We start from the raw sequence: 288,358 nt of genomic DNA on the forward strand, positions 1-288,358 counted from the left end.
GATCAAGCAGATGGAGAGGAGGTAAGGACAGAGGTTCAGAAGTGAGGGAACATATGTGTACCTATGGTTATTTCTTGTTGACGTATGGCAGAAATCCATCACAACATTGTAAAGTAATTATCCTCCAATTAAAAATAATTTTTTGAAAAACAAATGGGGCAAGAATACACAGAAGAACTCTATAGAGATGGTCTTAATGACCCAGATAGTCACAATAGTGTGGTCACTCACCTCAAGCCAGACATCTTGGAGTGTGAGGTCAAGTGGTCCTTAGGAAGCATTAGTACTAACAAAGCTAGTGGAGGTAATGGAATTCAGCTGAGGTATTTAAAATCCTAAAAGGTGATGCTATCAAAGTGCTGCATTCAATATGTCAGCAGATTTGGAAAATGCAACAGTGGCTCAGGACTGGAAAAGATCAGTTTTCATTTCAATCCCGATAAAAGGCAATGTTAAAGAATGTTCAAAGTACCACACAATTGCACTCATTTCACATGTTAGGAAGGTTGTGCTCAAGATCCCTCAAGCTAGGCTTCAGAAGTGCATGAAATCTTCTACAATAGTACAAGAACTTCCAGATATATAAGCGAGGCTTCAATGAGCCAGAGGAACCAGAGATCGAATAGCCAACATTTGTTGGGCATGGACAACAAAAGAGAGTTCCTGAAAAACATCTGCTTCCTTGACTAGGCTAGGAAGCCTTTGACTGTGTGGCTCACAACAAACTGTGGGAAATTCTTAAAGAGATAGGAGTACCAGCCACCTTACCTGTCTCCTGAGAAACCTGTATATGGGTTAAGAAGCTGTTAGTTAGAACCAGACATGGAACAATGGTCTGCTTCAAAATTGGGAAAGGAGTACAGCAAGGCTGTATATTGTCACCCTGCTTATTAAACTTCTATTCAGAGTACCAAATGCTGGGCTGGATGAATCACAAGCTGGAATCAAGGTTGCGAGGAGAAATATCAAAATCACAAAGGTGTAGATGATACCAGTCTAATGGAAGAAAGTGAAGAGGATCTAAAAGCCTCTTGATGAGAGTGAAAGAGGACAGTTAAAAAGCTGGTTTAAAAGTCGGCATTCAAAAAGCTAAGATCATGGCATCAGGTCCATCACTTCATGGCAAATAGAAGGGGGAAAAATTGGAAGCAGTGACAGATTTTATTTTCATAAGCTCAAAATTCACTGCAGATGGTGACTCCAATCTTGAAATTGAATGAAACAATTTTTAAAAAGCTATGACAAACCTAGAGAGCATATTAAAAAACAGAGAAATTATTTTACCAACAGAAGTCGTGATGGTGAAGTCGCTCAGTCATGTCTGACTCTTTGCAACCCCGTGGACTGTAGCCTACCAGGCTCCTCCGTCCATGGGATTCTCCAGGCAAGAATACTGGAGTGGGGTGCCATTTCCTTCTCCAGGGGATCTTCCCGACTCAGGGATCGAACTCAGGTCTCCCGCATTGGAACAGGCAGACGCTTTACCCTCTGAGCCACCAGGGAAGCCCTCCCACAGAAGTACGTATAGTCAAAGCTGTGGCTTTCCCACCAGTCATGTACAGATGTGAGAGGTGTACCATAAAGAAGGCTGCGTGCCAAAGAATCGATGCTTTCTAATTGTGGTGCTGAAGATGACTCCCATGAGTCCCTCTGACTGCAAGGAGATCAGACCAGTCGATGCTAAAGGAAATCAAAACACTGAATAATCATTGGAAGAACTGATGTTGAAGCTGAGGCTCCAATACTTTGGTCACCTGATGCAAAGAACTGACTCATCAGAAAAGACCCTGATCCCGGGAAAGATTGAAGGCAACAGAAGAGGTTGACAGGATGAGTTAGATAGCATCACCAATTCAATGGACATGAATTTGAGCAAGTTCATGGAGATAATGAAGGACAGAAGAGCCTGGTGTGCTGCATTCCATGGGGTCACAAAGAGTTGGACACGACTTAGTGACTGAACCACAACAAGCTTTATTTTAGCATAAATCAATTACCAATAGTGCCTCAGTTGCCACTTTTTTTGCAAGATGATTTTGTAATAATTTACTATTTCTAGATATTTTGTGAACATACGTAAACTCCACAAGCTTCTGTACTTCCTCAAAAAAGGCAATACTAAAATTCTTTGGATAAAAGAAAGCCTCATATATCTAAATTTCTATGTCTGTAGAATTTATAAACCAAATATGAATAACTGGATTTGAAAAAAAGACATTTATTTGAAGGATATGAAAGGACATGTAATATAAATAACAGCTGAAAAATAAGACTTGGGAAGGAAAAGATATTTCTCTCATAGGGACCACTTAAGATTTCATTAAGACTCTGTCCTTGGAATAAAAGCATCTATATTATTTCCTTTCTGAACTCTATTCTTACTGGAAAGTAATAGAAGAAAAATTCCAATTTTGTTTGATGGCACAAATCTATCATTTCAGTTTAGAACAAAAGAAAATATCCTGATCTAAAGACCAACCATGTAGTAGATACAGAATTCTATAAAAGTACACTGTAATGATTTGAATTAAACCAAGAGAATGAATGCCGGGTGGGTAAAATGCAAAAAAAAAAAAAAAAAGCAAAAACAGTTAATGAAGTTACCTCAAAAGACAAAGGAAATAAAATTTGTGAACGTCTAGTCAGTTAAGACGTCCTTATGTTGTTGTTGTTGTTTAGTCACTAAGCCGTGTCTGATTCTCTTGCCACCCCGTGGACTGTAGCCCACCTGGCTCCTCTGTCCATGACATTTCCCAGGCAAGAAGACTGGGATGAATTCCCATTTTCTTTTCCAGGGGATCTTCCTGACCCAAAGATTGAACCCATGTCTGCATTGACAGGCAGATTCCTTATTACTGAGCCACCTGGGAAAACCAAGATATCCTTATTCTACTGGATAAAACACTTATTTTAGTAATAATATTTAACAATAGGAAGTTTAAATGAACTGTTATTTCACCTTGAATGAAATACTTAAACTTGTCTATATACTATGGTTATAGTCATTTGTCAGTATTTCCTTGAGGTTTTTGGTACATTACAATAGTCCAGTGGGAGTGTATGTGGATAAAGAAGGCAAGATTTTGGTAAAATTCTTTGTAAAATATTTGGTAAAATATTTTCTTTCCTAACAAAGGGATAATAATAATATTGAAAACACTTATATGACTTCTGAAGATAATTCACAGTAAAGCCTTTTCCTTGTTTACTGATACTTGCTTTGAGGATTGTTGATATATGTTATCATACTGAGGGTTAGTTTACTTACTAAAAGGACAACTTAATTTACTCTCCTAAAGAATTCCAAATGCATAAGCCAGTACATTTGATACCCAGGTTGAAAAATAATGCAAAAATGGTATCTTCAAATTCAAATTCCCTTTCTTCCCTACTTGGATAAATGAGGCCATCAAAACATCTGGTTATTTTAAGCCAAAATATGAGGAGTCATATCTGACTCCTTCCTTTCCTTTATACCTAATTCTCATCTATAGGAAGTCACATTGTTCTTGCCTGAAAATAAAGGCTGAATCCAAACTGTTCTCTCCAGTTTTATATTAATATCACCCCACTTTAGCCACCATAGGCTGCAATAGACTCTTCTTGCTGTATTCCATTTTCTTACCTCTTTCCCACAGAGCAGTCAGTATGATCATTTTAGTGCCTAAATTAGATCAGATCACTTTCTTTTAAAAACTTTTGGTGGCTTTTGTCACAATCAGAATAAAATCCAAGCGTCTCCACAACCACAGAACATCTGGTTCTTGCTTGTCAATCTCCCATTCACTCATAAGCCCCACCCTCAGTGGACTTCTTTCTAATCCTCTGCTTCACAAAACTCTTCATTCCATGAAATAATCATATTTGCCTTTTATTTTCCTGAAATAGTTTATCATAGATGCTAGTTTTGCACAGAGGCCTTCCTTGATTAACTCTATCTAAAAATCACCTCTATTATTCTTTATTCTCACTCCCCATTTTATTTATCTGATAAATTGTATTATGTAATTTTGAGTTTCATGTCTTTTTCTTTCACTAAAATAGATGCTCCATGAAAGGCCAAAACTTGATCTTTCATACAAATGATACATCCCATCTTTGAACACAGACATAACTAACAAGCACTCATTAAATATTTCCTGGGAAGGAATTTGAAGAGAAATACAAATGGGCATTTGAAATACCAATTGCAAGAGAGATAACTACTAGTTATTTATGTCTTGAATTGGATATGAAAAGAGTGTTTGGTAGAAAAAGACTGAGAAACTCAGATTATTTATACTATTTTTCATTATGGAAAATAACCAAGTAGCCACTAACTGCATAATATATGGAATACTTTGATTTATTATACTTGATTAACCCATTTTCTAAATGTCCACTGTGTTCCAGGAATCCAGCCAGGACCCTGAATAGCAAATGGGAAAAGGGAAGAAGTAGCATGAGTCACAGGTCCTCCTAGACATCGAACAGGTAAAGTTCTGAACTGATGACATTTCAGCAGAGCTACGCAGCAAAGGATGCTATCTTTAACAAAATCCTCCAAAGTCATCTTTTTGATTCTTGTATGTTTTCTAGTTTCTGTTGCTTGTGCCCACTTTAGTGGTCACAGATTCCTTGTTTGTGTCAAGCCTCTACTGAATGACTTATCATGAGTTTGTATCCATTACTTGCCACTCTGACTCTACAAGATGCTCATTTCTCATGAAGGCTCAGCGTTTATCTGAACTGCAGTTATTCAAAGCCTGAGCATGAATTTTCTGTCATTTCTCTTCACTTGATCACCCTTATAAAATAATCAGATTTACAGGATGATTCAGAATGGTAAAGCAGTCCTGACTTGGGGGTTTTGATGAGGTTTTCAACAATAGCAGCTCTTTCTTTCTCTCTCTTTTTAAAATGCCTGTCCTCATAATGGTCTTGGCCCAGCTAAAATGTTTTGTGGTAACCCAAGATTTTTCTTAACAGTCTCCATATAAGCTAGTGATGTATAATCTGAATTACAGGTACTCTGTGAGCCCTTGGAAGTGGCATGGAAAATCTAGTTCCATATCTTACGACTTTAAACTCCTATATCTTAGGTCTCTTTTAGCTTTGTATTACTCACAGTGCACTAACTCAGAGGCGTGGAGTCTGTGTCTATTGCTTGAATGGTTTTTTGTCATCTTGCTGTGTACTCATCTGAGTAAACTCTAAAGGCATTCATATGGGTGTAATCATGAGGTTATATGGTTGCTTTCAGCATGCAATAATTGCTTCTCCAATGCTAACTATCATTGAACAGAAAACCCTCAGTCATCACAAATTTTGCAAAGTGTCAAGCTTATCTCACTACATATGCGAAGTATAATCATGTTAAAATTGTATGACCTATAAGTTCAAATTATAAATTAAATAATATAAAATTTTAGATTCTAATTTTATTTGAATATTTTAAAAAGGCCTTCCCAAATATATCTTTCATAGAGCCACTAACATTCTTATTGTCTGATGATTTATTAAACATGTTAGCTTAAGAATTAGGGTCTTATAAGCTGAAAACAGTAAAGCCTTTTTACCAAATCAAATGATAGAAAAATATCACTTGATTTTTAGCGACTATTAATACGCATAATAGAAAAAAAAAAAGTGAGACTGAAGGGGTGGGTGCTTTTCTCAGAATAACCATAGGGCTTCAGTCTTCCTGTAGATTCTCCACTTCCTCATACATCTAGTTAGGATGAGTTATCCTATATGCTCCAGGAATTAATCAAGAATGCAGACAATCCTGATGAGAGGTGCTGGGGCTTTAAATGAGTGTACCATTGGATATATGAGACTTTAAATTCTTAAAATTAGCAAAATAATATTTGGTAAACATCAATAGTAACTGACTAAATATTGTGACCGACACACCGGAAGGGTAAAGAGAGAGTTTTACATAGATGTTTTGTAAAAGATTTGTCCTGAAACAACCTCAGAGGCCAAATCCCAAGAGTCACCAATGTAACAGAACAATAACTGTATTTCCTGAACTTCACTATCCAACTGAATAGTCCGTTTAGCTCAATAAGTCTAAACCTGCCAAGTTAAGTCAATTTTGTAGTTTCTTTGGATTGATTTCCACACTTCCATTAAGTTTTTTTTTTGTTTCTCCATTTAAAAACTTGAGTATGTCTTTAATATAAAGTACGTTTTTCAGCTGCTTGCATTTCGTGTACACTGAGATCATATAATAACCCAACAGATAATGCCAAAAGACCATTGGGGGTAGCACAATTGGCAGAGAAGAGAGGTTTTTCAAAAATCAAACTGAGAACAGTGTGCAAAAACCAATGCTTTTGAATCGGAACAGCTTTTTCAAGCATCATTTATTTGCCTAATCAATCTGAAGTAAAATTTCAAGACGGGGGGCTTATTTTCCACAATAGTGAGAATCTAAAAGTTGCTTTAACCCATGTCTTAGATTCACTTTAGCCTTCCCTTCTTTGGAAGGCTAAGCTCTGGAAACTCACAAGAGCACTTCAGTTATCAGAAGGGTATGGGAGAATGCCTCTTGTAGTGTGTCTGAATCATGAAGTGATACTGTCTTCTTTGACCTCAGACTTCAGATTTAACAATGTAGCATAGACACTTGTAACAGAAGAAAAATAGTTTGTATCAGAAAACAGTATGGTTAAACACAGGTGTCTAAAAGGAGACAGCCCTTCACTATGATTTCAAATAAGGCAAGAATTCAACCTAAGGTGAAATTTTGACACTTGAACTTTTTTCACCATCTCTACATTTCCTATTAAGGCAAAAGCAGCTCACTTCTCTTTTTCTTTTTCTTTTTTTTTTTTTTTTTTTGAGTGAACTTGTTATGATCTATCTATTGCTCCCTTAACCTAATCTTTATTGACAACAAAATTTTTATTGCTATTAATGTTAGAAAAATCCTGACTTTTTTCAGTTCAGTTCAGTTCAGTCGCTCAGTCGTGTCCAACTCTTTGCGACCCCATGAATCACAGCATGCCAGGTCTCCCTGTCCATCACCAACTCCCAGGGTTCACTCAAACTCAAGTCCATCGAGTCGGTGATGCCATCCAGCCATCTCATCCTCTGTCATCCCCTTCTCCTCCTGCCCCCAATCCCTCCCAGCATCAGTCTTTTCCAATGAGTCAACTCTTCGCATGAGGTGGCCAAAGTACTGGAGTTTCAGCTTTAGCATCATTCCTTCCAAAGAACACCCAGGCCTGATCTCCTTTAGAATGGACTGATGGGATCTCCTTACAGTCCAAAGGACTCTCAAGAGTCTTCTCCAACACCACAGTTCAAAAGCATCAGTTCTTCGGCACTCAGGTTTCTTCACAGTCCAACTCTCATATCCAAACATGACCACTGGAAAAATCATAGCCTTGAATAGACAGACCTTTATTGACAAAGTAGTGTCCCTGCTTTTGAATATGCTGTCTAGGTTGGTCATAACTTTTCTTCCAAGGAGTAAGCGCCTTTTAATTTCATGGCTGCAGTCACCATCTGCAGTGATTTTGGAGCCCCCCAAAATAAAGTCTGACACTGTTTCCACTGTTTCCCCATCTATTTCCCATGAAGTGATGGGACCAGATGCCATGATCTTCGTTTTCTGAATGTTGAGCTTTAAGCCAACTTTTTCACCCTCCTCTTTCACTTTCATCAAGAGGCTTTTTAGTTCCTCTTCACTTTCTGCCATAAGGGTGGTGTCATCTACTGACTTTACTAAAGATGGTTAAATATGAAACTGATATGGGATAAGTGGTATATTCTAATTTTATACTTACCTTGCATGTATCTATGTTGTCTGTTGTTTAGTCAGTAAGTCATGTCCAACTCTTTCGCAATCCCATGAATTGTAGCTCACTAGGGCTCCTCTGTCCATGAGATTTCCCAGGCAAGAATACTGAACTGGATTGCCATTTCCCTCTCCAGAGGATCTTTCTGACTCTGGGATTGAACTCACATCCCCTGCACTGGCAGGTGGATTCTTTACCATTGAGCCAACAATCAAACCTGGTAAAGTATAACAATTTTGAAATATAATTTATTTGCAGATGAAAAAGAAAAGCTGTAACTCTGTTGTTTTAAAGATGAAAACAAGGCAAAAAATCAAGAGGATAGATAACGGATTCGGTAAAACTGATAGAACACAAGGTAAAGAACATGAAAGGAATTACAAGGTGAAAGATGGCTGATTATGTATTTGTAGAAAGACACATTTAATACGTACTCACAGCTTTCTTGGAGATTATAAGAAAGGTAGTCTGAATTATTTATGCTTCATGTTTTTATATACAATGTTTAGTAAAGTTGGACTGCAAGGAGATCCAACCAGTCCATTCTAAAGGAGATCAGCGCTGGGTTTTCTTCGGAAGGAATGATGCTAAAGCTGAAACTCCAGTACTTTGGCCACCTCATGCGAAGTGTTGACTCATTGGAAAAGATTCTGATGCTGGGAGGGATTGGGGGTAGGAGGAGAAGGGGACGGCAGAGGATGAGATGGCTGGATGTCATCACCGACTCAATGGACATGGGTTTGAGTGAACTCTGGGAGTTGGTGATGGACAGTGAGGCCTGGCATGCTGTGATTCATGGGGTCGCAAAGAGTTGGCCAAGACTGAGTGACTGAACTGAACTGATACTGCTTGTTACATTGCAACATATTTTTGTATTAAATATTAATACAGAATTTTCTGAATGTTAATCATTTATTATATTCATAATAGATTATCTATTTCTTCCTAAATTATTTAGAGTACAATATTTTTTTCAAAGGTTTTGTTTCGAAGGACTTTTAGTCTTGTGAAAGCAGAAAACATAATACATGTCAGTGTCTAAAAGGAATAATTATGTTTTTCAATGGTGGCTCAGCTGCTAAAGAATCCACCTGCCATGCGGGAGACCTGGGTTCGATCACTGGGTTGGGAAGATCCCCTGGAGAAGGGAAAGACTACCCACTCCAGTATTCTGGCCTGGAGAATCCCATAGGGTGTATAGTCTATGGTGTCGCAAAGAGTCAGACACGACTGAGGGACTTTCACTTCACCAATAGTGCAGTATCCTCTCACTGCTCGTGGGAAAGGAGCAGTGCAAGTTACAAAGGACAGCTACATAGCCTCTGAGCCATAATTTTCTCTTACTAAAAAGGGTGAAAATAAAATTCACTCACAAAATTCTGACAATGAATTATACGGCAACATGTTACTCTTGTTAGGTCCATTAATTTATGTCCACTTATTATTATAATTTAAAAACTGTTTCCCTGAAAGTATTTAAGAGAACATTAAATCAATAAATGTCAACACCTCATATAAAATGCAGATGATTTATTTCCTTACTTCATCTAGACAGATAATTGCTTAGAATCAAATGGGGATAAACTGGAATTAAAGGTAACTAGATCAGTCAATTATAATCATGTGTATAGTCCAAAAGGTAATATAAAGAACCAAAGGCATTTCTTTATTGTTGAAACCTGGTACAAAACTGGTTTATAGTTTTTATTTATTCTTATTCTTCATGCAGTTTCAGAGAAATACTTCATACCTTCTTATGTATAAAACAAGAAATCTCCTCAAAGCAAATGCTGGAGAAAAAAATAATTAAAAAGTGACTCTATATTTCTTGAATAATACATCTTTAAGGATCAAGAAAATAAGTAAATCAGCTAATAAGCTATTTTATATTGAAAAGGAAAGAATAATATAGATAGATTCTTAAGCATGTGTCTCTGTGCCCTGTCCAGAAAAAAATTATAACACCTTGAACAACTAGCTCTAACCTATTTTTTTTTTTTCAAAAAGCGATTTTACAAATAAGGACATCAAGGCCATTAAGGCCTTTCTTTACAGTCAAAGATGGAGAAACTCTATGCAGTCAGCAAAAACAAGACCAGGAACTGACTATGGCTCAGATCATGAACTCATTGCAAAAATTCAGGCTACACTGAAATAGGAAAAGACACTAAAGCATTCAGTTCAGTTCACTTCAGTCACTCAAGTCGTGTCTGACTCTGCAACCCCATGGACTGCAGCATGCCAGGCTTCCCTGTCCATCACCAACTCCTGGAGCGTTCAGGTAAGACCTAAATTAAATCCCTTATGAAAATACAGTGTAGATGACAAACAGATTCAAGGGATTAGATCTGATACAGAGCCTGAAGAACCACGGACAGAAGCTCATGACATTGTACAGGAGATGGTGATCAAAACCCTCCCTGAGAAAAAGTAAGGCAAAATGATTGTCTCAGGAGGCATAACAAAATTGCTAAGAAAAAAGAAGTGAAAGACGAAGGACAAATGGAAGGATATACTCATCTGTATGCAGAGTTCCAATGAATAGCAAGGAAAGATGAGAAAGCCTTCCTCAGTGATCAATGCAAAGAAATTGAGGAAAACAATAGAATGGGAAAGACTAGAGATCTCTTCAAGAAAATTAGAGATACCAAGGGGAAATTTCATGCTGAGATGGGTACAACAAAGGACAGAAATGATAGGGACCTAACAGAAGCAGAGGATATTAAGAAGAGGTGAGAAGAATACACAGAACTATAAAAAAAAAGATCTTCACGACCTAGATAACCATAATGGTGTGATCACTCATATACAGCCAGACATCTTGGAGTGTGAAGTCAAATGGGCCTTAGAAAGCATCACTACAAACAAAGCTAGTAGAGGTCATGGAATTCCAGCTGAGCTATTTCAAATCCTAAAAGTGTTAAAGTGCTGCATTCAATATGCCAGCAAATTTGGAAAACTCAGCAGTGGCCACATGATGGGAAAAGATAAAGTTTCATTCCAATTCCAAAGAAAGGCAATTCCAGAGAATGTTCAAACTACCACACAATTGCACTCATTTCACATGCTAGCAGAGTAATGCTCAAAATTCTCCAAGATAGCTTCAACAGTACTTGAACCAAGAAATTCCAGATGTTCAAGCTGGATTTAGAAAAGGCAGAGGAACAAGAGATCCAATTGCCAACATATGCTGGATCATAGAAAAAATAAGAGAGTTCCAGAAAAACTTCTTCTGCTTCAGCGACTATGCTAAGGTCGTTTATTGTGTGGATCACAAAAACTGTGGAAAATTCTTCAAGAGATGGAAATACCAGACCACCTGGCCTGCCTCTTGAGAAACCTGCATGCAGGTCAGGAAGCAACAGTTAGAACTGGATGTGGAACAACAGACTGGTTCCAAATAGGGAAAGAAGTTTGTCAAGGCTGTATGTTGTCACCCTACTTATTTAACTTATATGCAGAGTACATCATGAGAAATGCTGGACTGGAAGAAGCACAAGCTGGAATCAAGATTGCAGGGAGAAATATCGATAACCTCAGAGATGCAGAGGTGTCACCTAATGGCAGAATGCAAAGAAGAACTAAAGAGCCTCTTGATGAAAGTGAAACAAGAGAGTGGAAAAAGTTGATTTAAAGCTCAACATTCAGAAAATGAAGATCATGGCATCAGGTCCCATTATTTCATGGCAAATAGATGGGGAAACAATGGAAACAGTGACAGATTTTTTCTCTTGTGCTCTAAAATCACTGCAGATGGTGACTCCAGCAAAAAAATTAAAAGATGCTTGCTCCTTGGAAAAAAAGTCATGACCAACCTAGACAGCATATTCAAAAGCAGAGACATTACTTTACCAACAAAGGTCTGCCTGGTCAAAGCTATGTTTTTTTCCAGTAGTCATGTATGGATGTGAGAGTTGGACCATAAGGAAGACTGAACAATGAAGAATTGATGCTTTTGAACTGTGGTGTTGGCAAAGACTCTTGAGAGTCCCTTAGACTGCAAGGAGATCAAACCAGTCCATCCTAAAGGAAATCAGCCACCTGATGGGAAGAGCCGACTCATTAAAAGGATCCCGATGCTGGGAAGGATTAAAGTCTGGAGAAGGAAACTACCGAAGGTAAGATGGTCGGATGGCATCAGTGACTCAACGGACATGAGTTTGAGCAAGCTCCAGGAGATAGCAAAGGACAGGGAGGACTGGCGTGCTGCCATCCACAGGGTCACAAAGAGTCAGACACGACTGAGCAACTGAACAACAACGAGCCCCAGAATGTTAAAATTTCTCATCAAAAGTTAGGCACAAATCTCTTACTTCTAGGTACTTTGCTGTGTATTAGTTGTGCTAAATATGTAAAGAATCTCACTTAGTATATGCATATGCCAAACTTTGTTCATAATGAACATAAAGTGAAACCAATGAGGGGAACTCCTAGTAACACAACCCTTATTTATTTATATGGATACACCTTTTGTCACAGATGTTAAATATGATTTGATATTTACATATAGTACAGTATTATACACAATATGATAAATACAGGAGGAAAGGTTCCTTTCCTTACAAATCATAATTTGATCTGCTTTATAATCTAGGAGAAAAATAGAGTCAAAGAAATAGAAGTTAGCTTTCATTTACTATTTTAACTTTGGACCAGATGCGCATCCCAAGCGTTTACCTTCAAGTATTTATGCTTACAAATTAATACAGCAAGGGCAGTGCTGCGTCCTTTTATAGATCTTTTAAATGAGAAAATAATGATCTTGCTATTGATGATTTAACCTTCATTTATTCAGCAAGATTCTTCTACTTTATAGATAACTCTTTGAGAATGCATAAAGCTTCACAAAGCAGAGATTTTGCTTTTTTGGTTTTAATTTTACTGTTTTTGTTTGTTTGTTTGTTTGTTTGTTTTTGATTCCCTGTAATGGTCATTTTAAAAAGAGCTTAAGCAAAAAATTAAATATCTTGAAGACACAATTAGAAGTCTATAAACCTTCCTGGCTTGGAGTCCTCTAACTCAACTTTGAACTGTATAGGTCCTGAAACTAGGATGGCTTGACAATTCTTGATAATTTGATGGTTCTCCCTCTCCTTTTTTTTTTTTTTTTTAATGGTGTCTTTGTCTTTCAAACATGTTCAGGCTAAGATTCCTGTCAGTTTACTGCAAGATCAAGTTTGTTTTTTGGCTATTTCCATTGAGTATTGTGCATAATCCAGACTGTGTTTGCTGAATCCCCAAGCATGGAAGGGCGGAGCAGTGTGTCTGTGGATCTGTGCTCTTGTTCCCACATGTGAGATACCTGGTCAGCGATGTGATGATCAGAGAGAGTATGAACTTCACAGAAAGCTCAGTAGCAGGACCGCGCACACCTTTTACTCAGTTGAGGTAGTTATAGAGTCTGCTGAGACAAGCTCTTTGTCCCCTCAGGCAATAATCTTTAATCCCTCAGGGCTCCAAAGAATGGATCTCATTTCTTGAACTCCAATGATATCAATATTTGAGGCTTTATTCCTCTGCTAAGAAAGAAAGGAAAGAGAAAGAGAAGAAAGGAAGGGGAGAGGAATGAAAGAAGGAGGGAGGAAGGAGAGAGGAGATACATTTTATATCAATTTTCCTTTGAGGAAAAACATTGAATCTTATTTCTTTCTTTAAGTAAACACTTCATCTTAAATATCTCCCAGGTGTAAAGAATTATATCTCTTTTGTTTGTTATAAGCATATGTTCTAATACTGGCATTGGAAACATCCTGAAAATCTTTAGACCGGGAATTCCTGAGCCATTTCAATGAAAATTTCATCCTTTAGTGTTGTAGTTTTTTGATCTTTTAATGTAGAAGTTCTTTAAATAAACAGCCTAGATGCAAAATAATGATATGTAACTCCGATATAGAGTCACATGTGAGCTCACTGTGTCGGTTGTGTCTGACCCTTTGAGATTCCATGGGCTGTAGCCAACCAGACTTCTGTCCATGGAATTTTTCAGGCAAAAATGTTGCAGCAGATTGCCATTTCCTGCTCCAGGGATACAATCACATATAAAGTAGCAATTATTTGCTGTTCATGTAAATAGGAAATGTAGCTACATAAAAATATTTCCATTTAAGTAAAAGTTTAATAGGGCAAGAAAAGTAAAGAAAATGGATTGTCACTCAAAATAGCATTTAATACAAAATGCTGATTATTTTTCTCCTAAATTTTTCTAAATTTATTGCAATAAAATTGACATATAGCACTATGGTGAAGTCGCTCAGTCGTGTCTGACTATTTGCGACCCCGTGGACTGTAGCCTACCAGGCTCCTCTGTCCATGGATTCTCCAGGCAAGAATACTGGAGTAGGTTGCCATTTCCTTCTCCAGGGGATCTTCCCGACCCAGGGATCGAACCCAGGTCTCCTACATTGGAGGCAGATGCTTTAACCTCTGAGCCACCAGGTATACAAGTTAATAAAGAGGCCATCTGCAATGCAGGAGACAAGAGTTTGGTCCCTGAATTGAGAAGATCCCCCGGAGAAGGAAATGGCAACCCACTCCAACGTCCTTGCCTGGGAAATCCCACAGACAGAGGAACATGGTGGGCTGCAATACAGGGGTCACAAAAGAGTTGGACATGACTAGCAACTAAACAACTATATAAGTTTAAGGGACACAGCATAATGATCTTACTTTAAGTGTATTGTAAAATGGCTATAAGTGGTTAACCTCCATAATCTCATAGAGATACAAAAAAAGAGAAAAAAAGTTGTTGGTTTTTTTTTTTTTTTTTTTTTTTTTTATGATGACCACTCTTGGGATTTACTCTCTTAATAGCTTTCAAATGTGTCATTCAGCAGTGCTGACTGTGCGTGTGCATTGCATCCCTAGTGCCTGCCTGTGCACAGGGGCTCAGGCTTCTCTGACCCTGCCATCCTTTAGATTCTATCCCACCAGGCTCCTTTGTCCATGGGATTTTTCAGGCAAGAATACTAGAGGGGTTGCCATTTGCTCCTCCGTGGGCTCCTTCCCAGCCCAAGGGTTGGACTGCGTCTCCTGCATTGCTAGTGGATTCTTTACCTGCTGACCCCCTACTATTTACCTGTCTTTATAACTGAAGTTTGTACTTTTTCAACCATTTCAACCACCTTCAGCCATTCCCTCCTCCCGCCACCTACCGCCTCTAATAGGTACAAACCCTGATCTTTTTTGAGTTTGGTGGGGCTTCTTGTTTTGTTTTTGGATACCACGTGTAAGAGCAATCATTCAGAACTTGTATTTCTGTCTAATTTATTTCGCTTAGCATAATGCTCTCAAGTTCCATTCATGTTGTCACAAATGGCAGATTCCCTTCTTTTTAATTACTGAAAAATATCCCGTTGTTGTATGTGTGTCACAACTTCTCTATCCATACATCTTTATTTGGACACATATTGTTTTTACGCCTGGCTATTGTAAATAGTGCTGCAATGAACGCAGGGGTGCAGATATCCCTCGACTTAAGGTTTTTGTCTTATTTGGATATATCTTATGGATTGAAGTTGATGACTTGTATAAGCAGTTATATTTTTAATTTTTTGAGGAGCCTCCATACTGTTTTCCCTAGCGGCTATACCAATTTGCAGTCACAGTAACGGTGCACTTGTTATCCCTTTCTTTTTTAATGGTAACCATTTTAGTAGGTATGAGATAATATCTTGTGCTTTTCACTCCATTTCTCTGATGATTAGTGATATTTAACATCTTTTCAAGTATCTGTGGCCTTTCATATATCTTCTTTTGAAAAATGTCCATTCAGATCCTCTGCTCAGTTTTTAATTGGATTATTTGGAAAGTTTTTGCTATTGAGTTATATGAATTCTTTATATATTTTGGGTATTAGCCTGTGGTCACATACATAGTTTGCAAATACCATTTCCCATTCCATAGGCTGCCTTTTCATTGTGTTAATTGTTTCTTCTGCTGTGCAGAAGCGTTTCAGTTATGGTCCTACAAGTTTATTTTCGCTCTTGTTATTTGTCCTTTACATGTCACATCCAAATTGTCATTGCCAAGAGCACTGTCCAGCAATTTTTAAAAAAAAACTATTTTCTTCTAGGAGTTTTATAGTGTCTACCCTTATATTTAAGTCTTTAATACATTTTTATTTAATTCTGAGTAGTGTAAAATAGGTGTCTCATTTCTTTTATGTATGAATATCTAATTTTCTCAAAAATGCAAATGTCATTACCAGTTAACTTTGTTGGCTGTTACAAAATGAGCATTTTTAAACTAGATGTTTGTACACAAAAGGGCATTACCTCAACATTTGCTCACAAATGGTTTGGTATGATTTGTTAATAACTTAACATGTTGATGGTAGAAGCAAAAACTTCATATTTTGTAAGATTTTGAAAAAAAAAAAGAAGGGAGCAGATCCAATAAATTCCCAGATCTAAAATCTCAGAAAGAGCAGACCCTCTTTTATATGAATCTGTTCTGCATCCAGAGAATTCACAACTGTCTGTGTACTGCTGTTTAACAAACCAAGTGGCACGTCTGTGACCTCGTCACTAGTGGGAAGGGGAAGGAAGGAGCATTCAGTTCAGTTCAGTCGCTCAGTCGTGTCTGACTCTTTGCGACCCCATGAACCGCAGCACGCCAGACCTCCCGGAGTCCATTGAGTCGGTGATGCCATCCAACCACCTCATGCTCTGTTGTCCCCTTCTCCTCCTGCCTTCAACCTTTCCCAATATCAGGGTCTTTTCAAATGAGTCAGCAGTAAGAGGAATCAAATTGGTCTCACTGTCAAAGAATTTGGTTCCTCCATTTAAATAAACATTCAATTTGTTCCACTGATGGTACAACATACATCTCTTGGTTTGCTCTGAGAAATTTTGGAGGCTGCTGTGTAAAATACAGCTCTCTAAATGAAATAGAGAACATAATTAATATAATCTTACTTTGCTATACCATGGCTATTGAATTCATAAATTCTCCCTTTTTTGGCTCACTAATTAATTTGTTAATTTATTCATTATCTGTTGAGCAGCTGAGCATCAGAAGTTGATAAGAAATAAACAAACTGTACCCTGGAGATTCATATAATGCACATTGTTTTGTCACTGCAGATTTTCTGTCTATTATGAGAATGGGGATGTTATCATCAATTAAGAAAATTGAAGATAGATGAGAAATAATAAAGAAATCATTATAATCATAGTAGTTAATGTATTATACTGACTATATTCATAAGCAAATATAAGATAGAAATAGTACATGTATTACCACATTTGGTGAGATATATTTCCTTTATTTAATAAATAATGAATGTGAAATCCTTAGCAAAGAATCTGATCCAGTGCAAGTATTAAAGGTATGGTTGCAATTGTAATTCTTAATATCAAGGACTATTAATATTATTGTTCATACATTACAGCAAAAAAAATGTTCCTATAGTGAAAATTTTAGGTCCTGAGTAGCTCAAATGATAAAGAATCTGCCTGCAATGTGGGAGACCTGGGTTTGAAACCTGGGTCAAGAAAATCCCCTGGAGAAGGGCATGGTAACCCGCTCTAATATTCTAGGGTTTCCCAGGTAGTGCTGGTGGTAAAGAACCCACCTGCCAACGCAGAAGACATGAGAGATGCGGGTTTGATCCCTGGGTTGGGAAGATTCCCTACAGTAGGAAATGACAACCCACTCCAGTATCCTGGCCTAGAGAATCCCATGGACAGAGGAGCCTGGAGGGCCACAGTCCATAGGGTCAGAAACATTTGGACATGAATGAAGTGACTTAGCATACATGCAAACAGATGATAGAGGCAGAATTAGAATATAGCTCTATCTGAACAAATATAACAAGCCAATAGCCTTGCTTTTGGCTTTTACTATGAACACATACTCATTTCCTAGAAACATGATATATGGCGTATATGAGTCCCAACTTCTCTTGAGTTTTGAATTCTCTTTTGCTTCCTATTTCTGTCTAATTTATATTAAGAGCATCTTAAGGGCTTACTCCTTGGAAGGAAAGTTATGACCAACCTAGACAGCATATTAAAAAGCAGAGACAGTACTTTGCCAACAAAAGTCAGTCTAGTCAAGGCTACGGTTTTCCAGTGGTCATGTATGGATGTGAGACTTGGACTGTGAAGAAAGCTGAGCACTGAAGAATTGATGCTTTTGAACCGTGGTGTTGGAGAAGACTCTTGAGAGCCCTTTGGACTACAAGGAGATCCAGCCAGTCCATCTTAAAGGAGATCAGTCCTTGGTGTTCATTGAAAGGACTGATACTGAAACTGAAACTCCAATACTTTGGCTACCTCATGCGAAGAGTTGACTCATTGGACAAGACTCTGACGCTGGGAGGGAGTGGAGGAGTGGACTACAGAGTATGAGGTGGTGGGATGGCATCACCGACTCGATGGACATGAGTTTGAGTAAACTCCGGGAGTTGGTGATGGACAGGGAGGCATGGTGTGCTGCGATTCACGGGGTCACAGAGTCGGACACGGCTGAGCGACTGAACTGAACTGAAGGGCTTGGTCAACAAACAGATACCTGAGAGTTTGAAGAGGAAATAATGTACAAGCCTGATGTCTAGGTGTGGGATGCAAGGAGACTGAGAATTAAATTTCATATGCTCTGTTTATGAACTGGGTTGTAGAGACTCATGTCAATTGTGTCCAGATCAGATGAACTTTAAAAGAAAAGGTGATATTTGGCTTTCTAAGGATTTGACTTGGTTGTCTCATTAATAGATTTCTCAGTGTGTAAAAATGGAGGGGTATCCTTGATAAAGAACATGATTGCTTGATGTAGGCCTGTGGCTACATGAAGGAGGAATAATTCGAGCTGTGCTCGCCAATGTGGTAGCCATTGTGCACATGTGTTTCTTCATGGATCACAGTCTTGTTGGGGCAAAGGAGCTTGCATAACTCAGTGACGCTGCAGGTCATGCCATGCAGGGCCATCCAAGATGAAGAGTCATAGTGAAGAGTTCTGACAAAATGTGGTCTCCTGGAAAAGGCAATGGCGACCCACTCCAATATTAAAAGTATCTTTAAAGTGCTTTTTACAGTCCTTTCTGAGAATAAACTCCCCTGAAAATGAGAAGGTTCCATTGTGTCTTGCCTTCTGCTGCTGCTGCTGCTGCTAAGTCGCTCCAGTCGTGTCCGACTCTGTGTGACCCCATAGACGGCAGCCCACCAGGCTCCCCCATCCCTGGGATTCTCCAGGCAAGAACACTGGAGTGGGTTGCCATTTCCTTCTCCAATGCATGGAAGTGAAAAGTGAAAGTGAAGTCGCTCAGTCATGTCCAACTCTTAGCGACCCCATGGACGGTAGCCTACCAGGCTCCTCCGTCCATGGGCTTTTCCAGGCAAGAGTACTGGAGTGGGGTTCCATTGCCTTCTCCAGATGTGTGTGAAATAATATTTAATATCTTAGTTTAGAGGCATTAAAATTAATTCATTTTTACTTTTGTTAATATAGTTACCAGAAAACTGTAAATTATGTATGGGTCATGAATAATATTTCTCTTGGACTGCACTGATCTAGAATGCCTTGAGGAGCTTAACTGTGATGTAAGAAGATGATAGATAGGAAAATAGAAAATCCCAGGTGAAAGACTACACATGCAGAGCCAGGCAACGCCACACAGCGGTGAGGAGCTGTTTCATTGGAATGTGAAAACGGTCGTTCAAGACCAGGGAAGTATCGCTGGAATCACAGTCTCTCCTTGAGCAGCTCATGAGGCTCCCAAAGTATAAATCACCCCCTTCCTCCTCACTCCATCACCATCACCACCCAGGGATAGCCCCAAGGCCCTAGTGTCACTGGGAGAGTCCTCATGGTGTGGTGACCAAAATACGGGTTGACCAAAATTTTGTGTGAGTTTTTCCTTAACATTTTATGGAAAAACTCAAACTTTTTGGCCAACCCAATACATATGGCAATAGGAAAGGTATTTTACATATACATATACATATACATATACATATACATATATATATATATATATATATATATATATAATTTCCACCCTCTATATATCTTCCACAGAGGGTCTTTAGGAAGGTGAAAAAGGTCCCAGAGGGCCTCTGGGCTTCCCAGGTGGCGGCAGTGGTGAAGCATCCACTCGACGGCACAGGAGGTGTTAAAGAGGCAGATTCAGTCCACGAGTCAGGAAGATCCCTGGAAGAGGGCATGCAGCCCACTCCAGGATTCTTATCTGGAGAATCCCATGGACAGAAGAGCCTGGCGGGCTACGGTCCATGGGGTCACAAAGAGCTGGATATGACTAAAGCGACTTAACACACACAGAGGGCCTTTAATTTGGTATTCTGTCATTGATTGTTCTGTTGTTTATTATGGATTTAAAAAAAAAGGATTTGGTATAAAATTCTAGCTAGTAGAAATGCAAAACTGCCCCTCCCCACTAAAAGATGTTATCCTCATGCTACAGGAATCTCAAATGTCATGGTTAAATATATAACATATAAAAATGGTATTTTTGTCTCCTATAAAATAGAATTACTAGTATTATCATTGTCTAACCTATTTCTGGGCTTCCTTTGTGGCTCAGCTGGTAAAGAATCCACCTGCAATGCAGGAGACCTGAGTTCGATCCCCTGGAGAAGGGAAACGCTCCCCACTCCAGTATTCTGACCTGGAAAATTCCATTGGCTGTACAGTCCATGGGGCCACTAAGAGTCGGACATGACTGAGCAACTTTCAGTTCACCTATTTCTCCTCTGGAAAAAAGTATAACAAGAAAGAAAATATATAGTAATAGAAAGGAGAATGTATATGGAAATGATAACATATCATAAATAAATAGCCATCCTTTCAAATGAATTATTCCACCTTGGGCACTTGTCCTATAAAGGTGTTTATAAACACCACCAACAGAAAGAATTGGGAATGTAATATCACTAAGACCATTAGATGCCATCAAGATTGTTATCATTTACTGAAAATGCCAGTTAGAAATTTAAGGAGGAAAGAGGAGACAAAAAGAGTCCAATTAGGAAGACAGTATTAATTTCTTTAAGAAGTGTACTTGCTCAGCTGCTTGACATGACATTCTTTCCATAACAAAGCCGCATCTGTCACCACTCACCTTCTCTGAAAAATGGTTCCTGTGAGCAAGACAGGTATCAGACTGCAAAATTTTATAAGTAAAAATTGTTCTTTTGTTTTCTATCTTTTTCTTCATAAATTATTTCCTATATTCTGTTTTTCAATTCTTCTGTTTCCCATTTATTACAAAAAAAGTTGTGGTTTCTGTATATTAAAGTGTCTTGGTGACTCTCTCACACAAAGAACTGCCAAAGTAGAGAAATAGTTCATGATGTAGGGGATATTGTATTTCTAAATCTGTTCAGCTTGTGTTCATATTTTTTCACATGGTTATTTATGGTTGCTTTACATGTGGCCTATGAGAAATGTCTCTATTTCTAGACAAAGCAACTTAGTTAGCCTAGTATTGATGTAGTTGATATACTCACTACACTATTTAGTTTGAATTACAAACAGCAGTTAAAATTATGTTTGGACCTATCCAGAAGTCAGAACTCTGTGACCAGATATAGTTCTTTGCTTACCCAATATGTTCCATGTGGACCATATGGGCAAACAAGAGGGATGAGAAGGCCTGTGATTTACAAGCAGTTGTGAGTTAGAAATTATATCTCTTAGCTCTCCCTTCCTTTCAGGGATAATCCTTGTATTCAATGTCTAGTTTTAAAAAGTGTGAGGATGATATCTCAAAGATTTTCAGAAACGTTTTCAGGAATTGAGTTTCCTTCCTTAATGAATATCTGGGATTGAAACTGAGAAATGTTTTTTTATGTTCCACAGATTATCCTGGCGGCTACTTGTTACTCCGTCATCAAGTTGTGACCGACTCTGCGACCCCATGGACTGCAGCACGCAAGGTTCCACTGTCCTCCTCTATCTCTCAGAGTTTGCTCAAATTCATGTCTATTGAGTCAGTGATAGTATTTAACCATCTCATCCTCTGCCAGCCCCTTCTCCTTTTGCCTCCACCAGATGAGGAAATAGCAACTCACTCCAGTATTTTTGCCAGGAGAAATCCATAAACAGTACTATTATCTATATTCCTCATATCATCATAGTGCTATAAGTAGAGAAAACGTATCTGTTTTCACTAATATTTATACCCTCATTTTCTAAAACAGTGCCTGGCCCAGAGGTGTTTGTTGTTTAGCTGCTGAACTGTGCCCAGCTGTTTTGCAACCCCATGGACTGTAGCTTGCTAGGCACCTCTGTCATGGGTTTTCCCAGGCAAGAATACTAGAGTGGGTTGCCATTTCCTTCTCCAAGGGATCGTCCCGACCCGGAGATCAAACCCGTATCTCCTGCATTGACAGGCAGATTCTTTACCACTAAGCCACATCTAATATTTGGAGAATTAAAGCACAAATGCTCAGTACTCCTTTCTACTAAGTTGACAAAACTTTGTCATTAATTCCCAAAAGCTCACTACAGGACAAGATAAAACAAACTTTTTCTGCAGAATATAGGTAGAAGATCGCATAGAAAGTAGCTTAGCCCTGCTAAGTATTCAGCAGGACTCATTAGAATTAAAGACTCTGCTTATGTCTCCCCAGTGAAATACAGAGGTATACTGTTACCTTATAAATCCAATCCAAACAGGAACCCCAGAGACATGATGCTTTGTATCGTCCTCATATTTTCTGCCACAGGATGTTTTACATTGATTCTCATCGAAGAGAAACCTCATCACCACTCAGAGTGACAACACTCTGGGAATAAGGACAATGTAGGCTTAATTGCCAACAATAAATTTTCCAAACTCTTAGCTGATGTTGAATGAAAAAAATTATGAAGTCTCTCACCTGAAGTAAAATCAAGCCTCAAGATTTACCTGTCAGTTTTCAGGCGATATAAACTATGAAGAAATATGTTCAATAAATGACACTGCAGTCAGAAAAATCCAAACTTTGTGATATTCGACTGAACAATTCTTTTTTTTTTCAATAAAAAAATTGCAAGTCGAAAAAGAGGTATTATGGGAAAATATAATTAAATAAATATGAATTATTCACAATAAACACTTAGAAGAAACCTGGGGAATATTGATCTCATTTGTATCCATATTAAGTCAAATTATGGTTTAATCTGTATATTTTGTGATAGTATTAAGGAAATAGTAATTTTTAAATCGGGTAATATATTGTGGCTACATTTTTAAAAATTCATATCTATCTAAATAGAATCTTTAAAATCTTTAATTCATTGACGTCATTGACTTGAACCTAGAAAGTGAGCAAATGTGCTGCTGTGCTGTGCTCAGTCACTAGGTCCTGTCCGACTTTTTGCGACCCCGTGGACTGTAGCCTGCCAAGCTATTCTGTCCATGGGATTCTCCAGGCAACAATACTGGAGTGGGCTGCCATTTCCTTCTCCAGGGGATCTTCCCGACCCAGGGACTGAACCCAAGTCTCCTGCATCTCCTGCATTGGCAGGCGATTCTTTACCACTAAGCCCCTGGAAAATCCGCAAATTAAACAAATATCATCAAAAACATTTTAAAAAAGAAAATATACGTGTCCCATTCATTTAATACCACAGCAAGCAGAGCCAACTTTTCACACTTTTTTTTGAATCATCTGAGAGTATCTGATCCATATATTTCATCTACAACACTATGGTCTTTTACTTTCCTACCAGTAAATTTCAGGATAAAAAATCACACCTTCATTTCACAATAATAAAGAATTTCAGGCAAGGGGTAACTGATTGTGTCTGTATTTAGAACAGATTAAAAAAAATTAAGAAAGCAACAGAAAAATAATTATTCATTAAGCTTCTGCTGGGAATTTGTTGTGAATGATGCCCCAGTTTTAATGTTGGTAATCCGGTCAAATTTTTTGTGTCCCAAGCATATATTTTCATATAGAACTTTATGAGAATTACTTGAAATGATCAGATTCTAATTTTTTAATTTGAAAATTGTTTTTAAAAACAAGCTTCAAAATATGTTAATTGAATATATTAATCATTTTTAATGATTAATTGAATGGAGAAGGAAATGGCCACCTACTCCAGTATCTTGCCCGGAAAATTCCATGGACAGAGGAGCTTGGCAAGCTGTAGAGCTATACAGTCCATAGGGTCGCAAAGAGTCAGATGTGACTGAGCACCTAGCACAGTCATTTTTAAGGGTATTAAGAAAGTGACCTATAAAAAGAAGTACCAAAATTTCATCAGGACAGGTAACTTCTAGATTGATGTGTATTACAGTTTTTTAAGAGATTGAAATCTAATTCACGGAGATGACAGTATTGAAAATTATAGCAGACCCAAGATGTTTTAACTGCTCGTTGCATTTTAAGATATTATTTTTTAATAGAAAATAAGTGGAGCAATGGTGTATACAAATGTTTCCTTCTAACTGCGTGATTTATGGGAATGAAAGTAAATTATCTTTGATTAGTTACATAATATGGAAAAAAATTAACTTTCTACCCAATCACAGTTCTGCTATGTAGTAGTTGGAAAAAAAACTATTTTTTAAGTGTCTTTCCATGACCCAAGCCATGATTTTCTGACTTGGTGTCAAAGCATAATATCTAAATCATTTTTTTTTTTTTAGATTTTTCAGTGATGTCAGTACACTAAACCCTTGCATAATTTCTATGTACATAACTTATGACAATTATCTCACATTATAAAAAACTGAGTTTGTTTGCATATGGACTTGTAATTTCCTAGTGATTTAAGGATTAATGGTATCATATAGACATTGTCTTGAAACATTTCTTGTTTGATAAAAGGACAGAGTTTATTAACCTTGGTTTAGTTGTCTGTCAAGCACTTTAAAAATTTATCCTTTTGGTTTACTAATTCTTTTCTTCATTTATAAATTTTGATAATATTTAAATAATTTGAACAACATTGGTATGGGGGCTTTTATTCTTAACTTACCAGTAACTTATAATAATTTCATATTTGATGAAATTTCACATATAATTATAATAATAATAATAAAATTTACTTATAAAACATTATTATAAATATTAATCAATATGCATAATCCAGGAAATCAAAAAGAAAAGCACACATTTATTCTTCTTGCCATTATAATACATTGTTACTATTCCCTTATCCTCTGTCCTTAAAGAAAATTCAAGGATTTTTACCCAGAAAGTTTACCTGTTTGAGTTTTCTTGGAAAAAAATAAAATCAGTTACAACAAATAACAGCATATACCTAATCAGAAAAGCTCAAAATAGTGAAGGTATAACTTTCAATAGGTTCTTGATTTGAAAGTATTAATTATATGTCTGGCAAAGTGATTGTCCCTAATGTACATTTCAAGACATCTGTGAAAACTCATAAAGGACATGCTAAGAATAATGTTATACACATATTCTTTATATCTCTTTAACTGATAATTCCACCAGGCAGTCTAATAATTCTTTGTGAGATAATGATTTAAGCTGTGAACGAGATATCAAATCTTCATATAAGAAACAAAAGTAATAGATTTTTTCCCCTCAATCTCAAAATCCAATTGTATCTAAATTGCCTATTAAAGACTAACATCTAAAACATTTTTTATAAAACATAAATGTCTATACCAATGCCTGCGACAAAAGTTGCTATAAGATCAGTTTATGTTTAGTGCCGTTATAGGTTAGAGATATCGTCTCTGTGACTCTGCTGTACAAGTGAAATTCTGATTTAGACTTGCTATGTTCTTGAAATTACAATAAGTGTTATGTATTATCATTTATTATAAACACTTTTTATGGAAGTAGAACAAGCATATAGAAAACTTTAACAAATTGAATATTACTAGCACACCAAAATTCCTCCTTGAGGTATCTCCCAGTTACTAATACTTCTTTCCAAATTAGTTATTCCCCTGATTTCTGATGCTCTATAAAGGATTTTTTTTCCATAAAAGTTTTGTCCAGTTTTGAACTTAATATAAATTTTATAGGAGTTCTTTTTTCTATGTACTTTATAGAAAGTATGTTAGTGAATTTTGTGAGAATGCATCTTACTGCATTTAGCAGTAGATTTTCCATTTTTATTGCTCTAGAATATTTAATTCTATTAATATGTCACAGATAATTCATTTATTCTACCATTGATAAGAGACTGGGTAGTTTACAGTTCTTAAACATCATAAATGAAGCTGCTAGATCACCCTGATGGACGTGAATTTGAGCATACCCTGGGAGAGAGTCGAGGAGGGAGGAACCTGGCATGCCCCAGTCCATGGGATCACAAAGAGTCAGACACAACTTCAGTCAACAACAAAGGTCCCTCTTACAAGAAACTTCTGGGTCACAGGGTATGCCTATGACTAAGTGCTTTTGCAAAATACTGTACCAGTTTAGACTCCAACCACTAGCTATTCTGTATATTTGCCCGTGGTAGGTGGTGTTAGTCCCTTAAAAATCACTCAGTGTCCAACTTTTGGCAACCCATGGACTAGAGCCCACCAGGCTCCTCTGTCCATGGAATTTTCAAGGCAAGAAAACTGAAGTGGGTTGCCATTCCCTTCTGCAGGGGATCTTCCTGACCCAGGGATCGAACCCAGGTCTCCTGCTTTGCAGGCAGATTCTCTGCCATCTGAACCACCAACCTTGATTTTTTTTCCCCTTTGGTATTGTACCATTCAATTGAGAAGTGAATTTGTCTTTTATTTAAAACAATCCATTACTCCCATATTGTTTGAAAATAGACATAACTTGTTTCAACAGTCTTTTCTTTATACAACAATTTGTGGGTCAGGAATCATCCGTAGCATAGCTAGCGTAAATGACGCACTGAGTGGGTCATTACCAAGCAATAATCATGGAACGAAAGTCATAAGAGTAATGTCCAGAAAGAACAAAGAGAGTAAAGGTTTCATTTACTGAACTTCATGTATATATAATATCAATAAAACAGATTAAGGAATATAAATGTGGAATTATTATATATTACAGAAAGGAATATTATAGTGAGTTAGTATTTCTTAGTTTATTACTGTGTCTTATAAAGATTATGAAAATATCATATATTTAAAGTTGTAATGAGTTATAATAAATTTACATTTTCTATTTCAAAGTATTAATCTGTCGATATATCAATGACTGTATCAAAATGAATCTTCTTAAAATATTTATGGTTATAGGCAATATAACTAGTAACACTATGACTGCTTACAGTAATGATTGAGAAACACTTCTCATTAATTTTAATTTCAAAAAATTTATTTCACATGATTCAACCAATTTCTGCAATTTTTAGTAATCTAGAATATAAGGACAAACTTTTGCCATAGAGTTATAAAACTCCCATTTGACAGTAAATTCCAGAAAGTGTCACATTGTTGTACATCTTTGTTTCTTCAGGAGTAATTCCGACAGCTTCCAATACTTACCACCGATGAAAGTGTAGATAATCAAGCTTTGTTCCTTTTTTACAAGCACTAGCCTATCTTGTTTATTTCTACTCTGCTGTTTAAATGGAACCATGAACTGTGCTTGAAGAGAGCCTAAATGATTCCACATCTTTAAAAACTTGTTGTTGAAACAAATGCATGTATCAAGCCCAGCTGTATAACTGAGAGTTAAATTAAATTCCATGTAGAATACAATGTTTACCAAAGGATAAGTAATAAAAATGTGCTAATTTGAAGCTTACATATATATTATTAAAACTGAGTAGTAACCATAGCAATTGTTTAGTACTTAAAAAAACAGATTTTTTCTGGAAGGACAATTTTATCACTGACTTGAGGCATGGTGTTAATAAAAAGCAGACCAACTTTAGTCAAGTTCTATTTTTGTTTCTAAATTCTCCACCGACAGTGCACCTCGTGAATTGCCTGCTCCACAGATGGACGGCTCCCACTGACTCATCTTTGACGTGCTCCTACCAATCACAGTGAGTGCTCGAAGGTTTACGGATAATCTAAATGTTAAACCCACTCCTTCCTTTAATGAGGCCCTGATTGATGTGCATATTTAACGGCAGTGCAGTGTGTGAGAACATCTCTGACATGTTAAGACACTGTTTTCTTCTTGAACATCCTATTGACAACATTAAGTGGTTTTTAACTTGCCTCTCAGGGAACAGATGTGAGTATTTGGGTCAGGACAATTTATCACAAGTGGGAAGCATAGGGGCATTCTCACATTTTGTATTTATAAACCTCACTTTGGATTTACAAGCTTTTTGATGTTTATCATAGTGAGTGAAGATCATAAAGTGCTCATTTTCCTCACTTAGTGCCTTCAAAAAGGATTTCAGTATTTTAAAAATAATAATAATAATTCTTTACATGTACATGTACTTTATAGCTACCACGAATTTCAGAACATTTCATGTACACATACACACAAACCAACCAAACACACATATCGTTTCTTATTGTCATCCCAGTTCAGATATTATTATTTCCATTTTTCAACTGAAGAATCTGTGACTCAGGGAACATTAACAGTTTGTTTGAGCTCATGTCTTTATTTATTCAAAAGATATTTATTTAGTTCTTAATCCATGCCAAGTTCTATGCGAGGAAATGGGGATAAAAACAAGGTCCATATACCTTATAAAGTTTTGAATGAATTCAGTCAGTAAGCTTGAACTTGACCCAAATTTTTGGCCTGTACCTCCTTGTTTCACACTGCCCCTGTGAACCTCAGTGAACTTGGGAAAAGGTATTGGAAAATCCTCATAAAATGGCATTCAAAGTAAAACATTACTGAGATTACAAGTTTTATATCTTAATAGCTTCATGCCTCTGACCTCCTGGTTCCAGGCTCTTGACAACAGGCTGAATGCAGTTTATTGTACATTCTTAGGGGATTATACGTAAGATTTGTGGGGACAGAGAGATATACCTTATTAAATGCAGGGTATTATAATATATTCTAAAATGTGCTAAGGGCTGTGTGTTTATTCCTCTTGACAAGAACCGAAAGTAAAAGAAAAAAATTCTGTTTAGCGGTTGTAACTACATCAATTTTTTTAAATCATTTTGTCACAGAAGATGTAAAAGATTTTTTTTCTTAAAACAATTATTGTCATTGTTAGGTGATAACACTTACATTGTACTAGCCTACTAGAGGGGAAAAAGCAGAGTACAGTATTATGTATCTTATTATCTGAAAACAATGGTATCATTGTATAAGTGAAAAAGAAAGAAAAGGGACACAATATAATTATACTATATTATAAACCATTAAGAACAAGTGGGAAGTAAGTGGGTTTTGTTTGCTTGTTCAAAGTTCTTTCAAAATAACTTAAGTAGTTGATGTTTATAATGTAAATAATTCTAAGTTAAAGAAAGAAGTTTTCTGGTTCTAAGGTGCCATCTCCTAAAAATGTGAGAAAAGAAAAATGAATTAGAAAAAAATGAAGGGTGAAATTAATCAATATACCACTATTTACCAATTTTCTTTCATAAAAAGTTGTGAGGTGGATGAATGAAGCATTTTTTTCATATGATTTTCCCTTCCTTTCGTATTCTACAAATTTGAAAGTACCTATATTTGTCTGTTGAAATTACTATTTATATCCCTTTTTTAATGCCACAAAGGATTTTGAGTTTTCATTCTTTATTGTACATACTCATTATCTTCATAATTGAAGAAGGGTTATATGGGGGTGCAGTAGGATCTGATTTAGTTTATTATTCAAAGTCTGTGAGATTTTTCTGATTATGGAGCCTTACTTATTGAATGGTTAATGATAATTATCTTGCCTTTGTTTCAAGAACTTTGGGAGGAAATCTAGTGTATTGGGCAGAGTCAGATAAATGTGAAAAACAATCTCGGCTCATTGCTTTCAGAGTATAGTAGCAATATAAAATACTGTATTTAAGCCTCAGGGTTTTTAATGTCTTTTCCTTGAAACTATGAAGTTTCCTCTACAAAGTGTCTAAATACAAGTAAACACTTGAACGAAGATAGTTGTTGTTATTATCAATATTAATGTATAAAGATCAAATGATGCATGTGAAGTACTATTTACAATTGTTCACGTGTAACTTAGGACTCTGAAGAACTCTACTTCTATTATTATTATTAGTCATCATTCACTCTAAGAGATACATTAATCATTTTTTTTTTTTTTTGATAAACCATGCATAGTATTCAGTTTCTTTCTTAGCTAAAGATAACAGAAGAAATCTTAGGACATAGATGGCCAAGTGTCCCTAAGTCAAAATCATTTTTCATAGTCTCCAAATTCCCACATTTTTGTCATGTTTGACTTGATATAGTAAGCCCAAGAGAGAATAATGATGTTGCTAAAATTAAATATAATTATATATGATTTCCCTGTTTTATACGGCTAGCACATATACTGTCATAATGACAGAATGAATATTCAATTAATTTTTTTAAACTCAATAACAGTTATTTTCATTAGGAACAGCATCTTTTAAATTATGGGTTGTCTATATTCATGGCATTCTTAACAGTTTCTAAGCTTAACAAGATTTAGTATCAATCGTAAAGTTGTTCTGTATTTAACATAGTCATGCCCTAAAAACCCTTGGTTCTACAAAGCATTCATTGAAATCAAGATGCACTTCTTAAATCCATGTAGAGAACAAACTCTATTGATTCAGCTACTAGCTGGCGGGAAGCATAATGATTATTGAGCAGTGCCAGAATCTTACAATATTCAGAGACAGAAAGAGAGAATACACATCGATAGCTCGGGTAAATGACTCAAATTCCTGATAAAGCTATGTAGATCACCAAATGGAGCTCCGTAGCTTCTGCAGGTCTGATTTTAAAAATGACTGTATTTATGTGAAAGATAGTGTTTTTTCCTGTGTGACATATGGTCTCACATACATCGTGTTCTTCCTTTTAATATATCACGTTCTAGCCATTTAAAAAATTATTCAGTTTGTTTAACCTAAAAAACAAGAACAAAACAGTTCACCCATTTCTTTCCTCTACCCTCAGTCCTGCTTCTTGCAACCACCTATCTGTTCTCTGCATCTGTGTGCTTGTATTTATTTGGGGGGATTCCATTTATGAAGGAGATAATACAGTATTTGTCTTTCTCTGACATATTTCACTTAGTGAAATATCTGCAAGGTTCACAGTTTTTTATTCCCTCATCCTTTGATAGACACTTAGATTGTTTCTTGACTGTTGCAGTTAATGTTGCAATATACATGGGAGTGAGATCTTTTCAAATTAATGTTTTTCTTTTCTTTGGATAAATACCAGAAGTGGAACTGCTGGATCATAAGATAGTTAAATTTTAAAATAGTTAATAAACCTCCATGCAGCTTTTCTGAGTCGCTGAATGAATTTACACTCCCATCAACAGTGCATAAGTTCCCTTTTTTTTCACATCCTTCCCAACACTTATGTTTCTTCTCTTTTTTATAATAGTCATTATAACAAGTATGAGGTGATATCTGTTTGTGGTTGTGATTTGCATTTTCCTGATGACTGATTATGTTGAGCATCTTTTCATATATCTGTTGGCCATCTGAGTGTCCTTTTTGGAAAAGTAAGTATTCAGATCTTCTACTCATTTTTAACCGAAATATCTGTTGTTTTCTTGTTGTTATTGTTATTGAACTCTATGAGTGTTTTGTAAATTTTGGATATTAACCCCTTATCATATATGATTTGCAATTATTTTTTCCCATTCAGTAGGTTGACATTTTTTTTAAATGGGATCCTTTGTTGTACAAAAGGTTTTTCAGTTCAGTTCAATTCAGTCACTCAGTTGTGTCCAACTCTTTTCGACCCCATGAGGTGCAACATGCCAGGCCTCCCTGTCCAACACGAACTCCCAGAGCCAACCAAATTCATGTCCATTGAGTTGGAGATGATATCCAACCATCTCATCTTCTGTCGTCCCCTTCTCCTCCTGCCCTCAATCTTTCCCAGCATCAGGCTCTTTTCAAACGAGTCAGATTTTCACATCAGGTGGCCAAAGTATTGGAGTTTCAGTTTCAGCATCAGTCCTTCCAATGAACACCCAGGACTGATCTCCTTTAAGATGGACTGGCTGGATCTCCTTGCAGTCCAAAGGACTCTGAAGAGTCTTCTTCAACACCACAGTTCAAAAGTATCAATTCTTTGGTGCTCAGCTTTCTTTATAGTCCAACTCTAACATGCGTACATGACTACTGGAAAAACAATAGCCTTGACTAGATGGACCTTTGCTGGCAAAGTAATGTCTCTGCTTTTTAATATGCTGTCTAGGTTGGTCATAACTTTCCTTCCAAGGAGTAAGCGTCTTTTAATTTCATGCCTGCAATTACCATCTGCAGTGATTTTGGAGCCCAGAAACTAAAGTCAGCCATTGTTTCCTCATCTATTTGCCATGAAGTGATGGGACCAGATGCCATGATCTTCGTTTTCTGAATGTTGAGCTTTAAGCCAAGTTTTTCACTCTCCTCTTTCACTTTCATCAAGAGGCTCTTTCGTTCTTCTTCACATTTTGCCGTAAGGGTGATGTCATCTGCATATCTGAGGTTATTGATATTTCTCCTGGCAATCTTGATACCAGCTTGTGCTTCATCCAGCCCAGTGTTTCTCATAATGTACTCTGCATATAAGTTACATAAGCAGGGTGGACAATATACAGCCTTGATGTACTCCTTTTCCTATTTGGAACCAGTCTGTTGTTCCATGTCCAGTTCTAACTGTTGCTTCCTGACCTGCATACAGGTTTCTCAAGAGGAAGGTCAGGTAGTCTTGTATTCCTATCACTTTCAGAATTTTCCACAGTTTATTGTCATCCTCACAGTCAAAGGCTTTGACTTAGTCAATAAAGCAGAAATAGATGTTTTTCTGGAACTCTCTTGCTTTTTCGATGATCCAGCGGATGCTGGCAATTTGATCTCTGGTTCCTCTGCCTTTTCTAAAACCAGGTTGAACATCTGGAGGTTCATAGTTCACGTATTGCTGAAACCTGGCTTGGAGAATTTTGAGCATTACTTTACTAGCATGTGAGATGAGTGCAATCGTGTGGTGATTTGAGCATTCTTTGGCATTTTAGTTTCATGTAATTCTACTTGTTTATTTTTCTTTTTGTTGCCTTTGCTTTTGATATCAGATTAAAGAATATCATCATTAAACGTATGTCAAGGAGCTTACTGCCTGTGTTTTCTTCTAAGAGTTTTACTATCTCAAGTCTTATGTTAAGTCCTTAATCCATTATGATTTAATTTTTGTATATGGTGTAAGAAAATGGTCTAGTTTCGTTCTTTGCTCTTGGTTATCTAGTTTTGCCAACACCACTTATTAAAGATACTGTCCTTTTACCATTGTATACTATTGGCTTCTTTGTTCAGGATTTAGTTGACAGCATATGCTGCAGTTTAATTCTGGGCTCTCCTGTTTCATTGACCCATGTGGCTTTTTTTGTCAAAGCCATCGTGTTTTAATTAGTATAGCTTTGTAATATAGTTTCAAACCAGGACGTGCAATGCCTATATATTTGTTCTTTCTCAAGATTGCTTTGGCTATTTGGGATCTTTCATCATTCACACAAATTTTAGTATTTTTGTTTTATTTCTATGAAAAATACCATCAAAATAGGGATTGGGATTACATCGAATCTGTACATTGATTATCATAGTATGAACATTTTAACAACATTAATTCTTCCAGCTCATGAACATGGGGTATTTTTCCACTTGTGTCTTCTTCAGTTAGTTTTAGTAGAGTCTTACAGTTTTCAATGCGTAGGTCTTTTGTCTCCTCAGTTAAATATATTAGGGATTTACTTTTTGTGCAATTGTTAATGAAATTGTTTTATAAATTTCTCTTTCTAATAATATACTGTTTAATATAAAAAGACAACAAATTTTTGCATATTGATTTTGTATCCTGCAACTGTACTGAATTTATTCATTCTAAAGTTTGCTGATGAACTCTAGGATTTTCCTGTAAGTAGCATCATGTCATCTACAAATAATGACAGTCTTACTTGTCACTTTCCAATTTAGGTGGATTTTCTTTCTCTTTTCTAATTGTTTAACTAGGGCTTCCAGTACTGTGTCGAATAAAAGTGCTGAGAGTGAGCATCCTTTTCTTCTTCCTAATCTTAGAAGAAGAGCTTTCAGCTTTCTACTATTAGTGAAGTTAGCTGTGTTTGTTATATATGGTCTTTATAATATTAAGGCATGTTTCCTTCTATGCCTACTGTATGACTTAGAGTTTTTATCACAAATTCATGCTTGACTTTATCAAAAGCTTTTCCTACATCTGTTGAGTCCACCAGGACTTCCCAGCTGGCTCAGAGGGTAAAGCGTCTGTCTACAACGCAGGAGACCCGGGCTCGATCCCTGGGTCTGGAAGAGCCCCTGGAGAAGGAAATGGCACCCCACTCCAGGACTATTGCCTGGAAAATCCCATGGACAGAGAAGCCTGGTGGGCTACAGTCCATGGGGTCTCAAAAGAGTCGGACACGACTGAGCGACTTCTCTTCACTTCACTTCACTGAGATGATCGTGTTTTGCTAATGTGACATATGATATTGACTAATTTGTGGGTGTTGAAACATCTTTGTATCACTCAAATAAATTCCACTTAATCATGCTGTATAATTGTTTTAATATATTGAATTTTGTTTGTTAATAATTAGTGAGAATTTTTACATCTATGTTTATCAGGAATATTGGCTTATAATTTACTTTTTTGTGGCATCTTTGATTTTGGTATAAGAGTAATCCTGACTTCATAAAATGTGCTTAGAAGAGTTCCCTACTTTTATTTTTTCTAAAAGTTTGAGAAGAATTGATATAAATTCTTTGAAACCTGGATAGGATTCAGCAGTGAAGCAATATGGTCCTGAATATTTGTTTGTTGAGATGTTTTTATTACTGAGTCAGTCTCCTTGCTAGGAATCAGTCTGTTCATATTTTCTACTTCATCCTGATTCATTCTTGGTATAGTGTATACTTTTAGGAATTAATTCATCTTCCATGTTGTCCAATTTATGGGCATATTATAGTTCTCAGTCGTCTCTTATGATACTTTGCATTCCTATGATACCATTTTATTTAAAATTTTTACTGAAAAGATAATACTCCATAAAACTGTAACACACATTTCACATGATTTTACATATAGCAATTCCATTTGTGAAAATTTCATTTCTCTCCTATTTTGAATATATCTGTCTTCAAAGATAAAGTAGGGAAAACCACTAGACCATTCAGATCAAACTAAATCAAATCCCTTATGATTATACAGTGGGAGTAAGACATAGATTCAAGGGATTAGGTCTGATAGATAGAGTGCCTGAAGAACTATAGACGGAGGTTTGTGACATTGTACAGGAATCAGGGATCAAGACCATCGCCATGGAAAAGAAATGTAAAAGGCAAAAATGGTTGTCTGAGGAGGCCTTACAAAGTGCTGAGAAAAGAAGAGAAGCTAAAGGTAAAGGAGGAAAGGGAAAGATATACCTATCTGAAAGCAGAGTTCTAAACAATAGCATGGAGAGATAAGAAAGCTGTGCTAAGTGATCAATGCAAATAAATAGAGGAAAACATAGAATGGTAAAGACTAGAGATCTCTTTGAGAAAATTAGAGATACCAAGGGAACATTTCATGCAAAGATGGGCTCAATATAGGACAGAAATGGTATGGACCTAACAGAAGCAGAAGATGTTAAGAAGAGGTGGCAAGAATACACAGAAAAACTATGCAAAAAAGATCTTAATGACCCATATAACCATGATGGAGTAATCACTCACCTAGAGTCAGGGATCCTGCAATGCAAAATAAAGTGGGCCTTAAGAAGCATTGCTATGAACAAAGGTAGTGAAGGTGATGAAATTACAGTTGAGCTATTTCAAATCCTAAAAGATGATGCTGTGAAAGTGCTGCACTTAATATGCCAGCAAATTTGGAAAACTCAGCAGTGGCCACAGGACTGGAAAAGGTCAGTTTTCATTCCAACCCGAAGAAGGAAAATGCAAAAGAATGTTCAAGCTACTGCACAATTGCACTCATCTCATGTGCTAGTAAAGTAATTCTCAAAACTCTCCAAGCCAGACTTCAACAGTACATGAATCTTGAACTTCCAGATGTTCAACCTGGATTTAGAAAAGGCAGAGGAACCAGAGAACAAATTGCCAACATCCATTGGATCATTGAAAAAGCAAGAGAGTTCCAGAAAAAAAAAAATTTACTTCTGCTTTATTTGGCTATGCCAAAGTCTTTGACTGTGTGGATCACAACAAACTGTAGAAAATTCTTCAAGAGATGGGAATACCAGATCACCTGACCTGCCTCCTGAGAAATCTGTATGTAGGTCAAGAAGTGACGGTTAGATCCAGACATGAAACAACAGACTGGTTCCAAATCAGGAAAGGAGTATGTCAGGCTGTATGTTGTCACTCTGCTTATTTAAAGAAAATGAAGTCACTCAGTCATATCTGACTCTTTGCGACCACATAGACTATAGCCTACCAGACTCTTCCATTGATGTAATTTTCCAGGCAAGAGTACTAGAGTGGGTTACCATTTCCCTCTCCAAATATGCAGAGTACATCATGTGAAATGCTGGGTTAGATGAAGCACAACCTGGAATCAAGATTCAGGAGAAATATCAATAACCTCAGATATACAGATGACACCACCCTTAAGGCACAGAGTGAAGAGGAACTAAAGAGCCTCTTGATGAAAGTGAAAGAGGAGAGTGAAAAAGCTGGCTTAAAGCTCAACATTCCAAAAACTAAGATCATGGCATCTGGTCCCATCACTTCATGGCAAATATATGGGGAAACATTGGAAATAGTGACAGACTTCATCTTTTTGGACTCCAAAATCACTCCAGATGGTGACTGTAACCATGAAATTAAAAGACACTTGCCCCTTGAAAGAAAACCTATGACCAACCTAGGGAGCATATTAAAAAGCAGAGATAATAATTTGCTGATGAAGATCCGTCTATTCAAAGCTATGATTTTTCCTGTAGTCATATGTGGATGTGAGAGTTGGAGTATAAAGAAAGCTGAGTGCCGAAGTTTGATGCTTTTGAACTGAAGTGTTGGGGAAGATTCTTGAGAGTCCCTTGTACTGCAAAGATGTCAAACTAGTCAATGTTAAAGGAAATCAGTCCTGAATATTCGTTGGAAGGATTAATGGTGAAGCTGAAGCTCCAGTACTTGGCCACCTGATGCAGATAACTGACTAGTGTGAAAGACCCTGATGCTGGCCAAGACTGAAGGCAGGAGAAGGGAATGACAGAGTATGACTTGCTTGGATGGCATCACCGACTCAATGGACATGAGCTTGAGCAAGCTCCAGGATTTGGTGATGGACAGGGATGTTTAGTGTGCTGCAGTCCATGGTGTCACAAAGAGCATGACACAACTTAGTGACTGAATTAAATTGAACTGTCTTCAAATAGTTTTAGATTACAGTGCTTTGGATATGATTACTTGGTCAATTCTTCTGTGAAAATTATATTGGAAAAGAATTTACACAGGAAATATTATAAACTTAATCATCAATTTTTAGAAAAATGATAATCAAAAGTGTAATTTTGATGTCAGTGCATATTGCTCTATTTTATGTGCTGCACAAAAAATAAATATTTTACTTCCTGTTCTTTTCTCAACACTAAACATCTAAGGAAAGACATTAATATAGTACCTATGAAAATAATGCCACAGTCATTTGATCACAGTATAAAATCTCAAAATATTATGCCTGAGTAGTAATGAAGTATACAAACCCACTGATCTTACACTAAAGAAAATTGATCTGTCTGTAAATGCTACTGCTGCTGCTAAGTCATTTCATTCATGTCCGACTCTGTGTGACTGCATAAACAGCAGCCCACCAGGCTCCCCTGTCCATGGGATTCTCCAGGCAAGAACACTGGAGTGGGTTGCCATTTCCTTCTCCAATGCAAGAAAGTGAAAAGTGAAAGTCAAGTCGCTCAGTCATGTCCGAGTCTTAGCAACCCCATGGACTGCAGCCTACCAGGCTCCTCCATCCATGGGATTCTCCAGGCAAGAGTACTGGAGTGGGGTGCCATTGCCTTCTCTGATTTGCAAATGAATAGGATGGAAACATGTAAGGTAAGTAAACTGAATATAAGGAGACTCTCAGAAACCCAGTTAAATGTTTAGAGCATAATCAAACATGTTTCAACCAGTGATGACTAGATGTTTCACGATTGTGCTGAGACTAGAAATTAATAGGTTCTAAGAAACTTCATATAGGCAGTAACTCATAAACATTTGTGCCTAACCATCTTCAACCAGTGCTTAGAGTATGTCAAATTGGTCTTGCAGGGGTTAACCAACTATCACTCTCCAATAGGAACAAGAAAGGAAATTGGTGTTTATATTTGCCCCATAGAAAGATATTTTGGGGGGAGAGGTTGAAAAGGAAAGAGAGAGGCAACAACACCAGTGTGAGGAAGAGTCTAACATTTTATTCCTTTCCCTGGTTGACATACATAAGTTTTTCTGTTGTTGAACTGTCCCTTTTCTTATCAGAGCAGAGACAGATGGCAGTTTCAAAGATGCATATGTGTTTACTGTGGACCAAGTGGGCATCTAGAAAAGTAGCTGTGCTTGACCAACCCTGCCTGTGCACTATGTAATAGAAATGTTTGCTGGGCAAGAAACTCCCTGAAGTATGTGTCCTGTGGGGAGGAGCTAAGGGAGAGCAAATGAGAATGTGTCAAAGCAGAATCTCTCTGAGAGAGGGTGTTCTGTAGTTAATAGAACTTCAGAGGGTTCATATAGACTTCAGGGACTGCAGATAACCAGCAGAAGTTTTAAAAGCAAATAAAAGAAACCCTATCAGACACTACACAGCTGCAATTTACAGAGAAAGAAATAAAACAAAGAATGGTTTGAAACAGATCCCATTTTCTCCCTTCTTCTTGCCTCAACAAGGAGGAGGAGCAAGGTCTTCAGGAAGAAACAAATCTCATTTTTTAAATGTTTATTAAGTTTGTGTTCTTTATTAAGATGCTGAACTACTCACAAGAAGATTAAGTTCTGAAACGCTGGGCTGGAAGAAGCACAAGCTGGAATCAAGATTGCTGAGAGAAATATCAAGAACCTCAGATATGCAGATGACACCACCCTTATGGCAGAAAGTGAAGAGGAACTAAAAGCCTCTTGATGAAAGTGAAAGAGGAGAGTGAAAAAGATGGTTTGAAGCTCAACATTCAGAAAATGAAGATCATGGCATCTGGTCCCATCACTTCATGGGAAATAGATGGGGAAACAGTGGAAGCAGTGTCAGACTTTATCTTTTTGGGGCTCCAAAATCACTGCAGATGGTGACTGCAGCCATGAAATTAAAAGACACTTACTCCTTGGAAGGAAAATTATGGCCAACCTAGATAGCATATTCAGAAGCAGAGACTAACTTTGCCAACAAAGTTCCGTCTAGTCAAGGCTATGGTTTTTCCTGTGGTCATGTATGGATGTGAGAGTTGGACAGTGAAGAAAGCTGAGCGCTGAAGAATTGATGCTTTTGAACTGTGGTGTTAGAGAAGATTCTTGAAAGTCCCTTGGACTGCAAGGAGATTCAACCAGTCCATTCTGAAGGAGATCAGGCCTGGGTGTTCTTTGGAAGGAATGACGCTAAAGCTGAAACTCCAGTACTTTGGACACCTCATGCGAAGAGTTGACTCATTGGAAAAGACTCTGATGCTGGGAGGGATTGGGGGCAGGAGGAGAAGGGGACGACAGAGGATGAGATGGCTGGATGGCATCACCGACTCTATGGACGTGAGTCTGAGTGGACTCCGGGAGTTGGTGATGAACAGGGAGGCCTGGCGTGCTGCGATTCATGGGGTCGCAAAGAGTTGGACTCGACTGAGTGACTGAACTGAAGTGAACTCTCCGCAAAGAGTAGCCAGTTGTAGGTATGTCTCTTTACTTGATTTCTGCCATGTTCCTAGAATCCTTTCCAGAATCTCTTATTAAAACTTAAAGCCTTATTTATGTTAAGAAGAAATAAGAAAAAGTGATGTATGCCCTCCAGAGGAGGAAACAACAACAATTCGCTTTTGCTGATTTTTATGCATATTCTTTCCAATTATAAATCCTGCAAAGAGGCTTGAGTTGGGAGGAAACAATTCAAACTAATTTAATTTAAGAAAATTTAATTTTTCTTTTTGAGTGAGAAAATTTAAAAAATAAAAATAAAGATAGAGTTAAGTGATAAAGTCATTTGATGCTGATATTAAGCCTCCAATATGCCTCTGACAATTATTCTATCATTGTCATTAAATAGCTAAATATAAAAAACTTCTGTTTCAAAATATCAGGCTGGGCAAATATACATTTTTTCCTAATTTCCTAAGATCTTTCCAAATAAGAAATAAACCCTTTCCTTGGAAGAATACCATAAAGAAACAAAAATATTTAAATACATTTTTACATGATGGAGAAAGGTTGGACAAAATATGATGTATTAAAACAGTAGAGAGACATTAATAAAAGATAAGTCAAAGAGAGAGCAAAAATGGAATAATGAGATTTATTGGTAGAGAACTAAGGAGATTTGTGGAGATATATTACATAAAATTTCAGTTAAACTACATAAATATTTTTATAAGTTAAAAAATTTCATTTGGACACTTGAAACATCAATTTGTTGTGCTTACATTATGGTTCAAAGGTCATTAAACTTCACTTTAATGTTAATCATAGCAAACTTAATAGAATACATAATTTAAACAGTGGTTGTGGTTGATGAGTCACTAAGTCGTGTTCGACTCTTTGCAGCCCACGGACTGTAACCCTCCAGGCTGCTCTGTGCATGGAATTCTCCAGGCAAAAATACTTGAGTGGGTTGCGATTTCCTTCTGCAAATTTAAACAGTACTTAATATTAAAATTCTTCTGAGGTTTGGGATATTAAATACAGAATGAGATATTAATAGCATGTTATTTAGGAATATACATTCTAGAGCCAGGTGGACATGGGCTGAAATCCAGCCCTCCTGTTCAATAGCTAAGAGTCACTAGGAAAAAAAGACTTAAACTTAGCCTCAGTTTATCTATCTGTAAAACAGAGATGAAGATGGTACCTACTTGGTAGAGTATCTGTCACTTATGAAGAGCTAACACAAATAAATCATCTAGGTAAAACAGCATCTGGCACATTCGATAAATGTTAGCTTTTTGCTATTGTATGTTATTTATACACAGGGTGAACATTGCTTTATTTCTTCCTCCCATAATAATCAATAAAGCAATACAGCAATGAATCTGATTCTTCACTTTACATTCTGGTTGAGCAGTCGAATATCTTACTCCCAGGAATAAAGAGAAGAAACACTTTGCCAATCCTAGTTGCAGGAATATTTACTAGTCCTAAGTAGAGTAAAGTTTCTGCATAGAAAACAAAAAGGAAAATCATAGTAAATCAAATTGTTTATGAGTTAGGGGTTGTAGCTGGAATTTCAGAAACCCAAAGGATTTAGAAAGGAGTAGAGCCATGCTTAGACTACTTTATATAATTCTACATTTTTCCCAGCAGTAGGCGCTGAGAGAGGGCATCAGAGGGCAGATATACTGAAACCACAGTCACAGAAAACTATCCAATCTGATCACATGGACCACAGCCTTGTCTAACTCAATGAACTAGGCCATGCAGTGTGGGGCCACCCAAGATGGGTGGGTCATGGTGGAGAGGTCTGACAGAATTGTGGTCCACTGGAGAAGGGAATAGCATACCACTTCAGTATTCTTGCCTTGAGAACCCCATGAATAGTATGAAAAGGCAAAATGATAGGATACGGAAAGAGGAACTCCCCAGGTTGGTAGGTGCCCAATATGCTACAGAAGATCAGTGGAGAAATAACTCCAGAAAGAATGAAGGGATGGAGCCAAAGCAAAAACGATACCCAGTTGTGGGTGTGACTGGTGATAGAGCAAGGTCAATGCTATAATGAGCAATATTAGATAAGAACCTTAAATGTTAGGTCCATGAATCCAGGCAAACTGGAAGTGGTCAAGCAGGAGATGGCAAGTGAACAGAGATATTCTAAGAATCAGCGAACTAAGATGGACTGGAATGGGTTAATTTAACTCAGACGACCATTACATCTACTACTGTGGGCAGGAATCCCTTAGAAGAAATGGAGTAGCCATCATGGTCAACAAAAGAGTCTGAAATGCAGTACTTGGATGCAATCTCAATATTAACAGAATGATCTCGGTTTGTTGCCAAGACAAACCATTCAGTATCACGGTAATCCAAGTCTATGCCCTGACCAGTAATGCTGAAAAAGCTGAAGTTGGATGGTTCTATGAAGACCTACAAGAACTTTTAGAACTAACACCAAAAACGGATGTTCTTTTCACTATAGGGGAGTGGAATGCAAAAGTAGGAAGTCAAGAAACACCTGGAGTAACAGGCAAATTTGGCCTTGGAATACAGAATGAAGCAGGGCAAAGGCTAATAGAGTTTTGCCAAGAAAATGCACTGGTCATAGCATACACCCTTTTCCAACAACACAAGAGAAGACTCTACACATGGACATCACCAGATAGCCAACACCAAATCAGATTGATTATATTCTTTGCAACCAAATATGGAGAAGCTCTATACAGTCAGCAAAAACAAGACAGGGAGTGGACTGTGGCTCAGATCATGAAATCTTTATTACCAAATTCAGACTTATATTGAAGAAAGTGGGGGAAACCATTAGACCATTCAGGTATGACCTAAATCAAATCCCTTATGATTATACAGTGAAAATGAGAAATAGATTTAAGGGACTAGATCTGATAGACAGACTGTTGATGAACTATGGACAGAAGTTTGTGACATGGTACAGGAGACAGGGATCAAGACCATCGCCAAGAAAAAGAAATGCAAAAAAGTAAAATGGCTGTCTGAGGAGGCCTTACAAATATCTATGAAAAGAAGAGAAGCCAAAAGCAAAGGAGAAAAGGAAAGATATACCCATTTGAATGCAGAGTTCCAAAGAATATCAAGGAGACATAAGAAAGATTTCCTCAGCAATTAATGCAAAGAAATAGAAGGAAACAACAGAATGGGAAAGACTAGAGATCTCTTCAAGAAAATTAGAGATACCAAGGGACCATGTCATGCAAAGATGGGCTCAATAAAGGACAGAAATGGTAGGGACCTAATAGGAGCAGAAGATATTAAGAAGAGGTGGCAAAAATACACAGAAGAACTGTACAAAAAAGATCTTCATGACCCAGATAATCATGATGCTGTGATCACTCACCTAGAGCCAGACATCCTGGAATGTGAAGTCAATTGGGTCTTCGGAAGCATCACTATGATAAAGCTAGTGGATGTGATGGAATCCCAGTTGAGCTATTTCAAATCCTGAAAGATGATGCTGTGAAAGTGCTGCACTCCATATGTCAGCAAATTTGGAGAAAACAGCAGTGGCCACAGGCCTGGAAAAGGTCAGTTTTCATTCCAATCCCAAAGGAAGGCAATGCCAAAGAATGCTCAAACTACCGCACAATTGCACTCATCTCACACACTAGTAAAGTAATGCTCAAAATTCTCCAAGCCAGGCTTCAGCAATATGTGAACTGTGAACTTCCAAATGTTCAAGCTGGTTTTAGAAAAGGCAGAGGAACCAGAGATCAAATTGCCAATATCCGCTGGATCATCAAAAAAGCAAGAGAGTTCCAGAAAAACATCTATTTCTGCTTATTCACTATGCCAAAGCCTTTGACTGTGTGGATCACAATAAACTGTGGAAAATTCTGAAAGAGATTGGAATACCAGACCTGACCTGCCTCTTGAGAAATATGTATACAGGTCAGGAAGCAACAGTTAGAACTGGACATGGAACAACAAACTGGTTCCAAATAGGAAAAGGAGTATGTCAAGACTGTATATTGTCACCCTGCTTATTTAATTTATATGCAAAGTACATCATGAGAAATGCCAGGCTGGATGAAACATAAGCTGGAATCAAGATTGCTGGGAGAAATATCAATAACCTCAGATATGCAGATGACACCACCCTTATGGCAGAAAGTAAAGAGGAACTAAAAGCCTCTTGATGAAAGTGAAAGTGGAGAGTGAAAAAGTTGGCTTAAAGCTCAACATTCAGAAAACTAAGATCATGGCATCCAGTCCCATCACTTCTTGGAAAGTAGATGTGGAAACAATGGCTGACTTTATTTTTCCGGGCTCCAAAACCATTGTAGATGGTAATTGCAGGCATGAAATTAAAAGATGCTTACTCCTTGGAAGGATAGTTATGACCAACCTAGACTGCATATTAAAAAGCAGAGACATTACTTTGCCAACAAAGATCCTTCTAGTCAAGGCTATGGTTTTTCCAGTAGTCATGTATGGATGTGTGAGTTGGACTATAAAGAAGCTGAGCACCAAAGAATTGATGCTTTTGAAGTGTAGTGTTGGAGAAGACTCTTGAGAGTCCCTTGGACTGCAAGGAGATCCAACCAGTCCATCCTAAACGATATCAGTCCTGGGTGTTCATTGGAAGGACTAATGTTGAAGGTGAAACTCCAGTACTTTGGCCACCTGATGAAAAGAGCTGACTTGTTGAAAAGAGCCTGATGCTGGGAAAGATTGAGGGTAGGAGGAGAAGAGGAAGACACAGGATGAGATGGGTAGATGGAATCACTGACTCAATGGACATGAGTTTGGGTAGACTCCGGGAGTTGATGATGGACAGGGAGGCCTGGCGTGCTGCAGTTCATGGGCTGCAGAGTCGAACATGACTGAGCGACTGAACTGAACTGAACTGACCTTTTTCTGAGAAGCAGTGTGGGAAAGAATGTGTCCTAGATTTTCTCTCCTTCTGACAAAGAGAAGAGATAAAACCCAAATTAGAGAATACATGGTGTTATTTAAGGAAAGGCCAAATGAAAGCATGACAGGGTGACTTTTTTCCTGCTTCCTTTTATTATGATAGGCTTTGTCTACATGCCATTTATTCTGTTTCTTATGTACTTTTTAAAATATAAATTTATTTATTTTAATTGGAAGTTAATTACTTTACCATATTGTATTGGTTTTGCCATACATCAACATGAATCCGCCACAGGTATATGTACTTTTGTATTTAAACATGCGCATGAGAGATATGGCCTCATGTTTCAATACAGATAAACATATGGTTACTGTCAGGGAAGGCCACTTAACCCTTTCATTTAGTTTGACAATAATGTTTATGAGAATATTATGTTAATGGAGCTTCTCCACAAAGCAGAACATTGGGATTTACTTAGGGAAAACTTTGGTTCACTCAAATCAAGTTCATAACAGCCCCGTTGGGAGAGTTAAAAAAAAAATCTGTTTAAAATAGGTACCTTATTTTTTAAATTAATAATTGTTTTATCATTCAGTTATTCCTTTCTGGCATGTTATACATGTTCCCTTATATGGTAAGCACTGAAAACAAGTTTTTATATAAAAATATAGTGAATACTTATATATTTCACATTTATAAAATATAAATACTTACAAATGTAATATCCATACATTTAATTTAAAGTTAGACGCCAAAATACTTACGACGCAAAACATTAAGCCCCACTTCCTCACTTCAAAAAGAGGTTGTTGCATGAGATGAACTAACAAGTTACTGGAGATGCAAGCGCTAATTGCTAAGAGTTAGTGAAGTTGTTCTCCATGGCATAAAAAGCCAAGGAATACTGTTAAAACAAGAAAGAGGGTGAAAGAAAAGAGAAGAAATAGCCAGGAGCAGAGTATGTGGGATACTGCTGAGTATATGTGAAAGTAGAAGCACGATGGGACAATAAAAAATAAAAATTAAGCCCATGCCTGGACTGTTTGTCAAAGAAAAGGAGTTTTATGAGTTCATCTCTGAGTAGCGGGTCAGACTATTATATGCAACCTATGACATGCTATAAATACCTAAAAAAATGAAAATGTTTTAACTTATCCTCCATATGGTGTTACAGTATATGTTTTCACTGTGCTTTCTCGGTTATACACCTTTCTTAAATGCAAAAACTTACAAAAAAAAACCCTTCATTGCTGATTCAACTCATGGAAAACTTGTCAAACTAAATCCACCTGGGTTCATTTACTTCAGATATTCTTGCACCTGTGTGTGTCTTGACATGTCAGTAGGAGAATATGCATGTCTATATCACTTAAGTTTGCCCAGATGTATTTGTGCTGTAGCTAACTTCTGCATTACATTGCCCTTGTGGGTAAGAAATATATCTTCTCCTTCATTTTAATTCCTTGTGACAATTTAATATTGAGTGACTTGTGCTCTGTTAAGATACATTTTGCTCTGCTTTTGGATAGTGTTCTATATCGTTTTGTCGTTTAACAAAAAATTTTTGAGCATCAGATATTCAAAGGCTTTTAGATCAATGATGAGGATTCAATAATGAATAAGTTTTCATAGACTTTGTATCTGGCAAATGGTAACAGATACCGTTTGTAAACTAGTTCTGTGCGTCAGAGGTAGTACATGGAGACGTATAGTGTGTCCCTGCATGGCTTATTCGCCTCAGGCAGGTCCGACTCTTTGCGACCCCATGGACTATAGCCCATCAGACTCCTCTGTCCGTGGGATTCTTCAGGCAAGAATACCGGAGTGGGTTGCCCTGCCCTCCTCCAGGGGATTTTCCCGACCCAGGGATTGAACTTGCATCTCTTGTGTCCCCTGCATTACCAAACAGTTTCTTTACCACTAGCTGCACAGTAAAGTGAAGACAGCCTGGCATGCTGTAAAGTTTGTCCCTTTCAGTTGCTGACTGCTCAACATAATTAACACCGCAGTACCTCAATTTTCTCACCTCTAAAGTGGGGATAATAATCATGCTTACCTCACAGCATTACATCAGAATTAAATGCTTTAACATATGCAAAGTATTAGAAGGTATCTATCAAATGTTAGATACTGTATGTGTTTGATATTGTTATCATGCTTTGAAGTGACATAAAGGGCATCAAATAAAGACTGCTACTCAGGAAATTTCTAGAAGGTAGTACTATCTTGGTGAAAAGGAAAATGGCTAGAGCAAAACTGTTGGAATGTAAAGGGGTGAGGTGGGGGGAGAGGAGAGGAAAGAACAGACTGAAGAGTTAATGCCAAGATCTACCATTGGAAGAGATTATAGCATTGAGGGGACTGAAACTGATGATTCTGGAGGATGATGCAGATGCTAGAGAAAGCTAACAATTTGGAGAGAAATAATGACTAGACATGAAATAGCTGAAAAAAATGTGGTACCAAACTATAATTCCAAGAATTAGCAATAATTAAACGGATCAAAACATCAGGGTAGGAATGAATCTCAGAAGAACAGTACGAGTGGAGGCAGGAGTTGTGCAATACTGCAGTGTCTCCAGGAGCTCCCCATGCTTTGGTTTTGCTAACACATATAGTGTGAGGAAAGGAGCCAAGACAGATGAAGCTTTATAGTCATATAAAAGCCAGGTTTCAAATAAAAGAACTAGAACAAAGGTACCATTCATTGTCATGAAAGACTCTTGTGACCTATCCTGTGAATAATGGGGAAAACTGAAGGAGTATCCAATGAGTGATGGACAACAACTGAAGAATTTTGAGTAGAAGATGTTTTTGTTTCAGTGTGAGGCATGGATTTAAGCAGAATGACCCTCCTTGTTAGGATGCTGTTGAAATAGTACAGTAGAGTTGAATGAAGTCTGAACTTAGGTATCAAAACGTGGGATGAAATAACTGAGAAATATTTAGGATTAATACTTGATCATAGCAATGTGGGTTGCACTGTATTGAAGTAACCAATGTGCTTCCCAGTTCTGGTTTTTTGTTTTTTTTTTTTTTTTGATGACTTGGGAAATATAGAGGAAAAGGATAGATATATCTCAGATTAAATTTGGACATGATGAATTTTGTGGCAGAACATTTAAACAATGGGTTATGCTGATAAGTACCACATAAGCCATCGGGAAAGATTTCAGAAGGGAAATGCCAGTGTTCAATCATCTGCCTTTCATATTTTGTGAAAAATATGAGTTGTTGAGATCACATATGGCAAGTATTCAGAGAAAATAAATATCACTTATTGCGAGAATTCTGATGCACCAGCGATGGACCTAAAGAGAAGGCCGTTTGCAACACTGTAAATCACCTGTTGCTGTTCAGCCACCCAGTTGTGTCTGACTCTTTGCAACCCCATAGACTGCAGCATGCCAGGTCTCCCTGTCCCTCACCATCTCCCGAAGGTTGCCAGAGTTCCTGTCCATTGCACTGGTGATGCCATCCAGCCGTCTCATCCTCTGATGCCCTCTTCTTCTGCCCTCAATCTTTCCCAGCATCAGAGACTTTTCCAATGAGTCAGCTGTTTGCATCAGTTCAGTTCAGTCACTCAGTCACGTCGGACTCTTTGCCGCCCCATGGACTGCAGCACGCCAGGCCTCCCTATCCTTCACCAATTCCTGGAGCTTGCTCAAACTCATGTCCATCAAGTCGGTGATGCCATCCAACCATCTCATTCTCTGTTATCCCTCTCTCTTCCTGCCCTTAATCTTGCCCACCATCAGGGTCTTTTCCATGAGTCATTTATTTGCATCAGGTGGCCAAGTATTGGAGCTCAGTTTCAGCTCTTCAGTTCTTCCAATGAATATTCAGGACTGATTTCCTTTAAGGTTTACTGGTTGACCTCCTTGAAGTCCAAGGGTCTCTCAAGAGTCTTCTCCAACACCACAGTTCAAAAGCATCCATTTTTGGGGGCTCAGTTTTCATTATGCACCAACTCTCACATCCATACATGACTACCAGAAAAAACATAGTTTTGAGTAGACAGACCTTTGTCAGCAAAGTAATGTCTTAGCCGTTTAATATGCTGTCTAGGTTTCTCATAGTTTTTCTTCCAAGGAGCGAGTGTCTTTTAATTCCATGGCTGCAGTCACCATATGCAGTGATTTTGGAGCCCAAAAACATAAAGTCTCTCTCACAGTTTCCATTGTTTCCCCATCCATTTCCCCATCTGTTCACCTCATATGATTCACATGACCAAAATACTGGAGCTTCAGCTTCAGGATTAGTCCCTCCAATGAGAATTCAGCATTGATCTCCCTTAAGATTGACTGGTTTTATCTCCTTGCTGCCCAAGTTACTCTCAGGAGTCTTCTCCAGCACCACAGTTCAAAGGTATCCGTTCTTTGGCACTCTGACCTCTTTATGGTCCAGCTCTCGAATGGTCAACTATACGTGACCACTGGTAAGACCACAGCCTTAACTATACAGACCTTTATCAGCAGAGTAAAAGCATTACTCTCTGCTTTTCAACACACGGTCAAGGTTTGTCATAGCTTCCCTGCAAAGAAGCAGTCATCTGCTTTCATGGCTATAGTCATCATCTTCAGCCCAGGAAGAGGAAGTCTGTCACTATTCCACCTTTTCCCTGATATTTGCCATGAAGTAATGGGGCTGAATAAGGCTTCCCTGGTGGCTCGGTGGTAAATAATCTGCCTGCAATTCAGGAGACCCAGGTTCGGTCCCTGGGTTGGGAAGATCCCCTGGAGGAGAGCATGGCAACCACTCCAATATTCTTGTCTGGAGAACTGCATGGACAGAGGAGCCTGGCGGGCTACAGTCCATGGGGTCATGCACAGTCAGACAGGACTAAAGTGACTACACAGCAGCAGGAACCACGATGGGGCTGTATAGGTGAAGTATGAAGTGAAGTCGCTCAGTCATGTCCAACTCTTTGCGACTCCGTGGACTGTAGCCCACCAGACTCTTCCATCCATGGAATTCTCCAGGCAAGAATCCTGGAGTGGGTTGCCATTTCCTTCTCCAGGGGATCTTCCCAACCCAGGGACCGAACCCAGGTCTCCCGCATTGTAGGCAGATGCTTTAACCTCTGAGCCACCAGGGAAGCCCAGGTAAAGTAATCCCCTATACTTCAGTAAAATATTTTTAAAAAGAAGGCCATCAAAGAATAGTTTCAGAAGCATTCCGAGAATTGAGAGTCAGAATTTATATGGAATCCGACAATTTTAAGTGGATTTTTCCACAGGGTTAAAGCAGTCTAGGTTAAATTAGAAGATGATTTTCTCTCCTGTGTTTCAAAGCCAACTCTTCCATAGTGGTTCTTAATTCCGTTTGCTCCAGTGTCTTCTTTCTTCATCATCATTTCTCTCCTCTTCCTCTGTCACTGTGGTTGACTTTCAAGTCTCACTTCTCTATTCACTTTATCCCAATAAAATTAATTATGTCTCTTATAATAAAAAATTCCTTCCCCTTGATCTTCCATCCCTCATAACTATAATCACTATCTTTCTGACTCATGCTCCATTCAGTTATGAGCCCCCTTTGGTCTTTATTAATGCTACAAAATGAAGTGGAGATGGAAAGAAAGCCCCTGCTTCTTGGATTCAAAGGGACATGTGTAACTGATGCCACTGTTACCCGTTTTCTATTTCCTCCTGCCTTCAATGCTAATAGGATGCCTGGAGTGGGAGCTGAAGCTGTTTTCTGTGGCCATGAAAAAGCCATATAGACTTTCAAGAATGTTGACTGTGATGACCATGGGCTCTTAAACCAATTCCAAGAGACTCCACTTTCCAAGGTCATAATAATTCAAAATGTAGAAGGTTTTATGTATATTGTCCTATATCAAATGTTTTATTCTTATGGCCACATTAATCATAAATGTTCCATTCTTTAAAAAAAAAAAAAAGAAACCTGAAAGATAGGAGAGATAAATAACTTAAAAAAAAAAAAAACACTGAAGTGTTTTAATGGTAGCAGTGTTTATCTGGTATTATATAGGGGAACATAGCTCAATTGGTAAAGAATGTGCTTCCAGTGCAGGAGACCCAGGTTCAGTTCCCAGGTGGAGAAGATCCCCTGGAGAAGGAATTGGCAGCCCACTTCAGTATTCTTGCCTGGAGAATCCTGTGGATGGAGGAAGCTGGCAGGATACCATCTGTGGGGTGGCAAGAGTCAGACACGACTGAGAGACTAAGCACGTATAGGGGAACAGAGCACGTTTGGGACTGGTCCGGGTTCTTGCTCAGTAGTTATAAAAGAAGGTGTGGGGTGGGAGTTCTGAAGTGATGAGTCATACCTGTCCCCAGGTCCAGAATGAAGTTATGGGAATAAGTGACAAAGTAGAATAAGATGAAGACACTGATATTGAAAATGTCAAGTATCTGTGAAGACAAGGAGTTATATGAGTTGTCTATATTAGTACTGAATTCACCAAAACAATGGCATAAGTTGGGACTTAGATGAATACTTCAAACTACATAGTATTACAATAGATAATGTAGCTGACTTTATGGATTCAGATGCCATTTTATAGGCAAATAAATTCCAAGTCTTTATTTCTGGTATCCCCTGTCCCTATCTGTCTTAATTTTCCAGTCATGTAAGCTGCCTCATTATCTCCAATTGGATAGCATACTGGCATCTAGAAGTTAGTGTGTCCAAAACAGGTTCTTGATTTCTCCCTCCCAAATACACTCTGCGGGCTCTGTGCCTGAGTGCTCAGCCACTTCAGTCCTGTCTGACTCTTTGCAGCCCTGTGGGCTGTAGCCCACCTCTGTCCAAGGGGGTCCTCCAGGAGCGGGCTGCATGCCCTGCTCCAGGGATGGAACCCACACCTGTTACATCTCCTGCATGGGCACTCAGGCTTTTTACCACTGGCACCTCCTGCTCTGCTGGCAGTCTTCCTCACCCCAGAAAAATGTGCACAACTAATATTTTTGAGCCAAAAATCTCCTCTGCCTAGGCTTGGGTCAAATCCATTAACTCTTGGTCTATCTTCAGAAACATTCCTCACACCACATTAAAAAGTAAACACAAAATTAATTAAAGACCTAAATGTAAGACTTGAAACCATAAAACTTCCAGAAGAAAACATAGAAAGAACACACTTTAACACAAATGGTAGCAATATTTTGGATTATCTGTCCCCTAAAGCAAAAGAAATGAAAGCAAAAATAAACAAATGGGATCTAATTGAACATAAAAGCTTTTGAACAGCAAAGGTACCATCAACTTATGGAAGAGACAACCTACTAATGGGAGAAAATGGGTCAATATCTAATATATATATAAATAGCTCCTACAACTCAGTATCAAAAAAAAACAACAACAAAGTACCCAATTAAAAATGAGCAGAAGACCTGAATACAAGACATTTTATTCAAAGAAGATAAACAAATGGTCAAGAGACACATGAAAGAATGCTGAATATCACTAATCAGCAGAGAAATGCAAATCAAAACCAGAATCAGATATTACCTCACACTTGTCAAAAACAGCTTCACCAAAAAGCCTACAAATAAAAAAATGTTAGTGAAAATACGGCAAAAATTGAACCCTAGTATACTATTGGTGGGAGAAGGCAATGGCACCCCACTCCAGTACTCTTGCCTGGAGAATCCCATGGATGGAGGACCCTGGTAGGCTGCAGTCCATGGGGTCGCGAAGAGTCGGACACAACTGAGCGACTTCACTTTCACTTTTCACTTTCATGCATTGGAGAAGGACATGGCAACCCACTCCAGTGTTCTTGCCTGGAGAATCCCAGGGACAGGGGAGCCTGGTGGGCTGCCGTCTGTGGGGTCGCACAGAGTCAGACACGACTGAAGCGACTTAGCATACTATTGGTGAGACTGCAAATTGGTACAGCCAGTAAGGAAATCAGTATGGAGTTTCCTTTAAAAAAACTAAAAATAGAACTCCACATGATTCAGCAATTCCACTCCTGAATATATATCCAAAGAAAATGAAAACACTAGTTTGAAAAGATACGTGTACCGCAGTATTCACAGCAGTGTTATATACAATAGCCAAGATATGCTGCTGCTGCTACTGCTAAGTCGCTTCAGTCATGTCCAACTCTGTGTGACCCCACAGATGGCAGTCCACCAGGCTCCCCCGTCCCTGGGATTCTCCAGGCAAGAACACTGGAGTGGGTTGCCATTTCCTTCTCCAATGCATGAAGGTGAAAAGTGAAAGTGAAGTCACTCAGTCATGTCCAACCCTCAGCGACCCCATGGACTGCAGCCTTCCAGGCTCCTTCATCCATAGGATTTTCCAGGCAAGAGTACTGGAGTGGAGTGCCATTGCCTTCTCCAAGCCAAGATATGAGAGCAACCTAAATGCCCATCAACAGATGAATGAATAAAGAAAGTATGGAGTGTGTGTGTATATACATATATATACAGAATAGAATATTATTGAGCCATACAAAGGAGAAAAATAAAAGGAAGAAAATTATGACACTTACAACAATATAGATGGACCTATACACTTAGTGTAATAATCTGGACAAAGAAAAATGCTCTAAATTATCACTTATATGTGAAAACCAAAAAATAAACAAATGTTTATAACAAAACACTAACAGACTTGCAGATATAGAGAGCAAACTCGTAGTTACCAGTGGAAGGGAGAATGGGGGAAGGGTGAGATACAAGTAAGGGATTAAAAGACAAACTACTGTGAACAAAATAAACAACAATCTCATATAGTGTAGCACAGAGAAATATAGCCATTAATTTGTAATCACTTTAAATGGAATATAATCTATAAAAATCTTGAATAACTATGAAATACACCTGAAAAAATAATCTATTGTAAATCAATGATAACTCAATTAAAAACAAAATAAAACATGTCTCATATCTGTCCTCCACACCATTGCAACTCAAGTCCAAGTTTTCATTTTTTTGTGTGTTTGCTGTCTTCTACAGCTGGTAAATATCCCCACCTCTCCTCTTGAGTTCTTATGAACTGTCCATAATAAAGAATATTAAATTGTAGTGCCAGTTTTCACATGATGCGACTGATCTCTCTAAAACATTCTGATGGACTTATCTTACAAACAGAATGAAATTTAAATTCTCATTATGCTCTGTTGTGGTTCAGTCGCTAAGTCGTGTCTGACTGTTCCAGTTCGGTTCAGTTCAGTCTCTCAGTTGTGTCTGACTTTTTGCAACCCCATAGACAGGCTTCCCTATCATCATAGTTTTATTCATTTATATCCTAATCTCTCTTTTCCTTTATAATCTGTTTTCCATATTTTCTCTTTTCTTTACCAAGATTCAGTCATAGGGACCTTCTTTATATTCCTTGAACATACCAACCTGGTCCCTACTTTAAAACATTTACAAGACCTGTTTCCTGTGTCCTTCTGGTCTTCACAAGGCTGACTCCTTCAGGATGTTGAGAATTCAGACTAAGCATCACCTCTTCTTTGATGTTGTCTCTGAACATACAGTCTTAAGTAGCCATCTTGTTAACTATCTGAATTTTCCTAGTTTTAAATAACACTAGAGCACTTGCCACTATCTGATTTTTTCAGCTTATTCTTTGTTTATCCGGTGTCTTCTCCTCTCCCCTAACCAAGCGCTGAGAACTCCGTGAGAAAAGAGGGCTTGATGTCACATGCGTGACTGTGCCCCCTTTGTCTCTAAGACCACATGTTAGGTATTGATTAAACTTCTATTTAATAATATGTTATGAAAAATATGTTTACATTTATCCTAGATTAGACTCCTATTAGGGGTAGTCAAAAATTACTGAGAACCAGAATCTGGCAATAAAAACAGAGTATTGAAGAAGTTTGGGGATGGGCATATGGATGAGTGGCTGGCTTGTGTTCATAGAAGACCATCATCCAGAGATTACCAGACACTAACAAAATTTAACTTATGTGAATAAGTTTTCTTACCAAAGATAGAACAGAACTTAAGAACACTGTAATGAAGAGAGTGCATGAAAAAAACATGCTCAAGCATAGGAAGTCCACATCAATAGGATATTGTAAACAACACAAAAAATTCATATAACTCAAATATTAGCTCAGCCCCGACTGAATTTATGCAGACTCTCAGTGGAGGCCATCAAAGATTTTGAAAGTTCTTTCATAGAGGTTGGCATTAAAAAAAAAAAAATTTACCTGGACAGTAGCTTACAAAACCTTTGAAGGCAACAATTTAACATAGATGTCGGGTTTATAGATCATGTTATCTTACAAAATAAATATGGAAAATGAAGCAATGATAGATATTAAAACAATTTATATTGAAGTTGTGAAGATATTGACAAGTAGATAGATTAAATGGCCAAGTATTGTTGTGCTTGAATACTCTAAAATTTTTAAGTAGTATTATAACGATTTATTTACTTGGTGAATTACTCATGCTATAATTGAAGCTATTAAAAGTAAATACAATGTAATGCATACAAAACGTAATCCGCAAATTCAGAAAAAAACAACTCTTAAGTATCAAAAATTTTATAGTATTATAAAGTGGTAGATATGAGTGGGTAGTGTAATTATAAATAGCTGTTATTTTTTTCTTTAAACTGTGCCCTATTATCCAAATGAACATATGTTATATTTAAAATCAGACATAAAAATACATAATAATGAAATGTCTCAAAAATAAATAAGTAATTTGTAGCATTAGACTAATGAGAAACACATTATCAGTTGATACAGTATTAATTCTCTGGATATGTGTGGTATACTTTTCAGAGCTTTCCTACTTTTAGGGGCAAGAGTTGAAGAGAAGTAACTAATTTCTCCATCCCCAAAGTGGCTCTAACTTCAGATCTCAATTCATTGACAATCTGGTCAGATCATTTATTATACCACAGTTAGTTGGCCAGAAGCTTCCCTTTGCCAAGGAATTTTGGCAGGCCGACTGGCCCAATGAACAACGTATTTCATTGTGTCTTGAAAAGATGGAAACCACTCTGCATATCTGTAGCCAAATGTGAGGTCTTAGAAAAAAACTGAGAATGACAAACATAGTTAATTTTAAGGCTTTCCATTTATGACAAGTCATTTTTTGCTCTTTTATTTTACTCTAACATTTGATAAATATGAGGAAGACAAAGAAAGTCATTCTGGACTCCATCCAACAACAATTTTGGGTGGAGAAAGCACACTGATTAAAACATCTCAATAGACATTCCCATCCTGTCCTCTGCTGACCGGCTTGAGAGAGAAATGTAGAATTGCTGCTTTCAGGTCAATTACATTAAGTCATGGATTTTGCATGGCACTGTACATTTTAGAATTGTTATTCACTATACACAATGCGCCTGAATATACACAGTGAAACACATATTTAAATACAAACTATTGAACATAAGCCCCAGGCATATGTTAAACAAGCCAAAACTATATCCAATGTGAAAAATAATTCTTCAACCATTGTTAAATAGTTCATATTTTATTTGATGATACTGTATTGGGCCTGAATATTCAAAATGCACATTTCATGCTGTAAATCTGAAATAAACATAACAGCACACTCTCTTGCCAACATCTAAATCTTTTCTATAATAGCCAACATCGAATGAACAATTTGCATTTTAAAAGTTATAGATAATTTGTTGCTTTCAATAAGACAGTTCCAGTTTCAATTACCGGAGAGCTGTCTCAGTGCTTTGGGTCAGCCCATCACGTTGTTAGAAAACTTCTCAAGTTATTCAAAATAAATTCTGTGTTTCTACTCATCTTACTTTTATTTTTCCAGCTCATTCATTCTTCGTAGGCTTTAGCTTTCAAATCATGCATTCGCCAAAGTAAAGACCTAAAGGAAAGACTGACCCTCAGTAGATTGTTTTGCCTTACATGTTCTACTTTAACTATATATAGAATATTATGTCCATCTATAGCATCAGTTCAGTTCAGTTCAGTTCAGTTCAGTCACTCAGTCGTGTCCAACTCTTCGCGACCCCATGAACCGCAGCACGCCAGGCCTCCCTGTCCATCACCAACTCCTGGAGTTCACTCATCTATAGCATAGTGGCATATATATGCATCCATATATGATAATATGTATGCAAATGAGACATGTTCATGGAAATGCTGTATGTACCCCTCCTAGTTAAAAAAATCCATAGTCTGGGGAAAAGCAAGAGATATCCTTGTCACAAACAAAGACTTCTTTCCTCACCAAAAGAAAGTAAGGTTATGTTTTGTCCAGGAATTCTAAAAATAATCTACTTCTTTAGTCTAATCAAAAGTTTCCAAAAATAATGTTTCCAAGAAAAGGCAAAACATATTTGGAAGACCAATATGATAACGCTACCCAGGAACTAGAAATATGGTATGTTTTGAAAGAGATGATGGCTTAATTTCATCAATTGCTCAATTACTGGACAAATTCTGAGAGCATTCAAGTGTTTCTATCAGGGATCAGTAAACAATGGCCAGCGGAAACAAATGGCTAACAAACAGACTTTCCCTGCTTCATACTTGTGTATAGTCTCTAAGCTAAGAATGGTTTTCACATTTTAGAAGATTTAAAAAAAAACTCAAAAGCAGAATAATATTTGTGACACATGAGAATTATATGAAATTCAAATTTCAGTGTATAAAAATGTTTTATTGAAGCATTGTTTTTCTTCAGTCGCTAAGTCATGTCCAACTCTTTGTGACCCCATGGACTGCAGCACACCAGGCTTCCCTGTCCTTCACTATGTTCTGGAGCTTGCTCAGACTCATGTCCATTGAGTCGGTGATGCCACCCAGCCATCTCATCCTCTGTCTCTCCCTCCTCCTGCCCCCAATCTTTCCCAGCAGTGGGCATAGCTACATTCATTAATTTGTGTATTATTCTATTGGATCTTTCAGGCTACAATGGCGGAGTTGAGTTTTTGTGAGAGATTGTACGGCCCACAAAGCCTAAAATATTTACAATATGGTCCTTTATAGAAAACTTGCCAGCCCCTGTTTTACAGTTCTTTTATTAATCACATCTTCACTCCATTGCTTGGAGACTGCGCAAATCCCTTAAAGGCACCCTAGCTTCAGACAAAAATGCCTTTGGGTAATTTTTGGAGGCTGGAGTGACAAATAGAGCTACTGTGTCCATGAAGAATTAACCTTCTCCTTGAACAGTTCCTGGTTCCTACAATTCTCAGGTTGTTGGGGAATTGTTAACATAGGAAAAAGTTGTAAAATTTTGATATGTAGAAAATAATGGAACTTTAAGACTATTCTGATGACATTCACTTGATGTGACTGTTACTTATAAACCTTCGTATAGAATATATCATAATATTTATACAAGCTTTAAAATAATCTTTCTTTAGGAAGATGAACTTTTAAAGTTTATTCATGGGTCAGCATTAAGAGTAGAATTAAACAGCAATCAATTGTGATAAGTTTACATTGTCAAAAATAAAATCCTGTCTACTTTCCACTCATACTTCAGATTCTTCCTCTGCAATATTCAGCATTTCTGTTAAGTGTAAAGTAATCTTGTTGGTATAGCCTCCTTCAGCCACGTGGCAATTGCAAATCAACAGTCATTCAATAACATAATGACCAAGTCAGCAATAATTACCTTTTATTACAATATATATACTTGATGTTATCCATTCTTCCACACTTTAAACCATCAGAAACTAAAATTTCTTTGGGAAAAAAAATAGATGTCTTTCTTAAAAATCTGTAGAATCATCATGCCTTTACTTGACCTCTTTCTAAGGGAGAAACAAACAGGTGATACAAACTCAGTTTTTAAATAAAAACAATATTTCACAATCTATTTAAGAAATATATATATATACAGTAAACAGATACTGTTAACTTATTTCAAGAAGTTGTCCGGTGGACACTCATGTTCATCACTAAGAAACCAATGAGGGGCCAGGCTCCTCACCCCACCCAGGACCCAGCCCTGCTCCTCGGATCTGCACTCCCAGCCCCATTCAAAAGCCTTGAATTGATTTTTTTCCCTCATAAAACAGTCAGATAAGCTAATTTTTAAAAAAGAAATGCCATTGAGCATGTGCATTGTGATTTAAAATTATTAATGAACTCTGGGAAAGAAAAGTGGTATTTGATTTTGAATCTTACATGTTTTTAAAAATTAGATTTGAATGGGCAAAAGGAAGAGTATTTTGTTTCTTAGGGGAGGACATGTGGAAAAGATGAGGGTTTGGGAAGGGAGAAATATTTTGCAGAGCTATCAATGTCCAAATAATTTTCAAAAAGTAATCAAGGTATTTAAGCATTGACAGAAATAATGAAGTTGTATATTTAACTACAGTTTTAGGGGAAAATGTCAGAAACTGTATAATTTCATTTAAAAATCTGGTAAACCTGTCTGATGTCCTGTACTTGCTTATTCACTGTGTTTCACCAAATACACATTTGGATGACAAGGCATCCTTTCTTCTTAAAAAGAAAGATAAACTTAATGATTATAAATAGTTATTTTTAAATACATGAAATATATAGAAACATCCTGATGAAAATCAATGTGTGGTTTAGAGCTGTAATGAGTGCGATTAAGTTTTTGAGGTATCAATTTACCTAGAGTAAGTCCTCCTCATTTTGACTTTTTTTCTTTCAGAGTGAGTTCTTAAAATTCCCAAAATATTATCAGAATTACATTTGAAGTGTCCATTGTTGCATAAATCCCAATTTTTTACCATAGACTGATAAGATTCTGGTATTCCTACCAGATGGGAATACCAGACCACCTTAACTGCCTCTTGAGAAATCTGTATACAGGTCAAGAAGCAACAGTTAGAACCAACATGGAACTGTGGACTGGTTCCAAACTAGGAAAGGAGTATGTCAAGACTGCATGTGGAGCACAGTCCAGAATCAAGACTGCTGGAAGAAATATCAATAACCTCTGATATGCAGATGACACCACCCTTATGGCAAAAAGTGAAGAGGAACTAAAGAGCCTCTTGATAAAAGTGAAAGAGGAGAAAGAAAAAGCTGTCTAAAACTCAGCATTCAGAAAACAAAGGTCATGGCATCTGGTCCCATCACTTCAGGGCAGATAGATAGGGAAACGATGGAAACAGTGACACTTTATTTTCTTGGGTTCCAAAATCACTGCAGATGGTAACTTCATCCATGAAATTAAAAGATGCTTGCTCCTAGGAAGAAAAGCTATGACCAACCTAGATAGCATATTAAAAAAGACCCTGATGCTGGAAAAGGTTGAAGGTAGGAGGAGAAGGGGACAACAGAGGATGAAATGGTTGGGCGGCATCACCAACTTGGTGGACATGAGTTTGAGTAAACTCTGGGAGCTGGTGATGGACAGGAAAGCCTGACATGCTGCAGTCCATGGGGTCTCAAAGAGTCAGACACGACTTAGTGACTAAACTGAACTGACAAGATTCTATCACTGAATCAAGGATTGCCTTCATTTTAGAATCTTCTTCTTATTAAAACTGAAGCACAAATAAGAAAACAATCTCACTATTATATTTAATATTTCTTAGAAGTTTTGTCACCATAAATAAATAAATATAAGTGTTATAAAATAGGAGGTAAAACCTAAAAGTAGTTTACAAAATTATAATTATTTAGTCAAAGAATAATGTGGAAAGTGTATTAGAACATTTAAGTTTAATAAATTTTCATTTATGAATTAAATATAACAAAGACAAGTTATATAAATGGAAGAAAAGAACCAATCATAGTAGCAATACTATTTTTTAATGAGAGGCAACTTAACAAGGAAAATGTTGAATGAATATGAAGAGAGATATAACATTTTCTTACCTGAAATAACATCAACATCCATATGGATGTTGAAACAAAGTACACAGAAATTATTGAGAAATGAGTGAATGAAAGATATTTGAGCCCTAGTGCCCACTTGGACTAGGGTAGAAAATACATACATGCACACACACAGACACACACACACTCACACATATATGATCAGCCTAAAACATTTTTAGTGCCAGAAAATAAGACAGTGCTCAAAAAACCCTAAAACACAGTCATGTGCTATGTCAAAAGGAAGTAGGAGGCGGTATAATATGCTCCAATGGTCAAAGCTATAACAATTTAAGCATTAAAATAAGCAGAGCAGCATAAAAAAAAAAATCCAAGCCCTCATACATACATAAATAAATGTTTGGGTAAATAAACTAATGTGAGAGAATAGACAAGTCTCCCATGAATAAGAATTCCAAGCAATTTACATATATACTCCATCCTCAAGTAAGAAGGGCACAGCTCCCTACTTCTTCAGTGTCAGCTTAACAGTGACTTTCTTCCAAAGCATATACTATAGAAAGAGGATAAAAAAGAGGATCTTTACTTGGAGAACCCTAACAAACACATCAGACTGCCTGATGAACTATGGACAGAGGTTCATGACATTGTACAGGAGACAGGGATCAAGACCATCCCCAAGAAAAACAAATGCAGAAAAGCAAAATGGCTGTCTGAGAAGGCCATACAAATGGCTGACAAAAGAAGAGAAGTGAAAAACAAAGGAAAAAAGGAAAGATGTACCCATTAGAATGCAGAGTTCCAAAGAATAACAAGGAGAGATAAGAAAGCCTTGATGATCAGTGCAAAGAAATGGAGGAAAACAATAGAATGGGGAAGTCTAGAGATCTTGTCAAGAAAATTAGAGATATCAACGGAACATGTCATGCAAAGACGGGCTCAATAAAGGACAGAAATGTTAGGGACCTAACAGAAGCAAAAGATATGAAGAAGAGGTGGCAAGAATACACAGAAGACCTGTACAGAAAAAGATCTTCATGACCCAGATAATCATGATGCTGTGATCACTCATCTAGAGCCAGACAACCTGGAATGTGAAGTCAAGTGGGCCTTAGAAAGCATCACTACGAACAAAGCTAATGGAGGTGATGGAGTTCCAGTTGAGCTATTTCAAATCCTGAAAGATGATGCTGTGAAAGTGCTGCACTCAATATGCCAGCAAGTTTGGAAAACTCAGCAGTGGCCACAGGACTGGAAAAGGTCAGTTTTCATTCCAATCCCAAAGAAAGGCAATGCCAAAGAATGCTCAAACTACTGCACAATTGCACTCATCTCACACGCTAGTAAAGTAGTGCTCAAAATTCTCCAAGCCAGGCTGAACTTCCTGATGTTCGAGCTGGTTTTAGAAAAGGCAGAGGAACCAGAGATCAAATTGCCGACATCCACTGGATCATCGAAAAAGTAAGAGAGTTCCAGAAAAACATCTATTTCTGCTTTATTGGCTATGCCAAAGCCTTTGACTGTGTGGATCACAATAAACTGTGGAAAATTCTGAAAGAGATGGGAATACCAGACCACCTAACCTGCCTCTTGAGAAATCTGTATGCAGGTCAGGAAACAACAGTTAGAACTGGACATGGAACAACAGAATGGTTCCAAATAGGAAAAGGAGTGTGTCAAGGCTGTATATTGTCACCCTGCTTATTTAACTTATATGCAGAGTACATCATGAGAAATGCTGGTTTGGATGAAGCATAAGCTTTAATCAAGATTTCTGGGAGAAATATCAATAACCTCAGATATGCAGAGGACACCACCCTTATGGCAGAAAATGAAGAAGAGCTAAAGAGCTTCTTGATGAAAGTGAAAGAGGAGAGTGAAAAAGTTGGCTTAAAGCTCAACATTCAGAAAACTAAGATCATGGCATCTGTCCCATCACTCATGGCAAGTAGATGGGGAAACAGTGGAAACATTGTCAGACTTTATTTTGGGGCTCCAAGATCACTGCAGATGGTGACTGCAGCCATGAAATTAAAAGACGCTTACTCCTTGGAAGAAAAGTTATGACCAACCTAGACAGTACATTAAAAAGCAGAGATATTACTTTGCCAACAAAGGTCCATTTAGTCAAGGCTATAGTTTTTCCTGTGATCATGTATGGATGTGAGAGTTGGACTTTGAAGAAAGCTGAGCACTGAAGAATTGATGCTTTTGAACTGTGGTGTTGGAGAAGACTCTTGAGAGTCCCTTGGACTGCAAGGATATCCAACCAGTCCATCCTAAAGGAAATCAGTCCTGAATATTCATTGGAAGGACTGATGTGGAAGCTGAAACTCCAATATTTTGGCCACCTGATGAGAAGAGCTAACTCATTTGAAAAGACACTGATACTGGGAAAGATTGAAGGAAAGAGGAGAAGTGGATGACAGAGGATGAGATTTTTGGGTGGCGTCACTGACTCAATGGACATGAGTTTGAGTAAGCTCTGTGAGTTGGTGGTGAAAAGGGAGGCCTGGCATGGTCCACGGGGTCGCAAAGAGTCAGGCACGACTTAGCAACTGAACTGAACTGAACTGAACTGAACAAACACCACCTCACCAAGTGATCAAGACTGATATCCGGAATGGTGTCATACAGATATCAAGGCCCCTTGGTATATAATGAGAAGAGCACTTTTCCTCCATGATTTTTCTTCCAAAAACTCATAACTCCAGTCTAATCATGAGAAAAACATCAAAAATATTTTAAATAGAGAAAAAGTCTACAAAGTACCCGACCAACATTCCTCAAAACTGTGATGTTAACTGTCTTAATCCATCTTCAGCAGCTGTAATAAAAATACCACTGACTGGCTAGCTTGTAAACAACAGAAATTTCTCTCAGTTCTAGAGGCTAGGATGTCCAAGATCAAGACTCCAGTAGACTTAATATCTAATGAGAGTTCACTTCCTGGTTCATGGATTGCTCTCTTTTCACTGTGTCCTTACAAGGATTAAGGGATCCTAGGTTTCTTTTACAAGGCATTAATTCCATTCATGAGAGCACACTAAAATGATTTAATGACTTGCAAAATACCCCACTTCTTAATACACTCCCACTGGAAGTTAAGAATTCAAAACGTAAATTTGAGGGAACACAAACATTCAGTTCACTACAGTCATCGAGAACACAAACAAGTGGGAGGGGCATTCAGGATTGGGAACTCATGTACACCCATGGCAGATTCATGTTGATGTATGAAAAACCAATATAGTATTGTAAAGTAAAATTTAAAAAGAAAACAGAAGTCTGTGTAACTTCCATAGCCAAGAAGAGCCAAAGAAATGAGATAAATGCAATGTGGCATCATGGAGTGATTTCTCGTTCAAAAAAATAAAAAGGCACTAGATAAAAACTCAAGATATAACTTTAGATAATAATAACATAAGATTCTATGCCAATGTAAAAATATTAATATCATTAAACTGGATTTAGGGTGTTTAGCAACCCTAATGCACTAACTTCACAAGTGTTCTGTAAATCTAAAATTATTCTAAAATAAAAGTGTATTTTTAAAAGGATGTTTGAAATTCCAGATATTAAAGTCCACTGCAGAGAAAACAGTAATTTATAAACCACAGCGCTGTTACAAATTAGGACAGGTAAAATCATTGCATAGAACATAAAGTCTAGAAACACACCTATAATTAAATACTGAACTTTTTAATCATTAAACAGTTATTAAGAATCTTCTTATTGCAGTCCATCATTCTGAACAATGAAGATAAAGCCCTGAACAAGATATACTGAAACAAACAGACAAATCCCTCATTAAACTCACATTCTAGTTGGGGAGACAGGCAATAAGCAAATAAATAAGTAAAATCCGCCTCTCAGTGTAGGAGACACAAGAGAAAAGGGTTCAGTCCCTGGGTGGGGGAGATCCCCTGGAGAAGGAAATGACAGTCCACTGCAGTATTCTTGACGTATCCCATGGTCAGAGGATCCTGGCAAGGATACTGTCCATGAGGTCGCAAAGGGTCGGACATGACTTGGCAACTGAACAGCAACTGATTCTGCTGCACCTACAACCACACAACAAAGGCACAGAATCCTGGCTCCCACTCAAGGACATTTGTGGCTTTCTGATTTCAGGGTAATATTCTGTCATCATTTCTATTCCTCTAGCATGCCTCTCTCATTTTGGTTCTTTTAGAGGTTCCAAAACTTTATATTGTATCTCGTGTATGAAATTCGTTTAGTTTGAAATAGCAAATGTGGTTTCTGTTTTTTGACTAGAGTCTGAGTGATTCAGAAAGCCAAAGTTTTAATGCCCTCAATTTTTAAACAAAGATGGGAATACTAGACCACCTGATCCGCCTCTTGAGAAATCTGTATGCAGGTCAGGAAGCAACAGTTAGAACTGGACATGGAACAGACTGGTTCCAAATAGGAAAAGGAGTATGTCAAAGCGGTATATTGTCACCCTGCTTACTTAACTTATATGCAGTGTACATCATGAGAAATGCTGGGCTGGAAGAAACAAAAGCTGGAATCAAGATTGCTGGGAGAAATATCAATAACCTCAGATATGCAAGTGACACCACGCTTATGGCAGAAAGTGAAGAGGAACTAAAAAGCCTCTTGATGAAAGTGAAAGAGGAGAGTGAAAAAGTTGGCTTAAAGCCCAACATTCAGAAAACGAAGATCATGGCATCCGGTCCCATCACTTCATGGGAAATAGATGGGGAAACAGTGGAAACAGTGTCAGACTTTATTTTGGGGGGCTCCAAAATCATGGCAGATGGTGATTACAGCCATGAAATCAAAAGGTGCTTACTCCTTGAAAGCAAAATTATGACCAACCTAAATAGCATATTCAAAAGCAGAGACATTATTTTGCCAACAAAGGTCTGTCTAGTCAAGGCTATGGTTTTTCCAGTGGTCATGTATGGATGTGAGAGTTGGACTGTGAAGAAAGCTGAGTGCTGAAGAATTGATGCGTTTGAACTGTGGTGTTGGAGAAGACTCTTGAGAGTCCCTTGGACTGCAAGGAAATCCAACCAGTCCATTCTGAAGGAGATCTGCCCTGGGATTTCTTTGGAAGGAATGATGCTAAAGCTGAAGCTCCAGCATTTTGGCCACCTTGTGCGAAGAGTTGACTCATTGGAAAAGACTCTGATGCTGGGAGCAATTGGGAGCAGGAGGAGAAGGGGATGACAGAGGATGAGATGGCTGGATAGCATCACTGACTCAATGGACGTGAGTATGGACTGCACGAAAAACTTGGGCTGTGGGAAGAAGGCCCCCCTGGAGAAGCAGGGACATCGCAGCTCTGTAGGCATCACCGCAGGAGCAGGCTGGGGACAGGGGCCTCTGAATGGCCAGGACTGCCGTGAGAGACAATCACACACAGCCACTGCCACGGAAGGCCGGTCCCTTCTCTCCACGGCCAGCTCCCTGAGCGCGAATGTGGCGAGGTGCGAACCAGGCAGTTCCAGCGCAGGAAGGACATCCTCTGAGAAGCGAGAGAGAAAAGGAAGCATCTTCCCTGCTATGTATGACCCTGGCTGTGAGGAGAGGAAAGGGCCGGATGTTAAAGTAAGTTCACAGCTTTGATCATTTTCTGGGACCGTAAAATTTGAGCCTCCATGTTGAGACTGTGTTTATAGCTTAAACTACTGAAAATATTTTAATGTCCAAATGACCAGAAAGATATGATTGTGGAGAGTCTGTAGTCCCAGGTTTTATCAGAGGGCAAGGGAAAAATCTAAACTTACCTCACCAAATATATTTTAGCAGTACTCGGAGACAAAACAAAGTTTCCTTTTTGTTGTATCCCAGAAGAAAGATGAATTTATATAAGCTATATGCTAATATGTAGAGAGAGATGGCAAATGAGTCAATTCCCTTTATGGTAATTGTGACTTGTGCTTTTTCAGTATACAGTGAACACTTCAATTAAATGCTTATTAAAATGGAAATATGTTAACTACTGTTTCTTCTAATTCAGCTCCCTTGACAATTTCTGGACAATCAGTTAAAACTGGATTAAAGGTTAAGGTTTCAGAAAACTAAACTTTGCTATTATTCGAGTTTAGTCCATTGTGGATTATCATCAATGCATAGAAGAACTGTACTAAGTCCAGTTTGTTTGAACAGCATGAAGCAGGTAAACATATTAAAATAGATTGTGCCTCCAAAATTACCTACAGATATAAGTTTGCATGATATTTCAAAATAAGTAGACTAGGAACCCCCTATCTGTTACCTTTAGGAAAAGGGGCAGATGGTGAACTACTTCTGAAAACTGAATTCAGTAGTGGGTGAAGTACCAGCTATCTGCTTGAGTCAGGGCAGTCTTTACTGATGTAGCATAGACCTGGATCATCCTCACTACTCTTACCATGACTAAGGCTGGGTCCTTGAGCAAAAAAAAAAAAAAAAAAAAGATTAGAAAACTTTAGCTGGTTAAAAGATTTGGAAGGATAATTTAGTTCAGTTCAGTTCAGTTCAGTCTCTCAGTCGTGGCCGACTCTTTGCAACCCCACGAATCACAGCACACCAGGCCTCCCTGTCCATCACCAACTCCCAGAGTTCACTCAGACTCATGTCCATCGAGTCCGTGATGCCATCCAGCCATCTCATCCTCTGTCATCCCCTTCTCCTCCTGCCCCCAATCCCTCCCAGCATCAGAGTCTTTTCCAATGAGTCAACTCTTCGCATGAGGTGGCCAAAGTACTGGAGTTTCAGCTTTAGCATCATTCCTTCCAAAGAAATCCCAGGGCTGATCTTTAGAATGGACTGGTTGGATCTCCTTGCAGTCCAAGGGACTCTCAAGAGTCTTCTCCAACACCACAGTTCAAAAGCATCAATTCTTTGGTGCTCAGCCTTCTTCACAGTCCAACTCTCACATCCATACATGACTACTGGAAGAAACATAGCCTTGACTAGATGGACCTTAGTCGGCAAAGTAATGTCTCTGCTTTTGAATATGCTATCTAGATTGGTCATAACTTTTCTTCCAAGGAGTAAGCGTCTTTTAATTTCATGACTGCAATCACCATCTGCCGTGATTTTGGAGCCCCCAAAAATGAAGTCTGACACTGTTTCCACTGTTTCCCCATCTATTTCCCATGAAGTGATGGGACTGAATGCCATGATCTTCGTTTTCTGAATGTTGAGCTTTAAGCCAAGTTTTTCACTCTCCTCTTTCACTTTCATCAAGAGGCTTTTAGTTCCTCTTCACTTTCTGCCATAAGGGTAGTGTCACCTGCATATCTGAGGTTATTGATATTTCTCCCAGCAATCTTGATTCCAGCTTGTGTTTCTTCCAGTCCAGCGTATCTCATGATGTACTCTGCATATAAGTTAAATAAGCAAGGTGACAGTATATAGCCCTGGCATACTCCTTTTCCTATTCGGAACCAGTCTGTTGTTTCATGTCCAGTTCTAACTGTTGCTTCCTAACCTGCATACAGGTTTCTCAAGAGGCAGGTCAGGTGGTCTGGTATTCCCATCTCTTTCAGAATTTTCCACAGTTTATTGTGATCCATACTGTCAAAGGCTTTGGCATAGTCAATAAAGCAGAAATAGATGTTTTTCTGGAACTCTCCCGCTTTTTCCATGATCCAGCGGATGTTGGCAATTCCTCTGCCTTTTCTAAAACCAGCTTGAACATCAGGAAGTTCACGGTTCACGTATTGCTAAAGCCTGGCTTGGAGAATTTTGAGCACTACTTTACTAGCTTGTGAGATGAGTGTAATTGTGCGGTGGTTTGAGCATTCTTTGGCATTGCCTTTCTTTGGGATTGGAATGAAAACTGACCTTTTCCAGTCCTGTGGCCACTGCTGAGTTTTCCAAACTTGCTGGCATATTGAGTGCAGCACTTTCACAGCATCATCTCTCAGGATTTGAAACAGCTCAACTGGAATTTGATCACCTCCACTATAGCTTTGTTCGTAGTGATGCTTTCTAAGGCCCACTTGACTTCTCATTCCAGGTTGTCTGGCTCTAGATGAGTGATCACACCATCATGATTATCTGGGTCATGAAGATCTTTTTTGTACAGGTCTTCTGTGTATTCTTGCCACCTCTTCTTAATATCTTCTGCTTCTATTAGGTCCATACCATTTCTGTCCTTTATCGAACCCATCTTTGCATGAAATGTTCCCTTGGGATAATTAGGTTACTAATAATTGCTATTCAAATAGTTAAAAACAAAATAAGCCTGAACCCTTCTTAGACATCAGCTTTCTTTTGTTTGTTTGAATAAGTGGTTCATTTCTAGCAATAGCTGACTCACACTACTTGAGAATTTTACTATGCGTACCTATCTCAAATCACTTTAAGCTGGATGTCAACTCAGGTGCCTATCTTTTTAGATCTGCTCAATATAATTGACTGAACATCCATCCCAGCTGTGGTGGAATAGGGTCTTACATAATGACTGCTGGTTACATTTGCTCACTTACGGCTTGTCACACAATCCTTGCTTTGCTGGCCTGATATTCTACTACATCATCCCAGGTGTGGGTCTCAGTTCCTGTCCCCCGAGAGGCTCCCCGAACATCACTCACCCAAGTGTGGACATACATAATCTATGTTCTAGTGTGACAGAAGACTTCACATACCCACACGGCTCTCCTCCCTCCCCACCTCAAAATTTCTTCCTCTCCCTTCGGTTTTTCTTTCTTCCTCCCATGCAGTTCCTAGATCTTCCCTTCTGTATATTTAAAGACTATAATATCTGCCAAAACAAACAAAAAACCAACCTTCCAAAACCCACTCTTTGTTACAGCAAATCCAACTGTTTTGGTCTTACTTACATCTCACCATCACTTTCCAGATGGGGTCAAAAGCAGCATAAATTAGCCTTTGATTTAAATTGTGCAAACCCTCTTTACAAAGGCTAGCCGGCCACCCACGGTAGTTCTACATGAAAAGAGAAAAGGTTTCTTTCCTTGTTTTCGCCATTTTTCTACTACTTCATTGTCTCCATATCTTTAGTTCAATCGTGCCTTCGTTTCATCTCTCTTGCTAATTTTTCCTCCATTTTTTCTCCAATTCAAGTTTGCATCAAACTTCCCTCATTGTCTCTTGGTATGCCTTTCTTCTGTACTCCATCTTCATTCTCTTATATGTCAAACTTAAAAGATTCGATTTGAACCTGAATCATCCTTATTTCAATGGTAATTTTCTGTCTACTTTATCAAGCTGTCTGTATATGTGTATTGGCACCAACTATATTTTTAAAGCCATTTTCTATCGTGTTTTTAAATGCTTAAAGTTATCAAATAACAGAGTGAATCATTTTAATATATGATGCTAAATGTATTTAATTATAATCATATGACAGTACTAAACCTAAATAGTATTTGATTTTTATTTGTATGCCAGTTTTATATTTCATTTAAATAAAAATATATTCAGATATAGAAAATTTTTTGTTTTTGTTTGCACCTTTATAGTCAATATAAAACAATATTATTCATATTTGATATATATATAAACAGATTAACATTGCTTCATACCTTATTATTCATTCACTTAGCAAATATTTCAATTCACCTCTATTATGTTCCATATTTATTCCAGAGAGAAGGGAGAGACATAGCAATAAGATAAGAACTAAACTAGAGATATGTACAAACTGTTTTAGAATAATGAGGAGGGAAAAATTAGCACATACTGTAATAATAAGAATGTAATGGCAATATTACTATATGGAGGACTCTTGGTAAAGTGGTAACCCCCTAGGTCTCTGTTTGCAGATGGTGGTAGAGAGCAGTATTGATAATTGAAATGCTAGTTCTAGATTTATGTCTAGGTTCATGTGCTAAAAATGTCATTTAAGGGCAAGATTTGAACACTTGGCTGTCTAACCACAAATTCTGTTCTATTCACGGGATTATATTGCCTTTGTCTATAAATTATACCATTCTTAAGTACTTGAATATATGCGCTCATGATTGTAGGCATACATCATTTTAGAAGTAATTCTGAAAGAAAATTTTATTGGAACAGCATGCTTTCATTCCGTCTGTTTGTTCAGTGTATATATCATGATATGATCATTGATAGTTTCTACCTATTGTGGCAATTAAGATTTCTACCAAATGATTGCCTTTGCAATAGGTTCAATGAATATTTAGATTGTAGAGTAGGAAAGAAAAGAAGGAGAATCTGGCTGAACTATGTATACCATTGTCATAAGTGGCAGGGAAAAGCAGGAAAACGTTAGTCAGGAAAGGTGACATTCCCCAGATCAGTGGGAGGCTAACAATTAGAGAGACTTTTCCTAGGGGAATTATAGAAATCTCTAGCTGGGCAACTTCCTATCTTATACAATCTAATTAATTTAAAAGTACCTTGTATATACTTTTCCTTGCAGGTTAGCCCATTCTTGGCTTAACCTGGGAAATACTCCTCAATAAATCAATCGTTAATTTTTTTACCTTATATAAATTACATTTGTCATTATTATAAAATGTGAAATAATGAAGTATTCAACCAGAAACTTGCTTTTGTTTTTTATGAATTGGACAAACTAACAAATTTATGAGCTGAAATCTTATATCCCTTTGGTAGAAAACAGTAGGAAGACATCATTTATGTCATACAAAAGCAAGCATCACAAGCACAGACATCATCACTGACCACCAAAATGCTAACCTTTGCTGACACAAAGGTTAACAACTGATGGTAGATTCTAGACTATAATAAATTACCTAAAGTTAGTTTTTGGTGGTGGTTTAGTTACTAAGTCATGTCTGACTCTTGTGACCCCATGGACTGTAGCCTGCCTGGCTCCTCTGTCCATGGGATTCTCCAGGCAAGAATATTGGAGTGGGTTGCCATTTCCTTCCCCAGAGAATCTTCCAGACCCAAAAATCAAACCCAGGTCTCCTGCATTGCAGGCAGATTCTTTACCGACTGAGCTATGAGGGAAGCCCAAAGTTATTTTTTAAATGATGCATTTTTTTTTTTCATGACTACTCAGATCAGTGAGATCTCTGAGTAAAACTCGAAAGACATTGCAAACCCTGATAACAGGGTGTTTCAAATAAGCATGTGTTTATCTAATATTTGCTGTCACTGGTGCCCGCTGCAGCTGGTGCGCCAGTAGGAGCCACTGGGGGAAGAGGTTGGGGTGGCGGTCCTGGAGCCGGGGCACGCTTCCCCGTGGCTTCGGCCGGGTGGCGGGTAGGGATGCTCATCGCTCGTTTGCTCCTGGCTTGACCCTAGTTGTGCAATAGAGACACCCACGGGTCGTGGACGCGTGGCGGAGGCAAAGGGAATGCATTTTTGCTGAGGAGGTGGGCGCGTGGCTGCCCCCGACGCTCTTGAACTCTCATTCGGAGTCCTGTAGACTGAGACTTTGGAGAAGGCAATGGCACTCCACTCCAGCACTCTTGCCTGGAAAATCCCATGGACGGAGGAGCCTGGTGAGCTGTAGTCCATGGGGTGGCTAGGAGTCGGACACGACTGAGTGACTTCACTTTCACTTTTCACTTTCATGCATTGGAGAAGGAAATGGCAACCCACTCCAGTGTTCTTGCCTGGAGAATCCCAGGGACGGGGGAGCCTGGTGGGCTGCCGTCTCTGGGGTCGCACAGAGTCGGACACGACTGAAGCGACTTAGCAGCAAAGAATGAATAGCAGCTTTTTTAGAAACCATTGTACATGTTCTTATATTATCTAATTTGTAAGCAAAAATTTTTATTTCAGCTAAAGAAATATGTTGGTAGTCAGCCATTTTGAATTTGTTAGCTCACAATTCTGTGTTCTCTAGAGCCCTTAGTCACATTTGGAAGTCCATTACATTTTTCTCCACACATAAGATCTTTACTTACATCTTGCTCAAAGTTCACTTCTACATAAACTGCTAAATAATCTACCTTCAGATCTAATTGTCATGTTTACAGCTTCTCTTAACACTTATTTTAAAAGTTCTTAGAATCTTCTTTGTTAGTAATTTTTCTTGCAATATTTTATATTTTCCCACATGCATTTATTTAACAACACAGTAAATGAGAGCTTGTACATTTTCTAGCCTTGTAGCTCCCCAGAGCATATTTCAAAATTATTGCTTTAACTGAACTTTCTTCACAACCTTCTCCCCCGAAAGACTATACAACTAGAAGGAGAAGATACTCTGCCTATTGACAAACCCTGTACAACACCTCTGAGAAAAATTTGTTCATTGAACATTTAATAACAACAATAAAGGTACTAAAATATTATTTTTATTAAGCTATGTAATATATGTCAGAGACTATAAAGCTCTTTAAATATTTAATTGAGTGCAATAATCATGTTCATATTGGCCTCCATTTCACAAAGAAACTGAGGCATTGTTAACTAATGTGGTCAGATCACACAAATAGTACATGGAACGATCAACATTCTAGTCAAAGTTTGTCTGAATCTAAAGTGCTTTCTCCTTGGAAGAATAGTTATGACCAACCTAGATGGCATATTCAAAAGCAGAGACATTACTTTGCCAACAAAGGTCCATCTAGTCAAGGCTATAGTTTTCCAGTAGTCATGTATGGATGTGAGAGTTGGACTGTGAAGAAAGCTGAGCACCAAAGAATTGATGCTTTTGAGCTGTGGTGTTGGAGAAGACTCTTGAGAGTCCCTTGGACTGCAAGGAGATCCAACCAGTCCATTCTGAAGGAGATCAGTCCTGGGTGTTCTTTGGAAGGACTGATGCTAAAGCTGAAACTCCAGTACTTTGGCTACCTGATGCGAAGAGTTGACTCATTGGAAAAGACTCTGATGCTGGGAGGGATTGGGGGCAGGAGGAGAAGGGGACGACAGAGGATGAGATGGCTAGATGGCCTCACTGACTCAATGGACGTGACTCTGAGTGAACCTTGTGAGTTGGTGATGGACAGGGAGGCCTGATGTGCTGAGATTCATGGGGTCGCAAAGAGTTGGACTCGACTGAGCAACTGAACTGAAAGCACTTTTAATTATTATGTGTGAATGGTTTTCCTGCCAACATGTGAGTTATCAAAGCAGACAGTTCAAGCAAATCTTACCTGTAGTGTAGCTATGTATTAAATGTTCTATCTACATGCTATACACTCTATGCCTGTGATCAGATTCAGGACAAACCAAAGATTTTTCTCTCCCTGGCTGAAGCTTCATGAATTGTGTCATTAGTATATTTTCTCTGATAACAATATTAAACCTAAATAACTTTTTAATATAACATATTAATTTTCACTCCAATTATCTTGAATATGACTATTTCTTATCAAGGCTATATCTTGGGCTGAATCACAAAATTATGGTGCCTAAGATATGAAGCTACTTTTTTTTAAACCTACCATGTGAATGTTATAGAACAAAGATACGTGGCCCGGGAGCCGCCCTGCTGAGCTCTTATCCTTATTCCCTTACTGAAGAATTTTGTAGCCGTAAACAAGTTGTACAGAATTTCTGGACCTAAGACTTTTCTTGTTTATAAATATAAATAACTGAATTGATTATTTCTGTGATATAATCTGGTTATAAAAGAGGACAAAAGCTTACCATCTAGTTGGATATCTAGTGTGTGTATATTTATTTTATTTACTTATATAAATAAAATTAATTAAGGCCTACAAATATTAAAACAACAACAACAACAACAACAGATGATAGCAGTATTGTGGAGTGCCTTAGTTTATTTTTAAAAAACTAGAATACCGTAAAAGAGAACTGTCTCAGCCCTACTTGGCTACATACATGAGCACATCAAATTAGTCTCCTAGAACCATATTTTAGAAAGCAAGTCTATTTATAGCAACTCTACAAGGCAACAAGGAGATAGTGCTGGAAAACTAACCTCGTCTGCAGCTTGTCACTGAGCCCTCGGAGAACAGGCGTCTTCTCTAAGAGTGAAAATGGTAGATGGCAGTGAGTTTTCTTGGAACATGGTTAATTGCTATCAGAGCCCAATTGCAGATGCTATTTAGTAGGTATTTAATGAAATAAACTCTGGTGCCATATAGCCTGGTTTTAAGTTCTGGCCCCACACTCACTGTGTGATCTTTGTTTAACATCTTATACTTTGCCTTCTTTATCTTTGTATATTAATGTTTTTACTTCACAAAATTTCTATGAAGTTTAACTTAGTTAATATAGGCAAAGAATTCAAGAAGTGTTTGGCCCATATTAATTATTCAATTAAATAACCCATTACTTGAGATTCTAACCTTCAGTTCGTGACCTAAGCAGCAGCCTATCCTCAGGGGCATTCTTCTTCATGCTGAATATGACATAGTCAGACCTAGCTCCTTTACTAAGACTGACTCCCTTAGAAATCTCTCCTTATCAGTTCTCTTTTACCCAAGATAACATGTTCATAGTAATATCTCTCCACTCAAATAAAGGTTCATGACCTATGTACATTGATAAGGCAATCAATAATTAGAATTATCAAATATAGATTGGAGCACCTCTAAAAGATTTGATAGAGGGATTGAACTTTAGGAAAACAAGGAAATGATAAAAATAGATGGAGAGGGTATTTCAGAGTTATGACTTGACGAACTCAAAAGTAAGACTGAATTCATTGAACAATATATAGACTTATGTTAAGAGAAAGAAACCTCTTAAATATGAAAAAAAAACCACTTTTTTGGTCAGTTCAATTTCGGGAAATCTATTTTGTTTCATTATTCAGAGCAAACCTCTAATCTAGACAAACCTCTCACTGATTTCAAATATATTAGATCTACAAAGCATATCACCAAAATGATAAACTGGTTGGTAGTGCATAAAGAATGGGCAAGCAAATGTAAGCTAGTAAAATCTGCTGCACTAAATGGAACTATTAATACAATATATTGAAGTCTGCCTAACCTGAGACAAAACCAAATCCTCTTAGCCACCTGCAATAATTTCAGAGTAATCTGCTACTCAAGAAATGAAACCAACTTGGATCTATCAAAATAAGAAAAAGGCAGTGCAAAAATAGGCCTTTTAGCCAAAGTGAAAATGAAAACTGAGAAATACCACACCAGGAAGCTTTCTCCAACACCCTGTTTCAAAGTCCGGAGAAGAGAAATCCTTTTTGGAAAGCTTTTGAGGTATAATTACTTAAACTTTGTTTATAGTGGCACAGCGAAGTCTTTTCTGTTCTTACCTTGCCAAAAAGTAAAACCCTAATGGATTAGGAACATCAACAACTAAAATACTGAAAACCTTATAGTAGAAGCATGCCAAGAAGTATGAAATGTTTCTAAGTCTGTTTCCTCCTTTGTGTTAGCAGCTGGACTCCACATTACTTTCTTCCAGTTTTATCCATGCTCCCTCTTTTTAAAAGTCACTTTTGTCAGTTGCTTTTAAGTTTTCCACTCTTCACTGAATTAACAGTATTATGGAATATGCTGTCATGAGCTATTATATTTCTTTTTTATTTCCATCACCAAACTAGTTTTCTCAAAATATGTAATATTTATCACATTTACGAACAAACTTGATAGTCTTCAGCTGATTCACAATTTAATTTTCTGTATATTTAATTCACTTAAAGTAATTAGACTTATACTTCTGTTTGACCTGTAAACATAAATGGCGAGATATTTTACATCTTATTTTAATGGTATGATTTTAAATTTATCTATTTATTTTCCAGGAAAATAATTTTTCTCATTAACAAATTATTTAAAAAATAAAACTATATATTTTGCACCAGCAGGGTTTTATTCCTTCTCATGTATGTATCTACTAATAGCACGTAATTATGTATGCCAGTGACTTGCCCACAAACTGATTTACACATGGGGAACTCTGAATAATGATTCTGGCAGACTCCAGATTTATGAAGCTCAGCAGTTTTAATGACCATGAATATGTTGCCAAACCTCTTTTATTTGTCTCCAAGCCTCTCCCTGAAGCCGCAGTCCTCCCTCTCAGCCCCACTTGGTTATCCCAGCTGTGTACTGTCCTCATTTTTAACCAACACATATAGACGTTTTTCCTTATAAAGACCTGCACCTTACCTGCCACCTTCCCCTTTCTGGGCAAGGCTGAATGGTCTGGATGCAGGTGTATTTTATCTCCTGCTCTCATCTTGATTTGCACTCCCCAACCCCAGCTTTTCCTCTGGAGGTCAGACTGCCCAACTTTCCCAGTTATGCAGATTCCAAATGCCATAAAGAAGTCTAATCTTATCACTTCTGACACACATATATATATCATGATAATCCAAGTCTATGCCCCAACCAGTAATGCTGAAGAAGGTGAAGTTGAACGGTTCTATGAAGACCTACAAGACCTTTTAGAACTAACACCCAAAAAAGATGCCCTTTTCATTATAGGGGACTGGAAGGCAAAAGTAGGAAGTCAAGAAACACCTGGAGTAACAGGCAAATTTGGCCTTGGAGTACAGAATGAAGCAGGGCAAAGGCTAATAGAGTTTTGCCAAGAGAAAGCACTGGTCATAGCAAACACTCTCTTCCAACAACACAAGAGAAGACTCTACACATGGACATCACCAGATGGTCAACACTGAAATCAGATTGATTATATTCTTTGCAGCCAAAGATGGAGAAGCTCTATACAGTCAGCAAAAACAAGACTGGGAGCTGACTGTGGCTCAGATCATGAACTCCTTATTAACAAATTCAGACTTAAATTGAAGAAAGTGAGGAAAACCATGAGACCATTCAGGTATGAACTAAGTCAAATCCCTTATGATTATACAATGGAAGTGAAAAATATATTCAAGGGATTCGATCTGATAGAGTGCCTGATGAACTATGGACAGAGGTTCGTGACATTGTACAGAAGGCAGTGATCAAGATCATCCCCAAGAAAAAGAAATGCAAAAAGGAAAATGATTGTCTGAGGAAGCCTTACAAATAGCTGAGAAAAGAAGAGAAGCTGAGAAAAGAAAAGAGAAGCAAAGGAGAAAGGAAAGAAATGCCCGTTTGAATATAGAGTTCAAAACAATAGAAAGGAGAGACAAGAACGTCTTCCTCAGTAATCAATGCAAAGAAATAGAGGAAAACAATAGAATGAGAAACACTAGAGATCTCTTCAAGAAAATGAGAGCTAGTAAGAGATGATTTCATGTAAAGATGGGCACAACAAAGGGCACAAATTGTATGGCCCTAACAGAAGCAGGAAGCCCAGGAAGCGCGGCCGAGGGTAGCTACCTCACGCCTGAGGTTAGCGGCGGCGAGAGGACCTACTTCACATCCCAGGTCAGGGGCGGTGGCCAAGAGGAGTAACCCCACATCCAAGGAGCAGCGGATGTGTGGGCCCTGAAGGGCCAAGAGGAGCTACTCCACGTTCAAAGTCAAGAAGGACGACCTCATCCAAGGTAAGGAGCAAGCGGCTGCGCTTTGCTGGAGCATCCGTGAAGAGATACCCATAGTCCAAGGTAAGAGAAACCCAAGAATACCCAGAAGAACCATACAAAAAAATAGCTTCACGACCCAGATAATCATGATGGTGTGTACACTCACCTAGAGCCAGACATCCTGGAATGTGACGTCCAGTGGGCCTTAGAAAGCATCGCTACGAACAAAGCTAGTGGAGGTGATGGAATTCCGGTGGAGCTATTTAAAATCCTGAAAGATGATGCTGTGAAAGTGCTGCACTCAATAAGTCAGCAAATTTGGAAACCTCAGCAGTGGCCACAGGACTGGAAAAGGTCAGTTTTATTCCAATCCCAAAGAAAGGCAATGCCAAAGAATGTTCAAACTACCGCACAATTGCACTCATCTCACACACTAGTAAAGTAATGCTCAAAATTCTCCAACCCAGGTTTCAGCAATAGGTGAACTGTGAACTTCCAGATGTTCAAGCTGGTTTTAAAAAAGACAGAGGAACCAGAGATCAAATTGCCAACATCTGCTGGATCATTGAAAAAGCAAGAGTTCTAGAAAAAGATCTATTTCTGCTTTATTGACTATGCAAAGACTCTGACTATGAATCACAACAAACTGGAAAATTTTTAAACAGATGGGAATACCAGAGCAGCTTACCTCCCTCCAGAGAAATCTGTATGCAGGTCAGGAAGCAACAGTTAGAACTGGACATGGAACAACAGACTGGTTCCAGATAGGAAAAGGAGTATGTCAAGGCTGTATATTGTCACCCTGCTTTTTTAAATTATATGCAGGGTACATCATGAGAAGAAGAAGAAGGAGAAGGCAATGGCACCCCACTCCAGTACTCTTGCCTGGAAAATCCCATGAACGGAGGAGCCTGGTGGGCTGCAGTCCATGGGGTCGCTAAGAGTCAGACGCGACTGAGCGACTTCACTTTCACTTTTCACTTTCATGCGTTGGAGAAGGAAATGGCACCACTCCAGTGTTCTTGCCTGGAGAATCCCAGGGACAGAGGAGCCTGGTGGGCTGCCATCTATGGGGTCGCACAGAGTCGGACACAACTGAAGTGACTTAGCAGCACATCATGAGAAACGCTGGGCTGGAGGAAGCATTAACCTCAGAGATGCAGATTACACCACCCTTATGGCAGAAAGTGAAGAGGAACTAAAAAGCCTCTTGATGAAAGTGAAAGAGGAGAGCGAAAAAGTTGACTTAAAGCTCAACATTCAGAAAACTAAGATCATGGCATCTGGTCCCATCACTTCATGACAAATAGATGGGGATACAGTGATGGTGACTGCAGCCTTGAAATTAAAAGACGCTTGCTCCTTGAAAGAAAAGCTATGACAAACCTAAATAGCATATTAAAAAGCAGAGACATTACTTTGCAGACAATGGTCCATCTAGTGAAAGCTATGGTTTTTCCAGTAGTCATGTATGGATATGAGAGTTGGGATATAAAGAAAAAAGTGTGCCAAAGAATTGATGTTTCTGAACTTTAATGTTGGAGATAACCACAGCTGGTGTACAGAGTCCTTTGGACTGCAAGGAGATACAACCAGTCAATCTTAAAGGAAATCAGTCTTGAATATTTAACTGATACTGAAGCTGAAATGTCAATAGTTTGACCACCTTAGGCGAAGGACCAACTCATTGGAAAAGACCTGATGTTGGGAATTATTGAAGGCAGGAGAAGAAAGGGACAACAGAGTGTGATATGGTTGTTGCATCACCAACTCAATGGACTTGAGTTTAAGCAACCTCTGGGAGTTGGTGATGGACAGGGAAGCTTGGTGTGCTGCAGTCCATGGGGTCACAAAGAGCTGGACACGACTGAGTGACTGAACTGATAAAATATTCTGTCATATGAGCATTTTGACCTACTTGCCCAAAATGAATTTTAATTATTATGATCTAGCGTTATAAAACATAGTGACTATGTATTATTTATCAGGACAGCACATTATTTCATACTGGTAAGTGTCTTAGAAGCAAAGCATTACAGCTTAACAGAGATCTAATACTATCTGAACAACTATTTCTCAAACTTGGTGTATCCATAACCCAATTTTTGAACTAATAATTTGACAGAAATAGTGTTGCTATTAAACATTGATATTCCTGATTACCAAATAAAATGTATACCATGTTCTAAGGCAGTCAGTTTTGTTATAAAACAATAATGGGGCTCTGAACTTGTTACGCAATGAATTTTTTTGAACTCAAACTTGTCCTGACTGTAATTAAAACTACATTAGATGCAAAAAAATGCACTTCATCTCTAATATTACTACTCTCCAAAATAAATAGTTTATATATTCACTTCAAATATGTTTATAATATATTTAATTTGAATAATAATATATGTTGTTTTTAACAAATTGAGAAAAGACAGAGAATGTAAACCTGAACATAAATTCCCATAATTCTTAGATATAGGGATAATGCTGATAATAGTTTAGTTATATCCTTCCAGTCCTGCTATGGGTAGGCATAATTCATACCCAACAATAAAACATGTAAGGGGGCTGTTTTATATATAACATGGCCTATTTTTCCTACTTAAAAGGCTACCTAACTTGTCTTATGCCACTGTGTCATTCTATACTATGCTATCTAATTACAGCCTCACAGTCTCCCAGCCACTTAATGCATTGTCTTTATTAATACTTTCTAGATAGCAGATAACTTGTAATGGCATTATTTATTTGAAACACATTTTTTTTTTTTACCATTTTAACCCAGTTTAAAATATTTACTTAGCTTCTACTATGGACAGTTTGTCAAATATTAAATCTAAAGAACAATAAATTTACAAACTATTTTCTGGCAAATATTAAATCTAAAGATTTTGTCTTTTGAATTTTAGTCTTTTATAGGAAGCATATGTGTACCATAATTATAGGTTGTGAAGTTTTAGAATGAATTCCCTGATTTAGAAAATGGGTTTTTAACCAGTAACCATTTAGACTATGAGATTTTGCGTTTTTCTAAACTTCAAAATTTTTGATGGTGGGAGTTGTCAAAGATTGCATCAGACTTTTTTTTAGCCCGTTGGCATTTTAAAGCAGAGATCTCCAATACCAGTCAATTCTAAATGTAATATTTCATTACAATCATCTTGTGAAGAAGGCAGAAATTTTCTGATTCAATTTAATAGAGGTAAATTCCTATTTGGCAGCAACTGCTCAAGCATAATGGTTTGAAATCAAGGGTGCCATCAAGATCTTGTAACAGAATCGCTTGACAAAATGACCTGTACTTACCAAGGTTTGCCAAAGCAGCACACTCGTTTAGAAGTTACCTTGACAAGGCTAGTTTACATACGCTCATATTTCAAGTGATTTTATTTTTGATACTTACTCGAAAGACAAAGGACAAGCCAGAATGGTATAGCTAAATTAAGTTCAAGGACAGGTGACTGGCTGTTATTTAAACTTGAGTCAATCATCTCTTGATCTCATGTTCTTGAATCATCATTATATTCTTTAAGTTGCCTAGCCTACCAGTCTCTAACAAAATAGAAGTCTTCTGATGAATATAACGTATACCTTTTGCTTTCTCACTTTAGAAATTGAAGGCATAACATAACTTTTACAAATTCACATTTGTATAACATAACATTCATCCTCTCATCTACTGTTTGAGGCCTATAATTATCCCTAAGTTTTCTCTTAAAGAATTAATTATTCCTTTAAAAATACTTATGGATTATTCAGGATTGACATTCAACAATAACCATCAAAATATTTGTTATGACTTAAAAAATAAATTTCCTAAAAATTAGTTTATCTTACACACACACACATACATTTTATACATATATTTATATCAACAGGTAAATGTTTACTAAATACTAGCAATCACAGTGTGCTAAGTGTTGTCTCATTAAATTCTTCCAACGATCCCATGACATAAATGTCATTATAAACCCACCTTTTTTATATTACTTTATTTTACTGATTTTTTAATTTTTATCTTTTTAATTGGAATATAATTGCTTTAAAATGTTGTGTTAGTTTCTGCTGTGCAGCATCATGAATCAGGCATAGGTGTATGGATACCCCCTCCCCCCTGAGCCTCCAGCCCACGCCCACCAGCCGTCCAGGCCGTCTAGGTCATCACAGAGCACTGAGCTGAGGGCCCTGTGCTGCACAGCAGCTTTCTGCCAGCTATTTATTTTGCTCATGGTAGTGTGTATATCTCCATGCTGCTCTCTCAGTTCGTCCCCTCCTCCTTCCCCCTCTGTGTACAGAAGTCCATTCCCTATTTCTGTGCACCTCTTTTCTTGCCCTGAAAATAGGTTCATCCATACCATTTTTCTAGATTCCATATATCAGCATTAATATGACAGATTTTTAGGCTCATTCACAGCACTGCAACTGACTCAATTTCATCTCTTTTTATGGCTGAGTAATATTCCATTGTATATACCACATCTTTATCCATTGGATGGACATCTAGATTACTTCCATGACCTGGTTATTGTAAATAGTATTGCAGTGAACGCTAGATACATGTGGTTTTCTCAAGGTTTATATCCACTAGTGGGATTGTTGCGTCATATGGTAGTTCTGTGTTTAATGGGTGACTTTTTAAAATTTATTTTTCAATTATGGGAACATCATTTTACACTGTTCTATTGGTTTCTGCCATACAGCAATGTGAATCAGCCATAAATGTATAGATAGCCTTGAACCTTCCTCCCCTCCCCCACCCCCTAGGTCATCACAGAGCAGCAGGCTGGGTACCCTGTTTTTTTATAGCAACTTCTCACCAGCTATCTAATTTACTCATGATAGTGTATGCCAATGCTACTTTTTCCATTTGTCTCCCCCTCTCCTCGGAGAAGGCAATGGCACCCCACTCCAGGACTCTTGCCTGGAAAATCCCATGGACGGAGGAGCCTGGTGGGCTGTACTCCATGGAGTCGCTAAGAGTCGGACACGACTGAGCGACTTCACTTTCACTTTTCACTTTCATGCATTGGGGAAGGCAATGGCAACCCACTCCAGTGTTCTTGCCTGGAGAATCTCAGGGGTGGGGGAGCCTGGTGGGCTGCCGTCTATGGGGTCGCACAGAGTCGGACACGACTGAAGCGACTTACAAGCAGCAGCACCATCTCCTCCCCTCATTGAATCCGCACGTCCATTCTCTATGTCTGCACCTCCGTTCCTTCCCTACAAATACTTTCATCAATACTATTTTTCTACATTCCCGTAGATATATGTTAATATATGACATTTGTTTTCCTGTTTCTGACATTTAACTCTTTATAAGAGGCTCTAGGTTCAACCACCTCACTATCACTGACTCAAATCCATTCCTTTTTATAACTGAGAAATATTCCACGTATGTATGATATACCATATCTTCTTTATTCATTCATCTGTTGAAACTTGGGGTACATGTGTGTTTTAGAATTGTGGTTTTCTCAGGATATATGCCTAGTAGTGGGATTACTGGGTCATATGATAGATTTATTACTACCTTTTTCTTTTCGAAAAATCTCTTTACTGCTCTCCATAATGAATGGTTTGGTTTATATTCCCACCAACAGTGTAGGAAGGATTCATATTCTCCAGCATTTATTTTTTGTAGAATTTTTTGATGATGGCCATTCCGACTGGTTTGAGATGATGCATCATTGTGTAGTGTTGATTTGCATTTCTCTGATAATTACTGATATTGAGCATCTTTCCATGTTTTTATTGGATCTCTGTATGTCTTCTTTGGAGAAATGTCTGTTTCGGTCTGCTGCTTATTTTTTGATTGGGCTGTTTTCCTGAATTAAGCTGTATGAGCTGATTATATATTTTGGAGATTAGCCCTTTGTTAGTTGTTTTCTCCAACAGTTGTCTTTTATTCTCATTTATTGTTTCCTTTGCTGTGGAAAGGAAACAATAGTGGAAAATCACCTTTGCAGATGGTAACTGCAGACATGAAATTAAAAGACACTTACTCCTTGGAAGAAAAGTTATGACCAACATAGACAGCACATTAAAAAGCAGAGACATTGCTTTGCCAACAAAGGTCTGTCTAGTCAAGGCTATGGTTTTTCCAGTGGTCATGTATGGATGTGAGACTTGGACTATAAAGAAAGCTGAGTGCCAAAGAATTGATGCTTTTGAACTGTAGTGTTAGAGAAGACTCTTGAGAGTCCCTTGGACTGCAAGGAGATCCAACCAGTCCATCCTAAAGGAGATCAGTCCTGGGTGTTCATTGGAAGCACTGATGTTGAAGCTGAAACTCCAATACTTTGGGCACCTGATGGGAAGAGCTGACTCATTTGAGAAGACCCTGATGCTGGGAAAGATAGAGGATAGGAGGAGAAGGGGATGACTGAGGATGAGATGGTTGGATGGCTTCACAGACTCAATGGAGATGAGTTTGAGTAAACTTTGGGAGTTGGTGATGGACAGGGAGGCCTGGCATGCTGTGGTCCATGGGGTGGCTAAGAGTCAGACATGACTGAGAGACTGAACTAAACTAAACTTGCTGTGGAAAAGCTTTTATATTTAATTAGGCCCTATTTGTTTATTTTTGTTTTTATTTCCATTATTTTAGGATTTGGGCCAAAGAGGATGTCACTGTGATTTATGTCAAAGAGTATACTGCCTACATTTTCCTCTAAGAGTCTTATAGTCTGTGGTCTTACATTTGTCTTTCATTCATTTTGAGTTTATCTTTGTGTGTGGTATTAGGAAACATTCTAGTTTCATTCAGTCACATGTAGCTGTCCATTTTTCCCAAAACCACTTATTGAAGAGACTGTCTTTTCTCCATTGTATATTCTTGCATGCTTTGTAAAAATAAGGTTCCATACATGTGTGGGTTTATGTCTAGGCTTTCTATCTTGTTCCATTGGTCTATATTTATGTTTTTGTGCAGTGCCATAATATGTTGATGACTGTAGCTTTGTAGTACAGGATGAAGTCAGGAAGGTTAATCCCTCCATCTCCGTTTTTCTTTCTCAAGATCACATGGGCTATCTGGGGTCTTTTGTATATCCAAACAAATTGTGAAAATTTTTTGTTCTAGTTCTGTGAAAAATGCCATTAGTAGTTTGATAGGAATCACATGCAATCTGTAGATTGCTTTGCATAGTATCGTGATTTTCACAATATTGATTCTTCTAATCCAAAAATATAATATATCTCCATTTGCTTGTGTTGTCTTTGATTTCTTTCATTGGTGTCTTATAGTTTTCTGCCCACAAGTCTTTTGTCTCTCTCTTTAGATAGGTTTATTCCTAGGTATTTTATTCTTTTTGTTGCAATGGTGAACGTAGTTGTTTTAATTTCTCTTTTTGCTTTTTCATTGTTAATGTATAGGAATGCAGGTGATCTCTGTGTATTAATTTTATATCCTGAAACTTTGCTATATTCATTGATTAGTTCCAGGAATTTCCTAGTGGCATCTTTAGGGTTTTCTATGTGTAGTATCCTGTCATGTGCAAACAGTAAGTTTTACTCTTTCTTTTCCAATCTAGACTCATTTTACTTCTTTTTCTTCTCTGATTGCCATAGATGAGACTTCCAAAACCTTTGAATAATCGTGGTGAGAGTGGGCACCCCTGTCTTGTTTCTGGTCTTAAATGCTTTCAGTTTTCACAGAGAATAAAACATTATTCTGTATGTTTACCATATATGGTCTTTATTATATTAAGATATGTTCCTTCTATGTCTACTTTCTGGAGAGTTGTTTTTTTTTATCATAAATGGATGTTGAATTTTGTTTAAAGCTTTCTCTGCTTCTATTGAGATGATCATATGATTTTTGGCCTTCATGATATTTATATATTGAACAATTCTTGTATCCCTGGGATAAATCTCAATTGATCAAGGTATATGATCCATTTAATGTGCTGTTGGATTCTGTTCACTAGAATTTTGGGGGGGTATATTTGCATCTGTTTTCATCACTGATATTGGCCTGTAATTTTCTTTTTCGGTGCTGCATTTGTCTCATCTTGGTATCAGGGTGATTGTGGCCTCATAGAATGAGTCTGGGGGTTTTCCTTCCTCTCCAGTTTTCTGAAAGACTTTGAGTAGGATAGCTCTTCTCTAAACATTTGGTGGAATCCGCTCATGAAGCTATCTGGCCCTGGGATTTTGTTTGTTGGAAGACTTTTGATCATAGTTTCTAATTCAATGCTTATGATTTTTCTGTCCGTATTTTCTATTTTTTCCTGGTCCAGATAAAAAGGTTACATTTTTCTAAGAATTCATCCATTCCTTCCAGGTTGTCCATTTATTGGCATATAGTCACTCATAGTAGTCTCTTATGATCCTTTGTATTTCTGTGTTATCTGTTGTAAATTCTCCTTTTTCATTTCTCATTGTATTTATTTAGGTATTCTCCCCTTTTTTCTTGATAAATCTGGCTTATGATTTGTCAATTTTTTAAAATCTTCTCAAAGAACAAGCTTTTAGTTTTATTAACTTTTGCTATTTCCTCCATTTATTTTTCATTTATTTCACCTCTGATCTTGGTGATTATTTTCCTTCTTCTAACTTTGGAGGTATTTTTGTTCCTCTTCTTTTGGTTTGCTTTTGGAGCCAGGTTAGGTTGTTTATTTCATGTTTTTCTTATTTCTTGATTTAGGCTTGTATTGCTATAAACTTGCCTCTTAGCACTACTACTACTGCATACAATAGGTTCTGAGTTGTGTTTTTATTGTTATTTTTTTCTAGGTACTTTTTCATTCCTCTTTGATTTCTTCCATGACCTCTTCATTAGTCAGAAGTGTATTGTTTAGACTCCTTGTGTTTGTGTTAACAGTTTGGTTTTTTTTTTTTTTTCTCCTTTAGTTAATATATGATCTTATAGCATTGTGGTTGGAAAACATGCTTCATACAATTTCAGTATTTTTCAATCTACAAAGGCTTGATTTGTGACTAGGATGTTATCAATCCTCTGCCTTATCTAAATCTATCTTGAACATCTGGAAGTTCTCAGTTCTTGTACTGTTGAAGCCTAGCTTGGAGAATTTTCAGCATTACTTTGCTTGCCCGTGAGATAAGTGCAATTGTGCAGTAATTAGAACATTCTTTGGCATTGTCTTTCTTTGGTATTACAATGAAAAATGACATTTTCCAGTCCTCTGGACACTGCTGAACTTTCCAAATTTGCTGGCATATTGAATGCAGCACTTTCACAGCATCATCGTTTAGGATCTGAAATAGCTCAACTGGAGTTCCATCACTTCCACTAGCTTTGTTTGTAGTGATGCTTCCTAAGACCCGCTTGACTTCACATTCCAGCGTGTCTGGCTCTAGGTGAGTGATCATCCCCTCATGGTTATATGGGTCCTAAAGATCTTTTTTGTATATTTCTTCTCTTTATTTTGGCTACCTCTTCTTAATATCTTCTGCTTCTGTTAGGTCCATACAGTTGCTGTCCTTTATTGAGCCCATCTTCACATGAAATCATCCCTTGGTATCTCTAACTTTCCTGAAGAGATCTCTAGTCCTTCCCATTCTATTGTTTTCCTCTATATCTTTGCATTGAATACTGAGGAAGGATTTCTTGTATCTCCTTGCTATTCTTTGGAATTCTGCATTCAAATGGGCATTTCTTTCCTTTTCCCCTTTGCCTTTAGCTTCTCTTCTTTTCTCAGTTATTTGTAAGGCCTCCTCAGAAAACCTTTTTGTCTTTTTGCATTTGTTTTTCTCAGGGATGGTCTTGATCACTGCCTTCTGTACAATGTCACGAACCTCCGACCATAGTTCTTCAGGCACTTTGTCTATCACATCTAATCTCTTGAATCTATTTGTCACTTCTACTGCATAATCATAATGGATTTGATTTAGGTCATACCTGAATGGTCTAATGGTATTCCCTACTTTCTTCAATTTAAGTCTGAATTTGGCAATAAGGAGTTCATGATTGGAGCCACATCCGCTCCCAGTCTTGTTTTTGCTGACTCTATATAGCTTCTCCATCTCTGACTGCAAAGAATATAATCAGTCTGATTTCGGTGTTGACCATCTGGTGATCCCCATGTGTAGAGTCTACTCTTGTGTTGTTGGAAAAGGGTGTTTGCTATGACCAGTGCATTGTCTTGGTAAAACTCTATTAGCCTTTGCCCTGCTTCATTCCGTACTCCAAGGCCAAATTTGCCTGTTACTCCAGGTATCTCTTGACTACCTACTTTTGTATTCCAATCCCCTATGATGAAGATGACATCTTTCTTTTGTTATTTCTAGAAGGTCTTGTAGGTCTTCATGGAAACATTCAGCTTCAGCCTCTTCAGCATTAGTGCTTGGCACATAGACTTGAGTTACTGTGCTATTGAATGGTTTGCCTTGGAAACAAACAGAGTTCATTCTGTTGTTTTTGAGAGTGCACCCAAGCACTGCATTTCAGACTCTTTTGTTGACTGTGAGGAGTACTCCATTTCTTCTAGTGGATTCTTACCCACGGTAATAGCTATAATGGTCATCTGAATTAAATTTACCCATTCTGGTCCATTTTAGTTAACTGATTCCTGAAACGTTGATGTTCACTTTTGCCATTTCATTTCATCTCCTTACCAGTTATAATTTACCTTGATTTATGGACCTAACATTCCAGGTTCCTATGCAACATTGTACTTTACAGCATCAGATTCTACTGTTACCACTAGACACGTCTACAACTGGGCAGTGTTTTCACCTGGGCTCAGTGTCTTTATTCTTTCTGGAGCTATTTCTACCCTCTTGTCCAGTAGCGTATTGGGCACCCACAGACCTGGGGAGTTCATCTTTCAGTGTCATATCTTTTTGCCCTTTCATACTACCAAGGGTCCTCTGCTGAGGTCCAGCCTCAGCAGGATCTAGGGATACCCTCAGGATGGATGGCGTAGGTGAGAAAGAAACTGAGGCAGCCTCTCAGTCTTTCCTTGGATTGTCTGTTTATTTCAAGCTTATGATTTTCTTTTATACTTTTATAAAAGCATTAGGTCAGAGGTTTGATATTTTTAGTTCCCATTGACCCAGATTTATTTTTCTCCAAAAATCATTGTTGCCCCTCAAAAGAAGTTCCTTCCTCAGCGATTCTCTTATCTACTTCTTCTCATGTGTCCTTGTGAATACGCTGTAACTCATGCTAATGTCTGGGCTGCATACCACATTCCTCAGTTTATTTCTTATCTTTCTAAGTCCTGTTTGCCCCTAGTATCCTAAGTTCACTATTTCTTAGAAAGGGCTTCTAGTTAATAATATCTCTAAAGTCTCTAATTTTTATAAGCTATAGTAGAATATTGTAACATTATAGCAATGCTTAAATCTTTAGCTTCTAACTATTTTAATTATTCCTAAGCCCCAAATTCAGCAAACTTCTTTGCCATAAACACTTTTCTCACAAATGGGCCTCAGATAGGAATCCCTCCCATGGTCTCAAGCTGTGGCCTCTGTGCTCACCCTGGAACACTCTTTTGTAAAAGTCCTTGAACGAATGTCAGTGATTAACTTTATGAATTATTTTTTGAGCACAGCTGCAGGAGGTTTTATGCCTTCTCTTGCTCCTCTCAAAAACAATAAGCACCTTAATATTCTCTTCAGTCAACTCAGCCGAGGAGAGGAAAACACAAGTCAGAATCACAAAGCCTAACTCCTTCATTCCAGGTCCTTGCCTACGGAACAAAGGGAGGGGGTTTAGGGCCGTGCTTCTATTTTGTCAGTAATGCCTAACGCGGCTCCTGACAGTCCTCAGGGCCAGCCAGAATGCTGAACTGGTTTGCCATTCCCTTCTCCGGTTGGCCACTTTTTGTCAGAGCTCTCCACCATGACCCATCCGTTTTGGCTGGCCCTATACTGCATGGCTTCTAGTTTCATTGAGTTAGAGAAGGCTGTGATCTATGGTGAGCAGTTTGGTTAGTTTTCTGTGATTATGGTTTTCGTTCTGTCTGTTCTCTGATGGATGAGGATACGAGGCTTGTTGGAAGCTTCCTGATGGGAGGGACTGACTGTGGAGAAGAGTGGGTCTTGCTCTGGTGGTCAGGCCCCTGCTTGGTAAATCTTTAATCCAATTTTCTGCTGGCAGGTGGAGCTGTGATCCCTCCCTGTAGTCCAGCCTCAGACCAAACTATGGTCAGGGCGATGGCAGTAGGCTGACGGCCTCCTTCAAAAAGGCTTATGCCAGCTTTCTGCGGCTCTCGGGACTGTTGTAGTCAGTGCCCCGACTCCGCGGCAGGCCACTGTCTTCCCACGCCTCCACCGGGACTCCCAGACTCTCAAAGGGAAGTCTGGCTCGGTCACTTGTGGGGTCGCTGCTCCTTTCTCCTGGGTCCCAGCCTGCACAAGGTTTTGTCGTGCCCTCCATGAGTCTGTTTCCCCATTCCCGTGGAAGTTCTGTAATCAGATTCCACTGGCCTTCAAAGTCAAAGTCCTTGGGTATTCTCAGTCTCAGTCTGTTGTGGGCCCTGGCACTTTTGCAACAGTGCAGGAACTTCTTTGGTGTAATTGTCTTCCAGTTTGGGGTTGTCTGCTCCGGGGCTGTATGGTGGGGCTAGTGGCAACCTCCTCCGAGAGGACTTGTGCCACGTGCCACGCCTCCCAGGTCTGCTGCAGCGAGAGCCCTGTCCCCCTGGCAGGCCACTGCTAACCCGTGCCTCCGCAGGGGACACTCAGACACTCAAGGGCACGTCTGGTCAGTCTCTAGGGTCTCTGCTCCATTCCATGGGTCCTGGTATGCACCAAGTTTCATCTGCGCCCTCTGAGTGTCTCTGGCGGGTATGAGGTTTGATTCTGAAGGTGATTTTGCCCCTCCTCCACTCTTACTGGGGCTTCTCCTTTGCCCTTGGATGTGGGGTATTGTCCTTTTGGTATCCACCATTCCCTGGTCTGTGGTTGTTCAGCAGCTGGTTTCAGGTTTGGTGTTCTCACAGAAGGGGGTGGGCCCATGCCCTTCTACTCCGCCGTCTTGCTGCTGCTGCTAGGGCGCTTCAGTCGTGTCAGACTCTGTGTGACCCCATGGATGGCAGCCCACCAGGCTCCTCTGTCCCTGGGATTCTCCAGGCAAGAACACTGGAGTGGGTTGCCATTGCCTTCTCCCTTGATAGTATCTTAAAATGCAATTTTATGTTTTAAATTGTATTATGTTCAGAGCATTTGCTTATCACTTTTATTAGTATTAATTTGTCAGTAGGATCTCTTGTGCTTGTTATAAAAACCATAGTAATTGTGAATGTCAAAAGATTTCTTAATGTATTTTAGGGTCTTTGACAATTTTATACCTTTCATTCCTTCTTGTCATCCAACATTACCTAGGTCCATCAGTTCTGTGTTACATGTAAACACGATAGTGTCTTTCTTCCTATTTGTATTTGGACAAGATAGCTTTATGTTATACTTTCATTTCTTTTGGTTATTTGTTTTATAACTGTAATATCACTTTTAATCTAATGTAAGAATTTTTGTATTTTAAATAAAGTGTTGACTCATTATATATTAAGATATTTATAATAATTTTTACTAAGTCAAGGCCACACATTTTGTTGATTTACAAAAATACATCACTTCTGACATCAATTTTCCTCCATATTAATCAAAATAACAAGATGATTAAGTAGTGATAGGAAACAATCATAAATTTTCACTGGTTTAAACAAAAATGTTTGCTCTGTTATAATTTGCCTTATTTTACTCTCTTATTTTATTCCCACAAATTCTGCTATGTCTAAATAATTTACAGAATAGCTCTGTTCATTAATATAACTCAGTGATCCAGATTGCTCCAATCTTTAGGCCCACCATCTCAGCAAAAATCCTCTTCCAAGACTGTCACGAAATGGAAGAGACAAATAGACATACCTACTGGCTTTTTAGTGGCTTAGGCTGGAAGGGACACAAGCAGCTTTTCTATTTCATGGTCCACGATGAATCAGATGACCCTATACTTGCAAGGGGCTGAGAGGGGCAGTCTCCTATGGGTCTGAAGTGGGTCATGGGGTTAGTAGTGAACAGTATACAGCAGCCCCCCACTAGCTAGCTATTTGAGAGGTATATCATGCAGGGAGCTCAGCTCTGTGCTCTTTGATGACCTAGAAGGGTAGGATGGGTTGGGCTAGGGGGAACAGAGGTGCAAGAGTGAGGGGATACATGTATACACAGAACTGGCCCACTTAACTGTACAGCAGAAACTAACACGGCATTGTAAAGCAATTAGACTCCAGCAACAAGTAAATGTTTTACAGCAATGAAAAAGCAGGCAAGAAAATAATGAGCGGTAATTTCAGTTAATTACTGGTAAAATCCTGGTGGCATTTTTAAGTAGCATAACATTAAATATGTGAAATAATAGGAATAAGCGAGATGATACTGAGACTTTTTCAAGAAAATTGCGAGCTTTTCCATTTGTTTACAACTTTTGTGTCATTCAGAAACATTTTAAGATATTTTTAATGTATGATTTGAAAATTTCCTGCAAAGTCTTTTACGTCCAATTTATCTTATTCATTACTAATATTAATGGAATATTTCCTCCATCATATTTCTTCTGGCTTATAGTTATTGAAGTACATGAAGGTTATTGATGTTTTATATAATTAGCTATTATTATATGCTAATTTTTGTCTTGGGCTTCCCAGGTGGCTCAGAGGTTAAAGCGTCTGCCTCCAATGCGGGAGACCTGGGTTCGATCCCTGGGTCAGGAAGATCCCCTGGAGAAGGAAATGGCAACCCACTCCAGTATTCTTGCCTGGAGAATCCCATGGATGGAGGAGCCTGGTAGGCTACAGTCCACGGGATCGCAAAGAGTCGGACACGGCTGAGCGACTTCACCACCATCAATTTTTGTCTTAGTACCATAGTAAGTTATTTTCTCTTGATTCTCTTTCACTTTCCTAGTGCAAAATCAAGTCATCTGCAAATGTTAGTTAACCTCCTTCAGTATTTACTCGTTTTATTTATTTTTCCTAATGTTATTGGATAATGGCGACAGTTTTTGAATAATTGTGGTAGTAGAATATATCCTTATCTTATTCCTGATCTTAGTGGAAAAGTTTGTAGTATCTACACATTTTGTATAATAAGTAGCTTTTGTGTTGAACGTAATATACTATCATGGTAAGAAAAATGTTATCTGTACAAATTTTTTTTTCAATTTTTGAGTTTTTTAAATGATTCAGACAGCTGAATTTTGTCAAAAGAATTTTCAGCATCTACAGAAATGCTCAGATGATATTTTGGTACTTTCTAAAGAAGGTAAATTATGTTTAATATATAACCTTAATATTGAACTAATTTGTTCCTGGAGTAAACCCCATTAAATTATATTATGCTTTTAAGTGTTCCTGGGTTTCTGCTTTTTATTTTTTTGGATATTGAAGTTGTTTAAAGTGAAAGCACTCGGTCGTGTCCAACTGTTTGCTACCCCATGGATTGTAGCCTGCCAGGCTGTTCCATCCATGGGATTTTCCAGGCAAGAATATTGAATTGGGTTGCCATTTCCTTCTCCAGGATATCTTCCCAGTTCAGGGATCGAAACTGGGCCTCCCACATTGCAAGCAGGCTCTACCATTTGAGCTACCAGCTAATCCTTATTGGATGTTATTACATCAAAACCCATTACTTACTTATTTACAGTTTTATTGAAGTATAATTAACAATTACAGTTGTTTATATTTGATTTATATTTGGTGATTTGATATACATAGTAACATAGTCACCACAACCAAGCTAATTAACATAGTCATTTCCTTGTATAGTTAACATATTTGTGTGCGTATGGTGAGAAGACTTAAGATAAAACCTCTTAGAAATTTCCAGTATGAAATTCAGTATTGTTGACTCTAATCTCACTCATCTTGCAAAGTGGAAATGTATTCCTTGAGCAACATCGTTTCAGTTTCCCCTTCCTCCTGCCCCTGGCAATCACCATTCTACTGTTTCTATTATTTGACTATTGGGATTACTAAAGTAAGTAAAGTAATGTGATCTCACATTAAAGGAAGATAATGCAGTATTTGGTTTTCGACATCTGAATTATTTCACTTAGCAAAATGTCCTTTAGGTTCATGTTGCAAATGGCAGAATGTCCTTCTTTTTAAGGATTAGTAATATTCCATTACACATATAACTACTTTTCATTGACCATGCATCCAATAGCAGACATTTAGATTGTTTCTGTATTAGCCATATACTTGTCTTTTTAAATTTTTTAAAATTAAAAAAAATCATTATTAAGCTTACGCTTGAAGCATGAGAAGAATTTAGAAATTTTCTTTATTTCCTGTGTTCTAAAAAACCTTTTGGGTCTTTAATATTTCACAGTATTTCTTGTGGAACCAATTATAATTAGAGTTTTTTTGTGGAAGCCGATGGTTATTTCTTTGAAAATGGTTTTCAGTGGAAATTGCTTCTCTCTTACTCTCTCTTTCCAGACAGACACACACCTGTGTACACTTCTCCTCTGACTCTAGCAGTGATCTGCTCTACATGGAATTTCTGTATAATTGACCCTCCTAAGACCTTATCTTTTTAGGAGAGCTTTTCCATAATCCTGCATCTCTCTGGTTTCTTGACTACTAAATGTAGGGATGGCAGCATTAGTTTTCCTTGGTGATGCATTCATTATTCACGGTTTATTTTGCTGCCACTTTCTAACACCTGCCATATCTGGAGCATCTCTAGTCTTTTCCCGTGTCCATTTTGCTCAGAGTAGCTCCTGGTTAGAATGGATCTCCCTTTAAAGAGTGAATATTTGCTGGAGATTTCTGAGCTATACCATTAGAAGGCCCCATTCACTAACCTTGCTGTTTCCTAAAGAAGTGTTATGGAGGCTTCCACAAATAGTTCCTTTGGTCTTAGATGCTTTAGGTATCACTCAATGGTAATTAGGGTCTTCCCAGACAGCTCAGTAGTGAAGAATCTGCTTGCCAATGCAGGAGATGCAGGTTCAATCCCTGGGTTGGGAAGATCCTCTGGAAAAGGAAATGGCAACCCACTCCAGTATTCTTGCCTGGAAAACCCCATGTACAGAGGAGCCTGGTGGGCTATGGTCCAGGGGGTCACAAAGAGTCTGATATATCTGAGTGACTGGGCATACACACTTGCAATGGTTATTAGAATTCTAAGGTTTCACCCTACTTTTCATTGCATTGAAAATGTACTCAGCATTTGTTCTTGTTTTTCAAAGACAATTTTTAGAAGATCTTTAGGGTCACAGCAAAATCAACAGAGAGGTACAGAGATTTCCCATATACCTCCAGCCCTCACACATCAATAGCTTCCACCATTACTAACAACCCCCACCAGACTTACACATTTGTGGCAATTGATGAGCCTACACTGGCACACTGTAACCACCCCAGACCCAGTGGTTCGCATTAGCATTCACTCTTGGTGTTGTGCATTCTACCGGTTTGGGTAAGCATGTAATGATTGAATTCCTTGTTACAGCATCATATAGACTATTTCCTTTTCCCGAAAAATATTCTTTGTTCCAATTATTCAACTCTCCCTTGCCTCTCCAACCACTGGCAACCACTGATCTTTTTACTATCTCCATCACATCACTGCCTTTTTCCGAATGTCTTATAGCTGGAATCATATAGTACGTGGTTTTCTCAGTTTGTCTTCTTTGACTTAAAGGCCCTACCTGGCTTTTCATGGCTTGATAGTTGGATTTATGAAAATGCTATCTTGAACTTTCTGGGCACACGTATTTGATATATTAAAAATGAAGAGTATTCTTCATTTCCACAGTAATGCGCTCACTCTGATTTTCTTGAAGCCTTTTCTTTTATGTCCCACTGTTGTTTGTCCAAGGAGAAGAAAAGCAACAGAGGAAACACAAGGTTACATGTGAACTAAGACCTGGTCTCATGCCTGGGAGTCACTACAAATCGACAAGGAAGGCAGCAAGCTAGAAAGCATGCCCTGCAATCCCGCTTGTGCCCAACGTGTGAGTTATTCAGATTGTTCTAGAAAACTCAGAAGTTTGGAACTGGATATGAAATGCTCATCATTTTAATTGATAGCATGTTTTAAAAAGCATATTCAAATCAAACAGACACTTTTTGAGCTCTTTCTGAGCAGCAGACTTTCTGCATACAAACTTTTACTGAACTCTTAAACATCAGTATTATTGTTACATTTGACACCGTCTGGATTTCTCTGTGTCTGGAAGTGAGCACATGAATGGCATATTACATTTTTACTTTTATATCTAAAAATCTCACCGGAAAGGGTAGGCTTCTTTTTTTTTTAATCGATGAGGTACATATCTACTCTTTATCAGTAAAACATCTTAGTCATTTTTTATTTAAATACCTGTTGGTCAAATTATGTGTGTGTGTGTGTGTTTTTTTTCCTATTCCATGCTTTTGGTTTATTTTAGACCTTGACAAATTGAACACTTTTACATTTTCCTCTCAGACATTCTATGCCTGATGCTTCTTTTACTACACCAACAGAAAGGATGGATTAATGATTTTACTAGAAAGACAGGGACATCCATTTACAAAGTCCTCACGGGCATCACAGGCCTGTATAGTGCTCTAGATAATTACAAGAGCAAATGCTCAAAGGAAACATCATAAAATGTCAGAATGGGAGGAATGAAATAGAATCAGATTGTATTGTTTAAAACAAAGTATTTTTGTAACTCATAAGATATATGTGTTTACAAAGCATTTCGGCAAAAAAAAAAAAAAAGAAAAGAAAAGAAAGAAAGAAAGAAATGAACTTACTCTGACAATTCAAACAAACAAAAACCCCAGTCTTTTCTTTTTTTCATTTTTGAGTCTTTGCTTCTAAGTGCGTCTTTAACTAAACTTTAGCACACAGTAAACCTCTCCCGCCCATGCTCAGTCGCTGCACTCCTGGCCAACTCTTTGAGACCCCCATGGACTATAGCCTGCCAGGCTCTTCTGTCCATGGGATTTTCCCAGGCAAAAATACTGGCGTAGATTGCCATGCTCCTCTCCAGAGGATCTTCCCAACCCAGGGACTGAGCCTGCATCCCCTGCGTCTCCTACATAGCAGGCTGCTTCTTGACCACTTAGCCACTGGGGAGCCCGGTAGACGACTCTTCCTAAACCGCAGTGAGCTAAAGCCTTCCTTCCTTGCTACTTTCAAACTTTGAAAATTTGAAGTATATGATAAGTTATCTTTATTTGTAATGGCCACCTATCAGAACAGAGTAGGTACTCAACCAATATTTTTTAAAATAATTCTGAACTAATTCTGTAAAATCTGTGTTCTTTGTCACATGTGGCCACTGAAATCTCTGCTTGATTAGCTAAGTTATCAGGTAATGAATGAACAGAGATTTCCTTAGATAAGTCTCCCAGTCTTTACAAAGGAGATCTATTTTCATTCTGGGGCACAAGTTTAACAATCAACCAAGCAATTGATATCGATTTCTCCTTTTGACTTCACTTGCTTGTATAGCTCCTCAAAGTAAGCCAGAGATGAGAGCTAAGGACCTTCTCATTGGAACATTATCCAGAGTTTAAAATGATGATAATATAAATGCTATTCACCACTGAGCCATGGAGCATAATATTATTTATTTCTTTTATTTCCTTCACTTAATTATTATTTCTTTTATTTCCTTGACTTCTTATTTTCCTTAGAGTGAATTTTATCTTATTTCCTCTGGCTGTTATGTAACTTTACATATGCAGCCAAGTGTTCAAATTTCCTTGAAATACATTCTGACTTAGCGGGTGTATTGTCAGTTGAATCTTCTTAGAGAGTCTCTGTGGGCTTCCTCTCCCCAGCTTCACTTTGGACTTTGCTCTACCTGTAGAATACAGTTATTCAAGATTCTCACTTCATCCTCCTCCTCGAGTCCCCCTTTGCCACTCTGCCATATTTGAATTCCCTGATTCCAGGGTCCTATCACATGTATTCCTCCTTTAAAAATTTTTGTTTAATTTCTCATTTTGAGGAGTCTTCAGTCTCTGCTACCTGTCCAAATTTTTCTCTATCCTAAACTTTGTATCCCCTTCATGGATCACAGCCTTGTCATGGTGAAGGGGCTTGTGTAAATCAATGAAGCTATGAGCCATGCCGTAAGAGACACTTGCTCCTTAGAAGGAAAGCTATGACAAACCTAGACAGTGTACTGAAATGCAGAGACAGCACTTTACAGAGACGTCACTATACAGACCAGTCGACAAAGGTCTGTAAAGTCAGAACTATTGTTTTTCCAGGAGCCATGTACAAATATGAGAGTTAGACCATAGAGAAAGTTGAGCGCTGAAGAACTGATGCTTTCAAATTGTGGTGCTGGAAAGGACCCTTGAGAGTTCCTTGGACTACAAGGAGAGCCAATCAGTCAATTCTAAAGAAAATCAACCCTGAATATTCACTGGAAGGGCTGAAGTTGAGGCTGCAAAACTTTGGCCGCCTGATGGGAAGAGCTGACTCATTGGAAAAGACCCTGATGCTGCGAAGGATTGAAGGCAAAAGGAGAAGGCAGAGTGTGAGACAGTTAGATATAATCACCAGTCCACTGGACGTGAGTATAAGCTAACACTGGGAGGTAGTGAAAGACGGGGAGCCTGGTGTGCTGTAGTCCACAGGGCCGCAAAGAGTTGGATACAGTTTAGTGACTGAACAACAATGCCAAATTCTTTGTATAATAATTTAACTAGATGTAGAATTCTGGATTCTGTATCATTTCTGCTAAGTAACTTGATGATACCATTCTTTTTACCTTCAAGTGTTCCACACTAAAATTAAAACAGTAAAAATTATTCTTTTCTTTGAGCTTTTCTTCCAAGATGAGTTGCTTTTAGAGGAAACTTAAAATATTCTTTTTATGTTCATGGTTTGAAATGTAATGGTGATATATCATGGTGTGCGTATGTCTTCACTCATGGTCTGGATATTTTGTAAGTGCTGTCAATTAGGAAACACAGTAACTTTAGCTCTTGAAAGTATTAATGAATAATTTTCCCTTTTTTTTTTAAGTCAGTTTTCTCTGCTGCCTCTTTTTTGGATTTTCTACTGCTAGGATTTTGAACAACTAGACTAACAGTTTAATTTTTTTTTAATTTTTTGTCCTGTATTTTATTCTGTTTTATTTTGTCCTTGTTTGGGGGAGCAGAATCTTTCCAAAAATTCTCTGGCATTTTTCCATTCCAGTTTCATAATTTTAATTCTGAAAAGTTTGACTTTTGTTTCTGATTTTTCCTTATTATAAATATGGAATCATCTTTTTGTGGACCTAATAGTTGCAGTACATCTCTGAGACAGTTAAGGTTAATGTTGCATTTTTTTTTAGTTAGCCGATTTAAGGGGTATAAAATTCTTCCACCGTGATGGGTTTCAAGGTACTAACAATAGTTTAGGGGTACCAACATGTAGGCACTGAATGAAGAGTAGGGAGAAGGTATTAACAGTTGGCTGTTGTCCCAAAGCTAGTTGGCCCCAGTGTACTACTGGATGATAATTTACTGAAAAGTACCTCTTTCTTTTATTTATTCGATGTTTGCTTTCCTTAGCTAAATCAGCTGGAAATCCCCAATGTTAATGTCTATAGTATTTTCTCTTAGGTTTCTATGTTTTTCAAAAAATGATCTACTGTCTTGCCTAAAGAATAACTGTTAGTGTTTCCAAAACAGAGGCAGAAATGACTTGCACTTATTCCAGAATGTGTTTGTTGATTCCTTTGTTTTCTGTAGAGTATGATAGATACCCTCTTTTACCTCTTTAGAAAATAAGTCTTCTGCATTTTATGGCACTCAGAATTTGCATAATGAAGGCCTGTGGGCTTTTGGTAGCAACTGGCGGTAAAAACAGAATTTTGTTTTGTTTTAATGTATATGATTTTGACACATATTGTTAAGAAATGAAAGTAAGACAATAACGAAAATAAAAATTTTTTTGGTTCTTACTACCCTGTCATGGAGAAAGCAATGGCACCCCACTCCAGTACTCTTGCCTGGAAAATCTCATGGACAGAGGAGCCTGGTGGGCTGCAGTCCATGGGGTCGCTAAGAGTCGAACACAACTGAGCGACTTCACTTTCAGTTTTCACTTTCATGCATTGGAGAAGGAAATGGCAACCCACTCCAGTGTTCTTGCCTGGAGAATCCCAGGGACGGGGGGAGCCTGGTGGGCTGCCGTCTCTGGGGTCTCACAGAGTCGGACACAACTGAAGTGACTTAGCAGCAGCAGCAGCACTATCCTATCAAAACCCTGTACTGATAAGGCTCTCTTTAGAGAATATTTTATTTAAATTTATTTCTATAGAAAAAAAAAAAAGTTTCTGTGTATAGCCACCAGTTCTTAGTTTAAGCCAAAGCATCAAGAGGTCTTACCTCAACTATAAATGTCACTTAGTCTCCACTGCATTGACCTCCATTGAAGTCATGAAATCATCTGTGTAGCAGAGTAATTTTTAGTCACTGTCATTTAAGACTTGCTAAATTCCTAGGATCGTATTCAATATTTGGGGACTTCAGTTTTTCTTACTCTCATTTGGGATATATACTCTCTTTAGCTTAATAATGTAAAAGTAGGCTTTGGACTATAATTGGGCAATGACATATTACTCCTCTTAAATCCAATGATACTCTGGTTATATCTATTGCATTTTCTGAAAAATTATGTTCATATATTCTTGAGAACACAAGAAAATTTATAACATTTTTTTCCATTTTCAATCCTTTTTATGCTTTAGTATAATTGATAAATTACTTGCATATCTCTTCATCTGTAGAAGTATCATTAATGATGAACAATGAATAAAAATAGTGAAGGGCTATATTTCTGACAAATATATAATAAATGATATGCATACAAATGTTTAATAACATTTTCAATAATTTTTTTTGATACTCTAGACTCTTTGGCAGGATTAATTCTTTTTACATTAATGAGAGATTTGAGAGAGTTTTTGACACAAGGAAGAAATATATATAATTCTACATTGAAATTTGTCTCATGTATAAAATTTAAACAAAGTTCAACTGAGAATCATTTTAGTAGAACTCTATTAATAAATCATCACTGAATTACAGGAATTTGTGATATCATTGTGAGAAAATGATGCTTCTTTCATTCAAACTGATGCCAGCTCTATTGCCTAAATAATTTTCATCTATGCATGCTATCATCTGAATTAGGAAGTATGTGTATGTATTTTGAGCTGCTTACTTTATAAGCTTTAGTGATAATTTGAAGGGTATACAAAAATGTTCTTTTGTACATTAAAATAAGTACCTCTTTATTTATTTTTTTATTTTAACTTCAATTAAAGAAGTTAATATTGTATTTAGTGATGCTTTATTTCTTCAGAAAAGTTTGCTACAGAGGTGGTAAGTTAGATTTTCATTTAAACATGAAATTAAGACTTCTGAAAAGCTAACATATAATTTATTTATCAATTTTCTCCAGGATCCATAAGCAAAGTGCAGGCTCTCAGACAGTGAAAACCAAGAAATTAGATGTCACCCAATGTATATACAGAGAATGAAGTTGATTTCATAATTGTTGATTTTTTATCTTTGGTCTTTGTATTTCATTAAGAAATATATTTTAATATTTATTTGCAAATTAACAACATAATAAATATAAACCAAATGACAGTATAAAACTATTAGTTAAAGCCTTATTGTTTATACTATCCTTTTGGAGAATAATATGGCAAAATATTTTTAAATCATGATTGTTTCATACCTTTCAAAAATGTCATCAGATTCTAAATAATTGAGCCTAAATAAATAATTCAAGCAAAGATATATGCTCTGAGGTTTTTTTTGTAGTGTTCTGGATACATAACAAGTTGAAAACAGTCTGAAAGTCTTATAAGAATATCATTCAAGTAAATTATAAAAAATGTTGACTCAGTGGCATTTTAAGAGGTGGTTTAAATTATAATACAGTGGTTACAGAAAAATACAGTTCAGTGTTTATGAACTAATAATAAGTGAAAAAGGGGCACACACAGCGCAGGTACATAATTAATATAACTGCCAAAATACTTATGCTCATGCACAGAAACGGAGAGCTTCCCTGGTGGCTCAGACAGTAAAGAGTCTGCCTTCTCTGTGGGAGATCCAGGTTCAGTCCCTTCATCTAGAAGATTCCCTGGAGTAGGAAATGGCAACCCACTCCAGTATTTTTGCCTGGAGAATTCCATGGATTGAGGAGCCTGGTGGGCTACAGTCCATGGGGTCACAGTCAGACACAACTGAGTAACACACACACACACGTGCACACACACACGCACACACACACACACAGGTGGAAAGGTAATACACAAATGCGAAGACTTAGCAGTAAGGTCATGAAATGGGATAATTTTAAAAGGCTTATTTCATTAGCAAAAGAGTAACACACATATTTGATTCAAAATTCTCAATTTTTTCATATTGCATACATGTTCTACTATTGATTTTAAACTAATATTAGTTTACAGCAGAAACTAATTATTTTAATTATTCATTGAATAGGTTAAATGTACAACTTCGCATAGTACAGAATGTTATAGCCCCTGGATTCCAGATTCAATATTGCTGAATTAAATATTAAATTGTGAATGAAATGTTGCCTTCATTGACACTTAGAAGGGTCTTACTCTAGTTGTTTTAGGTGTAAGGTTACATTGTTTATTTGAGATTTTCTTGTTTCCTGAAGTAAAATTGTTGCTGCAAACTTTTCATCAGTTCAGTTCAGTTCAGACACTCGGTCGTATCCAACTCTTTGCGACCCCATGAATCGTAGCACGCCAGGCCTCCCTGTCCATCACCAACTCCCGGAGTTCACTCAGACTCACGTCCATTGAGTCAGTGATGCCATCCAGCCATCTCATCCTCTGTTGTCCCCTTCTCCTCCTGCCCTCAATCCCTCCTAGCATCAGAGTCTTTTCCAATGAGTCAACTCTTCGCATGAGGTGGTCAAAGTACTGGAGTTTCAGCTTTAGCATCATTCCTTCCAAAGAAATCCCAGGGCTGATCTCCTTCAGAATGGACTGGTTGGATCTCCTTGCAGACCAAGGGACTCTCAAGAGTCTTCTCCAACAACACAATTCAAAAGCATCAATTCTTCGGTGCTCAGCTTTCTTCACAGTGCAACTCTCACATCTATACATGATCACAGGAAAAACCATAGCCTTGACTAAACGGACCTTTGTTGGCAAAGTAATGTATCTGCTTTTCAATATGCTGTCTAGGTTGGTCATAACTTTTCTTCCAAGGAGTAAGCATCTTTTAATTTCATGGCTGCAATCACCATCTGCAGTGATTTTGGAGCCCCCCAAAATAAAGTCTGACACTCTTTCCACTGTTTCCCCATCTATTTCCCATGAAGTGATGGGACCAGATGCCATGATCTTTGTTTTCTGAATGTGGAGCTTTCAGCCAACTTTTTCTCATTTTAAATTTTCAGCATGCAATAACAACTTTCATCTGCTGCAGTCAGACATTTCAATTCACATGATAGTATACATGCATTCTCCCCCAAAAGTCCCCGATGCACATACAAAGATCTACTATCAGCAGTTTATGCTGGACATGGACAAAATGGTAGAACTTCTTAACAGACCCATCACTTGATACTGTAATCTCTTCCAGCTCCAGATGGCTTCACTTTCTACCAAGAGGAGCTGTTGCCTTCTCATTCTACTTAATACTGACCATACAGGGATGAACATAGATGTCCTCATTCTAGCAATCAGAATCTGAGACCAAGTTATTGCAAGGATTCTTCAATATCCGGTAATTCACCATTAACAAATTGAAAAATCCATATGATTATCTCAATAGATGCTTTTGACTTCAACAGTGCTATCTATGTTATCCTCAATGCATAAAGTCTGTCCAGCTACTATTCAACATAGTTCTGGAAGTTTGGCCACAGCAATCAGAGCACCAAAATTGGAAGAAGAAGTAGATACATGGATAAAAAGACTCCACCAGAAAATTACTAGAGCTAATCAATGAATATAGTAAAGTTGCAGGATATAAAAATCTGCATATCTGAGCGAATCTTGATTCCAGACATAAGTTAAATAAGCAGGGGAAGTGAGAAATAGATTTAAGGGACTAGATCTGATAGATAGAGTGCCTGATGAACTATGGATGGAGGTTCGTGACATTGTACAGGAGACAGCGATCAAGACCATCCCCATGGAAAAGAAATACAAAAAAGCAAAATGGCTGTCTGAGGAGGGCTTGCAAATAGCTGTGAAAAGAAGAGAAGCAAGAAGCAAAGGAGAAAAGGAAAGATATAAGCATCTGAATGCAGAGTTCCAAAGAATAGCAAGAAGAGGTAAGAAAGCCTTCCTCAGCGATCAATCAAAGAAATAGAGGAAAACAACAGAATGGGAAAGACTAGAGATCTCTTCCAGAAAATAAGAGACATTCATTTATAAGGGAACATTTCATGCAAAGATGGGCTCGATAAAGGACAGAAATGGCATGGACCTAACAGAAGCAGAAGATATTAAGAAGAGGTGGCAAGAATACACAGAAGAACTGTACAAAAAAGATCTTCATGACCCAGATAATCACGATGGTGTGATCACTCACCTAGAGCCAAACTTCTTTCACAGAAGTGCTTTTACTATTCCCCATAAGATTTTTATCACTGTGTTTTCATTTTCACTTGTCTCCAAGTATTTTTTGACTTCCTTGATTTCTTTGGTAATCCATTGGTTTTTTAGTCTGCTTGCATTTGTGTTTTCTGAATTTTTTTTTCCTTGTAGTTGATTTCTAGCCTCCTAGCAGAGTGCCTGTGAAAGATGCTTGATGTGCTTTCCATTTCGTTAATTTACTTAGACTTGCTTTGTGGCCCAGCCTCTGCTCTATCCTGAAGACTGTTTCATGTATACCTAAAAAGAATATGTATTCTTTTGCTTTCAGACGGAATGCTCTCTATATATCAGTTAAGGTCATTCGGTGTAATATGTATACAATTATGTTTCCTTACTGATTTTCTGTCTGCATGTTCTATCCACTGATGTCCCCCACTAATATTGTCAAGTCCTATCAATTCTCCTTTATGCCTTTGTCTTATATATTGAGATGCTTCTGTGTTGTTACATATATATTTACAGTTATAAGCACATCTTCCTGGATTAAGCCCTGGACCATTATGTAGTATCCCTTTTTGTCTCTTTTAACAGTATTTTTAAATTTGTTTCTTTTTTTTTTTTTTCTCATATAAGTATTGCTACCTTGGATTTCTCTTGATTTCCATTGGTATAGAATACTTTTTTCCATATCTTCACTTTCAGTCTATTTATGTCTATAGATCTGAAGTTAGTCTCTTGTAGGCAGCATATGTATCAGTCTTGTTTTTGTATCTACTCAGCCACTCTATGACCTTGGGTTGGAGCATTTAGTCTCTTTTGCATTTAAGGTAATTATTCATATGTATGTTCATATTACCATTTTGTAATTGTTTTGGATTTGTTTTTGCAGATCTTTATTCTCTTTTTTTTCTCTTGTTGTTTTCTGTTGTGATTTGATGACTATTTCTAGTGTTATGTTTTGTTTCCTTTTTGTCTGCATATCTGTTATATATTTTTGGTTGGTGGTTACCATGAGGTTGAAGGCAGTGGCACCCCATTCCAGTACTCTTGCCTGGAAAATCCCTGGATGGAGGAACCTGGTGGGCTGCAGTCCATGGGGTCGCTAAGAGTCGGCCACGACTGAGCAACTTCACTTTCACTTTTCACTTTCATGCATTGGGGAGGAAATGGCAACCCACTCCAGTGTTCTTGCCTAGAGAATCCCAGGAACGAGGGAGCCTGGTGGGCTTCCATCTATGGGGTCACACAGAGTCGGACACGACTGAAGCAACTTAGCAGCATATATATATATATATATAATGATTTCTTTGTGCATCCCTAAACTACTTTTTTTTTTAAAAAAAAAAATTGACTCTCTGGGTCTTTATTGCTTCATGGGCTTTTTCTCTAGTTGTGGAGAGTGAGGGCCACTCTCTAGCTGTGCAGGCTTCTCATTGCCATGGCTTCTCATGTGGAGCATGGGCTCTAAGGTGTTCAGGTTTGAGTAACTGTGGCACTGGGCTCAGCAGGTGCAGCTCCTGGGCTCTAGAGCACAGGCTCAGTTGTGGCGCACAGGCTTAACTGCCCCATCGCATGTGGGATCCTCCAGGGTCAGGGAGCCATCCTGTGTCTCCTGGTTCAGTTCAGTTCAGTTCAGTCGCTCAGTCGTATCTGACTCTTTACAACCCCATGAATTGCAGCACGCCAGGCCTCCCTGTCCATCTCCAACCCCCAGAGTTCACTCAGACTCATGTCCATCGAGTTGGTGATACCATCCAGCCATCTCATCCTCTGTCATCCCTTCTCCTCCTGCCCTCAATCTTTCAAAGCATCGGGGTCTTTTCCAACAAGTCAACTCTTCGCATGAGGTAGCCAAAGTACTGGAGTTTCAGCTTTAGCATCATTCCTTCCAAAGAAATCCCAGGGCTGATCTCCTTTAAAATGGATTGGTTGGATGTCCTCACAGACCAAGGGACTCTCAAGAGTCTTCTCCAACACCACAGTTCAAAAGCATCAATTCTTCAGCACTCAGCTTTCTTCACAGTCCAACTCTCACATCCATACATGACCACTGGAAAAACGCATAGCCTTGACTAGACGGACCTTTGTTGGCAAAGTAATGTCTCTGCTTTTGAATATGCTATCTCGGTTGGTCATAACTTTTCTTCCAAGGAGTAAGCGTCTTTTAATTTCATGGCTGCAATCACCATCTGCAGTGATTTTGGGGCCCCCCAAAAATAAAGTCTGACACTGTTCCACTGTTTCCCCATCTATTTCCCATGAAGTGATGGGACCAGATGCCATGATCTTCGTTTTCTGAATGTTGAGCCTTAAGCCAACTTTTTCACTCTCCACTTTCACTTTCATCAAGAGGCTTTTTAGTTCCTCTTCACTTTCTGCCATAAGGGTGGTGTCATCTGTATATCTCAGGTTGTTGATATTTCTCCTGGCAATCTTGATTCCACTTTGTGCTTCTTCCAGCCCAGCATTTCTCATGATGTACTCTGCATAAAAGTTAAATAAGCAGGGTGACAATATATAGCCTTGATGTACTCCTTTTCCTATTTGGAACCAGTCTGTTGTTGCATGTCCAGTTCTATCTGTTGCTTCCTGACCTGCATACAGGTTTGTCAAGAGGCACGTCAGGTGGTCTGGTATTCCCATCTCTTTCAGAATTTTCCACAGTTTATTGTGATCCACACAGTCAAAGGCTTTGGCATAGTCAAAAAAAAAAAAAAAGCGGAAATAGATATATTGGTAGGCAGATCCTTTAACACCAAGCCACCACGGAGGCTGCTCCCTTGACTTCTTACCGACGATTCGGATGATTTACTACTTTTGTCTTTTACCCTTCCTGTTAGCTTTGAGTGTGAACTATTTCCTACCTTTATGGTGAAAGTGAAAGTGAAGTTGCTCAGTCGTGTCTGACTCTTTGCGACTCCATGGACTGTAGCCTGTCAGGCTCCTCCCTCCATGGGATTCTCCAGGCAAGAATACTGGAGTGGGTTGCCATTTCTTTCTCCACCTTTATGGTATGTTTGCCTTTACCAGTGAGCTTTTCATTTTATAATTTTCTTGTTACTAGTTGTGGCTTTTTCTTTTCTACCTACAGAAGTTCCTTAGCATTTGTTGTAAAGCTGATTTGGTGGTGCTGAATTCTTTTACTTTTATTTTTTCCATGTGGAACATTTGATTTCTCCATCAAATCTGAACAAGAACCTTGCTGTGTAAAATATTCTTCACTGTATGTTTTTCTCTTTCATCATTTTAAGTATATCATGCCACTCCTTTCTGGCCTGCAGAGTTTCTCCTTAAAAAAAAAAAAAAAGAAAGAAAAAAAAAAACAGTTGATAGCCAATGGGAGTTCCTTTGTATGTTATTTGTTGCTTTTCATATTCTCTCTTTATCATAATTTTTGCCATGAGTACAGTGTGTCTTGGTGTGTTCCTCTCTGAGTTCGTTTTGTGTGGGGCTCTCTCTGCTTCCTGGAGTTTGGTGATTGTTTCCTTCCTCAAGTTAAGACTGTTTGAAGCCATTATCTCTTCAGATATTTTCTCTGGCCCTTTATCTCCCTCTTATAGGGGTCTTTTGAGACCCCTATAATGTGAATATTAGTGATGCACTTGTTCTACCAGAGGTCTCTTGTTTCTTCTTTTCATCCTTTTTTTTTTTTTTTTTTTTTTTTGCTGTTCTCTCTTTAGTGGCAGTGATTTCCACTGCTCTGCCTGCCACCTCACCGACCCAGTCTTCCGTATCATGTGGTCTAGTACGGATTCCTTCTAGTGTATTTTTCATCTGTTCAGCAGATCTTTATATTTTCTAACTCTTATTAAAATAATAATAAAAATAAAACGCCACGTTTCATCTCAGTCATCTCACTCTGGGTATCCATTCACCTCCTCAGTTCTTTGATCATCTTTTTAATCATAACTGTGAACCCTGTCTCCACCTCACTTAGTTCTTCTTCTGGGATTTTAACTTTTTCTTTGTCTGAAACACATCCCTTTGCTCCTTCATTTTATCTAAGTTGCTGTTTGTATTTTTACGTACGTGATAGGTTAGCTACATTCCTTGGCTTCTCCTACCCACCTTGTTGTGGTTCCTTCTTTATGTCTTTCATTGTTGAAGATCTTTTCTGGTCTCTTTGTCTTTTCCATCAGCGGCTGTTCTGCAGGTCGTGGTGACTTTGGTGGACTCATGAGAGAAAGTCTGCTCAGGGTCTTCCTACCTCCCCATCTTGGCCCCTCTCTAGCCTTATCTTATCAACATACAGTTCATTTCATTGATTATCAGTACTATTGCATATGATTCAGTGTAACGATTCTCTGAATTGATGACTAGATCATTAGACAAAATAAGTTATTTTTTCCTTTTATGTGCAATTTATTTTTCTTAAATAATTTTTCCAGTTATACAAATTAAATTCTGCTACTTAAGCTTTTAAGTAATTGCCTTTGATGAACACAAATTCATGTATTAGAACTGTCCCGTAAAATTTAAGCATGTAATTTAATTATACTTATCACTATTGTTGTATTTCTACTTCAAAATATATTTCCATAAAAATTCATACAGACACAGTGATCCGCAGTTTCAATACTAGAATATTCAAAAAAAATTGTTGAAAGCTCACATTAATTGAACACTTACTATGTGCAAGTTAGTTTATAGCAGCTATTTCATTTAATTTTCCTGCTCATAATAATATTTACACATTTTCAAAATAAATATGTTGTATAAATGTGTGTAGCTGATAAAGGGTAAAAATGCAGTTGAATCCTAAATAGACATGCTTAAGAGCTTATGTGATTAGCCACTACCATATACAGCTTCCCATGAAATTATAAAAATATTCATTACATCATTAAGAACTTACAGTGTTTACTGATGACATATCCATACATTTCTTTGTAAGTATGTATGCATGCACCTCCATGGATACCTATATATGTATGTATGTGTGTACACATATATTTCTATATGCATGTCTGTATGTGCATAGCTATTCATACCTGAGTGCTGCTGCTGCTAAGTCACTTCAGTTGTGTCCGACTCTGTGAGACCCCATAGATGGCAGCCCACCAGGCTCCATCATCCCTGGGATTCTCCAGGCAAGAACACTGGAGTGGGTTGCCATTTCCTTCTCCAATGCATGAAAGTGAAAAGTGAAAGTGAAGCTGCTCAGTCATGTCCAACCTTCAGCAACCCCATGGACTGCAGCCTTCCAGGCTCCTCTGTCCATAGGATTTTCCAGGCAAGAGTACTGGAGTGGGGTACCATTGTAAGTATATATAAATATAAAAATATATAAACATTTATGTATATAGTCTATAGGCCTTAGCATATATACAGCTAATAATCAGGGATAATTTTTAAAAGTCTCTTGTGAAAGTTAGTTCAAATAGCATATGTGTCAAATTTAATATCAGACAGCTGTTTCAAAGTTTTTAATTAAAACAATGCAAAATGAAGTGTCTTACACTCAGTGGTCTTGGTGTTACTTCACCTTCTCCAAAAATGTTTTAAGAAGGAAAGAAAATGCAAGACATATACACTAAAGCCTGATTGAACTTAAGTTTACACAAAGTTTTCAATTTTAGAATATAGATCAAATTTCATTTGCATAAGTAGGTTCATAGTAATCAGAGAACTAAATGCAAACAGTAGTAAGGTCTGTAGTTGGTTCTGTGATAAATAGGAGAGAAATGGTTTAATAGCAAAAGCCATAATTATCCACAGCTCTCAGTTTACAATTAGTTTTCTTTGACAGTTATAGTCATAAATGCCAGCTTTAATCATGTGTTCAGGTTGAATTAGGCTCTGCCAATGCTGGAAGAGATCTAATCCGCTTTCTTTCCTACTCATAATGAAATAATAATGCAAATTCACTACATTGATGGGACGACCCATGTGAATTTATTATAGGCTTGGAGAAGTCTCTTGAAAGGGATAAATTCTTTCTGGGTACAGACTTGAGGTAATTCAAACCAGACAAGGAAAAAAATGGACCTGTCATCAGAGGCCAGGATATGGAATGGATTTAATTTGTATGAATAGGCTTTTTAATAAGTATAACAGGGCTAAGCTCCAGCTTTAGCCGGGGAATATTACTGCTGTCAGTTTCCAAATTTGGATGCACCAACTTTATTTGGGAAGATAAAGACCATTTCCAAAACATATAATGGCACAGGTCACTGTAGCAAAAATCACTCTACACAGCAGCCATGATGAGCAGTTCTAAGTGTGGGAGTTAAGTCGATAGGACAAAGCATTTTCATCAACTGACCAGTGTCAAATGCAGTTGACATTTCCAGCTTCTGTTTGAATGTACATTTGGGGCTACAAAAGACATGTAAATAAAATAGAATATAGTTTAGTGGCTTGCTTTTCATTTGAGTAAGAAGCATGTTAATTTAATACCACCTAAAAGGATAAGTAATCATTTTTGAAACAAACAGAAGAAGCCTAAGTAAAGCACAGTTTGAAAACAATACAAAAAAACACAGATTTCCATCATATCAACACACAAGGAACCAAAGTTTGACCATTATAAATATTTTAGGCTGCTAAAAATTCATATACAGGACTAAGCTAATATATATATATTTTCTCCAGAGGCTATATGACAAACTCAGTCTGTTTCTTCAACATTTTAAACTGTGTCAGTATCAGTGAAATAGAACAAGGGAAACATTAGCCTTTTGGTTTAATATCACTGATTAGAAATATAATAAAATAATTAAGGATAGATGAGAACACAATAGAGCAAAGCAAAACATTTCAAAAAAATCTGAAAACAATAAACTTCAACATTTTAAGTCAAAGATACTCATTTTCTCAATTTATAGTTTGGATTCATTGAATAGGGCTTCCCAGGTGGTGCTGGTAGTAAAGAATTGCCTGTCAATGCAAGAGACACAAGAGACGTGGATTTGATCCCGGGGTCAGGAAGATCCCCTGGAGAAGGGACTTGCAACCCACTCCAGTGTTCTCGCTTATAAAACCCCATGGATGGAGAAGCCTGACAGCCTACAGTCCACAGGGTTGCAAAGAAACAGACACAACTGAATGACTGAGCACACACTCACACACACACACACACACACACACACACACATCCACTGAATACGTTATTTTGCCTTGCATTAACCTGAAGTGTGTGTGTGCTCAGTTGCTCAATCATGTCTGACTCTGCAGCCCTAGGACCTACAACCTGCCAGACTCCTCTGTCCATAGGATTTTGCCAGTAAGAATACTGGATTGGATTGCCATTAACTCTTCCATGGGATAGTCCAGACCTAGGCATTGAACCAGTGTTTCCTGTGTCTCCTGAATTGCAGACAAATTCTTTATTGTTGCACCACTGGGGAAGAGTATAGCTTATTAATTTTAGGAACCTAAGTATTAGACTTCAAGTCATTATTATTTCTCAGATTATTTTAATTTTTATGAATAAAATTCCAAGTGCATTTTTATCTGAAATTATTACAACATGACTCTTAAACTTGTTTTACATGTGAATTGAGCAATCTTTATATAGTGAAAAGTATCATTCATTTTATAACAATGCAGTGTCCACTATTCATGAAACACTAAAAATAAGGTCACTTAATAAATTATCAGGAAATTCCCTGGTGGTTCAGTGATTGAGACTCACCCTCCTGGTCCTGGAAGTCAGGTTGGATCCCTGGTTGGGGAACTAAGATTCTTCATACCAAATGGTGCAGTCAAAAAAAAAAGAAATCCCCGGAGAATAAGCTACAGATAAATTCAATTATTTCTTCAGAAACCCTTCTGAGGATTTTAGCTATATCAAAATAATTTATTTCTATTGTTTTCTGGTTAGCCCTATTCATGTGGACTCCTTTGTTACGAGTTATCACTTAATGTTTTTTTTTTTTTTCATTCAACAACCCTCCAAATCATGTCTACACACTTACTGTGCTAAAAGAATGCATTTTACCTGGCAAGAGTTGCACTGTTCACATTACAGTTATAACTTTAGGACTATCAGTAATCACGGGATCCTAAAATAAAGAATGAATGCACATTATTACAGGGGTTCTTAGAATAGCGACCTACCCGGTAAGTTATGTGATATGTAGTGCCATGTGGGAGAAATGTAGGAAACTGTGGGAGAAAGCAGAAGGTAAGTCGGCTTTTGATTTAAAACTTTTGAGTGTGATAATAAATAGGTAAAGTACTACAGGGTGAAATGTATGGTAAATTGCATGTCTGATAGGTAAAATGTACTTGATAAAAAATCAGTAGCAATGTAAAAGTTCGATAAATTTTTCAGATAGTAAAAATTACTGAAATGTTGTGTAATGAATAATCAAATAATTAGAATAAAACAGTGAAATCAATATATATTTCCAGTGGAACTGGTGTGGATGAAAAGCTGAAATGTTTAATTTAATGTAAAAGCAACAGCAACTGTATTCTTCAATACATACTTCAGGAGCAGTTTGACAATCTTTAGTTAATAAACAGATATCACATATTTTTAATGCTCCATATAGTTACATGAATATACCCCAATTATAATGAAATAAAGGCATATATTGTTACATTTACACAAATATTAATAAACTATCCAAAATCATTAAATTTTTATTCTGTGGATTACATGGGTATGCGGTTTAGTTTCTTAGTTGCTTTAAAATAAGCTCTTAATAAATATTATCTATTATTGTTCTTATTATTTTTTGTATCTATTAGGGAAGTTGAATAAGGATAAGAGGCTTATGGAAGCTTCCTGATGGGAGACTCTGACTGTGGGAGAAACTGGGTCTTGTTCTAAAGGGTGAAGCCATGCTCAGTAAACCTTTAATCCTATTTTCTATTGATGGGTGGGACTGTGCAGGGAGAAATATCAATAACCTCACATATGCAGATGACACCACCCTTATAGCAGAAAGAGAAGAAGAGCTAAAGAGCCTCATGATGAAAGTGAAAGAGGAGAGTGAAAAAGCTGGCTTAAAACTCAACATTCAAAAAAGGAAGATCATAGCATCTGGTCCCATCACTTCATGGCAAATAGAAGGGGAAACAATGGAAATAATGACAAGACTGTTTTCTTGGGCCCCAGAATCTGCAGATGGTGACTGCAGCCATGAATTAAAAGACGTTTACTCCTTGGAAGAAAAGCTGTGACAAACCTAGACAGTGTATTAAAAGGCAGAGATATTACTTTGTCTACAAACGTTCATCTAGTCAAAGCTATGATTCTCCAGTAGTCATGTATGGATGTGAGAGTTGAACTATAAAGAAAGCTGAGTGCTGAAGAATTGATGCTTTTGAACTGTGGAGTTGGAGAAGACTCTTGAGAGTCCCTTGGACTGCAAGGAGATCCAGCCAGTCCATCCTAAAGGAAATCAGTCCTGAATATTCATTGAAAGGACTGATGCTGAAGCTGAAGCTCCAATACTTTGGCAACCTGATGTGAAGAAATGACTCATCGGAAAAGACCCTGATGCTGGGAAAGATTGAAGGCAGGAAGAGAAGGGGACAACAGAGGATGAGATGGTTGTATGGTATCACTGACTCACTGGACATGAGTTGAGTAAATCCCGGGAGTTGGTTGTGGACAGGGAGGCTTGGCGTGCTGCATTCCATGGGTCGCAAAGAGTTGGACATTACTGAGTGACTGAACTGAACTGATTGGGTAAGTAGGTTCACTTACAAAGTACCATACGTATTTGAAGGTTTGAGTTTAAAGAAGTAGTTACAGATTTTATTAAGTTTTACACAAATGGGATTTATAGAATTAATATATACCATATCAACAAAAATTTGCACTGTTCCAGGTTTTTTTCAAGAGAGATTTTCTGAGAATTAATTTGAAGAAAATGATCCATAATGTAGTCCTTGAAGTGTGAAAATGAAAACTCTTCTCGTTTCTGTATTTCATGGTACTTTCTTTACACTCATATTATTTTACTTTCACTGTACACCAAAATGCCCCAAAATACCAAAACTATGAGGGTTTCCCTGGTAACTCTGTTAGTAAAGAACCTGCTTGCAATGCAGAAGACCCCTTTTCGATTCCTAGGTGGGAAAGATCCCCTGGAGAAGGATAGGCTACCCACTCCAGTATTCTTGGGCTTCCCTGATGGCTCAGATGGGAAAGGATCCACCTGCAATGGGGGATACCTGGGTTCAATCCCTGGATTGGGAGCATCCGCTCGCAGAGGGCATGCAGCCCACTTCAGTATTCTTGCCTGGAGATTCCCCATGGACAGAGGAGCCTGGCGGGCTACAGTAAATATGGCCACAAAGAGTCAGGCTTGACTGAGCGACTAAGCAGAGCGCAGCAGCACAGAAAGTGTGAACTTTACTTCATGCTTAAGAGACTGACACACAGAGAGAGGTGGGGGTGCACACAAGAGCACCTCCTAAGCTAGCAGAATTTTAGAGAAAATGTGATTACCTAAATTTATATACAAGAAAATGGAGATCTTAAAATGTCAAATGACCTATTCAAGTTTATATGAATGGGTAATTTCAATATTTGAATTAGAACCAATTTTTAAAACTAACCTGGCAGGCTACGTTCAGAGGCCACAGAAAGTCAGACGGGACAGAGCAGAGCACACAGCACAAAGTAAAATGCAAGAAATATGTGAGATATCATCAAAATTCTAGCCCATGTGATATTTGAACCCCAGAGAGAGAGGAATCGAGAAAACAATAAAGAATCAGTACTTGAATAATGACAGCAAATAATTTTAAAAATTAATGAAAATTTCTCTGTGAATTCCAGGCAGATACAAATCTTTTATTTAATTCCATACAGGATAAATATAAAGAAAACCATATTCAATCATATCAGTGAAACTGTTGAAAATCAAAGATCAAGAGAAAATTTTGACAGTAGCTAGAGAAACAAAAGATGTATTGCCTTTAAAGGATCAGTAAAAATAATGGCTGACTTTTCAGCAAAGACCGTCAAAGACAGTTGGCAGTCTAATGACATATTTACATGCTGGAAACATTTCCAATATTCAGTCCTACACTCAGAAGAAATATCCTTCAAATGTAGAATACCAGGTATCAGACTTAACCCCCTACCTAAAGAACAGTATATCTGGGAAAACTACATGGAGCAACTCTTTCAGATCCTGAACAACACAGAACAAGGCTATTATCTGTAAAAGAAAGGAAGTCCATTAAGTGAGCATCACATTCACCAAGATGTCTGCCTGGGGAAACTTTCTGAGCCATGACAAAAGGAAGGGAATTCACAAAGAGAAAAGAGGAAGTAAGTAACTCAGTATGGGACTCCTGAGGGAGCTGAGGAGAAGCAAATGGCAACCCATTCCAGTGTTCTTGCCTGGAGAAACCCAGGGACGGAGGAGCCGGGTGTCTGCCGTCTATGGGGTGGCGCAGAGTCGGACATGACTGAAGATTTAGCAGCAGCAGCAGGGGGAGCTGAAACTTGAAAAGCAGGATATGAGACATACAGGAAATACAAAGAGAAAGAGCCGTAGAAATCTGCATAGGAACCCGTTGGTTCCTGGCTGAAGATTAATATGCACGTACAAGGATGATATTCTATGAGACCTTTCTGAGAACAACTACTGAGGGACTGTATTCTGAATAGGAATTCTGGAGGTTTCAGATTCTGGATACATTGCAGTTTATCCAGCCAGTATGGAGAGAATTCACTGATCACTCTGGACATTTAACTGAAGTGACAGAAAGTCCTTTCCTCAGAATTAAGACTATGCTCTTACTAGAGATAAGACTACTTTAGAACTGCTCCAATAAATTCTAAAAACAAAACTCAACAGACATGAAAAATGTGGCTGTTATCAGAAAAAAATATAATTCTTTAAAAGAAATCAGCAGAATCCAGACTCTGAACGATGTTAACATCCACAGGGGCCAGGTTATAATAATAATAAAAAAAAAATCTATACCTACATTAAAAAAAAGTAAGATGCTGTGATCTATAGCTAAAAGGAAAAAAATAAGTAGAGAAATGTAGCAATGTCATGGAATTAGCAAACAGGAAAGTTAAAAGAGCTTTTATATATAAGGCCAAAGCGTCAAAGGAAAATATAGGCATCAAGAGGTCAAAGGTGGAAAATCACAACAGAAAAGTTAAAAAAATTAAAAAAAGAACTGGATGATTCTGCTTCCAACTATAATTGGGTACATGTTACTAGACTAACTCTCCTGACATTAAAAAAGAGAGAGTGTTTTTAGACACTGGACAATAGGCAGTATAAGACTGTAATCCTGATGGAAGAAAAAGAAACAACATGAATTTTATAATTACTTTTATAATTACTCCCCGATTGTTGAGGGCTGGGAAGCACTTTCTTGATTCTAGGGTAGTGATGGGGAGATAGATTCCCTCTATATAGAAACACACCTCATTTTATTGCACTTAGGTTTATTGTGTTTTGAAGATATTGCCTTTCTTACAAGTTTAAGTTTTGTAGCTTGGTGCCATTTTTCCAAAAACCTTTGCTCACTTCATGTCTCTTTGTCACATTTAAGTAATTCCCATGCTATGTCAAGCTTTTTCATTTTATTTGTCATGATGGTATGTGATCAGTGATCTTTGATATTGCTACTACAATTTATTGAAGACTCAGATGACAGCATTTTTGAGCAATAAAGGATTTTTTAATAAAGGTGTGTACATTTTTTTAGACATAACACTATTTCACACTTTATAGACCACAATATAGTATAAATATAACTTTTATAAGCATTAGGAAAACAGAAATTTTGTGTGACTCTCTTTATCCCTCTGTTCACTTTATTGTGGTGATCTGTAACTGACCTTGCAGTATTAACAAGATATGTCTGTATTGAGAAGATAAAGATCATAAATATTCATAGATATAGAGGCAGCTGGAATATATAGGGAGAAATACCACAAAATATATTTTTTAGGCAAAAAAAAAAAAAAAAAGAGTTCCAGAAATCTGCATGGCCTCCTCTTCAGTATTTAGTTATACGACCATATGGGATGAAATTCAGACTAGACAGGAAACAACTAAATTATATCTGTAAGATAAACAACAGCCAAAACTCACACAGTAAAGACATTTGAATTCAGACAAAAAAGGGTAAGAAGATGTTACTGAACACTTAGGGCTTTAAAGAGTCACCAGAAATGGTATATACACATTTTCAATAGTGATAAACTATTCCTGAAGATTACCAGACTACTATAGACATAGTCAAACAGTGAACTTGACAAGTTATCAAAGGATCAAGCTAATCCAGAAATAACTTCCTAACCCCCCAAAAATAAATAAAAACTGCTTTTAGAGGAAGGCATCAAATTACAGATACTCAAAAACATAATAGTTACAATGTCTAGCATTCAATCAAGACATACTAGTCATATAAAAGTCCAGGAAAATGTGATCCATAATCTGAGAATTATCAGTTAGGATAAACAGGTTCAGAAATCTCAACTTAAGAATTTAATGAAAAGCATAAGTATAATGAAAACAAAAATACTCTAAGGACAAAAAATGAAAATCTTAAAGATGAATATAAGCTCCATTGAATAAGAATAATAGATTTTATGCAGAAGAAAATATTAGTAAACTTGATAGAATCTTCCTCATATACAGAATAAATGTTATAGATTCAATGAAATGGTGCCAGTGGTCCTTATACTGCTTTTCTTTGTGTTCTAATGCAGGATTCTGGAAGAATCCATAAATAATGGCTTGTAATTAGCATGAAGTGTCGTGTTAGCCACTCAGTCATGTCCAACTCTTTGCGACCCCATGGACTGTAGCCTGCCAGTCTCCACTGCCCATGGAATTCTCCAGGCAAGGATACTGGAGTGGGTTGCCATGCCCTCCTCCAGGGGATCTTCCTGATCCAGGAATTGAACCTGTGTCTCATGCATTGCAGTCAGATTGTTCACCAACTGGGCCACCAGGGAGGCCCATAATTAACATATCTTATGGCAACAATATATTATAATATTGAATAATTTACATATATATGTGTAATTAAATATACTGACTGAACTGAAGTGAACTGACAATTAAATATGTATGATGATTCTTTGTTTTATTGTGCAGATATATTTTAGAGGTGGTAAAAATGGCAATATAATTAAGTAAAATTAGTGAATGATGTGTTGAAATAAAAATATTTTGTCTTTTATGATGATAATATATAAAATTCAACTTCAAAATCCTAATTTATTTCTGAATATAAGAATTGCTTCAAGAATTTTAATAGATAAGTTCACTGCAACTTCTCAGTTTTTAACAAACTAATATTAATAAAATATAAGAACTATAATGATTAAAGAAAAGATGTTTAATTTGGCATTACTTTCAATAGAACAAAAACTATGTAGAAGGGTTGTTTTACAACACCATATTTAATGATCTGGCTGAAATCAAAGCATGCATAATAATTTTATAGTGATTTGTAACCTGTTCAGTTCAGTTCAGTTCAGTCGCTCAGTGGTGTCCGACTCTTTGCGACCCCATGAATCACAGCACGCCAGGCCTCCCTGTCCATCACCAGCTCCCGGAGTTCACTCAGACTCATGTCCATCGAGTCAGTGATGCCATTCAGCCATCTCATTCTCTGTCGTCCCCTTCTCCTCCTGCCCCCAATCCCTCCCAGCATCAGAGTCTTTTCCGATGGCCAAAGTACTGGAGTTTCAGCTTTAGCATCATTCCTTCCAAAGAACACCCAGGGCTGATCTCCTTCAGAATGGACTGGTTGGATCTCCTTGCAGTCCAAGGGACTCTCAAGAGTCTTCTCCAACACCACAGTTCAAACACATCGATTCTTCGGCACTCAGCTTTCTTCACAGTCCAGCTCTCACATCCATACATGACTACTGGAAAACCATAGCCTTGACTAGGTGGACCTTAGTCGGCAAAGTAATGTCTCTGCTTTTCAATATGCTGTCTAGGTTGGTCATAACTTTTCTTCCAAGGAGTAAGCTGTATATTCCTTTATTATTCAGTCAAACACAGTATTACTGTTAGGAGACATTTCTCCATGAATGTCTAATATTTCTATGCATCTTGCCAGCAAAGGCATTGCCATTATTTTATTTCAGACTATATTTTAAAGAATGTTTGTGTAGCAAATAGGCTTGGAAGATAGAGATAGTGTATTCTTCCTGAAAAAGGGCAGGATTTTGCTGTCCAGAATAAAAAAGATAATGTCTCTCTCAGATGCAGAGTTTGAACAGGTTTCCCTGCAGAATCCTTAAAAGAATGAGATTTCCTATGACCAGGGTTTTAGTCCTGTACCGCAAGACATTGTATGCCCAGGCATCATGTGGCCCTTGTCACCAAATGGAAACTGGTGCTCGGTAAACTTTTGTAAAGGATGTCACTCAGACTACTATTAATATTGCTGTGAGTAAATGAACCCCCTTGTCTCCAGCCCAAGTCTCATGTCTTCTCCCACTGTCCATGAGAGTAAGGCAAAGAGTAAAATCTCCCACATTTAACAGGTCTTAATAGGGAACACCCAGAGAACTATCTGGTATAAATATAGAGATTTATCATCTTTGGTAAAAATTTCATTTAAACTATAATTTTTTTCTGTTTTTTCATTATGAAGATGAATTTGTCAAATTTGTCTATTATGAATAGTATTTTATTATACTAATTGATTTGATTTTTAAAAAAATGTTTAGTCCAATGGTGTTTCTTTGCTCAGCCCCCAAATGTTTTAGGGGTGGACTTACTCATATAAGACTGTTCCTAGCCTATATTCTTAACCTAAATATGGAATTACTCAGAATACGGAATTTTCAGATGTTCTGATTTAATGTTACTTTTTATATTCTATATGCCTACTAGTGACACCATTTTGGTGGACTTGGAAAGCTGCACTTCTGTCATTAGACAACATTGCTTATTCTCTGCTGCTTAACCTGACCATGTGGATTTCCTACTATTATCTTTAAAATATGTAAACCAAAATTGCCTTGCCCATATAGCTTTTGTACTTAAGAATTTAAAATTGCCTTTAATCAATGAAGTGTAAAACATTTTACCAATGATAATTGCTATTTTTATTAATGTCTTTTTAAAAAATCTTAGACATAAAAGAGAATCTGGACAGTTTCCCTTTTTAATCTAATAAAGGAATGTTCATATAGATGTACTAATTTATTAGCTCCTCATTCATCATTATTCCTTTTATGTATGCATTGGTTAATCCTTGAGTACATATGACGTGACAGATTCTTTATTAAGGTGGAAACATAATTTTTTTAAAAGTTTAAAGGGAAAAGTAAGTAATAATAATGAAAACTGAGTAGCATTTCACTGTATATTGCCTCGGGAAATGAACCTCAACAAACTTTTGTTGGAGGAACTATGGACAACATATAAAGCTATTAATGACATTTTAAAGTTGAATGCAAAATTTCCAACTAACTATACATAAAAAAACACCAAGTTTGTTTTTCTTGAATCAATGTTTTAAGGGACAAAAAAACTGTTTAAAACATTTTTATTTTATATTGAATTATAGTCGATTATCATGTGTTAGTTTCAGGCATACAGCAAAGTCTGTACAAAAAAGTTTCAGATAGACAGCACAGTTTTCTTGGGGATGATCTTGATCGCTGCCTCCAGTACAATGTCACGAACTTCCTTCCATTGTTCTTCAGGCACTCTGTCTATCAGATCTAATCCCTTGCATTTATTTCTCACTTCTACTGTAGAATAACCATAAGGGATTTTATTTTGGTCATGACTGAATAGTCTAGTGGTTTCCCCTACTTTCTTCAATTTAAGTCTAAATGTGGCAATAAAGAGTTCATGATCTGAGCCACAGTCAGCTTCCTGTCTTGTTTGTGCTGACTATGTACAACTTCTCATCTTCGACTGCAAAGAGTATAACCCATCTGATTTCAGTATTGACCATCTGTGATGTCCATGTGTAAAGCTGTCTCTTGTGTTGTTGGAAGAGAGTGTTTTCTATGACCAGTGCATTCATTCTTTTGCCAAAACTCTGTTGATCTTTGCCCTGCTTCATCTTGTACTCCAAGGCTAAATTTGCCTGTTACTCCAGGTATCTCTTGACTTCCTACTGTTGCGTTCCAGTCCCCTATCATGAAAAGGACATCTTTTTTTGTGTTAGTTCTAGAAGGTCTTATAGGTGATCATAGAACCATTCAACTTCAGCTTCTTCAGCATTAATGGTTGGGGCATAGGCTTGGATTACTTTGATATTGAATGGTTTGCCTTGGAAACAAACAGAGATCATTCTGTCATTTTTGAGATTGCACCCAAGTATTGCATTTTGGACTCTTTTATTGACTGTGAGGGCTATTCCATGTCTTTTAAGGGATCCCTGCCCACAGTAGTAAATATAATGGTCATCTAAGTTAAATTCACCCATTCCAGTCCATTTCAGCTCACTGATTCCTAAAATGTCAATGTTCACTCTTGCCATCTCCTGTTTGACCACTTCCAATTTGCCTTGATTCATGGACCTAATGTTCCAGGTTCCTATGCAATATTGTTCTTTATGGTATCAGACTTTATTTCCATCACCAGTCACATCCAAAACTGGCCATTGTTTTTGCTTTGGCTCCATCTCTTCGTTCTTTTTGGAGTTATTTCTCCACTCTTCTCCAGTAGCATATTGAGCACCCACTGACTTGGGAGTTCATCTTTCAGTGTCCTATCTTTTTGCTTTTTCATAATGTTCATGGGATTCTCAAAGCAAGAATACTGAAGTGTTATGTCATTCCCTTCTCCCATGAACCACGTTTTGTCAGAACTCTCCACCATGACCCATCCATCTTGGGTGGCCCTACATGGCATGGCCCATAGTTTCATTGAGTTAGACAAGGCTGTGGTCCATGTGATCACACATGGTTAGTTTTCTGTGATTGTGGTTTTCATTCTGCCTGCCCTCTGATGAATAAGGATAAGAGGCTTATGGAAGCTTCCTGGTGTGAGAGACTCATGGAAAGTGGGTCTTGTTCTGATGGGTGGGGCCATGCTCAGTAAATCTTTAGCTCAATTTTCTGTTGATGGGTGGGGCTGTGTTCAGGTAAGCAAGACGCAAAGTAGAAGGATGTGAGCTCACCTTCTCCTAGGAGAACTCCAAAATTGCAACTCACTGCTGAGCAACCACCCAGGAGAATGCTGGGCCCCACCAGAAAAAGATACCCACATCCAAGGCCAAGGAGAAACCCCAACAAGATGGTAGGAGGGGTGAAATTGCATTAGAATCAAACCCCATACCCTCCAGAGATACAGGGAGGGCTCAAACAAAACCCTGAGTGCACCAGGACCCAGAGACCCCACAGAGACTGAACCAGACCTGCCTTGGAATAAATATCTCCTGCAGAGGTATAGGTCAGCAGTGACCTGCTGTGGGGACAGGTGCTCTGGTTGCAGCAGACCGGGGTCACACAGTGTTTCCCACCACAGAACCGCCAAGCAGATGACCCACAGGCTGCAGAACAATTATACTAAAGAAATTCTCACAATGTTAAGTTCTAGGACCCGCAACAGATATCCCAACCTGGGCATCTGGTAAAGGGACTGAGAACCTCCAGGGAATTAGACTTTGGAGGCCAGTGGGATTTGATTACAGAACTTCCACAGAACAGGGAAGACAGACTCCTGAAGTGAAGTCGCTCAGTCGTGTTCAACTCTTTGCGAGCCCATGGACTGTAGCCTACCAGGCTCCTCTGTCCATGGGATTTTCCAGGCAATAATACTGGAGTAGATTGCCATTTCCTTCTCCAGGGGATCTTCCCGACCCAGGGATCAAACCCAAGTCTCCCGCATTGTAAACAGACGCTTTACCGTCTGAGCCACCAGGAAAGTCTGGGTACAAACAAAACCTCGTGCACACCAGGAGCCAGGAGAAGGGAGCCGTGTCCCAAGAAGAGGCTGAGCCTTGAGTGTCTACCAGCCTCTGGTGGAGACATGGGTGGACGGTTGGCCTCAGGCCAAACAACAGGGAGAGAACACAGCCCCACCCATCAAACAAATACATGTCATCTTACATGACAATTTAGATGGTATTGAAAGAAATCAAAATAAACCAAACTAAAACTGTCTAGACCCAGAACAGAATGACCTAAAGTGGGTGTATTTCTGACAGAACATATTAGTATCTATCAGTTTGAAAAAAAGGGTGCTGAAGAAGTAAGTGGGCTACAGTAACCCTTTTAGATCTTACTTTACCATTGCTTAGGCACAAGAATTGTAAAACTGAAGGAGAATATGGTTGGTAGGGCTTCCCTAGTGCCTCAGCAGTAAGGACTCTGCCTGTAATGCAGGAGACGTGGGTTCAATCCCTGGGTTGGGAAGATCCCCTGAAGCAGGAAATGGCAACCCATTCCAGTATGCTTGCCTGGAAATCCCATGCACAGAGCAGCATGGCAGGCTACAGTCCATGGGGTCTCAAAGAGTCAGACACAGCTTAGCGACTAAAACACCACCACCATGGTAGGCTACATTGTAGCATAATTTCACTTTTTTTCTACAATCTAATCCTCCAGGGGGAAGTGAAGCTTCCTCAGGGTGTCATTTCAGTTCAGTTCAGTTGCTCAGTCATGTCCGATTCTTTGCAACCCCATGGACTGCAGCACGCCAGGCCTCCCTGTCCATCACCAACTTCCGGAGCTTGCTCAGACTCATGTCCATTGAGTCGGTGGTGCCAGGGTGTCAGAAGAAATGTAAGCTTACATGGTGTCAAAAGATGTAAAGTTACAAAATAAACCCAACAAATAGGACAGCTTCATTCAAAATAAAATACACACAGTTTCATTCAAAGTAAAATACACACAGTTAGCGTTTATAACCAAATTCTGGCAAAAACAATTATGGAAACAAATGATTCAGAGCTATACAGAGAAAATGAAACCATCTTTTCCCATATGTCCAACTTCCTTCATTCCAGTCAGAAAGCTGATGAAAGTAATAATGAGGGCAAAAACAAATAAAACAAGTGAATTAATTTCCTCATTTGACTTGGGAGGGCTTAATACTGATTTTTGTACTTTTGTGTTTGTTAAATAAGAAAAATGAACGTAAAAATTATTTCAAGCTATAAATGTTGCTACTAATAGAAATTATAGTTCATGTAGTCAAATATGGTAGCTACTAGCCACATGTGGCTACTGAGCATTAGAATATGGAAAATGAGTGTGTTATATTACTCGAGTTTATTTAAATTTAAATAGCTACATATGGCTGTTAGTTACCATACAGAACAGTATCTGTATAAGAACCCTTCCTCATAGAGCTTGCTTTCTAGTGGCGAAAATAGAAAAACAGACAAGAAATGTGTAAGCGACCACATGAAATGATAAGATAATTTCAGATTATGGTGGATGTTATTAGTAAAATAGATAACGTTTTAGAACACAACATGGGTTTGTGTGTTGGCAGATACTCTAGACAGAGTGACAAAGAATACAGCCAGAATTTACGGTTAAGCTAAAAGACAGCTAAGAATAGTAGATACGTAATTTTCCAATCTCTCCTAGCCTACCCTGAGATGATAGTTCAGGCTCAGACTTCTCTGCATCCTCTGGCATGGCTCACATTTTGCTGAGCTTCTCCTGCTTGTCCTGTGTTCATTATTTACAAGCGACATCTGCAACTGAGTGGGTGGCTTTCATGCACCGAGACCCTTATTATCCAAAATATTCTCATTCTGTTACCATAGTCAGTTTTTCTGATTTGTTCCCAAAACAGAGTTTTGAATATGGTCTTTTAAGAAAGTTTTCAGTTTCTAAAGTCTGCTGTCACCTGAGGTTTTTAGATTTTCCGGGTTGGCACAAAGTTGGCTTTCCCTTTGCTCTCTTTTTAATGATGGTTTTCTATGATAAGAAAGGTAAGGAGGAAGGGAGGGAGAAATGAAGAAAAACTTTTATGTTTAGAAGTTTCATCTTAATTTACTTGTTAAGAGCAGTTTCTTTTTTGCAGAAAGTAACTTTGGAAACAATTGAACATCCCACTTACCTTCTTAATGTTAAATGCAAAGACTTATTTGTGTACAGTTGTTAGATAGTCAATATCTTGTATGAAGTCAAGTGAAGTGAGGTTCACCCAGTCATGTTAGACTCTTTTTGACCCCAAGGACTTATACAGCCCATGAAATTCTCTAGGCCAGAATACTGGAGTGTTCTTCAGATCTCATTCTCCAGGGCATCTTCCCAGCCAAGGAATCAAACCAGGGTCTCCTGCATTGCAGGTGGATTCTTTGCCAACTGAGCTATCAGGGAAGCACCTAATATCTTGTATACTACTTGGTATTAATCATGGACGTGTACCCAGGAAAGCACTGGATCTCAGGAAAAGCTGAGTTTCACTCAACTCTAATAGGTGTAAAAGTTTGTTCAAAGGAATTTGGTAGGCTTAAACTTAAGAGGGATATAAATAAGCATATCGTGTTGTGATAAAAACAAGAGCACAAAAATAAGGTAAAAATTAGGAACTAAAAGTGCATTGTTTAGTATAACTTGTAGATATAATAAAATTATAATATTATTTGTAGCATAATTATAGTTTTATAACTAATGTGATTATAAAACAGCTGTCTACAAGTTCAACATAAACTCTTTATAATTATAAGAGAAAGCTTCTAAAACAAATTAATGTGAAAATGGCTAATAAATTATGCTCAGTTCAGTTCAGTCGCTCAGTCATGTCCGACTCTTTGCGACTCCATGAATCGCAGCATGCCAGGCCTCCCTGTCCATCACCAACTCCCGGAGTTCATTCAAACTCACATCCATCGAGTCGGTGATGCCATCCAGCCATCTCATCCTCTGTCATCCCCTTCTCCTCCTGCCCCAAATCCCTCCCAGCATCAGAGTCTTTTCCAATGAGTCAGCTCTTTGCATGAGGTGGCCAAAGTACTGGAGTTTCAGCTTTAGCATCATTCCTTCCAAAGAACACCTAGGTTTGATCTCCTTTAGAATGGACTGATTGGATCTCCTTGCAGTCCAGGGACTCTCAAGAGTCTTCTCCAACACCACAGTTCAAAAGCATCAATTCTTTGGTGCTCAGCTTGCTTCACAGTCCAACTGTCACATCCATACATGACCACTGGAAAAACCATAGCCTTGACTAGATGGACCTTTGTTGGCAAAGTAATATCTCTGCTTTTGAATATGCTATCTAGGTTGGTCATAACTTTTCTTCCAAGGAGTGAGCGTCTTTTAATTTCATGGCTGCAGTCACCATCTGCAGTGAATTTGGAGCCCCCCCCCAAAATAAAGTCTGACACTGTTTCCACCATTTCCCATCTATTTCCCATGAATTGATGGGACCAGATGCCATGATCTTCGTTTTCTGAATGTTGAGCTTTAAGCCAACTTTTTCACTCTCCACTTTCACTTTCATCGAGGCTTTTTAGTTTCTTCACTTTCTGCCATAAGGGTGGTGTCATCTGCATATCTGAGGTTGTTGATATTTCTCCCGGCAATCTCGATTCCAGCTTGTGTTTCTTCCAGCCCAGCATTTCTCACAATGTTCTCTGCATATAAGTTAAATAAGCAGGGTGACAATATCCAGCCTTGACGTATTCCTTTTCCTATTCGGAACCAGTCTGTTGTTCCATTTCCAGTTCTAACTGTTGCTTCCCAATCTGCATACAGGTTTCTCAAGAGACAGGTCAGGTGGTCTGATATTCCCATCTCTTTCAGAATTTTCCACAGTTTATGTTAGGGGCTAAAAATTTATTATTTTTCTCTATATACAAATTATACATTGAACCCAAGAGAAATATTCAATTTTATTATCATGAAATACATGATAGGCATAATGAAGATTTTATTATTGATTTTACAGTTTACCTATCTGTTAACCAGGGTAATGTTGACAATTTGGAAATTTTCTCATAAAATATAAATCTATAAATATTTTAAAAGGATACAAAAATGAGCAATTTTACATGTTGAAGCTAAAATAGAATTTACTGTTTTTTACATTGGTAAAATTACACTGGTGACAATTCTATTAAGTCACTATGTTCTAGAAAAGGACAAAATTGAATTATAGCACATAACTGATAGGTATCATTTTTAATAGAATCAAAATTATAACAAAGATTTAAAACAATTGACTTGTTTTGTAAACTCTTTTTTAGTAGATCAGGGATTAACTCTGCAAGTGGTTTTAAAACAATTAATGAGCACAGCTTCATTCTTTCATAGTCTAGAGACAGAGGGTGTGACACACACAGAAAGATTTTCCTTAATATTAATAGCTTTATTTGTTTTAACATTTTATTGAATTTTCAAATAATAATTATATAATAACATATCAAACCAAGCAAATACCGTATTACCATTTAGCTGCAATACACAATTACAAATAATATGCCTACTTGTCAAATAACATATCTAAGGACTTGGATTAGTTGTTACTATCATAAAGTCCTTTTTTAAGCATGAAAGAGAAGGCACAACTTAGCAACTCAATACCAGCAAGAACCATAAATCTAAGTGTACATTACCTGGGTCATGTAAATTATTATATAAATTAAATCTCTTTTTTAATTAAAACAATGGTTATCAATCTTCAAGCTAGATTACTTGGTAAATATAAATTTCTGAATGTTTGATTTTAGATACAAAGAAATTGTATAAAACAATATCTACTAATTTAACTCAAGAGAGAACCTGTTACTTTATCTTGCAAAAATATATGTAAGGCAGCACCACAGTGGGCTTCCTTGGTTGCTCAGACAGTACAAGAATCCACCTGCAATGCAGGATACCTGGGTTCAATCCCTGGGTTGGGAAGATCTCCTGGAGAAGGGAATGCCACCCCACTCCAGTACTCTTGCCTGGAGAATCCCATGGATGGAGAAGCCTGGCGGGCTGCAGTCTGTGGGGTCGCAAAGAGTTGGGCATGGCTGAGTGGCTAACATGCACACATGCACACGGCACCACGGTAAAGTGGAAGACTGGGGAGAATGGTTTCGGTTTTGTTTTGCTTTGTTTTTTTTTTTTTTTACATAGGAAATATTGTATTAAAAGCATTGAGAATTCAGTTGATGCTTGTTAAAATATTTGTTAACCTGTGATTAAAATATTTAACTTATTCCAAAAACGAGCAAAGTGTGTTGCAATATTATTCTATTAAGATTTAATTATTACTGAACTAGAGAGTTCATTTGAAAATATCCAGATGTGTTTCTGTACTATCATAAAGCTGCTGATAATATTATTTTTCCCAATGGAAAAAAATTACTTATTTGAATATTTGTTTCACGGGAGGCATTTGTACACCTAAAATTAAGCAGGCAAAAGAATCTTTTTTGATCAGCTATAAACCTTCCCAGAGAACAAGTAGATCTAAAGAGAAAACATTTTCTATTAAAAGCTGAACAGGATCAAATTTCTTTACTCAATGCTTATCTTGTCAGCAAATATTTAACTCCTATAAAATCTATGCCTATACCTCTAATGCCCTAATTAGAAATGCCAACATAATTCACCTAGAAGATACTCCACACACTGATGCTATAGCAGCATTTCATAATTTCACTAAATGTTCATCATTCTTCTGAGTGTAAAGTTCTTCTGAATACTCTTTCCTAATAAAGGAAACTAGAAAGGAACTTGGATTTAACAATACAAATCTTACATTGATAAGAAAATATCTATTAGCTATAAATAAAATGAAGTAGTTATGTTTTACCACCAAATAATGAAACACCACCATGAAAACCTGCAAAACATAATAAAGATAATAAAAAGAAGTGCTCATAAAGAGAAACTTCATCAGCATTATAGCAAATGGCACCAAAGCAACTCTAAGCTCAATATCATAGTGATGAAAATAAGGAAAAAAACTATTACAGTGAAGGCTTTCTATCAGGCATATCATATAGACACAAAAACAACTGTGTGGAGAGTTGTTCTACCGGAGGAAGCAGCTTCTGCCAGGACTTCTTGAGTGTAGAAAGGAGACAAGGGTTCATGCAGCCCCAGCCTGCTACAACCCACCCTCACTTAGTTAAGTTGTACTGATTCCAAATGAAAACAGGAGGATAATGCTTAGGGCTCCACCTGGGTCTCAGACAAATTTTCATTCGTCTACTCACTCATGCGTTCTTTTATAATGCACAAATTTACAGTGCAGTCAGTATATGCTAGATGCTGTCCTAGATACTGTTGGTGTGAAGATGAATAAATGTTCTGGGCTCTCAAAGGATTAAATCTAGTAGACATACATAAATAGGTGAAAAAATGATGAAACAGGGTTATTGATGCTTAGATAGAACTTGTAGAGTCAGTTCTGCCTTAAACATGAGTAACTTTTTGGAGAATGCCCACCAGTTAAGCCAAGCAATATTTCCTGCATCCATAGGGTCCTTGTTACACATCTCAACAGAATCTGGAGGATGATACTAATATTTAAATTAGCAGAATATATATATATATATGTATATATATATAATTAAATGACAAATTGTCTGAGATGAACAAATAATTGTATAGGTGAGGAGAAAATAAAGACTGGAGTCCTAAGATACCAAAGATACTAAGATACTTTTAGTACTAAAATCAGAGGCAAGAAGATTTTAAAACAGAGATGGAATCTATAGTTAAATATATAGATACATTGAATGCACACTATACCTTCATGGTTGTTGTTGTTTATTTTTTTTAATAAATCTATTTATTTTAATTGGAGGTTACTTACTTTACAATATTGTATTGGTTTTGCCATACATCAACAGGTATCTGCCACAGGTACACACATGTTCCCCATCCTGAACCCCCCTCCCTCCTCCCTTGTGTCGGACTCTTTTGAGACCCCATGGACTGTAGCCTACCAGGCTCCTCTGTCCATGGGATTTCCCAGGCAAGAATATTGGAGTGGGTTGCTGTTTCCTTCTCCAGGAGAACTTCTTGACCCAGGGATCCAACCCACGTCTCCTGCATTGCAGGCAGATTCTTTATCACTGAACCACCTGGGAACTCAATTTGATGGTAGGCTTTATAGAAACCAATATGTTCTGTGGCATTTCTGATCCATGCAAAAGCTTTCTAATGATGTTCCATCATATCTTCTTTTTAAATGGTTCTGAAATCAAAATTCAACATATTGGTGCTTGTTTTTCTTATTGTTGATTCTTTTTACTCAGTTCTTTCATCTTGGTCAAAATGATTTAGATCTTTTTACATGTTTATTGTAGTTTATTGTTTACTCTGCAAGTTCAAGTTAATAAACCTCATGTATTTGAGTTTTTCATAGTGACTACTTTAAATTCTTTTTATTAACAAAGGACCAAAGACTTTTCTCTGGTTTAGAGGGAATCCTATTTACAAATATTGTTGTATATATACAAAGACTGAAAGAAAATTTCTAAGTGTGAAATGCAGGGAAATTATTACCTAGGTGAGTGAATATGATATTGTATATTCAACTATAAAAATATCACCTTAAGAAAACCTTCCAAAGACAGCAACTGACTTAGAGGCCATGCAGCCAAGAACTCTAAGGATAGCTGGTGACCTGAAGCCTCTGCAGGATGGGAACCTGAGTCAAATAGTCTATGGTGATGGTGGTGGTGATAGCTGAGTCTCTAGTCATGTCCAGCTTTTTGTGGCCCTATGGATTGTAGCCTCTCAGTCTCCTCTGTCCTTGGAATTCTGCAGGCAAGAATACTGAAGTGAGTTGTCAGGCCATTCTCCAGAGGATCTTCCCAACCCAGGGATCCAACCTGTGTCTCTTACATCTCCTGCACTGGCAGATGATTTCTTGCCACTAGCACTTCCTGGGAACCCAGACAGGTCTATATCCCTGAATATATAAAAAAAGTAAGAAGACATTAATCATTGCTGCTTCAAGGGTCTCATTTCAAGAGATGTGATGCTGTGTGAGAGGGATAAACAATATGGAACCACAGACACGTTTACTTTTACAGGTGCTATGACCAAGTTACAGGAGATATATTTATGGGGAAGGAGTGATGCTGAAGCTGAAACTCCAGTACTTTGCCCACCTCATGCGAAGACTTGACTCATTGGAAAAGACTCTGATGCTGGGAGAGATTGGGGGCAGGAGGAGAAGGGGACGACAGAGGATGAGATGGCTGGATGGCATCACTGACTCGATGGATGTGAGTCTGAGTGAACTCCAGGAGTTGATGATGGACAGAGAGGCCTGGCGTGTTGCGATTCATGGGGTCGCAAAGAGTCAGACACAACTGAGCAACTCAACTGAACTGAAGGATCCAGAACTGTCACCTTACAATTGTATCCTTTTCTTTCCCTGAATGATAAACCTCCTTCTAAAACTCTTCCAGAACCCATACCCAAAATACCAGGCCGTGACTTGAAGGGTGCTAGGAGTGCAACCAGGATTGCTCATGAGCAGTGCGATTTTTACAGGGTTCTAGGTTCTACTTGTGGGTTTCAGTTGCGGCTGTGGCTCATGACTCTATAATGCAAGCAGTTTGAATTTCCCTCATCTTATCCATTTCTCCATAATACCTTGCTGACCTTGTACAGATCTCCTTAATTCAGTAATTTAGCACACTGTAGTTCTATGTATAAGTGATTTTCTATGACTACTTGAGACTGTCACAAACTTAGAGGCTTAAAAGAACACCCATTTATTGAGTCACAGATTTTTGTATTGGAAGTTCAGGCATGATATGACTATGTTCTCTGCCCAGGATCTTGGAAGGCTGAAATCAGGGTGTTAGCAGGGGTAGGAGCTCTGAAGAAGAATCTGCTTCCACCCTCACTCAGGTTATTGGCTTGCAGTTTTAGTACTGAAGTCCCTGATTTCTTGCTGGCTGTCACTGGTGCCTAATCTCTCTCAAGCTTTGAATTTCTCTCTCCAGAAAAAGCCTATGTGATTTTAAAGGCCCATGTGATTAGGTTAGAGTCATCTCAGATAATCTCCCTGTCTTCATATAATCGATATGGGCCCATAATTACTTGTTTACTTTTGCCCTATAATCATGGAATTTATATCTCCAGATACAGGTTTTGCCCATGTTCAAGGGGTGAGGACATCATAAGGTCAAGGGTCATTTAGGGTCAATTTGGGATTCAATCTAACATACGTCATAAAGATTTTTATCTTTTTTGAAAATTGTTTCTTCCCCAAACTAAATTGCACATTTTATCAATACGTAATTATGTTCTATTGCTTCATTTGTGACTGAAAACTTACTTTAAATTAGCATCATCCTTATTTTGTTTGTTTGGGTGGTTTTTTGTTTTTGTTTTTTAGTATTATGTCCCTTTTTGATTGCATATATCTGGTATTCAAGGACTAATTTTGTTATTTTTATTTTTCAACTTTATGTCATTTGGTTTGAGATTTATTTCTTCTGAGTAACATACAGATTATCTTTGTTTTGTCCTATCTTAGAATTTTGTAATTTCTTTAATATCTTCCTGTAGACTTTTATTTTGGATTGTCTTTGTTTCATTTCTTTTTTTTTAATTTCCTTGTTATTAACACATATTTTGAATCTGTATTTTATCTATACGTAAAGGAAATATAAGCTTTTTAATGACTGCAGCTATAACTTTAGACAGTTTTCTCACATTCTTCACTTACCATGCTTCCTGCCCAGATGTATACATACACACACACAAACATACTCCTTCAATGATACTCTCAGTATTTCTGGAATTATTAGGCTTTTAACTCATGGTTTTTACTTTTCATTTTTGAATTTTTTGCATTAAATTGTTTCTCAGTTTGCTGTAATTTTGAAATTCCATATTGTACTTTCTAGACTTTGTCTTTCTGAAATAATCTTGGTAGTCCCCTCTTTTAGAGGGTATTTTAAATTGACTATTAAATTTGAGATGAGCTGAAAACTTTAATCTCTTTCAGTTGCAATTCAATTGCCATTATAGTTTTGTATTTTTGTTTCTTAATAGTAAATAGTTTTTGTATCTTGTTAAGAATGTATTTTCTTAGATGATAAACTGGACCTGAAATAGTGAATTTTGAAATTCACATTTCTACTGTATCTTTTGTGGTATGTTTTCATGGCCCCATCCTCTAAGCAGACAAGGTCTCTATAAACACTCTCTTGTTAAGAGACTGACAACTGAATATGTCTCAACTTTCCTCACCATTCAAAGGAGACCAAATCCACTGCTAATCCAAATTAGTTCCCAAGGGAAATCCAACTCCATAGCCCGAGACCTGGTCCCATTCCTGCCAGGACCCAGGTTAGCTCTGCTGTCCTTGCAAGGCATCCGTCCCACAGTTACCTCCCCACTGTGGAGTCTTCGACCGAAGAAGCTCAATGACAACAAGCCATCCTCCCCAGCCTGCACTGCCACCGCATCTGCCCCTCCTCTGGTCCAAGAAAGTTCTTTGTTACTGAGAATGGCTTATACTTGAATGTTTTGCCTCCAGTGTCTGTAAACTTTATTTTTTTGGAAGTTTCAAACAATCTAAAAGCCAGTAATTGAGAGAGATCAGTTTTCTGGGCAACCCTAAATACAGCACTCACAGTGCTGTTTTGGAAAGGAACTGGGTCTTTAAAGCAAGAGGCAGAAACAGGGGAGGGATGGAGAGAATAGAGTAGCAAGGTTCCTCTCTTTATGAGGCAAAGCCCAGAAATCATAAAGTGAGAGCTAGTTTGCTTGGATTTATTTGTTTATTGATGTTGCTTATTTGATATAAAATAGTGCCATTGAATTCATAATTATGATTAACTTATCCCATAGTTTGACAGTAGTTCAACTGAAGTATTTATGTTCAAGTTATTTGTTTTCTTTCTCTTTCTTGTGCGGATTTTAGCAATAAATGGAATGGAGGAAAGACTGTTATTCAGGATTAATTTTAAGCAGAGTAAACTAAATCAGATCTTAGAAACCAAAAAGTTTAATTCCATAATGAGTATTTTTATTTTTATAAGACTCATAGTAAAACAATGAACGCTCATTGGGAATGGAAAATGATTTTTTTCTTTTCTACTGGAAACTAAAACACTGGGTATGCATCTATGCCTGCTAAGTCACTGCAATTGTGTCCGCCTCTCTGTGACCCTACGGACGATAGCCCGCCAGGCTCCTCTGTCCATGGGATTCTCCAGGCAAGAATCCTGGAGTGGGTTGCTGTGCCCTCCAAGGGATCTTCCTGACCCAGGGATCCAGCAGTGTCCCCTTACTGCATTGGCAGGCAGGTTCTTCACTCCTAGCGCCCCCTGGGGATTCCCAAAAAACTGTGAACATTACCATAATAAATTATGACAGGCAAACATTCTTTCAAGTCAGTCAATCAGTAAGTATTTTTGAGTGTCTACCATGGTAGGGAGACTGGAAAAACATGGATATCAGAACCTTTGAAGAGTCAAAGCTAGCATACACTAGAATATAACTCTATGCACAAATTACCCACTCAGGAAGTTTGGACCAAAAGCTCTAAAGAACTTCAAAAAAGGACAAAACCAGTGTGGGGAACTCTTATTGAATGAGGAAGGCAGGGAATGAAGAACAAATCTAATTTGGATTAATTAAAGTATTAGAAACTTAATTCTGCTCAACCACCCAAGAAAATACATTGCCTCTTTGCAACCCTGTGAATTGTAGTCTGCCAAGGTCCACTGTAAGCTCCATGCCTACTCCTTGGAAGGAAAGTTATGGCAAACCTAGAGAGCATATTAAAGGGCAGAGACGTTGCTTTGCCAACAAAGGTCCGTCTACTCAAGGCTATGGTTTTTCCAGTGACCATGTATGGATGTGAGAGTTGGACTGTGAAGAAAGCTGAGCACCAAAGAATTGATGCTTTTGAACTGTGGTGTTGAAGACTGTTGAGAGTCCATTGGACTGCAAGGAGATCCAACCAGTCCATCCTAAAGGAGATCAGTCCTAGGTGTTCATTGGAAGGACTGATGTTGAAGCTGAAACTCCAATACTTTGGCCACCTGATGAGAAGAGCTGATTCATTTGAAAAGACCCTGATGCTGGGAAAGATTGAGGGCAAGAGGAGAAGGGGACGACAGAGGATGAGCTGGTTGGGTGGCATCACTGACTCAATGGACATGGGTTTGGGTGGACTCCGGGAGTTGGTGATGGACAGGGAGGTCTGCAATTCATGCGGTCGCAAAGAGTCAGACATGACTGAGTGACTGAGCTGAATTCAACCTCCACTATCCATGGAATTTTCCAGGCAAGAATACTGGAGTGGGTTGCCATTTCCTCTTCCAGGGGATATTCCTGACCCAGAGATCAAACCCATGTTTCCTGCGTATCCTGCATTGCAGGCAGATTCTCCACCCGCTGAGCCGTCGGGGAAGCCCTATACTAGCAGAAATTGTTGTTACATGATTTCTCTAACTGCCCTAACTGGCTTGCCTCCTTAAACAATCATGGACTAATATATTATTTTCTTTCTATTTTTTAAAAGTAAATAATTGGAAAATGTAGAACATTTGTTGTTTTTTCCCCTAAGTCGTGTCTGACTCTTTGCAACCACATGAACTGCAGCATGTCAGGTTTCCCTGTCCTTCACTCACTCCCAGAGTTTGCTCAAGCTCATGTCCACTGAGAGTCAGTGATGCCATCCAACCATCTCATCCTCTGTAGTCCCCTTCTCCTCCTGCCTCAATCTTGCCTTGCTTCAGGGTCTTCTTGAATGAGTCAGCTCTTTGCATCGGGTGACCAAAGTTTTGGAGCTTCAGCTTCAGCATCAGTCTTTCCAATGAATATTCCAATGAATTTCCTTTAGGATGGACTGGTTGGATCTCCTTGCAGTCCAGGGACTCTCAAGAGTCTTCTGCAACACCACAGTTTGAAAGCATCAATTCTTCAGTGCTTACTCTTCTTTATGGTCCAACTCTTACATCTGAACTTGACTAAAGGAAAAACTATAGGTTTGACAATAAGGATTTTGTCAGCAAAATATGTCTTTGCTCTTTAATACACTGTCTAGGGTTGTCATATCTTTCCTTCCAAGGTGCAAGCATCTTTAAATTTCATGGCCACAGTCCTGTCTGCAGTAATTTTGTTGCCAAGAAAATAAAATCTGTCCCTGTTTCCACTTTTTCTCTATTTGCCATGAAGTGATGCATACCATGATCTTCATTTTTTGAATGTGGAGCTTTAAGCCAGCTTTTTCACTCTCTTTCACCTTCATCAAGAGGTTCTTTAGTTCCTCTTAGCTTTCTGCCATTAGAGTGGTTTCATTTGCATATGGCCCTAAAGTCTCACATCTGAAGAGAACTATTGTGTTTAATTTGGTGTCCTTAATTTGTATAACTGTCCCTTGAGATTTTGTTTCATTTAAAGTTTAAATGAAGATTTTAAAAATAAAGTATCATTTGGTAGTATCCTTTGGATTTCAGTTTCTTAATCCACAGTTCCTTTAATTGATATCAGTTTTCATTTGGGGTATCCATCCCTCTTGCAAAAATATCCACCTTGAAAACAAAGCAACTTCAGAAAAATGGTACAGAAGACACATTTAACAAATTAAACACTAAAAATTACAAAAGAATTATTTTTATCTTTAAACACTAACCTTTGGGCACTAGACACAAGACTTATTATTTCAATACCTATAAAGAAACTCTGATATTATTACAATAGTTTTATTTATATAAACCTTATCAAAAATTTTTCTTCATAGTAAATGCTGTTATCCCTTCTGTCACTTAGAGTTTCATTTCCTTAATACAGCCTCTGAAGACTCTTTAGTTAATGTGTATTTGAAGTATCATTCTAGTCACAATGAACCGTGCTGAAAAGTACCATCAAGCCTTTAGCATTGAAAGAAATCAATCTAGTGATGGTAAATGGTCTGTAGTCTCACAGGGATAGATTCATCTGTTAAAACTTTAAAGCCAAACAAATCAAATATCCTTTCCTTTTGTAGAGTGCTTTGTGTGGAATTAATGTATTTTAACCCACACGACACTAGCATTTTCTATTCCTGAAAGAGATACAGAAAACTCATAGCCTAAAGGCGCTGTGAAGTTAACCGTTTCAGTTCAGTTCAGTTTTTTTTCTTTCACTGATCTTGATGGCCGAACGCTGAGACACTGGTCAGCGGCCTGCCAGTGGTCAACTCTGCTGTGCTATGCTGCACTGCCACTGCCCCATGTGTCCCGACAATGTTCAAATCCTGGTAATAGGCTCGATGGGCTCCTAAACACAAAATTGGAAATTGCCTGAAACGATTTCAAAATAACTCATGTCTAAGCCTTCCATATGATATCCACAGTAAAATAAAAGCACACAAGTATATGGGGACTGTTCTGTGGCTCAGTTGGTAAAAAATCTGCCTGCAGTGCAGGAGACCAGCTGAAATGCAGAACACCGGGGTTTAATCCCTGGGTTGGAAAGATCCCCTGGACAAGGAAATGGCAACTGACTCCACTATTTTTGCCTGGGAAACCCCATGGACAGAGGAGCCTGGTGTGATAGAGTCCAAGAGGTCACACAAAGTCAGGCACGACTTAGTGACTAAATCAACCAATACAAATATATATAAACATTATGTTTTTGAGACCAAAATGACACAAAGGTAATTTTATTTAAATAACTTTTCAAAATTGTGATCACAAGAGTGTTACAACTTTCTCAGTTTGCAGCAAGGTCTAAAATTATGTGGCTTTGCCTGCTGCTCATTATGGATTAAAAAACACATCCATTTTTCATGGAAATGTCAAAACAAATTTACTAAAGTAAATAAATAGATTTAGAAACTTTACTAGATACAGTCAATACTGTATCTAGTAAATGTAGTTTTAATATGATAACTGAAAATTATTACGAGGTTTTCATTTTCAAAACCATATATTTAACCAAGAAATTTACAATTATAATACAAGATAAACCATTTTGAAGCACTATTTCATAAAGGCAGTAAAAGCCCAACAACAATGAGTAGGTTTCCATGTACCCAGAAAATCAGAAAAACCCAAAACAGGTGGTAAAAAGCTTACATTATGCTGAAAATTATCTTAGCCCAAAAAACCGTGTCGTCCCTCAGTCGTGTCCAACTCTGTGACCCCATGGACTGTAGCCTACCAAGCTCCTCCATCCATAGGATTTTCCAGGCAAGAGTACTGGAGTGAGTAGCCTTTCCTTTCTCCAGGGAACCTTCCCAACCCAGAGATTGAACCCAGGTCTCCCACATTGCTGGCAGACGCTTTACCCTCTAAGCCACCAGAGAAGAAAGAACTTTTTACTGAGCTACTAACCAGAATTACTTTGCTAAGGAGAGTTAGGTTATCCCTACACCTTGATAGAAAAGATTTGTTTATTTAGCTTGTTCCATCACACACTTCTTTAAAAAAAGAAAAATGAACTAGGTATTCTTTTGCACCTACCAGTGTGGCATGTCTTATTTTTAAGAATTCCCTGGAAGATAACTAAAATTCAGGTTGGCATAATTGATAAATTTCCTGGGAAATGATATAGTATTGCATAGAGTCCTTGAGGAGAATCCCTGGAATTTGTCAGCATTAATAAGCTTTTCATCAAACCAAAGGAATTCAATAAAGCCATTACACAAACATGAGAGTCTATATATAGTCTTCTCTTCTCCTTCCAAGCTAGATAAGTTTTAAGAGGGTTTCCCATACAGTAAACCAACACACCCACACAAACACACGCACACATAGATTCTCTTTCATAATACATCAGATACTGTTCTAGGCTTTTTGGTTTCATTATGTTCCAATTATTCTATAATGGTTTTAAAGAATGATGGTGCCCCTTTAAGAAACAGTAACTAAGAAACTAGACTTCTCAAACTCCACAAAGAGCTGGAAAATAATTAACTTTGATATTAATCTCGGATCTGTACTCTTCTCACATTGGTTGCTTAAAAATTAGGAATATAATTTATACATCTCTAGCAGGAAAATCTCCGAATTATCATGCTTACACTTATTTTTATTTTGCTGTATATAATACAAGGCTGAGTTAACCACTGACAGCTACTCTGATTTGATCTTTGCTAATGTTAACATGGAAGGAGTTTATGAATAGGAGAGGATGGTTGAATTCCGTGAGTATCTAAGCTATGAATCTTAGAGACCCAGTCAGTCAACTAGGGAACAGTTTGGTGATCGAGTCTAGTTTCCCCATTGCTCTTCTAATGTATTATCGTAAACACCTCTTCCAGTTTTGATAGGGCATGTAGATAGGTAGATAGATAAATGAGAAATGAAATAAAATAAGTTAGGTCATAAACTAGTAATAAAGAAAAATCTCTGCCTATCAATAATTAAGATGCATGGTGGTATCTATGTAGGATAAATAACCTGTCTCATGTAAATCATAAAATAAGTCAGAGTGAGGGAGTGGTTGTCCAGAACTAAAATATTATGAGGCTACAGTTATCTTATATTAGATTCCTCTGCATTTTAATATAAATCAAAAGCATTTATCGTGTAGGGCATTTTTTGAAGTTTGGGTAATAAAAGTGATGATTCAAAACATTAAACAGCATTTCTAGCTGTGCCTGTGGCTTAGGCAGAATGGTAAATGCCAGCATGCCAACCAATCACAACCCAGACTCGGAACAGCGCTTAAGATTGTGTGTAATGAATAACAGATTTTAGCATGAGTTTAAGCATGATTCTAGAACCTTTTTGAAACCTTTCTTTAAAACATGTAAATTGCCCTTAGAGTCTCCTTTTAGACAGCTACAGCCATCTTGACCTGGATCATCTCGTATGTGGTTGACCAAACTAAGACAAGCAGATCATCAAGATCACACAGCAGTGAGAACAGGAGAGTTTGTCCCTTCCTTACTATGCATTGATCATTAAAATATTCATATTCAAATTAAGTTTGGTTTCCCTTAATTGTTTTTATTTTAGATTGGTTCGATCCCTGGATTGGGAAGATCCCTGGAGAAGGAAATGGCAACCCACTCCAGTATTCTTGCCTGGAGAATCCCATGGACAGAGCAGCCTGATAGGCTATAGTCCACGGGGTCACAAAGAGTCGGACATGACTGAGTGACTTCACTTCACTTCACTTCAAAGGCTGTTTAATGCTCAGCAGTACAAGGAAACAATAAAGATCTAGAATCTCTTTGTCAATATTATCCCTACTGACATGAAAGTAAGTAAGAGTAAAACTTACTTTGAAATAATGAATCTTTGGACCTCCCCGGTAGCTCAGATGGCAAAGAATCTGCCTACAATGCAGGAGACCTGGGTTCGATCCCTGGGTTGGGAAGATCCCCTGGAGAATGGAATAGCAACCCACTCCAGTATTCTTGCCTGGAGAATCCCATGGGCAGAGGAGCTTGGTGAGCTCCATGGAGTCACAAAGAGTCGGACATGACAGAGCTACTAACACTTTTACTTTCAAGAGTCAGTTAATTTGTTAACCCATTAACTTGGCAAGTACCTATTGAACGCCCAAAACTTCCAGAAACTATTTTGGGTGTTAAAAATACGGCTATAAACACATCAGATAAAGTTCTAATGGAACAGACTTGTTAGTGCTAGAAAAGGAAAATAAGCAAATTAACATACTCACAAAATTTGCTGTCTAAAATACGGTATAGGATGTGAGGAAAAAGTGAGTAGATAGAGGAGGATGAACACAGAGGGCTATTTCATAAAGCATGGTAAGAAAAGTCCCTTTAGACATGCTGATGTTTGAGCCGAGACCATCTGAAGTGAGGAAAGCAAACCGAGGAAGTCTGGAGTGAGAGAAATCAGTGGGAGAACCGCAGCACAAATTCCCTGATTGAGGAGCAACGTTGGAGTGTTATCTTTAATTTATATACTTAAATATTAACTTGTGAACATCAATCTCTCTTTTTGTAACCTTCTGGGCTTGAGATGTATTAAACATGCAGTACCATTTTTACAAAATTAGCGTATTATCATTCAAAAGGGAAAAAATAGCATGAATATGATAGCCACTGGAATTATAGAGGAAATAATTCACTAAGCAAAACAGTAATGTTTAATTTTATACAAAGATCAAGTGAAACACTGTACTATATAGAAGTATTAATTTCCAATTAAATCACTTAAAGTATAAGTGCATAAAAAAAGAGAGTAAAAAGAAGTAACTTTCTTATTTATTAGGAATGTGTGTTAGGATGCTTACATTTTTCATGTGTTTATATCACCCAATTCTCATTCTAGAACCCCAGACTAAAAATGGATAAGACAGTAAATGCTTTCTGACAGGCATTATTTTTCATGATTAAAAAAAAAAAAATAGCGACCTTTGTGACCAACGTAAGTTAAATGGGTTAGTAAATTACGGCCCAGTCGTGTCTGAAGTTATTCTGCAACCATGAAGCATGGCATTTTCTAATCCTCTAATTAGCCTTAATAAACGACATAGAGTCATAGCTTTTAGTAACAAAAATGAGAGTAATATATGACTTCTGCCTTTTAATTAAAAAGTCTGACTAATCCAAAATGCACATAATACTCAAAATGTTTATAATCAAAATATGGAAAGAGCTTTTACAGATTAAAGAAAACAAGCAATGTAAAGAGATAAATGAACAAAAGTATAAAGAAATAACTTCAAAAAAACTATAATTGGAAACAACAGTAGTAATACTGTAAATGTATAAAAATTAAACATTTATAGAAAATGTAGCAGGCATAAAGTAAAATATTAATATTACGTGACTCCACAAAAACCTTGTCCCTGATATTTAATATTTTAATTTAATTTTGAAACAAATTATTTTTTTATTACCATCTCCAATTTTAGCAAAATAGTCCAAGATAGTATCTTCTGCCTTGATTACTATGCAAGCCACTACCATCCTGCCTATTTCCACACTTGGCCATCATAGTCAGTTCTCGACATGGCAGTAAAAGTGCTTGTGTTTCAAAGGATAAATCAAATCATACCCCTCCCTTCGTTTTTATACTCTAACTGTGCCCCATACTCTCCATCACTGTAGAGTCAATACAACATGGTTCCTTTCCTATCTGTCTAATTTTGTTGGTGTTCATCTCTCCACGATTCATTATGCGTAAGCTACATTGACTTTCTCTTCCATCCTGTGTCTCAAAGCCTTTAAACTATTTCCCTCTGACTGCATTATTTCTCCTGAATATCCATGTTTGCTGCCTTCACAAACGCTAGAAATTGTCGATATATCTTAAGTTCATATCACTGAATACCCAATCCAAAGAATAAAAACCTAACATAAAGTGTCGAATTCAAAATGTTTTGACAAATGAAAGAGATTAATGAATTTTGTTAACTGTGTAAGTGAGAAACAGGAATCTATTGTTTGAATATGTGGCTTTATATTCATTAAAACATTTGTTTGCATTTTATTTGGGAGGTATTTGTAGTCTTTACATATTTTCATCAGGCTTTTTTTTTCTTATGGATTTTTATGAATTCTTCCATAAAATTTTTAATAAACTGGTGAAGAGATATTCACTTCCATAAACTTCTTTTCACTTGTGGAATATCCTTTGAAAAGGAAAACTATATTAAGATTCATTGAAAACAGAAGAACATCATGAGATTGGAGATGGGAAAATTATAATTTTTATTTTTGAGAGGGGAAAATACTTGTTTTGAAAATCTGAGAATTTCACATCAATCTCATGCAAGAAATCAGAACTGATGGTTAAACAGTGATTTGTAAGCAACCAAAGAAGAAAGCAATGGAGTATTACTCAGCCGTTAAAAAGAATTCATTTGAATCAGTTCTGTTGAGATGGATGAAACTAGAGCCGATTATACAGAGTGAAGTAAGCCAGAAAGAAAAACACCAATACAGTATACTAACACATATATATGGAATTTAGGAAGATGGCAATGACGACCCTGTATGCAAGACAGGGAAAGAGACACAGATGTGTATAACGGACTTTTGGACTCAGAGGGAGAGGGAGAGGGTGGGATGATTTGGGAGAATGACATTCTAACATGTATACTATCATGTGAATTGAATCGCCAGTCTATGTCTGACGCAGGATGCAGCATGCTTGGGGCTGGTGCATGGGGATGACCCAGAAAGATGTTATGGGGAGGGAGGTGGGAGGGGGTTCATGTTTGAGAATGCATGTAAGAATTAAAGATTTTAAAATTTAAAAAAGAAAAAAAAAATAAATTGAACATTCATCCCCCCCCCAAAAAAAAATAAAATAAAAAGTCACTACTGGTTTTCAAAAAAAAAAAAAAGAAGAAAGCAGTGATCATTACCATAGGTTGACTAAGAAAAACCCTGACTGAACTAAATTCATTGTCTTTTTTTGATAGACTTGTTAGACTGGAAAATCAGAAGAATGCAGCAGACCAAAAATTCCAGAATTTGGTAAGATAAATAAAGGTTTCTTGTGACATTCTTAGAAATAAGATACATCAATTGAAGAATTACACAATTAGGTGAACTCCTAATAGTTTGAACAGCTATACCCAGAGGTTTCTAATTAATTGCTCACCCTGATCTAGAGAAATATTTTCTTACATCCTGACCTCAAGACAATACCTTATCCAATGACTGCAATGAGAATATTCAATGTATATTGATCAAATGTCTGAAAATATGAAGTGGAGATAGAATCTACAAAAAAAAAGTCATATATGTGTCAAAAAAAGCTAATATAATCTTAACTGTATATGAATAGAGTAGTATCTACAGTGAACTTTTTGGCAGTTCTGATCTCCACTGACCAGATCTTATGAAGAACTGAGTTTGATTCTGGGCAGTAAAATTTAAGAAGTTATGAAGAACAAATAAATACAAATTACAATAAAAAATAACAATGATAATAAGTTTTCTGTGTAAATAGTTTTACCTTCTCTAGAATGTTATATAAATTAATCATACAGGATGTAATCTCTTGAGTCTGTTTTTGTTTGTTTTGTTTTTTTTTATGAAGGTCACTTGAATGACTGAAAGAAAAGTAGTGCCTTTCTAAAGCCTGACTGCTTGGAGTTCCACTGAGATACCAGAGTCAGGACAAACACGGCAGAATGATGAATGACAAGTTGCTTCAATTAGTCGTCAGCGAAGGCATGGGTGGGAGAAGCAATACTTTGATATGTGAAACCATACTTGAACACATGTGAAACCCTCCCTAAGGAGTCTCAACAATACCTAGACTTTCCAGGAGGAGGAAATCCTCCAGTTGTGCAGGTGGAAGATAATTGATCACTGGAGTTTCCATATCAGTGCTAATGTGACTTCCTTTATATCTCTTAGCTGATGACCCTTCAGAACTTGAGGCTACAAAAGCATGCCAAAATTCGTTAACATAAATAAACAGAAAACTCACAAACTAAATCTTTATCAACTGCAATGTTGAAAATAATGCTGAAAATCTGAGAAAGATATAAATATGCATTTGTTCCAAAACTCAAAATGAAGTTCAAAGAAAGAAAGCAGGAACTATATGTGGCTATGGACCAGATAGAAATAGATTGGTGGAAGGAAGTCGTTAAGTAAATGGTTCTATTCCAAGAAGTTGCCGTCAGACTTCTTTTTCAATCATGGTCATTGGTCAGGTTCCTTTTAGTAGATTTTAAGACACTAGATAAATTTAAAGATCAGCTGAGATCATACAGTTTCACAGTGATGTAAATAGAAATAGTCTACTCAGTAAAAAAAAAAAGTTTACTCAAACTTCTAAAATGTTCAGAAGGTTTTCTTTTTTTTTTTTTCAAATATGCTCAATAGCAATATTTTTTTTTACTCTTAAAGAGACACTATTCATAATTGAGGGGGTTTTGTTCTTTGTTTTCTGTTTTTTGACAGTGACGAGGTTGGTTAACCTTGCTTGCCCCTACTTGCTTTCACTCAGTCATACGTTTTTACATGTTATATATACTCAGTATGGGGCTTCCCAGGTGCTGCAGTGCAGAATCTGCCTGCCAGTGCAGAAGACATAAGAGACCCAGGTTCAGTCCTTGAGTTGGGAAGATCCCCTGGAGAAGGAAATGGCAACCCACTCCAGTATTCTTGCCTGGAAAATCCCATGGACAAAGAAGGCTGATAGGCTACAGCAGTCCATGGGGTCACAAAGAATCAGACACGACTGAGCAATTGAACACACACATACATACATGTACTCAATACCTATTTCCTGGATGAATATAAAGGCAATTATTTTTAGTATGTTTATGAAAAGATACTGAATCTATGAAATTGCTAAGGTTTTCCACCAAAGGCCTTGGCCTTACTCTAGAAAATATTTTTTATGGAAATATTAAGATAATTTGCCCCAAAATATAGATTTAGTCAGAAGCATATTGTCTATTTTTTTAGTGGAACACTGTGATTCGACACGTCTCTTCTGAGGGCAAGAAAGGAGGAGATAGACTCAAGAGAAAAAGCAGGTTGTGTCTTCTGCCTAGGCCTTTCAGGGAGTAAACGAGATCATTCTTTCCCTCAGTACCTGTTCCCCATGTGTTCCTTCCTCTCAGTTCAGTTCAGTTCAGTCGCTCAGTCGTGTCCGACTCTTTTCGACCCTATGAATTGCAGCACGCCAGGCCTCTCTGTCTGTCACCAACTCCTGGAGTTCACTCAAACTCAAGTCCATCGAGTCGGTGATGCCACCCAGCCATCTCATCCTCAGTCGTCCCCTTCTCCTCCTGCCCCTTCAGTTTTTATTATAATACACATAGCTTCGCTTGCTACCGAACATGTTAGACCCAAGCTCACTTACCTTTTCTCAGTATTGCTCCAACTCTTTCCAGAGCTCTTGAAAAACTTCAAAATACAGTGTCTTATTGTGTCAAGGAAACTTCCACGTGCACAAAGAGCTGTCACCAGTACAGCCACGGGGAGTTATTGCTGACGGAAAATGGCTCTTACTTGCTCCTGTGTTTGGATGTGGCACCTCTTCTTCTGTCTCGTCTCCAGATGTGAAATCAGTGATATATTGGTTTCAGCAGCTTTGTTGTTGTTCAGTTACTAAGTCACATTCAACTCTTTGTGACCCCATAAACTAGAGCGCTCCAGACTCCCCTGTGCTTCACTATCTCCCAGAGTTTGCTCCAATTCAAGTCCAGTGAGTCGGTGAAGCCATCCAACCATCTCATCCTTTGTTGTCCCCTTCTCTTCCTGCCCTCAATCTTTTTCAGCATCAGGGCCTTTTGCAATGAGTCAGTTATTTGCATCAGGTGGCCAAAGTACTGGAGCTTCAGCTTCAGCATCAGTCATTCCAATGAATATTCAGGGTTGATTTCCTTTAGGATGGACTGGTTTGGTCTCCTGGATGTCCAAGGGACTCTTCAAGAGTCTTCTGCAGCACCGCAGTTTGAAAGCATCAATTCTTTGGCACTGAGCCTTCTTTATGGTCCAACTCTCACATCTGTACATGCTTACTAGAAAAACCATAGCTTTGACTATATAAACTTTTGTCGGCAAAGTGATGTCTCCGTTTTTTAATGCACTGTCTAGGTCTGTCATAATTTTTCTTCCAAGGAGCAAATGTCTTTTAATTTAGTGGCTGCCAGTCAACATCCACAGAGATTTTGAGCCCATGAAAATAAAATCTGTCACTGTTTCTACTTTTTCCCCATCTATTTGCCATGAAGTGATGGGACCTGATGCCATGATCTTAGCTTTTTGAATGTTGAGGGGTTTTTTTTTTTCCAGATTTTATTTTATTTTACTTTACAATACTGTATTTGTTTTGCCATACATCAACATAAATCTGCCACGGGTATACACGTGTTCCCAATCCTGAACCCAACTCCCTCCCCATACTATCTCTCTGGGTCATCCCAGTGCACCAGCCCCAAGCATCCTGTATCCTGCATCGAACTTAGACTGGCGATTCACTTCTTATATGATATTATACATGTTTCAATGCCATTCTCCCAAATCATCCCACCCTTTCCCTCTCCCACAGAGTCCAAAAGACTGTTCTATACATCTGTGTCTCTTTTGCTGTCTCACATACAGAGTTATCGTTACCATCTTTCTAAATTCCATATATATGTGTTAGTATACTGTATTGGTGTTTTTCTTTCTGGCTTACTTCACTTTCTAACACCATACACAAAAATAAACTCAAAATGGATTAAAGATCTAAACATAAGACCAGAAACTATAAAACTCCTAGAGAAGAACATAGGCAAAACACTCTCCAACATAAATCACAGCAGGATCCTCTATGACCCACCTCCCAGAATACTGGAAATAAAAGCAAAAATAAATAAATGGGATGTAATTAAAAGTAAAAGCTTCTACACAACAAAGGAAACTATAAGCAAGGTGAAAAGACAGCCTTTGGAATGGGAGAAAATAATAGCAAATGAAGCAACTGACAAACAACTAATCTCAAAAACATACAAGCAGTTCCTGAATGTTGAGTCTTTAGCCAGCTTTTCACTCTCCTCTTTCACCCCCATCAAGAGGCTCTTTAGTTTCTCTTCACTTTCTGTCATATTTCTCCCAGTAATCCTTTTTCCATATTGTGAGTCATCCAGCCTGGCATCTCATGTGATGTACTCTGCATGCAAGTTAAATAATCAAGGCAATAATATATAGACTTGTCATACTCCTTTCCCAATATTGAACCATCTGTTGTTCCATGTCTGGTTTTAGCTGTTGCTTCTTGTCCTGTATGTAGGTTTCTCAGGAGACCAGTAAGGTGGTCTGGTATTCCCATCTCTTTAAGAATTTTCCACAGTTTTTTTGTGATCCATACAAAGGCTTTAGTGTAGTCAATGAAACAGAAGTAGATTCTTTTTAATTTTCTTGCTTTTTTTGTGATTTAATGGATGGTGGCAATTTGATCTCTGGTTCCTCTGCTTTTTCTAAATCCAGCTGTACATCTGGAAGTTCTTGGTTGAAGCCTAGCTTGAAGGATTTTGAGCATTACCTTGCTAGCATGTGAATTGAACACAATTATACAGTAGTTTGAACAGTGTTTGGCATTGCCTTTCTTTGGGATTGGAATGAAAACTGACCTTTTCCAGTCCTATGGCCACTGCTGAGTTTTCCAAGTTTCCTGGCATACTGAATGCAGCACTTTCATAGCATCATCTTTTAGCATTTGAAATAGCTCAACTGGAATTTTGTCACCTCCAGTAGCTTTCTTCATAGTAATGCTTCCTAAGGCCCACTTGACTTCACACTTTAGGATGTCTGGCTTTAGGTGAGTGACATAATTGTCATCATCCAGGTCACTGAGACCTTTTTTGTATAGTTCTTCTGTGCATTCTTGCCACCTCTTCTTTATCTATTCTGTTTTGGGTGGGGGGGGTGGTCATTGCCATTTCTTTTTTTTATTGTGTCCTTCTTTGCATGAAATGTTCCTTTGGTATCTCCAATTTTCTTGAAGAGATCTCTAGTCTTTCCCACTTTGTTGTTTTCCTCTATTTCTTTGCATTGTTCACTTAAGACATTTCTTATCTCTCCTTGCTCTTCTCTGAAATTCTGAATTCAGTGGATATATCTTTCCCTTTCTCCTTTGCTTTTGGTTTCTCTTCTTAGCTATTTGTAAAGCCATCTTAGGCAGCCACTTTGCCTTCTTGAATTTCTTTTTCTTGGGGATGATATGGTCACTGCCTCCTACACAATGTTAGGAACCTCTGTCCATAGTTCTTCAGGCACTCTGTCTACCAGATCTAATCCCTTAAATGTATCTGTAACCTCCAATGTATAATCGTAAGAGGTTTGACTTAGGTCATACCTGAATGGTCTTATGCTCTTCCCTTCTGTCTTCAATTTAAGCCTGAAGTCTTCAATAAGGAGTTCATGATCTGAGTCACAGTCAGCACCAAGTCTTGTTTTGCTGACTATGCAGAGCTTCTTCATCTTTGACTGCAAAGAATATAATCCATTTGATTTTGGTATTGGCCACTTGGTGATGGTTTACACGTGCCAAGTAATTCATATCCTGGTCTCTGTGAAACTGTATATTAACTGACATAAGCTATGCTGTTTTTCAATGAAAAAGATTGTTTTCAACAAACCTGGGCAAACTCCAGTGGTTAGAAATGGCTTTCTTTCCTATCCCCAAAACAAAGAGGTATACCATAATAAAAATGGCCCATTTCCCAGTATCTTTCCCGCTCTCGAGTTTCATGAATCAAGTTCTCTATGAAACAGTTCTCTTCTCCCTTGTAATACCAAACCTCATAATCATGCCCTATTTCTCCTTCAGCACAATAAAGTATTTATTCATTAGGGCTAGTCTCTGTACATATCAGTCCTTCAAATGTGAATACCTAATGAATCTAAACTTTCACCCCCCAAAATTGGCTTATTAATGAAAAAATTGGATTCAAGGGAGAAAAGTTTGAAGGCTGTTACCTTGTACTCTTTCAGATAGGAACATTTGGCAAAGCAAGTCAGTAGTAGAATGTTTGTGGTGGAGTAGTAGTTTAGTTAGCTATTTCTCTTGGTCATCTTTAGAGCTGAGTATGTGTCTTGAGATTCTGTCAAGCTACAGAATTTTCAGTATCAGAGAATGAATGAGTTGGCAGCTTGAAATTATTTAAACTGTAAATGATAAACCCACTAAAACTATGGCTATACTATATGGATGCATCCTTTCTTTGACTTTGTTTCCAAAGTGAAATTGTGTTATTTTTTAAAAAATGATCGTCATACAGAATTATCAAATTGTCACATCAATTTTATAATAATAATATACTTATTTGATAAGGTTAAGTGTCAAATATTTATTCAAGTTTCATAAGAAGCTTTAACTTTTCATAATCACATGGGATATTTGAGAGTTTAAAAAAATAAACCAACATTTAAAATTTGATTTTTACAACTTTCAACCTTATATAAGTACTATATCAATTCCATTGTTACTATCTAAGGAATATTGTAATTGAATACAACCATTTTTTTAAAAAAAGAAATGAAAATGTCTCTTGGAATTTTTTATACCAAGTCAAGTGAAATAAATGAAACATACTAGGCATTATCACAGCTATTCTTATTGGAGGCAAACTGTTTTTTTCACATAAGATATTTAAAGAGAGGTTTATTTGAGATGAGCTTCAGTACATTGGAAAAAAAAAAAGAAATAACATGGAAATACTTGTAGCAGAGTATATAAATATTACCTGAAGCAGTTTTACTGCTAACTCTATTTTTTTGAGGAAAAAAAATAAAGTCATTTAAAATGATTATCTCATCTAGAGTTTGTCAAGGTAACTATTCTTCAAGTCACCCCTAAGTATCTATATTGTCCTAGCCTTCCATAAATATTCTAGACAATAAATCAAGTAATCAAAAGTTTTGTAGAATAACCAATACCTTCAATTTTGCAGAGTCATTCAGTTTACACAGAAATCCTTCCATAATATTTCTAATGATCTATCATGTAAAATGAGCTTTGAATACCTTGATAGAAGAGAAAAACTGTATCCCGGGACAATTTGTTGTATTTTAGACCAGGCATGACATTAACAATTCAGATCTCACTATAGCATTCAGATCTCACAATTTATTCACAGAGGGAGTAAAATCTGTGTCCCACTAACTCATCAGATACTAGTTCTTCCTCATGGGGTCCACTTTTTAAAAGCTTAATTTCTCTTCCACATGACCCAGTGTTTTTGGAAAAGCTGTTATTTCTCACCTGGCTCTTCTAGTCATTCGGTTAAATATCAATTGCTTTTTAAGTGTACTTCATATGTTATGATTCAAGTGCCTTTGACCATCATGGAGATACTCCTCTGTGCAAGATTTCATTCAACCTATAATGTATTCAAATTATAATATCCAGAAATGAAAGCAAAATTACAGATAGGAATAGGGTAGGCCAGTTGTTATCATACTAGAGATTTATGAAAATGCAATCTAAGAGTGGTCATTGTTCATTTATGTGTATCAGACTCATATTTATATAAAATATTTTCATTAATTTTTTAACACTCCATATCCTCTTTATCAACAAATCCTATCATCTTTTCCTTCAAACAAATCCAGAATTCACAGCAGTTTCCCAGTATGGTTTAACAATTAAGGAACTGAACTCCTTTAATGCAAGTCACCATCACTTGTCATGTAGACCATTTGCAACCATCTCTTAATTGGTCTGTTGCAAATCTTATCCCCTATAATCTACTCTGCACATGTTGGTATAGTGTTAAAGCATGCCTTATGAAAAGCCAGATCAATTCTCTACTCTACTCAGAACTTTCCAGTGACTTTTTTCCCATTGTCAGTGTGAAATTAGGTTGTCCATTTCCATTAAAATAATAAGCTCTAGGAAGATGGGGATTTTCCTCTGTAATTATCGTATCACCAGTGCATTTAACAGTGGTAGGCACTTAATTCTTAATAAATAACAATTAATTGTGACTAAGATAATAAAATTATTTTCATAATTGCTGCTATACCTAAGCCATAGCTCTTTCAACTATTGTGCCAGATTTAATTGATGGACATTGTTGAGTTTCATCTTGCATATAGAATTGTACCTTAAAAAAACTAAGACAATCAATTTATAAAGAAATTTATATAATATGCCTTTTGGATAACATTCAAAACCCAATATATTTTCCTGTATTGTAATGAAACTCAATTAGAAAATACAATGGAAGGCTTCTCATTCATAATACTAATGGAAAATATAATTAGCTTAGCAAGAAACTTTATAAGAAATATAAAAACTTGTATCACAGAACTACAAAATTGTGCTTATGCACAAAAATGACTTTCATAAGTGGAAAAATATGATATGTTCTCTTATAAATACTGTAAAGCTGTCAATTTCTCAACAGCCAATTCATTAAATCAAATGAAACAAATTATTATACACCAATAAGATGTTCAAGATAATGTGAAGAAATCTATTAACTCTGCTTTCGGAAATTGTCCTTCAGAATATTAATTTAAGGCAAGTTTTAAAAAGCAGAAATTTTAAAGAATTAAGCCAATTAAGAAAAGTCTAGGCCTACTAGACAGCAGTGGACATTTATTGTTTAACCAACTGAAACATAATTAAAATTTTAAATCATCATTTTAGAGTTAACCATCATTTTAGACACTCATTTTCTTTGTTCATAATTTTTCAACCAATAAATAAATATCCTTCTAATTTTCACAAAATCAGTGTAAATCATAACCATGTTTCTCAAAGTGTTTTATTTTAATAATTTAGCCATCATACAAACTGTGCAAATCATTGGCAAAATGTTGATTCTGACAATCTTTGATAAGGCTCTATTATGAATTTTCCTTAAAACTGAAACTTATTTAGCTAATTTTTCTGAATATTTCTGAGAATAAATTTAAAACATGGCTTTCTGTTTAGATATTTGTATTACATTTTCTATACTGCTTTAGTATATATTTTAAGTAGTGAGAGTATATATATTTGTGTGTTTATATATATATAAAATTCAATTTTTATAGCATCTATTTGCTGCTTCCCCAAATTTTATAGAAAGTTGTCTCAAACTTATGACAATGTTGAAACATTATTTCCTTATCACATTTTCAAACTAAAAATACATGTTATATATGATACTGATGCATTTAGTCAAAAATTGTTTATATTTGCCTGTTCAAATGTATCCTAGTTATCACTGATTTATTTTTATTATTGCACTAAAGCATTCTTTTAACAATATCTTCTAAATGCTTCTCATACACTGGCTTGAAACTCCCCAGTCACTTCGGCTTCTGGTTTTTTTATTTGATTTATTGCCTATCTTCTGGAACCTCTCTCAATCTCCATGTCTCTCTAAAAGTCCTGTCCTTGTTTCAGTCATCTTGTCTAAGTAGATTTAGAGTGCCCTGAGCTATAATTGCAAACTTTATTTGACGAAGCTTTGTTTGGCTCTCGTATTCCTCTTTCATAACTTCCTGATATGTGCTCTGTTTCAAGTTTATGTTATTGTCATACCAACTTAACATATTTCACCAGGATTAACGTTTCTTTAGGAATTTCATGTAAAATTAGCTAAAGAATTTTAGCAACAATATTTCTATTTACAGATGTCTTCGGAGGAATGCGGGAGACCTGGGTTTGACCCCTGGGTCAGGAAGATCCTCTGGAGAAGGAAATGGCACCCCATTGCAGTATCCTGGCCTGGAGAATCCCATGGACGCAGGAGCCCGGTGGGCCATAGCCCATGAGTCGCAAACAGCAGGACACGACTGAGCGACTTCACTTTCGTTTTTCACTTTCAGAGGAATGAATCAGTTTACCAGAAAAGGAATTCATTGAGCATGTGGGATTCATTTATGCGATTCACCTCATTGAAGAATTTCGCCAAGCCTCTATTTTTGCCAAAGAGGACACTGCATTATCTGAGATGATCATGAGAATAAGGTTTAAAACTTGGTTTTAAACTTTGTGTATTCCTACCACATCTCTCATAACACATCGCAATATCCTACAGGTGGTGAGCTTACATTCACACACACGGTGAATATGCACCTTTGATTCTTCAGTAAAGCCCCAAATATAATTAAGTCATTGTAGGATCCACTAATACAAGGGAGAAATAAATCTAGTAGAAAGAAAGATTAGTAAAAGCTTAATAAACAAATGTGATATTGTGGTTAAACAAATTAGCAAAATATTTTTATTCTTTCCATTCTTCTTTTTCTGCTTAATTATAACTTATATTGCTTCTGTGAGACTTCTTGTTACGTTTGTGTTTATATGTATGTGTGCATGTGTGAAATTTTTACATTTTGCACAGAGAGATAAAAAAATGTCCTTTATTTAGGTATCAGAAATATATATTCATGTATAATAATAAGCATTCATTTTTATTGAACTAAAGTTGGTTTAAAAATTATATTGGTTTCAGGTGCGCAACATAGTAGCTCAGTATTTTTATAGATTATTTAAAGTTACTACAAAATAGTGGGAATGTTCCCCTGAGCTATCCAATATACCCCCGTAGCTTATTTATTTTAAAACAGTAGCTTGCATCTATTAACACCCTACCGTATCCTGCTCTCTACCCCTCCCCTTTCCCACTGGTAACTACTGGTTTGTTGTCTGTATCTGTGAATACGATCCTGCTTTGTCACATTGATTCATTTGCTATTCCATTTTTCAAGATTCCACATATTACCTACAGTATTTGTTTCTATCTGTCTAACTTATTTCACTAAGATTAATACCCCTTAGGTCCATCTAGGTTGTTGGAAATAGATTTCATTTTTATATGGCTGAATGACATACACATAAAGCTTCTGTGTAGCTTCATCTGTTGATGCACAGAGGTTTCTTCCATATCTTGGCTACTGTACATAACGGTGCTATGAACATTGGAATGCATGCAGATTTTCAAACAATGTTTTTGTTTTATTTGGGTATACACCTAGGAGTGGAATTGCTAGATCATGGGAGTCTATTTTTAGTTTTTTGAGGAATCTCCATATTCTGTTCGGTAAATTGGCTGCACCAGTTTACATGCCCAAAAACAGTGTGCTGGAATTCCCTTTTCTCCACATCCTCCACATTTGTTATTTGTACACTTCTAATGGTCAGCAAAGGTCAGCCAAAGCCTTTGACTGTGTGGATCACAACGAACTGTGGAAAATTCTTAAAGAGATGGGAATACCAGACCCACCTGACCTGCCTCTTGAGAAATCTGTATGCAGGTCAAGAAGCAACAGTTAGAACTGGACATGGAACAATAGACTGGTTACAAATAGGAAAAGGAGTACGTCGAAGCTGTATATTGTCACCCTGCTTATTTAACTTCTATGCAGAGTCCATCATGAGAAACGCTGGGCTGGAAGAAGCAAAAGCTGGAATCAAGATTGCCGGGAGAAATATCAATAACCTCAGATATGCAGATGACACCACCCTATGGCAGAAAGTGAAGAGGAACTAAAAAGCCTCCTGCTGAAAGTAAAAGAGGAGAGTGGAAAAGTTGTCTTAAAACTCAACATTCAAAAAACTAAGATCACGGCATCTGGTCCCATCACTTCATGGCAAATAGATGGGGAAACAGTGGAAACAGTGACAGACTTTATTTCTCTGGTCTCCCAAATCACTGCAGATGGTGACTGCATATGATAAATAGCCATGTTGAGCATCATTTCATGTGCCTTTTGGACATCTGTTTGTTTCTTTGGAAAAATGATTATTCAGGTCTTATGCCCATTTCTTAGTCTGGTTATGTTTTCTATATGGTGTGAGAAAATATTCTAATTCCATTCCTTTTCAAGTAGAGGTTCAGTTTTCTGGAAACCACGTGTTAAAGAGACTGTCTTTTCCCTACTGTGTTGAGTATGCTCTTGTCTCCATCATCATGGATTAATCGAGCATTAAGTGCACGGATTTAATCTGACTCCCTGCTCCATTCATCTACATGTCTGTTAGTGCCAGGACCATGTTGTTTTGAAAACTGTAGCTTTGTAGTACAGGCTGAAGCCACAGAGTGAGATGCCTTCAGGGCTTTCTTTCTTAGGAGTCTTTGGATTTTGTGGTAATTCCATATAAACTTTATGTTTATTTGTTCTACTTCTGTGAAAATTGTCATGTGTATTTTGACAGGGATTACATTGAATATGTAGGTTGTTTTGCATAATGTGGGTATTTTAATAATATAAATCTTCCAATTCATGAAAAAGGGATATTTTTCCTTTTTTTTTTTTTGGTATCATCACAATTTCCTTATGGAGACTGCAGCCATTAAATTAAAAGACACTTGCTCCTTGGAAGAAAAATTACAACCAACGTGGACAGCATATTACAAGGCACAGATGCTACTTTGCCAATAAAGTTCCATCTAGTCAAGGCTGTGGTTTTCCGGTAGTCATGTATAAATGTGAGAGTTGGACTATAAAGAAAGCAGAGTGTTGAAGAATTGATGCTTTTTAACTGGGCTGTTGGAGAAGACTCTTCAGAGTCCCTAGAACTACAAGGAGATCCAACCAGTCGATCCTAAAGGAGATGAGTCCTGAATATTCATTGGAAGGACTGATGCTGAAGCTGAAACTCCAATACTCTGGCCACCTGAGGCGAAGAGCTGACTCATTTGCGAAGACTCTGATCCTGGGAAAGATTGAAGGAGGGAGGAGAAGGGGCCGACAGAGGATGAGATGGTTGGATGGTATCATCGACTCAACAGACATGAGTTTAAGTAAACTCCAGGAGTTGGTGGGAAAGGGAGGCCTGGTGTGCTGTGATTCATGGGGTAGCAAAGAGTTGGACACGACTGAGTGACTGAACTGAACAATCTCCTTTGTTTGATTTCTGTGGCTAGGACTTCCAGTACTATGATATATATAGTAGTGGCAAGTGCGGGCATCCTTGCCATTTGATGGAATAAAGCTTTCAGGTGTACCATTGTATATGTAGCTCATTGTATCAGTTCAGTTCAGTTCAGTTCAGCCGCTCAGTCGTGTCCGACTCATGCAACCCCATGAACTGCAGCACACCAGGCCTCCCTGTCCATCACCAACTCCTGGATTTCACTCAGATTCATGTCCATCGACTCAGTAATGCCATCCAGCCATCTCATCCTCTGTCATCCCCTTCTCCTCCTGCCCCCAATCCTTCCCAGCATCAGAGTCTTTTCCAGTGAGTCAAGTCTTCGCATGAGGTGGCCAAACTACTGGAGTTTCAGCTTTAGCATCATTCCTTCCAAAGAAATCCCAGGGCTGATCTCCAGAATGGACCAGTTGGATCTCTTTGCAGGCCAAGGGACTCTCAAGAATCTTCTCCAACACCACAGTTCCAAAGCATCGATTCTTCGGCCCTCAGCTTTCTCCACAGTCCAACTCTCACATCCATACATGACCACTGGAAAAACCATAGCCTTGAATAGATGGACCTTAGTTGGCAAAGTAATGTCTATGCTTTTCAATATGCTATCTGCTGCTGCTGCTGCTAAGTTGCTTCAGTCGTGTCCGACTCTGTGTGATCCTATAGATGGCAGCCCACCAGGCTCCCCCATCCCTGGGATTATCCAGGCAAGAACATTGGAGTGGGTTGCCATGTCCTTCTCCAATGGATAAAAGTGAAAAGTGAAAGTGAAGTTGCTCAGTCGTGTCCAACTCTTAGCGACCCCATGGACTGCAGCCCACCAGGCTCCTCCATCCATGGGATTTTCCAGGCAAGTGTACTGGAGTGGGGACATCATGCGGCTGCTGCTGCTGCTAAGTCGCTTCAGTCATGTCCGACTTTGTGCAACCCCAGAGATGGCAGCCCACCAGGCTCCCCTATCCCTGGGATTCTCCAGGCAAGAATACTGGAGTGGGTTGCCATTGCCTTCCCCAATGCATGAAAGTGAAAAGTGAAAGTGAAGTCGCTCAGTCACATACGACTCCTAGCGACCCAATGGGCTACAGCCTCTCTGGCTCCTTTGTCCATGGGATTTTCCAGGCAAGAGTACTGGAGTGGGGTGCCATTGCCTTCTCTGAATATGCTATCTAGGTTGGTCATAACTTTTCTTCCAAGGAGTAAGCGTCTTTTAATTTCATGGCTGCAGTCACCATCTGCAGTGATTTTGGAGCCCAAGAAGATAAAGTCTGACACTGTTTCCACTGTTCCCCCATCTATTTGCCATGAAGTGATGGGACCAGATGCCATGACCTTCATTTTCTGATTGTTGAGCTTTAAGCCAACTTTTTCACTCTCCTCTTTCACTTTCTTCAAGAGGCTTTTTAGTTCCTCTTCACTTTCTGCCATAAGGGTGGTGTCATCTGCATGTCTGAGGTTACTGATATTTCTCCCAGCAATCTTGATTCCAGCTTGTGCTTCTTCCAGTCCAGCATTTCTCGTGATGTATTCTGCATATCAATTAAATAAGCAGAGTGACAATATACAGCCTTGACATACTCTTTTTCCTATTTGAAACCAGTCTGTTGTTCCATGTCCAGTTCTAACTGTTGCTTCCTGACCTGGATACAGATTTCTCAAGAGGCAGCTCAGGTGGTCTGTTATTCCCATCTCTTTCAGAATTTTCTACAGGTTACTATGATCTGCACAGTCAAAGGCTTTGGCATAGACAATAAAGCAGAAATAGATGTTTTTCTGGAACTCTCTCACTTTTCTGATGTTCCAACAGATGTTGGCAATTTGATCTCTGGTTCCTCTGCCTTTTCTAAAACCAGCTTGAACATCTGGAAGCTCACGGTTCATGTATTGCTGAAGCCTGGCTTGGAGAATTTTGAGCATTACTTTACTAGCATGTGAGATGAATGCAACTGTGCAGTAGTTTGAGCATTCTTTGTCATTGCCTTTCTTTGGAATTGGAATGAAAACTGACCTTTTCCAGGCCTGTGGCTACTGCTGAGTTTTCAAAATTTGTTGGCATAACGAGTGCAGCACTTTCACAGCATCATCTGTCAGGATTTGAAATAGCTCAACTGGAATTCCATCACCTCCACTAGCTTTGTTCGTAGTGATGCTTTCTAAGGCCCACTTGACTTCGCATTCCAGGATGTCTTCCTCTAGGCGAGTGATCACACCATCGTAATTATCTTGGTCTCGAAGATCTTTTTTGTACAGTTCTTCTGTGTCTTCTTGCCACCTCTTCTTAATATCTTCTGCTTCTGTTAGGTCCATACAATTTCTGTCCTTTATTGAGCCCATTTTTGCATGAAATGTTTCGTTGGTATCTCTAATTTTCTTGAAGAGATCTCTAGTCTTTCCCATTCTGTTCTTTTCCTCTATATCTTTGCATTGATCACTGAGGAAGGCTTTCTTATCTCTCCTTGCTATTCTTTGGAACTCTGCATTCAGATGCTTATATCTTTCCCTTTCTCCTTTGCTTTTCACTTCTCTTCTTTTCACAGCTATTTGTAAGGCCTCCTCAGAGAGCCATTTTGCTTTTTGCATTTCTTTTCCATGGGGAGGTCTTGAATCCTGTCTCCTGTACAATGTCACGACCCTCATTGTATATGTATATGTAGGTTTGTAATAAATAATCTTTACTGTGTTGAGACAAGTTCCTCTAGGTCTTTACAGGTAGTGCTAGTGGTAAAGAACCCACCTGCAGATGCAGGAGATGTAAGAGACATGGGTTCTATCCATGGATGGAAGATCCTCTGAAGGAGGACCCAGCAACCCACTCCAGCTTTGTTGCCTGGAGAATCCTGTAAACAGAAGAGCCTGGTGGTCTATAATCTACATGGTCGCATAGTTGAACATGACTGAAGTTACTTAGTATGCATGCCTGTTCCCTCTGTAAACACTTTGATGAGAATTTTTATCATAATTGGATGTTAAATTTTGCCAGATATTTTTTTCTGTGTCTATTGTGATTTTTATCTTTTATTTTGTTAATGTGGTATATAATATTGATTGGTTTGAGAATATTGAACCATCTTTGCCTCCTTGAAATAAATCCCACTTGATGATTGTGTATGATTATTTATATATATTGTTAAATTTGTTTATATTGCTAATTGGTCCTGAGGATTTTTGCATCTGTATTCATCAGAGGTATTGACTTTCACTTTTTAGCTAGTATCTTTGTCTGGTTTGGTATCAGGGTAATTGTGGCCTTATAGAATGAATTTGAGAGTGTTTCTTCCTCTTTAACTTTTGGAATAATATGAGGATAGCTACTAACTCTTCAATATATGTGTAATAGAATTCCCCTGTGAAATTCTCTGGGCAAGGTCTTTATTGCTTGGGTTTTTTAAACTACAAATGGAAATTCACTAGTAGTGATCTATCTGTTCAAATTGTTTATTTCTTCCTGATTCAGTTTTGGCAGGGTGTTTATTTTTAGAAACTTGTCCATTTCTTCTAGGCTGTCCAATTGTTTGTGTATAACTAATTGTAGTAATTTCTTTTGACTATTTTTATCTATGATATCAGTTGTTATTTCTCCTCTTTTATTTCTTATTTTGTTTTGATTTTGTTTTGTGGGTAGTTGTCTTCTTTCTTTTTAATAATGACCCTGGCTAAAGGTTTATCAATTTTGATTATCTTTTCAAAACGCCAGCTATTGCCTTCATTGATTTTTTTTCTATTTTATTTATTTTCTCTCTGATCTTTATAATTTCCTTCGATCTTTGTTGCTGTTGTTGTTTTAATAGAATGTCCTGTAGGTATGTTACCAAGTCCAGCTGGTCTAATGTGTCCTTTAACACCATTGTTTCCATATTGACTTTCTTTAGGGATGATCTGTCCATTTTTGTAAGCAGAGTGCTATTTATATTGTATATATTTATATATATATAAATTTATTTATATATCCTACTATTTATATTGTGTTATTGTCAGTTTCTCCCTTTTGTGCATTAATAGTTCAGTTCAGTTCAGTTCAGTTCAGGTCAGTCGCTCAGTCGTGTCCAACTCTTTGCAACCCCATGAATTGTAGCACACCAGGCCTCCCTGTCCATCACCAACTCCCGGAGTTCACTCAGATTCATGTCCATCGAGTCTGTGATGCCATCTAGCCATCTCATCCTCAGTCGTCCCTTCTCCTCCTGCCCCCAATCCCTCCCAGCATCAGAGTCTTTTCCAATGAGTCAACTCTACGCATGAGGTGGCCAAAGTATTGGAGTTTCAGCTTTAGCATCATTCCTTCCAGAGAACACCCAGGACTGATCTCCTTTAGAATGGACTGGTTGGATCTCCTTGCAGTCCAAGGGACTCTCAAGAGTCTTCTCCAATACCACATTTCAAAAGCATCAATTCTTGAGTGCTCAGCTTTCTTCACAGTCCATATCTCACATCCATACATGACTACTGGAAAAAACATAGCCTTGACTAGATGGACCTTTGTTGGCAAAGTAATGTCTCTGCTTTTGAATATGCTATCTAGGTTGGTCATAACTTTCCTTCCAAGGAGAAAGCGTCTTTTAATTTCATGGCTGCAATCATCATCTGCAGAGATTTTTGGAGACCAAAAAAATAAAGTCTTACACTGTTTCTACTGTTTCCCCATCTATTTCCCATGAAGTGATGGGACCAGATGTCATGATCTTTGTTTTCTGAATGTTGAGCTTTAAGCCAACTTTTTCACTCTCCTCTTTCACTTTCATCAAGAGGCTTTTTAGTTCCTCTTCACCTTCTGCCATAATGGTAGCGTTATCTGCATATCTAAAGTTATTGATATGTCTCCCGGCAATCTTGATTCCAGCTTGTGCTTCTTCCAGCCCAGCATTTCTCATGATGTGCTCTGCATAGAAGTTAAATAAGCAGGGTGACATTTACTTTATGTATTTAGGTGCTTCTATATTCGGTGTGTATATGTTAACAGCAGTGATATCCTCTTCTTGTATTGATTTGTCATCATTATATAATGCCTTTGTTTTAAAGTCTATTTTGTCTGATATGACTATTGCTACCCTCAGTTTCCTTTCATTTCCACACGCATGAAATGCGTATTTTCATCTTCTCATTTTCAGTCTGTATGTGGCTTTTGCTCTAAAGTGAGTCTCTTGCAAGCAGCATATATATGGATCTTGGTTTTTTATCCAGTTGGTAATCCTGCCTTCTGATTAGAGTATTTAGTTCATTGACATTTAAAATGACTATTCATAGATATGTAAGTATTGCCATCTTGCTACTTGTCTCACAGGGTGCTTTGTGGTGTGTCTCTCTGTTCTTTTTCTTTTAGCTTGTTATCTCATGGTTTGATTATAGAGCGATGTGTCTATGTTTCTTTATTTCAGGATTTTGTGTGTTTAAGGTTTTGATTTGTGAATGCCACAGAGTGTCTGTTGATGACCAATGTATTTGCCTTTAGTAGTGGGATTTTTCTATTCCTATAGATAATTACTTTTTCTATCCTTTTCCTTTTTTTTTTAGAGAAGACCTTTTAGTATTTCTTTTAGTGTAGGTTTCATATTGGTGACTTTTTTTGGTTTGTTTTTAGGTTTTGTTTCTCTGAGAAGTTCTTAATCACTCCTTCTATTATAAATGATAATCTTTCTGCATATCCTAGATTGCATGTTTCTTCATTTTGAGAGAATTAACTCTTAAGTAGGTTGATAAAGAGTCCTGGGCCCTTAAGGAGGAAGGGTTCTGGGATTCTCAAGGAGAAGAAAGGAAAAAACTTTTGTTTTTTTCCTACATTCCTTGCTCTTAAGTCATATAAAACACTTTTTATTTAAGTCCAGACCTAATGACTCAAGGGTGTGGTTTTCCTTAACCTCCGTACTAAAGGACTGGCATGGATGAATTAACTCAGATAACCATTATATCTACTACTGTGGGCAAGAATCCCTTAGAAGAAATGGAGTAGCCATCATAGACAACAAAAGAGTTTGCAATGCAGTACTCAGATGCAATCACAAAAATTACAGAATGATCTCTGTTCGTTTCTAAGGCAAATCACTCAATATCACAGGAATCCAAGTCTGTGCACTGACCAGTAATACTGAAGAAGCTGAAGTTGAACGGTTCTATGAAGACCTACAAGACCTTCTAGAACTAACACCTCAAAAAGATGTCCTTTTCATTACAGGGGACTGGAATGCAAAAGTAGGAAGTCAAACACCTGGAGTAACAGGCAAATTTGGCCTTGGGGTACAGAATGAAGCAGGGCAGAGGTTAATAGAGTTCTGCCAAGAGAACGCACTGGTCATAACAAACACCCTCTTCCAACAACACAAGAGAAGACGCCACACATGGACATCACCAGATGGCCAACACTGAAATCAGATTGATTATATTCTTTGCAGCCAAAGATGGAGAAGCTCTATACAGTCAGCAAAAACAAGACTGGGAGCTGACTGTGGCTCAGATCATGAATTCCTTATTGCCAAATTCAGACTTAAATTGAAGAAAGTGAGGAAAACCACTAGACCATTCAATGGTCTAAATCTATGACCTAAATCAAATCCCTTATGATTATAGAGTGGAAGTGAGAAATAGATTTAAGGATCTAGATCTGACAGACAGAGTGCCTGATGAACTATGGACAGAGGTTCATGACATGGTACAGGAGACCGGGATCAAGACCATCCCCAGGGAAAAGAAAGGCTAAAAAAGCAAAATGGCTCTCTGAGGAGGCCTTACAAATAGCTGTGGAAAGAAGAAAAGCTAAAGGCTAAGGAGAAAAGGAAAGATATACTCATTTGAATGCAGAGTTCCAAAGAATAGCATGGAGAGAGAAGAAAGCCTTCCTTGGTAATCCATGAAAAGAAATAGAAGAAAACAGTAGAATGGGAAAGACTAGAGATCTTTCTGGAGAAGGCAATAGCACCCCACTCCAGTACTCTTGTCTGGAAAATCCCATGGACAGAGGAGCCTGGTAGGCTGCAGTCCATGGGGTCGCTGAGGTCGGACACGACTGAGCGACTTCCCTTTCACTTTTCACTTTCATGCATTGGAGAAGGAAATGACAACCCACTCCAGTGTTCTTGCCTGGAGAATCCCAGGGACAGGGGAGCCTGGTGGGCTGCCGTCTATGGGGTCACACAGAGTCAGACACGACTGAAGTGACTTAGCAGCAGCAGCAGCAGAGATCTCTTCAAGAAAATTTGAGATACAAAGGGACTATTTCATGCAAAGATGAAAGGACAGAAATGGTATGGACCTAACAGAAGCAGAAGATATTGAGAAGAGGTGGCAAAAATACACAGAAGAACTGTGCAAAATATATCTTCATGACCCAAATAATCACAATGGTGTGATCACTCACCTAAGAGCCAGACATCCTGGAATGTGAAGTCAGGTGGGCCTTAGGAAGCACAAACAAAGCTAGTGGAGGTGATGGAATTCCAGTGGAGCTGTTTCAAATCCTAAATGATGATCTGTGACAGTGCTGCGCTCAATCTGTCAGCAAAGTTGAAAAACTCAGCAGTGGCCACAGAACTGGAAAAGTTCAGTTCTCATCCCAATCCCAAAGAAAGGCAATGCCAAAGAATTCTCACAATTGCACTCATCTCACATGCTAGCAAAGTAATGCTGAAAATTCTCCAAGCCAGGCCTCAATGATGCATGAACCAAGAACTACCAGATGTTCAAGCTGGTTTTAGAAAAAGCAGAGGAACCAGAGATCAAATTGCAAACATCTGTTGGATCATTGAAAAAGCAAGAGAATTCAAAAAAAAACATCGACTTCTGCTTTATTGACTGTGTCGAAGCCTTTGACTGTGTGGATCACTACAAACTGTGGAAAATTCTGAAAGAGATGGGAACACCAGACCACGTGACCTGCCTCTTGAGAAATCTGTTTGAAGGTCAGGAAGCAACTGTTAGAACTGGACATGAAACAACAGACTGGTACCAAATAGGAAAAGGAGTACATCAAGGCTGTATATTGTCACCCTGCTTATTTAACTTATGTGCAGAGTACATCATGTGAAATCCCAGGCTGGATGAAGCACAAGCTGGAATCAAGATTGCTGGGAGAAATATCAATAACCACCAATATGCAGATGACACCACCCTTATGGCAGAAATTGAAGAAGAACTAAAGAGCCTCTTGATCAAAATGAAAGAGGAGAGTGAAAAAGTTGGCTTAAACTCAACATTCAGAAAACAAAGATCATGGCATCTGGTCCCATCATTTCATGACAAAAAATGAAGAAACAGTGGAAACAATGACAGTCTTTCTATTTGGGGGCTCCAAAATCACTGCAGATAATGACTGCATCCATGAAATTAAAAGACACTTGCTCCTTGGAAGGAAAGTTATGACCAACCTAGACTGCATATTAAAAGGCAGAGACATTACTTTGCCGACAAAGATCCTTCTAGTCAAGGCTATGGTTTTCCAGTAGTCATGTATGTGTGTGAGAGTGGGATTGCAAAGAAAGCTGAGTGCCGTGGAATTGAGGCGTTTGAACTGTGGTGTTGAAGAAGACTCCTTGGACTGCAAGGAGGTCCAACCAGTCCATCGTAAAGAAGATCATGGAAACAACCTAGATGTCCATCAGCAGATGAATGGATAAGAAAGCTGTGGTACATATACACAATGGAGTATTACTCAGCCATTAAAAAGAATACATTTGAATCAGTTCTGATGAGATGGATGAGACTGGAGCCGATTATACAGAGTGAAGTAAGCCAGAAAGAAAAACACCAATACAGTATACTAACACGTATATATGGAATTTAGAAAGATGGCAATGATGACCCTGTATGCAAGACAGCAAAAAAGACACAGATGTGTATAGTGGACTTTTGGACTCAGAGAGAGAGGGAGAGGGTGGGATGATTTGGGAGAATGGCATTGAAACATGTATACTATCATGTAAGAATCGAATCGCCAGTCTATGTCCGATGCAGGATACAGCATGCTTGGGGCTGGTGCACGGGGATGACCCAGAGGGATGTTATGGGGAGGGAGGTGGGAGGGGGGTTCATATTTGGGAACGCATGTACACTGGTGGTGGATTCATGTCAATGTATGGCAAAACCAATACAGTATTGTAAAGTAAAATAAAGTAAAAATAAAAATTAAAAAAAAAGATCTAATATAAACCTAAAAAAAAGAAAACAAACAAAAAACAAAAACAAAAAATCAAGAAGATCGGTCCTGAATGTTCATTGAAAGGACTGATGCTGAAACTGAAACTCCAATACTCTGGCTACCTGATGTGAAGAGCTGACTCATTGGAAAAAACCCTGATGCTGCGAAAGATTGAGGGCAGGAAGAGAAGGGGATGACAGAGGATGAGATGGTTCGATGGCATCATGGACTCTATGTACATGAGTTTGATCAAGCTCTGGGAGATGGTGAAGGACAGGGAATGTGGCGTGCTCAGTCCATGGGGTCACAGCTTTTCGGACATGACCGGGCAACTGAACTGAACTGGAAGTGTTGCAATATCTGGTTGTTTTGCTTAATGAAAAATCCATTTTAATAAAGACTAGATTTAATGTATCTTGAATTAACATGAATTTTTACATAACACCAGTGTAACATTTTCTGGTTTTTCTTTACATTTGAAAAATCTCCTCAGAAATGATAAAATTATACCAAGATAGATTTCTTCTTTTCTTCACATTCTCAGGAAATGTAGAAGTTTGAAAGTAAATAGAACAGAAAATGGTGAACATTGTATCTTTAAGGGTATATGTGTGTCCTCTGAATCTAAATTTGTAAAAGATACATTTATGTTTGTATAACTCTTAATTCACATTCTGTGTTTAAAATCCAAATGATGGACAATAGGATAACTAGCAATTTCCTATTTTCCTTAATTCAGTTACACTAATGGATCCCACTCTTGTGATGCTAAGATTTTGGTTTAATATACGTGTCTGTTCTTACTCCTTTAAATATATCAATTTGTTAACTTGTTGAAAATATTTTATACAAATTTATTTCTTAGTAAGACTCAGACGCCAATTAAACTCTATGACATTCTGCCGGCAACTCTTCTTAGAACTATCTATGATGGCAGAAGTTTTCCTCAAGCTTTGACTGTGAGAACAGGATATTTCTGATAGTTTAATAGCATGTGTGAAAATACGACATTCTAGCACCCTTTTGAGATCCCGGGATAATGTGACAAGTCCATCAGAATAATGAACAAACCTCATTGTCATAATCTTCTGCAACCAAATATATTTCTATGTATATTAAGGATCTCTGTCATATTTCAAAATATTAGCTATTGAAGTGGTCACTCCTAACAAAGATAGACTAATTCAAGAAGCTTCATGAACTGAGGTCATGAGAGTGTTATTAGAGAACTAAGTTTAATTAGAACAAGAGTAAGACTGTGCTTGAGGTGAGAGGGGAAAGAGAAGTAAAGCATTCTTTTTCTTATTTCCTCTAAGATTTGTTAGATTATCTGACAGTTCTGATTTTAAAGGGAACAGAATAATTCTTTGTAGAGCTTTGAACCTGCTTTCATGAGATAAACAGCACGGTTGTCACTCATATATTATGTCATGGACAGAGTACTCCGAATAATCAGGAAGGAAGCCTGCCTTTAAACTTTTCAAAATGCCTGCACTAGAGCACATCCACTGTCCTCCAGTACTCTTCCGACCACACTTGTCTCCCGTGTGTTGTGCTGTGCTTAGTGGCTCAGTCATGGACTCTCTGCGACCCCGTGGACTGTAGCCCACCAGGCTCCTTGGTCCATGGGATTCTCCAGGCAAGAATACTGGAGTGGGTTGCCATGCCCTCCTCCAGAGTCTTTCCCCTTTACATTCTATTAAACCTGTATACTGAGTTGAATAATTGTCCTCTAAAACTATGCCCACATCAAATCCCTGGAACCTGAGGATTTTTACCTTACTTGGGAAATGAATCTTCACAAAAGTAATTAAATTAAGGTTCTTGAGGTGAAGAGATCTTCCTGGGAATGGCCTACATCCAATGACACGTGTGTTTGTGAGAGACACACAGGGAAGGTTTTCTACTAATAAGGAGAGAAGTTTATATGGAGGTAGGTGAGAGGGGACTGATGTGGCCGTAAGTGAAGGAAGCCAAGGGCTGCTGAGAGTTACTAAAAGCTGGAAGAGGGACGAGGAGATGACTCCCCAGAGCTTCTAGATTCGGACTTTAGCCTCCGGAAACATAAAAAAATAAATTTATGTGGTTTTAAGATATTCAGTTTGTGGTGATTTGTTATGGAAGCCCTAGAAAACCAGTACGATCATTGAATATTTCCCTGCAAGCGACTTTGTCATCTCTTTCCTTTTCAAACAAAACTGCCAAGGGTTATTACATACCACAGTTAGAACGCTCATCCTTCATCTCGAAGATAATGAAGTTGCTCTAACAGAAGCTTCCGGTCTTATTAACCCAGTCATTTTAGAACCACATATTTCATGTTCCTGAAAGTACTATATGATTTTCAAGCGGTATTTATTTTATTTAACGATAAAATATTCTCCTCTTGAATGTGACAAAGAAGAGAAGCAAGTATGACTTAATGTAAGATTCATATTTGGCATTGGCATTACTGATGAGAATGGCTATTATCAAACTACTTCCTCTATATCCAAATTTACACAGTTTTTTCTTAATTCAGATACAAATACAGTAACTTCTAAGAGTTAGCATTATCTCCTGAGGAATGTAGGAATAGGGTTATTTTGATTTACTCATCATCACAATGACACATTCATACCCAATTCACAAATGTGTGTATAATATATATTATACAGTAATGTGTATATACAATCCCATAACTGCCATTTCCTAAATATCCCCCTCTTTCTTCCTCTGTCACCTATCTAAGTATATATGTGTATTTCTAAGTTCCAAGTGCATGTTACAAATAGGGTATAATTTCTATCATATTTAAGAATATCTGAAAATTGAAAAGGGAGCAAATGCAAATTTCATATGGATGGCTTTTCTTTACTTAGGCACCACCAATGTTTGTGCTACTTATGCTTGGGAGAAAATGTTGCGATAGCACAGATCACCCGGCCCCCCCAGTTATGCCCTGGCGATAACTACATCCCCCGCACCGTCCTCCCTCACCTTCCAATTGCCTCACTTTGCGCTGCCCCTCATTCCCCTCCAGAGCTTGGAACAGCCTTAGTCTTTGTTTTGTGATGAAGGGTGTCCTGGCAGTTTACTTGGTAATACTGCATGACTTGTACCATTTCTCTCATGGATATAGTCTCATATCGTAGAATCCTTAAAGGAGACATAAAACAAGCCTCTATGTTGCTTTTTTATGGGATTTAGCCCTCCTGCAGTGGGATGCCATTGATAGTCTCTCAAACTAAAGAGGTAAGGAGTTTATCCAGGTTATTTGTCACGAGAACCCTGTGAAACCAGATCATTTTATCTGTGATTAGCAAAACAGACAAACTTTTAACAGATTTCTTGCCATTTCTACGTAAAACAGTAAAATACACAGTTGATCATACAGTCATAAGATGATGCGGAAGTCGTATAAAGTGGTTGCCTGGAGGTAGCCTGATGAGGTCAAACTGTGATTGTGCTGGCAGTACAGTCCTAGAAAAAGCAGTACATTTGAACACTGTCAGTTAAGAAGAGCATATTTCCTTCACAAGATTGCTGTAAAGACCACACAAAATGACGCGCATCAAGAGCTGAGTATAGTGTCTGATATCTAGTATGTGTTTCATCAACCAGTCTTATGGTCATACAAACAGATGCTGTTGTTTAGCTGCTAAGTCATGTCCGACTCTTTGAGACCTCATGGATTGTAGCCCACCAAGCTCATCTTGGGACTTCCCAGGCAAGAATACTGAAGTGGGTTGCCATCTCTTTCTCCAGGGGATCTTTCCAACCCAGGGATCAAACTCATGTCCCCTGCACGGCAGCGGGATTCTTTACCACAGAGCCACCTAGGAGGCCTTATTTCTGACTAAACTACATGAGATGTAATAGAAGGATATGAACCTTATAAAATCAGAGTAAAATATAAGACTGTGTGGCTATATGTATGTCTTTCTAAGTTCTTCAGTTATTTTTGTATGCATAAGCAAGCAATTCAAATTCCTCCTTTATTTTTGTCTAAACTATTAATTTAGGACTTGAAGCCTTTTTTTTTTTTCCAACATTGCACCACTGTCTTGGAATTATCTTGAATTCCAAATGAAAGAGGCCTGAATAGAAGGATTACTGTATACTCTCCATTATGAAGGTTAACAATGGAAAGTATACCACACGTCAACTCGTTTTAATTGTATGAAGAATTTTGTTCGAACGTATTCATAGTATCTAGTCTTAAGCCTTTCAGTTACACTCATTTTCTCTTCATTATGTTTTTATGGTATTCTCTAATTTTATTCTTCTAGACCATTTACGGTTTTCTCACAATAAATATATGGCCTCGCTCTCCACGGCTACAATAGGAAAATATACACATGTTAATAATGAAATGCCAGTGGCTAATCTTAAGTCTTCCTTAGTTTGCAGCAAGCTCTGGATACCTGCTGGGAGGTGCCAGCGGAAGCGTGCTGAGATAACGGCTCTGTTCATCGTCCTTTCAGATACAGACTAACTCTACTGTGTTGTGCGATTAAGGAAAGAAAAGACAGGTTCATGACTTGGAAAATTTAAGTAAGGCTTTCTTTCCTCCCCTACTTAAAAAGAAGTAACAACACCTATAAAAATGACTTGCTTGAAAACTACAGTCTACAGTTTGAATTTTAGTAACATGCATTCTTGTAGCTAGGAGGGAGAGAAAACTCCCTTAGTGCCTTAGCTTATATAAACCATTTGAGCATTTCTACAGATTTTACCGGCATGTATAAGTAAAAATAAGAAAATCATTTGGACTGGTGAGCAAGTTACAGTCACAGCACTATGAAGATATAACTAAATACCAAATCAGTGGCATGGCTGAGCAACTTGCTTGGGAAGTGACAAACATAAATAGGCTATGGTAAGAAACAAGCTAATGGAGCTAACAGGAAGCCATCCTACTCCACGTAAGAGAAAGTGATGTGAACACTGGTGCTGAACACATGCTGCTGCTGCTGCTAAGTCGCTTCAGTCGTGTCCGACTCTGTGCGACCTCATAGACAGCAGCCCTCCAGGCTCCCCCGTCCCTGGGGTTCTCCAGGCAAGAACACTGGAGTGGTTTGCCATTGCCTTCTCCAATGCATGAAAGTGAAAAGTGAAAGTGAAGTCGCTTCAGTCATGCCCGATTCTTAGTGACCGCATGGACTGCAGCCCACCAGGCTCCGCCGTCCCTGGGATTCTCCAGGCAAGAACACTGGAGTAGGTTGCCATTGCCTCCTCCGGCTGAACATATATCTTTATCTAAATTGTGATCATTGTAAAGGAAATTGGAAAGACTACCTAGGTGCTCATATTATGGATATCTAACACACGAATACCAAACAAGTTACCTCTGAAAGGTGCCAAACTCACCAAAGTCCTTTCCGGTCACCAAATATTCAGGATGATTTGATGCATTTCTGAACTGTTCATCCAAACTTGCCAAGGTAGAAAGACCTAAGGGAAACACTGAGGTAAGCAGAGCATCTTAGAGAAACAGGACCACTCCAACACTTTTACTTTACATGTATTAGATACGCCACTGACCTCTCCTCAAAAAGCTAAGAGCTGGTACACATGATCTAATTGGCTCAATAACTGACCATTGGTTAGGACTTGGTTTCCTCCCTTCAGTATTGTTCTTTAATCTTTAACCTGTACAGTTGGCTCTATAATGAGGAAACATAACGTTATTAAAAATAAGAGTAAATATTATTTCGAATTTATATAGTTTATGGGTGAGGGTTTCACATTTGATGCAATTCAGAAAAGTCAATTTTTATAGGTTTCCATGGGGAACTGGAAATACTTTGAAGATACACACTTGATAGTTTGACTATTATAGAGCAAAATAGTATATTTCTACAAAACTTATGTTGGTATCAAACAAATTTGTGTGCAGAGATGTAAAGTACACACATATGATTAAATCATAATGTTGCTTATAGTGGCTCTTATTTAAGGACTTTGGAAAGGACAGATGATACAGGTGGGAAGAATAGGTTCTGAAAATAAATATTATCACTCGCAGATTTTAGCTTTGTCCGTTGTCACTCTGCAAAGCTTTCTCTAAGCTCATCACTTGCCTCTGCTTTTCTGTGCCTTCATCTCTCCATTCCCTTTTCTTCTTTGTTATTTGGTCTTCATGTCTGCTCAGCTGTTTGAACCTGGAACACCTTAATTAAATTTTGAGCTGGGAGCCACTATTGAAGCATCAGGTTTCTTCGCTGCTCTCTAAGTTATTAAAAGATGACTTGTCCAGAGCCCATGGTTCAGAAGATTGAACCTGAAGAGAGCAGCAAACGCTGTGCTCTTCATGTCGCTTCCTGCCACTGAAATGCGTGCAGTCGACGCTTCGTTAGGAGCATTCTCGTCTCTTTATCATCGGTGAAGCTGAGCAGCATTAGCCAAGCAGGTCATATTAGCTCTTTTTAAACAAACGCATCAGTCTTCTGTTTTCATGGTCTCGGTTCATTATTGGCGTCATGGATTCTTTGTGGGGTTAGGATTCAAATTAGTTCTAAAATCTGGGGGAATGACGTTTTGTTACTGCAATTATTTTTAGAGAATAAACAAAGAAGTATTTAAAGCTAGATATCATAGTTGAAAATAAAAATACTTATGCTTCTAAATGTAATCTAAAAGAACATTTTATTAGTTACAACAACTCTGAACATCAAATTGTCCTCATTGTCCTTCTTACTTTTTTAAAAAATTGTGTTGTTTTCATAATGTTTTTCTAATAATAAGGTACATACATACCTATTTGAAAAAAATGCTATTAATAGGACTTTAAAAAAGGTCTAAAAAATAAAGAAAATTAAAATTTCACATTTTTTTAAATTTAGAGATTACCATTGTTATAGTTTTGTGTACTTTCTCCAGTATCGTCCTTTTTGTGATAGATGTCACACTGCATCTATTATTTAACATTTCTTCATCTTTGGTTTTCCTTTGAGGTAAAATGATTTTACTGATATTAAAACCTCAAAATACTCAGTTTATATTGCATAATATTCCACAAGTATCTACACATAGTTCAGTTCAGTTCAGTTCAGTTCAGTTGCTCAGTCATGTCCAACTCTTTGCGACCCCATGAATTGCAGCACTCCAGGCCTCCCTGTCCATCACCATCTCCCAGAGTCCACTCAGACTCACGTCCAATGAGTCAGTGATGCCATCCAGCCATCTCATCCTCTGTCGTCCCCTTCTCCTCCTGCCCCCAATCCCTCCCAGCATCAGAGTCTTTTCCAATGAGTCAACTCTTCGCATGAGGTGGCCAAAGTACTGGAGTTTCAGCTTCAGTATCATTCCCTCCAAAGAAATCCCAGGTTTGATCTCCTTCAGAATGGACGGGTGCTCAGCTTTCTTCACAGTCCAACTCTCACATCCATACATGACTACTGGAAAACCGTAGCCATTACTTCACAATATTGTATTGGTTTTGCCATACATCAACATGAATCTTCCACAGGTACACACGTGTTCCCCAACCTGAACCTTCCTCCCTCCTCCCTCCCCATACCATCCCTCTGCGTCATCTCGGTGCACCAGCCCCAAGCATCCAGTATCATGCATCGAACCTGGACTGGTTATTCGTTTCATATATGATATTATACATGTTTCAATGCCATTCTCCCAAATCATCCCACCCTCTCCCTCTCCCACAGAGTCCAAAAGACTGTTCTACACCTCTGTGTCTCTTTTGCTGTCTCGCATATGGGGTTATTGTTACCATCGTTCTAAATTCCATATATATGTGTTAGTATACTGTATTGGTGTTTTTCTTTCTGGCTTACTTCACTCTGTATAATAGGCTCCAGTTTCATCCACCTGGAGAATTTTGAGCATTACTCTGCTAGTGTGTCAGATGAGTACAGTTGTGTGGTAGTTTGAGCATTCTGTGGCGTTGCCTTTCTTTGCAATTGGATTGAAATCTGACCTTTTCCAGTCCTGTGATGACTGGATTAAATATAAGTATGAATTTGGCAATAAGGACTTCATGATCTGAGCCACAGTCAGCACCCAGCCTCATTTTTGCTGACTGTATGGAGCTTCTCCATCTTTGGCTATAAAGAATATAATCAATCTGATTTCGGTGTTGACCATCTGGTGATGTCTTCTCTTGTGTTGTTGGAATAGGGTGTTTCCTATGATCAGTGTGTTCTCTTGGCCAAACTCTATTAGCCTTCTCCCTGCTTCATTCTGTGTCCAAGACCACACTTGCCTGTTCCTCCAGTTCTCTTAACATCCTATTTTTTAATTCCATGATGAAAAGGAGTTTTTTTGGGGTTTGGGTTTTTGTGGTTTTTTTTTTTTTTTTTTTTTTTGGTGTTAATTCTAGAAGGTCTTGTAGGTCTTCATAGAACCATTCCATTTAAGCTTTCATTAGTGGTTGGGGCATAGGCTTGGATTACTGTGATATCAGATTGCGTTGTTCAGTATAATTGTTTTGCTATTTGTGGGTCGTCTGCTTGGCGGCTCTGTTGTGGGGCTAATGGCAACCTCCTCCAAGAGGACTTAGGCAGCAGGCCATTCCTCCCAGGTCTGCTGCAGCCATAGCCCATGTCCCTGCGGCAGGCCACTGCTGACTCATGCCTCCAACGGAGACATTCAAACCCTCAAAGGCAGGTCTGGCTCAGTCTCTTTGGGAGCTGCTGTGTCCTGCTTCGCATGTTCTGTTTGTGCCCTCCAAGTGTCTCTGGAGGGGATGACATTTGTTTCTAAATGTGATTTCACCTCTCCTGCCGTCTTATGGGGCTTCTCCTTTGTCCTTGGATGGAAGATATCTTTTTTTATGAGATCCAACATTCTCCTGTCGATGTTTGTTCACCTTCTAGTTGCAATTTTGGATTTATCACAGATGAGTACATATCCTTTTATTCCTCCATCTTAATGAGTACCTTAAATATATATAGTGGGGTAAATGAAATAATCACCAGGATGCTTACAAGTTAGTCATTAAGACCAATTCCTAGCACAACATTAACAGAAAAGTGTATCATGAGAGACTGAAATCAATGAATATATCCTAAACCATCTTCCTAAAATTTGAGTCAATGGAGTCTGCACATAACGGTTGGCTTTTAACTAGTATACTACAAGCCTTCATCTAATAGACTATATTTTAATTCTTCTCTCAATTAAAATAAAAATAGGTCCTGACCAGAATATTTCATCTGAAAATAATTAGATCACCATTAAATGCTTATGTACTTTGATTTCTATTTTGTAGAAGACACTGGTGCTGATATCTTGGACTTTCTCATTCTCTCTCTCTCTCTCTCTCTCTCTCTCTCTCTCTCATTCCTCAGCACTGTCTGCCCTTGATATCTGAGGGAAATTGGTTCTAGGACCCATTATAGATACCAAAATATGAATATGCTCAAGTCCTTTAAGCAGCCCTCTGTACCTGCAAGGTCTGCAACCTGGAATCCAACCAAGCATGAATCACAAAGTTAATATATGTTCCATGGTAGGTTGAAAGTACTGATGTAGAACCAAAGTACAGATGTAGAACCTGGGGATTGAGAGGGCCAAAAATGGGACTAGACTCTTTTCTTCAGATTTTGGTATGCTTGGTGCATCCTGAAACTGATCTCCTATGGATTTCAATAGATGGTAGATAGTAGGTATCAATAGATAGCTATAGCTATAAATATGGTCCCAGATTTATGACAGTTTAACTTGTGATTTTTTGGCCTACAGTGGTACAAAAATGATATAAATTCAGTGGAAACCATACTACAGATTTTGAATGTTTATCTTTGCCTGGAGTAGCAGTGAGGAGAAGGCAATGGCACCCCACTCCAGTACTCTTGCCTGGAGAATCCCATGGATGGAGGAGCCTGGTGGGCTGCAGTCCATGCGGTCGCTAAGAGTCAGACACGACTGAGCGGCTTCACTTTCACTTTTCACTCTCATGCGTTGGAGAAGGAAATGGCAACCCACTCCAGTGTTCTTGCCTGGAGAATCCCAGGGGCAGCGGAGCCTGGTGGGCTGCCGTCTCTGGGGTCACACGGAGTCGGACACGACTGAAGCGACTTAGCAGCAGCAGCAGCAGCAGTGAGGTACAGTCGCCAGGCAGCCCCCCGATGATGAGGGCAAACAACTGACACGCCTACAACCATTCTGTTTTTCACTTTCAGTAGCCCATTCAGTGAACTGCAAGAACTATTAAACAATTAATACAAAATAAGCCTTGTCCAGACGGTTTTGCCCAACTATAGACTGATGTAAGTCTTCTGAGTGTGTTGAAGGTGGTCTAGGCTAAACTATCATGTTTAGTAGGTTAAGTGTATTAAGTGCAGTTTTAGTTTAATATTTTCAACTTAAAGGTCATTAACCTCATATATAGAGGGAGGTTTACATAAAAATATTTATTAAATGTATAACAATTTTATCCATTTCAAATCCTTTTTTTTGAAATATATATATATATATATATATATCAATCATTGAAGTGCAGTTGAGTTACAGTGTTTCAGGTACACAGCAAGGTGATTCAGTTATACAAATATGCATATATATTTTTTAAATTATTTTCTATCCTATGTTATTACAAGATATTGACTATATAATTCCCTAAGCTATACAGTAAACCTTTGTTGCTTGTTGAATATCTATTTTTTAATTAGAAATCTAGCATTCTATTCATACTAACTCAAACAAGCGGAATCAAAATGTCATAATTTTTTAGTTAGGCAAAAATTCAGAAGTTTTCTAAGATATGTATATATTATTCATATATATATGTATGTATACAAAAGTTTTCCTACTACATTTGATAAAGACTTGAGAAAGAACATAAAAAAAAGGAAGAGATGGAGGAATTGGAGAACATAAACAATAGAATGTGAGCACTGACTATGAAATAGAAAAAGTGAAACAAACTAGAAAAAAGTAAAATTCTCTCATAGTCTAGTTGCTTTTAAACATGACTGCTCATTAGAAACATATCTGGAGCGCTGGAGGAAATAAAGCAATACCTGAGCATTTGTATTTTTTAAAAACTTCAAGATAAGTCTGATATATATCTGGATTTTAAAAAGTGACTGCAGTTTTTTCTATTAGACCCTAGTTTTGGTGATATCAGTTCAGTTCAGTTCAGTTCAGTTGGGTCCGACTCTTTGCAACCCCATGAATCGCAGCACACCAGGCCTCCCTGTCCATCACCAACTCACAAAGTCTACTCAAACTCATGTCCATGACCAATCACGATACACTGGTATTAAGTGAGTAATAGTTACATAATCCGGAAACTCCAGTACTCTTGCCTGGAGAATCCCATGGACAGAGGAGCCTGGTAGGCTACAGTCCATGGGGTCAGTAAGAGTTGGGGATGACTGAGAGACTTCACTTTCACTTTTCACTTTCATACATTGGAGAAGGAAATGGCAACCCACTCCAGTGTTCTTGCCTGGAAAATCCCAGGGACCGGGGAGCCTGTTGGGCTGTCATCTATGGGGTTGCACAGAATCGGACATGACTGATGCGACTTAGCAGCAGCAGCAGCAGCAGCAGCAGTAACAGCAGCAGCAGCAGCAGCAGTTACATAATCACAAGTGTAAAAGATGTTTATCAGTTTTCCCAATCAATAGCCAGACAAAAAATAAAAGATAAGTACAAGTGCAAGTCATAATGGGAGCATGATTAACTTAACAATATAAAATAATTGCATGCAATTTGGGGCAGGGGGATGTCAAGCAAAGTGATGTGGGAAGTGGAGATGCATGCATGCATATTTTTCCATTCACCCAGCCAGTCTATGTCCTTTTGTTGGCACATTTAACTCATTTACATTTAAGATAATTATCAATATGTATGATTCTATTACAGTTTTCTTAATTGTTTGGGTTTATTTTCTGTAGGTCTTTTCCTTCTCTTGTGTTTCCTGCCTAGAGAAGTTCCTTTAGCATTTGTTGTTAGTCTGGTTTAGTGGTACTAAATTCTCCTAACTTTTGCTTTTCTGGAAAACTTTTGATTTCTCCATCAAATCTGAAGGAGAGTCTTGCTGGGTGGAATATTATTGGTTGTAGGCTCTTCCCTTTCATCACTTTATGTATATCCTACCATTCCTTTCTGACTTGTAGAGTTTCTGTTGAGAAAGCAGTTGATAGCCTGATGGGAGTTCCCTTGTATGTTATTTGTTGTTTTTCCCTCGTTGCTTTTAATATTTCATCTCAGTCTTTAATTTTTGTCAGTTTGAATAATGTCTGTCTCAGTGTGTTCCTCCTTGTGCTTATCCTGCCTGGGACTCTCTGTGCTTCCTGGACTCGGCTGACTATTTCCTTTCCCATGGTCAGAAAGTTTTCAGCTATTATCTCTTCCCATATTTTCTCAGGTCCTTTCTCTCTCTTACCTTCTGGGACCCCTATAATGCAGATGCTGGAGTGTTTAATGTTATCCCAGACATCTCTTAGATTGTCTTCCTTTCTTTTCATTCTTTTTTCTCTGTTCTGTTCTGTGGCAGTGGTTTCCACCATCCCACCCTCCAGGTCGTTTATCCCTTCTTCCTCCTCTCTTATTCTGTGACTGCTTCCTTCTAGAGTATTATTCTTCTCTGCAGGTTTGTTCTCTAGTTCCTGTGGGTCTTCAGTAAGAATTTCTTGCATTTTCTCAATTTTGCCTCCATTATTTCCCCCAAGATCCTGGATGCTCTTCACAATCATTACCTGAAAACTTTTTTCTGGAAGGTTGCCTATCTCCACCTCATTTAGTTTTTTTTTTTTTTTTTTAAATCTTGTCCCTTCATCTGGGAGGTAACATTCTGCCTTTTCATCATGATTAGCTTTATGCAATATGGTTTTGATTATAGCCTCTATGAAGCTATGCTTCTTGCGTCTTCTGTCTCCCTTTGATGGTTGAGGCTAAGAGGCTTGTGTAAGTTTCATCATGGGAGGGACAGGGAAAAATCAGACCCTGCTTGGCTCAGTTCAGTTCAGTTCAATCACTCAGTCTTGTCCGACTCTTTGCAACCTCATGAATCACAGCATGCCAGGCCACCCTTTCAATCAACAACAGTGGTAGTTTACCCAAACTCATGTGCCTCGACTTGGTGACACAATCCAGCCATCTCATCCTCTGTCATCCCCTTCTACTCCGGCCACGAACTCTCCCAGCATCACGGTCTTTTCCAATGAGTCAACTCTTTGCATGAGGTGGCCCAAGCATTGGAGTTTCAGCTTCAGCATCAGTCCTTCCAAAGAACACCCAGGACTGATTTCCTTTAGAATGGACTGGACTGATTGTGTCTCCTTGCAGTCCAGGGGACTCTCAAGAGTCTTCTCCAACACCACAGTTCAAAAGCATCAATTCTTTGGCGTTCAGCTTTCTTCACAGTCCAACTCACATCCATAATTGACCACTGGAAAAAACATACCTTGACTAGACGGACCTTTGTTGGCAAAGTAATGTCTCTGCTTTTTATATGCCATCTAGGTTGCTCATAACTGTCCTTCAAATGAGTAAGCGCCTTTTAATTTCATGGCTGCAATCATCATCTGCAGTGATTTTGGAGCCCCAAAAAGATAAAGTCTGACACTGTTTTCCCATCTATTTCCCATGAAGTGATGAGACCAGATGCCATGATTTTCATTTTCTAAATGTTGAGCTTTAAGCCAACAGTTTCACTCTCCTCTTTCACTTTCATCAAGAGGCTCTTTAGTTCCTCTTCAGTTTCTGCCATGAGGGTGGTGTCATCTGCCTACCTGAGGTTATTGATATTTCTCCCGGCAATCTTGATTCCAGCTTCTTCCAGCCCAGGGTTTCTCATTATGTACTCTGCTTAGAAGTTAAATAAGCAGGTGACAATATACAGCCTTGACGTACTCCTTTTCCTATTTGGAACCAGTCTGTTGTTCCATGTCCAGTTCTAACTGTTGCTTCCTGACCTGCATACAGATTTCTCAAGAGGCAGGTCAGATGGTCTCGTATTCCCATCTCTCAGAATTTTCCACAGTTTATTGTGATCCACACAGTCAAAGGCTTTGGCATAGTCAATAAAGCAGAAATAGATGTTTTTCTGTAACTCTCTTGCTTTTTCCATGATCCAGCGGATGTTGGCAATTTGATCTCTGGTTCCTCTGCCTTTTCTAAAACCAGCTTGAACATATGGAAGTTCACAGTTCACGAATTGCTGAAGCTAGGGCTTGGAGAATTTTGAGCATTACTTTACTAGTATGTGAGATGAGTGCAATTGTGCAGTAGTTTGAGCATACTTTGGCATTGCCTTTCTTTGGAATTGTAATGAAAACTGACCTTTTCCAGGCCTGTGGCCACTGCTGAGTTTTCCAAACTTGCTGGCATATTGAGTGCAGCACTTTCAGAGCATCATCTTTCAGGATTTGAAATAGCTCCACTGGAATTCCATCACCTCCACTAGCTTTGTTCATAGTGATGCTTTCTAAGGCCCACTTGACTTCACATTCCAGGATGTCTGCCTCTAGGTGAGTGATCACACCATCATGATTATCTTGGTCTTGAAGATCTTTTTTGTACAGTTCTTCTGTGTCTTCTTGCCACCTCTTCTTAATATCTTCTGCTTCTGTTAGGCCCATACCATTTCTATCCTTTATCGAGCCCATCTTTGCATGAAATGTTGCCTTGGTATCTCTAATTTTCTTGAAGAGATCTCTAGTCTTTCCCATTCTGTTGTTTTCCTCTATTTCTTTGCACTGATCACTGAAGAAGGCTTTCTTATCTCTCCTTGCTATTCTTTGGAACTCTGCATTCAGATGCTTGTATCTTTCCTTTTCTCCTTTGCTTTTTGCTTCTCTTCCTTGCACAAGTATTTGTAAGGCCTCCTCAGACAGCCATTTTGCTTTTTTGCATTTCTTTTCCATGGGGATGGTCTTGAACCCTGTCTCCAATGCAATGTCAGGAACATCAGTCCATAGTTCATCAGATCTAGTCCCTTAAATCTATTTCTCACTTCCACTGTATAATCATAAAGGATTTGATTTAGGTCATACCTGAATGGTCTAGTGGTTTTCCCTACTTTCTTCAATTTAAGTCTGAATTTGGCAATAAGGAGCTCATGATCTGAGCCATAGTCATCTCCCAGCCTTGTTTTTGCTGACTGTATAGAGCTTCTCCATCTTTGGCTGCAAAGAATATAATCAGTCTGATTTCGGTGTTGACCATCTGGTGATGTCCATGTGTAGAGTCTTCTCTTGTGTTGTTGGAAGAGGGTGTTTGCTATGAACAGTGCATTTTCTTGGCAAAACTCTATTAGTCTTTGCCCTGCTTCATTCTGTATTCCAAGGCCAAATTTGCCTGTTACTCCAGGTGTTTCTTGACTTCCTACTTTTGCATTCCAGTCCCCTAGAATGAAAAGGACATCTTTTTTGGGTGTTAGTTCTAAAAGGTCTTGCAGGTCTTTATAGAACCATTCCACTTCAGCTTCTTCAGCGTTACTGGTTGGGGCATAGACTTGGATTACTGTGATATTGAATGGTTTGCCTTGGAAATGAACAGAGATCATTCTGTCGTTTCTGGGACTGCATCCAAGTACTGCGTTTTGGACTCTTTTATTGACCGTGATGGCTACTCCATTTCTTCTATGGGATTCCTGCCTGCAGTAGTAGCTATAATGGTCATCTAAGTTAAATTCACCCATTCCAGTCCATTTTAGTTCACTGACTCCTAGAAAGTTGACATTCACTCTTGCCATCTCCTGTTTGACCACTTCCAATTTGCCTTGATTCATGTACCCAACATTCTAGGTTCCTATGCAATATTGCTCTTTACAGCATTGGACCTTGCTTCTATCATCAGTCACATCCAAAACTGGGTGTTGTTTTTGCTTTGTTTCCATCCCTTCATTCTTTCTGGAGTTTTTCTCCACTGATCTCCAGTAGCATATTGGGCACCTACTGACCTGGGGAGTTCCTCTTTCAGTATCCTATCATTTTGCCTTTTCATACTGTTCGTGGGGTTCTCAAGGCAAGAATACTGAAGTGGTTTGCCATTCCTTCTCCAGTGGACCACATTCTGTCAGACCTCTCCACCATGACCTGCCCATCTTGGGTTGCCCCGTGGGCATGGCTTAGTTTCACTGAGTTAGACAAGGCTGTGGTCCTAGTGTGATTAGATTGACTAGTTTTCTGTGAGTATGGTTTCAGTGTGTCTGCCCTCTGATGCCCTCTTGCAACACCTACTGTCTTACTTGGGTTTCTCTTACCTTGGACTTGGGATATCTCTTCATGGCTGCTCCAGCAAAGCACAGCTGCTGCTCTTTACCTTGGACGAGGGGTATCTTCTCACCGCCACCCCTCCTTACCTTGAACATGGAGTAGCTCCCTTCGGCCCTTGGTGAATGCAAAATTTTCTTTGTCTCTGTTTCCTCCAGTGCTCTGCATGTCCTATAATCTAATCCCACTGTCCCTCAAGGCCTGATTCCCTGGGGATTTCCAATCCCTTTGTCAGATCCCCAGGCTGGGAAGCCTAACTTGGAGTTCAAAGCCTTAACAGTAGTGCAGGAGTGTCTCTGGTGTTGTGGTTCTCTAGTCGGTGTGTCACCCACCTGTCAGGTGTGAGATTTGACTTTATTGTGATTGTGCCCCTCCTACCATCTCTGCGGCTTCTTCTTTGTCTTTGGACATGGGGTATATTCTCTTTGTGGGTTCCAGCATCCTCCTGTCAATTGTTGTTCAACTGCTAGTTGTCATTTTGGTGCTCTTGCAGGAGGAGATGAGCGCATGTCCTTCAATCCTGGCATCTTCTACTGGAAGTCCATTTCACATTCAGACAGTGCTGTTTCCCGTTGGAAATTGAACAATTGTGAATATATGTAGATGTGTTCCTTCACATAGAAAATTTGATCAAAAATCAATTAATTTATTTAAAAGTGATAAGTGAAAAAGTAATGTGAAATATCAATTAATCATAAAAATTAAGATTTTATTGTTTTATTTGGAATAGAAGATAAAATCAGGATATGTTTTATTTCACTGGCAAATATGCTCAAATGTTAATCTCCTATAGACAAAGTCTCTCTTTCCATGAAAAGAATCTTAGATTTGCCCAGCTAAAGCTCTTTCTTTGTGTTTGTGTAGTCATTTTTTTAAACTGTGTGGGAACTTAAATTTTGGATTCCTTTATAGAATATAAAGAATAGTCATCAACACTCATCACTCAGTAACGAATTTCTGAAGGTGTCAAGTCACATGAAATCTATGGATAATCAGTACAATTATATTTCAAGTAGATATATTTCCTCAATATTTCATTGTAAACATTTTTACTTCATACATCAATACTTTAATATAACAAAGCAGCTAAGTTGTAAGGGAAAAATATGGCTTAAAACATTAGTATTTTCATTTAACCAGAACTAAAAAGAATAGCATATTCTCATTTCTCTTATGCGTGATTCCACACCCATTGTGTACCGTTTTTCCAGGAATGTCCTCCAGATTAGAGAGATTAATGAATAAAAATATCTCTGATAGTTTCAGTGGTATCTACCTGCAAGTAATTTACAGATGTAATTATCTTATTGATTTAAAAATGTATTATTGTTAAAATTCTCACATAAACTAAAGCCATGGGTAAATTCAATGCAATCCTTATCAAAATTTCAATAATATTTTTTCAAAGAAATAGGGAAAAGAATTACTAAAATGTGTTTGGAACCACAAAAGATCCTAGATAACCAAAGCAATCTTGAGAAAGAATAAACGCAGAGGCATCACACTTCCTGATTTCAACTCCCACCATAAAACTAGTGATTAAAATAGTATGGTGGTAGTTTAATCGCTAATTCATGTCTGGCTCTTTTTGACCCCATGGACTGTAGTCAGCCAGGCTCCTCTGTCCATGGATTTCCCAGGCCAGAATACTGGAGTGTGTTGTCAGTCCCTTCTCCAGGGATCTTTCTGACCCTGGGATTGAACCCGCATCTCCTGCATTACAGGTGGTCTCCTGCACTGCAAGCTGATTCTTTACTAGTATGGAACTGGTATTACAGTAGACACATTGGCCAATGGAACTGAAGAGAGCAAAGAAATAAAGCGCTGCGTATACAGTCAACTGTCATTTGACAAAGGAGCAAAGAATAATGAGTGGCAAAGCATAGCTTTTACGAAAAATGATGTGGGGAAGAATAAATAATCACCTGCAGAGAAATTAAATCAAACCACTTTCTTACACAACTCAAAAGGTTAACTCAAAATGGGTTAAAGACTTAATTCAAGCATAAACATAATTTAAACATGAACTATAAAGTCCCTAGAAGAAAAAAGGGAAAAATCTCCTCAATACTGGTCTTAGCAACAATTTCTTTCTTTCTTTTTCTTTTTTTGGATATGAAACCAAAAGCACAAATAACAAAGGCAAAAATAAGCAAGCAGGACTATATCAAACTAAAAAGCTCTGCACAGTGGAAAAAATCCAAAAGATGAAAAGTTAAACTAAATAATGCAATAAAATATTTGCCAACAATATAGATCTTATACATTAATATACAAAATATGTAAAGAACTCACACAACTCAATAACAAACAAAAACCAAATAATCCAATTATTGTAAAGTAAAATAAAGTAAAAATAAAAATTAAAAAACAACAACAACAAAAAAAGTATTTTTTTAAAATACCTGTGGCAGATTCATGTTGATGTATGGCAAAACAAATACAATATTGTAAAGTAATTAACCTCCAATTAAAATAAATAAACTTATATTAAAAAAAGAAAGAAAAGTGGACAGTGTAACTGAGTAGACTTTTTTTTCCAAAAAAAACCCCATACAAATGGCCAATAGTATATAAAAGTATGCTTGACAGCACTAATCATCAAGGAACTGCAAATCAAAACCACAGTGAAATAGTGTCTCAAACATATTAGGATGCCCATCAACAAGAAGACAAGAGAAGTATTGGTGAGGATGTGGAGGAAAGGGAACATTTATGCACTGTTGGTGGGAATGTAAGTTCGCTCATCCCACTATGGAAAACAGCATGAAGGTTGCTCAAAAAATTAAAAATAGAACTAACATATTATCCAGCGTTCCCACATCTGAGTGTATATCCAAAGGACAGGAAAACAGAATATCAAAAAAGAGGTCACACCTCTGTGTTTATTTCAGCATTATTCACAAGAGCCAAGATGTAGAAACAACCCAAGTGCTCATCAATAGATAAGTGGATAAAGAAGATGTTATATGCATAATATATTAAATGGATTAATTACTTAGCTGTGAGAAAAAAGAAAACCCTTCCTTTTGTGAGAACAAGGACTGACTTGGAGGGTGCTATTCTAAGTTAGAGAAGTCATGCAAAGACAAATGGGCTTCCCGGATGGCTCAGTGATATAGAACCTACCTGCCAATGCAGGGGACATAGTGTGGATCCCTGAGCCAGAAAGATCCCCTAAAGAAGGAAATGGCAACTCACTCCAGTACTCTTACCTGGGAAATCCCATGGACAGAGGAACCTGACAGGCTCTAGTTCATGGGGTTGCAAAAGAGTCAGACAATTTAGCTACTAGACAACAACACAAAGACAGATATTGTATGAGATCACTTGTACCTGGAATCTGAAAAAGCCAAGCTAATAGAAACAGAGTGGAATTTTGTTTACTTGGGATCAAGGAGTGGGGAATGGGAAGATGTTGGTCAAAGGGTACAACCTTGAAACTAGAAGATGCATAAGTCATGGAGCTCTAATGCACAGCACAGAGACTATTCAGTTCCATTCAGTTCAGTTCAGTTGAGTCGCTCAGTCATGTCTGACTCTGCGACCCCATGAATTTCAGCACGCCAGGCCTCCCTGTCCATCACCAACTCCTGGAGTCCACCCAAACCCATTCCAATGAGTTTGTGATGCCATCCAGCCATCTCATCCTCTGTCATCCCCTTCTCCTCCTGCCTCCAATCCCTCTCAGCATCAGAGTCTTTTCCAATGAGTCAACTCTTTGCATGAGGTGGCCAAAGTATTGGAGTTTCAGCTTAGCATCAGTCCTCCCAAAGAACACCCAGGACTGATCTCCTTTAGAATGGACTGGTTGGATCTCCTTGCAGTCCAATGGACTCTCAAGAGTCTTCTCCAATACCACAGTTCAAAAGCATCAATTCTTTGGTGCTCAGCCTTCTTCACAGTCCAACTCTCACATCCATACATGACCACTGGAAAAACCATAGCCTTGACTAGACGGACCTTTGTTGGCAAAGTAATGTCTCTGCTTTTCAATATGCTATCTAGGTTGGTCATAACTTTCCATCCATGGAGTAAGCATCTTTTAATTTCATGGTTGCAATCACCATCTGCCGTGATCTTGGAGCCTCAAAAAAATAAAGTCTGACATTGTTTCCACTGTTTCCCCATCTATTTCCCATGAAGTGATGGGACTGGATGCCATGATCTTTGTTTTCTGAATGTTGAGCTTTAAGCCAACTTTTCACTCTCCTCTTTCACTTTCATCAAGAGGCTTTTTAGTTCCTTTTCACTTTCTGCCATAATGGTGGTGTCATCTGCGTATCTGAGGTTATTGATATTTCTCCTTGCAATCTTGATTCCAGCTTACAAGAAAATCAATGCAATATTAGATACATAAAGAAACGGAGGAAGGGAAGAAAGGGAGAAAGAAAGGAAGAGGAAAGAAGGAAGAAAGAAAATTCTTTCAAGAGCTTGAAATAACCCTTTTGTTAAATGGGTATTCCTCAGGCACTGAAGACAGAAGTGTACCATCTTGATTTTTACCCTCTGAGATATTCTTCACCCACTTTTATACCTAAATTTAACTTTAAAATTAGCCATAGACAGTGTTTCTTTACCTAAAAATTCAGTGTATGTAACTGGAACTGTACTACCTTTTAATCCCTGTGAACTTGCTGTTTTCTTCCTTGAATGGAAAGAATAGTTCAAATGGGGCTGAAGGACCTGTACACAGCAAAGAAGGAATTTCTTCTTTGCTCCTCTCTCATTATATAGTGGGCATGCAAATGTACAGCCAAGAGTCTCTAAGTTTAATTTCCCTTCAGAATGAAGAATGAGAATTGTGTCTTTATTCTATGAAACATAGTTTCAGAAAGCTTGGAATGAGAACACAATTTCCCTAAGATTCAGACATAAATTGAGGTTAATAGTTGAATTTTTAATAGATTTTCATGTCTTAAGTTCCACATACAGCAGCTCATAGAGATCAAAAGATCTCATTCACTTAAGAGGAGATATATCCTCTAATAAATAAGTCAATTGTTTCAGGTTAGAATTAATTTCTGGTCTTTATAAATGTCCAAGGAATTCCTCAGATATAAGCTGTTTGTTAAACACAAATTCTTTCATTCAGTTTTTTCCCTTCCAAATGGAGATTATGCTATTATTAAAATGCAGATGAATAAAATAAAGACTGCCCATTTTCAAAGGGGACTCCCTCTTAAAAATAGATCTGGAACTCAACTTATAAGCTATTTGGGGGAGTTTACTATATGTCTGTACTGCCCAATGCACAATAATGCCAGGTTTAATGTTAAAAAATAAAACCAAGGAGACAGTATCTAGGCTCATTTGCACTTTGCAGTATTTTTCAGTTGAGAAAGCAGGCATAGAGAGTCTAGTTAGTTGGCTTAAGGTCTCCCAGATTGTATGTGGAAAGGGGAGAATGTATATGCTAGCCTTCTGGCACCAGAGCCTAGAATATTAATCTCTATGCAGCTCCTTGATAAAAATAGATTTAGATTAGAGTCTTCCAATACACGTAAAGACGATTTTATAAATAGCTTCATAGATTGTTATTTTCTATGTTGTCCTCAATAAACATGTAAATAGAAAGAATCTGAGACTTTCTAGATCAAAATGTTAAGGAGACTAGGGAATAACAGGGAATGAGGAAAGAGATCAAATCATATTTTGTCACCCTTTTAACTATTTCTTGAAGAAAAGAACAGCAGATGTTTTCATATATGCTTCAGTAACATTGTATACTATTATAATTCTCAATATATAAAAATAATTATTTGTACCAATTTAAAAAATAATGTTATGGACTTTCTCTTGACCCTATAAATATTTTGCAATTTTCATATTGCAATCAATAAGCATTTAAAATTATATAATTAGCTTGCATTTAAACAACATAGAGCAAAAATATGAAGTTTCACATTAGAAGTTAATACAGAAGTTGAAAATAAGCTTTATCCTAATGCTTTGAATTTTTTTAACTTAATTTAAAAGTTAATTTCACTTTTTTTTTCTTTTTTTTTGCTTTAGTTTGTCAGCACCAAGTATTTTAGGTTCTAATCCATGGCAGTTATGAGTTAGACTAGGTTAATCATTATAATTTTCTAAATAGAAATCTACCCAAATTGCTATTTGATCCCCCCACACACACTTTTTCTTTTTTTTTCCTTTCTTCAGTTGTAGCATCACCTCTCTGTGAAATTTGAGTTTATCTCAATGGACCACTCCTTTGATAAATGACCTTTACAGTAAAAATGTTTCTAAGTTTTAACATAAACAATACATTCATTTCAATTTTAAAGAAATGTCAGGCTATTAAATGAAAGCAAATCAGTGTTTTGAGCAACTTCTTTTAATCACTTCATACTCCTGTCCAGACTTGCTTCTTTCTGTAAAGGTCACTAGCTAGAAGAAGCAAATTACTTTAACAACTATCTCAGGAACGTAAGGATATATTTATTTGAACAAGGATACACTTAAAACTTTTTAAGTGTTTAATAGCAAATAATTCTACAGCAATTTCAGAAATAATCTTATGCAGTTAGCATTGAAGAATTATATATATATGTGTGTGTATGTATTTAAATGTTGTATTCTTCAATAGTTATACCCTTCTATGTTGTATTCTTTTATTCTCAAGAGTTCACTGAGATATTTGATATTTGGTTACAGTACTGAAAGGAGAAACATGACCACCTAGAAAAATTAACTGCTATCAGTCTCTGCAGAGTCACATCACAAAACTTCAGTCAAGCACATAGTATAGAGAGAGCACAATGGACCTCTAAAAGTGTGGGTAAGAAACTGGATTCCTGCACAGACCGAGACTACTGAGCTCATCCAATAGAAGGCACTTACCAAATGAAGTGAACATTTACAGAAAAAAAAAAAAAAACCCTAAAATGTTTAATATGCTTATTTAACAAGGACCTAGAAAAAGTTTGTATCCCACTTCCATGTAAATAAAGACTAATTGTAATGGGCCCTGGGTTAATATAGATTACCACAAGCATAGTGTCTGCTAACTAAAAAGCTTCAAAGTAGATTTCTTACTGTAATGATGTCCCTTCTTCTTCTTGAAAAATAAAAACAGAAGTATTGGCCTCTCTGGTGAGAGACTGACCCATGAACCAGAAAGTGACCCTGAGCCTTTTTAACCGCCAGCCTTGTAATTCTAGGCAAGTCTTTTATTTTCTGTTGATAGCATCTGTAAAGGGCTTGCCAGGTGGCTCAGCGGTAGAGAGCGCACCTGCCCATGCAGGAGATGTAGGTTTGATTCCTGGGTTAGGAAGATTCCCTGGAGAAGGAAAAGGCAACCAGTTCTTGCCTGGGAAATCCCATGGACGGAGGAGCCTGGTGGGCTACAGTCCACGGGGTCACAGAGTCAGATATGATTTAGCAACAAAACAACAACAAGAAGACATAAAAAGTAGAGGTCGGGGACTTCAGTATATAATTCTTATAGTTCTTTGGGGTCTAAAAACAAGATATTTCAATATGGTTTTTACTAGCTTTCTTTCAATAAGGCACATGTTACAGAAATTGACTCCAATTTTTAAATATAGATACATACAGTGTCTCTATATATCCATATATATGTATATGTGAAATACAGGTCATCCGCATGCATATGTGGAACACATCGCATTTTCTTTGTTATTTCATTTTTCATGGTTAAGGATTAATGCCTCCAATAAACATACAAATTAATATTATGTCAAAAAAGACAATTTCCCATCAATTAACAAATTCTAGATAATGCTAAAAAAACTTGCCAAGTATTCATGCCACATACTACCAAATCCATGTTAATGGCAAAATACCTCACTAAATTTTAAATTAAGACATGATAACATTATAAATTATTATTTTTATCTGTCTCAAGGAGATACAAAGTAATGAATTGCATGTCTGAATTCAATCTATGCGACTCAAAGATGAATCCAGATGAAGAATTACACAAATATCGTTTGTGAACTTACTGAGGTTTTGGTTTTTATTTCTCTGTGTCATTTACCAATTCTAATTGCACAAAAAGGAAAAAAATAACATTTAGGGCTTGTTTCCCATTGTATTCTAATAAGTAACAACAACAAAAGACGAGTACTTCAGTCCTAGATAATGAGTTAGGGGGACAACTATCTCATAAAAGTTTGTGAATATTTCCTGAGCATTAGTTTGAGAGGTCAGCTTGTCTCTTTCAACTTATAATGAGACTGGCAAGCTAAACTAACTAAATTGATGGTATCTTATCCTATTGTAAATGACCTTGAGACAAGATTATTCCATTTCTTTTCTTGATAATCCAATATAAAAAAAAATCTAGCTGTGGCTGGAGCAATGCAAATTTACTCTCCTTCAACAATGAAAGAGGTTATTGCTGCATGAAAAACAAGCTGAGCAAATTCTCTCTACTCCTTAGTTTACTATTAGGAAATAACTTTGAAACTCTTTAAAAGCTGAAGTGAGGCCATTACTATTAAAAATGAAAGCTGAATATAACTAGATCAGTGATGAAGTCAATGGCACCCCACTCCAGTATTCTTGCCTGGAAAATCCCATGGACTGAGGAGCCTGGCGGGCTGCCGTCTCTGGGGTCGCACAGAGTCGGACACGACTGAAGCGACTTAGCAGCAGCAGCAGCAGTGATGAAAGCCTTCAGCTTTTTCCTTATGCTTTCCTTGATCCTCTTGACACCGGCAGCATGGAGACCAGGGCTCCAAGGCTGTGCATTACCACATTCCTCCCAAAGACTGCTCTCCCCTGTGTTTCCAAAAGTTAGAATGCCGTGTTCCCAAACTGTGCATTCTCTCAAGTCTCAGAGCACTGACATTAAAGACACGACCGAGTATCCAGCACTATCATGTTCGTCACCAGCAAACCGCTCTGTTGTTCTCATCAAGGAGGGCTGTAATAGATGGATTTTAGATTTCAGTTTGAAAGGCAGTATCAGCAGTATTTAAAACTCAACGTATTTTCCACACCCTAAAACCTCTTCATCATTTTCTTACTTATTCTCATCGCCCAGTTTGAAATACAGGAGAAATCAGGCTTTTCCAGTTCTCTTATTTCCCACATCGAATTACTTGGCAAATTTGAATTTTTCTGATCCAAGTCTTATTTATTTCAAGTGGTCCGCATCATTTTCTAAGCGTGCACATTCCCTGTGTCCAAAGTCGCTAGTGTTGGGGATGCAAACCCTAGGTCCCTGACCAGAGACAATTGCCTTGGGGTTTGCGTAGGACCAAATCAGCAATGCGACCTAAGGGACTGCTTCTGGTCATGTAGCTTCAATGTTGTTTTCCAGAACTCTCAGAAATTCTGTAATACTAAATTATATAATAATAAATTCTCATAATGTCCTTTTAAGAAGTTAATTTTCCACTTAAACTAGCAAGAACTGCTTTCTGCTGCTTGCAAACAGTACCCTGAACAATGTGCTTACTGCTTAAGATTAGGTACAAGTAGGAAAAGTCTGCCTTACTTCATTTCTAAAGCAAAGAAAGAATTTAAAATGCCTTGACATAACATTTTACAGTACAGGAAAAATACTTGCCCAAGTTCACTGTCTTTGCCAACTGAAACTGAAGATTTAGCCACCAGGAAAAATAAAAATGGGTGGGAAACTGAAAAAAATCTTAATGTTTCTGACTTGGGATGGTGTTCAGATTTATTTTTTCCACTCGAAAAAATGATTTTAGTTTTTTTTTTATAGTTGGTGGACTTTATTTTTTAGAGCAGTTTTAGATTCACTGAAAAAGTGGGCAGAAAGTCCATATACTCTCTGACTCCATGCATGCATTGCTTCCTCTTGCCAATATACCCAACCCGAGTTTTGCATTAGCTTATCATTACCCAAAGCCCAGAGTTGACATCAGGGTTCACTCTTGGTGTAATACATTGTGTGGGATTAGACGGATGTATTATATAACGACATATATCCGTCATTACAGTACCATACAGAGTACTTTTTCACTGCCCTAAAGATCCTCTGTGCTCTACCTGTCCACCCTTCTCTCCCCCCTAATCACTGGCAACCAGCGTTCTTCTTACTGTCTCTATAGTTTTACCTTTTCCATAATGTCATGCAGGTGGGATCATACTGTACATTACCTTTTCATATTGGCTTCTTTGGCTCAGTACAATGCATTCAATGTATTTTCATATTTTTTCATGGCTTGATAGCACATTTCTTTTTTGTAATGAATAAAACATTACAGTCTGATGTAACAGTTTGTTTATGAATTCACCTGTTAAAGTTCATCTTAGTTGCCTCCAAGTTTTCACAATTTTGAATAAAACTGCTACAAATTTTATGTAATGGTCTTTGTATGGACACAAATTTTCATCTCTTTGGGATAAATACCAAGAAGCACAATTGCTGAATCACATGATAAGAGTGTATTTACTTTTATTAGAAACTGGCAAACTGTCTTCCAAAGTGACTGTTGTGCATGCCTGCCAGCAGTGAAGAAATGTTCGTGCTGCCCTATATCTTTGCTAGCTTTTGTTAGTGTTGTCACTGTTCTGATTTTTCACTAGTCTAATGGAACCACAGCAGTATCTCATTGTTTTAATTTGCAGATGGTGCAAATTCTGCAGATGGTGATTGCAGCCATGAAATTAAAAGACGCTTACTCCTTGGAAGGAAAGTTATGACCAACCTAGATAGCATATTCAAAAGCAGAGACATTACTTTGCCAACAAAGGTCCATCTAGTCAAGGCTATGTTTTTTCCAGTGGTCACGTATGGATGTGAGAGTTGGACTGTGAAGAAAGCTGAGCGCCGAAGAATTCATGCTTTTGAGCTGTGGTGTTGGAGAAGACTCTTGAGAGTCCCTTGGACTGCAAGGAGATCCAACCAGTCCATCCTAAAGGAGATCAGTCCTGAGTGTTCATTGGAAGGACTGATGCTAAAGCTGAAACTCCAATACTTTGGCCACCTCATGAGAAGTTGACTCGCTTGAAAAGACCCTGATGCTGGGAGGGATTGAAGGAAGGAGAAGGGGACGACAGAGGATGAGATGGCTGGATGGCATCACCGACTCAATGGACATGAGTTTGCGTGAACTCCAGGAGTTGGTGATGGGGAGTTGCTGATGGGCAGGGAGGCCTTGCATGCTGTGATTCATGGGGTCGCAAAGACTTGGACACGACTGAGCGACTGAACTGAACTGAACTGAAGACTTCACTGGCAGCTCAGGCAGTAAAGATTCCACTTGCGATGCAGGCGACCTGCGTTTGATCCCTGGATTGGAAAGTTCCCCCAGAGAAGGGAATGGCAACCCACTCCAGTATTCTTGCCAAGAAAATCTCATGGACAGAGGGGCCAGGCAAGCTATAGTCCATGAGATTGTAAAGAGTCAGACATGACTGAGCAGCTAACACTGAATGACTTAATGATGTGAAACCTTTTTTTTCCTAAGTATATTAAGAAATATATATATATATGTACATATTTCTTATATATTAGCATATCTCCTCTGTTGAGGTATCTGTTCAGAACTTTTGGCCATTTCTTTATTGGGTTGTTAGTTTGTTATTGTTGAGTAGAAGTTCTTTGTATATTTTGAATAGCAGTCGTTTTTATCAGACATATCTTTTTTGGATATTTTCTTCCTGACTATGGCTTTTTTATTTTTATTTTTTTTAATTGATGGATAATTGCCTTACAAAATTTTGTTGTTTTTCTGTCAAGCATCAACATAAACCAGCCATAAAGATACATATGTCCCCTCCCTATTGAACCTCCCTCCCATCTCCCTCCCCATCCCACCCCTCTAGGCTGATTCAGAGCCCCTGTTGGAGTTTCCTGAGCCACACAGCAAATTCCCGTTGGCTATCTATTTTGCATATGGTAATGTAAGTTTCCATGTTACTCTGTCCATACATCTCACCCTCTCCTCCCCTTTCCCGTGTCCATAAGTCTGTTCTCTATGTCTGTTTCTCCATTGTTGTCTTGCAAATAAATTCATAAGTACCATTTTTCTAGATTCCATATATATGCGTTAGTATATGATATTTATCTTTTTCTTTCTGACACAGTGTATAATAGGATCTAGGTTCATCTGCCTCATTAGAACTGACTCAAATGTGTTCCTTTTTATGGCTGAGTAATATTCCCTTGTGTTTAACAGACCACAACTTCTTCATTCATTCATCTGTTGATGGACATCTAGGTTGCTTCCATGTTCTAGCTATTGTAAATAGTGCTGCAGTGAACCTTGGGGTACATGTGTGTTTTTCAGTTTTGGCTTCCTCAGGGTATATGCCTAGGAGTGGGGTTGCTGGGTCATATGGTGGTTTTATTCCTAGTTTTTAAAGGAATCTCCATACTGTCTCCAAAGTGGCTGTATCACTTTCACTTTACATCCCCAACAACAGTGCAGGAGGGTTCCCTTTTCTCCACACCTTCTCCAGTATTTATTGGTTTTAGAATTTTTGATGATGGCCATTCTGACCAGTGTGAGGTGATATCTCATTGCGGTTTTGATTTGCATTTCTCTAATAATGACTGATGTTGACCATCTTTTCATGTGTTTGTTAGCCATCTGTATGTCTTTGGAGAAATGTCTATTCAAGCCTTTTTCCTACTTTTTGACTGGGCTGTTTGTTTTTCCCATATTGAATTGTGTGAGCTGCTTGTATATTTTGGAAATCAATCCTTTGTCAGTTGATTCATTTGCTATTATTTTCTCTCATTCTGAGGGCTGTCATTTCACCTTGTTTATAGTTTCCTTTGCTGTGCAGATGCTTTTAAGTTTAAATAGCTTGTTTATTTTTGTTTTTATTTCCATTACTCTAGAAGGTGGGTCATAGAGGATCTTGCTTTGATTTGTGACATCAAGTGCTCTGCCTATGTTTTCCTGTAAGAGTTTGATAGTTTCTGGTCTTATATTTAGGTCTTTAATCCATTTTGAGTTTATCTTTGTGTATGGTGTTACAAAGCATTCTACTTTCCTTCTTTTACATGTAGCTGTCCAGTTTTCCCAGCACCACTTATTGAAGAGGCTATCTTTGCCCCATTGTATACTCTTGCCTCCCTTGTCAAAGACAAGGTGCCCATAGGTGCGTGGGTTTATTTCTAGCCTTCTGTCTTATTCCATTGGTCTATATTTCTGGTTTTGTGCTAGTACCATGCTGTCTTGATAACTGTAGCTTTGTAGTATAGTCTGAAGTCAGGAAGTTTGATGCCTCCAGCTCCAGGTTTTTTTTCTCAAGACTCCTTTGGCTATTTGGGATTTTTTGTGTTTCCATATGAATTGTGAAAAATTTTGCTCTAGTTCTGTGAATGCCATTGGTAATTTGATAGGGATCACATTGAATCTGTAGATTGCATTTGGTAGTATAGTCATTTCCACAATATTGATTCTTCCTACCCAGGGACATGGAATATCTTTCCATATTTGTGTCATCTTTGATTTCTTTCATCAGTGTCTTATAATTTTCAATATACAGGTCTTTTTTCTCCTTAGGTAGGTTTATTCCTAGATATTTTACTCTTTTTGTTGCAATGGTCAATGGGATTAATTCCTTAATATCTCTGTCTGATTTTTCATTGTTAGTATATAGGAAATGCAAGTGATTTCTGTGTATTGATTTTTTATTCTGCAACTTTACTAAATTCACTGTATAGCTCTAGTAATTTTCTAATAGTATCTTTAGGGTTTTCTATGTGTAGTATCATGTCATCTGCAAACAGTGTGAGAGTGCTAATTCTTCTTTTCCAATCTGGATGATTTTTATTTCTTTTTCTTCTCTGGTTGCTATTGCTAGGACTTCCAAATCTATGTTGAATAAGAGTGGTGAGAGTGGACACCCTTGTCTTGTTCCTGATCTTTGGGGGAGTGCTTTCAGTTTTTCACCACTGAGAATAATGTGTCCTTGTGTCCTGGTCTTAATATTTCAATCTTGCCAATCCAAAGATACAATTTAGTATAACTGCAGGGAAAGAAAGTAAATGTACTTTTTTTTTTTTATTCACTCCTTCAACAAAAATATAACAACTGCTCGCTGTCATCATTATGAATTCTATATTAAGTAATAAAAAAAGTATTGTCCCTGCCCTCATGAAAGTTTTCTGCCTAACTGAAAAAATAGAAATAAAAAGAGTTAACATGGAGCGAGTTGGCAAAATTGTCTAGAGAAAGGTAGTGGAAGATGCTTATATCAGTTGCAAATCTTCTCATTTGTGTTTTGCAAGTTTTAGTAAGTCAAAACCAAAAAATATTTAGAAATTCATGAAGTATTTCTTAATGGACAGAAAAAGGAATTTCTGTATTAATAATCAAATTTCTGTCATGATATGATGACATTTTCATGAGTATAGCAATGAATTTATACCTCTTAGCTGGATTTCTTTTATGACCATGATCTCAAGCTCATGCCTGGGAGTGCTGTGATACATAGGTCCTGATGTTAAAAAGTTGGCCTTCTTTTATGATTTTGTTTTACAAAATGGCTTTAGGGGAAATCCAGCTTTGTCAATTGAGACAAGGAATATTTTTTATAAATGTTATTAGCACAAATAATTAGTGAAGACGTCTTTTACTTGACAGTCCATGCTGATCACAACCACACTCAAAATAAAAAGCAATGGACACAGAGGCAAAATCTCTAACAGCAGGCCTTTTCCTCAGAAAAAAAAAATGTTATCTTCTGCCAGTTTCATTCATTTAGCAGTTTTCACTTTCTCCAACTGATTGCCAGATGCCTATGACAATATTTCTGTTTGTACACATTAAGCAAGATTGTTGTTGTTATGCTTTATTTTTTATTTATGATAATGAGGCAGAATCTATATAGTACAGAGCAGGAAATTTTCCATTCTAATGGATAAATAACATCTGTGAAAATTTTAAACATTCAAAATGTGTCTGTCTTGAGCAGCATGAGCCACCAAATTTTAATGATAGACCTACAAACACATTCATCCAGAACTACCTGACTGGATTAAAAATTTCTATCCTATTAAAATAAAATGCAGTGCTCTCTACGCAGTCATAATTGGTATTGATGTGGGAGATGAAGTATCAGTGTAATATTCCATGATTAGTTGTGCAGATCTGTTCAAACCCCCCTTACAAGCTCAGTGCTATGAATAGATTTAGTGAGTTAAATCTCAAAAGCCATTCAGATGGGATTCAAGCATTATTCTTTAATAATTATTAAAACTAAAGTCTATAGGAAATGAGAGGGGGAAATGGAGGATGAAAGCAATGCTGAGCTAATCATACTCTTACCGAAGTCTCTCAGGGAGTCTTAATTTAAGGGTTTTTCCCTCTTAATGTGGCCCTGGCCCTCTGCTCCACTTACGCACAACAGATAGGGCTGTCGGGGACTATGGTCCTGACAGCGCTTTTCTTTCCTCTTTGCTTATTTGTTATCAATTTAAACCACTATTGATATGATAGATCTTCACTTCTGCCCACTACTGTGGTAATACTTGGAACATTTCTATATTTCAGAAAGCCTCCATTATCATTTCTGATTTTTGACAAGGTATAAAAAGGGAAGGGCTTCCGAGGTGGTTCAGTGGTATAGCATCCGCCTGCCAGTGCAGGACTTGTGTTTGACCTCTGGTTCAGGAAGGTCCCCTGGAAAGGAAATGGCAACCCACTCCAGTATTCTGGCCTGGGAAATCCCATGGACAGAGGAGCTTGGTGGGCTACAGTCTATGGGGTCACAAAGAGTCAGACATGACTTAGCAACTGAGCATGCACAAAAAAGGGGAAGACAAGGGGGCTAATTGTCAGCTTTGCAGTAAAGTTGTTGCTTGAATTAAAATACTCAGTAAGGCTGTCTGCTCCAATCTAGGATAACAACAGTGGGTTTTTTCACTTAAAATATATTTAATTATATTTCAAACAGGCTACAGTTCATGGGGTCACAAAGAGTTGGACACCACTGAATGACTAAGCAGAGCATTTAAATACATTAATATATTTAATGCAATTTTTAAATAATATTTTAAAATAAGACATTAGATTTCAATAAAATTAATTTTGTAATCATAATTGCCTAGTTAAAAATAATTTCACATATCTCATAGAATATTATAAAACTTTAATTAATAACATAACTTTTCCACTGTATAGAACATAAGAATAGCCTCTAAACTGTCCCATGCACCTGTGTAGTTGAGAAAATGCCTTTTTCACAAGTAAAAATGATGATTCCTCTTACAAAATCAAGATTTAATCACTTTCAACTGCTGATGTGAATAACTCTAGCCAAGCAGTAGACCTGTGAATTCAGTTGTCATTTTGGCTTCTAAAATGGAGCCAATTTGCCAAAATAATGATTGTTTGACTCTGCATTTTGCCTTTGCACATATCATCTCATCCCTCTGATCACAACTTAAATGGCACATCCTTCTGCTGATCTCCCTTTCACTTGGTTTATGTTAAGCACTATAACTAATCCTGTGGGGTTTTTAGTATTTAGAATTAGAGTCGATTGAATTGTCTAATTTATTCATGAGGCCCTTTGTTCTACAAGGGACACCACTATATTCAAAGTCTTTTGGAAGTCTCAAGTAGAGTGCCTGGCACATGGTGACTCCATAATAAATACTGTGGTTATTCCTGTTGACAGATAAAAACTCAGAGAGTGTATGTGAATAACAGGGTCAGACCCAGCATCTGAATACTCCCCAAAGTCAGAACCAGAACCCAGACTACAGCAGATTTGTTGGAACCAAAACTTGTCACTCCCGGCAGATAGGCCTCACTCTCTGCACGTTAGACAAAGACTTCGCTTTGCAATCATCTACAAGGCAAGACCGGAGAAGGCGACGGCACCCCACTCCAGTGCTCTCGCCTGGAAAATCCCAGGGACAGAGGAGCGTGGTGGGCTGCAGTCCATGGGGTCGCAAAGAGTCGGAGACGACTGAGCGACTTCACTTTTACTTTTGACTTCCATACATTGAAGAAGGAAAGGGCAACCCACTCCAGTGTTCTTGCCTGGAGAATCCCGGGAACGGGGGAGGCTGGTGGGCTGCCATCTATGGGGTCGCACAGAGTCAGACACGACTGAAGCGACTTAGCAGCAGCAGCAGCAGCAGCACAAGGCAAGACACAATGGAACCTTCTCATTTTCAATGGAGTTTATTCTCAGAAAGGATTGTAAAAAATACTTTAAAAGATGGCAAATCTAAGGTAGGAGAGTATCGGTAAAAAGAATAAACATACCAATGTGACAATTTATATCACCTTGTTTTCTTTTCATTTTAAACAGGCTCTCAAGGTACTTAACGACCATGCTTTGAATTTAGCTTCCACATAATGTAAGCTCTTCTAGGAGATGAATATTCATCAACAATTAGTATTTCTGAGGATGCGTAGCTTGCCATGTATCCCTTTGCAGTGCACTTTATTAGAAAAAAAAATCATTTTCAGTTATCATTATTGATTTTGCCCCAAATGTGAATTTTGATGTGTTTAAAAGGGCTTTTGCTTAGATACTGAAAGCAGAGCCTTCATCTCCCATAACAGTCCAAAGGTTCCCAAAATAGAGCAGACTGCCCTTTGTAATTTAACTGTCTGTAAACAAACTCCCACAGGTATGGCTGACTTTCTTTCAATCTCCTAAACTACCAGAATTAGTACAAATTTTGAAAGTTTACATGTAGGCCATTTGCTGAAACAATGCTGTGTGCATTTTTAAAATGCCTCATTGATTGAAGAGCATACCATTAAACTCCTTTTCACATATTCTACAGCTGTACACTCATGATGTTTTGTTTAAGGAAAAAAAAAAAAGTCTTCTGAGAAATTAAGTGATGCAAGCCAGAACTTGTTGGCATTTTACGCACTTGTCTATAAGTTCCACTTACTGAGTAAGTACTTTTTTTAGCCTCAAACCTGAGTGATTGCAGCATATAAATACCACAAGAACTGTCCATTCTCTTATCCTGCAATAGCGACTTGAAAATGGATTAGTACTAGGTTTTGCTTTGCCTAGATTAAATGCTAATTGGCTGCAAATTCCATCAAAATTCTAATATGACTAATCCAAAATAGTTAACCCGTCCTATTGATATCTATAATATGTTTCTAAAACTCAACTAGAATGCTGTTTTCGTTTTCTAATTTGCATTGAGTCTCTATAAGAAACATGAACAAGATTATTTTATATGCATATTTTGTAAGATTTATAATTCTATTTAGGAAAGTCTAACATTCTACTGTATATGAGAAAACAGACCCAGGATTTTTTTTAATTTAAAAAGAGAGAAGGTGGGAAAGAAAAACAAACCCCAACCTGTCTAATTACCATCTGGTAAATCCAAGTGGGATTATGTTCTTTTGATTCCAAAGTTGATTTTCTCCTCTCTATTACATTAAACATGAAGAAATACAGTGATATCACTACAATTGTAGCATAGGTAACTCTATAATTTTTTTATGTCCAGAGCTTATTTTAATTCAATTCAATCCTACAAGTGCTGAGGCATAAGAAAAACAATTCTTTCATAGGTGCTTCTCTCAAAGAGCTTAAAATCTAATTTAGAAAACCTGTATCCAATTACGATAAAACAGACCAACGGTGAAAAGTGAAGAGGAAATGTGCAGCTTTCTGTGGTAGCACAAATGAGAAAAATTTTACTTCAGTTGGTGAAATTACAAAATGAATCATTAATTCACAGAATGGTTTGATCTCTGAGTAGACAATACAAGGCGATCTAAAGAATAGATAGACATGAATGCAGGACAGTGAAACCTAGAGGAGACGCTCGGGAAGGGCGGAAACATTTCAGATGTACTTGGGGAAAAGTTAGGCAAGCTTATCAGCCTAAACATAAGTAAATCAAAGGAAGCAGGAGACACAGGCGGAAATGTCACCCCAGCCTGCAAAGTCTGTCCTCCCCTCTCCTTCTTTACCTGGCAAAACTCTACTTGAGCTCTCTGATATTTCCAGTGCAGAAGCCATTTCTGTACCCTACGTTCATGGAGCAGAAGCATCAACGGCAAGCGTTCTGGTTATCTATAGCTGCATAACATATTGCCCCAAAATTTAACAGCATGAAGCAACAACTTTTTATCTTATGTCACAGTTTCTAGGAGTCAGGAGTCTTGTCGCGGCATTGTGGGGTGGTTCTGAATCGGGTTCTCTCACAAGGTTGCAGTTAGCTGTTTGCAAGCGTTGTAAACACCTCAAGGCCTGACTGGGGCTGAGAATCCACTTCCAAACTTACATGCGTATTTGTTCGCAGGCATTTGTTCCTCTCTGGCCATTGGCTGGAGCCCACCGCTCTCTGCCATGTGAGCTCTTCCTGTCTGCCTGTGCGTCCTCGTGACATGGAAGCTGACTTTCCTCAAAGTGAGCGATCTGAGAGTGAGCAGAGATGAGCAGCAGAGCTCCCCAGACAGAAGACAGAGAGATGAGACAGATGAGACCCCAGACAGAAGCCGTGGTCTTTCATACTCTAACTGCGGAAGTCATGTCTTATCGTTTCTGCTTATGCTGCTGGTCACTGAGACCAACTGTGGTTCACGTAGGAGGGCAGTACACAAGGGTGCGAGTACCGGGAGAGAAGATCTTTGTAAGCTGTCACAGAGGCTGGCTCCCACTGCAGATTAAGTTGTGTGCTCATGCCAAGTGTTCAAAGCGGGGCAGAAAGTGGTTGTGTTCTCACAGATTCACTTCACCCCTGAGAAACTTCCAAGCCTGTTGGTTCTCGTTTGCTGTTCAGAATGCCAGTGGTCATTTTCAGGCTTTGACTGCCTTAAGAAAAACAAAGCATATCATGATACTATCCACAGGAGTCTGAGGTTCCAAGACAATTTTATTCTCTGTCAAGGATTTACATTGAATTATATTTACCAAAACATTCTTCTACTTAGTTTCAGCCTGGCTTAACAATGACTAACCATCTTTGATGAGAAATCTTCCTCTAACATTCTCTTATTAAAAAAGAATTCAACATTACCAAGAATGTAGTTTATTAAGCAAGATACCTTAAAATAATTGCATCCAACTCCTGTCTGTACATAGTATCTTATTCTTCATGTATAGTCCATTCACAGCTTTTTATACCTGTTAGCACAGTATCTCTTTATATCATGTTTTAGTCACATAATAGCTTAGCCAAAACTTCTGTAAATCCTTTCCAGGAAGCCACTGTCTTGCAGGCATTGTACACCTGAGATTTCTCCTGCCTCACTTTCCATCTTAATTTGTCCATTGCTTTATCCTGTGACTTTAAACCTTGAAGTGCTGTCTGACTGTGTTAGGGATCAGATATGACTTTCTCCTCTTCACAACTCTTCTGGGTGACTTTTCGTCTCCTTTGGTTATTCTACTTCTATCTCCAGTGGGTTCCCAGATGGCTCAATGGGAAACAATCCACTTGCCAATGCTGAAGACTCAGGAGATGCACGTTCGATCTCTGAGTCGAGAAGATTCCCCGGCAGGAAGAAATGGTCATCCACTCCAATATTCTTGCCTGGAAAAATCCATGAACAGAGAAGCCTGATGGGCTAGGGTTGCAAAAGTCAGACATAGCTGAGCATGCACACACTACTACCTGCAAACACCTGCATAAACATCTTTAAGCATCCCTGTCCCAGCGTTCCTTTCCCACTTCACTTGCCCGCTCAGGTTACCAAGTGGCTTCTTTTTTTTTAATATAAATTTAATTATTTTATTGGAGGCTGATTACTTTACTATACTGTATTGGTTTTGCCATACATTGACATGAATCCACCACAGGTGTACATGCGTTCCCCATCCTGAACCCCTCTCCCACCTCCCTCCCCATACCATCCCTCTGGGTCATCCCAGTGCACTAGCCCTGAGCACCCTGTCTCATGCATCAAACCTGGACTGGTGATTCGTTTCACATATGATATTATACATGTTTCAATACCATTCTCCCAAATCATCCCACCCTCGCCCTCTCCCACAGAGTGCAAAAGACTGTACTATACATCTGTGTCTCTTTTGCTGTCTCCCATACAGGGTTATCATTACCATCTTTCTAAATTCCACATATATGCATTAGTATACTGTATTGGTGTTTATCTTTCTGGCTTACTTCACTCTGTATAATAGGCTCCAGTTTCATCCACCTCATTAGAGCTGATTCAAATGTATTCTTTTTAACGGCTGAGTAATACTCCATTGTGTATATGTACCACAGCTTTCTTATCCATTCATCTGCTGATGGACGTCTAGGTTGCTTCCATGTCCTAGCTATTATAAACAGTGCTATGATGAACATTGGGGTACATGTGTCTCTTTCAATTCTGGTTTCCTCGGTGTGTATGCCCAGAAGTGGGATTGCTGGGTCATATGGCAGTTCTATTTCCAGTTTTTTAAGGAATCTCCACACTGTTCTCCATAGTGGCTGTACTAGTTTGCATTCCCACCAACAGTGTAAGAGGGTTCCCTTTCTCCACACCCTCTCCAGCATTTATTGCTTGTAGGCTTTTGGATAGCAGCCATTCTGACTGGTGTGAAACGGTCCCTCACTGTGGTTTTGATTTGCATTTCTCTGATAATGAGTGATGTTGAGCATCTTTTCATGTGTTTGTTAGCCATCTGTATGTCTTCTTTGGAGAAATGTCTATTTAGTTCATTGGCTTATTTTTTGATTGGGTCGTTTATTTTTCTGGAATTCAGCTGCAGGAGTGGCTTGTATATTTTGAGATTAATTCTGTCATTTGCTTCGTTTGCTATTATTTTCTCCCATTCTGAAGGCTGTCTTTTCACCTTGCTTATAGTTTCCTTTGTTGTGCAGAAGCTTTTAATTTTAACTAGGTCCCATTTGTTTATTTTTGCTTTTATTTCCAGTATTCTGGGAGGTGGATCATAGAGGATCCTGCTGTGGTTTATGTTGGAGAGTGTTTTGCCTATGTTTTCCTCTAGGAGTTTTATAGTTTCTGGTCTTACGTTTAGATCTTTAATCCATTTTGAGTTTATTTTTGTGAACGGTGTTAGAAAGTGTTCTAGTTTCATTCTTTTACAAGTGATTGACCAGTTTTTCCATCACCACTTGTTAAAGAAATTGTCTTTTCCCCATTGTATATTCTTGCCTCCTTTGTCAAAGATAAGATGTCATAGATGCGTGGATTTATCTCTGGGCTTTCTATTTTGTTCCATTGATCTATATTTCTGTCTTTGTGCCAGTACCATACTGTCTTGATGACTGTGGCTTTGTAGTAGAGCCTGAAGTCAGTCAGGTTGATTCCTCCAGTTCCATTCTTCTTTCTCAAGATTAAGTTGCTTCTTTTTTATTTACTGAAATCTTTTATTTTCCATAACATCTTCCTAAACTATTTGGAAGTTAGGCAAAAGCTTTCCAGAATCTATGTACAACCTATGTATATAGAATCTATGTACAGCCTCTCATTTTTATGAGTCAGTAATACATAAACATAGTCATCACTTTCCAAGTTTATTAAATCAGTCAATGGTATTAAATGGTAAAAATGATACAAAATAGCGTATACATATTATGATTATAAACACATAGAACTATTTAATTAATGTAATACATTATACTTATTTTTTAAAGTTGAAGGAAGTACATCTATAAATTAAAACAGATTAGTAGGTCAGAAAATGTTTTAACTTTTTTTCTATTTTCCAAATTATTGATGATATTAGGTTGATTTTATGATGGGAAGTAATAAAATATGAAGTACAATTTAAGCAATATAAATTACATGTTTCTAGCCAGTAATTAGATACTGAAATAAACATAATACAATATAAGTAACTCAGTTTAAACACTTAGATCAGAACCAGTATGGTTTATATGAATTCAAAAATGTATATTGAGGCTTTGCAACTAGGGTGCCATTGCCTGCCTTCTAATTTTGTGAAATTATATATAAAAAAATAACTAATGTGTGTAGAAAATTCCATTAGTTTCTTATTTCTGCTGTAACAAATTTCCAAACACTTAATGTCTCTGAATAAAGCAAATTAATTCTCTCACATTCTAGAGGTTAGATTCTGAAATGAGTATTATGAAGCCAAGATCAAGGTTTTAGCAGTGCCAATCCCTTCTGGTGGCTCCCGGGAAAAATTCTTTTCCTTCTCCTTCCCGCTTGCATCCCTTGGCTCGTGGTCCCTTCTTTTGTCTATAAAGTACAACTCTCCAACTTCTGTCTCCATCATCCCCTCTCCTTCTTCTGACTTCGACTTTCTTGCCTCCCTCTCACAAAGACCTCTGTGGTTCCAATGTACCCATCTAGAAATTCCAGGATAATCTCTTATTCTCATTTAAGCTACATCAGCAAAGTTCCTTTTGACAAGCAGATAACACATTTCATGAATTCTGGAGACTCTGATGCTGATAACAAAACCCTTATTGGTTTTTAATATAGAATCAAAAGCTATGTAAGCAGCATTTGTTCAACTTTATTGTGTTAGGTATAAGATTATACCCATGAAAACAGAATGATCTGATCAGGAAAATAGCAAAGATTTTAAAAGACATTGTCAGTGAAAACACAAACTGCTTCTGTCTAGGGTGTGTTTGGGCATATGCATGGCCCTGTGGCGTATGTTTCAGCATGGATAATTATTTGAACATCATAGAGCAGACAGCAACTTTCTCAAGTCCTTCTGTTTCTATAACCTTACCTCTACTGCTGCCACCCTTTGAAAACAATAGAAACTTTTTACTGTTAAGTATTATTTTAGTAGCTATAGCTAACTCTGTTTTAATTTAATGCCATAAATGGTAGTGGCATTAGCAGCTTTGTGCCTATAGTATATTGTGATACTTAAAAAAAACATTAAAATATTTCAACTTAATATTTCCACTGTAGTTATTTTAAGTATTACCTTAAAATCCATTTGCTGAAATACATACATGATACTTCATTTGTAGAATTATTTGTGCAAATGTATTCCATTGTTTCAATTAAAATAATTATAAGCCAACAGATAAAATATATGTGTACTTAAAGATGGACATTTCAGTTTGTGATTCTGAAATACATATACTTCTATACTAGAAGAGAGAAATTTTTTGCATCAAATTTAGTGATATGTAGGAATTATATTTATTCTGGGAAATCAGACAGTTTTCAAAACTTATCTGTCTTATAAAATTTCAATTAAAGTACCCTCAGTTATAAATTCAAATTCCTCTGAAAACTGAATGACATTACCACCAGGAAGATGAAGTGGAAAACCTCATCTTCCTGCAACAGTGACCCAATACATAGGAAATTACTCTTCTCTGTATTTTAGGCATAGGGCACATTGATGAGTCACAGTATCTCATTCACTATCCTGAAGTACACCTCTCATTTCATTTTGTTACATCTCCTAAACATTTTAAGAACTCTTCTGTAATACTTTGCCCTTGAAACTGTCATAAGAATTGAGAATTGAAAATATTTTCTTCCTTAGATTGATATTTCCTTGCAGATAAAACGGGTCGAGTGTGTTTTTAAAAGGCTATTTGAGAACTGGAAGTGGAAAATAGTGGAAATGCTGACCTTGAAATTTTTCTATACACCTTCTTGCCAATGGATGAAGTACTTAGTTAATTCCATCTGGAGTATCCTATCTTGTATAAGATGGCATGATACAGACTCAGCCAAAATAGTCTCTATAGAGTACTATATTACAGTGTTAACCAAAATTCAATATTATAAAAAGGAATACATGGAAATTTCTTAAAATCCCTTATCAGAGTTTTATTAAATTTAAAGTGCTGTATATAATGCTTCTAAAATAAAAATGATTTATTTCATTTCAGTTCAGTTCAGTCACCCAGTTGTGTCCCACTCTTTGCGACCAAATGAATCACAGCACGCCAGGCCTCCCTGTCCATCACCAACTCCCAGAGTTCACTCAGACTCACGTCCATCGAGTCCGTGATGCCATCCAGCCATCTCATCCTCTGTCGTCCCCTTCTCCTCCTGCCCCCAATCCCTCCCAGCATCAGAGTCTTTTCCAATGAGTCAACTCTTCGCATGAGGTGGCCAAAGTACTGCAGTTTCAGCTTTAGCATCATTGCTTCCAAAGAACACACAGGATTGATCTCCTTCAGAATGGACTGGTTGGATCTCCTTGCAGTCCAAGGGACTCTCAAGAGTCTTCTCCAACACCACAGTTCAAAAGCATCAATTCTTCAGCGCTCAGCTTTCTTCACAGTCCAACTCTCACATCCATACATGACCACAGGAAAAGCCATAGCCTTGACTAGACGGACCTTTGTTGGCAAAGTAATGTCTCTGCTTTTCAATATGCTATCGAGGTTGGTCATAACTTTTCTTCCAAGGAGTAAGTGTCTTTAATTTCATGGCTGCAGTCACCATCTGCAGTGATTTTGGAGCCCAAAGAAATAAAGTCTGACACTGTTACCACTGTTTCCCCATCTATTTCCCATGAAGTGATGGGACCAGATGCCATGATCTTAGTTTTCCGAATGCTGAGCTTTAAGCCAACTTTTTCACTCTCCTCTTTCACTTTCATCAAGAGGCTTTTGAGTTCCTTTTCACTTTCTGCCATGAGGGTGGTGTCATCTGCATATCTGAGGTTATCGACATTTCTCCCGGCAATCTTGATTCCGGCTTGTGTTTCTTCCGGTCCAGCGTTTCTCATGATGTACACTGCATATAAGCTAAATAAGCAGGGTGACAACATATAGCCTTGATGTATTGGAACATATAGCCTTTTCCTATTTGGAACCAGTCTGTTGTTCCATGTCCAGTTCTAACTGTTGCTTCCTGACCTGCATACAGATTTCTCAAGAGGCAGGTCAGGTGGTCTGGTATTCCCATCTCTCTCAGAATTTTCCACAGTTTATATTTGTACTTAATTTGTACACATGAACCATTCTAGGAATAATTCTAAGAAAATTTTAAAAGAAGGCTCAGATTTAGGGATATATTAATGTGTGTGGCCAATTTTTAATCCTAACTCATATGAGTCTACTTTCCAAATATTAACTATTGTATGTGTAATATTTATTCAAGAATACATATAAAGGCCAAAATGACAGTGTTACACATAGGACAAATAAACTAGAAATTTAGAAAACTCAGCAGTGGCCACAGGACTAGAAAAGGTCAGTTTTCATTCCAATCCAAAAGAAAGGCAATGCCAAAGAATGCTCAAACTACTGCAGAATTGCACTCATCTCAGTTCAGTACAGTTCAGTCACTCAGTCGTGTCCGACTCTTTGCAACCCCATGAATCGCAGCACGCCATGCCTCCCTGTGCATCACCAACTCCCAGAGTTCACTCAGACTCACGTCCATCGAGTCCGTGATGCCATCCAGCCATCTCATCCTCGGCCGTCCCCTTCTCCTCCTGCCCCCAATCCCTCCCAGCATCAGAGTCTTTTCCAATAAGTCAACTCTTCGCATGAGATGACCAAAGTACTGGAGTTTCAGCTTTAGCATCACTCATTCCAAAGAAATCCCAGGGCTGCACTCATCTCACACACAATAAAGTAATGCTCAAAATTTTCCAAGCCAGGCTTCAGCAATACATGAACCATGAACTTCCTGATGTTCAAGCTGGTTTTAGAAAAGGCAGAGGAACCAGAGATCAAACTGCCAACGTCTGCTGGATCATGGAAATAGGAAGAGAGTTCCAGAAAACATCTATTTCTGCTTTATTGACTATGCCAAAGCCTTTAACTGTGTGGATCACAATAAACTGTGGAAAATTCTGAGAGAGATAGGAATACCAGACCACCTGACCTGTCTCTTGAGAAACCTATATGAAGGTCAAGAAGCAACAGTTAGAACTGGACATGGAACAACAGACTGGTTCCAAATAGGAAAAGGAGAACGTCAAGGCTCTATAGTGTCACCCTGCTTATTTAACCTATATGCAGAAATTTCTCTACATTATGAGAAATGCTGGGCTGGAAGAAGCACAAGCTGGAATCAAGATTGCCGGAAGAAATATCAATAACCTCAGGTAGGCAGATGACACCACCTTTATGGCAGAAAGTGAGGAGGAGCTAAAAAGCCTCTTGATGAAAGTGAAAGAGGAGAGTGAAAAAGTTGGCTTAAAGCTCAACATTCAGAAAACGAAGAACATGGCATCCGGTCCCATCACTTCATGGGAAATAGATGGGGAAACAGTGGAAACAGTGTCAGACTTTATTTTGGGGGGCTCCAAAATCACTGCAGATGGTGACTGCAGCCATGGAATTAAAAGACGCTTACTCCTTGGAAGAAAAGTTATGACCAACCAAGATAGCATATTAAAGGGCAGAGACATTACTTTGCCAACAAAGTTCCATCTAGTCAAGGCTATGGTTTCCCCTGTGGTCATGTATGGATGTGAGTTGGACTGTGAAGAAGGCTGAGCGCTGAAGAATTGATGCTTTTGAACTGTGATGTTGGAGAAGACTCTTGAGAGTCCCTTGGACTGCAAGGAGATCCAACCAGTCCATTCTGAAGGAGATCAGCCCTGGGATTTCTTTGGAAGGACTGATGCTAAAGCTGAAACTCCAGTACTTTGGCCACCTCATGCGAAGAGTTGACTCATTGGAAAAGACTCTGATGCTGGGAGGGATTGGGGGCAGGAGGAGAAGGGGACGACCGAGGATGAGATGGCTGGATGGCATCACGGACTCGATGGACGTGAGTCTGAGTGAACTCTGGGAGATGGTGATGCACAGGGAGGCCTGTCGTGCTGCGATTCATGGGGTCACAAAGAGTCGGACACGACTGAGCGACTGAACTGAACTGAACTAGCAATCTGCTATATGGATTAGAAGGTGATATATTTTGTGATTTTAGTTATAAAAGGAATTTTGAGCCAATATCATATACTATCACGTTAGCTATCAAATAACAATAATAACAGTAGTAGCAACAAGAATAATAATGATGACGATGAAGGGGAAGAAACACTATCATCGAAGTACAAGTGTCACAGAAGGCAGGTTTATTTTAAGCTCTTCACATATAAATAGTTCACTTAAGCTTTTCCACAGCCATATAAAGAACCTACAGTTATATTCCTTTTTTTGTCAGTCAGCAAACAGAGGCTCAGTGAAACTAATAAAGTAGTAAATGATGGACTCAGATTTTAAACACAGACAATCTAGCCCAAGAACACATTACTGTATAAGCCACTGGTTCAAAAGAATAGTGACGCTAAAATCAAATGATCACTAGTTTTAAAATATTGACTTCAAGCATACATTCTAGCAGCTTTTTAATATCTATCCAAGAACAGCTGCATTTAATGCACGCATTTTCTTGTCCACTGGCAGCTATGAATGGAAGATTTAAGGAGCTTCTAAAACTTATTTAATTTTGAAATTCTCAGACCCATGTACAACAACGTTCATACACACATCTCTGACAAAGACAGATTGTTTTCACTAAATAGTTTCTATACATTTTCTTCCATATTCTTTCCCTCTCCATATACTTTTCCAAGACAAGCCTTGTGGGTCACATAGGTTCTCGTTTGCAGCAATAGAGTCAAGGCCATTTGACTAAAGCATAAAAGAACTCTTTTTTTTTTTTTTTTTTTCAGAATATTGGACAAATCACAAAGCAGTTGGGAAGACTAGAAAACCAGGTTCAGAACGTGAGCAGAAATCAAGGGAACCTGGATGCCAAAAACACAGCCAAGGCATTCTAAAGGAGCAGCCCATTCCAAACACTGTCACTGGTATACCCTACCACCGACACCACCACCCCCCTACACTGATCTCACCTGCCCTGGGAGCTTTAGTCTCCCCATCCTGAGTCAAGGTCCTGGAAAGGAAGTAGCTGATTTACGAACCTGGCTCATACACGTATACCTTAACCAGCAGAGAGAAAGGAAAAAGGAGGCAAGGTACTTGTTCCCTTCAAGATGCACACCATGGGAACCCCTGCCTTCAGCAGGAAGAAACAGTATAACACAAGTAGCCAAAAATTATATATTTCTGTAAGCTCAGAACCTTTAGCACCCAACTTTCACATGCACCGACCTTGAATCTGTATCATTCGTAATATTCTGTATCAGAGAAATGATTAGGAATGCAGATACTGAATTAAAGAGATATTTCACAACTACATTTATTTATTTGTTAGCCACAGTTTACTGCTTATCATGAGACAAACACTACCCTGAGTTTTATAGGGATTCTAGTTGAATACACAGATGCTTTGGTGTGGTGGCTCAAACAGTAAAGCATCTGTCTACAATGCAGGATACCTGGGTTCGAGCCCTGGGTTGGGAAGATCCCCTAGAGAAAGAAATGGCAATCCACTCCAGTACTATTGCCTGGAAAATCCCACAGACGGAGGAGCCTAGTAGGCTACAGTCTATGGGGTCGCAAAGAGCTGGACACAACTGAGCGACTTCACTTTCACTTTGGTGTACATCTTATGGTTAACCTTGAGTTTACTCATGCAGAACTGAGACATGAAGACGTTATGTAACTTACCAAAGAAATGGCAGCCCACTCCAGTACTCTTGCCTGGAAAATCCCATGGACGGAGGAGCCTGGTAGGCTACAATCTATGGGGTCGCAAAGAGTCAGACACGACTGAGCGACTTCACCACTACACTACTACTACTCTTTCACAAGCAGCAAAGCTAAAATGCGTCCAAGGCAATTGGATTTCTCAGCTGGTAAAGAATACACCCGCAATGCAGGGGGCCTGGGTTCGATCTCTGGGTTGGAAAGATCCCCTGGAGAAGGGAAAGGCTGCCCACTCCAGTGTTCTGGCCTGGAGAATCCCATGGGCTGTATAGGCTCTGTGGTTGCAAAGAGTCCGACACCGCTGAGCAACTTTCACCTTCAGTTTAGCGTGCTCTTAACCATTATTCCATGTTGTCTCTCACTTCAAGTCATTTTCTGCTAGATGCGAATGCCTGAATATGAACAGCATTTCCATTGCTTGTACCCGTAACAGGGCACATAACCAACTGAAGATTCATTTAGTTTTCCATGAAGGTGTTACTGGAAACTCAACTGTTTTTTTTTAACCCATTTTAGTCTATAGCTAGCACTGTGAGTGCTTCATCTAAAAGCTTTCTCTCTTGTCATTTCTGTGGGTTTCTCTTCTGCTGCCTTGGAATTTCTGTGTCTCTGCGAGTAACCTACGCCTGCAGCTGTCCTTGGGGGACTGCCATGCAACCACCGGAGTTGCTTTGCCTAAAAATGAAGACAGCTAGAAGGCCCCGGGAAGTGGGATTTCTCCAATAACTGAGTTGTGTATAAGTACAAGGCCATGGTCATTGAGCTGAAGAAGACAGTCTCTAGGGGTGTGACTTACGATAGAGAGTTCTGCTTGAGGAGGAGACTAGATTCACCCTTCATAGGACTTTTCCTGAAATTGTGTCCCTGTGACTCTCTCCTTTCCCTCTCCTGCCTGACACATTCTTTAATCTTGAATGCTACTCCTTAATGAATCTCTAGCACAAAAACCCTCACTTTAAAGTCCACTTCTAGAAAAGCTGATCAACATCAGGGCTCTACTGAAAACAAGTAACACTGGTTGTGATTAACTTAAGGTAGAGAAATGGTATTGGAGGCATGTTGATCAGCTCAAGAGATACTAGGGAGTTTAAAAACTTGCACAAAAAAATTGATGAGAAACAAAGTTACTGAAAGCTAACAATACAAAAAAAAATGGCGGCATAAAATATATGTCTACAGAGTTCACACACACTCCTGCTGCTGCTGCTAAGTCGCTTCAGTCGTGTCCAACTCTGCGACCCCATAGATGGCAGCCCACCAGGCTCCCCCGTCCCTGGGATTCTCCAGGCAAGAACACTGGAGTGGGGTGCCATCGCCTTCACCAGCAGGCAGTCTGCCAGTGGACTCTCAACTCTGAACTTCTCGTGTAAACTGTGCCTGTCCCTTAAAATGTGAAGAGCATAACATGTCTGTCTAATGTGTTTAATAATTGGACCAATACGGCGAGAGGAAGTCAAAATACTGGCTATATCCCAAACTTCCTGGGATCGAATCTTAAATACTCCAATTTTTTAAAAATCATACTTATTAATTTTCTTTATATTGAAAAGTCTTGCTTGCCGTCTTATGTTCTTCACATATAAAATCCTACTTGTGTGTTTTATAGCATATTCCAAAAGCTAGTTAGAACATTGCCTTGTCCCTGATACTGCTCGCTAAAAATGATCCCTTCAAGGTATACACACTATTTGGGTCTTTATCGTCATCTTAATATTTACATCCTATATGAGACTAAGTTCTTTCTGGGCATTTAACATGGCTTAACACAATACCTTGACAGCAATTTAGTTTTAATAAAATTTGTCAAATAAATTAGTGGGAGAGCTGTGGAAATATTAGGAGAGGGATTTGGTAGACTCAACAGGATTTAGCAACTGATTAAATTTGGAGGGTTTGAAAGGGAAAGTTGCTAACTTTGTTTCTCAGAATTCAGCTGGTGTATCTAGGTATAAGATGATGTCATTAATATATTTAAAGAAAGTAGAATAGGTTTGAAATATCTAGCAATAATTAGGTTGTGGACATACTGAGTTTGGGATTTTTAAGTCCTATCAGGCTAAAAAGTCTAATACCAACTCAGAAAATTGAGTCTGACACTCAGGTGAGAAATGAGGGCTTAGAATTTATATTTAAGTGTTTTCAGAATATATATAATAATGGATGCCCTAAACTACAAGAGACCGTTCAGGGAGGAAAATTAGAATGAGGAAAAAATGGTTTTTCTAAGGAGTCTCACGAAGTGCCAACTTTCGAGAAACAAGATGCAAAAAAAAGAAAAACAAGAGTCGAGGGAAAGCTAGATTAAGGGAACTGAGGCTAAGAAACCTACCAGCTCTTAAGAGTGCACGGAAGGAGGCCGTCTTAGGAGAAATCACCCTTTGGGCTGTGAATGCTGTGTGGCCCTAGTTGGCGGCCTCTCCTGGCACTGACGCCCTTTGTTTTATAGTTTTGCCGTTTGCAACGCAGAAGTCAGTGTGCTCCCCAACCTGTCCAGGTCGTCCTCAGCCGTGGGACTTAAATTCGCACAGAAATGTGAGCTGCCAGGTGCAAATGTCGGCCTCGAGAGGCCTCTCACTGTCTCCACCTGTCCTGCACCTTTGCCATCGCTGTGAAAAGACCATGCCCTGGCCAGTCTACTAGTCCGAGTGAAATAAGAGATCACGGAGCAAACACAACCCGGACTTAACCGCAGCTGCCCCCTCAGCCTCGACAAAAGCCGCACAGCCCCCCAGTACGGTCATAGATATCCACGAAGTAAGTACATGGCTTTCTACGCCACTGAGATTTCCTGGTTTTGAGAAACAGAAGTTAACTGATAGAGGATATTGGTGATTTCAGAAAAATCATTGATTACGTGCTGACGGGTTAATAAGTCAGGTATTAATGGCTCAAAGGATGAGTTAGAAATAACAACTAAAATCGATGAGAAGTTGATCATTAAAGGGTTGTAAATAATTAAGGTAGTAACTTTATGAATACTAAATAGTAGAAGGTAATGAGGGGAGCTTACAGGGTTATATTCCCTTATTTTGAATACATAATCCAGGAACTGGGACTCCACATATTCATGTAGGCATTTAAATTGCTAGTAGTTAATGGAGAAGATTTCAGGGAATCTTGAATGACGGAACTGATCTTGGTTAGGTAAGTTTTTAACAGTAGTGCTTAAATCATGCTGTATATAAAAGATAATCCTATTGTACAATGGGAAATTATCAGATAAGTATAGATTTCCTTTCAGCAGAAGAAAAGCTTCCAGAATCTTACCTTAGGAATAGCAGCTTTATAAATTGGAAACAGCACCTAGATAGATGAAACAAGATGATTCACAGGAATGCAGGAAGAGCAACTAAATGCTGCCAATTTGGCAAATTGGGCTTTATGCAAATTAGCCATGTTTTAAATAAAGAAAACACATCAAAGGGCATGTCTGTTCATTTATTTTGACATTTTATAATTTAGTCTAATTATTTGTGAAACTGTTACCCATTAAGCTGCCCTTTGGTATAGTTTGTGAAAAATAATGACATTTTACTCAGCGTTCTTACTTTCGCTTTCTATGGTACATTCAGGCAAGATATGTAGTGGACTAATTAATTAAAAATTGAAATGTCAAGTCTTACCCACATTTCTGTGCATTAGCCAAAGATACATACGGACTAGAAATCAGAGAATTCAAAGTGAGTTCCTAGTTTAATATGAATTTCCAGAGATAAATCTGTGAAATTAATTCTCTGAGCATTGTATGAACTACATATTATACTGAATTATTTGCTTTACATATCAAACATACCTTCAGACTAACGTGTCTGATTTTGCCATTTTACAAAGTTTAAGATAAACTTTGTATAATCTTACATTTCAGTGTTCTGCATCTTTTGTTGATGACTTCTGGCCCTGAAAAGCCCAAAAGGAGATTTTTATTTTTTAAGAGGGAATTTTTAGCTCTGTTTTAGACAAGTCTTCTTTTAATATCATACTTTGCAAATGATTGTTTTAAGAATAAGTGATTATGGTTTTATCTTAAAATTGAGCTGGCTTCATTTTTATATAACTTGCTTTATATGAAATATATAATTTCTAGTTTGTCAAGGCTGCAAGCATATTTTGCTCACTGCAAATTATCAGGCCCACAGACAAGTGCAACCTAACAGCATTGGCTCCAATTTGGTTTTCTAAGTAAACAAAGCCTGCAGCACAGTCTTTCATTAATGAGGGATGAATCTGAGTCTTTTCTGATAAATCAAGGGGCTGTGCTTATTAAACAAAGATGATGTTATTGATTCAAAGGGCATGCTCTTTAAGAAGTTTTTTTCTAATTGTTTGTGCTGATCCATCTACATTTTATATTTTACTTCCCATTTTAGCCACACACATTTTATAAAATGCCCAACCAAGTTAGAGTTTTATTATAGGCATAATATGATACAATACTCACTGGCCAATGAATAGTAGACCCTATGACCCTTGCATTATTAATGGCAATTTGGGCCAACTGCCTGATAGGCACATCCATCCTAATGTCAACATCAAGGAGACTTTCTGTTTAGGAAATATAAATTATATATGCACAACTAAAAGGAGAAATCAGCAACATATACTTGGAAGTAAAGTGTTTTTTTTTCAGTTAAAGGAAAACCTTTTTTTCCTTCCTCTTTCTATACATATAATATTTTTTTAAATAAAAGAAATAACTGATCTTCCATGACAAAAACAACAGCCCTTGAAACATTCATCATGAGGTTGCAGCTTTCTTTAATTGCATGAGCAATGTTAACTCATAAGACAGAAAAGTGCCGTAGAATTTTGCTCATTTTCCTTATGCAAGATACTCTGGTAAGTTAATAGAAGTTCCGCTAGGATACCTGGGAGATCGAGCATGAAGCAATGCCCAGGTAAGATGGTAACATTTTACTTTACAAAGATCATCTCCTATCATTTTGGTAAGTGCACTACATGTGCCTGAAAATAGCTTGAGTTTTTGTCATTGTTAAATGTAGGGCACACTGGGTAACAATTAGGTCTGTTAATTATGTTCATTATATACACGGCACACTATATGACAATTAGGTCTGTTAATTAGGTCAGGTTTGTTCATCGTGTTATTCGTATTTTCTTTGTCCTTACTGATATGTTTTAACTGCAGGTATTATCAAATTATGAAGAATTGTGAATGGTAATTTCATATATATTTTGAATCTGCGTACTGATTGCATAAAATTTAGAATGTTCATATTTCCCAATTGATTTCCCTCTTTATGTAATTTTACTCTTGAATCTCCAGCAATACTCTGGCCTTAATATATATTGTGTATACTATTTATATAGCCATATAATCTGCTTCTTTTACTTTATATTTGCATGGTTTATCTATTGATATTATCCAGTCTTTTGGATTTCAATCACTCTATAGTCTCGTATTAAGATGTTTCTCTTAGGAGTAGCATTTGTTAAGTTTTTAAATGTCTAATCTTACAAGCTTGTTCTTAATTTGAAGTATTTTGTTCATTTTTATCAACTGTATTTATAAAGATATACTTTACTTCATATTTGCCATCTAATACTTCTTTTCTATCAACATTTGGCTAACCTGCTTTTTGCTCTTGTAAAGCTTTCTTGCTTTCTTTTGGATTAATCTGTGTGTGTGTGTGTGTGTGTGTGTGTGTGTGTACGTCTGTGCTGCTTTAGCTATTTTAGTTTCCACCTGTTAATTTTCTATAGCTTCTCTTCCTATTCTTGCAGTGATTACTATAGATTACAGTATCTATTATTGAATCATTATCATTTCATATGAATTATTGCTTCAGTACTTCCTCTACAATCCTAGCAACATAGAGCACGTTAAGTCCATAGGCAACCTCTCACGTTTCATATCATTTGCATGCATTTTAACTAAATATTGATTGAATTGGTGATGCCATCCAACCATCTCATCCTCTATCATTCACTTCGCCTCATCATCAGTCCTTCCAATCCTTTAGGACAGACTGGTTTGATCTCCTTGCTGTCCAAGGGACTCTGAAAAGTCTTCTTCAACACCACAATTTAAAAGTATCAATTCTTTGGCACTCAGCTTTCTTTATGGACCAACTTTCACATCAGTACACGACTACTGGAAAAACCATAACTTTGACTATACAAATCTTTGTTGCAAAGTGATGGTTTTGTTTTTTAACACACTGTGTTTGCCATAGCTTTCCTTGCAAAAACAAGTCTCTTTTAATTTCATTGCTGCAGTCACCATCCACAGGATATTGGAGCCTAAGAAAAAAAAAAAATTGCCACTGTTTCCACTTTTCCCCCATCTATTTGCCATGAAGTGATGGGACTGGAGGCCACGATCTTCATTTTCTGAATGTTGAGGGGTTTTTTTCCTTTTTTTTTAAATTTACTTTTTTTTTTTTTACTTTATTTTACTTTACAATACTGTATTGGTTTTGCCATACATTGACATGAATCCACCACGGGTGTACATGCGTTCCCAAACATGAACCCCCTCCCACCTCCCTCCCCATAACATCTCTCTGGGTCATCACCGTGCACCAGCCCCAAGCATGCTGTATCCTGCATTGGGCATAGACTGGTGATTCGATTCTTACATGATAGTATACATGTTACAATGCCACTCTCCCAAATCATCTCACCCTCTCCCTCTCCCTCTGAGTCCAAAAGTCCGTTATACACAGCTGTGTCTCTTTCCCTGTCTTGCATACAGGGTCGTCATTGCCATCTTCCTAAATTCCTTATATATGTGTTAGTATATTGTATTGGTGTTTTTCTTTCTGGCTTACTTCACTCTATAATCGGCTCCAGTTTCATCCACCTCATTAGAACTGATTCAAATGAATTCTTTTCAACGGCTGAGTAATACCCCATTGTGTATATGTACCACAGCTTTCTTATCCATTCATCTGCTGATGGACGTCTAGGTTGCTTCCATGTCCTGGCTATTATAAACAGTGCTATGATGAACATTGGGGTACATGTGTCTCTTTCAATTCTGGTTTCCTCGGTGTGTATGCCCAGTAGTGGGATTGCTGGGTCATAAGGTAGTTCTATTTGCAATTTTTTAAGGAATTTCCACACTGTTCTCCATAGTGGCTGTACTAGTTTGCATTCCCACCAACAGTGTAGGAGGGTTTCCTTTTCTCCACACCCTCTCCAGCATTTATTGCTTGCAGATTTTTGGATCGCAGCCATTCTGACTGGTGTGAAGTGGTACCTCATTGTGGTTTTGATTTGCATTTCTCTAATAATGAGTGATGTTGAGCATCTTTTCATGTGTTTGTTAGCCATCCGTATGTCTTCTTTGGAGAAATGTCTATTTAGTTCTTTGGCCCATTTTTTGATTGGGTCGTTTATTTTCCTGGAATTGAGCTGCCTTTATTTTTACTTTTTTAAATTGTAGATAATTGCTTTACAATGTTGCGGTGGTCCCTGACATACATCAATTGAAATCAATCATAAGTATATATATATATATATATATAAAATAAAGCAAACATATATATGTGTATATAAGCAAACATGTATATACATATACATAAATAAAACATAATACATATATATATATATATATATTCCATCCCTCCTGAGTCTCCCCTCCATTCCACCCCTCTAGGTCATCGCAGAGCTCTAGGCTGGGCCCCCTGTATTATATAGCAGCTTCTGCTAGTTCCCTATTTTACTCATGATTCTGTATACATGTCAGTGCAACTTGCTCAATTTGCCCTAGCCTTTCCTTTCCCCAAAGTGTTCGCAGGTCCAGTCTCTACTTCTGAATCTCCATTTCTTCTCTGTAAATAGGTTAATCAGTACCATTTTTCCAGATTCCATATCTATGCATTAATATGCAATATTTGTTTTTCTTTTTCTGACTTTGTATAATAGGCTCTAATTGTAGTTAGGCAGATGAACCAAACTCTGTTTTTAAAAACAGCACAATGATAGCAGAAAAGTCTCCTCAACTTTTCAAACTATGTCCGCTTATCTTTTCAGTCCCTCACCTTGAACATTTTCAAAATTGGATAAATAATTGAAGTGCAGAAAGTCACTTTAGTTCACCTCCATTCTCCTCTTTTAGAATCTTAGCCTTTTAGTGCTTATTACTTCAGCGACTTTTCCATACCTTTAAATAAATGTTTTAAAATTTTTTATTGAATTTTTCTAATTGTTTTCAAGATAAGCTTTCTCTATAGAAGATATTCCATCCTATTCTGATAAAGAAGATACATCTTGACCTTATTTTACTATTCTGAGATTATTTTCTCAGTCAAAAGGAAAATTTAGCTTTTTTTGGATTTCTGGTTTGCTTTTTTTTGCAGCTAGATTTTTATGCTATTAGTATGTAAGTTCATAAGATGAATTTGTTTTATTTAATTTTAGAATCACCTGGAATTTTAGCTCTATCAAATTTCAATATTATAGATGTGACTTATATGTCTATTTTCACAAGCATACATAAATAATTGTCTCAATACATAAAAATATACTATCAGATGAGTGCCTAAACTATTATTTTTCTGATCAGGTACCAAGTTCTGCTGATTTTTGAACCAGAATCTATTGGGGAAATAGAATTTAGAAATAATCCAGTAACACTCTGTTAAATTTGACTTCAACATATATATAAAGATTAATGCTAAAAAGTGTCATGTTTTCTGCTTCAGGTTTATTAGAAATTCTTCAGAAATTCAGGAAGTTGTTTCATGTTCTAAGGACTCAAAGAAACCTGCTTAGATTCAGTATAAAACAGTCAGAGAAGTAATATACAGTGTTTGTGCTCTGTGCACCAAAATCAATGACTTTGTAATGAGGTATTAAGTCTCTCTAGATATTAAGATGACAGATTTGAAAATAATACATTCTTTGGTTTTATTTTCTTTCTGTCAATTTACTCTGAACTAGGGTGGCTTTTGAAAATTAACAAAATGAAATTTTTTGCAAAATAGCCTGTAACCCACTAATTTATTTTAGTTTAGATTACAAAGAGCTCATGTGTTACATATTAGCTTCTTAACATTTAAAATAAGTTATTTTTATTTTCTTTCTCATTTACTAGTTTCAGATTGGAATATATTTGCATTTGTAAAACTGTGTATAAATCAGTGTGTTTCATAGGTAGAAGCAGGAAAAGCAATGAAAAAAAATGGCTTCTTACAAATTATTCACACTTGAAAGGAAAGAATGGAAAATATGCAAAACCTGTATTTCCAGTACTGTATATAAATTGATATAAATGTTCAACTATATAAAACAAATAAACAGAAACTTCTGTGTAGTGACCTCACGAGTCACAATAAAATATTTAATTAACAGATCTTCCAGGCACTGTAATACCTTCTTTGGGCACCCTCATGTGTGTTATCTTTAAAAAATATATATTTTAATAATAATTAAAGTAATTTATTATTAGATACAATTTTGATAAAAATACCTAGCCAACTTTTAGATTTATATATCTTACTAGACTGAGGAATAAATATGTTACAAAATGTAAAAATTGAAGTGGCAAATGAGGACTCCCAGTTAAAATCAGTTCAGAAAGCTGAGATCAAGCAACCACACAGAGGCTTTCAGAGGGACTGGGGCAAACCTCCTCCATGCCTCCTGAATCCCTTCATACACCTCGGAAACATGAAGATTAAAAGGCACAGGCCTTTGTGGAGGACGTTAATAATGGGAGTCCGTTCCGTGCTCTCAGTCCGCACTCTTACACTTTGGGGTAAAAGCGAGGTATGTTGGGTGGCCATGAGGAGGTATGTCCTGGGCTTCCAGCCAGAGAAGGTGCAACAGGCCCCTTGTCCCAGCTGCTCTGCTGCACTTTATATGAAGGCCACACCCCACGTGGACCACTCTCAGCCCATGACTCGATGCAGGGATATGGATGAAAACTTACTTTTAGAAATCTTAGGAATCGCTGGACTCCCCCCTCACAGGCAACAGCGGCTTGAGGACCCCAACGTGGCCTCCATCTGACTACACAGCAGTCTAGGACCTTCAGTGCAACCTTCTCCCCCATTCTCCTCCATTTAGGGTCAAACTGCCATCAGGTCTGAAGGCTCTGTCAGACTTTCCAGATCCCACCTCACCTCATTTTCTCTACACAGACTTTCAACTAGAAAAATACTGTTCTTGGAAGGGATAAATAAATCTCATGTACTAATGTATATGTATTTGCATACACACACACACGCACACACACACACACACACACACACACACATATATGGAATAAAAAAAAAGTGGTAGAGACGAACTTATTCCTGCAGGGCCGATCTAGAGACCCTACTTGGGGACCAGACCTGCGGACACAGTGGGGGAAGGAGAGGGTTGGGCAAATTGAGAAGAGTAGCACTAATGGCACCCCGCTCCAGCTTGCCTGGAGAATCCAGGGACGGCGGAGCCTGATGGGCTGCCGTCTATGGGGTCTCACAGAGTCCGACACAATTGCAGAGACTTGGCAGCAGCAGCAGCACTGAAACATATACATTCCATATGCAAAATAGGTAACCAATGGGAGGTTGCTGCGTAACATACGGACCTCAGCCCTGAGTTCTGCAACAACCTGAAGGGGTGGGAGCGGGGAGGGAGTTGGAGGGAGATTCAAGAGGGAGAGCATGTATGCATATTCACGACTGATTCATGATGTTGTATGGCAGAATCCAACACAACATTGTAAGCAATTGTCCTCCAATTAAATAAAAAAAAAATACTATTCTTGGCATTTTCTCAGAGTGTCTGAGCAAGTACAGGAGGCCAAGTGCTAATCACAGATCAAGTTAAGTGTTCAAAGATACCATTTGGCAGTCTAGGCAATGTGTTCCCCACAACTGACCTAGAGTACTGCGTTTGGTTCCTACTTTTAAAAACTAGAGTCAGCTGCAGACGGTGGTCTCATTTGTAGTAAGCTAACATGACGGGAAGGCAAGGCTTTGCTGGCAGAACCAGGAACATGCTGCTGAACTGCGGTCTTCTTGCAACGCCAAAACGAGCCAGTGGAAAGGATGGTTCTCTTGAACCAGATGTGCACACCAGATGTGCAGAGAGCTGACCCGGGGTCACCGTGGGTCCTGCACAGTAGACCTCGGAAGAGAAATTAAAATCCTCTCAGCAAGAAGACCAAGCTGGAGAGTGGATCCCCAGGTGCCAAAGGAAAGTGACAAGGAGCTGCTGTAGAAAAGTAACTCACAGCTTCCAAGTGATTGGACCTGCGAAGAGTGCGCAGGAGTCCACGGACAGAGTGAAAGGAGCTTTAAAACACCTGCTGCCAGCTTAGTCATATCCCTTTGCCTGTCGTTCCTCTCTCCAGAAATCTAGGGAAGAGACATCATCCAGGGGTGGGGGAGGAAACGACCTGTCGAAAACTAAAGAGAAGAGGGGTGAACTGTGGTCCACTCTTCTCACTGGAGGCCCCTGTGCTGAAACAGGAAAAGAGAAGGAACGTTTAGATTTTACACAAGATCAGTTTGAAATTCTGTCTGCTATTATGGGTCTGCACGTGGTATTTGGTGAACTGAGTAAAGACATTCAGATTCAAGTACTGGAATACTATTAGCTAAGCAAGAGCAGAAAATCCATGGAAAGGCAATACAGCTTTTACAGAGACTGGAAATTTTTTCTCCTAATTAAATATGTGGTGTCACGACTCAGATTTGTTCAACCTACTGGCCAAGTATATTAATCTTCATGGAAGGTTAATAAAAATATAACAAACTAGTAGTTATTAGCACAGCATAGTTAATCAGTCAGCTATTCGCATAGAAATCCATACCTTGAATTCCATCCAAGTGATTCCCTGAGTTAATTTACTAATATGCTCCACATAGCTTGGAAAACTATAAACTTCCCATTGATTTTATTGTCATGAAAATACTTCAATTATCTATATACAGGTAGATATAGCGATACTTTTAAGTATATTTAATTTACTATTTTAAATTGCTACCAAATAAGTATAATCAAAAACATTAAAACCTTATTTTATAAGCATCCCTGTATTTCATAATCAAAAGGAAATCGAAGAATAAAAATAAGCTGCAGTGAGATCATTGAGAAAACAGGGGGATATCTCTGTGTTGTTTAGCAAAAAATGAAATACGAACACTGAAATTTTTGTCTTGGCTGTTGAGAAAAGACACGCGTTACAAATACTTTGAGCACGTGCCAATTCCTGAACAATTATATATCTATAAACTGGAATACAGACAATGGATAAAGCTGAATCTTAATGAGCAGCAAGAATCCAAAGATGAAAAACAAACAAAAGGCCAAGAGAACCGCTAATGATGTTACAATTGCTACTATGAGTTTTTCACATTTGAATAACAGCATTGTGATTCATGAGCAAACTAACCAAGTTTCATTTTTTTCCATCATCAAATTAAAGACTTTTGCTACCTTTTTATGACCTCAATCCATTAATTTTGTTTCGACTCTTCATTTCCATTCTTCACCAAATTAAGACACAGAGGTTAAACTTGAGTCAGACTTCAATTTCTTGACTGGAAATCTAACACACTCTTCTAATATACAATATATTTTTTAATTGTTTTAAAGTCAAACTAGACACCAAAACTGGAGAAACTGTGGTCTCTTCCTTAAATACTTGGGATTTTATAAGGTTGTTGACTCTTCCTGTGTACATTATCTTCACTTTGTTGGGTTTGTAGTTTGACTTTCTGTTTTTTTATACTTGAGCAGTAAGTCAATGAGGATTCAGTTATATTTGAGCATGTCTGTTTCTTGGAATAGCTATACTTAAGGAAGATGCACATGTTAAAGAAAAATGCTTCATTTTTTAAAATTCGCAGAGAGACAGCTTGATCCAAATGGTACGTGGAACCAAGATAATTCTTTCTCATAAAAGTATATCTTTTTAAGTTGCTATATCAAACTTCAAGGCTTTCTCAGTGATGTTTCAAAATTTACCTGAAATGGATAAACATGTTTGATATTCCCTCTCCTTTTTTTTCCAAATCAAGTAATGCCAAACAGAGCATAACTTTTGTTCATGGTAATTTTCATTTGGGGCTTATGGCATTACTGTTTTAAATTATGATCACATTTATTAAATTTAGACAAAAGTTTCTTTAAGTGGGTTTACCTTGGTTGTGCCCATGAAGATAATTAAATCACTTGATGGTCATCCAAAGTGTTATCTATTGACAGATATATCTGGGTTTTTTAGTTGCCTCATCTATATGAATAAAACGGTCTGTTGAAATATGGTTACCAGGCTACTTAAACCTGGCTAGCACCCGCTTTGGACTAACACGAATGACGTGATTCCAGTTAGTGTCGACTGGGTAATAGACCAATCAAAAATCCCCCTTACATGTTAACACTGACTTATTTGTAGGTGGGGAAAGCTTGAGGTTAAAAGGATCATGGGAAATGTAAACCATTCTCTTGACTTTTCTCCCCAGTCCTCTTGACTTTCTCTTCACTTCCTTTCCTATTCCTTTTCCCCATAATGCTTTCTTTTTCTTCACTCGTGCTTATACTTGGTTGTATATAAAATCATTTACTTGTTTCTTCTTCACTCTATAGACATGACAGTTTTATAACACAGCATCAGTGTGTTACCAAGTCATAAGTCAACTTGATATGTTTTTGAAGATCAGTTACTACTTGCTTCTAGTAATAACAATGACATTGTGTAGACTTGCAAAGATACCCTATGAACATCCAAGCCTAACTGTGCAAATACTCTGTTTTCAATTAATATATATGGGAGCGTCCATAACACATATCTGCACTCTGCTTTCTTCAAAAAAGTCGTTCTAATCATCAATATCTGAGGCCTCCTGGTCGTTTAAACTTCACCAATACAGTGTTTCCAGACTGTTTGATATTTGCCAGTTAACAGCTGGAAACTGGAATTACATTATAGTTCTAATTTGTATTTTGTTTCTCTGATTATCACGGGTGAATATCTTGTCATATATTTAAATGACTTCACTGCTGTTTTCAGTGAAATTTCACCATATTCTTTGCCCATTTTCTGACAGGTTACTACCTTAATTTTTTATAAATTTTCGCTAATGTTTTATGTATTAAGAAAAGGGAACATTTTTTATGGTAAAAGGCCCAAGGTATTTTCCCAAGGATTTAACTGCCTACTTCATTGCCCCAATGTTGCTGATTGAAGAGTTCGTCTTTCTCCCAGCGATTGCACCGGCACTTCTGTCACTTGTCAAATCCTAATTCATAGGATCCTGATAGTCTACTCAGTGAGACAGTTTCTGTATTCATCCACCGCAGAGTTTACTTTTCAAATGGCTAATTTTATAGAATGCTTTTAATATCAGTTTGGATTGGTCATTTTTCTGTTTTTTTCCCAGAACATTTCTAACTTTTTTTCATTTTTAATATTTCTTTATAAACTTCAGAATAAGTTGGTCAAGGTTCAAAAAATATTTTGGTGATTTTATTGAATTGTGTTATATACACAGACTAATTTATGTAGAATTTTAAACTTTTCCTACTTGACCTTCTCTTCCAAAAACAAAGTGAAAGTGTTAGTCACTCCGTCGTGTCCAAGTCTTTGCAACCCCGTAGACTGTATATAGCCCACCAGGCTCCTTTGTCCATAGGATTCTCCAGGCAAGAATACTGGAGTGGGTTGCCATTCCCTTCTCCAGGGGATAGTCCTGACCCAAAATCGAACCTGGGTGTCCTACACTGCAGAATTCTTTACCGGCTGAGTCACTAAAGAACAAAGCATGCCTCTCCATGTATTTGTTTCATTTTGTTTCTCTCGAAAGAATTTAAAAGCTTCATTTACATCTATATCTTTCTTCCATATATGCTTACCACAACTTCAGTATCCAATCATCTGCCGACAGACATTTAGGTCGATTCCTTGTCTCAGCTATTGTGAGTGGTACTGCCGTGAACATAGGGGTACACGTATCTTTTAAAATCACGCTTTTGTCAGGATATATGCTCCGGAGTGAGATTGCTGGATCACATGGCAACTCTATTTTTACTTTTCTGAAGAACCTGCAAACTGCTTTCCATACTGGTTTCATCAGTGCACATTCCCCCCAGCGATATATAGGAGGCTTTCCTTCTCTCTGCACGGTCATTTGCAGTTTTTCTAATGATGATCATTCGGACTGATGCAAAGTGATACCTCACTATGGTTTTGATCTGCACGTTTCTAATAACGAGCAATGTTGAGTAGGTTTCGTGCGCCCGTTGGCCATTTGTATGTCTTCTTTGGAGAAATGTCTATCAAGGTATTCTGCCCATTTTGGGTTGGACTCTTTGCTTTGTTGTTGTTGAGATATATGAACTACTTGTGTATTTCGGAAATTAAGCCCTTGCCAGTTACATCATTCGCAAGCATTTCCTCCAGTCTGTGGTTTGTCTTTTTGGTTTGATTTCTTTGCTGAACAGAAGCTTGTCAATTTGATTAGGTCTCATTTGTTAACCTGTATTTTTATTTCTGTTGCCTTGGGAGATTGACCTAAAAAAAACAGTGGTTCAATTTATGTCAGAGAATATTTGCTGTGTTCTCTTCTAAGAGTCCTATGGTGTGATGTTTTATATTTGTCTTGAAGCCACTTTGAGTTTAGTTTTGTGTAAAACATCCCAATTTTAATATCAAGGAACCTAAGATTGAATAACTTGATTAATTGGCTATTTTGTCTGGAATTATTATTCGGACCAATATTACTCTGAAATCCTTGCATTTAATTCTAAATTTTGTTCAAACTATAATTATAAAACATGCATATATGGTAGTATCACTTTAAGCTATTAAGAAGCAAAGCAAAACTGAGATACACAGGTAATATTCCATACCTGAGGAATCAGAACCTCCAGAAATGGGACGACATATCTGTCCTTAAAAAAATAATAGCAACAACAACTCACTCAGACACACATACAAGCAAACAACAGGCACAGGTTACTGATCTGTTTCCAATGCTGGGACTCTTTCCTTAAAATCTGTGCAACTGTTTTACTATTTTTATAGGAAAATGTGCATTTTTCATTAATATCAATAATGTTCTACCTGCTTAGTTTCTTGTGTTTTTCTCAGAAGATTAAAAATAATTGCAATATTAAAAGCCCTGGATTAGTGTAGGAACTTTAGCAGGTATAATACCTTGTTCTTGCCAGTTCTTACATGTTATGTATAAAGTAACCATTCAGCTTTTTAGTTTAGATTTTCACTGGTCTCAAACTGCCTTAACACTTTGGAGATCACATCGGAGACAACCCCTTGCCCCCTTTGCACTTTGCTCAGCACACGAACACTTTGGCACCTTTCCACGTGTATTTGCCCATTGACTTCCATACAATTTGCTGCAAACAAATTGGGTAGGAGATTCTAGCGTATGAGGTGAAAAACAAAAGTGTCATTTTCTTGCATGTTTGCTAAGCTTTCCCTAGCTCTTCTTCAGTATCCACATCTCTCCTCCTCGGTTTTGAGGGCCTTGACTTTTTGGTCGCAGACTTGGCCTGAAGCTCTGGTAAAATTTTAACCTTAGAGTGCAGAGGCCTGTGGAAGTCAAGCCCCAGCTTCTGTCTGTCAGAATCAAGAAGCACCCCATGTTTATCCCACTCTGAACGTAAGCCTCTTTTCTAAGGTTTGGATCTCAGACTTTTCCCTAATATGGCAGGCTCATTTTCTATCACAACATTATAACTTCTTCCCACTTCTGACCATCCTATACATGTTTAATACTCTAAATCCCTGAATGCTAAAGAAAATATTTTTTTTCCCTCCTGGTTTATACATAAGCAGTTTAACTCCACATTTAAGAATTTCAAAGCCAGAATATTGAAATTGACTGGACAATGTTAGGAGAAATGCCTTCCCCTTCCCATGTGCTGATCTTTTTAACAAGATACAATACTTTGATTTTCCAGGTGACTTCTTTTCCAGTTGATTTTCTGGGGACGGTTGAAATGCTAGTGAGGCCTCTGAGACGCTAACTTATCTGCTGGGCTCCAACTCAGCTGCTTGTTAAAGAACTCCCTTGAATGTGATGTGTTCTCAAAAAAATTAGAAAAAGCCAGAAAGGCCATTTAACACCCTAACCTTGACCACATCTCAATAATTTCTAAATACTTTTTGCTATGGTATCAGCAACTGAAAGAGACAGCTTGATCCAAATGGTACGTGGAACCAAGATAATTCTTTCTCATAAAAGTATACCTTTTTAAGTTGCTATATCAAACCTCAAGGCTTTCTCACTGATGTTTCAAAATTTACCTGAAATGGATAAACATGTTTGATATTCCCTCTCCTTTTTTTTTTCCAAATCAAGTAATGCCAAACAGAGCATAACTTTTGTTCATGGTAATTTTCATTTGGGGCTTATGGCATTACTGTTTTAAATTATGATCACATTTATTAAATTTAGACAAAAGTTTCTTTAAGTGGGTTTACCTTGGTTGTGCCCATGAAGATAATTAAATCACCTGATGGTCATCCAAAGTGTTATCTATTGACAGATATAGCAAATTACAGAGGGTGAACATTAAACCCTTAAGCTAATCAGTGCTATATATAATTATGTACAAGTTTCATTCTGAAAAATTGGCATACTAAATTTTTATCTTCCCTACTTAAAACCAGTCTGTAAAATTAAAAAGCCCATAGAACATTGTTCACTTTGTGCCATGTCAATTTTGCAGTCATTATGTCTAATGAAGGTGCTCATGTTATGCTGTTTGGGAACTGTCATTCAGCTCCCTACATACTTATCATCTTAGAAGGTTTTACAGGCATACCTGAATAAGTACACCCAGATACCAAATTATTTGTCTGAACAAAAGAAAAATTGGGAAGTTGAACAAAGACTATTTTTTTTAATAAAAGTTGTGTGGTTTCTTTACATGCAAAAGAATGTATGTGCTTACATTTATAGGGCCTCATGAATGTGAGTCATCTTGCAAAGGGTATTTCCCTGGTGCTTCTTGTGATGACTCTGATCATTGGGCTCAACCAAGATATAGTTCTGAATAACAAATGAATAATAATCTCATGTCTTGACATTGTAATTTGTTCACAAGAGAATTTGTACTTGTAAAATCTGTCATTTCCGTGGTTTCTAAATTTCGTGTATATGAACCTGGAAACAAATCCAGATATTTTTTCTACCATATGCTTCAATTCAGGTCAGTCGCTCAGTCGTGTCAGACTCTTTGCAACCTCATGAATCGCAGCACGCCAGGCCTCCCTGTCCATCACCAACTCCCGGAGTTCACACAGATTCACGTCCAACTAGTCAGTGATGCCATCCAGCCATCTCATCCTCTGTCGTCCCCTTCTCCTCCTGCCCCCAATCCCTCCCAGCATCAAAGTCTTTTCCAATGAGTCAACTCTTCGCATGAGGTGGCCAAAGTACTGGAGTTTCAGCTTTAGCATCATTCCTTCCAAAGAAATCCCAGGGCTGATCTCCTTTAGAATCGACTGGTTGGATCTCCTTGCAGTCCAAGGGACTCTCAAGAGTCTTCTCCAACACCACAGTTCAAAAGCATCAATTCTTCGGCGCTCAGCCTTCTTCACAGTCCAACTCTCACATCCATACATGACCACTGGAAAAACCATAGCCTTGACTAGAAGGACCTTAGTCAGCAAAGTAATGTCTCTGCTTTTGAATATGCTATCTAGGTTGGTCATAACTTTCCTTCCAAGGAGTAAGCGTCTTTTAATTTCATGGCTGCAATCATCATCTGCAGAGATTTTGGAGGCTCCCCAAAAATAAAGTCTGACACTGTTTCCACTGTTTCCCCATCTGTTTCCCATGAAGTGATGGGACCGGATGCCATGATCTTCGTTTTCTGAATGTTGAGATTTAAGCAAACTTTTTCGCTCTCCTCTTTCACTTTCATCAAGAGGCTTTTTAGTTCCTCTTCACTTTCTGCCATAAGGGTGATGTCATCTACATATCTGAGGTTATTGATATTTCTCCCGACAATCTTGATTCCAGTTTGTGCTTTTTCCAGTCCAGAGTTTCTCATGATGTACTCTGCATATAAGTTAAATAAGCAGGGTGACAATATACAGCCTTGACGTACTCCTTTTCCTATTTGGAACCAGTCTGTTGTTCCATGTCCAGTTCTAACTGTTGCTTCCTGACCTGCATACAGATTTCTCAAGAGGCAGGTCAGGTGGTCTGTATTCCCATCTCTTTCAGAATTTTCCACAGTTTATTGTGATCCACACAGTCAAAGGCTCTGGCATAGTCAATAAAGCAGAAATAGATGTTCTTCTGGAACTCTCTTGCTTTTCCATGATCCAGCGGATGTTGGCAATTTGATCTCTGGTTCCTCTGCCTTTTCTAAAACCAGCTTGAACATCTGGAAGTTCACGGTTCACGGATTGCTGAAGCCTGGCTTGGAGAATTTTGAGCATTACTTTAGTAGCATGTGAGAAGAGTGCAACTGTGCGGTAGTTTGAGCATTCTTTGCAATTTCTCTTCTTAGGGATTGGAATGAAAACTGATCTTTTCCAGTCCTGTGGCCACTGCTGAGTTTTCCAAATTTACTGGCATATTGAGTGCAACACTTTCACAGCATCATCTTTCAGGATTTGAAACAGCTCAACTGGAATTCAATCACCTCCACTAGCTTTATTCGTAGTGACGCTTTCTAAGGCCCACTTGACTTCACATTCCAGGATGTCTGGCTCTAGATGAGTGATCACATGATCGTGATTATCTGGGTCATGAAGCTGTTTTTTGTACAGTTCTTCTGTGTATTCATGCAACCACTTCTTAATATCTTCTGCTTCTGTTAGGTCCATACCATTTCTGTCCTTTATTGACCCCATCTTTGCATGAAATGTTCCCTTGGTATCTCTAATTTTCTTAAAGAGATCATAGTCTTTCCCATTCTGTTGTTTTCCTCTATTTCTTTGCATTGATCTCTGAGGAAGGCTTTCTTATCTCTTCTTGCTGTTCTTTGGATCTCTGCATTCAGATGCTTATATCTTTCCTTTTCTCCTTTGCTTTTCACTTCTTTTCTTTTCACAGCTATTTGTAAGCCCTCCCCAGACAGCCATTTTGCTTTTTTGCATTTCTTTTCCATGGGGATGGCCTTGATCCCTGTCTCCTGTACAATGTCACGAACCTCATTCCATAGTTCATCAGGCACTCTATCTATCAGATCTAGGCCCTTAAATCTATTTCTCACTTCCACTGTATAATCATAAGGGATTTGATTTAGGTCATACCTGAATGGTCTAACAATTTTCCCTACTTTTCAATTTAAGTCTTAATTTGGTAATAAGGAGTTCATGATCTGAGCCACAGTCAGCTCCTGATCTTGTTTTTGTTGACTGTGTAGAGCTTCTCCATCTTTGGCTGCAGAGAATATAATCAATCTGATTTCGGTGTTGACCATCTGGTGATGTCCATGTGTAGAGTCTTCTCTTGTGTTGTTGGAAGAGGGTGTTTGCTATGACCAGTGCATTTTCTTGGCAAAACTCTATTAGTCTTTGCCCTGCTTCATTCTGTATTCCAAGGCCAAATTTGCCTGTTACTCCAGGTGTTTCTTGACTTCCTACTTTGGCATTCCAGTCCCCTAGAATGAAAAGGACATCTTTTTTGGGTGTTAGTTCTAAAAGGTCTTGCAGGTCTTCATAGAACTGTTCAACTTCAGCTTCTTCAGCGTTACTGGTTGGGGCATAGACTTGGATTACTGTGATATTGAATGGTTTGCCTTGTAAACGAACAGAGATCATTCTGTTGTTTTTGGGACTGCATCCAAGTACTGCATTTTGGACTCTTTTGTTGACCATGATGGCTACTCCATTTCTTCTGAGGGATTCCTGCCTGCAGTAGTAGATATAATGGTCATCTGAGTTAAATTCACCAATTCCAGTCCATTTTAGTTCTCTGATTCCTAGAATGTCGACGTTCACTCTTGCCATCTCCTGTTTGACCACTTCCAATTTGCCTTGATTCATGGACCTGACATTCCAGGTTCCTATGCCATATTGCTCTTTACAGCATCAGATCTTGCTTCTATCACCAGTCACATCCACAGCTGGGTATTATTTTTGCTTTGGCTCCATCCCTTCATTCTTTCTGGAGTTATTTCTCCACTGATCTCCAGTAGCATATTGGGGACCTACTGACCTGGGGAGTTCCTCTTTCAGTATCCTATCATTTTGCCTTTTCATACTGTTCACGGGATTCTCAAGGCAAGAATACTGAAGTGGTTTGCCATTCCCTTCTGCAGTGGACCACATTCTGTCAGACCTCTCCACCATGACCTGCCCATCTTGGGTTGCCCCGTGGGCATGACTTAGTTTCATTGAGTTAGACAAGGCTGTGGTCCTAGTGTGATTAGATTGACTAGTTTTCTGTGAGTATGGTTTTAGTGTGTCTGCCCTCTGATGCCCTCTTGCAACACCTACCATCTTACTTGGGTTTCTCTTACCTTGGGCGTGGGGAATCTCTTCTCAGCTGCTCCAGCAAAGCACAGCCGCTGTTCCTTACCTTGGATGAAGGGTATCTCCTCACCACCACCCTTCCTGGTCTTCAATGTGGGATGACTCCTCTAGGCCCTCCTGCGCCCATGGAGCCACTGCTCCTTGGATGTGGGGTTGTTCCTCCTGGCTGCCGCCCCTGGCCTCGGATGTCGGGTAACTCCTCTCAGCCATTCCTGCGCCGTTGCAGCCTGGCAATCTAGGCCACTGCCCCTGACCTCGTACATGGGCTAACTCCTCTTGGCCACCGCCCTTCCGGCATGGTGTCCTCCCAGCTTCTGTCCCCGACCTCAGATGTGGAGTAGCTCCTCTCGGCCACGCTTAGTGTGCTGGTCGCAGCCGCCTGCGCTTAGTAACAGAAGGTGATTAAAGCCAGTGAAAAACATAATCAAAGGCTTTGTAAAATATAAATCCAAAGAAAGTCTCTAAGAGCAAATAAGGAGACATAACTTGTTATGAAGAATTAATGGCCACTAGTCAGTTACAGAATCAATGAGTTAATTTAACAATGGAAAAATTATGGACTTTAGCATTGCATGCATGCCAAGTCACTTCAGTCATTTCTGACTGTTTGCGATGCCATGAACTCTAGCCTGCCAGGCTCCTCTGTACGTGAGATTATTCAGGCAAGAGTACTGGAGTGGGTTGCCATGCCCTCTTCCAAGGGATCATCCCGACCCAGGTATTGAACCTGTGTTTCCTCTGTTTCCTGCATTGGCAGGTGGGGTCTTTACCACTAGTGCCAACTAGGGACTTTAGCATTAGGTGTATTTAAATTCTGGCTTTACAACTTATTTCCTGGGTGAGGTTAGAAATACTGAGAACCTTTTGTGGAGCCTCACTGTTTCTCATTTTTGAACTGATATAAAATGTTCTACTTTGTGTTTATTTATTCATGTTTCTGCACTAAACTATTAACTCACCACGGTTGCTGTGTGGTACGTGTTGGTTTTGTTGTTGAGTCGCTAAGTTGTGTCCAACTTTTGTGACCCCATAGACAGCAGCTCCAGGCTGTCTATGCAGCAAGCAGACGCCAGGCTTCCTTGTCCTTCACTGTCTCCTGGAGTTTACTCAAACTCATGTCCATTGAGTCGGTGATGCCATTCAACCATCTCATCCTCAGTTGCTCTCTTCTCCTTTTTGCCTTCAATCTTTCCCAACATCAGGGTCTTATCCAATGAGTTGACTCTTCTCATCAAGTTTGCCAAAGTATTGGAGCTTCAGCTTCATCATCAGCCCTTCCAATGAATATTCAGGGTTGGTTTCCTTTAAGATTGACTGGTTTGATCTTGCTGTCCAAGGGACTCTCAAGAGTCTTCTCCAGCACAGCAATTCGAAGGATCAGTTCTTTGGTGCTCAGCCTTCTTTTAGTGTGGTATGTGACTCAAAGCCAAAGAGCAACTGGCTTGCCTAGATTTTTAAAGTCATCTTTATGTGTTAGATATGCTTGTTTCCATGGCCTGACTTTTGTGAAGGCTGAGTTGTGTTTAATCAGAATGAAGCTTATCTGCTATTTATGTGGAATGAGACATTGCTCATAGGGACAGTCACTATTTCGTGCTCTATTCCTTTGCTCTATATCAATTTAAAAGGAGTCCATTGAACAGACCTGTAACAGAAATTCACTCTATTGAAGCAGCTTCCTAGCAGTCAGACCCCTAAGCAGCTATGTGTCCAACTGTGCATTCATGCCAACTTTTCTGATGTGTAGCAGAAGCTAAATCCCATGTTTAGGTGCCATTCACTTCATCTTCCTACACCACAATGCCTCTTTGTGGTTCAAAAGCACAAGGGAACATTTCCTCCCTATTATCACTGCTGGTTCATATCTCATGTGCTTTGCACCATCACCTAGAGATTTATTTTGCCCTTAACTGTTTTCTTGGGTCTGTCCCACCCCCTGAGTGACTGCATTAGGTTATTTCCTCCCCTTGTGTAATGATTTGCATTTTTACAACTTAAATCTCAGTTTTATCATTTCCTTACCACACTTTTAATGCCTCCAGGTTCTTTATTAAAATTATTTCCCTGTCCTCCCCCGTATATGCAGTATCATCCAAGTTAGTATCATCCACAAATAAAAAGGTGTTGCTTATTATCTGTTCCTGAGCATTCACAAAAATGTTGAATATAAATGAACTTAAAAATTACACATCTGAAAAATTCTCATTCATTTATAAGAACCTCAACACAGAGTTGGACACGACTGAAGTGACTTAACAGTAGCAACATTTATTTGCGTTGTTTTCATTTGTTTAAAATTATAAAGTCAATGTAAAGATATTCTACAGACCATATTTAGGCTAATTAGAATATGTTGGGGCTTCCCTGATAGCTCAGTTGGTAAAGAATCCACCTACAATGCAAGAAAACCCTGTTCCATTCCTGGGCTGGGACGATCCGCTGGAGAAGGATAGGCTACTCACTCTAGTCTTGCTGGACTTCCACTGTGGCTCAGCTGGTGAAGGATCTGCCCGCAATGCGGGAGACCTGGGTTCGATCTCTGGATTGGGAAGATCCCCTGGAGAAGGGACAGTCTACCCACTCCAATATTCTGGCCTGGAGAATTTTAAGGGTCCCAAAGAGTGGAACAGGACTGAGTGACTTTCACCTTCAGAATATGTTACATCAAATTATATTGTATATCAGGTTAAATCCTTAACATATAATAGATTTTGTTTTACTTTCCACTCTCAATACATCCTTTTGGTGAACTTACTAAGCCTAAGCTGATCTAATTTTAATACATTTAAGTTTAATTTTTTTCCATCAGTAAGTATAGGTTTAAAGAAAAACACCCTGAAAGGTTGATTTGTACTTCTAAATCATGATACTGACTTTCAATAACTTTTACTGATGGTTCTCTGAGGAAATTTTAACCAAACCATGTCCATGAGCAATTATTTGTGATTCACATTCAGTTGTGGCTACTGAAAGAAATATGTCTTTGATAAATTACAGTTAACTATCAATATACTGGTATATAGCAATGCACCAGTAATAAAAGCACATTGGTTGAAATATTTTAAAAATGATCTCTACCATCAGGTAGTTTTTCCTGAGAGTCCTGCAGGAAAGGATATAGAGTTAGGGAAAGCATGTTCTGAGGTCTAATCTGTGTGGAATCACCTCTCTCCCGAGTACCACCTCAGTCAGTCTCTGTAAACAGAAAATCCACACAAGGGAATACGTATCGTGAATGCTGGAAGTAGTTTAAAATCATCTAGTCAGATCCCTTCATTTCACATATGAAGAAAAAGAAGCCCAGAGAGATGAATGGGGAGGACCCGGGCCACACAGCTGAGGAAAATGTCTGTTTCACGTTGCTGTTACGGACACTCCCTGAGTTCTTTGGAACGGCTTTGTTTCCTTTAGACCTGAGGCACAGGCTTCTGGAATTTTCATGCACATAAAGTAAGGCTTTGCTTTATGATAAATGTCCTTAAAACTTGCCAAATTAAAACCAACTGAATATTCTATTACAGAAAAAATCATTCCTACATTAATATAAAATGTTACATCCATTTTACTTGAATTTAGTAGTTTAGCAGCCTAATTTTATTGCTTGATGGCTCAGATGGTACAGTGTCTGCCTATAATGCGGGAGACCCAGATTCCATCCCTGGGTTGGGAGGATCTCCTGGAGAAGAAATGGCAACCCACTCCAGTGTTCCTGCCTGGAAAATCCCATGGACGGAGGAACCTGATGGGCTACAGTCCATGGGGTCGCAGAGTCAGACACGACTGAGCGACTTCACTTTTCATTGCTTGAATTTTCTCAATATGACTGTTTAAAGAGGCTATCCAATTGTGTTTCCAAAGCTTTGTTACTTGGCATTAGATCGACTAGAAACCTAGAAATAAACATTGTTATTGTCTACTCCATACCTTTCTATGTCAGTACCCGAATAACCACCTATTTCAGAAAGTAGAGAAAAACTATGATTTGAGGGGAAAAGTTTCCAATTCCCTGAATCCTGCATGGGTTTCTGTTCCCTAAGAAGAAAATAGGTTTAGCCAGAAATGGGTACATGATATGAAGTAAAGAGAATCCAACACTCTCAGAAGGGTAACCACTATCCTGGTTACTCAAAAGGATAGAGAGAAAAGGAAAACATATTTTCAGAAGAATAATACTCTGAGAAGAAAGTTATAGTTAACTTTATAAAAAAAAGTCCAGTTACATTTCTTTATATAGAGAAAATTAAGATGGGAATCAACACAAATTCCTGAAGAATTTAGCTTACTTTATCCTCAGTATTTCCACTTCTTGCTATTATATAAATATTGTTAGATAATTATTTGCAAGTCTCTAAAGATAACCAAAACCTTGGGGGTCATATTAAATATAGATATCAAGCATGTACAAACAAATTTTTAAATATTTGGCATTAAACAATATTATAGATCTTTAAAACCAAGATATCTATAAGCTATAGCTGAATAAATCTTACTAATTAAAATTCTTAATTAGCAAAGCAGCCTCAATTCTTTTAATCTAGCATAGCTAATATTTTTACTAACTAATAAAGCACTGTTGCTTAAACAAGGACAATGCTGTTGAGCTGAAATATTCCCCTTTTGCATTTAATGCAAGATACTTTGTTTCAACTTGGATGTCAATCAGTCAGTAATTTAAATATTTGTTTTTAAAGATTAGATAAATTCCTGTCTGGCACTGTCTATAGAAAGATTGCTAAGCCATATATTTACAACTGTAGTGTATTAATCCCAACATATCTTCTGCAAAAGAACTTAAAACATAATTACGCTCATGAATTTAGAAAAGTCATTTTTTATTCCTGAATTAGACAAGAAAAACATTCAATTCAATAAAATTAGTTGAGCAATCAATTTGCATAAGGCATTACAGCAAATTAAAATGTGATTCCTACCCTCAAGGGGCTCACATTCTAGATGGGAAGACAAATTACTATTCATCTTAGATTCCACTAGCTAGAAAATTGGAGAATTATATGACATAAGGTATTTAAAGTATATACATAGCAAATGTTACATTATCAAGAACATAAAAGAAAAATATATAAATAATAGTAATAATATATTGCACCAAATGTTCACAGTTTTTATGTGCTGTGTAAAGCCTCTGCATGTGACACTCAGAGTAATATTACATGGGAGCTATATGAACTAGGAATAATTCAAAAGCTATAAAAATTCTGGAAGAGATCATTTTTTTACCAGTCATCCAGTTCATGCTTTAAAGCAATCTTTCCTTCTCATTCAACCAATCCCATTTAAAAACTGTCACTTTACTCCAACCTTGGCTGGTATTAAATACTAATTTCCTAATACCCTTGGTATTGTGATCTTAGCATACTTAGAAATTGTATGTGTGCTATAAGGACCTAAACTAATGTAACAAACCAGGTCACTTATAACAATAGATGCTTAATTGGAGCTGGTAACCAAAGTAACATAAGTCATGTCTGCAGATATAAGCTCAGTTCAGTTCAGACGCTCAGTCGTGTCTGACTGTTTGCAACCCAATGGACTGAAGCACACCAGGCTTCCCCGTCCATCACCAACTTCAAGAGTATACCCTAACTCATGTCCATTGAGCTGGTGATGCCATCCAACCATCTCATCCTCTGCAATTATTCCCTTCTCCTATCGCCTCCAATCTTTCCCAGCATCAGGGTCTTTTCCAATGAGTCAGCTCTTCTCATCAGGTGGCCAAAGTATTCGAGTTTCAGCTTCAACATCAGTCCTTCCAATGAACACCCAGGACTGATCTCCTTTAGGATAGATTGGTTGGATCTCCTTGCAGTCCAAGGGACTCTCAAGAGTATTCTCCAACACCTTTGGTGCTCAGCTTTCATTATAAGTCCAACTATCACATCCATAAATGACCACTGGGAAAACCATAGTCTTGACTAGATGGACCTTTGTTGGCAAAGTAATGTCTCTGCTTTTTAATATGCTGTCTAGGTTGGTCATAACTTTCCTTCCAAGGAACAAGAGTCTTTTAATTTCATGGCTGCAGTCACTATCTCACTGATTTTGGAGCCCCCAAAATAAAGTCTGTCACTGTTTCCACTGTTTCCCCATCTATTTCCCATGAAGTGATGGGACCAAATGCCATGATCTTAGTTTTCTGAATGTTGAGCTTTAAGCCAACTTTTTCACTCTCCTTTTTCACTTTCATCAAGAGGCTTTTAGTTCCTCTTCACTTTCTGCCATAAGGGTGGTGTCGTCTGCATATCTGAGATGATTGATATTTCTCCCGGCAATCTTGATTCCAGCTTGTGTTTCTTCCAGTCCAGCGTTTCTCATGATGTACTCTGCATAGAAGTTAAATAAGCAGGGTGACAATATACAGCCTTGACGTACTCCTTTTCCTATTTGGAACCAGTCTGTTGTTCCATGTCCAGTTCTAACTGTTGCTTCCTGACCTGCGTACAGATTTCTCAAGAGGCAGGTCAGGTGGTCTGTATTCCCATCTCTTTCAGAATTTTTCACAGTTTGTTGTGATCCACACAAAGGCAGATATCAATACTGAGACAATTTGGAAGAAAGAGTACATTATCCATGAGTGCGTGTGTGTTTGTGTGTGTGCACCCACAACTGGAAGTGCAATTAGACAATTATAAGCTAGAAAATAAAAGGGCTTTATTTCTTATCAAAGCATTCCTTTTAAATGAAATGGAGTACAGGTACTACTAATTTTCCCACTTATCCTCAGGAGCTATACAACCAAGCCAAGTCCAATAGGAAATCATCTCTCACATCCTCTTCAGTTCAGTCCAGTCACTCAGTCGTGTCTGACCCTTTGCGACCCCATGGGCTGCAGCGCTCCAGGCCTCCCTGTCTATCACCAACTCCCAGAGCTTACTCAAACTCATGCCCATCAAGTCGGTGATGCCATTCAACCATCTTATCCTCTGTCGTCCCCTTCTTCTGCCCTCAATCTTTCCCAGCATCAGGGTCTTTTCAAATGAGTCATTTCTTTGCATCAGGTGGCCAAAGTATTGGAGTTTCAGCTTCAGCATCAGTCCTTGCAATGAACACCCAGGACTGGTCTCCTTTAGGATGGACTGGTTGGATCTCCTTGCTGTCCAAGTGACTCTCAAGAGTCTCTTGAACACTGCAGTTCAAAACTAACAATTATTTGGTGTTCAACTTTCTTTACATGACTAGTGGTAAAACCATAGCTTTGACTAAAAGGAGTTTCTTGATAAAGTAATGTCTCTGCTTTTTAATATGCTATCTAGGTTGTTCATAGTTTCTCTTACAAGGAGTAAGCGTCTTTTAATTTCATGGCAGCAGTCACCATCTGAAGTGAATTTGGAGACCCACAAAAATAAAGTCTGTCACTGTTTCCCCATCTATTTGCCATGAAGTGATGGGACCAGATGCCACGATCTTAATTTTCTGAATGTTGAGTTTTTAGCCAACATTTTCACTCCTCTTTCACTTTCATCAAGAGGCTCTTTAGTTCCTCTTCACTTTCTGCCATATCATCTGTGGTATCATCTGTGTATCTGAGGTTATTAATATTTCTCCCGGCAATCTTGATTCCACCTTGTGCTTCATCCAGCCTGGCATTTTGCATGATGTACTCTGAATATAAGTTAAATAACCAGAGTGACAATTCACATTCTCTTTTAAAACTTTTATTCCCTGGATAGAGCTTCTTTCGTCCTTTCATATTCTAAATCAAACTAAATGGCAGAATGCGTGGGCAAAATTGCATACCTAGCATTCATCCAAACAGTGAGGGAGAAACTTTTTCAAGTTTCTCTCAATCTCATCTTCTGCAGGAGTGAGCACTTTTAGCCTGAGTTACCTAAGCCACACCCTTGACTTCAGATTAATGTTCTCTTTTATCACACTCTCTCTGAGCATGAGCTCACTGCTTTCTATTGCTATTTCAGGAACTCAGAGATAGGTTTCTGACTACTTCTTAATTCGTCTCATAGAAATCTTCATTTTTGAGTATGCTGGAGAACTCTCCCAGATGTCCTGCTTAGACTAGTAAGTACATCAGTTCATTTCATGTACATATATGTATCTATATTTATATAAAAGAATATTTTATCTCAAAGATGAAGTACACGCAGTAAATTAGATTGTGATTTAGGTTTGTACAAATAACTCAGGTATAAAGGCACTGAAATTTATAATAATAAGTATTCCTGACCATTACCCACCAATTAGGTTGTGCCAACTTAGCTGGATTTACCAGAAGAAACTGAATTGTCCAGTTCTCTTGCTATGAATCTTTTATTCGGGGTACACACTCCCAGCTTCAGTGTAAGATAGCATTTATTGAACATGTACTCTAACTATGACACTGTGCAAGAAATTAAGAGATGACATAATATTTAAATGGTGAAGTGCCACTTGCCATTTATACAAAATGAGAACTCCAGTTTCAGCCTGCTTTCTCAGAATAATTTTCATAATAGAGCTATGTTTTTGCTCAGTGTTGGTGAAAACAGTAGTAGAATCCAAGTTGCCGTGCGGAGAAGGTTTTGTTTCTGTGATGGGGGGAGGCATGTGATTAAAACAAACTAACAATAGGAAAAGGTATAACATCCTCTCAGGATTGAATTTTACAAGTCTATTAAAATGTATTCTTCCAACTATCACTACTAAAGCAAATGTAATTCATGGGTTCAAAGATATATTTGCTTTAAAATTCATCTCAAATAGACAAAAGTATATTTAGCCAGGCAAATGCAGTGCAAATATCTCTTCCTGCTATGTGGCAAGGATTACGATTTTATCTCTTTTCCAAAGGTTGCAATTGTATCCCATCTACCTCTCTATATACCTACTTACTATCAATTTATGTATACATCTGAAAGTCTATGTAAATCTAATATTGAAAACATAGACATATTTCAGAGTGCTATAACTTATTATAGATTTAACAACAAATCATTTATTTTGTCATGACATTTACTCAAGGGGTTATAGACAGATACATTGTAGACATTTCCTCATTGAATAAAATTCATTTCAGACAACTAAAATAGCACTCCTTTGTTGCACATGCTGCTGCTGCTGCTGCTAAGTCGCTTCAGTCATGTCTGACTCTGCAACCATATAGATGGCAGCTCAACAAGCTCCCCCGTCCCTGAGATTCTCCAGGCCAGAACACTGGAGTGGGTTGCCATTTCCTTCTCCAATGCATAAGTGAAAAGTGAAAGTGAAGTTGCTCAGTCATGTCCAACTCTTCACAACCCCATAGACTGCAGCCTACCAGACTCTTCTGCCCATGGAATTGTCCAGGCAAGAGTACTGGAATGGGATGCCATCGCCTTCTCCGCTGTTGCACATGAGAGTTTCTCATTCATCAGCCATATTACCCTGTTACTATATGGTGGGCAGTATCTACTGTCAGTGATAGCAAATTGACCAGCAGAAGCACAAATCGCCCCTTGTGTACTCTGTGAAGAGTGGAACATGGCTTTAAACAGATAGATCGGAAGTCAGAAAACCTGAATTCAAATTAGAAATTGGCCAAGTCAGAGTGTAGCTAAGTTACTTCATTTCTTTCTGTAGCACCATACTTACATTGGCAACATCTGGAAAAGGTTGCAAGAACAATCTGTATTGAGAAAGAAAATAGTGTTACTCTCAGAGAATTAAAAATTCAGCCAGGGGCCAGAAGCTATTGCAAAAGAGCTCTTTGCTAATACCCTCAAGTCTCACTGTAACCATGCAGGATTCCAGAGTTCCTTCGCTTGGATTTCCCTCTTCAGTCCGTCAGTCCTGCCCTAGGACACTTCCCAACCGAGTCTAGCCATTATCTTGGGGAGATGTCCAGCTTTGAAGTGTCCCGCAGAAGGATACTTCACATACTTCCAATGTCTTCTCTGTAGAGCGCCTAGAAGGGTTACTGTTGTGTTGCTGCTGTAGCCCGATCTTGCAGCCCCAAATAACGGAGTTTATTTTGCTACAGATGCATTTGCTTCTTGACTCTGTTATCAACAAAGAAACTCTCTTCCAGGGGCTGAAGTATGGACGGATGAGGGAAAAAGCAGGTTTGTGAACACAAATTATGTATTGTTGTACTTCATGTATCTGTAAAATACCCAGAGAGATGTTGTGGGGAGGGAGGTGGGAGGGGGGTTCATGTTTGGGAACGCATGTAAGAATTAAAGATTTTAAAATTTAAAAAATAAAAAACTAAAATATATATATATACATGCAATAACAGTACCTTTACTGTTACTGTGAGTGATATTGTGAGAACTTCTTAAATAGGATCTATAAAACAGGTGTCATAGTGGGACTACTGGATAAACTATAGCTCTCTTTAATCACCATCCTTGTCCCCAGGGAAGATTCTAGACAGTTACTGGGAGTTTGTGTTTTTTGGTCTTCTCATTCATTTGTAATGCCCGTATGTATATTATGAAAAATGTCCTTGATCAGATTAGCATACAGCTTGCTGTATCTGCAGATATCCATACATACAGCATATAATACATACTTGGACAAAAACATATATGCACATATATTCCACATGGTCACGTTCCTAAAACCAGCTTAAGAAATAAAACTTTTAGCCACAGTAATCTGTGAGGATTTATTTCCAGCCAAGGACAGGACACAGATAATCTATCTGAATATCCTCTCTTCTAATATATCTAATATATTCTATCCTCTAAGATAGTCTATTTTCTATCCTGTTCCTCCAGCCCCATCCCATCTTCATTCTGTCTCACACCCTCAATCTTCCTGTCAAGAGTGGTGGACTATGCGCCTGAATCAACTAAGACACTACGCAGGAAGCAAGATACACTGGGAAAATTAGAATGGAATAAAAGTAGCTCCAGAAAAGCCCACGGTAAAGATTAAATTTAAGAACAGACATTTTGGACAGATACAAATACAAGAGAATTTTCACAAAGGAATGTCGCGAAACCTTTCCCCACTGATAAGAAACCTCTGATGGGAGAGCTGGAGCCTTCTTGTGATCTTCACATTTGTATGCTTTATTACGTGCCTACATCAGTCTGTATGCCTACAGCATATTAAACTGATTAACTCTGTTTATCGACAAATAGTTGGGGGCTTTGACACATGGTGGGACACATTAAATCACTTATTAATAGGAACTATTATTTCTAATCTGTCACAAGTATTTAGCAAGGAAAATCTTCATGAGGTTTTTTTTTATTATTATTGTTACTTGAGCATTATGATGAATTTCACATGTGCAAAATGACATTTGTGTTGCCTTAAAGCTCTTGGAACATTTAAATCTGCAAATAGATGCTATGTTCTTTTTTCATAAATTAAAAAGGAAAGACAGAGAAAAATAACAATTTTTAAGAAAACCACATGCTATTTTGTCAGAAACTTTAACCAAGAAAAGGCATGTGTTTAGATTTGTCTTTCAATTCTTAGGAAAATAAATGTAAGATATGTAGGTTTAAGGATTGTTATCTCTATAGGTATCTATGTTCTTCCTTGGATTAAGCTACTAGTATTGCCAGATATCAATATTTTTTTTCATTTATGGTAAAGCATAAAACAGATTAAAAAAGAAAAGTGCCCTGTTAGTGTAAAGATCCCTTAGTGAACTGTCATTTGAGAGGACATTGTTTCCTAGTATGCCATCCATAATATTCTGTCTGCAAGATCATAATCCAAGAAATACATAAAGTAATTAAGGAATCTGTTTGGATTCCATACAAACAGGAAGAAATTTCCATTCCCTTCCTATTAGTGGCCAGTTGCCTCATAATGAGGTTTGGAAAAAGCATTTTACCAAAAGGAAAAGAAAGTAGTCAGCATGATATCCTGACGTACATAGGTATTCAGATGGCATTGGCTTCTTAACGCCAGGCTGCTTCTCTGTTACACCCAGGCTGGCCAAGTCATATGGCACAGAGTAGATCGCTTGACATGGTGTCAAGTGCTTATGGGATTCTAGATGACTAAGCATCTTTATTTAACTGCCGTGCTGCTAACCCCACATGGAAAAGGGCCTGAAAAGGTTAATGTAAAGATTGTATGCTTCCTTCAAACAGCACCAGAATACCACATCTGGTGGCTCACCTCACCCTGCAGTCAAAACTCCAAGGACATTTGCTTTGTGAGTGTCAGGGTAATTTTATGAGAACCAGACAACCAACGGGCACAGAGCAAAAGGTAGATTTTTGCCTGTGAACTGTTGGGGTTATTTTTATTTTTTTATGCAAGAATCATTTATTTTTATCTTTACTTTATGTTGGAGTATAGCTGATTAACAATGTTGTGATAGTTTCTGGTGGGCAGCAGAAACACTCAGTCATACATAAACATGACCCTGAAACCCCTCTCCCATCCAAGCCACCACGTAACATTGAACAGAGTTCCCTGTGCTACACAGCAGTATCTTCATTTAATATTTTATTTATTTATTATTGTTATTTTTTAGTTTTTTATTTTTTAAATTTTAAAATCTTTTAATTCTTACATGCATTCCCAAACATGAACCCCCTCCCACCTCCCTCCCCATAACATCTCTCTAGTCTATGTCTGACGCAGGATACAGCATGCTTGGGGCTGGTGCATGGGGATGACCCAGAGAGATATTTTTAAAAAAAGAGTGTGAGTGTGAGGCCAGGACCCGCTCTAGTAGTCACTGAAGCTTCCAGACAAATTGCATCCATGCTACGCCCAACATCAAATGGCAAGGAAGCTCCGTAGTAATGAGATTCCAGAACACGGTGACTCCACATGAATGAAAAGAGAGGATTAGACAGTGCAGTCATATCTGGTCAGTTTTGTGATAAGAATAAAGAATACCAGGACACAATATGAGACATACTAAAAAAAAAAAAGAAACACAATATTCTGTTTTTATTTGTAGGCTACAGGTTCATTGTGTGCATGTTTTATTTACTGAGTCAAGGTGTGGATACTCAGGGTACGTTCCTCCTCGTCCTCCCCAGCCAAAAATGAGTGAGCCTCCTTGAACATTCCCACTAATGAGCTTGTGTGAGCCACACACACACGTTCAGAGATCATGAAGTATGAATACACTAAAGCTATGTAAGGAGGGTGCCAGATTGTTTTGCCGCACACCTGTTACAAATATTCTGCAGTGAAAACACATTACCTTTGTAATTAGGCAAAATAAATACTGTTAAATACAGAAAAAAAAATCCTTTCCCTTACCAATCCCTTCCCTTATTCATCTGGAGAAGCATAATGTAGGAGTCTCTCTAATCCTTGCTTTTTACTTGTTTTCCATTTCCATATAATCAACACATTTTATAGAATTTACAATATTGATAGTTCAGTTCAATTCAGTAGTTCAGTCGTGTCTGACTCTTTGCGACCCCTTGGACTGCAGCATGCCAGGCCTCACCAGCTCCCAAAGCTTACTCAAACTCAAGTTCATTGAGTCGGTGATGCCATCCAACCATCTCATCCTCTGCCATCCCCTTATCCTGCCCTCAATCTTTCCCAGCATCAGGGTCTTTTCCAAGGAGTCAGTTTTCGCATCAGGTGGCCAAAGTATTGGAGTTTCAGCTTCAGCATCAGTCCCTCCAATGAATATTCAGGACTGATTTCCTTTAGGATGGACTGGTTGGATCTCCTTGCAGTCCAAGGAATTCTCAAGAGTCTTCTCCAAACCCACATTTCAAAAGCATCAATTCTTCGGTGCTCAGCTTTCTTCACAGTCCAACTCTCACATCCATACATGACCACTGGAAAAACAATAGCCTTGACTGGATGGACCTTTGTAGGCAAAGTAATGTCTCTGCTTTTTAATATGCTGTCTAGGTTGGTCATAGCTTTTCTTCCAAGGAGCAAGTGTCTTTTAATTTCATGACTGCAGTCACCATCTGCCGGGGTCCAGCCTCCGCAGGATCCAGGGGAACCTGAAGGAAAAACGGCGTCGGCGATTGATTTAGAGAGAGATAAGGAAAGAATATTATAGATGAGAAAATAGAGGAGAGAAAGAGGCTGTTATTCCTTGGTTTACATAGAAAGCCAATAAAACTTCGAGACAAGAAGTTTGCCCTGTTCACGGAAGCCACAGGTGCCTTCCCAGTCTCCCGAGGGAGTGAAGACGCAGAACGTCTTCCCGTTCAGGTCTTTGAAACCCAGGCAGATAAGTGAACGCAGGGAGCCTCTATGCTCCAAGAGATCAGCCTGAAAAAGAAAGTAAGAGAGAGAAAAAAGAAAAACACGGGGTGACCAAGCTTTTTCAAGCGAGGCCTCTTGTTTTTATTTTCAAAAGGGTCTTTTATACCTTTACTTGTATATAGAGGGAAATGAAAGATGCAAAGTCATACAGAGTCAGCCCAAACATTACATCTGTTTTGTCTTTATCGAAACCAGGATTTTTTTCCGCAAACCTTTCCCATAAACAATATTGTGTACATTATCTTTTGGCCTTGGAGGCCTGTGAACATTTTATAACCCTCTCTTGATAAAGGCTTCTCAACCAGAAAACTTATTTTCCCTTGAAATGTTTTTTCTTATATTTCTAATCTATGTCAGCCTCAAAAAATATTAAACAAGTTACATTTCTCACGGAGTAAAGGTGCAGTGTGTTACAAGAAAGAACCAATTAGCTCAAAAGTCTGATGTGGTTAATTTCAAGGCTACACTTGTTTTTCTTACTTTCCAACTATGTTAACTAATGCATTCCCAGGTGCAGAGTGGATAAGAGATATGGGAACTTAGCAACAAGCATTGGCCAAATAATGAAATCCTACATTAACACTACTCTAATAACTTTTAACTCTTTGAAACGCTCTATGTTTTAGGCTTTCCATGCCTCTCACAGTTGGGAGGATGTAAATAATCACATGCGTAGCTGCAAGAGTCTGGATATATCTGCCAAGCAAGCTAAAATGCTAACAGAGGAGTTTTGATTGGAAATATTCTTCTCATGTCCAGAAGGCTTATTAGCTATAGCCCTAAGTTGATTTTCTCCAGAGAAAGGTGGTCAGGAATAGCCCCCTGTTACTGTCAGAGGAGTTGGTGAAAGTCATGAAGTAGTAAAACAGACAGATTCTGGTTTGGGGGTAGATGCTCGAGAAAGCCTAGGGAGCCCGTTGAGTTCTGAAGCCTTGCTTAACAGTTCTCTTCCACGTGACTTTTGTCATGGGTGGGATCTCCCATGGTGGCTCCCGGAAACCATCTCCAGTGATTTTGGAGCCCCCCGAAATAGTCTGTCACTATTTCCATTGCTATTGATAGTGACTTCTGGCATTTTCTGAATGCTCCCCCGTAATCCATGAGTATTCTTACTAATTCATTAGCCTTAATTCTTTCTTCCTTAATTTGATCCTTCCATAACATCTTATAGAAAAACCCAAACGAACTTTTCATTTAGCCCGTTAATTTATTAATAGTTTGATACCTGCTCTAAGTTCACCTCGATAGCATCACCGATTTGTCTCCCTCTGTCTGAAGTGTGTCTCATAATGATATCCCAAACGTCTTTAAAGACTTAAGGGAAATACCGTCTCTTCCATAAACACAAATCAGTTTGCAAACATCTTTCTTATAATAGTTTTTACATTTTATTGTAGCTGTCTGCCAATATCCTTGTCTTACAAGTTACAGATTCCTCAAAGAAGGAATTACATTTTATTTATATTTGCATCCCCGGTGCCTGCAAATGTTAACTCTCCCACAAATGTTTATTGAATGGGCTTTTATTATTATTCCCTCAGGCTCCCATCTCCTCTTTTCAAATTATACTTAATTATCTGACAAAATAATCCTGCACTAAGATGTTCATATAAAATTATGCCCCCTTTAATACGTTAAAAAATAATCAAAACTGTGCAATGTATTTGCTAAGCATTTTTATGTTTTGGTAATAGAAAATAGTAAAGAAAAACAAGGGGATAACACTTCAGGATATATGATACTTCTGGGTGAGAAGTCAAAGATAAGATGTGGGGAAAGGTGCATAGGCAAATATGCATTTTTAGAAATATCTGAGCTGTTGATACGCATGAGACTTTAGATGTGTTAATTATATAACTAATAAATATGTAAACAAATATAATAGAGAGTCATGTATGGATTGAAATGTGAGTAAGCTATAAATAACAAAATGTGATGGATGCAATTTAGTGACCTGGGCTTCAAAAAAAAAAAAAAAGAAGAAGAAGAAAAAGAAAAATGCATATGTGCAATGTGTTTGTTTATGAAATGAGACTCTTGGGTTTTATAATGTTAAAACAGGAGAATTCTAGAGAAAAAAAATCTCTTGAAAAATAAATGGTACTGTCAGTGTAATTGTGGGTAAAATACTGCCTTCCAGTTTCTTCGATGAGTTATTATGGTTCTAACACTAAAGTATCTTTCAATACTCATGTTATAATTTCATGGACAGATAACATTATGTATTTTACAGTAGAGAATTCTTTCAACATGTCTCAACTCTTGTCATCCAGACTTCTCCTTGTTTTAGACACACTATAAAGAAGGCTGCTCTAGAAGTTATGGAAAACATAGATTATGACTGTTGCAATCCCTAAAGCAAATACTGAAAATTTGAAAAAAGTCCATATTTTAAAAATATTGACAACAAGTCATATTATTTGCTTCACAGGTAGTAAAAGGGTAGGAAGTATCCATAAAGAACAAAGAGACCAGGAACTTTAATATAATCCATGAAATAACCCTGGTGGCTCAGAGGTTAAAGCGTCTGCCTGGGATGCAGGAGAGCCAGGTTCGATCCCTGGGTTGGGAAGATCCCCTGGAGAAAGAAATGGCAACCCACTCCAGTACTCTTGCCTGGAGAATCCCATAGAGGGAGGAGCCTGGTAGGCTACAGTCCATGGGGTCGCAAAGAGTCAGACACGACTGAGCGACTTCACACACACACACAACCTCAACCAAATCATAATCCTTGCTTTTTCCTAATCTCTCCATTTGAGCATGTCCACGCTTTTGATGCAGTTTGCTGATCCCTATTTGGATTCAATTTTGCAAAGCCTTTAAGTGTTTACTGAGTACTCCCAGTGCCTTTTCTTTGAAACCATTTTATTTTTCAAATTTGAATCAAACTCCTTCCCATCTATAGTCTGAATATCTACTTAACTCATATTTTTAGCTTATATTATACTTAGTTCTTGCATATCTGTTTTTCTTTCACTCAAAATGCATATTCAGTCAGTTCAGTTCAGTTGCTCAGTCATGTCCAACTCTTTGCGACCCCATGGACTGCAGCACACCAATCCTCCCTGTCCATCACCAATACCCAGAGTTTACTCAAACTCATGTCCATTGAGTCAGTGATGCCATCCAGGCATCTCATCCTCTGTCATCCCCTTCTCCTCCTGCCCCCAATCCCTCCCAGCATCAGGGTCTTTTCCAAGGAGTCAGTTTTCACATCAGGTGGCCAAAGTTTTGGGGTTTCAGCTTCAGCATCAGTCCTTCCAATGAACACCCAGGACTGATCTCCTTTAGGATGGACTGGTTGGATCCCCTTGCAGTCCAAGGGACTCTCAAGAGTCTTCTCCAACACCACAGTTCAAAAGCATCAATTCTTCAGTGCTCAGCTTTCTTTATAGTCCAACTCTCACATACATAACTACTGGAAAAACCATAGCCTTGACTAGACGTACCTTTGTTGGCAAAGTAATGTCTCTGCTTTTTAATATGCTGTTCATCATAGCTTTTCTTCCAAGGAGCAAGTGTCTTTTAGTTTCATGGCTGAAATCGCCATCTGCAGTGATTTCAGAGCCCCCACAAAATAAATTATATTATTGTTTCAGTTGTTTCTCCATCTATTTGCCATGAAGTGATGTAAATTGATGCCATGATCTTTATTTTCTGAATGCTGAGCTTAAAGTCAACTTTTTCAATTTCCTCTTTCACTTTCTTCAAGAAACTCTTTAGTTCTTCACTTTCTGCAATAAGGGTGGTGTCATCTGCATATCTGAAGTTATCAATATTTCTCCCTGCAATCTTGATTCCAGCTTGTGCTTCATCCAGCCTGGTATTTTGCGTGATGTTCTCTGCATACATGTTAAATAAGCAGGGTGACAACATACAGCCTTGAGGTACTCCTTTCCTGATTGGAACCAATCTGTTTTTCCATGTCCAGTTCTAACTGTTGCTTCTTGACTGGTGTACAGATTTCTCAGGAGGCAGATCAGGTGGTCTGGTATTCCCATCTCTTTCAGGATTTTCCGCAGTTTATTGTGATCCACACAGTCAAAGGCTTTGGCATTGTCAATGAAGAAGAAATAGATATTTTTCTGGAACTCTCTTGCTTTTTCGATGATCCAACAGATGTTGGCAATTTGCTCTCTGGTTCCTCTGCCTTTTCTAAATCCAGCTTAAACATCTGGAAGTTATGGTTCATGTACTGTTGAAGCCTGACTTGGAGAATTTTGAGCATTACTTTGCTAGCATGTGAGATGATTACAATTGTGTGGTTGAGCCTTCTTTGACATTGCCTTTCTTTGGGGTTGGGATGAAAATTGACCTTTTCCAGTCTTATGGCCACTGCTGAGTTTTCCAAATTTCCTGGCATGTTGTGTGCAGCACTTTCACAGCATCATCTTTTAGGATTTGAAACAGTCCAGCTGGAATTCCATGACCTCCACTAGTTTTGTTCACAGTGATGTTTCCTAAGACCCACTTGACTCCACATTCCAAGATATCTGGCTCTGGGTGAGTGATCACACCATCATGATTACCTGGGTCATGAGGATCATTTTTGTACAATTCTTCTGTGTATTCTTGCCACCTCTTCTTAATATCTTCTGTTTCTGTTAGGGCCCTACAATTTCTGTCCTTTATTGAGCCCATCTTTGCATGAAATGATCCCTTGGTATCTCTAATTTTCTTGAAGAGATCTCTAATCTTTCCCATTCTGTTGTTTTCCTCTATTTCTTTGCACTGATCACTGAGGAAGGCTTTCTTATCTCTCCTTGCTGTTCTTTGGAACTCTGCATTCAAATGGATATATCTTTCTTTTTCTCCTTTGCCTTTCACTTCTCTTCTTTTCTCAGCTATTGTAAGGCCTCCTCAGAAAACCATTTTGCCATTTTGCATTTCTTTTTCTTGGGGATTGTCTTTGCCTCCTGTTCAATGTCATGAACCTCCATCCATAATTCTGTTTATCAGATCTAATCTCTTGAATCTATTTGTCACTTCCACTCTGCAATCATAAGGGATTCGATTTAGGTCATACTTGAATTGTCTAGTGGTTTTTCCCTACTTTCTTCAATTTATATCTGAATTTGGCAATAAGGAGTTCATGATCTGAGCCACAGTCAGCTCCCGGTCTTGTTTTTGCTGACACTGTAGAGCTTCTCCATTTTCAGCTACAAAGAATGTAATCAATCCAATTTTGGTATTGACCATTTGGTGATGTCCATGTGTAGAATCTTCTCTTGTGTTGTTGGAAGAGTATGTTTGCTATGACCAATATGTTCTCTTGAAAAAACTCTGTTAGCCTTTGCCCTGCTTCATTCTGTACTCCAAGGGCAAACTTGCCTGTTACTCCAGGTATCTCTTGACTTCCTACCTTTGCATTCCAGTCCCCTATAGTGAAAAGGACATCTTTTTTGTATGTTAGTTCTAGGTCTTATAGGTCTTCTTAGAACCGTTCAGCTTCAGCTTCTTCAGTGTTACTGGTAGGGGCATAGACTTGGATTACCATGATATTGAATGGTTTGCCTTGTAAACGAACAGAGATCATTCTGTCATTTTTGAGACTGCATCCAAGTACTGCATTTCATACTTTCTTGTTGACTATGAGGGCTACTCATAAAATGCATGTTAGAGCAAAAGTCTGTTTAATGAGTTACTGAATATTTAGTATTTAATCTGAATTGCTGAAGATTTAATCAATTGTGCATACATTTGGTACAGCATGCTGCTGAGCCCAAATTGGGGGAGATACCAAAAGGCCAGGGCTAAGGATAGCCTGAAGTCAGAGATGGGGTGGTGGTTAGCTTCTGGGACTCCTCATGCCTCTGTCTCCTGACCAATCATCATCATCTATGGAAACCTATATAGTGAGGAGTTGAAAGAGCTGCGAAAATACCTAATCATGAAAGGCAGCAAAGTTTAGGGAAAAGTTGACTCTTGAACTGGTCACTTGAATATAGATACACTCTGGATATCTCTCAGGATCATTATTTGTAAAATAGAGTATTAAATCTGACAAATTTCCGGACTTCTCCAGGTAAGCATTCTATCATTCTCTACATAAAGAAAATTAATCTGAGTATAAGAGAGAACAAGCGAGCTTCTAGTTTTGTGTATTCAGCATAAATACATCTTTGTTTCTAATCTGTTAAATTTCAATTGAAAGATAATTGCTTTACAATATTGTTTTATTTTCTGCTATATGTCAACATGAATCAGCCATAGGTATACATACGTTCCCTCCCTCTTGAACCTCCCTCCCACCTCCCATCCCTTCCTACCCTCTGCTGCTCCTGCTGCTGCTGAGTCGCTTCAGTCATGTCTGACTCTGTGTGACCCCATAGACGGCAGCCCACCAGGCTCCCCCGTCCCTGGGATTCACCAGGCAAGGACACTGGAGTGGGTTGCCATTTCCTTCTCCAATGCATGAAAGTGAAAAGTGAAAGGGAAGTCTCTCAGTCGTGTCTGACTCTTCACGACCCCATGGACTGCAGCCCACCAGGCTCTTCCGTCCATGAGATTTTCCAGGCAAGAGTACTGGAGTGGGGTGCCATTGCCTTCTCTGTCCTACCCCTCTAGGTTGTTACAAAGCTCAGATTTGATTTCCCTGAGTGATACAGCAAATTTCCATTGGCTAATCTATTTTACATATGGTAATAATGCATCATCTTTTATAATCTATTTTATTCAGAAATTTTCAGAAATCAGAACATAGAGAATAAAATTGGTAAGTCCCTATCATCAGCCAATAAAAAGTCAAAATAGCCACAACGGAAACCTATTTAATATGGTAAAATATGGTTTTATATTTATAAAGGGAAACCATTGAAAGAACTTAACAGTATTGATTGCAAACGAATGCTATCCGAGGACACGCTCTGCGACAGATGTCCATTGGAAAGTGTTTATATAAAATCACCTCTGATGAAAACAGGACACTTGAGTTTCTGAAATGCAAAGTCATATTGAAACTAATTCATGAGTGTCTTTTTATTTTGAATCTTTTCAGTACACTTCTTACAGATTGTAAAGCAAAGCTTTCATAGTTATGGCTTTATGTACCCTCTTTTATAATAGAGAGAGTGAAATAAATATTTCCAAAAAGTCATCTCTATACTCAAAGTTTTGTAAGTTAAATTTTATGTTAAAATTCTATGTAGTCTAAACAGCATTAGAAATCAAGTGATTGCAGGTTAGTACAAAAAGAATGCTTAAAATATTCAGAAGTCAAGTACAGTAAAACATCATTTCTTCCCCTAGATGAAAACCTATCCTAGATTGATTCTAATTTAGGTTGCGTTAAATCAACAAGGACAATAGGGTACAAAAGATACAGACACAAAAACTGTTTGTCATTTATGTTTCTACATATTCAATTATTCTGCGGTAGAAGAGTAACTAAAATGCTTACTATGAATGATGCTATAAAGGAATAAGAAAAGGATAGAGCTTAGCTCTCACATCTAGCAACCATGTGGAAAGATGTCTTGTTCGTCATAAAATGTTCAAAGTAGAAGAGGAAGTTGTTACAGGGAGCCCGTAAAAAAAGAAAAAACAGGAAGAGCTTGAAAGAAGACTCATTTTTCCTTTTCTCTCTAGGAGAGATTATCCAGCCAAATGCAAAGGAGATAAAGCAAGAGAATGAGTATCTAAGCCACCAGCAATGCAGTTTCTGGAAGCAGAGGTGGCCTTCTCTGGAGGCTTATTAAGGATTATTTTCTGATTCACAACCCACATTTCTCTGAAATGCACTAATCTCCCTCAGGGCACTCTATTACAACACCACCTCCTCACTCATTCTGCGTTTGACTGCAATTCCACTTTCAATATTAATTCTAGAGGAGGTTTTACTTGCAATTAACCATGCGATTATATTGTAATCATGTTGAATTCCATACTCTAACATGAATTTAGCATAATCAGGACCTAAAGAGGCAATAAAGTTAATACCTACTGACTTTACTGGGAAGTCAGACATCTAGCACCCTCTCTAATTGGAGACACAAAATCAACTAAAATGTAGAATGGTTTTAGAAATAGTAAAAGAAAACTCCAACATAAAACACATTCTCTTGCCAGTTTATTCAACCAGCTAGGCTCCCTATTAAATAAAGAAGTTAAAACCAATTCAGTATTTCCTAGGATCGTTAATGAGTATGCAAAGAGGTTTGTGTGGACTTGGCCCAGTAAAAATACGGCCTGCCAGAAAGGAAGCAGAGACTGCCAGCCCTGTCTGTAAGCTCTTTGGAAAAGGCAACCGCACATCTAACGGGATGTTCAATAATCAAGAACTTGCATCATGACCCATTAGAACTCTGGAGTTGGTGAAGGACAGGGAAGCCTGGCCTGCTGCAGTCACGGGGTCGGACACGGCTTAGCGAGTGAGCAACACCCACTAGATACTCGTGAAATTTATTAGGGCGTTTTCAACCTAGAATCCTAACTTCCACTGCTCAATTTTTCATAATTAATTGTTACTCATTTCAGTAACCCACCACGCGCTGTGTTTGTGTAGATTCTGTTTATCCATCACTAAGTTAGGAAAGATATACCAAAGCATGATACATAGATTTTAAAAAGCATTCTTCTGTAATGTCTACTTTGCTGACAGGCGTCTCCTTTTCTAATGCACGTGTAAAGGTCAAGGCTGTCGTTAGGGGTCCTAAATCACCATCCAAGGCCTAAGAAGCGTTGCTCGAGTGTGAGGCCATTCCTGTAAGGTTCAGGTTTCTTTGCTCAGACAGGGTTCCCCAGCTCAAATAGAGAACAAAATAGAGTGTGGTTATTAATAAATTAGGTAATACTTGGAAAAGTAGATCAATCAGTCCTCTACTCACTTTCACCTTACTTTACAATATTTGCGGGGGGGGTGGGGAAATAGAGACACAAAATTAGAGAAAATATCTAAGTGATTTATTTCGTGATTTCAATTTGGGGAAGAACTTGTTAAGCTGAAAAGGAAATGGAAATAATGTAAAAAAAGAAAATAGATTATATTACATAACAAACTCCCTGATGTCAAAATTAGTCTAAACATAACTCAGAAATAATTTTTAAAATAATTATCAGCAACAAATATGATGGTTAAAGAGTAAATAACTTTATGAAATAAAACAGTGCTTACCATTTGTTCTTGTTGTTCTTTAGTCCCTAAGTGGTGTCTGTCTCTTTTCTGACCCCATGGAGTGTAGCCGCCAGGCTCCTCTGTCCACAGGATTTCCCAGGCAAGAATACTGGAGTGGGTTGCCTTTTCCTTTTGCAAAGGATATTCCCAACCCAGGGAACTTACCATTTAAAGGTATGCTATGTGCCAGGTTCTAAACTAGATTTTTTACTTTAAATTCATTTAAAAGAAACATATTTAAATTACAGTTATTTAGTCCAATCTTTTAACAGTGTTATTACTTTAAAATTCAATATCTTGATTTTAAAGATTTTTCTAAATGGAGGCAGAAAGACTGAAATGGATTTTCCAGGCTTTGAATCCAAATGTGTGCAGCTCTAAAACTTGTTTTTGTCTTAGTTTTCCAGGCTGATGGTTATTAAGAAGCATAAATGGCCAGAGTATTTGGCATAATAATTCCATTTCTAGATATGGGCCATCATTTATAATGATAATTAGTAAATATATCAATACCAAACAACAGAAGGCTAGTTAAATAATTTACTAAACTACAATATAATGAAGCAGAATATTTAATAACATGCAAACATGGACAAAATACAGTCTTAATCTTTTAAAAAGACTTGACACAGAAATGCATTTTTATGATGAAATTTAATTGATGTTTTGGTTCCTGTTTATATCTATCTTTGTATCATGTCTAGCATTCTTCCTGTATACGTGTGTGCGTGTTAGTCGCTCAGTCATGTCCGACTCTTTTCGACCCCATGGGCTGTAGCCCACCAGGCTCCTCTGTCCATGGGATTCTCCAGGCAAGAATAATGGAGTGGGTTGCCATGCCCTCCTCTAGGGGACCTTCCCAACCCAGGGATCGAACCCTGGTCTCCCACATCGCAGGTGGATTCTTTTACCTTCTGAGCACAGGCAGCTTTACTTCCTCCCTACAGGAGGGAAGCCCTCCTATATATGGGTATTGTCTTAATATTTGTCTCTTGGCTGTTTTTGTAACTATACACTGTTTACCATGTTCCAAGTTTCATTTACTGACCAGGTATTACTTTAATACTTGGGAAAAAAAGTCATGCACACAAAAGTGAGCTATGTTATGGCAACATGTGTTTCAAATATTCAGAAGGATTTAAATGAAGTCCACTAAGCTTCTAGAATCCAGCAATATGTTAAGTACTGAAATGGTATTTCTGATCATTTAGCTCTGAAAGCCTACTGCACTGATAAATTTGCAAGTGACATTAAAATAATGAAAAAGTAATATAACTCATACTCACCAACCTCCCCAATAAATCTCAGAACTATATAGATCAGAGTGCAATTTGATCTTTAAAACAAGGCTAAACTAAAAAACAATAACAAGGATCTATCACTCTACCATTATCCTTTCAACATAAGGGAGAAAATTATGTACCAAAATGGAAAAAAGTGTCTCTAATTTTCTTTGCAAAAATAAGTCTTGAGGCTCAGATCTTTGTAGCTTGAGCTGTGAGTTAAGCAATTTAGTTAACTGATATTTTGCACAATTTTCCCAAAACGGAAGCCTGAATATAGCATCTTAAGCATTTTCCTCTCTATTAAAGATACCACTAACTCCAGCTCCACATAGACTAAACTCCTGCCCCTGTGACAGAACTCCTAGCAGAAAACTGACTTTGTATTTCTCTGAAATGTAGATAAATGGTGTTTGTCTTTCATATATCCAAACACTTCATATTCAACAATAGGAAGAGAAAGCAAAGTGAAGTAGAGAATCGTTACTTGCCTGCTCTCCTTCCCTATAGTGTCTAGAATTCTCTGGGGAGCTCAAGGGTTTCTGTAGTGACAGGAAAAAATTGTATAAAAGATTGTTCAAAAAATCAGCTCTGTCCATGGCAGTTAAGTAGGAGAGGAGCATGTCAAAGCAGCAGATGAGTCTTGTTTTTCCAGCGCTTTATTACACTTCCCAAATTTCTTTTTAATAGAACTGTATCTGTGAGATGTATTTTGTTCTGTTTTTTCATGAAGCTATCTTGTATTCTTGTAATAAGGCTTTTTTTTTTTACATTTTTCAGTTCAGTTCAGTCACTCAGTCGTGTCTGACTCTTTGCGACCCCATGAGCTGCAGCACGACAGGCCTCCCTGTCCATCACCAACTCCCAGAGTCCACCCAAACTCACGTCCATCAAGTCGGTGATGCCATCCAGCCATCTCATCCTCTGTCATCCCCTTCTCCTCCTGCCCTCAATCTTTCCCAGCATCAGGGGCTTTTCAATAAGTCAGCTTTTCGCATCAAGTGGCGAAAATATTGGAGTTTCAGCTTCAACATCAGTCCTTCCAGTGAACACCCAGGACTGATCTCCTTTAGGACGGACTGGTTGAATCTCCTTGCAGTCCAAGGGACTCTCAAGAGTCTTGAACTTTGTTTCTATCACCAGCATTTTAATTGTCTTTTAATTGGAGAATAATTGCTTTAAGAAGAGGGTGACAGGAGATGAGATGGTTGGATGGCATCACTGACTCAATGGACATGAGTGTCAGTAAACTCCAGGAGTTGGTGATGGACAGAGAGGGCATGCTGCAGTCTGTGGGGTTGCAAAGATTTGGACACGACTGTTCGACTGAACGAACTGAACTGAACTGAACTGAATTTTTTTACAATGTCCTGTTGATTTCTGCCATACGACAATGTGAATCAGTCGTGAGTGTACACATTTCCCCTCGATCTTAAACCTACCTCCCACCCCCTGCACTCATCCTTCTTGGTTGTAAAGTGCACTGGGTTGAGCTCCCCGTGTTATCCAGCAACTTCCCATTAGCTGTCTCTTTGCATATGGTAATGTGTCTGTTTCAGGGCCTCTGTCAGTCTGTCCCACCCTCTCTGTCATCTTCTGTGTCCACAAGTCTGTCCTCTATGTCTGTGTCTGTATTCCTGCCCTGCAAATAGTTTCATCAATACAATTGTTCTAGAATCCATAGATATGTATTAGTATACAAGATTTCTTTTCTTCCTGACTTACTTTGCTCTTTATAACAGGCTCTAGCTTCATCCAGCTCACATGAATTGATTTGTTCCTTTTTATAACTGGGTAATATCCCATTGTATATGTACCACATATGTGTATCACAACTTCTGTACCCATCCATCTGTCGATTGACATCCAGATTGCTTCCATGTCATAACTATTGAAAATAGTGCCGAAGTGAACACTGGGGTACCAGTGTCTTTTTGTTCCTCGGGGTATATGCCCTGAGGAAATTGGAGATATCAGGGGAATATTTCACTGCAAAGATGGGCACAATGAAGGACAGAAATGGCAAGGACCCAACATAAGCAAGAGCGATTAAGAGGTGGCAAGAATATACAGAAGAACTATACAAAAAAGGTCTTAATGAACCAGATAACCACGATGGTGTGGTCACTGATTCACACAGTTCTGGAGTGTGAACTCAAGCAGGACCTAGGAAGCAGTACTACAAACAAAGCTAGGGGAGGTGATGGAAGTCCAGCTGAGTTATTTCAAATGCTGAAATATGATGCTGTGAAATTGCTGCACTCAATATGCCAACAAATTTGGAAAACTCAGCAAAGGCCAACAGGACTGGAAAAGGTCAGATCCCATTCCAATCCCAAAGAAATGCAATGCCACGGAATGTTCAGACTACTGTACAATTGCATTCATTACACATGCTTGCAATGTGTTGCTCAAAATCCTTCAAGCTAGGTTTCAACAGTACGTGAACAGAGAGCTTCCAGATGTACAAGCTGGGTTTGTAAAGTGCAGAGGAACCAGAGATCAAAATGCCAACCTCCCTTGGATGATAGAAAAAGCAAGGGAATTCCAGCAAAACATCTGCTTCTGCTTCATTGACTATACTAAAGCCTTTGACTATGTGGATCACAAAAAATCTGTGGAAAATTCTTAAAGAGATGGGACTACCAGACCACCTTACCTGCCTCCTGAGAAGCCTGTATACAGGTCAAGAAGCAACAGTTAGAACTAGACATGGAAAAACAGAATGTTGTTTTATAGGTAAATGTTTATTTTTCATCATGACTTACTAAATAAACTTTGAATTTACTTATTAAGTATATTCTATTTATAAACAATTTTACAAAATTTTATAAAATAGAATATTATAAAAAATTATAAGTAGAACTCTATTCATAAATTCTTTTTATAAATAAAATCTGCTCTATTACTAAGAATAGAAGTGTCTTTCTCAGGTGAAATTTCTCCTTGCCCTACTCACTTTCTGGTATATCTTATGGATGCAAACTATGAATTTCAATCTTCTAATTTTCCATTTCTCAAATTGGCTTAATTTCTTGTATCATTTTACTTCATCCCATCAATCTTATCTCACATAATTTTTTTCCAATCAGTGTTTGCTAAGCATCTTTCATGTGTCCTGAGATACATACTTTTTTTTTTTCTGTTCAACTTTGCTATGAGGGAAATGTTTGAATAATTGATTCAGAGCGGAAAGGTCAGCTGAGTGGGACACCGTATTTTGCAATGATTGCTCTTCGTCCTGGCAGTGGTAGATTGTCTCCAAAGCTGGGAGAGGAATGTTTAAGGCTTTCTTGTCACCGTGTCTCCTGCTTTATTGGCAGTTTGTAAAAATCTTCTCGTTGTTCTTAATGTTTTAAACCTAAAAATTTAAAGGTTTCAAGCATGAACAGTAGAGGCCAGAAAGCTACGTTTCTGCTGAAAGAGATTCTGTTATCTTATAGATCTATTCCAAGAAAACTTTGCAGCTAAAATAAAAGCTTGTCAACTAATTTAGTCAACTCCTGCCCCTCCAAAAAAATAGGTGACTGTTATTTGCCAAGCGCTCATTTAAGTACTTTACACATAGAATCACACTGAATTATTTCAAAAATTCTATGACAGAGGTATAGCTATTTCTCATGAGAGATCTGAGCTTTAAAAAGATTAAATAGCAGGATCAGAGAGCCAAGAAATGACAAATTTGGAATTCAGATACATGTACCTCTAACCTTAAAGCTCAGTTTTAATTCTTTGCAGATTTGGCCTTCTCCATTTGCCCTAATAACAACTATTTCAGATGACTGAACTCCTGTGTCTTAATTTGTAGGCTTTTAGATTCTTTTACACTTAATCATGCATTTCTATGAATTACCTTGATTTGAAATATTGGCTTTTTGTGCTAAGGTATTAATTCTCTTGAATTCCACCAATGTTTTCACTTTATCCTGCATTTTCAACTTCGATATCATCTTTCTAGTGTGATGGTACATTTTTTACAGACATATTCTTTTAATCCCATCATGTTTTTTGAGAGAGAGTCATGCTGAAAGTCTCATGTGGGTCTATTCTTGCTCTTCTTTCTCATTTACTACTACTACACTTGATATACTTTTTTGTTTTGTTCTGAAATTTGTTCCTGGCTTCTCGTGCTTGACTTGTTGAGCCTTTATTATTTTGTTATTCTTTGTTTAATTTTATTCATTTTGCATTGTTATTTTAAGGTTTTCTCAATATATTGTATGTTATAATAATAGAATAAATATCATGAATGTCCTTCTGCTAATGGAATATATTCTTATAACAGTTTGAGAATCATTTTTATGAATTTCATAATCATAGGAAGGATTATAAATACAAACTCTGCAGTAATTGTGCTTATGCAATCAGGGAGAAAAGAAACTCAGAATCAGTGCTCTTGGTTCCCTCTCAAAGGCAATTTCTTCTCCACGTTCCATCTTGAAACCTTTCATATAGAATCACTTTGCTAAGGGGCTTAATTTTTCACCAAAATCAATTAACTAGTTTTGTTCTGATACAGACAAGATAGAAATATATTACATATATTTTAGGTAGTTAATTTTTCCCTGTACAGGGTCATAGGTTTTTATTAATTTAAATGGAGACTATATTGCTTGATGAGAGAGAGAGAAATCAGTGTTAAACATTAAAGCTAAAAAGATAGAGCAAGTATGTTTTATGTTTATGCAAAGAAATTTCAGCATTTTTTTTAGTGTTAACAAATTGAGAACTTAAGAGTGAAGTCTGTATACATTATATGCTCAAACACAATAGCTAACTTTAAAAAATCACCAAAGATTCAAATATTACTTAAATATATCCTTTCTTTTATTGATAAAGATCACAGAATCTTCAGAAATTAGACATCTGAAAATAGGAGCTTACCTCTCATTTAGAGTCACATCACAATTTCCAGTTTCAACTTCTATTATATATTTTTAATTTCAAATTTTCTATTTTAAAGAAAATATTGTGATGCAGAAATAGCTCAAAATGCTTATATTTACCAATATTATCCCTCAAAATTTGCTCTGTGATATTTGATTAAATCATATTATTTTACAAACAAATGATAACCTATTCTTATAGGATGAATATGGCACATTTAAGAAGTAAACTGTCTGTTAAAGAATCCTGTAAGGAAAGATGCCAACATATTTATTCATTTTATTTTTTTAATTCATTTATTTTTGAAACTATTTTTTAGTTTTTTTCATCATAAAATGTTATCACGAGAATATCCATAGTTTGAAGTATTTTTGTAAGCTTTCTATTTTATATTGAGTATAACTGGTCAACAGACTTTCCTGGTAGCTCAGCTAATAAAGAATCCTCCTGAAATGCAGAAGACACCGGTTGGATATCCCGGTTGGGAAGATTACCTGGAGAAGGGTGAGCTACCTACTCTAATAATCTTGGGCTTTCCTGGTGGCTCAGAGGGAAAAAAAAAAAAAAAAAAAACTGCCTGCAATGCAGGAGACCTGAATTCGATCCCTGGGTTGGGAAGATCTCCTGGAGGAAGGCATGGCAACCCCCTCCAGCATTCTTGCCTGGAGAATCCCCATGGACAGGGGAGCCTGGCGGGCTGCAGTTCACAGGGTCGCACAGAGTCGGGCACGACTGAGCGACTAAGCATAACACAAAGCCACTCAGCAGTGTTGTGATAGCTTCAGGTGGACGGCAAAGGGACTCAACCGTCCCGATCACAAAGAAACTGATCAGTGTATATTAATCAAAAAAAAATTAAAGGCGTTGTTAAAAATGCTGATCACATATTCTCTAATAAGGACAATTATGTTTATCATATAAGCTTGCATTCATGAATAACAGGTACTATCCAGTGACTCTAAACTATATAAGCTTACATAAACTATATAAGCTTGCATTCATGAATAACAGGTACTATCCAGTGACTCTAAACTATGTTTCTAGGTTCTCTTCAGTAACAAATATTTGTGTGGATCAATATTCTGTATCCCAAGTTGTGTTCAGGTTTCTGGAATGCCGTTGCCTCATACCAAGACCTTTGATTCTCATTTCAGGTTGTTCCTTACCATGACCCTAAATTTCTCAGTTTTTCCATTTTAATTTGGTAAAAATCAGGTAATTTAAGCATGAAGTCTTATCAGTGACCCCCTATAATACGTCAGGAAAATGTCAGCTTCTTGCCTTATATATATAATATAATTGACTATTTCAACTACAACTCTCTTTCAAACTCAGCTGTTCAACATCTTATGTCTGTCTCTGCTTATCTTTCTTCCAAAATCAGCATTCTGTACAATGAAAGAACATTCATTTTAAAGTTCATCTTTTGTTGGAAAATTCATTTATTTTGAAATTATTTTTTTGGGGGGAAATTTCTTTGCTTCTCAAAGTCATATCTTAACATGGATACTACTGTTGAATATTACCATAAATGGAAATTCTGTGGGACAATGTTATAATATTTCCTGTATGTCATGTAAGCTTCCACCCATGACCATGACCTCTAGATAGAATTTCTCTTTAGTTATCCCATTTGTATGCAATAGCATGCAAGTTAAAGATAAGAGGTGTGAGTGTGTTATTTATTGTCAAATAATTATCTGACTAAGCAATCAAAATTTATTGAATAACCTTTAGTATTCAGCATTGTATCAGCTACTTGGATACATCATTAGCGCCTAGACATTAAGAATACTAACTCTTGTTTATCAAGGTAAAATACACCTCTCCTGAAATACAGTTTTCCAAGTATGTGAAATTCAACACACATTTCTCAAAACTACCCAAAACCTCTCTAATAGGTTCTCTGTTTCCTTTATTCTCTTCCTTACAGATCAGACTCTGGCCAAAGATCTTTAGCTTCCCCCCCCACCCCCTGGCAAAAAAGGCCCACTGATTTTTCTAAATGTCAGAATGCTTCTGATTTTTTAAAAACCTGAATCTTGTGTTCATAATCATTTCTTTTTACCTAAAGAAAATATGTCTTGATATTAAAACCCTGAATCAATAGTTCATGTTTCTGTGATAACGTAGTAAGGAGTAGATATTGCTTTTAATTTCAAAGTTAATACATAGAAAGCTAACTTTTTTCTTCCAGTTCAAGCTTTCAAAAATATATACTTACACAGAATAGCCAAATGTGATTATGGCTAATATATCTTGAATCCAATAAACTCTCTATCAGAAGCTAGCCAAATGATATGTTTAATGACTGAACTTCTGCCCAGAATTATCAGCAAAGACTTGGGTAATAACTAGCGAATATTCTTTCTACTTGCCTTAGGAAGTGGGGTAGAAGGCCCTCAGGGACTTTAATCGTCTCTTTTGGTAACAGTGTTCCCTATTAAAGTGATTTGGCCAAGGAAAAGATCTGACAAACTTGTTTCCTAGCTAAGTATACTAACCAATAATAATTACGTATGTGAAACCTCTTTGCTAATATGTGAATTTTAAAAGGATAGTCTGTCAGCTTTAGAAGATGGTAGATATGTCCTCGTCTCAAATGCACACTTGCAATTTATTGCTCCTATCTGAAACTGACATGACCTGGGGTTCTTCTCTGCACTAAGAAACTCACCTGGGGATACAGATATATTGATTTCGAAAAAACGCAAACAGCTTTAATAGAGTGCCAGGACACCAGAAGTGCCTACTCAGGCCTGTCATTGACACCTTTTTCTAGGCATTTGTTGGTCATTATTGTGACTCAGTTTCCCTATCAGGAAGTGGACTGAGGGAAAATACACATATAATATTGTATACAGAAGTATATACGTATATATCATATTTATACATATATGTATACAGAAGTATATATATATTATATATATACACATATATATATATCAGTTCAGTTCAGTCACTCAGTCATTTCTGACTATTTGTTACCCCATGGACTGCAACATGCCAGGCTTCCCTGTATATCACCAACTCCCACAGTTTATCCAAACTCATGTCCATCGAGTCAGTGATGCCATCCAACCATCTCATCCTCTGTCATCCCCTTCTCCTCCCACCTTCAATGTTTCCCAGCATCAGGGTCTTTTCCAAGGAGGCAGTTCGCATCAGGTGGCCAAAGTATTGGAGTTTCAACTTGAGCATCAGTCCTCCCAATGACTATTCAGGACTGGTTTCCTTTAGGATCTCCTTCCAGTCCAAGGGACTCTCAAGAGTCTCCTCCAACACCACAATTCAAAAGCATCAATTCTTAAGTGCTCAGCTTTCTTTATAGTCCAACTCTCAAATCCATACATGACCACTGGAAAAACCACAACTTTGACTAGACAGACCTTTATTGGTAAAGTAACATCTCTGCTTTTAATATGCTCTTACAAAATTCACAGTCATGCTGTAAGGAATATGGTAGCATGAAGATACTAGATTTATATGAGCCGTTTTTGTAGTAATCTTAGAAATACTAACATTTGAATACTTAGTTTCAAAATTTTACAAAGGTTTATTCCTTCCTCCAATATATATTTCCATACTATAAGCATCTTGATAATTTAGCAAAGCATTTGCACACTTCTGAGAAACAAGTATGTGATTTACATGCATCTATGCTAGAATCTTCCAAATATTCTTTTGCAAGAAAGATAAACTAACTTGCAATTTCTCCCGCAGCTATTCTTGGTTAGGCAGCAGAAGAGCTATATAGGAACATGGTGTAATTGAAAGTTAATATATTCATCTTCTTATTTGCCTAGTTCTTCTTCTGTTCTCTAGTGGCTTAGACAGTAAAGCTTCTGCCTGCAATGCGGGAGACCCGGGTTCAATCCCTGGGTTTGGAAGATCCCCTGTAGGAGGAAATGGCACCCCATTCCAGTACTCTTGCCTGGAAAATCCCATGGACTGAGAAGCCTGGGAGGCTACAGTCCATGGGGTCGCAAAGAGTTGGACACGACTGAGCGAAGCCACTTCATTTCACTTCTTCTGTTCAGTGCCAAATAGAAAAACAATAGAGTTTAAAAGAATCAGCATAACTTCTAACTTATGTGTTTTGCAATCCCCCTTTGCTCTTAAGAACAGAGATAGGCAAACAATGGCCAAATGTGACTCACCACGTCACCATTTTTTTGAAATTAACTTACTGAAACTATTTACTTACTTATTGTCCATGGATGCTTTTGAGCTACAACTCAGATTTGAGCGGTTGTCAAAGATAGAAAATGGTCCTCAAAGCCCCAAATATTTATTATCTGCCCCTATACAAATAAAATATGTCCATGCCAGGTCTAAAGCATTTTATTCTTTTACAAAGCAATGAAGAAGCAGCATTTTGTAATGGTGAAAAGCATGGATTCGATGTCAAAAGTTCTTCATGTCTCAAACCTCAATTTGTTTACATATCAAAAATGGCAAATTGCCCTTGTCTTATTTTGAAAGGACTTTAGAGTCTGAGAAGTTGGGTCTTGCATCTCTTGAATATCTAAATATTTAGGCCAGAATTAGCTCTTCCCTAATCCATGAGTTTACTTAAGTGTGAGTAAAATATGATGCTTCTTTAGCACAGACTGCTGTGTAGAATCGTGAAGTAGATCATGTGGAAAGGAAACGATGGAGCAATAAAGCTGTATTTCATTAGCTGTATTGTCTGGGAGGATGTAAACATTTTGAAACATGAGTCATGTATTGTCAGCCCTCTACTCAAGACTGCATAGCTCCTCATCTCAAGTAATTCTACAGAAGAGAAAGCCCTGATCACAATCTCAAAACATATTGTCAGTGGTGAACTAAAGCTGCAAGAATGCCTATGTACATTTGAGCAATATTTCAAATTGGCCCAGCCTCCAGCTCTGGCACCCTGAAAAAAAAGTGTCATAATTCAGTCCCTACTGTTATTTAAGTACAAAATGTTTGGCAGAAATTTTAAACACTGCAAGGCACATGAAATGCCGAAACAATAGTTTTTAAGTGACATAGTAAAAAAGAGAAACAGTGACTAGAAGAAACATATATGGTTTCATGATGTAAGTACACATGATATTAGTTAGGTGATAAGGAGACTAAAGTATTATCTTAGTTTATTTGGACTGCTGTAACAACAAAACACAGACTGGTAGCTTATAAGGGAAATTTATTACTCACACGTCTGGATGATGGAAAATCTAAATCATGGTGGTGGCAGATTCAGCGTCTGGTGAAAATCTACCTCCTATTTCATATATGAAACTTCCCAGCTATGACGTCACAAGGCAGAGAGAAGGGACCAGGGGGCACCGTGGGGTCTCGTGTTTAAGAGCACTGACTCTGCTCAGGAGGCTCTGCTCTCATGAATAGAGCTCCTCCCCAAGGCTCCACCTGCTAACACCATCACATCAGCATAAATATTCAGCATTTCAAATTCATTAATTTGGGGGGGGACACAATATTCAGACTATAATAAGTGTCTTTTAGAAATGGTGGATCACATGCAAGACAAAATATTGAGAATATATAAAAGAACCAAATGGAATTGTATAAATGAAAAAAAAAATAAGTTCTCAAAAATGAATTTATTTGTTTTATTTAACAACAGATTAACACAGAAGAATAATGAATCCACACATTTGGAGACTTATTAATAGAATATATCTAAACTGCGATGAAAACAAAGCCTAAAGAAAAGAGAGTATCTGATCTGTGGGGAAGTGAAAGGAGATGAGAGAGATAATAGGTTAAGAAGAATATGAAAAGATAAAATGGGCGAGGTTTTCCAAAATTTAGTTGTGAGAAATCAACCCACAAATCCAGGAATCTCATCGAACATCTCATCTTGGATATATCTTTAAAAAAAAATTACTAGGCACATCACAGTCAATCTGCTGAAAACTAACAATAAAAAGCAAGTCTTAAGAGCAGCAAGAGGAAACAAAAGACGCATTAATACAGCAGCAAAGGGCCCTGCTTAACACAAAAAACTGAGAGGCTGAAACACAATGCAGCATCTTTACGGCGCTAAAAGAAAAGGAAATATGAGTTTAGAATGTTATATGGGGTAGAAATATGCTCCCCAAAATGTGGAATAAAGGCATTTTTCTTACTTTTTAATTAAAATATAACTGATTTTCAATATCATGTCATTTTCAGGTATACAACAGTGATTCAATGTTTTTATAGTTACACTCCATTTAAAGTTACTTGAAAGTATTGGCTATATAAAGTATGTGCTATGCAGTATATTCTTGCTTATTTACTTAATACATAATAGTTTATGCATCTTAAAACCCTACCCCTATCTTCCCCTTCTCCCCATTGTTCACCGCAGTGGTAACCACTAGTTTGCTCTCTATATCTGTGAGTCTCTTTCTGTTTTACTATATATTGCTTCTTTGTTTATTTTTCAGATTCCACACATGTGACAACATACATTTTTGTCTTTTGCCGGCCAACATTTCACTAAGCATAGTACCCACCAGGTCCCATTGCAAATGTTGCTGCAGATGGCAAAGTTTCATTCTTTTTTACGGATGAATATTATTCCACTTGGCATATGTGTGTGTATGTATGCATTCATCAGTTGACAGATACAAGTTGCTTCTTTATCTTAGCTATCGGAAGTAATGCTGCTGTGAACACTGGCACGCATGTATCTCTTCAAGTTAGTGTTCTTGTTTTCTTGGATATATACCCAGGCGTGGAAATTGTGGTTCATACTAGAGTTCTCATTTTAATTTTTTGACAAGCCTCCATACTACTAATATTTTCCGTAATGGTTGAGCCAATTTACATTCCTGCCAACAGCATAAGAGTTCCCTTTTCTCCATATCCTCTCCAGCATTTGTTATTTTTGATATTTTTGACAGCAGTCATTCTGACAGGCACGGTGTGATAACCTGTAGCTTTAACTCGCATTTCCCCAGTGATTACCAGTGTTGAGCACCTGTCCATGTGCCTGTTGGCCAGCTAAGTGTCCTCTTTGGAAAAATATTTATTCAGGTCTTCCGTCCAGTTTTTAATCAGGATATTGTTGTGTGGCTTTTTTTTTAAATTGAGTTGTATGAGTTATATATATATATTTGTATTATATATTGTGAATTTTATCCCTTTATCACAGCTGTCCTCAGCCTCTTGGGCACCAGAGACTCATGACTGGTTTAATGGAAGATAATTTTTCCACAGATGGTGGGGTGGGAGATGGTAATGCGAATGATGGAGGGGATGGTTCAGGTGGTAATGTGAGCATTGGGGAGTGATGGGAAGCAGTGGATGACGATTTGCTCTTTTGTCCATTGCTCACCTCCTACTGTGTGACCCAGTTCCTAGCAGGCCATGGACTGGGGTACCCATCTGGGACCCGGGAGTTGAGGATATCTGCTTTATCAGACATATCATTTGCAAATATTTCCTCCCGTTCAGCAGATTGTATTTTTGAGGGGTGGCGGGATCAATGATTTTCTTTGCTGTGCAAAAAGCTTTTAAGTTTATTTAGGTTCCATTTTTAAATTTTTGCTTTTGATTCCTTTGCCTTGTAAAGGAAATCCAGAAAAATATTGTTCCAACTTATGCCAAAGCATGCTCTATGTTTTGTTCTAGGAGTTTTATGATTTCCAGCCTTACATTTAGGTCTTTAATCCATTTTGAATGTGTTTTGTGTATTATACGGCCTCCCTGGTGGCTCAGATGGTAAAGCATCTGCCTGCAATGCAGGAGACCCGGGTTCGATCCCTGGGTCAGGAAGATCCCCTGGAACAGGAAATGGTAACCCACTCCAGCACTCTTGCCTGGAAAATCCCATGGACGGAGGAGCCTGGTGGGCTACAGCCCATGGGGTCATAAAGAGTCGGACACGACTGAGTGACTTCACTTTCTTTTCTTGTCTATCGTGTGAAAGAATGTTCTGATTTCGTGTTTGTTTTGGTTTTTAACACAGCTCTCCAGGTTTCCAATCACCACTTTTTGAAGACTGTCTTTTCTCCGTTGTATATTCTTGGCTCCGTTGTTGCCATAAATTAATTGAAAATAAGTGTGTGAGCTTATTTCTAGGCTCTCTATTCTGTTCCATTGATACATGTGCTTCCTTTTGTACCACAACCACACTGGTTCATTATTGTAGCTTTATAGTATAATCTAAAGTCAGAGCGTGGGATACCTCCAGCTTTGTTCTTTGTTCTCAAGATTGTTTCGACTGTTTAAGGCCTTTCTGGTTCCATGTAAATTTTAGGATTATTTGGTCCAGTTCCGTGAAAAGTGTTTTGATAGGGATTTCTTTCAATTAATAGATTGCTTAGAGTAGTATCCTCAAGGGAATTCAGACTAGTGGAGACAAGTATGTAGAGGTAATACATCATAGTAAGTAAAGCTGTAAAGAGAGGTCGTTGTTGTTTAGTAACCAAATTGTGTCCAACTCTTTCGTGACCCCATGTACTGTAGCCCACCAGGCCCCTCTGTCAAGGGGTTTCCTAGGCAAGAATACTGGAGTGGGTTGCCATTTTCTTCCCCAATATCCCACGTCTACCTGCAATGCAGGAGACCCTGGTCAGTTCCTGGGCTGGGAAGACCCTCTGGAGAAGGCATAGGCTACCCACTCCAGTATTCTTGGACTTCCTTGGTGACTCAGCTGGTAAGGAATCTGCCTCCAATGCAGGAGACCTGGGTTTGATCCCTTGGTTGGGAAGATCCCCTGGAGAAGGGAACGGCTACCCACTCCAGGATTCTAGCCTGGAGAATCCCGTGGGCACTATAGTCTATGGGGTAGCAAAGTGTCAGACATGACTGAGCAACTTTCACTTTCACTTTCACTTGGGTAATATGGACAATTACAATCATGTTGATTCTTCCAATCAGTGTGTGGTCTAACATGCTGTTTAAGGCCAATATTTCTTGGTTGATTTTATGTCTGAGTGATCCATCCATTGACCTAAATGGAATGTTAAAATTCCCTACTTGTTATTGTATTATTGTCCAGTCCTTTATGTCTGTTAATATATGATTTATATATCTTAGGTGCTCCTACACTGGATGCATCCCCTGAAGGAAAGCATGGTAATCCACTCCAGTACTCTTGCTTGGAGAATCCATTGGAAAGAGGAGCCTGGCAGGCTACAGTCTATAGGGTCGCAAAGAGTCAGACATGACTGAAGTGACTCAGCATGCATGTCTGCATGCTAGGTGCATATGTATTAAGGGGCATTATTGCACCTTCTTATAGTGGTCCCTTTATCGTTACACTGCCTCTTTGATTTTCAGTACAGACTTTCTTTAAAAGTCTAGTTTGTCTGAAATGAGCATTGCTACCCCAGCTTTCTTTTTATTTACATTTTCATAAAAGACATTTTTCCATCCTCACACTCACAATTGATGTGAGTCTTGAGCTCTGAAATGAGTCTCTTGTAGGCAGCATGGGTCTTGTTTGTTTGTTTTATTCAATCAGCCACACTATGTCTTTTGAACGGAGCTTTTAACCCATTGGCATATAAAATACGTACTTACTGCCATTTTGTTATTTGTTTTATGATTGCTTTTGTAGGAGACAGGGATCAAGACCATCCCCATAGAAAAGAAATGCAAAAAAGCAAAATGGCTGTCTGAGGAGGCCTTACAAATAGCTGTGAAAAGAAGAGAAGTGAAAAGCAAAGGAGAAAAGGAAAGATATGAGCATCTGAATGCAGAGTTCCAAGGAACAGCAAGGAGAGATAAGAAAGCCTTCCTCAGCGGTCAATACAAAGAAATAGAGGAAAAGAACAGAATGGGAAAGACTAGAGATCTCTTCAAGAAAATCAGAGATATCAATGGAATATTTCATGCAAAGATGGGCTCAATAAAGGACAGAAATGGTATGGACCTAACAGAAGCGGAAGATATTAAGAAGAGGTGGCAAGAATACACAGAAGAACTGTACAAAAAAGATCTTCACGACCCAGATAATCATGATGGTGTGATCACTCACCTAGAGCTCCTGGAATGTGAAGTCAAGTGGGCCTTAGGAAGCATCACTACTAACAAAGCTAGTGGAGGTGATGGAATTCCAGTGGAGCTGTTTCAAATCCTGAAAGATGATGCTGTGAAAGTGCTGCACTCAATATGCCAGCAAATTTAGAAAACTCAGTAGTGGCCACAGGACTAGAAAAGGTCAGTTTTCATTCCAATCCCAAAGAAAGGCAATGCCAAAGAATGCTCAAACTACCGCACAATTGCACTCATCTCACATGCTAGGAAAGTAATGCTCAAAATTCTCCCAGCGTGGCTTCAGCAATATGTGCACCATGAAATTCCAGATGTTCAAGCTGGTTTTAGAAAAGGTAGAGGAACCAGAGATGAAACTGCCAACATCCGCTGGATCATGGAAAAAGCAAGAGAGTTCCAGAAAAACATCTATTTCTGCTTGATTGACTATGCCAAAGCCTTTGACTGTGTGGATCACAATAAACTGTGGAAAATTCTGAAAGAGATGGAAATACCAGACCACCTGATCTGCCTCTTGAGAAACCTATATGCAAGTCAGAAAGCAACAGTTAGAACTGGACATGGAACAACAGACTGGTTCCAAATAGGAAAAGGAGTGCATCAAGGCTGTATATTGTCACCCTGCTTATTTAACTTATATGCAGAGTACATCATGAGAAACGCTGGGCTGGAAGAAGCACAAGCTGGAATCAAGATTGCCGGGAGAATGGCATTGAAACATGTATAATATCATAAATGAAACGAATCGCCAGTCCAGGTTCAATGCATGATACTGGATGCTTAGGGCTGGTGCACTGGGACGACCCAGAGGGATGGTACGGAGAGGAAGGAGGGAGGGCGGTTCAGGATGGAGAACACGTGTATACCTGTGGCAGACTCATGTTGATGTATGGCAAAACCAATACAATATTGTAAAGTAATTAACCTCCAATTAAAATAAATGAATTTATATTTAAAAAAAGTTTGCCAAGAGAAATATCAATAACTTCAGATATGCAGATGACACCACCCTTATGGCAGAAAGTGAAGAGGAACTCAAAAGCCTCTTGATGAAAGTGAAAGAGGAGAGTGAAAAAGTTGGCTTAAAGCTCAACATTCAGAAAACAAAGATCATGGCATCTGGTCTCATCACTTCATGGCAAATAGATGGGGAAACAGTGGAAACAGTGTCAGACTTTATTTTGGGGGGCTCCAAAATCACGGCAGATGGTGACTGCAGCCATGAAATTAAAAGATGCTTACTCCTTGGAAAGAGTTATGACCAACCTAGATAGTATATTGAAAAGCAGAGATGTTGCTTTGCCAACAAAGGTCCGTCTAGTCAAGGCTATGGTTTTACCAGTGGTCATGTATGGATGTGAGTTGGACTGTGAAGAAAGCTGAGCACTGAAGAACTGATGCTTTTGAACTGTGGTGTTGGAGAAGACTCTTGGGAGTCCCCTGGACTGTAAGAAGATCCAACCAGTCCATCCTAAAGGAGATCAGTCCTGGGTGTTCATTGGAAGGACTGATGCTGAAGCTGAAACTCCAATACTTTGGCCACCTCCTGCGAAGAGTTGACTCACTGGAAAAGACCCTGATGCTGGGAGGGGTTGGGGGCAGGAGGAGAAGGGGACGATAGAGGATGAGATGGCTGGATGGCATCACAGACTCGATGGACGCGACTCTGAGTGAACTCTGGGAGTTGGTGATGGACAGGGAGGCCTGGCATGCTGCGATTCATGGGGTTGCAGAGAGTCGGACACGACTGAGCAACTGAACTGACTTGTAGTTCTCCTGTGTTCTTTCTTCTTCTATTAATTTCTTCCCTTATAATCTGAGTTGTTTCATTAGTAATATGTTTTCACAGGTTTTTCACTTGTGGATGTACGTTAACATATAGGCATGTCTACTTGTTCTAAGCTGGTAACCATGTATGTTCAGACACATCCTAAAAGATCTAAATTTCCTCCTCCCCTCCCTGACATTTTTGATATCATATTTTATATGTTCATGTCTGTCTCTTAATTATTTATTATAGTTATAGTTGATTTTATAATTTTGTTCTTTAGTATTCCTATTCACTTACTTTCCACAGACAGCTTCACTATATATTTATCTTTACTAGTGGGATTTTTCCTTTCCTATGAATTCTTACTTCATGTTGTAGCTTCTTTTCCACTTTAACATTTCCTATAAGGCTGCTGTATTATTGATGGACTTTTTTTTTTTTTTTACTTATCTAAAGTTATTTTTCTCTTCTTCAATTTTGAATGATAACCTTTCTGGATAGAATATCCTACATTGTAAGTTTTTCTCTTTCAACATTTTAAATATATCATACCACTCCCTTCTTGTCTGCAAAGTTTCTGTAGAAAAACCAGCTGCTGCACTTATGAGGATTCCTTTATATGTGACTGTATGTTTTTCCCTTACTGCCTATACAATTCTCTCTTAAACTTTAACTCTTACCATTTTACATGTGATATGTCCTGGTGTGAGTGTTTTGGGGTTCATCTTATTTGGGATTTTCTGTGATTTCTGTACCTGGAAATCTGTTTCATTCTTCAACTTCAGGAAGACTTCAAGCATTAATTCCATCAAATACATTTTCTACACCTGTCTCTCTCTTTTCTCTTTCTGAAAACTCTACACTTGATATTGTCTCAGAAGTCCCTTAAAATAGCCTCATTTTTATTTTTGGCTCTTTTGATTGATTTCCATTATTCTACCTTCCAGATCACTTGGGCATTCCTCTGTATCACCTAGTCTGCTATTTATTCCTTCTAGTGAGTGTATTTTTCATTTTAGTTACTGTGTTCTTCAGCTCTGATGGCTCTTTCTATATTTTCTAGTTGCTTGTTAAAATTTTTACCACATTCAGCTCTTCCAGGTTCAGTGAGCACTCTTACTACTAATGCTTTGAATTCTTTATGTAATAAATTATTTATCTCTGTTCCATTACAACTTTTTCCAGGGATTTTTTTTTTCCTTGTGAATAGAAAAGGAATAAATTTTCCTTTTGGAATAAATTCTTTTGGAATAAATTCCTCTGTCCTCTCATTTTGTTCAACTTCACCTCTATGAAATTTGGTGATATAGTTACCTAATGGCATGTCTTCGTGTAGGAACTTTCCTATGCAGTCCGTGTGTGTCCAGCAACTTTGGTGGTAGAGCTGAATCTGAAGTGAGCATGGTTCACGACTTTCCCAGGAGTGTGCTGGCAGCTGCCAATCTGGTGAGTGATGGGGCTGGAGCCACCACCAGGCGGGAGGAGGTGCTCCCCTATGCTCGCTGACCATCAGCTCCTATCAGGGTCAGGATCAAGGCCTTGGGTGCTAAATCATACTCCCTGAGGTTCAGGGCTGAGCTGGTTTCACCCCCATCTAAGTGTGCACTCTCCCGTCCAGCACAGGCACCTTTGCTCTAGTGGAGAACAGTGCTGGGCCAAATGGAACTGGAGTGGACACCCAGGGCAGGCCAGGTTCATGCTGGAACAGACCCAGCAAGCCCGTCAGAACCCAGGCTGTTTCCAGTCCACTGCCTCTGTGTGCTCACTGTCAACAGCTACCCTCGCTTTGTTCAGAGGCAGGGCCAGACCAAGCTGAGTCTACTTCCTCTGGGTATGGGTACCACCTTCAAGCAAGAGCAACTTTGCTTCAGTTGTTGGAGCGGGTACAATGGTGCAGGCCAGGCCACATGGTGGTATGGTCCCGGCAGGCCAGTCTGAGCCCCAGGCCACTCCCAAAGCACCCCGTTTTTATGCATGCCCACAATGGCTACGCTTGCTGTGCTCAGAGGCAGGGCCAGATTCTAGCTGGCTCTGTCCCTGCTCACGTGCTCATTGTCCAGGACAACACTCTCCACTAGCCTCTGCCCTAGTGGAAAGGTGCCCAGAGCAGGAGTGACGGGAGCAGGCACTCAGCGCAAGCTGGGACAACTGCGGGGCAGTCACAGGAAATCAGTCAAAGCCCCAGTTCTTCAGGCTGCTTCCTCTGCCTTGTTCCAGACAATAAGCAAGCCTACGTGCTCTTTATAGCAGAGTCCCGATTTCTTACATCTCTCCGGTAAGCCCTCACTGGTTTTCAAACCAGCTAAAGGGACTCATTTTCCCAGTGTCAGACCCTAGGGCTGGGGTACCCCATCAGTTCAGTTCAGTTCAGTTCAGTTCAGTTGCTCAGTCGTGTCCGACTCTTTGCGACCCCATGAATCATAGCACGCCAGGCCTCCCTGTCCATCACCAACTCCCAGAGTTCACTCAGACTCACGTCCATCGAGTCAGTGATGCCATCCAGCCATCTCATCCTCTGTTGTCCCCTTCTCCTCCTGCCCCCAATCCCTCCCAGCATCAGAGTCTTTTCCAATGAGTCAACTCTTTGCATGAGGTGGCCAAAGTACTGGAGTTTCAGCTTTAGCATCATTCCTTCCAAAGAAATCCCAGGGTTGATCTCCTTCAAAATGGACTGGTTGGATCTCCTTGCAGTCCAAGGGACTCTCAAGAGTCTTCTCCAACACCACAGTTCAAAAGCATCAGTTCTTCGGCGCTCAGCTTTCTTCACAGTCCAACTCTCACATCCATACATGACCACTGGAAAACTATAGCCTTGACTAGACAGACCTTAGTCGGCAAAGTAATGTCTCTGCTTTTGAATATGCTATCTAGGTTGGTCATAAATTTTCTTCCAAGGAGTAAGCGTCTTTTAATTTCATGGCTGCAGTCACCATCTGCAGTGATTTTGGAGCCCCCAGAAATAAAGTCTGACACTGTTTCCACTGTTTCCCCATCTATTTGCCATGAAGTGATGAGACCAGATGCCGTGATCTTAGTTTTCTGAATGTTGAGCTTTAGGCCAACTTTTTCACTCTCCACTTTCACTTGCATCAAGAGGCTTTTGAGTTCCTCTTCACTTTCTGCCATAAGGGTGGTGTCATCTGCATATCTGAGGTTATTGATATTTCTCCCAGCAATCTTGATTCCAGCTTGTGTTTCCTCCAGTCCAGAGTTTCTCATAATGTACTCTGCGTATAAGTTAAATAAGCAGGGTGACAATATATAGCCTTGACGCACTCCTTTTCCTATTTGGAACCAGTCTGTTGTTCCATGTCCAGTTCTAACTGCTGCTTCCTGACGTGCATACAGATTTCTCAAGAGGTAGGTCAGGTGGTCTGCTATTCCCATCTCTTTCAGAATTGTCCACAGTTTATTGTGATCCACACAGTCAAAGGCTTTGGCATAGTCAATAAAGCAGAAATAGATGTTTTTCTGGAACTCTCTTGCTTTTCCATGATCCAGCGGATGTTGGCAATTTGATCTCTGGTTCCTCTGCCTTTTCTAAAACCAGCTTGAACATCAGGAATTTCATGGTTCACATATTGCTGAAGCCTGGCTTGGAGAATTTTGAGCATTACTTTACTAGCTTGTGAGATGAGTGCGATTGTGTGGTAGTTTGAGCATTCTTTGGCATTGCCTTTCGTTGGGATTGGAATGAAAACTGACCTTTTCCAGGCCTGTGGCCACTGCTGAGTTTTCCAAATTTGCTGGCATATTGAGTGCAGCACTTTCACAGCATCAAATGGGTTAAATCTCTCACTCCCAGGAAGAAGCCCTGAGCCTTTGATGTCCCTGGTCCTGACCTAATCACTTCTCCTCCCATCCTACCTGACTCCATATGGATCTTTCTTTTTGACTTTGGTCATGAAAGAGACTTTATCTTAGGCTTCAGATTGTTTTCAGTGAGACCTGCTCCACAGGCAGATCAGATGAATTTTTTACGGGTTCATGGGTGAGGGTGAGCACTAATTCTTTCTACCCTGCCCTCTTCTTCTTCCTCCAAGACATTTTTGCAATGACAAAGATAAAAGAATTTGTCTCCAGAAGACCTGCTCTCGTATGAGTTCTTTAGCCTGAAGGGAAATAACAGTAAATTGAATCCTGAATATTATTTCTTAAGAAAGGAATGAAGATAGGTACAAAGGCTAATATATAGCAAAATATTATATCATACACATATAATACCATATAAATGGATAGATTTAAACTTATATGACTATGAGCTATTATAAATAAAAGATAATTTATGTAATGGACTGTGGGGTTTATAAGTAGTAAAGGAAAGGATATACTATTATAAAATCTTCATACTGCTTGTGAAATGGTATGGTATTATTTTAAGGGAAGTTTAAAACTACAACCCTAGAGAAACACTAAGAATATGACATAAAATGGTATAACTAAAAATTTATACCAGGAGATAAATTTGAAAAGTAAGAAGATAAGCACTTCACAGCCAAGTCACGAAAGAAAGCAAGGGGCAAGGAAATGACAGAAAAATATACCAAAAACCCAGAGCATGATAAAAAATAAATAAGTAAATAAGCCCAACTGTAACGATAATTGTATAATGTGATGGAGTAAGCACAGGTCATAGATTCTCACACTGGCTAAAAACCAAGACCCAACACACTTTAAATATAAAAACCAGTTGAAAAGAACTATATTGAGAAAAAAAGATATACCACATTCCAATTTCAGTTCCAACAGAAAAGATATTTAGAAATTGTCACTCTCACTCTTATTAAAAAAAAAGCCAGACAAATTGAAAATCAGTTATTTTTCATGCAACAATTAGAGCAAACCCATCCCCAAATCTGGAGAGTCAGGAGCAACTTGAACACACAATTAAGATCTGTTTACCTGGACAGTGCCATAATTCACACTGGGAACATGGCAAGCTTAGTTTTCACTAATTGCTGGATACTATTTGTGTAGGATTAAAATAACATAAGATAAATATTCTGGGGTCCATACTGATATAAATAGATAGACAAATAGGAGAAAAGAAAGAAGACCCCCATTCAGGAATTTCCAAATAATTCACATAGATACTCCACCAAGGATTGTGCGCGGTAAGAACCCACTGCAGGTATGCGCTGAACACAGTGACTTCTTTCCAAAGAGCTCAGACGGAAATGTGGAGAGGGGAGCAAACGAGGAGCTTTATAATGGAGAGCCCTGACAAATATCCCATCAGCGGGTGATGAAGGTCAACATCAGTGGTGATAAATTCTGTTGATAGCATGTACTTCTGATATAATGTAATAAAAATGGCACATTGCTTCTGTAGGTTTCCTGCCAAAAACCCATAACCACAGCCTAATCATGAGAAAAACTTCAGACAAATCCCAGCTGAGGGGCATTCTGCAGAACGACTGACCAGTAATCCTCAAAACTGTCAAGGCCATCAAAACAAGAAAAATCTAACAAGCTGTCACAACCAAGGGGAGACCAAGGAGGCATGTCTTTCAAAAGCAATGTGCTTTTCTAGCTGGAGTTCTGGGACAGAAAAGAGAAGGAGGGGAAAAATTAAAGAAAAACTGAGACGATAGAGTTTATTAGTTAATGTACCCACATGAGTTCATTATTTATGATAAACGGGTCACACAAATAAACGATGGTAATAGGAAGAGCTGGGTGAGGGTTATGTGTAAATATGCTATCTTTCAGTTTGCATATGAACCTAGCTCTGTTCTGAAATAAAAATCTTATGTAAATGAAACAACAACAGAAAAGAAACGCACAGGTATAGTAGATTTCAGAATGTCCTGATCAAATGGACTTACTCAACTGTCTGTTAAAAGACAGAAGACTGAATTCATGGGGCAAAAGAATAAGAAAGGCCGCTGGGGTGAGGCCAGCAGGAGTCTTTGCCCTTCATTTACCCCAAACTAAAAATGATATAAGAACTCTTTCTAAATTTGTACTCGAGTTTTTAATCCACAGTGAGGCGAGGAGAAGAACGGCTAAGATTGACATTGTGCTACATGCTGCTCCTGCTGCTGAGTCGCTTCAGTCGTGTCTGACTCTGTGACCCCATAGACGGCAGCCCACCAGGCTCCCCGTCGCTGGGATTCTCCAGGCAAGAACACTGGAGTGGGTTGCCATTTCCTTCTCCAACGCATGAAAGTGAACAGTGGAAGTGAAGCCGCTCAGTCGTGTCCAGCTCTTACCGACCCCATGGACTGCAGCCCACCAGGCTCCTCCGCCCATGGGATTTTCCAGGCAAGAGTACTGGAGTGGAGTGCCATCGCCTTCTCCGTTTACTATATAAAAGGTTGTGAAACTAGACATTTTCCACACATGTCATGCGTAATCTGAATGAAATCGGTGTTCTCAATGGCGTCCAGGAAACAAGCTGAAGTGTGTGGAGGGAATGGTGGGCGATCCGCACGGGGACAGGCGTCACGGGTGGGGAGGGCGCTCTTGCAGAGCGGGGCGGTGTGTGGTGGGGCCGATCCTGAACCCAAGAGCGCAGCATTGCGGGGAGGAAACCTTAAGCTCTCGACAGGTGGGGAAGAAAACTTTCTTTTCTTAAACAGACCACCTTCTCCTTTTGAACACCAGGGACCTGTGTCTTATAATCTTAATGAGAACATATATGCGCCAGAATCAAACTACACTGCAACAATGGTAAGCCACAACCCAGCTACATGAAAGGCAAAAACCACTTTCAGTGTTCCAGTGTAATGGAATAGAGGATTTTTTAAAAGAAGGTATACCATGCAAATCATAAACTCAAGAAAAATATCACGAGATCATTCCAAAAAATCTCTCAAATCAAAGAATATATTTTTAAAATATTAGTATTTTAAATATTTCCTATCACTTAATATTTTAATAATAGTATTGTTAACAAGTAATAATAATAATTAATATAATTAAATAATTATTTAATATTGATGTTATTTAAATATATTTTTAAAAATTTGTATTTCCTAATGATAGAAGGTGGAGAAGGCAATGGCACCCCACTCCAGTACTCTTGCCTGGAAAATCCCATGGATGGAGGAGCCTGGTAGGCTGCAGTCCATGGGGTCACAAAGAGTCAGATACAACTGAACGACTTCACTTTGACTTTTCGCTTTCATGCACTGGAGAAGGAAATGGCAACCCACTCTAGTATTCTTGCCTAGAGAATCCCAGGGAAGGGGGAGCCTGGTGGGCTGCCGTCTATGGGGTCGCACAGAGTCAGACACGACTGAAGCGACTTAGCAGCAGCAGCAGCAGCAATGATAAAAGGATCAGTTCACTAATAATACATTAAAATTGTGTGCCCCTAGTAATTTAGAAGGTTATATTTTTGAAAATCATAATGCAGAACTTTGGATTAAACATTGGAAAAAGTTTATAAACCTAAAGGAAGAAGTAGACAAACCCACAATCAGAGATGCCGCTATTGACATCCCTCTTCCTGTATTTGGTACAATATGAGATTTGAAAGAATCAGTAAAGACAAAGAGAATTTGAGCAACACTATCTACCAACTTATCATAATTGACATTTGAAGAACATAACATCCATTAATTCTTATCAAATCCAAATAGAACTTTCAACAAGCAATATGTAAAGAGGATCCATAAAACAAGTCTCATTAAATATCAACAGACTGAAATAAAGCTGCGTATGCTGTCTGATTATAATTAATTTAATTAGGAATCAATAAGAATTATATATTTTTTAAAAACCTCCAAACATCTGAAAGAGACAAGAGAGAAAAGAGAAGAAAGAGAGAAAGGGACAGATCACAAAGCAAATTAGAAAGCATTTCAAACTGGATAATAGAATAATATTATAAAAACCATTATGGCAAGTTAAAGCAGCACTTCCAAGGGAAATAAGTGGATTTAGATACTTATATTTTTATCTTCTTCTATCATCTCTATACTAAAGGGAAAAAAAGAAGTAAGTGAAGAGAAATAAGGTTTGAAAAATGTTTTTATATATTTCTTCTCAGCAAAATGATTTGAGAATTCTCTTTCTGCTGGTTATACTAATATATTTGTGAGTGTGTCTGTGTGTGTGTGAATGGGTGTGTTTCTGCCTTCCTCTTTTTGTAATTAAATAAGTGAGGGCCCTAATTGTTTGACCCTAACTGGATACCCTAACTGGACAGTTCAGTCCATTTGAATTTGAAGTCACTGCTGATAGGTGAGCACTTACTGCCATTTCCTTAATTATTTTCTGGCTGTTTTTATAGTGCTCCTCTCTTTCTTTCTTTTTCTCTTTCTCTCTTCCCTTGAGGTTTGATTATTCTCTTCAGTGCCATGTTTATGTTTTTTTCTCTTTTCTTTTTCTTTTGTGTGTTTGCTATTTGTGTGTGTGTGTCTGTGGTTACCATGAGCTCCACATGCAACACCCTATATAGACAACAGTTTCTTTCAAGTTGATGGTGACTTAATTTTGAACACAAACCAACGCTTTATACATTAACTCCTCCCCACGTTTTGTATTTTGAAAACACATTTGTCATTTTGTTTGAGGTATTCCTTGACTAATTATTATACTTTTAATTAACTTTATTTGTTTTTGTCTTTTACCCTTAGTGCTTAATTATACATGATTAATTCACTCCATTATTATTTCCAATTTCTGGTGACATTTTTACTTTAGCGTGTTTTCTTATTCTTAATAAGTGCCTTGTTTAGCTCGGAGAAATTCCTTTAACGTTTCCTGTAAGGCCATGTTAGTGGTGATGAATTTCTTTAATTGCTGCTTATCTGCAGAGCTCTTAATTGCTCCTTCAGTTCTGAACGGTAACCTTGTGGGTAGGGTATTCTTAGTTGGTGGCTTTTGACTTTTAACATCTTGTCCACGTCATATCACTCCTCTATGGCCTGTAAACTGTCTGCTGGAAAATCTCCTCACACCCTTATGAGGTTTTTCTGGTGTGTGAGTTGCCTTTATCTTGCTGCATTTAAGATCCTCTCCTTATCCTTAACTTTTACCATTTTAGTTATAATGTGCCTTGATGTTTCTTCTATCATTTTTCTCTATCTCCTCCTTCTGGAACTCCAGTAATGCATGTGTGATCTGCTTGATGTTTTCCCAGAGGTCCCTTGAAATATCCTCATTCGTCTAACTATCTCACTTGCTGTGCTAATCCGGGCAATTTCTGTTGCTTTGTCTTTCAACTCACTGATTTGTTCTTCTGTTTCATCCATCCTGTTGTTAAAACCCTCTAGTGTATTTTTCATTTCAGTTATACATATTTTTATATCAAAGTTACACACATACATATACACATATGTGTTTCATATTTTTTTTAATATGTTCTACCTCTTTGTTGAAGTTCGTAATGTGTTCCATTCTTATTCTGAGATCGGGGGACATCTTTACAATCTCTATTTTGGATTCTTTACCAGGCAGGTTGCTTTTCTCCATTCCTTAAGGTGATTTTCCAGGGGTTTTGCCTCGTTCTTTGAGTTGTAGCATATTCCTCTGTCTTCATTCGCCAGTCTCACTGGGGTTGTCTACAAACGTCAGGTGAAGCATCTACATTTTCCAGTCCTGAGGGGAGTGGTTCTGTTCAGAAGCAGTTTTTTCTGTGTGGTCCGGAAGTGTGATCTCCTCTGGCCTCCAAAGCCAGGCACTCGCTGGATTTTGCTGGTGTGCGATGCGTGTGCTCACCAGCTGAGACAGGGCTGTGGCTGCAGGGAGCGCACTCACCCAGCTGGGTTGCGCAGAAAGGAGAGAGCTGCTTGCCCTTTGTAGCTGTGGCTTGGTCTCTGCATGCGGTGGGCAGGGCTGAGAGTTCACCTGTTCTGTCTACAGACCAGTCTTGGTGCGGGGTGGGCGTGAATTCAGGGGGGCTTCAAGGATGAGGCCGCTTTTCTCATGAGGTTATATGTTTTGTCTGTGATATGTTTACAAAGGGATTCTGCCACATGTAATATTCACCCAAGTTTAATTCTACCCCATCATTCCTTCAAATTTGTTTAGCAATTACTCTCTTCACTTGCTATTTATTTATAGACCATTCTTATTTTTACTGTGCTTCTTAGAACTTGCAAAAATTGCTAGCACCTTCAACCTTGCTTTATATATCCATCCTTCAGTCCTTTTGTCATCATCTTATTCACTGCTCTTTTATGAAGTTCCTATACATATACATAGCTCTTACATAATGACGTCCTAAGACTGGCCATGGGAAGCCAACATCATCCTCAATAGCTGTTCTAAGAGAGCCTGTCTCACCCCAGCTCTGTGACGTGGGGGCCATTATGTTCTTCTCCAAGTAATGATAGAATAGAGTCTCTTTCCTTGTCTCTCTATATTATTTTAAATCTTTTACCAAACAAGTCTAATACTTAGATAGCTTTTTTGATTCTTTTTGGCTTCAATTATGCTTCACCAATATCTATGTCAGTGATAAAAATATTTTTATTCTGTCTTTAAACACCAAGTAAGACTAAAACTGTAATGATTGACCTATAGTAACATAATAACTAAGTGGATTATAATTTATTTTCTACTTAATATATAAATCAGTCATCTTAGATTATTTTTATCTCTAATGCAAATACTTTCTAACTTATTAACAGATGATTCTTGTTTAGCTTAGAGGTACCCTCTTTATCTCTTTGTGAAATTTCTTTGGTATTCAGCTTTTTAACATATGATTTTCCTTTCTGGAGACCCAAGAAATATTTTCAAGGAGTCCACAAAATAGTATCTTCAATTTAAAAAAAAAGATTATAGAGGAGGTTAAAATTATTTTAACATGTAAAATCATGTTAAGAAGAAATAACTTCTGTGAAGAATTATGGTGGCTGAATTGGGTTAGAAGGGGGATATCTGAGCTTTATAATGAAAAAAGTAAAGCGTGTGATTTCTATTATTCCTCACTTCCCAAGCTCATTGTTAAAGTGCACTGTTACCAGCACATAAAGTAATTGTGGAAAGCAGGAGGAAGGGACAGAACCAGCAATGTGTCCTTTCCTGTGCCTATTATTTGCTGCCTCTAACTCTCTCATGTTCTCCCAGGTACAAAATTCCTACTTCCTCAACTCTACGGTGACAGGCACATTTGTTATGGGTGACCTCAGTGAATATCCAGTCTAGGTCAGAGATTTTCCTCTTAAGAAACTAAACTTTCTGCGGGAACACCAGATAAATATATTTTTTTTTCTACTTGAGAATGAGGAAGTGTTTTATAGGAGTCAAACAGAATTAATAGAAAACTATTTTTTTTTCTTTTGCAAACAATATGAAATTCAAACCTTATAAGTTGATATGATTAATTGGTTATTTCATTAACTAATATAAGTTAATTGCCTAAAAGAAACATTATCATTATTAATTGGTAAATAACTATTTTAGAGTCAGTTTGGAATCATTTTCATAGTCGACCATACTAACTTCTGTGTCTAAATTCCTTCTTCTAAAGATGGAAAAAATTATAATTTCCACCCTACAGTTGTTTTGAAAGTTAAATGAGACAGTGTTTATAAATTGCTTAATATAGTGTCTACAACATCATAATCTTTCAATACACGTTAACTCATTATTTTTTATTATTATCTCAAGATTGTTTTTATATAATAACCCAAGGGTATTTCAGGATTACACTATGATATGTTAGCTATTTGTTTGCTTCCTGAGTATATTATTTGATATAAAATCATAGGAAACATATAGTAACTACAGGTAAAATAGGTTACAAATAGGGAGAGAGAGTAGTCATATTTCACAGTTATTTATGCACCACTAAAATAGTGAGAAAATAGAGCCCAACATAAATGCATCAGTTCAGTTCAGTTCAGTCGCTCAGTCGTGTCCGACTCTTTGCGACCCCATGAATTGCAGCACGCCAGGCCTCCCTGTCCATCACCAGCTCCTGAAGTTCACTCAGAATCACGTCCATCGAGTCAGTGATGCCATCCAGCCATCTCATCCTCGGTCTCCCCCTTCTCCTCCTGCCCCCAATCCCTCCCAGCATCAGAGTCTTTTCCAATGAGTCAACTCTTCTCATGAGGTGGCCAAAGTACTGGAGTTTCAGCTTTAGCATCATCCCTTCCAAAGAACACCCAGGACTGATCTCCTTTAGAATGGACTGGTTGGATCTCCTTGCAGTCCAAGGGACTCTCAAGAGTCTTCTCCAACACCACAGTTCAAAAGCATCAATTCTTCGATGCTCAGCTTTCTTCACAGTCCAACTCTCACATCCACACATGACCACTGGAAAAACCATAGCCTTGACTAGACAGACCTTTGTTGGCAAAGTAATGTCTCTGCTTTTCAATATGCTGTCTAGGTTGGTCATAACTTTTCTTCCAAGGAGTAAGCATCTTTTAATTTCATGGCTGCAGTCACCATCGGCAGTGATTTTGGAGCCCAAAGAAATAAAGCCTGACGCTGTTTCCACTGTTTCCCCATCTATTTCCCATGAAGTGATGGGAACAGATGCCATGATCTTCATTTTCTGAATGTTGAGCTTTAAGCCAACTTTTTCACTCTCCTCTTTCACTTTCATCAGTGGCTTTTTAGTTCTTCTTCACTTTCTGCCATAAGGGTGGGGTCATAAATGCACAGTTTCTTCATTAACATTATCCAGGACTCCTAGGTCAAAAGGATTTAAAATAACAGTTACAGACTAGTGGGTAGCTAACTCTAAAATCAAAAAAAGTATGAAGTACCCACAATTCTCATGTCAAGCATGCTTCAAACAAGGTAGGCATTGAATGGAGCTAAAAGAGTTAACAAATGTTCTAAAACAGATTACACATAATAACCAAGAAAGATGATAGAAGGTGTTACTGTTACATTTTGTCTCTATACTGAAATTCTCCAAACAATGCCTAATTGTCATTTGCTGATTAAAGATTAGTCACCCGGGATAAAAATAGCCTGTTAAACTCTGATAGTCACAACTTTCTTATAGAATTGTCCTTTTTTAGTGAAACATTTTGGAACATTATTGCAGTTTTCAAGGTAGGAAGAAGACAGTGCTCAGACTCTGGTTTTTAGACTAAGTCTCTAAGAGGAAGGAAAGAATAATTCACTTTATTACTCTTTAAAGTGACTATAGTTCACTTGAGGTCTGGCTAAAAAGAAGACATTCTGGTTAATAGCAACATTATCCCATGATCATAAAGAGGGGCCTGCCATTTATTATGTTAATGTGGACCAACTGATGAAGGGATTGGATATAGTGCTCATCTCTCTCCAGACAAGGGTAACAATAGGAAATTTGATCATGACATATTTGCAGGGAGATCAACATGTTGGGATAGGTAAAGGGGTAATACGAGAGGTAATTTGATTTCGTGAACTCCAAATGACTTTGGAGACTACACGTGACATTTTGTTAGTGGTCACAACGAGGTTGGAAAAGGCAAAGATCAAACTCCATACCTTCTGGCTGGATTGTGTTTCTTTGTCTTTTCCTTATGACATCAAAATATGCATTCAGCCTCCGAGAAAGAAATTTTTCATTGAAGTGAAACACAATAAAATAAATAATGTGATAACATTGCTGTAAGCTCATGTTTGCCAGCTTAATTTGTCACTCTTCTGCATGCAGGAAAGACATACCCATTATCTCTTTGTTCTTTACTGGACAAGTTAAAATATCCGTGAAGTCTTCAAGTTGGTAAGAACAAATAATATGAAGCATAGAAAAACATAGTTAAAAGGTTAAGTGAATAATAAATGGACAATTAAATGTAAAGGCAGACAAAGATGAGCCTTTTCAAAACTCTAATCATGGAAGCAAGTACCTCAGTGAGAGAAAGATATTCATGGTAAAAGAAATAATGCATAAAATATTATTTTATATAATCAAAATAGTCAACAATCCCCATCTTTCTCCAGAACTGAATGTAAATTTCCCACAGTGGTCTAAATTTACCTACTTCTTACCATTTCTCTAAGTAAATAGCTTATTCATGAAAAGCTATTCAATGTGTTATCCCTTAATATATTCTTGAGCGTGTCCTGACCTTAGCACTGGCTCATTTTTTATGCCTTTTCCCCATACTCAACTAAACTCTGCCTTTTCTTTATGATGCAGGACAAGACTCATTTCATCTTTAATCTCATCCCACGGAATTCTGTCCCTCTTTCAGTTTCCCCTAGCATTTGTTATGATCTGTAACATTAGCTCTGAAACCAGCCCCAGGATGAGGACCTCGGAGAGTTGTATTTGGAGTCCTGACATTTAGGGCTGTTCTCTGTATAGACAGATGTGCAGTCATTATTTTGTAGGTAAAGATGCTGTGATTGAAATGAAGTGCAGTACAGTCATATCTAGATACGCTACGTTCAGGACATTCTATGGGGACTTGTCACTTGACAGACTTAGAGTCCTGAGGCCGACTATATGAGTAATCTTTGCATCACTCTAAATTCTGTTATAATAAGAGGGACATTCTTCTTTAGAAGATGCAAAGAGATAATTTCAGAAATGAATTAAATTTCATGTATCTACTTATAAAGTGGGGCTTCCCAGGTAGCTCAGTGGTAAAGAATCCACATATCAAGCGGGAGATTCAGGTTCGATCCCTGGCTTAGGAAGATCCCATGGAGAAGGAAATGCCTGTCTGCTCCAGTATTCTTGCCTGGGAAATCTCGTGGAAAGAGGAGCCTGGTGGGCTACAGTCCATAGGGTTTCAAGAGAGTCAGACATGACTTAGTGACTAAACAACAACTTACAAAGCGTCTAATTAGAGGTTATTAGGCACTAAGTAGTAATTGGCAAAAAATCAATAACTGCACAATATTCAACTATTATTCAATTGTTCTTCAAATAGAAAACTTTTGTTTGTCCTATCCCATGTTCATAATTCCACAAGTAGAAAATAAACATTTTTAAAGTGCATTAACTTTATAACAATATTTTAAGCCATGTTCTTTAGTGGAAATAGTTACCTTTAGCTAGAAAGGATTTTTAAATTTAAAATTTTTCATGGCTTAAAAGTTTTTCATTGTTGCTGATTTTTACAACTG

The sequence above is a fragment of the Ovis aries genome, chromosome 5 (assembly GCF_016772045.2).
Source record: "Ovis aries strain OAR_USU_Benz2616 breed Rambouillet chromosome 5, ARS-UI_Ramb_v3.0, whole genome shotgun sequence".
Taxonomy (NCBI): Eukaryota; Metazoa; Chordata; class Mammalia; order Artiodactyla; family Bovidae; genus Ovis; species Ovis aries.